The sequence below is a fragment of the Vanacampus margaritifer genome, chromosome 1 (assembly GCF_051991255.1).
Source record: "Vanacampus margaritifer isolate UIUO_Vmar chromosome 1, RoL_Vmar_1.0, whole genome shotgun sequence".
Taxonomy (NCBI): domain Eukaryota; kingdom Metazoa; phylum Chordata; class Actinopteri; order Syngnathiformes; family Syngnathidae; genus Vanacampus; species Vanacampus margaritifer.
The window spans coordinates 50,204,713-50,452,231 of record NC_135432.1 but is presented as its reverse complement, the minus strand read 5'-3'; the positions used below and the strand labels follow the sequence as shown (position 1 = coordinate 50,452,231).

Below are 247,519 nucleotides of genomic sequence, written 5' to 3'. Positions count from 1 at the left end.
AGACAACATTAAGGAAAATGATAAAATTACAAACACGATTGTTAAATGTAAAGGCGACAAGACCATCTCCAAGCATAATGATGTTACTGTGTCAACAGTTGAGAAATTTAAGATTTACAGCATTGTAGCCAACCTCCTTGGACATGGCAGCAGGTGGAAGATCGATGACAAATTGAAGAGATGGATAATATGAATGGTAACAAAAGAGCCTAAAACAACCTTCAAGAAATTTAAGGTGAACTCTAAGGTCAAAGTCAGGTCGAACCAGCCGTCTTGATTAGAGCACAAGTGGACTTCATGGAAGACGACGACAAAGAAGGACACCATTGTTGAAAATAAATCATAAAAAAGCAAGACTGGAATTTCCCAAAATGCATGTTGACAAGCCACAAAGCTTCTCATGGGTGAATGTCCGATGGACAGATGAGATTTAACGGGAACTTTTTGGGAAGGTGCATCAGCTCTATGTTCACAAAAATGATACATTGCATCGCACTCCAATGGAGATGGATTGAAACATCTCGTAATGGAACGATATCCTTAATAAATATAATTAAGCATTTAAGCCTGTATCTCACTGAGAGGCAAACATTTGTGACGCTAATGTAGCTTAAATTAGGATTGCTCAAGGAGCGATACATCCGAGACGAGAGACTGTCTGCTGGTTTCACGTCAGGATTTGCTCAAAGCAACGTTTCTTAAACATTCTTTAGACAGTCTTAATAATTTTCTTAACAGTCTTAATGCTTTTCTAAACTGTCTTAATGGTTGAGGATCGTTATCGTGCTACATGCAGAGCTGGCTAATTAGCTGATCGTTTGAAACACCTGTGTTGGCTGTTGGAGACATGGAAAACAGGCTGGATGGGGTACTCGAGGACCACTGCTCTAGACAGTCTTAATGGTTTCCTTAACAGTCTTAAATACTTTCCTAAACTGTCTTTCTTGTTGCAAGGGAATTTTGAACATGTTCCAAATCTCTTAGCGACAATAAAGTCAATTTATACTATTTAGAGAACCATGTAGATGTTTTGAAAACGTTTAGGAAACGCAATCTTGAACGAGTCGTGACATGAAGTCAACATTTGGTAGCGTCGCATACGTTCGTCCTTCAGTGGGATAAGGGCTCGATTTCATAATTTCACATCGTCACAATATCGTCAGAGGTAGGCGCGTCAATGAATTTTGAGCGTCCGTCATTCGTCAATCAACCCTTGGTACACCTTTCCATCATCGTCAATCTGTCAATGGTTCAAGCTAAATCAAATTGTAAATGTCAATTAGTCATTCGTCATTCCTCAGCAAAATTTGAAAGTTTATTTGCATTTTTGATTGAATGTTACAGCTGCAATGTTGCAACACCGTTTGCTTGTAATACAAATTTTGAATGACAGCCCATTTAATGGCCGACCACTAGTCACTCTTGAAATCTGCACACCAAGCAATTACTGGCGCCCGACGGGCTTAATAGAAAAGTCGGGCTTTGGCCCCATCTTGTGGTATCTATAGGGTGTGATAGCAAAGTGAATTCTTTGAGTGCCAGCTGTGTTTCATAAGCACAATGCAGTTCTGCTCCATAGTCTTCATTAGACCCTTTGTTTCACATCAGGGATCCCTTTTGTTCCATTTTATTCAAACAGCAGATGGTGCAACTTTTACTGTGATACAGTATAGAGTTTTGTTTTATTGTTTGAATAAAGCATTTTATACAAGACTTTAGGGAGAGAGTACACTGTCGACTAGTGTTTCTAGCCAAGGAACCCATTTTACATTAGAAAAAAAAAAATAATAATTATAGATATATATATATATATATATATATATAATCATTATAAGCCTGTACAAAGTGAATAGACTTCAAATAAAATTATTAGCAATTTTAACTCTTGATAAAACAGGGCCCTTAATATATATTTTATGTAGTCAATAAAAGTTCGAAATATTGTACATGCACAATTGAAAGCCATTGATAAAAATGAAAAAGAAAATAGGACATTTGGTTGTGAGTTATACTGAAATCCCGATTAGATTTAAATTAGGACCGTATATTCATTATGACAAACAAATTACAGAGGAACCTGTTATAATACATTCATTGGTACCATGAAAAATTTGCTTTATTGTCAAGCATGTTGCTCGTTATGTCAGGAGCCAAAGCAAATACGTACATGTAATCAGATCTCTTATTTGAATATATTATGTGTTATGTATGAACACAATGATACAATTCCAGCATTCACAATGTTGAAAATCAAATTTAATGTACAGTAAAAATATACCTAGAAATAGCCTGTATCTTACATGCATGTATTCCTTATATTATCAGCTTGTCAAATACATCAAAGGGAAATGTGAAAGAAAGTTATTTTGCATGCAAAACGATAGGCATGTTCATGTGCTACGCGCTTGAGCGCACGCCATGTGGCCGAGGGTAACAACATGGCGTCTGTGTTTTCAGTTGGCCAGATTCTCTCTATATAAGGCTCTGGTCCTTGCTCATGAAATGTTGACAAAGTGCAATTGTGAAAGCTGCAGGTTTCAGTAAGCATGTTTAGTTTTCAAACTCACAAATATCCTCTTTCTGTCAGTCAGGGATGTCACCTTTAGGCTATAGATTACTTGAACCATAAAAGAATGAAAATGCTCCTGTATAATGTTGTATTTTAAAATGAGGCATTGGCTTGATTTTATCACATCAGCATTTAAAAGGACTAAAAAAAAGTCAAAGATCAACTATTATTATGCAAATAAGCATGTTGCCCTCCAGTCACTCAAACTTGAATTTGAGTGCCAAAAAAAGTAATGAGTAGGTAATGCAGTTGTTGCATATTTCATCTGGAATAATATTGGCATCTGTAACGATTACCAGACATTTTCAAGATTCTGCATTTTCTTTCCTGGTCATCTTTCCAAGGACTGGGGGGTGCTTGGTTTATCTCAACGACCGGGCCATAAGGATCCCCATTGTGGAATGTGAACATTCCATTGACATGTGACCACATAACACCAGAATAAAGTCTTCTCTTCTCCAGAACAAGTGTCACGAAACGACAAGAACTTCAGACCAAACAACAGAACATTGAGAGTTCCTGGCTCTGCAACCTTAGTGGAACCCCTACATAAAATATTGTCTTTTATATCTGTGTATAATAATAACAATAATAATAACAATAACAATAATGATAATTATTATTATAATTATGACATTAGATTCACCACCCTCCTAACATTTCTTTTGCTCAAAGAATGGAAGGGTCGCAGAGCTAATGAACTGAATTGCATACAGTGTATTTGAATCCTAATTATGAATCTGTATGCTGTAAAAATAGAACTTAAAATTCTCCAAGTGCAGAATATTTCCCATGAATGACCGATTTAAAGAGGATTTCCGTCATTTTCCTTATAAAATTATCTCAAAACAGACATTATGCCCCTAGAGACACTGGAGGTTAGGGCAGCCATTCAATTTGAGTCACTATTAATTAATTCAGCCCTTTAGAGATTTATGCTACAAAATCTAACAGATAAGTGCCTTTTGGGTCCCTGGATTCAACCATCAACTACACTTTAGTCTATGTAAGTGACACATTTTCATCTCCATTTGACATAATACCTAATATTGAAAGAATAATAAGGGGTCAAATTAGAATTGTTTGCTTTATTCATTTAATATTTCAGCAAATATTGTTATGTAAACAGTATCAAATCTTGCTGGAATGCATTCACACTACATCAAAATTTAAACTCCACCAACCCCCCCCCCCCTCTCAAAAAAAGACAAACAGACTTTCAAGAACTTATAAGTAAAGTTGGAAACTAGGTTACAGAGAACAGCAAAAGAAACGCTAGTCACTAATTACACGTGGCAGGGTACAAAAGCAGCTTAGCCACTAACATTTATTGTATATGGTTTCCTTAATTTTCATCTAATTGAAGAATGTTCTGAACTTCCTCGTTTGCATATGAAGCTGTTATAAGTTTAGGCTGCCAGAATCTGCTCTCTTGCTTTAAAATAGAAGGCAGACAATGGCTGACTTTGACCGCCACTTCCTTTCAGTTGCAAGCGGCCGCCTGTAGACATTAGCCCGCTGAAGATCCAATTGTGTCCCACACACCATAATTAAATGCTACGTGAGCGTTTTACAGAATAGTGGCTCTGTTGCACATGCACAATGGATGACTTGCGCTCTGGAAATTTAGACTGATAGCTTTAATCAAATGGGATGCCATTTCAGTTCAACTTCAGAACTTTACGATGATGACATTTGTCTTGAGCCGCTTTCATCAAATGTCAACTACGATGACACATGCTGCCTTATTTAAAATACTGGTACATTTTGAATGAAATGCATGCTACTCAAAATGCTACTCATGTTTATATCCAAAAATACGGAAGACAAACAAATCCAATGACACAGATGAGGCACGCTGTACAATGAGACACGTGACCAAAAGTGACTGAACTATTCTATTTATTCTACTAGGTACATATGAGATTAGAAATCTGGCTAAGTATATATTATTATTATTATTGGTAAACTTGTCAATCAATGTTGGCTTACCCACGTATAACCAGAAATTTTATTTTGGCCTTTACATCTGTGAAGTTCAACTTCAGTCATTGCATCCCAACGTAAATCATAAAACGGGGCAGAAGTTTGACTTTATAAACTACTTCGGATGTCCCACTGTTCTAACGGAGCCTGAGAGTTTCTCTTAAAATGAGTTTTTGGGTAAAATGAGTGTTTGAGTCAATTCCAATAATTCTCTGTACAACATGACGGCCAAGTATCAGAGGTTGTTACTAACAATTAAAACGTACACCAAGAAAAAAAAAAGTGAGTTTACAGAATGTTTCTACCCTTATCATTTGATTAGCATATTCTGATCTAAGAAAATAACATCTGACAGTGCAATCAAATTACAAGTACAGTAGTGCAATGCTGGGGTCTTATTAAATTCCTTCTACTATTTTCCGCTGAAACTAATCCAAACAGGAATTCAAAGCTAATTAGATGAAGTGCATTCATTCATTCTTCTAAAAAAAATGCTGGGTTCAGATTAGCAAAGTGCTGCTTTCAGCAAGTATATGCTAAAATAAAAAAAAAGCCCACTTCAGATGATAAATGCTTTTGAAATGTTCAACTGTACATTTGCTTCAACTAGAAATTCCACTTTCGACCATACCTTTTGTAAAAGGTCCATTTCTCAACTGTTGTCATCCACCAAACGGGAACCGTTGATGCCACGATAGGTCACGCGGCTGGGACGGACGAGCACGCCGTGGCCCGGACGGCAGCTGAAGTAGCGCCGGCCGCCGACGGAGCCGTCGTTCTTTCCCTTGGGGCCTCGGAGCTCCAGACCCAGCCAAAGGCCGGGAGCAAAGTCAGTCGTGCCCATGTAACGGATGGAGGCCATCTCGTTGGCGCTGTTCAACAGGACCTGCATGCCTTCATGGAGGCGGACCCGGTTCTCAGAACTGTAGACGGTTCCGGCGCTGCTACTCGGAATGCTGCTGCTGCTGCCGCCGCTGCCGCTCAACGTATTCCAGCGGCGACGATGGGGGTTGGAACGACCCCTTTGGTTTTTGCTGTCATTTGGTGGGAAGCAGGAGTACGGGGGAAACAAAAAAACTAAGTTTGGGAAATTAGCAGACAGTGAATAGGATCAATAAAAGTTAAAAAAGACTGACAGAAGTTCAATACATTGGAACCTTCATGGTTGTACAAAAAGCAACCAACGTTTTGCGGAAAAAAATATGCCTCAAATAGTGCGTGAAACCTTTCAGCTTATTGTGCCATTAAACATCTTGGAAGACTCATGAATATTTGGTGAAGCTTCAGTTGATTTAGTATCTAAAACAAGTGTGTCAAAGTCATTTTTGTCAAGGGCAACATTGTAGTTCTTGTTTCCCTCAGAGCGTCGTTGTGGCTGTGAAACCATATAAACACCAATCGACCGCAATGGGTGCGGGTGGTGGTGCTGGGGGGATGTCTGGGTTTTGTGGGTTCATCAAAATTTAGCAGTAATTAATTTAATAATAATGCATATATTTGTGGAGACTGGGGTCAAGTTGTATTTTACATTGTAAAAATGTGCAGAATTTCACAAGTTACTTCATGTTAAAGATTAGATAGCTCTTAATATGAAAAGAAAAATACACTGAGCTGTCACCAATGTTTTACATATGCAATTATGCCACCTAGTGGCAGAAAAATGACCTCAACACAAATCAATATCACACATTACACCAGTTTTAAAATCGCTGCATTGGCTCCCCGTGTTGCTTTTAAGGTGCTTGTATTAATTTTTAAATGTCTTAACGGTCTTGGACCAACTTATTCATCTGACCTGCTTTTATCGTATCAACCGTCGCGGATCCTGAAGTCCTCTGGCAGCGGCCTTTTAACTGTTCCTAGGGTGAGGACCAAAACACACGGTGAGCCTGCATTCAGCCACTATGGTCCTCACCTATGGAATAGCCTGACGGAGGGCATCAGGTTGAGACTATTGCTATTTTTAAGAGGCTCCACACATTTTTTTAGTTTGGCATTTAAATTATCTTTTTAACCCCTTTTATTTATTTTTTTTGTTCCTAGTTCCATATTGTCTTTTAGCTTTCTTTTTACCTTTTATTTGTTTTCTTTCTTCTGCTTTTATTGTGTTGTCTTAGATTTTAGCTCCAGTGCTTCCCGGGTGCCTTTCCTCACATGGTTTCTCTGTGCCCCACCATGTTGTTGTTTTGTTTTGTCCTTTGAGTGTGTGCGTGTGCATGTGTGTGCGTGTGTATGTGTGTTTATTTTTTCTTATTATGGATGTTTGAAAGGGATACTTGACTCATTGAGCCATTTTCAGCAGGAAAAAGTTAATATTTTGTCCAGAATGAATTTGATAACATAATTATTTTTCATTTACAATTAAAACCTTTAAAAACTAAAATTTCCACTTGCTTTCTACTGAAGATGACATCACCTGTGCTGAGGAAGTAGGTAATGACCAATTATAGCTCAGTTTGCTGACCAAACCCAGAGAACAGGCGAGCCATGATGATGTCATTTTTAGTGGACAGCCAGTGGATTTTTTTTGTTTTTAAAGGTATTAATTGTATGAGAAATAATGTAGCTACCAAATTCATTCTGAACAAAATTATAACTTTTTACTGAAAATGGCTCAAAGAGTCAAGTATCCCTTAAATTATTTAGCACCTTGAGTTGCATTTTAATGTATGAAAGGTGCTATATAAATAAAATCTGACTGATTGATTGATTGAGCTTTTTAGGGAGGTCGAGAATGATGGCCACAATCTGGGAAAAAAAACAAGACCCACCTGGTCGCAGGGTTTCTCCTGCTCGCCTCCTTGGGCGGCGCAATGGCAGATGATGTGCTGAAGCTGCGACGGATCACCCCTGCATGACAATCACAACAAGTGTGTATACGCTGCCAAGCGGCGATGAATGCGGAGATATGTGGGCAGAAATATAGGCAGCGCTCTCACCGCTGATTGATGGATGCTTGAGATGTGACGAGGAAAGCTCTGAGAGGCAATCAACAGATCCGTGGATCCTGGGGGCGCGCAAAACAGTAAACAGATGTAACATAAGTAGCAGAACATGATCGCCGATGTAAAATCCGCCTGCGGCAAAGTCGCTTCTAATTCAGTAACTGCTCGTGTATACCATTTTACTTTTCAAATAAAAATAGATTACTTTCCACGATTGCTCGCTCTGACAGAAGCAAAAAGTGCTGTGACATGAATTTCCCCACTGTGAAAGTAATAAAGGATTATCTTATCTCCCTGCAGCAAAAGAAACGCTGTTTGTTTTCCTAATGGCGTGACAGGAGAAGAAAGGGAGGTTCAAACACGTTACTCGGCGGAGAGAGAGTGAGATTCTCCCGAAGACGGAGAAGCATGTGTGTGTGGCTGTACGGGCCTCGGGGTTAATTAGGGGGAAACCAAACAAAAAAAAGGGCATGAAGAACGGAGGGCAAACACAAAGGTTTTTACTCGCCTAGAGCAGATCCTTTTTCACTGAAGGTGTAAATAGTAGATTAAAAGAAACAATGTTAGGAGAGTAATGAAAGCAATAAAGAAATGAGGAGTTGTTGGAAAGTCCCCGAGGATTCGTGGAGTTGCCGTGAAACAGCACGTTCAGCCCTACCTTGATTTTAAACCAGCTTTTTGGCTTCTATCAATTACAACTGGCATGCGACTATATATCGAAAATGACTTTCTCCAGGCTCTCACTAAACCGCTACCTACGCACTTGATATGCCTGTTGAGTCATTGCTTCGTCTTGAGGCAACTGAAAGTTTATGATGATAAAATGTTTCATTAAATTGTAGAAATGCAAACACATTCACCGGCTCTTGATGGCGCAAATTTTTCAAAGCTAAAATCTCAGATTACGATCAGCGAGATTGATAGAAACCAAGTGATAGCTGCATTAACTCAAATACCGATTATTTTAATTGTAAATAACAGCGATAATAACAAATGTTAGGCTTGGCTGGAAAGATACGTGACAGGATAGCAAAATAATAAAGATGAAATAACATTTGTTAAAAAGCTGGACTGAGGTTTGGTCTTCTCCTTGCTCTCCGTTTTTACTGTTCTTGTGTTTCATGGTCTGCTGCTATATTCAATATTGTCTGCTTTGTTGTCAAGGATAAAGCTGGTAAAGTGAGCAGCCTTGATATTTGCTGGTTGATAGCGTACGCCAGCAAACTTTTAAAAGTCTTTAGAGAAAATCCTGTTGCTCAGGTTAAGTGACTTTATAAAGTCCACAGATCATCTGTTTGGTTGTAAACAATATAGTCGTATTTTGTGTGTACTGTATATGCCTTAAAAATGGTGAACCAATTAAGAACTAACAATTCAGCTATTTTTCTGCATTTTTATAGACACCTCTATTTTTTTTCTTTTACATTTGACTACATTAACTGCAGGAAATGTTTTGAGAGGCTGAACAAGAGAGGTGTGAACTGTTCAGTTGTTAATATTTGTTAAGGCTGGGCAATGAATAGAATTATTTCAATTAATCGAAACGTTGAAAATGATCTAAATCATATAAATAAATACACTTGTCTACTTCTGGATTATAAAAAGCTGTTGTTCCTTATATCCAATCGTTATTTGTAATTTTAAATGCTGAATGGGGGGTTTACAAGACATGTTTACAATAATTACTAAATTTAAGAAAGTTATGCATAAGATATGAGTGAATAGGTATTGTTTTGCCCAAGGTCTGAATGTTAAATTGATGTTAAAACCTATTCAAAATCAGTGTACATTATTGTCTGAACATTTTGCACATGATTCAATTTGGGTAAATGAAACAGTGAAATCAGTGTTTGTTGGGTTTACTTAAAAAAATTAAAACGATTGAAATCGTAATTGTCCAGAATGACTGAATTTTTCTTTTTATATTTTCTCTTATTTACTTGCTCTTATTTCGAAACGCAGCCTTTACTTGTATTTTGTAGGTGAGAGAAATTTAACTATAAGGCATTTCAGAAAAGCAAAATCAATCAAAACAAAGACAATAATGAAATTATCCTTGTTCAGTTATCAGTCATATTAAAATATATATATGATATGTAAACTTGTGAGCACATCTGTACATCTCAGCCAAAAGGAGGTTGTGAGCAGTAGTGGGGATGACATCTGAGAAACTTCATTAGATGCTTATTAAATGTTTTGGCTATTCATCATCATTACTTTGTCACATTTGGTCTTCCTGCTGAATAATTGTTGAAAATGAACATGTGATGTGATGCTGGCTGCTAGCAATTGAAACAAGTAGACAATTAGAATACAAATAAGGTTTGCAGACTCATAATAACAACACATTAGCCATTAGTCTGCACTGTTATTATGACCATAGTAGCAGTAACACCCCAGTTACTTGAATCTACCATAAATCAGTCAAGAACATTTCACAAGGGGTGATAAAATGCTTTGGTAAATTTAAAAAATAATGTCAATTATACGATACCAAATCTTTACTGCCACGGGATCTAAACTCTTGAGATCTATGGGAGGAGTTAGCACGCACAAGTTCACAAAATAAACCATGAAGATGTTGAATTTGCATTAAGAGTAACCTGATTGCTGGTTAATTAGCGATCCATGCATACTTTGCACACACAGACAAGCTGACAATAGCTAATGGTGGCCCAGACTGTGTGATTAATAGCAAAACAAAGTTGGAAAAACACCATCTGTAGATTTTTTTTAATTGGATGCTTTACAGACAAGAGTGATCAATTATTGCTCCTGGTGGCAGTAAATTGTCTTAAAAATACTCAAGTAATTGAACTTACTTGATACATTGAATGAAAGTGGCAAGTGTTTAGTAGGGGGGGAAAAAACACAATTGCTTTGGATATCACTACAGGTCAAGATGACAAAATTATCTTGGATATTCTCTTATTTACGATTTGTATCCACAATTCATATTTAATAGCAAGGTTCATCACTGCTGGCTCATTGGTGGCCACATTAAATGCAGCAATCATGGCGAGAGTAGGCCTTGAGCATCTCACGCACACCTCTGACTCCTGTTAATTACAAGCATAGAGTCGACGGGACTTTTTGCCACGCAGGGCAAAATCATTATGTCAACACGAGCACAAATGACACGTCAAAGGAACTCATTAGTGGCAGATGTATTGATGAAGCCAAGCTCGGGGTGTTGTGTACGTAGACGGTGTTAAATCCAACAGACGCAACTTGGCGGATTAAGCGCTTACCGTTGAACGCGAGATGGAGGAGCAAAGACCCCATGTCTTGGTGGGCACTTAAAGTATCGCACTCCACCCACTGAGCCGTCGTTCTTCCCACTGGGTGTGTCCAGAGCGATGCCCAACCAGCGGCCTGGAAGGAGAGAAACACGGTGAAGCAGTTCGTAAAACAAAACTCAGTTAATGGTTCCGTCCTGGAATTTGAAATGAATTATTTTTCTTTTCTTCTTTGTCTGACAAAGGATCGATATTGTCAGTTAGGAGCGTGTTCCCAAGCATAAATAATAAAAAATGTATATATATGAATGAAAATTAGGTTGATTTTGTTTAGAAATTTCAGAATACGGCTCAAGTAACATGTAATTTTTCGGACTCCGAAACCATAAGTCACGACTCAAGAGTGTGCATCATTTTGGGGCTTAATAAAATTTATTTCGATAACACAACACAATTTTGCAATAAGAACTATAATATTAAATATATTTATGACAAGTGGGGAATGTTTTGCTAGTTTCAATCAAAAAAATGCAGGAATTCACGAGTTGCTTGATTTTCTCATCTTCAACCTTTAATTTGACAAGTATGATTTACTCAAAGTACTGTACGTCTTTAACGTCCAGCATGAAACATTATGCCACCGAGTGGCTGAAAATGTTCTATTTGCATTTATTTCAAAACAATCATACATCTCTGAACCACTTTCCATCAATCACATTTTATCTACAAAGCACTTTTTTGTCAATTAGAAATACAACAAAGTGCTTTACAGAGATAAAACCAGACGATGGAAAAAAATATCAAATACTCAATGTATTACATTAACTGTATGTAATGCAACAATAATAATAATACATTTTATTATATCTCTAACTTCAAATAACTATGAATTACTGTAGCAATACTTTAAAAGGTACAACAATATTTGCATCAAGTAAACACCTGTCCTAACAAGCGCAGTGGTCCCCAACCACCGGCCATACCATTTGGCCACACCAAGATACATACATAGCCTCAAAAAAACCTAACTTTGTTTTTTATTATATGAACCGATCTGTGGTGGAAGAAAAGTGGGGGAACACTGTACAAGAGTCATAAAAATTAGGGAAATATTTTTATTGTAAACTTTGAACAAATAGAAAATGTGAGATTAATTTGTGATTAATTGTGAATTTACTGTTAAAATCATGTGATTAATTATGCTAAAAAAATTTAATTGACTGACAGTCTAATGGAAATTTAAAAATAAATAAAAAAACAAATCTTCTGACCAAGTCAAATATAGCAGTCATTACAACACCTATTGTAATGATTCTTGGTTGGGCAAAAAAATAAGGTAACTCTGGATGGATGGATGGATGGATGGATGGATGGATGGACAAACGGACGGAACCTCTAGAGCCTACGGCCAGATCAGAGGTAATTCTACTCGTGTGCGCCGACTACAATCGATAATGTTTTTTGTCTTGTTGTTACAGTCCAATCTGAAATAGTACTCAGTGGCACACAGACTTTATTATACAATCCTCAACATGTCTATCTGACTTCTCTGAGAGAGAAAAAAAATCACAACACGGTGAGCAGTAATGTTTTATTGCTTGAACTCGCCACCAGTCAATCACAAGGCTCATAAACAACAATGGTTCACACTTGTATTCCTTCTTTGCTGTGCGGCACACGTGGCGCTGTGTTGACGGATAAACGTGTCATTATTACTTATTAAAACATGACTCTGTATTGAATGGACCACACACATTCTGTTTAAACAGAAAATCTTGACTATACTCGTTTGACATTTACTTGGCACATTCAAAATGATGCGGTGTCCTACCAAATGAGAGCTTGAGAGTTGAACACATCCTGAATCTGCCAAAGGATTTGGTTGCAGACATGACCTGTTCTGAATGAATTGATAAATGTTGTACTGCTGGCAGAAAAAAAGTGTAATGCTGATGTGCAGTACATGCCAGAACGACGATGTGGCGTGCATACTGCAAGTCACAATAATACATACCGGTGTGCTTTTTTCCACAATACAAAAATGTAATGTCGCAATATTGACAGTATTGCGAGTGACAAGTAAATATGCGCCCACATTAGCCCTCGAGTGCACAACAGATGAAGCCACAAGACGTTTTATAGCAGAGCAAACAGCTTGTCAGCCACCACCCAAGATTTTGTCATTTGCACTGAAAAGTGGAGCAACTTCATAGCCAGCGGAAACGACCTTGCCAACATAGCAAGCCATCTGAGTCAATAACTCACTTGTACTGTACTCCCCTCCAAAAGTACTGGAACAGTAAGGCCGATTATTTGTGTTCTAGACTGAAAATAATAATTTCATTAGATCCATGTTCCAATCATTTTTATTTTATGTCACACCCAATCAATCAGCTAAATTCAGGTGTTGGGCTCACTGTTGCAATATTTTTGGAGTAAGTCTAAATCTAAACAATCCATAGAGCTTTGTTTGTCCATCTATTGGACAAACTTTGAAATGTGTCAAAAAATAAACTTGCAGCTCTTAACTCATTCACTCTCAGCCATTTTCACTGAAGCAACCCCCTTCGCTCCCGGCTGTTTTACTGGATTTTGACTGATTTTGCAAGACGCACAGAATATTGTGTTCTATTGCTATAAAAACATGTAACCGACCAAAAGAAAGATTAGAATCTCTTCTTTCATCAGGAAAAAAGTATATTTCTATCTGTTTCCATTTTGCAGCAATTAGCATTAGAATATAGCTAAGTTTCATCATTATTCACAAATCTTTTTAAAACAGTGGTGGGAAGGAGCTTTTTTGCAACATGGCCATGGTTGATTTCTTATACTTTGCTGCCACCTGCTGGTCATTTTTTTTAATAACTACCATTGCTTTAAGCGTCCTCTTCAGGTCAGAGGCTGCATCAAAGCCTTCTGTATGCTCTAGCATAAAAAAAAAAAAACATTTTAAAAAAATGCATACCGGTAAATATGTTTTTGGGAACATGGCAATGTTTAAAATAGAAAGTTTTTATGCGTTTTGAGGAGCAAATTAGTTAATTTATGACATAGGTGTCAAACTCCGGTCCTCAAGGGCTGCAGTCCTGCAGGTTTTGGAGGTTTCCCTCTTCCAACACAAGCTGATTCCAATCAGCAGGATCGTTATCAGGCTTATGCAGAGCTTGCTGATGAGCTGATCATATATCAGCTGTGTTGGAGAACGGAAACATCCAAAATCTGCAGGACTGTGGCCCTCTAGGACCGGAGATTGACACCTATGATTTATGACATAACTCCCCGGTCCAGTTGTCAGTCAGCTTTTTAGCGCATAACAGGCAGCTTTATAAAACGACTAACAGAATTTCTCCATGTGTCTGTTTGGTGCAACTGCCTGCCGGATGTGTACAGTAGGCAGCGACAGTCTGGAGCTACGTGGTGACCAATGGTGGCCATGGCTCTGCAGCCACCTCCAGGTATAGGGAAATGTTGTCAATTAAATCCAGACAACACTGCATGCATCTTGCTTCTTCGCAAGGAATTTAATGTCTGCAAATAGCGCATACTTGACATTTTATTTTGGCTTCCAAGTTCATCCATGAGGTTGCTGGGTTGGAAGAAAAATGAACATCAAACAACCTCAGTGCTCATTCAAGAACCACACTAAAATTTTATGGGCACTCCTGATTATATAGACTGGAAATATTTGTGTGGAAGCCGTAAAATGGTGTAAGCAAAGTTTTGTGGTGGAAATTTATTGTTGACCTATTTTTTGTTTGACTTATTTAAAGTTATTGACTCCCCATCCCCCACCCCCTTCGAGGTTATCTACAGCCATAACTGAGTAAATGCACAATGCAGTAAACTGAATTTAAAAGTGTGTGTGTTGCTATATAGAAATGATTCATTGCCGAATAATATTTGATATGTAATGAAAATCATTAAACTTTAGAAAATTTGCCATTTCTGGCTTCAAGGGAAGAGGGAGTGAATTTAGAAGATTTCTTTGTAGAAGATTAAAAAAATAATAATAATTAAATGCTACCAAAGGCAAGTTCTGCATGTTGTTGATTCTTCATGACATCCCTTTGGACAGAACACAATGATTCTAAATAAACAAACTAGAAAGGGCAGACATAATTTATTGATGGCATACTGAATATTTCAAATAGCTTTTAAATGTTTTATTTTTGGTTTTTAACTGCATTATAGGTAGGTGTCAGATTCTGATCCTTTACCTGATTCAATGTTTTTCTTCCCTTGGAACGCTTCTTAACTTTCAGGCTACAATTAACAACATTTGACACTGTTTCACAGCCAGCCATAGCATATCATGACTTGCAAAATGGTGCAACTGTACGTGCTATTCCATAGGCAGGACCTGGATATACATTAGTATTAGTGCAAACTATTAAATTGTGCTTTTCCATATTTCGAATACAGAGAAATGTTCCAATTAAGTATACAAACGGAAAAAACTTATTGAAATTATTAAAACTATCAGATAGAATTCTGACTACACTCATTTTCCAATATACTGTGTAGATTGAATGCAAGATTGTTAGGGTAACTCTTGTCACAAATTTAAATTAGTGGCAAAAGTGTCAAATTACATTGTCGCACTCATAACAATCAGCCAGCAAACAGATGTGAGTGAGTAAATACTGACCTGGAGCAAAGCTGGTCTTCCCATAGAAATGGACTACGCCAGTTCTCTGTCCGACGACCAGCACCCGATCCCCCAGGGGCATCTCACGGCCCCCATATGCAGAGCTACTAGTTGAAGGAGTTTGGCTTTGAAAACCTGGCAAGGAAATGATAAAAAAGGATGCTGTCAAACATACTGCAGTACCTTCAGTCGTAATGTGGTCAAATAATTCCTACCTGCTGTAGCATTTGCAGCCATGCCCGAAGAGGAGTGGAGGCAGAGGGCAGGTGTGGCCCAAGGACTCTGAGAAGCACGTTCCCGTTGTTGCCTGGCAGTAAGACGATGCCTGTGATGGGGACGAGGTCGAGGACGATGTCCATGTCGAGATTCCAGTGAGGAAGACGAGGAGGAAAGTGATTGGGAGAAACCACCTGTGTTCAAATTGATGAGAAATAAATGACAATAGACGTAAAGGGCAACAAAAATGTCGGGCATTCTGACAACACAGTGTAAATTAACTTAAATATTCATATTAAATATTCATCCCACTTATTTTTCCTATATTACCAATTGGGCTGAAGTGTGGAGCAGAAGTTTAACAGCAACGTAAATTATTCAACAAGAGTAATCATTTTCACTGGCGCGAGTAGATGAAAATTTTAGTTATGCAGTCTCAAATTTTAGGGCCAAAATGCCAACATTTAGGGGCAGTCTGGAACCCTTCTCGAGAATCGTATTTCGTAGCATTTTATGAGCAAATGTGTCTTGGTAGGACAATAAAAAAAATCCTTGAAAGCTCAACTTTAAACACAATTTCAAAGAACAACCAGAAAATAAAACTAAGAATATACTAAAATAATAGCAATGGAAAAAACTAAAACAAACGTCTGTTCCTGCTGTGAACTCTTAGGGGCAGTGTGGTGTTGTGCATGCATGTAGTACACACAGCGACGTTAGAAGAGTAAGAGAAAGAAAGTTGCGCTTTTGCGCTTTCAATATAACTCATTCTTCACAGACTGGGAAGAATGTGTGTCTTTGAGTATTGTTTTTATGTATTATATTACTTGGATCTATGTGTTTCTACAGCGTTTGTGTGTGAATATTCGTTTTTTGAAATTTTAAAATTAAGCATGTATTGTATGTATTTGCTTGATTCTTTTTGTCATGTGTTTAGTTTTACAGTCAACTCCAGATGGGGTGTCATTAAACAGTTGAATGCTTGATCAGGGAGGGAAGACATCATGTCACACGCTTGTTGCGCAAGTAACATGATGCATTCAGGGTACTTTCGCAACGAGCACACACTTCGACACATTAATAGCTGCACTGCACTACAGGTAAATGCAAAAAATAAGCAATTACCGTAAATAAATACAATATCACCCTTTGCGATAAGTTGATTTTCAAAACTAGACCTTAAATACAATAGAAGCCAGGAATTAGAGTTTGTGCTACTGATTCAGTCTGGACAGGACAGATCAATTCTTCAATGTCTTACACATTGGAAATTTTTACACACACAGACATACACATACTGTACACATATATGTGTCAAAGTCTGGAAATAATTTATCTGCACCAATGCATGTGATGTTGAAAAAAATACATTTAATTACCTGAATCAATCAGTTTGAATCATTTTAGAGCTCCACAAATAAAACACAGTGGGCCAAATTAATGTGAACTATAGTATACATAAATACATTCGCAATTCTTTCTAATAACAGGATCCATGCATATATGCTAGATGTGACAAAAAGTGATGCACAAGGCAAGTATAAGTTATAATACCAGCGTGCTATTTTTGCTAATGGCCAGTGTCTGAGATGTGCCTTTCCTTTGTACTCCAGCAAGAAACATTTCAGAATACAAAACATTTTTTGCCGCTTGACATTTAGCGTTCAGGGACCTCCCATATTTTCATGCCTTGCACACACCGAGATTCGCTTTAGGCAACCTGCAACAGAAGATTTAGCCGTCTCTGTTTTTGGTAATATTTCCAGCACCTTTTGATCTCAAGCTGACATACAAACAGCCTGACACTTGTCTGGTTAGAGGATGAGAGGGTTTCACAGTGAGCCAAGACCAAGCTGGCTGCCTTGTTGAGCTGCTAAGTCACAAAAACTGAGAGTGGGGACTGTAAATGTCTAACAAAAGCCCTGAGAAAGTTCAGTCATAAATTAGTCTGGTTCCTGGGGAGTAAGGAGGTGCTGACACGCACAACCTCACATTTCTTGCACGCCACACATACATACACACTCACACCTAGTGATGAATTGCCACCAGGACTATTCAGCCTGTCTATGCCCTGGTTATTAAACTCTACTTAATTGGACTATCAATCACAGCATTCCATTGGCTACTCACAAGTCCACAATTCCAGTCACGTAAAGATCAATCAGCCACCAAAACCTCTGAATATTACCCCTGTACAATAAATCTGTAAACCCCAGAGGGCCCACAAACCACAAAAACCCACTAAGACAAGTTTCAACTATATTCTAAGGTCACTGGACTTTATTGCAGGCCGATGTTAGTCAGGAGACGAGAACGCGGACCAAGGACTGGTCTTGTCAGCAATCTAATTTACGCACTGTCTGTGTGAACCTGCCTTTCAACACCCTGAGCAATATTAATATGACTACATCATTTATCCTATGCAGGGTCACAGCTTGCAGTTGGACAGGGAAAAGTTTGAGAGGGGACAGAGAGAGAACAGACAACAATAACATTATATAGGAGATGGATTTTATCTACACGCAAACTGGGAGAGCAGTGTTACAGTGGAGGAAGGACACAAACGAACACAAAATATGACAGGATGGGAAAAAGTTGCAACTTCAGGACAGGATAGAAGCAGTAAGCCATGCACCTGTGTGTAGTACAAATAAGAGGACAGTCCAGGAAGATAAAGGGGTCATAGGTTCCTTGTACAGCCATGTGACCCTCCGTCAAACAACAAGGGAGAATTGTGTTTCCACATAACCACAGATGCATTTGCATTATCACCGGCATTAAGAGTTGCTGTGCACGTACAATGACAATCGAGGACATGGCTGCATACTCCCGAATGAGACGGCCTGCTGCAAACTCATGGCGCCCACCCGGGAAACGCTAGACAGCACCCCAAGGAGAAGGACAAAGGCCCTTAAATGGGTTGGTTTCTTGGAACAGGCTTAGGAGCATAGTGCATGTTCAACAGAGTTGAAGTTTGGAAAGAACACAACAGAAGATTAAGCTTTAGCCTGCTTTATCTGTTCCAAAACGAAATTTGATGTGTATTTGAGATCATTGATGTTGGAAAACAGAATTGTATCCAACTGTTGTGAATTATGATTGGGTGGTATTCCTCCTATTCCATTTTTAGTTTTTGATTAGACCCAAGCAAGTATTGAACCCACAACCTCAAAGTCTCATAGTGGACACTGCCACGAGACTACTGAGGTGGTTAGCACCTCAAACATCAACTCCACAACCATAAGCATGTTTAATTTTCCTTGTTTTTTAGGACGACACCACAGGGCACCCGTGACAACCATAAAACCAGAAATCAAAGTCGCGGGCGCATTGCAACAAAGCAAATGTAAGTTGACAATGATAATAAAACATGAATGTAAACTGGAAAAAAAGCCTTAATGCTAGGTGACTTTCAAACAGAAATCTCCTTCTCTACTGTCCGTCACTCAACATACAAATGAGAAAACTGTTTCTTGTTTTTCCTTTATTCTAACATCGGTTAATGTCCTTTAAGAAGTGATACATACTGTATAGTAGTGCTACCACAAATGATTATTTTTTGCTAATCAACTAGTAACCAATAGTACATGCGATGAGTTGACTAATTGGATCATATGTAAATCGTAGCATATCCCAGCAGCAAATAACTGCTCTTAGATAGCCATCGTTAGCTTACGGCTTGAATTCTTTAAGGTATCTAAAAATAAAGACACTTAAGATAATAGATAGATGATAGATTCCACTTTCATTAAACTTTACAGCTTGTACCAACATTCCTCCAGCAGTCATTTACAACCGATGGTGCAAATTAGGGCTTGTTTATATGAGGTTTGCGAGTAAAAACAAAATATTCTATCAGAAGTATTTTTCGTTTCGAAGGCGACAGCCTTTTGGGGGCTTGAATACAAAATTTGAAACCACCCCTCTTTAGTGGAAAAGTTGAATACGCTCCGTCGTTGCCGTTCCCACATGGAAGTTACATCACAGCACCACGTAGCCGCCTGGCATGCACACACAATATAATTCCACATACTCTTGCATCACCATATGCATGCATATTTTCTCAATCATCTATAAACGCAAAATAATAAATGGAAACGAGTCACGACTTTTGTGTCTTCTGTTCAGATTGTCTTAAATTGAAGGTGATACTGTAGCCTCAATAATTTTGGCTGTAAATGTTTAGTACATTTTAAAATGGAACCAAAAACTATACACAATGCATATTTGCACTATGAATATTATGAAACTATCTATAAATACAAAAATAAACACTTGTAAATACATAACTCATTCTTCTCAGGCATATACATTTTGTTAAATGTAGTGTAGAAGATAGTGAAATCGTGTGAGTAAAATTAGGAAAACGCATTTTGCTAAAAAAAAAAAGGAAAAAGAAAAAAAAAAGTTTGTATTTTTTATATTTTTTATTTAGCCTTCATTTATCAAACTGTTTTGCATTTCTTTACTACTATATATATGATTTAAAACAAAATCAAAATGAGGTCTGCACCAGTTATACTTCCATGAACAGAACTGGGTCAGGTGTGTTTTACTGTTATGTGTTGCCGTTGAGAAGTTGTGGCAAACGTCATGTTCTGTTACTTTGAGATCTTATGTTTCCAAGTTCCTGAACAAATTACTTTGATCGCAACAAAAGGAGCATGTGAGCGCTGTGTTTTGGTTGTTGATAAACATGAGTTCACTGACTGTAATCCATAGTAGACACGACAATATGTTAGCGTACCCAAACATGACATAACCTGTGTGTGCGCTAATGCTAGCTTCCAGACACGACTGTCCCTACGTCAGAAATTGAGTCATGCATCATCCACAAAGTGCTTCCTTTTTAGATGCTTGTGCATCCCCGCCATGTTGTCATGAAAGGCAAGTTGACATCACATTAAATATTTTAACTTAGGGACTCTGTTGTTAACTCCAGTTAGCCATGACACTGCATTACCCATAGTGCTTCTGTTTACACCAAATATGACCCGGATTTCCCCTACTGCGCAGGACCAGCGGAAGACGAGGCAGTTTCAAGATGACTAGGAGACTAATCTTGGCAGCCCTACTGTTAATACAAGTTTAATGGTGGCAACAGCTTTATCCCTTTATCGTTCAATTTCCGTTATTTCCCAAGTGGTAAAGTTGGTTCTAAATATGAACAAAGAAGGTCAATAACGTCAATAACGTAGAATGTATTGTGTTCAGCCCTAAAGGGTAATTTAATATCTGCAATGCACTGGGCCGCAGAAAAAAAGTTATTTTGTTGACAAATAACCTGAAACCGCTTCCTTTGAACAAGTTAACAAATTCTAAAAACAAATGATTAATGCAAGATACAGTATATGACAATTTGTTTGTGTTACAGTAACGTAAACATTACTTTTGTAATGATCCATTTGACTGTATATGTCACCGGGGCTATACAGCTGTGAGGAAGAATATTTTCAAAGAGATAAGCAATGCAGTTAATGTGGAACAAAGGCTGATTAACAACACCGCTGTCATTTTGAGTATATATTCCCTTGAGTAATGGGAAGGTTTCTGCTGCTGCAGTACTTCAGTTTATGTCCCAAAGCACTCAAGCAACAGCACTAAAGAGTTATTTCATCAGCTAACAGAATATTAGGTCATCATTTATTGATCTGATGCCGTTACTATTAGATGTTTTCATATGGTTGTTGTGTGGTTGCATTTATTTATTTTACATGACGTGGTCTCCAATGAGAATTAAACATGCAACTAGATTCTATGATTATTTACTTTCTTCTTTCTCCGAATGCCAAACAACTTTTGAAACGGGTTTTTTTTCCATTGTTTTTTTCCCCCAGCATCAACTTGGACAGAATTTTTTTTCCTGATACAAAATGTTTGCTTTTACTCAAAACATTCATCCTATATACATAAATCCTTAGTAAACTAACATTTCAAAAGGTCAACATTTTAACAAGTACAGGAATAATATGTAATTGTATACAGTAACTAGACTATGTGCAATTTCTGGAGAAATTGCGTGGGAATGTTGAAAGCTGAAAGCCACTAGCTGAATGCTAAGATAACGCATAAGGAATGCTTATGAAGTAAATTGAGGGATAAATTATGAAATGATGACCTCCTGTTTACTGGACAATGCACGTTACCAACTGTACCACTGAGCAATATCAGATACTTGGTAATGATATTATTATATGTATGGAAGTGGGTGTGGATAAGTGATAAAAGTTCAATGTCTGTCCCATTGAAAATGAATTGAGAAAAGCTGATATTTAACGTTAATTTGTGCGAATACTGTAAGTAATGTGGAATCGGACGTTATATACCCCGGGAAAGGTGAATTTTCGAAGAAAGTTGAAATTTGAACACTGTAAATCGGAAAGATTATGTAGGAGTTGTTACAGGGCATAAAAGTGTAGAGAATACAAATCACAATAACATACAGTATAACAAGTTAAATTAAAATCTAGGTAAGCCACCCCAACCCAGAAACCCTTCCCACTACAAATCACCCCCACACACCAGTGATGGTTAACGCATATTTGATTTGTTGATGACATGTTTTTTGTTTCTGTAAAGAATGTTTTAAAATCTGTGTAGGGAGTCCAGTTGGGAGATTGTTCCACTCTTGTTAGTGCTTTGAATGAAAAGGCTGACTGTCTGAGAATTGTTTATCTTTTAGTGCTGCACAATGCCCATTGGATGTTGACCTAGTCAATCAAGATATTTTATTGGAAACTACAAAAACAAGCTATAGTGTCTGAAGAAATGCAATTTAACAACAATTGTAGGACAAACACTGAAAGCAAAAGGCTCATTTTCAAAGAAAAACGAGCATAAAGCCGTTGACAGTGAGATAATTAGACTTGACTTACATACCTAAACCCATGTTACTCTTTGGGGAAATGGGGGACAGGTCAATACGACGATGGCGTGCGGGTGTCGACACCTTATTGGCACTTGTATATCTTTCCAGAGGTTTGCTTATCTTGGAGAGAGGAGCAAATACTCCTGTAAAAAAACAAAGGAGGAATATAAAACTCAATTGCTAATACTGATTAGTTACATACAGTCTTGCTAATGAATTATACTGGAAGGGTTGTGCTATAACCTACCATGTTTGAGTTGGCAGGTAAAATACTGGATGCCTGCTACAGAGCCATCATTCTTCCCTTCTGGTTTGTCAAGAACTACTCCAGCCCAGAGACCACCAGAGAACTCAGTGTTGCCACAGAATTGCAGGGTTCCGACCTGCAAAGGCATTGGCATGCATGTTTGACATACTTCAAGGTGAAAACAAGGAATAAATAAAAACACTGCAGCCAACAAACCAGTCTAAACAAAAGGGCTGTAGTTTGTATGATCTTATCCCACCAAATTTAGCATTGACAATGGCTGGTTACTTTGATAAGGAGAAAAGGTTCATCCTCTTGGTAATATGCAATTTGCATTCAACAAATGGAATGGTTTAGCTCTCACTTTGATCACAATACTTCTTTAAGCTTGAAAACTGAACATTGCTAATATTGTTAACATTTTGAAAAGTTGAGACGGATTAGTTCATTCGTTTGTAAATGTGTTTCAACTGAAGCATACGTTTGGTCAATGAAGGCTAGCACAGGCCTAGAATAGTGGCTGATCCAATTCCACCTTTTTCCTCCTCTTCCAACAACTCCTATTGCTCCTGGGTGCAATAAGATGAGAGTAAGTAAATAAGTGAAAAATATATCAAAGCCAGAGCCTAGATGGAAAAGAAAGAAACTGTTGATGAGCCCATCCTGGCATGTGGAGGTTTTATTCTCAGAGCCCCCCACACCCAGAAAAAAAAAATTCAATAAAATAAAATAATCTAACAAGCTCCTTGTTTTGAAGAATGGAGTCGTAGTGTTTTGTTATTGTGTGAAACAAACAGCTCCTTCAAACACTGCTCCGTTTTACCTTAAAAAGGTGAAATGCAATTTCATACTATTATTTCTTCTAAGGAAAGCTTATTACTAATAATAATAATGTTACAAAATATATTAACTCATTCACTCCCAGCCATTTTCATTGAAGCAACCCCCTTTGCTCCCGGCTGTTTTACTGGATTTTGACTGATTTTGCAAGGCCCACAGCTACTATTTATACGTTTTAGGGAGCAAATGAGTTAATCGAGCAACTAAATATTTGAAGTTTCTAACTAAAACTAGAATATTTAATTACAATGTGTAATTATTAACCTACTATTTCTTTCTTTCTGGTAAATTTTTTTAACCCATAAGTTACACACACGTTGAGTTTTAGGAAAATAATGAATTTAACAAGCTTGACCACACACCTTCTGTCCAGCTATCACCACACGATCACCAAGTTGAATTCCAATGGAGGCGAGCTTTATCCTGGCTTTTTCAGAAAGAACAGGAGGGCTCGGGAATTGCGATGTTAAAGGCAGCGAGCCGGGCTGTGGCAAAGCCTCTCTTAGTAAAGTGCGCAGGTCTTTGGCCAGGGCGGCAGCATCTGCCATCTCTAAGGGCATGTTGAGGGGATCAGGAACAACATCAGCTGGGTACTGGCCTTTATCATTCTGTAATAGAAAACCAGAAAGGACCTAAAGTACATAAAAGTTAATGTTCAACCATAGGGATAATTTTGTATATTAAGATAAAATCATGATCATCTCAATGTTTAAATTTGTCGAAATGATTCGAGAAACCCAACCCTTGCAAATGTCATGACCCTTCAACACAGTGCTGTAAGACAATTTTTTTTTTAATCCTTTGCATTTAATTTGGTGATACCTGATCAACTGAATTTAAAACAACATGGCAAATAAATTAAAGAATTTTCCAAATTGCAAGCTACAACCTAATTCCCTCAATACCGCTCTTTCATACTATACAGATGATATTATTAGCTGGGAAACACAGGCACAGGGGATTTAAGACGCGTTACAGAAAAGTTACTACACCAGTACTCTATAAATCCTCCAGTGCATGATCATATTATTCAGTGGTTTGCAGTTGATTTTACAAGACTTGTCAGCTCAAGTAGTCGTAAAACCATACTGTATGCGCACTCCTACAAATTTCCTTCTTACTGACAGTGCAGAGGAGTGTGGTAAAACAAAATGTGACCATCATTTAGCAAAGTCAATCAAATGCTTCAGTCATAGAATAAAGATTGAGTAATGGCAGGTTAAAGACAAACAGTATTCTTTGCAAACAAGCTGTTGTGTCGACAAATTACAGTGATGTTTTTTTTCAAGTTTGCACACAAGACATACTAAATCTAAAACTAATAAAAACTAAACTAAAAGAAAGCATGTTCGGAAAAAAAGAAAAACAACAATTCTGAAAACTAACTAAAACTAACTAAATAAAAATAAAAAAATAAAAATGAAATAAAAAAAAACTATTCTGAAAATTCTAAAACTTGGGAGACAGAATGAGGAAAAACAAATCCTGGAAATCACATTATAGGATTTTTAACAAATGTATTTGTAAATTATAATGGAGAAAAAAAAGCATTTGGTCAAATACAAAGATGGAATGGCTGGTTTGCGGATCCACGCAAGAACTCATCTCATGGGATCAAATTGATCATGAGAATGGTGAGCAAAAATCCCAGAAATAATGACCTGCTATGAGCAGCCGCAGTTCATTCTTTGTATATTTGGCCATGAGTGCTGTAATAAACGCTGAAGTTGCAATTATATAATATAGATAATAATATATATAATGTATAGGTGTAAAAGGCGTAAGGTGTACAAAAAAATAGCTTCAGTGTGTCAGAAAATACTCATGCAATCATGCTATTGAATACAAGCTATTTTTTACCCCGAAAGATTTCTGTTTGTTTTTCACAGGTTGCACAGTTTATTAGTCACAAAGGTAGAAAAAAGCCTTGAAATGATTTATCTTGGTCTTTTGTTTTTTTAACATTACAGAAAGCTGGAATTTGAACAGTGTAGATGATGTACATATCGAACTGTATCTGTCTTGAGATACATTTTCACTCAATGTATTCCAACCTCACTGGAATTACACAGCATTCAGACCAGGGTGTGGCCTGTCTTTTGCTCTAAATCAGCTGGTGGATAAACAACATTGAAAATTGGTTTGAAAATATCCATGGATACTTTGTATAATTAGACAAAAAAAAGAAAAGTCATGAGCAAGTGTCAACATTTCTGCCTTTTTTAAGCTTAGACACTGGGAACAAACGTACTTGAATGGATTACAAAGAGAATGATCATGATTGCATGAACATGGCGGCTTGGAGAAATTGCTAAAATAATTGATGGGATGAGATTCAGCTAGCTAATGATGATAATAAGTGCAGAGGAGTGATGGTAGAAGTAGGGATAAGTGGGTCACACATTTTTCACAGCCAATGTATAAGAGCGCTGCCTTTCTCATCCCCAAATTATTTTATTATCCGTAACACTAGCATAATACCTGCAAATGCCTAATCATCTCTCTGGATTTTCCAAAGTATTTTCCACATCAACCTTCCTCAAATGTTTTTTCACGTTTGTATGAAGAATGACTGCATATTTATTTATTTGTATGAGGCATTTGCCTGATTACAGCGGTAAGTGCTTGGGTGACATCCAGTGGACAGTTGGTGCATGCATGAGGATCATCTCTACAACTCTAACAGAGAAATTGTAACCTAAAAGACATAAATAACAATACAAAATAACATAAAACGAGACACTACGGATAAATGTGAGCTGAAAGTGCCAATACTAAATTATGTTTTTAAAATCAGCAAAACAATTCAACGTGACATTTTTCTAAGAGTACATTTGTGGTAATGTGTTATGAAGTCTGGCTGTAAGAGAAACCAACCTTGGAACTTTTATCATCTGCTATTTTAATAAAAAATGTATTTCCGTTTTGGTATTAAGTGAGGATTTCAAAATATCATCAAATAGACAAATTAAAATAATTCATGAATGTTTTCAGCTCTGCAATGTGAGGAATGAAAATATTATACCATAAATTGAACACTTGGCTTATGTATGGTTGATCACACAAACAGTTTTAAGATGCAAATTTCTGTTCTGAAGAGTTGGGATCAGCATTTTCTGTGTTTTACAACAGTTAGAAAAACTTGTTTAATTTTTAATAGACTGCAATTTGTATCTCAAACAAGCAGACCGGAAAATACTGCCCTATGAAATATTGTGTGGTCACGTTTAAGAGTCAGAGGGAGATACAAGTTGTTCTAGTAAAGATGCCAGACTTTTAATCAGAATTAGAGCAAAACTATAAGCGGATTGTTAGGTATAAAGTTATGTACTACATTCGTTACATTTGCATTTTGTTGAATAATTATTTATAATTACTTCATATGTCAGACTTGGGAAATTACCATTATCATCCTCCTGCCACCATATGTTAACAGCGAAAATGAAGTCTTTAAGAACTGTACCTGTGATAAGCTACTACAAAATTATATCATGGAGTACCTGACTTTGACCATGGAAAGACATCAATAAGTGAATACAACTGTACGTAAAATACGACAGCGTAGTGCAAAAAGGGCAAACGTTCTGGGCTTTATGGCATACTGGCCTTTCTTCAGTGGAGGATACTTGAAAGCCTGCACAGCGTTATAAAAACACTTAAGGTACTCCCACTCTGTTAGAAAGATGCTGTGGTCTGATAAAACTACAGGAAGTTGGAACTCAATTCAAGTGTGTGTTAACGTTTCATGCTGTGCGTCTCGGCTACAGAACTGGTAAGTACAGAGAGTACAGAAATACCCTGGACACAAAAAAAAAAAAGAGGTTCAAGAGTTATCTTGTCAAGGACCTCAAAATGGGTCAACGATTCACCTTCCCATAATAAACCTCCCAACATGACAATAAACCAAAGCACACAGCTCTGATAACACACAGCGGATTAAAAGTACTGTAAGTGAATGTGCTGTAGTACCCAGCAGGAGACATGATTGGAAACCTCAGGGGAGTCCAGAAAATTGATGTCCATTGACATGCCTCAATCATTCACAGGCAGCAAAAGAAAGAATAATGCAGATAATTACAAAAATAAAAATCACAAAACTGACCAAAAAAAGACCTATAGATCACATGGATTTAGCCGCACGCTCTGAAATCTCATGAAAGCGCCACACGACAGCATGTTTGTTCGTTTGACTGTGTGCCCGTGTCGTGTTAAAGAAACGGGGAGGGGACTCTACACTACACAAAGGCTGGCCTCTGGTTGGATCCAGGCTGCAAAGTAAGAGCTGCAGGTGATTAGTTTTTAGTTGCCGACCAATAGATGCACCCCTAGTTGAAAAAATGTAGGGTAATTACAATTATTTCACACACACATTTAAAATTATTTTAAAAATAATTAGTGGGTAGCTGCTAGGTTAATTTTCCACATGGAGCTTCACTGAATGAAAAGTGTTGGGAAAACTGTGGATATACGGACTCCAGATGACCTAAAGTAATGTAATGTAGAAAAATACAAAAGTAGATTTTAACAGGAGAAGCTGTAGCTTACTTTAAAAGCAGGATTGGCTCCTAGCTCCAAGAGGCATGAGACGGCTGATGTACACAAGTTCGACGCAGCAATGTGCAGCGCGGTGCCAAAGTCGAAGTCACTGCAGGTCGCATCTATGTCTGAGAAACACAAATGAGGGAAACTTGTTAGGATTATATACAATATGTTACTTGTTTCTCTACTTATCTAAATTTTTATATAGCTACCAAAAATATTTTAAGTCACACAGTGAGATGAAAAATAACTATTAAATCAGGTGTGGCTGGCTGCTAGACAAATGTGTGTAGATGGGTCCAGATGCAGACTGGGACTTAGTTTAAAATTGCTGTTCTCTCTTTTGTACACAGTAACAGACAATGCTTCAAAACTTTTCTTAAGTGAATGCTGTACATAATTCTTATTGACAACATTCATGCATATATGTAAGAGTATGAGTGAGTACAAAGTACAAAGTAATTGTCCGCTGATCTACATTAAGATTTTGTTAGCAGTTGACTTTTTTCAATTAAAAACTGTGAAAAGAGGGAATGAAGACAAATGTGCTTGTATATGATTCCACACGCTTAAAAAAAAATCGTATCAAATGTAAATTGGGTATATAAAACATGACAAAACTAAATATAATTTAATAATATAAATAAATTTAAAAAAGTTGAATTTCATAAGAGTGGCAGAATAGGAAAAATAAAAAGAAACTAATGTGAAGACTCTGATGTATTTTCAATGACTTTTTAAAGGCTGTGTATGAGGATATTGATCTCAAATATAGATTTAAGTTGTTCGAAAGTTTTGGGCCTCTAAATGTAATATTGAGCTGATGGCAAGGTGTCCGGTAAAAGGGTAGATGAAAATTGCAACAGTGTCTAGTTGGGTATAAATGAAAGTCAGATGAAAAGACAGAAACTTTGAAAATATTATGCCTATTATTTATGTATTTATGCATAGAATATCTTATGAAAGGGAATATTGAATATTTTCAAAAAAATTGTGATAATGGTTCAAGTCTGTCAGACCCAAAAAAACATTTTCTTAAAAATCTCTTCTGCATTATCACTAGTTTGTTCAGATATGCTGGATAGGTTGCAGCCCAAACAAAATTACAACTCATGAATAAAAAATTAAAATATATATAGGTTGATTAAATGAGTAGTCTTTTAAAGGGACTGCAACATGAAAAGTCAATTTTTGGAGCTTTTAGCCATGTTAAAATGCAAATTCCTCACCCAAAACATGACCAAAGTTGTGTTTTCCTCTATTCGCCCCTATATGAGAAATTCTAGGTTATTCTGCTCTCCAAGCACCAGCCCCTCCCAACCTGAGAAAACGAGCTGTTGGCACGGTTTGACATCATTGCGTGCGGCTCCACCCCCGCACCACCTCAGGGGACTAAACGCACGGCCACTTTTTTTTAGACCTCCCTCCATGGGATATTGACAAAAGTAGCCTTTATCAATAAACATTCTGTCTAAATGAATTCAAAGCAATCAATTATCCTTCACATTTGCAATGCCAAAGTGCAATGACAATTGGCCGTCTTAAAATCCCAGAAAGGGTTCTGGCTGACAGTTGTGTAAACTACAAGTAAAACATATTGCGCTGCTGTGCATAACTGCACGGATGGTATAATGGCTAGCATGTTCGCTTTGTGAGCAGCAGGCTCAAGTTCAAGAACCCCTCGCGGTAATTTTTATTTTTCCCTCCCTCTTCTGCCCTCCTCCTCCACTACGATTTCTTGCGGCAAGGAGCGTTTTGTTTCAAATGTTTATTGAAGAATTGAACATCCATCCAATTTCCACATGTAAAGAAGACACGGTTGTACTAAAACGGCTGGCCGGTCTTGCAGCGCTCCTTGGCAGCAGAGGGGCGCAGCAACCACACGAGGAGAGGCGGGGTTTTACTGAACCGGGCGTTTTACTTCCGCATTGGAAAAGTAGCCAGCAAAATAGCTAATAGCTAGGGGGGGGTGATCATAGGAAAACTAGAAAACTAAAGTAGGCTGGGATCGCATTACCGCGTTTCTACCACTAGAGCTGGGAGGACTGTAGCGCTCTAGAGTGGATACGTCATTTTGTATTGTTTTGACCCATTCTTGTCTCTTAGCCGATGAAATGCATCAGAATATACACGAGAAGGAGACGTGGGCCTATTAGCATGTCTTGCAATTTTATTCGAGCATTCATGGCTGACGCAGATTCACAGGATTTACGAAATAAATGGCGAGATTGACAACATTTTGTAAAAGGTGTACTCAACATTAAATCAACTTTTCTTTGCTGATAAACTTTCTAAACTGGTGTCTGCTAATGCTGTCTATATGTCCTGGTCATTATTTTGACATTTTAGTGCATGCGTGTTGAAAGCTTGAATTTGGGGCAAAAACCGTGTAGCAAGAAAGGCCAGACTTATAAAACGCTGGGGGAAACCCTGCATTGCCATTAACTTTTGACAGTTCAGTGTGTGATTTCATTTGTTTACGGAGTCTATTCGGTTGAAGTGTCAGGAAGATTCTTACATTTGAAAGAGAATTGCTCTCCAAGTCAGCCCTCAGCTTACCTCCAGGCTGAGAGGCCTGCAATACCACACGAATGAGCTGGGGCACGTCAAAGTAGGCAGCGTAATGCAGAGCCCTCATGTTTGTCCAGCGGGAGCGCAGGTTTGGATCAGCTCCAAGCACAAGAAGGTGGCGGGCAAAACAAGCAGCTGTATCTGCATCACCTAAAAAACAGAATCAGACAAGTGATATTTGAATAGCTTTTGTTAGCATGTCATACCCAGTATGACAGACATACTTATGTTCATATTAAATCCACACGTTTCATTTTCTCTTGATATTTGATGTAGACGATACTAACCAATGCCCGGGGCCCCAGCCTTACAGCAGTAGTGCAAAAGGCTCATGTCTGTCAGGCCATCTCGATCATTTACGCCACAACCTCTGTTAAGGATCTGTGCAAAAAATATATATACAGAAGATATACACTAGAGACATGCAGTGAAGTCCATGAACAAGTTGTAGCAGTTTTTCAACAAGTGTCATGTTTCTTAACTAGCAACATGAAGTTGTCCTACTTTTATACCAAAGTTGTCCTGATAGTGTGCAGAAAACTAAATTGTCACACAAACAGCTTTCAATTGTATACACTACTCTACACTGACAACAAAGGAAAGCAGTTAATAAATAAGCATGGGGAAATAGCTGCTGCTTTCAGACAAGTGCTTTATTCCAGCAATTTACTCCTCTCTTTAGATCCAGTATTTAAAATATAAGAGTAAGTACACAGTACAGCATTATGTGCATTTCTCTGTGCATTGCTAACTTCCATGTTGCGCAGTGGGGAAAAGGGGGTAAAACATCACCTCATTGCCAATCAGATCAATGTTCTTCTGAACCTGGGGAACCCATTGCCTAAGGACAGCAAACAGTTCAGGAATGGTGGTGCTGGGTTCTTGCAGAACTTCTCGACATTGCGGCTCACTGGGGTCAAAGAAAGAGAATTCTGCCCATGGTGGGTAGAAGACAAACACAGACAATAAGTACTGTATCACTTTGGCTGAATCAATTATTTAGTTTTGCTTTAAAAAAATAAAAATAAAAATAAATTTAAAAAAGGATTCTCACAGGAAACGTCCTCTCTTCAGGCAGTTTGACCTACAGCATGCATGTCTTACCAACTACACTGCAGACAGTTTCCAAAAATATCCACGAAAGTCCACTTACAGTTAAACACAAGGTCAGCAGATCTGGGCCCCACTTATAATATGTGTTTGTATAACTTCGGCAATGCAGCAACTTTTTAGCTGGTCCAATCAGGGCTTACCGCAGTGAGTCACCTGCATGATTATTTTGGCAGTCTTTATGACAAATTCCCTTCATGATTAAACCCTAAGGCTTGAAAACAGTGGTTTAGCATCACAACTTGCGAGTACAAATTAGTGCCTCATCAAAACACATTTAATAGCGAAACTGACAAGCAAAGGTTTTTAAGTTTTTCAGATCGACGAAGACCGTACCCAAAAAGTTTTTGCAAGAATGGACGCACGCATGTTAAAGTAGATTAACACATTCACGTCACCGAAGCGAGGGTGGTCCAGGCTAGCTCGGTGCTACGTACGCCGCTGCAGCTAGCTAGTAATGCGCTTCGGTTGTACAGCTAAACACATTGTGAAGTCATGACGGAAAATAAAAACAATAATAATAATAATAATAATAATAATAATAATAATAGAAGCCAAGCTAATTGCTAATCTAACCTAAAACTGAATTAAATGCTTGGGTGATCGATTACACTTTTCGCTCAAGTCTGGCTGGAACCGTAGTAAAGCAGAGCATATCCACCTTTGCAAGACTCTAGAGAAAATAAAATCATACTCGCGAAACCTTACCATAAGTTAATTACAGTATGCTACACCGTACATCAGCCTGAAGTGGCCTGTAAGCTTAAAAGTATATTAACCGTGTATAAAAAAATTCATAATATTACATCAGTAATGTTATTTGTTTGTTTTCACAATAGAATCCTGATTTCTGTTTTGGACTTTTGAGATCTGCACAATAAATGTTCACAAAATTACATAATTTACAGTAGATCTGAATCTGATCTCTGTCTATAAAAAAAAAAATCAATTTAACCTTACTAAAAGATCACCTATAATACATTCAAAAATACTAAGTATAAACTCTGAAATATAAATGTGTTTAAAATTGCCCCATTGAAAATTTTTCCACAAGAACATACAGTTATGTTTCTGTGCACAATGTGAATTTAAGAAATAAAAATGGTTGAATATACAAACTGTCATATTTTTTATTGCTTGATAAAACTATTTGAGCCTTGAACTCACCCATTTTGCATACAGTAATGTTAAACGTGTGTGTGTTTACAAGATGACCTTGTAAGTTCTGTTTTTAATTTGAGTAATGTTACTAAACAGGGGGATCCACTTTATTTTAGTTTACCTATAAAATAATATTAACTCCTTTGTGAACATTTCAACACAAGCATATCATGAGTGTGTGCATTCATGCATGTCTTGTCCTCACCACAGTCGTCAGGCATTGGTGCAGAGGCCACCTGGTGGATGACCGGCCGCTGATGGGGAGAAATTGAATTGAGGCAGTCCAGGGTAGTCGCATCTTCCTCCACAGGCGCTGAAACATCCTCCTTTGTCATCTCCCTCTCAGGGCCAGCGGCTAGAACAATATAAAAAGCCCTATTCTTAGAATTTAAGTGGGTCTAATCTCAAGAAAGCAAAGACAACCCCAACGGCACAGTGGCATGGCTTCATTCAATGTTTCAGGTAATCTGGCACCTTCGTAACAACATCACGACTTTCGGGTTGACTTTATTAGTTCATACGAATTCAGGGAACCTAACAAGATGTACAAAATTGTGGTACCTTAGTTACAAAGTTACCTCAAAAGGTGACCACATGTAGTAGCTACTAGCTACAGTACTGTATACCAGAGAATAGAATAAGGGACCTTGGGTAATACTTTTAAGAAAGATGCAGATTCAGTGTAAGTTTATTAAAAAAAAAAAAAAAAAAACTACAAATTTTAAAAGGAAAAAGAGGTGGGAAATTAAACAGAAAGCATACTGTATATTGTAGAAGGTGGCACACATGCAGGCCTGCAAGCCTAAATCTCGAATACATTATTCTAAACAACACTCACTGTCGTTTTTGGCTGTATCCTTTTCCTCATTGAACTCCATAAGAGTATCCAAGTCAAGCTAAGCTAAGGCTACGAGGCGATGTTGAGTAAAACATCCAACACGGTTGCTTCCTTGAAAACAACACTGAATACACACCAACAACACAAGCCGTCCCTCCGATTTAAACCCACTAATCCCCTGACTGTCTGCTCTATTTACAGTCTGCTCTCTTCCAAGACCTTGTGCCACTGATGGTCCATGTCTGGACTGTCACTCTCACTTCTCCCTGTATCATGCACTGTGACCCTGCTGCCAATTCATGCCACTGGTCAACTACAATGAAGAGAACACATTGGTCTAAATCTTTAGTGACAAACGTGTATCCTGAAACAACGACTGTCTCTTTAGCTGGTGGAACCCAGGACCATCTGGACTGTGAGGCAGATGTGATACACTGTGCTATGTAAACATTTTTTGCATTTGCCATTCTGACACCTTTTCACTTGATGAAAACATTGATCAAACACTACACCCACTCCGGGCTGCTCTTAATTTCTTTATCTTCCTTATTGTGTTGTGCGTACTGCAACTCCAGTTAAAGTGATAAGCAGACTTTTGTTTTCACCGTTTCGTACTTGAATGCATCTCATATATGTCCTGTCAAACGTCACACGTGTGACATGTTAGCGGATGCTGGACGTGATTTTAGCGGGCTAGCATTATTTAAGATGCTGCTTAAATGATGGCATTGGTGCTACATCACCTCTTACGTTACTCAAGTCCAGAAAGGGCAAGTAGTAAATAACCCCATTCTGTATTTTTAGCCACTCTATCAAAACATAACAGAATAAGCGGAAGAAATGCATCTCATATTCAATTTCACACCTGATGCAACGTGTAGCTGTAATGTTGGACAAATCGTTCAAAAAGATCTCTCTCTACATATATATAAACTCAAACAAAAAAAATAAGTCACTCTATGCGACAAAAATGATGCGTAAAATATCTTTCCGTTTTACCTGAACACGGTGGCCTCGCTCATATGAAATATCAGCACCGGAATCTCACATCTCATCAGGGCAGCTAAAGGAACATCCGGGTTTGGGTGTCAGGCTTCAAAATAAAATAATTTATTTTGACCTCTTTAAACGTACAGTGCAGTATTCCAAAAACTAATGTTAACGTAATGAGATGATAACATAAGTTTTGTATAAAGAAAGCACATACACTTTTCATATTTATTTTATGACAAAATGTGGCCGTTATTCATTCTGAATTATGAGACATGGGGGATATGCCACGGACTTCCGACTTCCGGGTTTTACACATCAGCGTCGTTTCCGGCCACTGCTGTCCGTGTTCCAACACTCGCATCCCAACCCCTGCGCCCCCCAACCGCGCGCTCAAGCTCATCGGCGGGAGGGCGTCTCGGCTATCTGAAATGCTTTGGACACTGAGACAGACACGACACACTCGCAGGTTCGCACCCGTCGACGGGAACCGGCAACCGAGGGGCACAAAGGCGGAAGCGCAAGTACTGGGACGCGGCCCACACATCGCAAACCGGAAACGGAAACAAAGTTGATATGTGAAAACCCGGAAGTCGGAAGTCTCCCCTCCACCGTAGCATAAATAGTCCAATAGATCATCTGAGTGATTTGGAAAGTGACATTTTCATATGTACCACATTGATTTTAGATTTTCAAAGTAAAAAAACAAAAAAACAGATTGAATAAGTTATTACATGCCATACATTCCATTATTCATTTAAAATAATTATTTCTTTACAGTATACTTTATACTTTGTCCCTTTTTTATAAACATGGAGGTGAGCCAACTTAGTCCTTGAGGGCCAGAGTCCTGGCTACAGGCTTTGGATGTTTCCCCTCTCCAGTCTCCAACACACCTGATTCATATGATCAGTTCATTGGAATCAGGTGTGTTGGAGCAGGGAAACCTCTAGACTCCGGCCCTTGAGTATCAGAATGGCCCACCCTGATCTCGTGAAAGACCATTTAATTGTTCTGCCTGTCACAAGACACCGTTGGTATAGCGAGAGGCACAAAGAAAAACTAGTTTGTCGTAAATAAATAATAATAATTTTCTAACCAATTAAATGAAATTGCATACTTTCCCAGAGCACACCTACACCTTATTAGTTTTCATGGCACACTTATGTGCCTCGGCAAAAGGTTGAAATCTTTGCAACAGGGTATGGGATTCAGGACAAAACACAAAGAGTAACATGGTGAATCTGGAATTACTTCATGGAGTGGAAAGAATACGTTTTCATCCTATGAGCATGCAGTAAAAGCAGAGAAACTATATACAAGTCACTGTCAGCCGTTTGATTTCACCATGTAGGCTTATAACCCAGGTGTAGTTTTATTTAATGTGTTGTCTTTCTATTGGTTACATACTGTAACAACAACCTCAATTTTCAAGGACAGTCTCTTAACCCGTTTTGCACCACTGGCAACAATTGTTGGCGAAGTCTATAACTGAAATTTTCTATTCACAGTAAAAAAATATCAAAGGTATTAATGCAACTTTTTCCACGTATATGCTAGTAGACAACTTAGACAAAGATTTTGGTTTATAAAATATTGTTTCCAAGCACTTCCTGTCACATGACATCATCTGCTTCCTGTTCCTTCTGGCTGAAGACGTGGCTAATGCAAATCCTCCAGGAAAAAGTTAACATTCATAAATTTCTTATGATTTCTTCCCAAATATATTTATGATTATTCAATCATTGAAGTATCTAGAGTAACCCTCACCCCCCAAAAATTACTTGGGATAAATATTTTTTGTTGCCAGTGGGCACATAGCCTGTCACCAAAGGGAATCTGCAGGATTGCTCATAACTTACTGTTTCAAATTGTAGAATGATGAATTGTGGGCTACAGGTGGCACCGAGTAGAACCGTCACTTGCCTACGATGCAGGTTGGTGTGGGGTCCATGTTTGTATGTGTGTGCGTGTGTTTGTGTGAGTGAGTGAGTGAGTGAGTGAGTGAGTGAGTGAGTGAGTGAGTGAGTGAGTGAGTGAGTGAGTGAGTGAGTGAGTGAGTGAGTGAGTGAGTGAGTGAGTGAGTGAGTGCAAAAAAAAAGATGAATTGTAGAATGATTCTGATTTTAGAATACTCTTCCTAATTAAATAAAATCACAGGTACTCTGTCTTTAGATTTTGATACTTTTATTATTTTCTTGCTAAACGCTAAGTGATCTTTCTACGTTAGCTAACATTAGCTTGTGTTTCACTGACGTAAACAATTTTGATGTGAAATTGGAGGTGCACTTTTCTTCACACACATGAACAATGCCATGGTGCACAGCCGGTGCTATTAGAGGTACACATTCATCAATAGAATCATATCTGCTTGTTTTGTCATTCATTTAGGCCAAAGGTGGGCATCGAGGGCCGAAGTCCTGCAGGTTTTGCATGTTGCCCTTCTCCAACACAACTGATATATGATCAGCAAGCTCTGCATAAGCCTGATATTGATCCTGTTGATTGGAATCAACTTGTGTTGGAAGTGAGAAACCTCCAAAACCTGCAGGACTCCGGCCCTCGAGGACCGAGATTGCCCACCTCTGGTTTAGAGCATGGGTGTCCAAGCTCAGTCCTGGAGGGCCGGTGTCTTGCAGGTTTTGGATGTTTCCCTGTTCCAACGCACCTGTTCCAATCAACAGGATCGTTATCAGGCTTATGCAGAGCTTGCTGATGAGCTTCGGCTGTGTTGGAGAAGAGAAACATCCAAAACCTGCAGGACTACTACCCTTGAAGACCGAGTTTGGACACCACTGCTTTAGAAGTTTTGAGTATATGGATATTTGAGAATATGGTATGTAGGTTATCATATGCATTGCATTTCTGTGCTGTTTCAGGGCAGGTTGGCGTGAGTTCGCTCCCCCGCCTGGGGGACCATATATTTGTGTGAGTACACCCAAAAAGTAAAATCTGTGCTGTTTCTAATGTTATTTATGATTAAAGGAATCAGTTTAAATTGTTTATTGTTTTAAATTTTATACAGGAAAACCAAGGTTTGAACCATGATCCTGGGATGATCATATACATTGGTATGTTCCGTTTTATGTTTTTTGTTTGTTTGTTTTACACTCCTCACCGCCTCCACCTTTTTCTTTATTTATTATGACTATATTATTTTTGGATTACCGTAGTATATTATTATTATAATTATTATTATAATTATTTTACTATAGTGACAAGTTGAGTGACCACTGACAACAATTGTTGCCGGTTAAAAATTTTAAGTACAAAATAGAAAAAATAAATATCTGATTCAGAGGGAGTCAACTGGTAAAATTATATCAGTTGACAAAGAAATTTAGGCACAAATGGGTTATTGAGGCGTATGTTTTTCGAGGGAATATTATATATACTAATTGCAATTACAATTAGTACAGCATACAATTATTTATAGCTATATAAAAATGTATCGCTGACAGTAATTTCCAAGCCCAATTAATTACAAGTTTCAATAAACAAAAGCGGACGATCCCACGCTCCGTTTCCATGGAGACGTAAACACACTCGGAAGTAGTGGCAGTGATTTGATCCACCGGTCATCTGACCTGAAATTACACTGGGCCTCCTGTACGGCTAGCTCTAAATAAGTCATTCATGTTTACTCTTGAGTGAAATGGATTTCAACAACGTGAGACGCGCGTCATCCGCTGGCTACCGGCTACCGGAACGAGCGAAAGAAAGCAGGTCGATAACAAAGCAAGCACCTGCGGCCGAAAGTCTGCAGAAAAGAAAAGACATGATCGCGTCCTCGACGCGGCATGCAGACGCGAGTGATCCCGTCAAACAAGGCCAAGCGTGGAAAGAAATGGTGTGGAGTGAAAGGAGAGCAGTGCTGGAATGGTGAGTTCACTTTCAAGATCGAAAAATAAACAATGCTTGACAACAACAATGCACTCACAGGGAAAAGAATTGGAGTTTCCTGCGGAATTACGATCAGTTGGTAAGTGTAGTATTGTATTGTATTGTTTATTTATTTATTTATTTATTTATTAAAACCATCTACTCTGTTCTGAACTGCATTAATAGCATGAGCGTGCCAATGCGAACATGTCCATTTATTTGTCAAATTTCATAATATTTTGGGCGTTGTTTGTTTACATTAAAATTATCTTATTAAGCACCAAATCCTTGCACCCACAAAATCTTTATTAGTTGTGAATTATGAATTAATAACTTTCATATAGCAGTAACAAATAAAAAATAATTCAATTACAATGAACTGTAAAAAAGAAAAAAAAAAGAAAAACTCCAAACAAAACATTAATTGTCTCAATGTTTGAATTTTTTTCAATGTTAATTCATTTAAAAAACAGCATTAATTTCAATAATATATATATATATGTCACATAAATGTGTTTTTTTTTTTTAAATGATTATATTAAATAGAGTGTGTCGCACCTTACAGGAAGCAGGGATGTTTCACCTCCATCCTTTTGCTACAGACACCCAAAGGAAAGAACTTCACGAACATAATAATTGGTGGTTGGTTTGCAAAGGTGGTCTCTCTGAGGCGCCGTAGTGCATGTGGATTTAGATTGTTGCATTCTATCTTTAACCATTAGATGGCACTACATTGTAGTGATGGGAATTACGGTTCTTTTGGTTCGGTTCACTAAAAAGAGCCGGCTCTTTCGGCTCCCAAATGACTCTTTAGACTTTTTGTCGCTTAAATAAATATATTACCAACAACAATTTAAAACTATGCGCAATATGAATTACTTATGTGAAAAAATTGCACTATATCAAATGTTTGTTGTATAAAATACACTTTTATTTATAAACTCGAGTATAAACTCAAATAGAAAGTGCAAAACAAACATTTAACTATTTACAAATGAACTTAAATAAGGTTTAACAATAACAATTTTCAAGTGAAACAACAGACAAACAGAATCACACAGCAAAATATAAATTAAAATGTGTAAAATAAAAATAAAATAAAAAATCTTCATCCAGAAAACAGTGTTCTTCAGTCTGGATTTACATTCAGAAATGACAAGTGCCTTAACTTTGAGGGGCTGATCCTATTTCTTCTTCTCATGTGCCGCTGTAAATTGTTTGTACAGCCTCCCCGATATGAAATTTTAGTCTTGCAGACTTTACACTCTGCCTTAGTTTTGTCAGTTGTTGTATTGAAATGTGTCCATATATTGCTGCGTTTTCTCTTGTCACTCATTTTTTAACTGTTTTTTTTACCTTGTCGTTAATACAAGCGCTCTCCTCCTCTCTCTCGTCTCCTCCCTCCCGTTCGGGTTTGAGTGTGTGTGACTGCTTGCAGCGTGCTGTCGTGTGCCCTTCCCCCCCTCTGCTGCTCAGCGCTGAGCGCAGACACAGAGACGTCACACACACATACTCACCAATCAAATGCGGCTTTAGAGAGAGAAAAAAGCGGCTCCCAGTCAGGAGCCGGCTCCCGTCGTTCACGTCAAAGATCCGGCTCTCAGAGCAGGTTCGTTCGCGACCGACACATCACTACTACATTGTAAATGCTGGTACTTTATTTTTGTCATAGTGTGGTTTGAACTTCTACAGTGGGTTAGCAGTCAGCACAGGCAGATTATGAATCTCGATTTACTTTTAAAATGCGAGCGAGACCACACATGAGAAAAACACTCAATTAACACTTAATTATCTTAGAAATTATTGTTACTGTATGTATGTGATGCACTGTGTTGGTCATTTGAGCACACCGTACACTAGAAGAGCTGTAAGCACACACTTTTAAAATGTGATCAAATTTTAAAATTGCTTCATTGTTATCTTTGACGTTGGAGTTTTGTTTTTAAAAAGGTGTTGTTGTTTTTCATTCTGCTGCTAATGTTTGTAGGGGGAGCTGAAGACAGATGAGCCTTTCCCTGACAATTCATCGTTCTTCTCAAATTGTTACCCCAACACATCTAACCAAATATTTGGAAGCCGATTGTCGACGCCATTGGGACGCGAACTGATTAGACTAGACAGGATTATATCCTGGTCTGGAAGCCATCACAAATGCAAACAGGATCCAGAGATGATGTCATGCTAGATATGTCACTTCCTATTCACTCATCTTGATGCATGAATTGACCAAGTTGGGATATTTCTGTCCTTACATTGTGTTGGGTTCCGTTTTGCTAGCTTTTCAACTTGCCATAACTGCTTTATTTGTCATCAGAATGTATTCTGCATACATGTGTGTTGCAAATTGTTACAAAAATGTTTGGCAAATAATGTTTTCCTTGTATTCACCCAAACACAATTTATATATAAAAAGAAAAAGATAAATATTGTTCAAATTGATGTCTTTATTGTCATGCATTTTTTCCCCTGGTATTAAACTCTCGTGTTTGTGTCTATGCCGTTGTATTATTTAGATTAGACACGCCAATGCATTACTCATTTCTTCTTCTAACATGAATTTGACATGGCCTAAATTGCCATTTTCATCTATTGAAACTCAAGTAGGCCATACGGAAGTGAGCGTCCGCTGGTGACCAGGAGACGAGTTGCATAAAGGAAACCAGAGACATGTATCTTCAAAATAAAAGTATTTATCGCAACTTTGGTCAGAAAAATCGGCGAATAAGCGAGCTCATTGTTTTATTTTGAAATGTACTAACGGAAATGGTGCTCCCCGAAACTACTCTGAGCGCATCTTCTGGAGTGTCGGGTTGATGCTTAAATAGGTCAAATTTTGGAATTGTAACTCATAAACAATATGCAATCCGACACTTTATTGCACGTGGCCAATGTGTCTATATTGCTGGCGTGCATGGTGCTGAAGTTCCCGCAGATCTTCGTACTGTTGCGAGCGAAATCCACAACTGGAGTCAGCCTCAACAGTCTTGTGCTTGAACTTGTCGGGTGAGTAGATTGTAGCAGTTGTAGAACAATTTCTGGAGACAAATGTTTGGTTTCACAGGGCGTCGTGTTTGTGTGTGTTTTTTTGTTGTTGGTATATTTATGCAGAGAAAGGAATTGATTTTGCAGGTGTTCCCTCGTCTTTATTTACACGTTATCCATCATTTTGAAGTGTTGAAAGTAGCTCGGAATGCTCTGCTGTCTGAGACGTGTCATAAAATTCTCATCTCTTCCGTCACTCTGCGGCGCCATGAAGCATGCTTTCCCTTAAACATTGAGAGCCTGGATGTGTGTGTCTGTTTGTTGTTGTTGTGAGATGGTGGTTTAAAGTGTAGGGTTGAGCCATGTTTTCATTTCTCAGTATGCAGTACTTTATTTCCTTTAGTGCCAAAGGTCTCTGATGTGATGAGAGCCTACTTGTCACCTTGCATGCTGCTGCAGTTTGAAAAAGTTAATACTGCACATAGTCAAAAATGACTGCCATCCTGACCAAAGCATGACTTAGAACGTTTCTTATTTTTTTTTCTTACTGAGCGTTAATACAAAAATATTTACAAGTTGACTTAAACAGCATGGAAGTAGACTTAATTAATCACCACTTATTGTAATTTCATATTTCAACCAATGGAAAGTTGCATACATTTATGATGTGTATTGAAGAGGAATACATTTATTTTTCCTCTTTGCGTGTTCCAAAAATATGAAGACAGATTTAATGTAAGAAAAAACACCTTTGCAAAAATGATTCAATAAAAAACAGAGATCTCTGGACATCGTGACAGACTCCAAACATCACGTAACAGGTGGAATTTCAGAGTGCCGAATGTGTCTCTTCCGCAGGGAAGATGGCTTCTTATAGTTAAACAGACCGCCTCTCTTTCATTTGTAGACAAAACATACTCTCTGGGTACTTTTCCGTGAGCGATGGCGCAAACAGAGTCAGGGGTGTGTGTGTGTTCGAAGCAGATTCTGTTCTCAAGGACTAAATGTGTTTTCGCACAGAACACTGAGAAGAAATTTTTTAGACCAAACAATATGTTCCAGCTTAAGGTCAAATTATACTGAGTTCAACACTACCTCACATCTACAAAACATTTCGACATGGTTAATATAAAGAATTAAAATGTTAATAATGTATAACAATGGTTAATATATGAAATAAAGAATTTAAATGTTAATATCTAACAGTATGTAATGTGATGATTATTGTATAGTTACCATTACATCGTGTTATGATGGCTCTTATGTGACTTTCTCTCATTACAAGAATGAAATCAGAAAACACCCAAAACAGACTGAAACCTGGCAAGTAGTACCGTGAAAAAGTATTTAACCTCCTCACATTTTTTTGCATATACCTCAAACAAATGTAAATACTGTATCAGAGAAAAAATAATAAAAATAAACATAAAATTTAGCTTTTATTTATTTATTCATTTATATTTTATATAACTGGCAAAGAGTTTTTCATTTCACTGGGGAGATGTTTTGACCCAATAGTTTTAACTCAACAACACTGGAGTGTTTTCCTCCATCTCTCCTAATATTTACTGTTTACTATGTGCAAATGACTTGCAGCCGTTAAAGCTTTAGTAGTGGCTTAAGAGTTTTGCAGTTCTGTACTGGACCGGATTGTAATTATTGATGCAATAAAATAAGTTTATTGTTTTATTTGCTAACTTTGAAGCTAAGTCTAATGGATACAAGCTTGTGTTAATGTTGACTATTTGTCACCCTGACAGCTAAACTGCATCTATATACTGTATTTTCTTTTTTTTTGCCCTTGAATGGCTGCCCATTAAAGGACAGTACTGATATGTCAGCACACGTTCATGTGGTGTTTTGAGATCCAGTTAAAATTTTACAAAAATAATTTGTACAACCCTTACATGGGATGTTATTAGATTGTGCAGGTGTACCCCACATATCATGCCAGTAGAGTTTAAATAGCAGGACTATCATCATGCTAGGCTACTTGAGGATATTTGCTTTCATCTGTTCTTACGCCACACAGTTGAGCATTTGCGCAGCATTGCTCAACTGTGTGCTCAAAAAGCATTGCTTTTCTCATCCATTCTGACTATCAAGCAGCTCAGTCCCAAACTTTGACCTCTCATCTACTTCACAGGTACATTGTGTTTGTTACATACCAGATGTATTATGACTACCCACCTCCAACTTACCTGGAATATCCCATTCTCATTGCACAAGGTCAGTCTAAATCTGTGTTTGTTTTATTTAGCAATACTGCTCGACTCCAAAAATATTAAAACAGTATAGGGCCAGTTCCTTTATTCTACTTTGACTTATGCTAGTATTTTGTAAATGTTCAAAATTGGTAGAAATGTTATTGTTGTCTCATCAGATGTAGTTCTTCTGATCTTGATTCTTCTCTACGGCGGCCGACTTCAGGACAGCCTCATGTACAGCATTGTGTATCCTTCTGCAGCAGTCTCTTTCGGAATTGTTCACATTCAGAAACATTTTAGTGTCATGGCGCTTAATGTCACACATTCAGTTTTGTCGTGGGATGGCGGCTCCTCACAGTGGAAAAATGGATCATTGATTTTGCAATGGTAATACATCTCTATGACTACTATGAGTGGATGATGACGTTTGTCAGCAGTACTGGGGTGAATGTCGAATTGTATAGCAGGGGGGTGTACAAAGGTCAAACAGTCCTGCAGTTTACAATGTAGGATTGTACAAGAATGTGAATTATATGAAAGGTATGAGTTAATTTTGGCAAAATGCCAAAATGGCTCCATCACAGACATATTTTTAGAAATAGGCATATAAAAGCTTTAGCGTTACATTATTCCACAATGAGTGCAAATTTGGAAGTATAACTATAGATAAATACTAGAATTGTATAGGATGTTTAGTAGACATTAACAAGGAGAGCGTTGTTAACACTAACCAAATGATAGAACAGACCATAACTGGGCATTATTGTGAAAACCTCCATTGAGGCACTGCCTCAGACCTTCTCTCTTTTCTCAGAGCCTGTGCACGTTCATTAGTGCAGCCAGCAAGTTTGCCCAACTGCAATGTCTGTGGAGATCAAAAGATGCTGGACAGGTGAGCGCCCTCACGTGGGCGCTGGCCACCTACACATGTGCAGGTAAGGCAAATGGGGAGGAAGAACATTTTTACTCTTGATTACCATTTAGTAAACAAGCATGTCAGCTCATGATTGATTGAATATTGGATGTGATTAAAATCACTGTTTATATCTTTTCAGCTCGGATTTACACCACTATAGCGACAACTGGAGACATGCAAGGTAAATACACTGTTGTATAGCTCGTCATGGCTGTTGATGTAATAAAAAAGGGAATATATTACAAAAGTGGTATATGAATTATGGAAGTATTTTTAATTTTTTTACTCTTTATTTTCCATGATTGCTGTAAAGGTTATCAGAAGAGCAACTTTTGTACATGTAATGTGTGTGTTTATGAGTGCAGTTTTGGTGCGCTTTGTTGCCATGACCCTGCTGAACCTTTGGGTGCTTCTCAGCGTACTCCATTACCAAAGACGCAGGCACAGCTTCATCAAAGACGACTGAGCACTTTACAGATCAATGTTACACTGTCACTAAGTATTGGGAAAATGAAGCTTCATGAACCATTTGCGATATTGACTCCTCTAGATGGCATTCTTGGTTTAAAGATGCACCCATCCATCCATTATCTGATCCTCTTATCCTCACAGTGGAAATGTAATCAATATCCATTTCACGAGCCTTTATCTTTAAACCAAGAGCACCATCTAGAGGAGGAAAAAAATATTGCAAGTGCTTCATGAAGCTTTATTTTCCTACGACGACGTATTAGGGCCACATATAAAAAAAATTTTTTAGGGACGGGGGGGAGTAATATTCAGAGGAAGAAATGCGCAAATTAGAGAATTTAAAAAGTGGTAAATTTGTTAAAACCCCACACCCCCCGTCCCCTGTAAATTTGGTGGCAGATTTGCGAGAGAAAAACTCAGAAACTTACGAGTAAAAGACATAGCGTACTACTCGGATGTTTGTGCCAATACTTTTCGGTCAAGTTTTCAAATAAGGAGATAGTAATTGCTTTAGCAGAGATTAACCATATCATGTTAAGCATTCGCACTTTGAAGCGTTGGGTACTGCCAGTGATAAAGACTCTTTATGTAGGTCCACACCCTGAGGGTCAAGCATTTAAGTTAATTTGTTAAAATGTATCTTTACTTGTACATTACGTTTCCAGAATGATCATTTACACATTCCTACATTTTGGTATTTTCTTTTGTACAAGTAGCTAAGTTTATGTGTCGTATCTGCTTGCTGCTCTCCGTCATTCACTTGCATTTACTTAAAGGATGCTAGCTTCAGATTGGTTAGTGTTAGTCAGCTGATAGAGGGCTAGGAAGTGTTGTCGCTCTAGCTGTCGGGTATGATGAGTAAAGTTTAAATTAAGAAGAAATTAGTCTCCTTCCTGCCTTTTTATTTTATAAAGATTGTTCCATTAACCACCAACGACTCCTTATGTTAGCTCCTAGTGGACAAAAGCCAGTACCTCATCCAGACTATAGCTATGCTGCGTGTATTTTTTGCAAGTTTCGGAGTCACCCCCCAACCCTAACCCTACTTTATAAACTCGCAAATTTACTAGTTTTCTCTCTCGCAAATTTGCCACTTTATAAAATGGTATGAGTTTTTCTCTCCGAATATTACCCCCTCCGCCCCCTTCTAAAAATATATATATATACGTGACCCTAACACGTCTCCGTGTTTTGAACTTTTTTTTTTTAAGAACATTCCAATGCCCAGAAAAAAATTAAACAATTTATTACAATGTAAATAGTTTTGTAGCAGGCAAGGACAAACATGACACTTTCCAACTCAGGATATCTTACCCTTTTTATGTTATTGTTTTCCAAACAATCTTTAAATAAAGCTAAACTTTGACTGCCGTGTGAAGTTCATTAACGTGGTGGTAATAGTGAGTTGCCCGCTGTACTCAAAGTTCATTTCAGCAAAGACAAATGATAGCCGAGCAGCCAAAAGGCACATCCACATCTTTATTGTTGAAGTGGTTATTATAGAGAACTGTTTGTTAGCCAACATGCAGTCTGGATGTCAAGCCCTTCAATACAAAGTGGACACAGCTGTATAAATAATATGTGCACTGTATGGCATGTAAAATATATACTGTGTATATTTATAAGTATAAAACATGCTTGATGGTTAAAGGAGAGCGCACACACAAACACACTCAGTGTTCCCTCCACTTGCTATAAAAGCCACATCCACACACACACAACCATGTGCCCAAACTAACGTCTGGTTACTTTTAATACAAAAATAATCACAAGAATCACCTTTGAAGAAAAAACAAATAGTGCTGTTCAGCATGTCGACTGCTTATTGGTACACTTTCATAGATGTGAACGTCACACACGTCATGTGTTGCATGTGTGAACGTGTGTGACAAAAAGCGAACATGCAAGTTTGTTCGGTCGCTTTGCGATGAACAAAGCGCTTCAGTCACGTAAGTTTGGATCCAAGGAATACAATGCGTGTGTCTTGTCTCTGGTACATCCCACGTTTTACATTCAAACAGCAGGTGCTGCGCTTGGATCAGGAAAGCAAGGAGGGTGCCATCCCTTTAACTTAGTAAACAATACAAGGCTGGACTGACAGTGCAGAGCGGTGGGGTTAACTTTAACACAAGTCGACATTCAAAGTGTTTTTCGGTTCATGCGTGACCGAGCAGATGGCAGTAAGCAGCACTTTGGTGGCTCTTTTGCTCAAGTCGTTTCTTCACTAACTTACACCAACAAGATCTAGTATCCTTCATTATACCGACAACGATAACACTAAAGTACTTTGGCCACAGTCCACAATGAAGAAGAGGAGGAAATGAGCGTCCTTCAATCAAGCGTTGAGGTATGCGCAGCCCATCTTGTTCTATGGGAGACCCCAGAGACCTACTTCAAAGAAAGGCGTCGAATGCTCCTGAAGAGAGTCGCGGTCTGCCAAGCGCTTGTCCGACCGGCCACGTCGACTTGAATGGAGATCAGCTGCTGGAAGTCGTGGCGGGAAGCAGGAGGGTGACTCGTGGAGAAGTGAACTCCACTGTGCTGATTGGCCAGGGGAGCTTCGTAAGAAAGTCTTCATTTTAAGAGCCAACATCTTCGCGATGCACTCAATCCTCCTGCGCAAGGTTAGCTACAGCAAGACAGAAGCAGTTGAAAGTTTGAAAAATGACCAAACACAGCACATGGTATCAGATATTTTCAGATGGGAATCAGGCCAGGTTGGATTTTCACCGGCAATTCAAGGTTGACAAAATATACTGACTGGCAATGTTGTCTGCTCAAACACAGATACGCACATTTCAAGTCACCCTCTGTTTAGTTTCAACACAGACCAGTAAAGATGATGTAAATAAAGTTTAATGCAGCAAATAGGCAAAATAATTGATCACTCTGCAGCCAGTGGGGTAATGCTGATGACCCTCATCTAAATCAGATGGTAGGAATTAAGACAGCCTATATCAGCTAACCACTATGCAACATTTAATATTGCTTCCATGCCATCACTGCCAGCTTTTGATGCTTGTGGACAAACAATATGGGCATGTCTTCTTCTTCGTGTGTTCACTTAATGTAAATATTGTGGGTGTACTGTATCAGGGTTTCTGCAGATTCTATCTAATCTAATGCAATGCTTTTTAATGCAATTTAAAACTAATTTAATGCCCAGATCACATGTAAATACATACACACATATATCCATATACTGTTTATATATTAGGTTATATCTGTTCTAAATGCACAATAAAATATATTTTTCAAGTTTTTCATACACTTGTTAACATAAAAGTGGACAAATACGGTCTCCATGAATACAAATGTGAGTGTATCATTTAGTTCATTGATACAGTCATTTATAGTAATTCATAAAGTTACAGTAATCAGTTACGGTTAAAAGTAGAGTCAAACACCAAATCATACATTTGTGCTGAGGTAATTTTCTGCCACTAAGTGGCCTTAGTGTTTCATGTTGGACATTGGTGACAGAAACACTATCAGTGGTGTCAAAGTCCAGTCCTCGAGGGCATTAGTCCTGCATGTTTTAGAGCAGGGATGGCGAGATCCGCCGCCGAGGGCCGGAGTCCTGCAGGTCTTGGATATTTCCCTTCTTCAACACAGCTGATTCATGATCAGCTCATCAGCAAGCTATGCATAAGCCTGATAACGATACTGTTAATTGGAATCAGCTGTAGTTCGAGTAGGGAAACCTCTAAAACCTGCAGGACTTCCGCCCTAGAGGACCGCAGTTCAACACAGCTGATTCATATTTAACTCATTCACTCACAGTCATTTACCCTGAAGCAATCCGCTTCGCTCCCAGTTGTTTTACTGGATTTTTTTTTTTTTTTACAGAATATTGTGTTCTATTGCTATAAAAAACATGGAAGCTACCAAAAGAAAGATTAGAGTCTCCTTTCATCAGGAAAAAAAGTATATTTCTATCTGTTTCTGTTTTGCAGCAATTAGCATTAAAATATAGCAAAATGTCATCATTATTCACAAATCTATTTAAAAATGTGAGTAATGAGCTTTTTTTCCAACATGGACCCTGGTTGATCTAGTTTGCTCTGCTGCCACCTGCTGGCCGTTTGTGTAATAACTACAATTTCTTCAACAGTTCTTTGCAGTGCATAAAACACGTATGAATACGTCTTTGGGATACTTAAAACATTTAAAATAAAACGTATTTATGCGTTTTTTGGAGCAAATGAGTTAAGGTCATCAGCAAGCTCTGCAGGAGCCTGATAATTATCCTGATCATTGAATCAGGGTATTGGAGTAGAAAAAACTAAAAAACATGCAGGACTCAGGCCCTCGAGGAACGGATCTTTACACATGTGCACAAACATAGTTCTTTTCAAATTCAGCGCAATTAGTATTTGTAACATGAAGCAATTGGTGGACTCCAGGGGCCTCATTTATAAAGCTTGCGTACAAACATAATGAGGCCAAAACTACATACGAACTTGCGCCAAAGGTGGCATTTATAGAAAACAAACGACGTGAAATGGCCATAAAGTTTTGGCCTCATTTTGTTTGTACGCGAGCTTTATAAATGAGGCCCCAGAACTGTCTTACTGGTAACGTTTTTTCCCATTAGTTGTGCTGCTTTTTGCCTAGTGTCGATAAACTGTCTCCACTTTACAGGTAGTCACCGTGTAGTTCTGTATTATCCACCCTCTAAAAAGTGTTCATTTAAGCACCCCAAGCTGATGCATGCATTGAGCCCACCATGCAAGTTGCCCACCACCACAAAATCATCTTGTACCATAGTTTACTCCTGGAGTCCTCTCGCATCAATTTGAGGCCATTTGATCTAGTGATCGAAACATTTTAATGAGTCAAACGATCCTGCCACAAACAATAGAGAAAACAGGCCCTTTAGGAGAAAACAGTACAGCATTAGCAGAGGAGATCCAAAATTTGTGAATTTACCAGACACTATGGTGCAAAGAAGTCAGGCATGAGTCAAAAACTGGAATGCATATTTGTACTGTAAATGTATACTATGGACAAGAGTAAATTGTACACCTATTAAACTGAAAACAAAATGTCATCATTATTCACAAATCTATTTAAAAATGTGAGTAATAAGCTTTTTTTCCAACATGGCCCCTGGTTGATTCTCCGCCCAATTCCACATTTATTAAGAAGAAATATTGTGAACAGCTTGTCCAAACTGGCCACAACAATTTGCACATATTTGTCAAAATAAGTGACAAATATGGTTAAAATTAAAAAAGTCCAAGCCACTCAAAACGCATTATAACCAACCATAGCCAACAGAAACCATTGCACTGCACACAGTGTTACCATAGTAGCTCATCAGAAATGAATATAGAAGCATGATCATCATCAATATCATCAAAGGGCCAGTGGCGTTCTTGAAGACTTTCAAAGTCCACCAACCTGAAAGGCCAGACAACATTTACAAACATGTCTGACATGTTAATAAACTGGCATGTGCTGTCCGAGAGACAAATAAAGCAGAGGAAAAATTACGTCTCCAAAATTCATGTCCATTAACATTTTGCCTCAAACAAAGTATCAATTATCTTGTCATTCAGGGTTTTTCCTGGCTCAAATCGAGGCAGAGGTGGCACCATCCTGACATAATGGGCGACTACCGATACCAGGTATCGGTGCTAATACAGTCTTATGTGAAGGTATTGGTACTCGCGGCAGTGACCGATACCATTATCTGCCGCTTTACGATCAGGAACTAGAAATTATATGAATTGCCATTAATTTCATTCAATGTTAAGGAAAAAATATATATTGGGGTATAAAGGTCTTTCTTTAAAATCATCTGTCATTTTTGGGTGGGGAATTTTATTTACTAGCGGTATTGGTATCAGTATTGGTGGCTAATCGAGTTGAGTATCGGTAAGAAAGAAAATGGTACAGTATTGAACATCCTAAATTCTGACCATGCGGCATCACGTCCATGTATTCTGTAAATTAACTGACTGACTCGCTTTCATTTTTTGCAGCCAACATATTACTCCCATGTTCCAATAATAATAATAATAATAAAAAATAATAATAATTCCTGGCTGGGTCATACCAAAGACTCTGGGACCAATTGCCGCCCTGCTTGACACTCAGCATTAAGGTTTGGAATTGGGGGGTTTGATCACCAAATGATTCCCGAGCGCGGCCCCTGCTGCTGCTCACTGCTCCCTCAGGGGATGAGTCAAATGCGGAGAGCAAATTTCGCCCCACTTAGGTGGGTGTGACAATCAGTGGTACTTTAACTAGATGAAAACTGTATTTCCAGGTTTAACAAACAAACTTTGCCATCTTCCAGTTTGTTTTCTCTGAATTCATTGTGCCCTCTACTGCTTGCAGTATGACATGAAAATTCCTTAATGCCACTGTTGCCTCCAGACAGCAACTACACCAGTTTAGTTTTTTCCTGGCCTTTTTTTTTTATTGGGGCCCAAACCGTAGGAACTAAAAATTTATTAATTTTGTCTTGACCCTAGAAGATGGGTTTCACTTCATTTTCCACAAGCTACATCACCTGAAAGTCTTTTGACACCCTTAAAGAGTCTACCGACCAATTCTTATTTTGTGTGAATGAACAAGCATCTCGGCAAGCAAAGGCGACTTCGCAGCTGGTGTGAACCCTAAAAAAATTATGCAGATTTTTTGTTAGCATTGCATTTGTTATAGTTAATTAAAATGATACTATTATTATAAAATATTTAGGCCTATTTAGCACTGACATTTTAACAAAGCACAATATAAATTGAAATGCGTCCACACCACGGACATGTTAGCGAATAGTACATTAAACACCAAACGCGGGGTGAGCAACTGAGCATTTTAATGTACAGTTGTACATTCGGTGCATCACTAGTAAATGGTACTTCAATTATATAGCGCTTTTCCACCTTACAAGGGCCCTCAAAGCGCTTTACATTCGACTACCCATTCACCTACTGATGACGCAGCATCAGGAACAGCTGGGGGTTCAGTATCTTGCTCAAGGATACTTCGACATGGTCACAATGGCATGGGATCAAACCCACAACCTGTGGATTGGGAGACAACACCATACCACTGAGCCACACCGCCCTAGTAAAAGATTGCGAGAGCAAAGCAGGAAGTTGACTCGGGGCGGAAGCCCGAATCAGGACTCAGCGATGACCACCTGCAGACCCCGTGGAAGGTAAGCGGCAGTCAACCCATTGGGTTAAACACTAGATGCAAGCACCACCAGGGCAACACCACTGCGTTGGCAAAATAGTCCCTCGGGTATCCGTAGCAGGAAGATGGTGGCAAAACATGTCATCCTCCCGTAAGGACGGGCACCCTATGTAATATAATTAGCAATTACTAGACCTACGATTATATAACATTTTTTACTTTGATGAGAACTTTTTTTTGTTGCACATTATTGAAATCAAGTGTGATTTAAAATGAATTATTAGTTCACCACTAGATGCCGCTAAAGATTACACACAGTGCCTCCCTTTAAAGCAAGATCCACCTTACACCGTTAAAAGTGCTTACCTAGTCAGCATGATATTATTATTATATGAACAATATTTACAGCGCAAGATGGGCAAAATACTTTTTTTTTTTAATTGAGTAACTTATTTTAAGCTATCATGCCCAAATATGTTTATTTATGTGGACAGCAAGAAGAACAATGGTCGCCACCTATAACAGTGAACTTTCACTCAACACCATATCTTCTTGCTTCAAATTAGAAGAATACTGAGTCGTGGTACACGTATGGCATCTTACAATTGAAAGAGCTATCCCATTGAGGAACGCGAAGGCCTTGCAATACAAAACAGTGCATTCTTCTACCTGCTCTTGCTGGTGGGGAGCTGTCGACTGGGTCTCCTAATGGACTGACTGGGCTGAACTTTCATGGAGGTGCGTGGTGAGGAGCGTGAAAAGTTGTCAGGAGGTGGCGGCTTCTTGGGAATCTTCTTCACCAGGCGGCTCACCCACTTCTGCTGCTCCTCCTGAGTCATGGCAAGCAGCAGCAGGTTCTTGGCCGTAGACACGTCATAGTTCACTGAAGTGACAAAAAAAGTTTTTAAAATTATTATTATTATTACTACACTCCAAAAATTGCCTTGATCAAGTTTACCTTTGCAAGGAGCAATGATCTCCTCCTTTTTGTCCATATGATCCTTGTGGCACTTAATGTGGCAGCGCCGACATTCCAAAGCAGGCGGAGGCTTGAACATGTTCCACAGAGATTTGGTGCAAGCCTCACAGTTGGTGGGGAAGTGGTACAGTGTGTGGATGAACTCGTGGCCTTTGTGACAGATGTAGCTGGACTTATCACCAATTGGCAGAGGCTCTACAGGAAATTCAGGCTCATTTTTGCTCTCCCCTTCGTTGGCATAAAGAATCTAAAGAGCCGAAAGAAAGGAATGATTCAGGTTGTGCATTTGTCTTCAACACTTAAACTCAATGGCACTTTTAACCATCTTTCTCAAATAATTATTCATCCTTTTATCTGTACTCCCCCCCCCCCCCATTTGTAGGCACTTTAGGATGCCATGGTTAAAGCACTTGATTTGTTATTTTTAATCAGTTCCAGTTCAGTGTGAAAGTCCATACATTAACAACAATATTGTTAAAATAAGATAGGATTGGATCTTTTTGTTAAATGTGTCGGATCCAACGTCTTGCTACAGCTTGTCTTCGTCAGTTTGTATGTTGTGTGCGCATATTGGCCAATTCCTTTATTTTTGGTGTAGACTAACAGGCATTTGGGTTTGACATCAAAGTTGAATATGAGGATCAATGGTTCACATCTGGAACCGACACACAAATAAGAAGATGAGTAAAGATATCTATTGATGAATACTCCATTTAGGCCTGTCACGATAAGAAATTTTACTTGGCAATAAATTGCCCCAGAAATTATTGCAATAAACGATAATATTGCGGTGTTCATATAATTTTTCAACTAATATAATGATAATGGTATAATGAATAAGTCCAAAGAATTCCCACACATGAGCAGTTGCGTTCGGCTTTGATACCAGCTCCATTTGTCCGCATTATTTCCAAACGATGGCTGTCCCTACTTACTCAGGGGCCCTCACGCTGAATCTGATGCGCCAAATGCGGCACTGTTGTGCCGGGGTGGTTGCCCCCGAGGAGGTTTGTATCCCCTGCCTGCCGCGGATTTTATGACTTTTACCACATAAAAGTGGTGATTTTTCGAAAATCTTCCTTGTTCCTAACCCTAACCCTAACCCTAACCCTAACCTTAAAAAAAAAATGTGGAAGAAAACCGAAAAAACATTAACATAAATCAGTCCTTCGAGCTTTTTGTGAGTATGCTGAGATTTCCTACTGCGTGCGCGGTCATTGAATACACCTAGAGTCCATCTCAGAATGTGAGCGTGTTGTTCCTTTTCTTTTGTTTATCTGCGATAAATATTGTTTTTCTTGTTACAAAACCTTGTTTCTAAAACTCAAAAACACACGTGTCTTCTTGATGCGTTTATTGAAAAACATGCGTACCTGCGGCAGTAGATACTATTTTTCTTTTTTTTTGGGGGGGGGGGGGGGGGGGTGGTAAGCTACTTTAGCACATCACTGCCTCCAAGAGTGCATGTCAAGATGATTCACTCCTCAATACGCGAAGCAGGGTTTAGGAGTCAGTCGTGACAGGAAAGTTAACTTATTACCCACCCAGTGCAAAGAAGGCTACAGCTATCAAATATTTTACTCATAGAGTATATCCTACTAAACATTTTTATCGAATAACTGAGCATTCAGATAAAGAGAACAAATATGAGTACACGGAAGAAAGTACGGTAAGACATTTCACTAAAAAATTAATAATCAGTTTCCTTTTTTTAAATAAGCAGTTTTTATTTGTTAAATTCAAATTATGCATATCAGCAAACTATGTTTTCTTGTCTAGAAAGTAGAAACAGTAAGATGTAAGAATTGTCAATCTCAAGAGCGCTGTTGTGTGAAGTCAGAACCAAACCAGCAATTTTGCCTGCTAAAACAGCAAATTTGAGTTTTAGGGATTTCCTAACAATGGCCTGTAGAATAAAGATTTGTGTGAAACAATGTCAGGGTTTCCCCCCAGTGCTTTATAGGCCTGGCGGGCCACCACCGGGCTTTTCTTTCCCCACCAGACTAAGCTTCCGCCGAAATTGCCAAAAGCTTTCCACCTTACGACCAAGGACGGATACAACAACTCTTCAATTAACAGCAATGCGTTATGCATGGAGCCAATGATGGCCATGCACCGCGAAAAGAAGCACAACATACAGTATTCATCCTCCAGTCTATGTCAAGACTGTTAACTAGATTGAAAATAGTACTGTATGTAAATAGGGGTATTTTTTCTATGAAAATTTTGTGCGTAACCCGAATTGTTCCTAAAGCGGGTTATTCATAACCCGAGGTTCCACTATAAATTGGAAGGAAAGTGTATCTTTAAATATAATGAATGTACTCAGTATATAGTACATGCTTAGCGATGAAAAGAGTGAAGTTGCAATTACAGACCTGAAATATTCTTGGAATGTCTTTGGCATCAGCTCGGTACACGTCCGTTTGAGTGACAGGCCTCACATGGAAGAGTTTGCTGTGTGGAAAACAAACACATAAAACATATCATAAATGGCCCACTGATAAACAAATGCTCACTCTCAGAAGTAAATTGGTCATGCATTTGATAAATGACGTGTTCTTGTTACGATTCGATTCAGGTGTTGTACTCACTCTATATCAAGCACCATATAAGGGATGGACTGCTCTTTGTCTTGTTCACTCTTGTAGAAGAGAATCTTCTTGCTGCTCACAACAACATACTACAGCAAGTAGAGAGAACATAGTTAAGACAAAAAAAAGAAGTACATTTTCCAAACCTTTCACTTTTAACTCATTCAAACCCAAAAACTTATAAATACGTTTTTTTTAATGAAAGGTCCTTCACACCCAAATACACATTTATACGTTTTTTATGTGTTTTTTATGCTAGAGCGCGCAAAAGGCTTTGATGCAGCTTCTGACCTGAAGAGGTCGCTTAAAGCAATGGCAGGTGGCAGCAGATTATAAGAGATCAACCAGAGCCATGTTGCAACAAGCTCTTTTTGCCAGTGTTTTCAACAGGTTTGTGAATAATGATGAAACTTAGCAATATTCTAATGCTAAATGCTGCAAAACGGAAACAGATACAAATACAATTTGAAAGAAGAGACTCTAATCTTTCTTTTGGTAGATTCCATGTTTTTTTATAGCAATAGAACATGATATTCTCTGGGCCTTGCAAAATCAGTCAAAATCCAGTAAAACAGCCGGGAGCGAAGGGGGTTGCTTTAGTGAAAATGGATAGGAGTGAATGAGTTAAATGTTTACCTTTTTTTCCCATCCAAACTTCTTGGTGTTGTTACGTACAGGGAGCGATAGCCACCCTTCAAGCCTTGTTTCTAAGAGAAAAACAAAAGCCGCCTCATGTTAAAAAAAAAAAAAAGAAGAAGAAAAAAGGATTTATATCTCCAATTGAACTCAGAGTTAATGCCATTTTTTATCATATTAATATAAAAATTATAATGAATGTGAAATATATGTATACATGTATCAGTTTTGTTTTATCTCTAACTTTTACCTGTAAAGGCATCATCAGCGTCGAAGTCCGGACCACTACTGATGCTGGCAGAGTCTATTGACTGAACACTGAGTGACTGAAGGAGGTTCCTCAGCTGCTCGATGTCACTGTCTTTACTGTCCAGAGCCATTTGAAGCTCAATTCGCATCTGACTCTCATCTGACAATTGCTACAAAGTACAATTAAAAAGGAAACGAGGATGATCAAATATACTGGGTGAAGGCAGTTATTATTACTTGGCACAGCTGCCATCCAAAACATCTCACGAAACAATGTAAAACCAAACCGTTCTACTCACTGCCTGCATTTCATTGATCTCTCGCTGATATTTGATTATGGTACTGTTGAGTTTTTCCTTTTCGGATCTCAGCTCCAGCTGCAGCTTTCTGTTCTCCTTCTCCTTGCGGCGCATGTCTGTGTCATTGCCACGGCGACTACTTACACCACGCACCTCCTTCCTGTTCATGATCTCTGCCAGCTTATTGACAGCCTGTAGACGGAGAGTTTTTTTTATTTTTTCAAATCCAACTCCTGAAATATATTGGTGATGAGCAAGTATCTTGCAGTGTTGAAAGAAACACAGCATTGCACAACCATTGTTGGACATAACAACATAACAAAACCTGAGTTTTCAGTGTCCTCTCATTCTGAAGCTGCTTCTCAAATGTCTGCTTCATCTGATTGATCTGCTGCTCCCAATCCTTTGACTTCTCAGTTTCTAAATTTAAAAAAAGAAATTGCAACAATGTTGACTATTTTTAGCGGTAGTATATTCAAATATAAAACTTTTCAATACCTTCTAGGGCCTCCTCCATTTTGTTGTTGAGCTGTTCTTTCTCATTAGCCAAGTTGGCCACGTCACTGGTCAGGGTCCTGTTGGCTTCTTCCAACTGTAACATCATATAATATAATATTGTTTATTATATATAGTACAATATTGTAGTTTTGAGTGTTACTTATACAAGTATCTTTTACCAGTATTAAATGCCTCACATATTACTGCCGTTGGGCCAAAACCTCGTAAGTCACAATTTGGCATATTTTTTCAAAACTCTACAGTATAGCCTACTTTTGGTCAGTCCACACGTGCGGGTGTCATTTTTGCCAATTATTGAACAATCTACAGTGTTGAAAATGGCTTGTTCTCTTTGACGATGCAATGTTAATGGTTGAAAAACACACGTTGTTTTAGCGGTCTTATTTTGGAGGTACAAGGTTTTGGCCCGACGCCAGCGATATGCTGATTTCATAATTTACCGAATTGATGGTAATGTCCTTCTCCGACAATTCCTGACGATGGCGGGCCATCATCTCCTTCAACTCCAGCTCCTTCATGATTTTTTCCTTCTCTAGATCAGAGTACTGCTCCTCAGCAATCGAGCGAGCGAGCTGCTCTGAGTCAGCCTTAGTCAGTGTGATTTCTAGCTGGGCAGCCAGAGAATCTCTGAATGATTTACAAAATATGAAGTTGAGCAGCAGTCACCCAAAAAAACACGATAGTACATTACAAATACAAATACATCCAGCCTGTAATGTAGAATCTAAATTAACAGCACCTTATCACTTGACTACAAGGACTCGAGAATTTGATACTGTTTTTTTATGTAACACTTTACTTGTAGTATAAATACAAATACTACATGAACGTCACATTATTAAGTATAGCCATGTATATTTCTAACTTTTTTTTTTTTTAACTCTATCGAGTCAGCTATAATCACTTCATTTATAGGATACATGGACGGACCTACAATCAGTACAATCATCAGTTACACTGTACCATTATAGGCTGCTATTAGCAACATAATGTCAAAAAAGAAAAAATTCTGGCTGCAAAAAAACTATTTTTCAAAAGTTAAAAAAGTCACCTCTCCTCCTGTAGTTCCTGAAAAGACTGCTGCACTTCTTTGAAGAGTTTGTTCCTCTCCTCACATTCTTCTTTTAGTTCACGGACCTGGGTCTTATACAATGTCTGGAAAACACAAAACACAGGTCAAATTAGTGTTAATTTTATCAGCCATTTTAAACTTAATCTCAGTTTTAGTCCTTTTCCAATCGCGCTTGTTTTTAATCATAGTTAGTCAACCTCATTCCATTTTTATTTAGTCAATTTTTAGTCTACTATAAATCTAGCATTGTAGTCTTCATTTTAGTCCAAGAAAACAATTTTATTCGCCTAGTTTTAGGGGGAGGGGGGGGGGACTGTCAACATTTTAGTCTAGTTTTAGTCAGGACAATCATTTTACCCATGTAATTTTTTGGGGCAGAAAATAATGTTGAACACTTCAGATCTAAAACTATTTCACATAAAAAATTTCTCTCATCTTATTGATGAAAAACAACTTCACACACGATTACAGTATATCAACAAGTGGCTAATAAGGCTCTATGCTAAGCGCTAGTAAATAAGACAGCATTAGTTAGTGGTCGGATTAACATTACTGTTGGAACGTTATAGCCGTTGGATTAATGTTGCATTATAACTATAATTGACCTTTTTTTAACTGTTTACCGTAAATCCACTTCCTGGATTGTTGCACTTGCTAGCTGCAGATTTGAAAGGGGGTGTGACACTATGTGTCACATGACAGTGTCACGGTGACAGATCAGCAGAGACAAGATTTTACAAAATCATATAATTTTCGTCTCGTTTTTGTTCATCAACTAAAATGTCCATAGATTTTAGTCAAGTTTTTATGAAGTGAAGTACATTCTCATCTCGTCTTCATTAGTCGAAGAAAATGCATACTGATTTAGTCCCAGTTATTGTTTATTAATGAGGGTTTTAGTCCAGTCTAGTCTAGTCTACATTTAGCCCGGTGAAAAATGTACATTGACGAAATTATTTTTGTTTAATTTTTGTTGACTAAATTAACACTAGGTCAAATAAATGATTGCTATACTTATAATTATGATGCACTGCTTTAATGTGATTTTTTTTGTTTAGAATGTATTATTGGTCGACTGCTATTGGTTTTGTTCATTTTGTACATTAGAAAAATGCATCAAAATAAAAAATAAATAATAATAAAGGGGATGCTTTGATGTCAAATTACAAATATATATGATTACAATATATATAATGTACATATTTTCAATACTAAAACCTTTTAAGGGGTATAGACTCACAGAAAAATACTGTTCCGCTTCTAACTGGTCTTGTAGTTCCTTCATTTGCCCATCTGTGTCTTGTCTTTCTCTGTGGACAAAACAGGGACATTTTTACTCGATCCTTTTGCCATGTCCAAATATGAAATGTGCATCGAAATAAGTGGTAACAAAAATTAACTGACTTGCGCAGCTCTTGATTCTGTTTTTCTAAGCTGCGTTTAATGTCCAATAGGTGATTTGTTTCTTGCTTGAGCTGTTTTTCGGACGTTCGCAGAGAGTTGAGTTGTTGGTTCTGGGCCTTTAGGTCGTTCTGAGTCAGGTTGCGTTTCTGGGTCTCCTGCTCAATCTTCAACGTTAGATTCTTCACCTGCATGGACAGAAGAAAAATGCTGCTGAATAGAGAGAGACTGTGTTCTCCTTCTGAGATACTCCTGTATTTAATCAGTCTTCTGTGTAACAAACACACAGACCTCAAACTATGTGAGTCCCATTAAAACTGCCATGCTTAGTAGCTGAATACAGCCCATAATAAACATCCAAGTAGTGAATAAACTGTCAATATTGGCACATTTGTTATAGTCACTCACCTCCTCTGTAAGGTGGTCTTTGTGCCTACGTAGCTCATCCAGCTTCTGAAGCGCTTGTTTATAGTCACAGTCCATCATGCTGCTTTGCTTCTCCTGTTCAAGTATTTTGTTCTCAAGCCGCAATTTGGCTGCTCGTTCCTCTGCCAGCTTCTGCTCCATCTCTGGGTTGTATAAGTGATACATCAAGATGCTTACTAAAGGACATTTCACAATGGTTAAATGTTTCACTTTCATACACTCTTCCTTTTCCTAGGTTGGACCACGAATCAGGACGAGTACTACAAATTTTGAAAACCTTAGTGAATCTTACCCTTCATAGACTCTGACTTTGCACCCTCGATGGTTACTTTGATCTTGTTCTTATCTGTCAGCAGAGCCCTAGTGGCTTTATGGGAGCTCTCCTCCTGCTCCAGCCCCTGTTGCAGCACCTTGAGTTTGTAGGTCAAATCAATCTCTTTGTTGCTCTTCTCCTGTGCACAAACACAAACATGTTTTAACACACAGTACTAAGCTGAAATAGTCGCCCATGGTCAAGATAGGATAACAAAATGACAACATTTTAACATCCCAGAACCAAGTACAAAAATTAATTAATTAAGACAACGAAAAATACAGCTGGAAATAGTTACGTTTTTAACAGTCATGTACAGTATCTGATAAGATGATGATGTTCGTTTTCGTTTATTCGCACATAGACAAGAAGACAATATAAAAAAAACAGTTGTAACATTAAAATGCGCAGGAGAAATCAGGAAACCCATATCAGGTTTATAAAAAAAGTTTTTTCTTCTAGATTAAAAAAAAAGATCTCATCTGATACATAATCTTTATATTGAGATTACAAATTCAATACAGAAACAAATATAAAACAGTATATATAAAATACACTTAATAAACCAAGAGCATTTAAAAAAAGAAAAGAAAAAAGGACTTTATGAGAATTCCAATAAAAAAAAGAAACTGCAATGTACCAATTAACACAACTCTATTAGGCCAATGTATAGTAATTTATGGACTATAAGCCACTACTTTTTTCACCTGCATTTGACCCTGCGGCTAATACAAAGGTGGGGCTTATCCATCAGATCACAAGGGGGCGCACTATAAAGGAAACGCAAGAGCATCAGGCAGAGCAAAACAAACCAAGTGAGCCCAAATACAATAGGAGAGACAGAACGAGAGCGAGACAATTTGCACCATCATTATGGGAATAAAGTAGTGGAAACCCGGTGCTTTAACATTAAAACACCTGCGGCTTACAGTCGTATATGTGTAACAAACTTGAGTATTCCCCAAATTTAGCTAGCGCGCCTTATAGCCAGGTGCACCTGATAATCCAGAAATTACTGTACATTATGGTTTTGTGACTTCTGCTTAATAAACATATTTTGAGTGATTTTGAAGCTATTTAATGACGTTGACTGAGCGGATATTTGGATATATTTATTCCATATCTGGGCCCCCCCTCTGTCAGTTTATTGAAAACTGACAGAGACACGTACGGCACAATGGAAGATGTAATTGATTTCCATATCTTGCATTGAGATTATGAATGTCTTTATTAAACTGAAAAAAATCTCTAGAAAAGAAAGGTATATATGTAAACTGAACCAGGATTGTGTTGATAAGAGTACAGAGTCTATATTCATTCATATTCAAAAATTGTAAAGAGATTTAACCGTTTAAAGAGGTGTGGATGAGCTACAGAATTATTATAAGTAGCAATCCTGCAGAATCTCTTTTGCAGGGTAAAATGTTTTTGAAGGTGAGCAGAATATGCACTTCCCCATACATTATTACAATATACAAGATATTGATATATTATACTATAATAGAGAATTTTAAGACAATGCTGATTAATTAAACTTCGCAACTTACAAATAACACCAATAGACTTGGATATTTTTATTACTAATTAGGTGAACATGGCTTTTCCAACTTAAACACTCGTCAATCATGACTCCAAGAAAGTTTGTTGAAGAGACTTGCATAATTGGGTTATTTCCTATAAAGAGACCGAAGTTAGGTTTAAAAAAAAGATAGATATATCCCCAAAAATTCCCAAGGCAAATAAATTTTTGTGAAATGCAGTATAAATTCTGTCAGCCAACTGAAGTAAAGCCAGTTAATATAATATTTCTTCCTAAACCCCAAAACTGTGCAAGTGCACCATCATTTTATTATAAATCAGTCTCTCCAGGATCTTTAAGATGCATGGTAACACAGAAATGGAGCGGTTATTATTAAATAAACTATGATCACCAAATTTATAAATTGGAACTACTTTTGCAATTTTTAGTTCTCCTGATATTATAACAGTTTGATTTAGTAAAAATATAAGTTAAGGGCTTAATAATAGAAGAACTAAACTTATTAATTAAACTAGACTTGACTTCATCATGGCCAGCGGCTGAATCTTTCAAACTTTTAATTGTGTCCATAATTTATTTCTCAGTAGGAGAGTTAAAGCTCTGTATTAAGGGATAACTTCCTGTCAAAAACTCAGATGATGACCCAGTAATAGGCCATATTGCTTCAGATAAGACAGTTGCCAATTATTAACAAAATAGTTGTTAAAAGCACATGCGATTTCAAAGGGATCACGGTAAACTTTGTTTTCATCATGAAACTGTACAGGATAAGTGGTGAAAGCCTTTTTCTTATTTAGAAGCTGATTGATGACTCCCCATTTGGCTTCAATGTTATTTGAGGTCCCTTTTAACTCATCTGAATAGTACTTCTTTTTTTTTTTATATATATTTCTAATAAAATTATTATGTTTATTTTGGTGCTGTTTATAATTGCTATTATTCATAGGAGATGGATTTTTAATCATTTTTTAAATAAAGCCTAATCTTCACCTGCAAAGATTTGCGGCGCTCTGGGGTAAACCATGACTTTTTTACAGCGCATAGTTTTTTTGGTTTGCTTGCTGACCAAGGGAAAACATTTATTAAAAACAGCATTAAAATAATTCAAGAAAAACATATGCTTGTTGGGCATCATTATGAATATAAACATTATCCCATGGAACATCATCAATCAGCTTCCCAAAACATTCAATACTTCTTTTGTTGAACTTGTTAACCTTTTGCAAGTCAGTCAGCTTCTCTTGAAGATGCCTTTTCTCAGTTTCCATTTTAGAGAGTGCTCGTTTCTGCTGCTGAACGTCCTCCTCAAGGCCAGAGATTCGCCCTAGGAGATGGATATGGCGAGTAAATATTTGACACAACACACTTTCTTTCCCTTTCTCTTTTAACAACATAAAACCATAAATGATTTCAAAGTTATTGATCTTATCTGGATAAGTACTTTTAGTGAAATTGGATTATTATAGAAATAGCAGCAGTACATTCTAAAAAGAGAATTTTGACCAACTTAAAAAAAAATGCTTCAATTGGTAACACAGGTTTGAGTTAAGTTAGTCCAAAGTGAATATATTAAGTTTAAATAATTCTGCGTTCATTAAACTTAATATTTTGGATTAACTTAATTTAGGTGAATACTGTATATTAAGTTTAATGAACTCATAATTCATTAAACTTAATATAGTCACTATTGGACTAACTTAATTCAACCGAGTGTTACCAATTGAAGCAATTTTTTTTTTTTTTATAAAGTTGGTCAACAATTCAATTTGTAAGCTTAAATTGGTTCAACAATTATGTTTTTAATTGTGTAGTGTGCAAATGAGTGTTTTTCTTGTCATGTTTCACCAATAAAATGTCACGGACAACAACGCATCCTATAATAATAATAATAATGCATCGGATTTATATAGGTCTTTTCTATCTAATCAGATACTCAAAGACACTTTACAATGGAACGAATACATTATTCATGCAATCAAACACGGTGGCGGTAAGCTACTTAAGTAGCCACAGCTGTCCTGGGGCAGGCTAACGGAAGCGAAGCTGCCAGTGTGCGCCTACGGCCCCTCCGACCACCACCAAACATTCACACCTTCCATACACCAGTGTGAGTAGCACTGGAGGCAATGTGTGTGAAGTGCCTTGCCCAAGAACACAACGAGACATGACTTGGGTAGAGCGGGGATCGAACAGCAGACCTTCTGGTTACTGAACGACCATCTCTACACCCTGAGTCACGGCCGCCACACTGTGAAAGTGATTACTAATAGAGAAAGATTCACTGAACGTTTGAAGAAAACAGTTGAAGATTGTAACTAGTAGAGAGGTTAAGTTATCTAGGCAACTTCCCAACTTTGCGACAGCCTCATCTGACTGTCAATGTATACTTCAACACTAATGTGTGTGGTTAACAATGATCTCACTTCATTGGTGTCTATTATCTGTCTGTATGGTTAAAATAGTGCTGCTGCTGCTGTCTTTGTATCCTGGTTAAATAGAAATTGGCAAACTTACAAGTATCACGGCACCACACCTGTTTACACAATGAGATAAAAGTGATTCTATGGCAGTTTAAGACAGATGCTGTAGTCGAGAACAACTGATTCAATTCATCCCAACAAGTGTTCAATTATTTACCTTTCTCATCTAAATTCATTCTCAAATGTTACAGGTGAAAACAGGTGAAAAACGGTGGTGTCCTACTGATATGTGCCCTTTATACTTGATAACTACAATATGTGTGGGCTAATGACCTGATGGTTCGAACCCAAACTTGCTAGTATATTATTTTTTTCATTTATTGCTGGCATCTTCTGACAAGAGATAAATGCATGTACCATATTTTTCAGACTGCAAGTCTCACTTTTTTCCCCCCAGAGTTTGGCTGGTCCTGTCAATTATACTCAGGTGCAACTTGTATTTATTAGATCTCCATTCCTTAATCGTGTTGAATTTGTTTTGGGGATTGGCAAATACTTTTGGTGCATAACATAGTTGGCCAGAAGGTGATGGCGGTGGTTAGTAGTGGTGGTAGCAGCAGTATTAGTACAGTAGTAGTAGTCATGCATTACCGCCAGTGCCCAGCTTCTATTTAGCATGCTAAAAAGATGGCGATAATGCACCACAAGCACTCATTACAGCATCCGAAAAGAAAAAGGGCTGACGGGACAAAGCAAAGGCTTATTTATCCCCGTCCCCAGAATTCATTTAAAATGCATTAATTATCAAGATTTTGATTCATACATTGATATAAAATACACTGTGGCACATTCCTTATGCAACAACAAGGATTTACAGCACCAAAAGGCGCAATAACAACCAAGATTCTACCGTCGGCCGCAACGTGAAGAGGGATTCTAGTTAAAGTAAGCCATTTTAAACTAAAAAGAGAAACTTTTCCGCAGTTAGAATTGGAAGTTTCGTCCAACTGGAATTTGCTTGCTGCCGCCAACACGGATGCTTTCGGTAATTAAATCTGACACCCTAACGCCACTCTGAGAGTGTATGTGTTTCAGCAGCTTTGCTGCGCACAATTTTCAAGACTTCCTAATGAACTTGTGGGACAAGAGAAGCCAGTTATCTCAAATATACCTTTAGTCTTTCTGCACTGCTATGAGTCAGGTAACGGATCTGCATAAACTAATATCACTAATATATATTGACGGTCAAATTCCTGTGTTAAGTAAACCATTTATCTTACGCACCCAGCAAGTCACTGATGGTCTCTGAGCCCTGGTTATGCTCCCTGCGTTCTGACTCCAGGGCAGCCTGCAGGCTGATACATTCCTTTTCTAGGCTTAACTTGCTGCGTTCCAGCAGACAGCATTTGTCTTGCAGCTCTCGCGCGTTCACCTCCAGCTGCTGCAGCTGTTTGCTGTTCTCTGTCTGGGTTTTACGGAGCCTCGTTGCAGACTCGGATTCAGCCCGCAGCAAGATGTTTGCTTCTTCCAACTGAGAGAGAGAGAATAATTGCGAGATTTACAAAACACTGCTCTTGGTTCACAACAAAACTTTTGAAGTATTGAGTTTTGACAGGAAGGTGTAAAAGAAACTTAGATCAATGTCTAGAGGAGCCACATACTAGTAACTTCAATATGTGGCTTGTAAATCAAGTAAACTGTTACAGTATAGGAAACATTTCTATGCATACTTTTTATACACATTTAATTTCTTTAAATCAAGCTGACAAGAAAAAAAAAACAATGAATAATAAATCAATGTATTCAACAACAAAAAAATCATTTGTGTCCAAGTGCATCGTAAAACCAACTGACAAACCTGTTTCTGCAGATGAATGTTCTTCTCATTGGAATTGTGTGAATTTTGATTCCGTCTTTTTAAGTCATCAAGCTGATCACGGAGGTTGTTAACTGTAAAATTAGGTACGACAAAACTATGTTATAATATTACATGAATCATTGTTCTATCAACTAATATATATATATATATATTTATTTTTTATTTTTTTTTATTCACACAACAACATAATTGTGTTGATTTTATGATTTTGGCGAATTTATCAAATGTATTCATTGGCTACCTTTAAAAAGTGACCCAAAAAGTGTAATGGCATGACGTGAATTATTTTAATAGTTACTTTCTGCTATCACCTTCATTTTCCAGACAGCGTTTCCTGTCAGCTTCACTCTCAGCTTTGCGGTGGCTCTCCTGGCTCTTGTGCTGCAGAAGGGCCTTCTCCCTTTCCAGCTGCCTCAGGCTTGACTCCAAATTCTTCCTGCCGGCCACCTAAAATCAGTCATTTCACATGTTGCACCAAATGTCATACAAGGTTGCTTTCACACTCCTGTGATTTTATCACTATATTAATGACAAACGAGAATAAAATTGAGTCTTTAACACAAGTTCAAACCCCACAGACATTTTATGTGCGTGTTAGTATTTCAAGAGCACTGGCATTCAACTGAAATTAAACTACAAAAAAGCCATGAAAATTCATTATGTGTATAAAACTTAACTATCCTGGAGGGAAAACTGGATTGTAGCGCCATCAAAATATTGCAATATAAAATATTCAAGTAAACTCTGCATGTGCAGCAGGTTTCCTGGCAGTTATTGTTCTACCTCGTCTTCGAGATCTTTGGAGATTTTATCCAGACGACTTGTGGCAGCTCTAAAGATACAAATAAATAATTATAAGAAACTTCAGTCTTTGATCCAAGTTTTTGTAAACGTCAAGCTCATGTACCTGAATTTGTGCTCTAAATCATCTTTGGCTTGCTTCTCATTATTCAGCTGCACTTCCAAGTGTCGAAGCTTCTTCTGTAACGCTACAGACTGAGAAGGAAAAAAATCATAAATTTGCAAAAACGCCCAAATACAATGCCATCTTTGTTCTTAAGCAAACGCACTACGGGAAAAATAAAGGGGGGCACATTCATTTATATATAACTTCCAGTCAAAGGCACTCCTGTGATATGAACCAGTCCAGTTAAGAAGCAATAATCATTGTGAATGTGAATCAATGTCATCTTCGATGGTGTAAACGGGACACTACAGACTGTCAAAGTGCTGACTACCTGGATACTGTTTTGCAGGAGATCTCAAAGGAGACTAGCTGTCATCCCATCCTTAACAGGAAGTGTATACAGGATTTTTTTATGTCACATACACTCCTGATCTACATAATGACTAGCACTAAAGAATTTTCACCTGTGATCCACTGATTGTTCTTAAAAGGAACCGCGATTGTAATGACAAGTTTGCGCTACATTATTTATTTGTTTTTTTACTAACAACTATTGGATTCCTTTTTCAAAAATCATTTCCAGTTTAATACATTTTGTAGAACCTTTAGTTGGACTTACGCCGCCATTGTTATTTACGTCGCAACACATTCAAGTGCATAGTGACGTAGAATGGCGGCTGGCTCTCTGCCGAGCAATGTGAAACGCCGATAAGAGAAAGCAAGGTAAGCCTCCGTAGCGTTCCTAAAGGGACGATCAAAAACTATTGAATGCGTCTGGTGAATGACGACAGCATGGAGTGGGAGAGGGTGACTCTCCCGATCGCATGTTGTTTCTTTAGGAACACTATGAGTTAACTTAATTTCATTTTAAATAAGTAAATGGTTACTCCCTAAATTAAGTTAAGGCTTGTTGGTTTGGTTTGTATGAATTATTTTATGTAGGCAAGAGAACAGGTTAAGTGTATTAAAGAAGTTATACTATTAGAAGGATGTTTGATAGCTGTCGGTGTACTATTGTGTGGGCTAGTGTTATTATCTCCAATGATTATGTAATGTAACTGCTGGTAACGTCATGTGGGTATTTTATTATTGTGGATGTGTGGTAAAGGATGCAAACCTGAACAAGAAAACAAATTACTGTCTGTAGTGTGAAACAACTTACCTCTCCCTTTGAATTGTCATTAATAGATGAGGAGTTGTTGGAAGCCTTAAGTAACCTAAATGGGGGGGTACACAACCTCAATTGACATCTATGTTTCCTCTAAGTACATATAATAAGTGATCTCATGTCTTACTGGTCCTCTTTGAAGTAGGTGAAGCCCACAAAGGGGAGCTGATTTCCAACAAATGCTTTAGGTGTGGGGAATGTCTCTACATCGCCTTTGTCATCTTCAATCTCATCAAAGTTACTGGTGTCAATGTCACTGCTCAGCTCTGGGACCACGGGTGCAACGGCTAAGGAGAAAAAAAGAAATGACAAAGTCCTACATAATAAATGTGAACATTCAGGTTCATCTAATTATCTGTAGTGATACTAACTCTCTCTGATGGTATCAAAGGTCCACTGGTCATTCCTGAAAAACGGGTGCCGCTTGATCTCCTCCACACCATTCTGTCCCAATCGAACCTCCCTATTTAAAAAAAAAAAAAAAAAAAAAAACAGAAAACAAAGAGAGAGAGAAAACAAATCAAGATTACCTTAGTCTACTGTTCCATTTTGCTGTATTGTAATTTAAAATAAATAAATAAATAAAAATAGTTGCGTTTTAAGATATGGTGAGAAAACAGCAACAACGACATTTAACATTACTAGCAATGGAATGCTTTTATTGTTTTTTTTTGCATATACGGTATGCTGTATTTATTCAGATGTGCGAATGTGGGAGTGGGTCTAAAGCAAGTGTGTTACCAGCAACAGAGATTTATGGCTAGTAGTTACACAATGCCACAAATACCACCAAAAATTCCCATCCATTCATCTATTTTATATAAAGCTCAACTAGCACAGTGTTCAGGAGAAGTTGGAGCATGTCCCAGTTAATAGGGTGAGATTAAGGTTACACCCTGGACAAACCTAATGTCAACCAAACATCAAGTCCGACAAACATTAACACCAATGGGCAATTTAGAGACTTCAATTAGCATAGCTAACATACCGGCACATATGTTTTGACTGAGAGGACGCTGGAATACCTGACAGAACCCAAACAGGGAGAGCATGCAAGCTCGACAAAGATGGCTGTTAGAAGCAATTCAACATTTAACAAAAAGTTGAGAAGTAATTTTTTGTTATACTATTGCTGTTATAACAACGCTCCATGCCAATACAATTTAGTCAGAGGAAAGCCAACTGGGTTCCCTTTTTTTGTTTTTATACTCCATTTTTAAAGAACATGCATCTACATTTTGGAATGAGCAGACAAAGAGCAATGTGCCCATGTAAAATGTGTCTGCTGTTGCTGCTATTGATTTAGTGTGGCTGATTATATCGGCTAATATTATAATAATAATAAAAGTGGGCCGATTATTAATATGAACAAACTGTGATGCTATTTTTTTTTTAAAATCTGCCAATAAATCAGTAATCATAATTTCTTTCCTGCCGCATATCGGTATTGGCCTTAAAAAAAATCCATATTGGTCGGACTAACCCTTCCATAAGCATTTGATGCAATGCCAGCCAAGCCATAATAATCCTCCAGTAGAGCAACCTTGTACCTCTTTACACAGTTTATTGGACCCAACAGTGACACTTAAAGAGGAAAACATTGGTGGACTGGTGGAGTTTAAATTCAAAAAGAAAGCGTGAGCCATTTCCATACCTGTCAGTCAAGAAGGCGCAGATTATATTCTTTGCATCTTTGGAGATCTCTACATCACCAGGAAAGCTGAGAGAGTTTTTATGGTCCATGATCTTACTGTAGGTTCCCACCAGTGAGTCAGCATAGAATGGTGTGTCACCTGAAAGTGTGCAAAACAGTTGAATTAATTAATACTACTGCTTGCGAGAGAAATACCCCCCCTCGCCCCCACCACCAAACAATTTGGTACTTAAAGCGGGGAGAGAAAAAAATACTGACCAACAAGCATTTCGAAGATGAAGACCCCGACAGACCACCAGTCACATTCTCTCCCATAACACCCATCACCTCCCTGGGATTTCAGCACTTCAGGTGAGATGTAATCAGGGGTTCCAACTGCTGTGTCACAATGTACCATACCAGTCTGTGACACAAGTCAAAATGTAAATAGTCAACACATTTTTACAAGCAGAATTTAAATTATTGTGCTAAAGCTCTTATTAGTGCCTAACCTTATCCTTGCCAAGAAATACAACAATGTAATCTCTAGAATCAAACATCCGTGAATTTAACTGACATTTTAGGAAACTACAGCTTTAAAGTTGGCCAAAACATTCAAAATGATCTTATGCATGACATCACACAAGATGTTATCTTATTGCACAACACCTCTCAGGGTTCGACATTAAGCCTTTTCGGGTGGTGGTCCGACATGGTGGCCCTGCCAGAACCAGCACTGCGAGTGTTTGCGAGGGAAGCGGATGTTGATTTTTCGTCAGGGCTCATTCATTCAAGGTCGCAAAGATGTTCAACAACAGTTTTAACAGTCACAAACAGTTTTGTCACAAGGAAATTTGAATAGGTTGGGCCACCATTAGTGAACTTCAGGTGGTGGCCATTAGGCTACTGAAAATGTCAAACGCTACCTCAGTTCAGCAAACATCAAAGAATGCATCCTATGTGTCATTTTTCTCAGTATTTTTGGGCAGCATGTATTCCAAAAAAAAGACAATGCTCAGTAGAAAGTAGAAAAGCTGAAAAATGTATGTCATGTGAACAAAGAGGACTCAAAGCACAAGACTTCAGCGTTACTATTCAAGTTTTTCACTTATTAGCAAAGTTAAAGTTGCTCTATGTAGCAATTTGTCCCAAATTATCTTTATAATAGCCTTTTTATTTGACTACTGATGACTCAAACATCTTCTAATTAGCAGATTAACACCTTAGCTATTCACAATAGGCACTCCTGCAAGCCTCTGGCCAATAGTTTTCAGTTTGAATTTCCTGCCCTCTGTCTGTGGATGTGATGTCATGCGCATTGTGTACGTTAAGAAGGGAGTGTGCAGTTTCATTTTTCGGCCACAAGTGGCAGTAGCGATTTAAAATTAAATTTTCTGCATTGAGCAGCGCTGAATTGGTATTTTGGGGCAAATTTCAACATTGAGCAGCTTTAAAATAAGTGTTAAATGTTGCCCACTCAGCATCCATTGCGGCCTGGTCATCCTGGAAGATTTCACCCAAACATAAGGGTTGCTTTAATATCTCTTTGTCCAGTTGGGGGGGTTAAGATTAAGGGATGTCGCTAATATTTTTCAACTGTGGGCTTGTGAAGCCCTTTTGTGATAATTACAAATAAACTTGACTTTAAAAACATATCCTACTGGTGCCATTTGACAGCATGTTACAGCATAAAACTCACAGAGTCCATCTTCATGCATGTGCCGAAGTCCGCAAGCTTGAGGTGTCCGTTTGTGTCGAGCAGCATGTTGTCTGGCTTGACATCGCGGTGAATGAAGCCCATCGAGTGGATTGCATCCAGGGCCATCACCACCTCCGCGGTGTAAAACTTGGCCCATTTCTCTGGCACATCATAAGTGCTGGTGAGGTTTACCAGGTCACCTCCTGGCATATACTCCATCACCATGTAGAGGTAGTGCTCATCTTGGAAGGCACAGCACAACTGATCAAACAAACAGGACAAGCCCCTTTATAGATAATTACACACCATGTATCATCAGTACATCAGTGTGTGTTGATAAATGTCATACCTGCACCACCCATGGACTGTTGGCAAAGGCCATGATGTCCCTTTCTTCCCAGAAGAAGGCGGAGTCTGAGCGTTTGATCATCTCAAACTTGCTAAGAAGCTTCATGGCATAGACTTTCTGAGAGGCTTTATGCCTGACCTGAATGATGGTGGTACACACAGTATGTACGTTTGGTGCTAATGCCTTGCTAAATGGTGCTTTATCAGACAATACCAAATTCAGATACATTTAACGCTAATAAATCAGGTCATGTCTTCAACTTCAGACATACTTACCAGTTGGACCTCACCAAAAGCTCCTCGGCCAATCACTTTAACTCTGTCAAAGTCATCTGACTTCATCTGCAGGTCTCGAACTTGTCTTATGACATTCTCATCTGAGAATAAATTGTCATGAGTATTGTCAATATTTATCACAGAAACATAAAATTGTTTAAAAATAACACCACTACTGTGATACATGAAATACTTACATCTATTTAAAAAGGTTTCAATATTTTTATTTTTGCGAAGAGCAGGGTAGTCCAAATCTAAGACCACAGCATTTAAGGAATCCTGGGGGAAACAAAAGACTTAATAAAGTTAAACGAACAAAAGAAAACACAAAAAATTAAATGCATTGTGAGCTGGTCCCTCAATCATCCCCAAAATAAATTACAGCTACTACATTGCCTGTCAAGTAATGATTTTTTTGTAAAAAAAATTTTAAAGGCCCAATATTCAATGAGTGATAACAATTTTAGTTAAATAGTTTTACACTTTGCTGGCGTTTTTGTCCTCTAACATTACAACTTGTATTTGGAGATCCTTGTCTGCACACTGGATGAATCTGTTTACTATTAGAAGCCTCTTGCTACACTGGCCCTGGCATTCTTGTTCTGACAAAAGATATGATCGCTGTTTGTCTTGACATTTTGTTTGAAGTTTGTAAAACTCAACATGTCAGCAACACTTATAAGGAACACAGCATCGGCTATAACACAAGGTGTGGCACAAAGTGTCAATATGCAGAAATAACAAGAGTGCTTCATATATTTTCAGAGAAATCCACGTGTACATTTATTTGATACTTTTCAAAGGACCGTCACTCTTCATAAAAAAAAAATAAGACTTCATTATGTTGTACAGTGTCACTAAGGTGCATTGCAGAGGTTGTCACTTTTTTACTTGAGACTGCCACCTCTGACCTAAACCAACATCGTCCATGCCCACACACATACGCAGACAAAAAAAACATGACGTTCCCCCCCAAGAAAAAATAAAACACTAATTGTATTTATTTACCATGTACTACGGTCAGGTCATAACAACAATTTAACCAATATGAACCCTCCAAAAAAATGTTTAATTGCAAATACCATATTTAAAAAAATAAAATGCAGATGACTCAGAAAGCGAACGGGTTCAATAACGGCAAATATTCAGATTTATAGTTCTAAGAAACTGTGCTGTGCTTTACGCTCCCATTCTTCACATCCAAGTTTGCATTGCAAAGGCCATTACAAAACACAGTATGTTTACATTGTGTGACACGTCATATTGATGTAGAAGAAATGCACTTAGACATGTAAAAATAATACATGTATTTAAAAAAAGAAAACAAAGAAAAGTGATACAAATTTAGTACTATTATCGCCCACCGATTGCTAAAACAAAGAGCACTTACCAGAACCAATCAGGTGTGAATACACTGCTAATACACTCTTGGATGAATTTATTGATTGAGAGGTATGGCTCAATGCTTGTGTGAACATCATCGCATGTGATGTATCTCTATCCCTTCCTTCTTCAAATTTCTCATACTTGTTTTTGCTTTTTTTCGATGTCTTATCTGCCTCTCCTCCTGCTATTTCAAACGTTTCCCCACTCGGCTGCGGTCAAACACTCTTGATTCACCAGCTCAACAGCACTTCCCCATTAAAGGACTAACCTCACACAAAGCTACTATTTAAGGGAAAAAAATACACATGCAGGGGGCGGAGAAGGGCACATGGGGAGGAGGAGAAGGGGTGTGCACATACAAATACATGCACTAGGCTCTCCCAAAAAGCAATCCAGGAAATGATCCACCACACCCCGTGTTTGGCAGATAATTTCACTATGACATAAAGACAGTCCCTGTGTGCAACTCATTTCCTCTGTGGCCGCATTTGGCTTCTAAACTCAGAAAGTTTCGAAATCCACAAAGCACTGCTTGTTTCCCATGATGGTACAGATCCATGGTTTACTTAGATGTTTGAAAGAATTAAACAAGATCTTCAGCAAGCCTAATGTTTGCTTCTGTGGTTTCTTTGCAATTAAGTAGTGGTTTTGTCACATTAGGATATACAGAGACCCACAATTACACAGCTGAAGATAAGCCATTCTATTTAAAGAATTTGTAAAGAATGGGGTTTCCTTAAAAGTGATGCTACTATTGCCTGCACAGTCAAATATAAGCCCCTTTTTCTCTTTCTTTCCTGGTACATCGAAAGCATTACAAGAGTGGGCATTCATTCACCCTTGTAAAAGAAATCTTGATCTCTATGGGTTTTTATCTGGTTTAAAAAAAAAATCATTGTTTTCATGTAAGCATAAATCTAAACGCTGTCAGTGCAAAGTCTTGTGAATACATCTCGGCTACTACGACTGAAGTCTTTGCTGTGAGTGTAAATCCATGTGGAAATGACGCCATGTAGTTCACAGGAATAACTGGACAGTGATTTCTTTACACACGTGCCAGAGAAACCATCATTTCATTTCCACACTCTTTGGGCCCTAGCCGCAGACATGAATTAAGTGTTCACAGCAGAAATTCGAGTTGTATTTACAATACTTTGTACGCTTTTAGATTCAAACGCACATTAAACAAATTCTAACTCAAAAATTTAAATTTGCACTCTTTTCAGCGTGGCCCTAATACTCTTTCATACATCAAGTTTTATTTAGAGAAGCTTTTACAAAAATTCTAACAATTATACTACGGTACTATTACTACAGTAGTATATTTTAAAGCAGGCTTGAGATGTAGATTTATCAAAAGCAATTAAGTTACCCTAAAACATGACGTAGCGTAGAAGTTTGAGAGACTATTGACTCCTTCAAGTCCTTATTTCACTAGAAACAAAATAAGATGGTAGGGGACAAGGCGGCCCAGGTCACATGAGCTTTCTGCACCACCTTGAATGGGACAAAGACCAAAACAAACAAGGCTACAACTTGAGATCAAGTAGCAATAGATCAAGTATCCATCTATCCATTTTCTACTTTGCTAGTCTGTTTGTCTTCACTATTTTGTGTTAACAATGATGGAACCTAAGCGGCAATAAAATAGTGTTTGCATGCAATTATTGTATTCTTTCCCAAACTGTTGCAATTGTCAGATTTAATGGGAACGTGAGTTTCACTTTCACAGATTACTCAGTTAGGGCAAGAAAGAAATGACAAAAGTAATTGGTTGCCCGTCCGTTACCATGTGGAAAACAAAGCAAAGTGCTGCAATATTTGATATCACTACAATCACCAAGCAAACAGTCCCTATCGCTAACTCTACAAGCTCACTCTGACCTAAATGCATTCATTCAGCAAGTTGTCATGATAAGTAGGAATGAATACATAAACATGTTGCAATGGCAGCTCAGAGACACCAGTGGTTCTAAATGTCTCTTCAGCAAAATAATGTAAATGCTTCTTCAGAAGACATTTTTCCTTCATTCAAAGCTAGTTTCTACATATACCTGAGATAGGGCCAAACAAAGTGAGTTCAGCTATGAAGGCATTGTCAGCTGGGACTGGCCAAATACGTAAAAAACACAAGATTTCTCTCCAGTAGTATTACACACTCTAGTATGGAAGTAACAAGTAACTATAGCAAAGGAGAAAAGACGGAACCTGACACAAGAAAAATGAAGTACCTTGAATTTCCTGCCAATAGTAATACCACAGAAAATGCCAACAAGAGCCCAGAGGCCATTTATCTGCTACTTAGTCAAACAGCCCTCTATTAATATTAATCAACTGACAAGTGTCTGAGGAAGTGTAAAGCTGAACGGACAATTTGCACTTGATTCAATCAGATACTTTTGGTTCTGCAACAGATGACTTCTGGTCTTCCTCTTTTAAAATTTGGTATCCTTCCACTCCAGGTCCCATGCCATAGTGTAATACTATTTCACTAATCTCTTCGTGATGAGTAAGTGCATCTATCCTGTTAAACTTACCAAATTGTGAATCATTTTGCCCCCACGGGCAATGGATTCTGGATAGTTGCTTGGCAACTGCAGCGAAATGCAAAGAGTGTCTGTTTAGTCAGATCCACATTTCATATGCGGATACTATACGTACTATTATACCAAGAAGTATTGGCAATATCAGGCGCTGCTTTTGGCAGTTAAATATACTGTAACCTTTGCCAGAAGACCTTTAATATAAATGGTACAATTCTTTGAATTTGACTGTCATAGGAAGGCTACATGGAACTTTGGTCCATCTACCCACGTCATTATTGGGCAAGTGGAACAAAAACAAGAAGCAGCCCCACAAAAACAATTAAATGAATGTCACTGTTTTGATTGAATTCCAGCCGTTTCAAAAATAGTTTTCAAGATAAGCGGTGGGCCAAGCAGAGTGAAGAGGACTGGGGTTGGCATGGCCCATAAACTCTCCCCACAGACAACAGCAGGAATCCAGCAGTGGCTCTCAGACAGCACAGTAAATGTGCCCTCGGGGACTAGCAAGAGTGGGTCTTACCCTTGGATTTGAATGATTTCTGTCCCATGCTCCTGTGCCCTGTACATTTTTGGCACCAAAGGTTTTTTAATATAGTACAGTCAACTGAGGAATGTGCTGTAAAAATATAGCAAAGGGAGGAACTTGGTGTCCATGAGGACCAAGGTGAATTATTCTTGATGATCTTAAGTGAGGATACAATTTCAACTAATTGTGTTAATGGTAGGGTTTTAATGCTTTTTATGTTGTGGCAAACTTCCCATTTTCTCGCAATCTAGTCCAGGGCACAGGTTGACCTCAAATTTATTTATTTCTTCAAAATACAATTAATCCATTTCAGGGACAAACTGTTGCATCATACCCTGTTAAATGTAATTAGTTGTGTAAATGCACAGTATAAGTCCAATGTGAAAAATTTGTATATAAGAAACTATAACTTGGGTCATTGACATGGTGCCGGTAGGCACAAGGTAGCCCCCAAAGGACCACATGTGAAGCCCACAGGCCTGTTCCAAAAATAGCTGATGTGAAATGTGATTTTCTATGAATGTTGGCAAAGCGATCGTTTGAAAATGTAAACACCGGCACAGATTTATAGGACTAAATTATTGCATATGAAATGGATGGATAGATTATTATTAAAGTAAATTGGAGCAAATTTATTATTTCAGAACTTCTAAGCAGTGACTTTTCAACAATGCACATTGCACACGCGCACACACACACACACACACACACACACACACACACACACACACACACACACACGCACGCACACACACACACACACACACACACACACACACACACACACACACACCAAACATTTTAGTGCTACTGGCCATTTTCATGTGAAGACATTTTCAAGGACCAAAATAAAAACAATGATTAAAAATATCACTCACCATAGCTGAACTTTAACGAGCGTTTGTTTACAGTAGGGCACAATGCAGTGTCATGGGGTTTGTTATCCATCCAACCATTTTGCGGGCAACTTATTAGTTTAGTTTTAGGTTTATTTCCACATTTTTGAACAAAAAATTAAAACATTTAAGCAAAAAATAGATCACGTGCAGGTGAGGTAGAACCCCACTACAGGCTTATCAAAGACCCCCAACCTAAGGAAATTAAAATAATAACAGTAACAACACTAACAATGCAGTGTAAAACATCAACTATATCTTCTACCTAATTAGATTATTATTCAAACATTAAAAATCAAATCAAATCTGGGATAGGCTCCAGCATTCCCGCGACCCTCGTGAGGATAAGCGGTTCAGATGATAGATGGATGGATGAGTATCCCATAACCACACACATGTTGAAAACAAATCTGTCAAGCTTCTACAGTACCAAATGTCTTTGCTTTCAAAGCTTCCTTGAGTTTCATTTTATATCTAGATAAAGACAAAGAATCGGTTAATAAGTGCACCTTCATATTCCATTGCTGGACTCCATGCCATGCTATCTTAATGAAATATGTCCTTAAGATGATTTTTTGGTAGGTACAAATTATTGGTTTGTCTGGTTGAATAATAATTCAGTTAAGAGTTACAAATGAAAAAAATTGAAAACTTTGTGGCAAGTCTCAGCCAATGTACTTCTGAAGTTGCGCGTAGTGGCACCATATTGTCTAGTACGTCACGCAGTGGAGGCTTTTACACTTAAGGTGACAGTGACCAGACCACTGCTCGTGTATTTGAGGTGGTTTTCGATATCGGCCTAATTTTGCAATATCGGACCTATACAAGTGAGGTAATTTTCTCCCATATTGGGCCACTAATTAGCAGTCTGATAGATTTATATTGTGCATCCAGAGGAAATATCACAAGGCAACACTTTATTTTTTATTTAATTTGTAGAAATCTCTGCAATTGTTTAAATTTTTACTTCTACACAATGTCCCATCACTGGTGTCCGTTGGGGGCAACCTGGTGCACACGGGCAAAACGTTGGCATCTCCTGCCCTAGCGTCACCCCTGGTTGCACTGTTAATAAAACTTAGCACTTGCCTCACTGACTACGTTTGCATGTAGACAATAACAACCCTTTAAACCTAAATACAGTATTAGCAATATTTGGGTTTTGAAAGTCCATGTAGGCGCATGCACAAAAAGCCAAATGTGCTCTTATTTGGGTTATAAAAACCAGAATAAGACCCCTGGGTAACCCCTTTCATAGCCCAAATTCTTGTTCATATAAACGGCATTCGGAATACCTCGTTTGAACAGGGGATTGGTTTACATTGTGCGCATGTTCTATTTTTCTTCTGCATCTTCTTTTCTTCTTCACTTATTTGTATTTGCAAGGAATCTTGGTCTTTGTAGTAGTGATTACCATTGTTCGTTCATTGGGGTAAAGTCAGTGTGCACAAGTTCAAAATTATTATTTTGGCTGGGGGAATGCGGTTGTCATGTGGGGGGCCGCTGGGCTAATAAAATGCTGGGCGAAAGCCAGAGCATGTATGTTTAATACAAAAGGCCATGCTATTCAAACAAATAGGTTTACCTAAATTCCACTGCTGCCATTCTATTTTTACTTCTTTGCCATCACACTGGTAGCCTCCTGCCACTCAGACAAGCAAAATCTACAGTATTATTTAACCACACCATTTCAATGAATCTTACATCACGATTGTTTAGCTTTGAAAGGAAGGAGGAGATATGAAAATCACAAGCTGTTAGCTGGTTATATGTTGAATTGTGTTGTTATTGTTGCTACTGACTGCATACAAGCTTGTGACAATGAATTCAGTGTGTGCATTCATAAGTACACAAATTTGTGCATACAGCATACACATAGTGTATGTATGTTTGTGTAGGGAAAAATGACTGCGTGTGGGAGGGAATGTCTCACCAGAAGGTTGACAAAGCTGAAGCTAGATGGAGAGTGTTATGTGTGGGAGCCTCCCTCCTGTTCTCTGTGCTGCTCACTTACAGCCTCATCCAACTAAAAATACACTAAGACTAAGGATCCATTCCAAACAGATCCACAAGATAAGTAATTTACAAATCCAAGACCAAAAAACAAAGTGCAGATGCTATAATGCATGACTGACCAATTGTTGTTACGGCACTTTTATTATTGCCCTTTAATTGATCCAACTTATTTTTTTATTTTGTATGAAACGTCCTTATTAGATATGTTGTTCTAAAACATGGGTCTGCAACCTGCCGCTCTAGGTACACATGTGGCTCTTTCATCCATCTGCTGTGTCTCTCTCTGACTTTGCAAAAATATATACTACGTTTGAAACTACATGTTCATTTTTCAAATGTAATTCAAAATTTCAAGACGATCTTCTTTTTTTTTTTTGCGTACGATGAGCAACAACTGGCCCAAGATTTATTTATTTATTTGACCCCCGGTAGGCCAATTAATGTAGTTTTATTTTAACATATAATATTTAACCTTTAATAAAAGGGTAATGCAATGATGGAGTCAAATTAACTGGTCAATAATGAACACCTTTTTAAACATAATGAGCACAGTAGGGCTGAGCAATATGGCTGAATAATGTTTCGCACAGTATAAGTATTTCATATTAGTCAATGTTGGTAACTGTTGTTGTTATAGCTCTTTAAGAAAAACAATAAGGTTGATTAAAGACAAAATTATAAACAATTCAATTATTTTATTATGTTTTACAAGGAATGTTTGTGTGTACAGTGTACACTGTAATGTAGTGCAATGACGTTTACATCCATACTCCTTCAGCAGTGTAAATGCTTATTTGCAGAAGACGCTATACTCTATCGTTGATACAGTTACATTAACGTAACCGTTATTCAATGTCAATACAATATAAGGGTAGCAAACTATTACGCTAATGGAGTGCGTGCATTACAGTTGCCCAACCATCTTGGGACTTTATCTTTTTAGTGGGCCCATTATTGCCACAGTCCATTAATGTTTAACTCACCTGATTGTGACTGCTAAGGGTTGGAGCGAGCACATCAAACACGAGAACCCCTTTACTTCTACACCACAAATCCATCGAAAGGTGTTTAATTAGGTTAGTATGCACAATACAAGCTTATTGCAAGAGTTGTACCGAGTCGACTGGTCTTTTTTTTTTCTCAATAAAGCTATACCTTGCTTTTGCTCGGCACGTGTAAGCCACACACACAAAGTACAGTTGTGTTTGAAACACAAGTGTGAAAGTGCAACACAAAAATGCTATTACACGTCACCAAAATTCACGTGCACATCTGTACTCCTGTCAATTTTAGCCTCTGAAAATATCCAAAAAATTGCCGCAGTATTTTGGATTTTATGGGCACTAAGCCTTTTTCTCACTATACAGTGCACTCATAAGATTCATAGCCCTACGGTATGTAAACTTTCCACTCAAGCACAACTGTACATGCATGCACACACCTCGAGTCGACAGCTTCTTTTTTGTGTGCCCACTCGGCAAACAAAAATGCAGCAACTCGGCTGCGCTCAAAACACACTTTTGTGCTCGGGTTGCTGTTATCGGTTAACATTGAAAATATTATAAAGGGAAATTTGCAAAACACCACAAAGAATGCACCAGTCAAAAGTAGACAGGATAGCAAACAACAATTATGTAGGACAACAAAGTTTAACCACAGAAATGTTTGACAATTTAACAAGAGTAAACTAACTTTAAAAAGTGTTTTTTTGTTGTCATTCCTAGCCATATATCTTCAAATGTTCCAATGACAAGTCTGTTAAAACAGTGACCAAAAGTGCTTTACATCACCCTTAAGCAAACAGCTCAGGCCAGGGGTCATCAACCTAGGATATAGCCCAAAATTTATATCACGGTATAAACTGCATCTCTTCACAATAACTGTATATATCACTGTATAGAATAAGTAAGTACGTTTTTTGTTTTTTTTTAATAAATAATTTGCTTACTGGTTTACATGGTCCCTTACAGAAGCTGTATGGATAAAAACAACTATGAAAGAATGATATAAAACAGCAAGTTTCTTCTTTATTTTTGATTCATTGACATGCCAACAACAAGAATGGATGATGGAAGCCTAGTAGATGATTCAGTATTGTAACAGAAGTGACTAGTTGGACCATTGATTGCAATTAATTAAAAAAAAAAAAATAAAAAATAAAAAAAAAACACCCATCATTCTTCTTAATGTATACCAGCTTTTATAGATTGATAGAAAGCTTACATTGTTTAGATATTTTTAATTATTAACGGTTAATGCATTGATGGACTTTTTTTTGTCAGAGTTTGAAATGTCCGACAGTATTTTAATGCAGCCGAACGCTGTCAATTGTTTACGCTCCCGCTGCAGACATATATACAATGACAGACTAATTAACATTCTTAGCGTCCTTAATTGCCAATTAAATACAATTTTGAGGTGGTGTCGTGTTGACGCTGTAGGCCGGCAGTCGCGTGAGGATGAGTCAAGCTGGCCGCCTGCGAGCTGTGCACCACGCCGGGACGCAGATACAATGACGTCATCAACATGCGCTATGCGGTAAGCCGGTAGTCAAAATCTCTACCTTTGGCAAAATGTATACCTTATATTGAATATATCGTTTATATCGCCCATTTCGAAACTGAGCTGTACATCTTGGCTACTAAATAATGCAAAGCGCTGTCAGTTTGAGCCACACTTATGGAATACATTTCCTCAAACAACCTTTAAATATAAGTTATTAATATTATTTGGTGACCTTAATCTACGTGAAGACACTAATCATGGCAATGGTTTATCAAAATAATTAACAATTATTTAAAGATACAGATATTTACTTCTATACACCTCTGTAAGTGCAAATGATCACTTCCACAACATCACAATCACATACTTATATGTATCACTAGTGAGCTATTTTTGGAACCGGCCTGTGGGCTGATCTTATGCTCCATGAGGGCTATCTTGTGCCCACCTACGCCATGTTGGTGACCACTGGCTCGGGGTTTAACAGAAATTCCGGCTATCTTTCAGGTGGCAACATTGCTTGCCGTTTTCTGTACCGTGGCCAAAACCATAATTCTCCACAACATTTAGAAAAAAAAATCATAGAAAGGGTAGCTTATTCATTTTTATTTAATTATGTTGGTTACACAAGTATCAGTGCCATACAGTACTTTGTAGGGGTGGTCAATTTACAAAGTTAACAATCACTTAATGGGGTAGGTCCTCGAGAGCCACTGTGCTGTTTGTTTTCCATGTCTCCCTCCACCAACACACCTGATTCGATGAATAGGATCGTTGTCAGGCTCCTACAGAGCTTGCTGAGATGAGATGATCATTTGCGTAAACTGTGTTAGAAGAGGGAGACATGGAAAACTGTCTCTAAAGGACCAGGGTTCCCTACTACTGCCTTAATGCATTTTACCATCTTTTAATATACTTTTGAGAATTGAGATGCACAATAATGCTTTTTGGAAAACTTGCTGTGGCAAAGGTTTTTATGTGTATAGCTCAAACTGCCATTCATGATGCCTCATTGTTTCAAAAACTTGCTCACTTACAAACGGTACCTCCGTCGTTTGCAGCCGCAAATAGCAACAATTCATGGATAACTGATGGCCAAAATAGTATTAAGGGGGAAAAAAACTTTTTAAGTGGTTTCCACAGAAAACATTTTTTGTTGGACACCCAATAAATAATAACATTTGAAAAAATAGTGGGAAAAATATCAGTGAATAGGTGATTCTGTGGGTGCATAACCGCAAGTATGCGGGTGTCTACTCCATTTTACCTCCAACTGCGTCAACAATATAATCCACAGCATTCTAGATGATCAATTATCAACTAATCAAGTATGATGCCTGTTCCTAATAATACACACATAGAAAAATTTATAATATGTGATGTAGTACCTTTCTTTGACCCTCTGTGCGCAGGGGCTCTATGGGAATGGAAAACCAAGCTCAACATTTCCAGTTGTGTCCAAGGCATGCAAGCTACATGACTGAGGTGGAGTGTGACATTTTCAAGCCATTTAGGACTTGGACATCTGACAGACACTGGGTCTTCATCACTGAAGTGAAGCAACAAACCAAAAAAAGGCCACAAAGAGGTCTAGCAGTCTCCCCAGAGGAGGTGCTGAGTAGAGAGACTGACTTGTTTTGCAAAAAGGAAAAAAAAAATTGACCTGGGCCACCATCCCGAGTGCCTTATAAGGAAGTGTTTCTTCCCAGCTAGCACACTGATACCGGTACCGTTGTTGCTCGTCTAAGAACAACTCGACTACACTCCAGAGACAAAGCTAATGCTTTGGCTTTTGTGTCAGGGTGAGGTGAGACTATCCACACCTTGAGGATCCACACATTCAAATTGCTCCGTATGGGATGTGGAAAGTGGCATTCAAGTCAGACAAAAAGTGAACAGGAAATGCTGCAATAGAAAAAGACATTAACATTGGTGTGGCCAAAATAGGGAGAAAGATAGAGTGGAGTGGAGCATGTAAATAGCAAAGGATATTCGAGACAGGGAAAGATATGCAGGGAATAAACAATGAATGATAACCAAATGCACAATGTTGCTTATATGACCGTGACGCAAAGATGTGCAAAAAATGGTTTTAATGAAAAGATATCCATTATTTATAATTTAAGTGTTAAGCATCTCGCACCTAAGTTACAGTTGAATTTAGTTTGAGCCTCATAGCACAGTTAAAGTACCCGCAGCGTGTCAAGCAGACCTAAAAGGAGGGACAGGCTACACGCTGAAAAGACAGAACAAGAGATAAGGCTGAAAAGTAAAAAAAGAAAGTGCAGTCCTTTGTGGGGACTTTGAGCCCCACATACAGAATACACATACAGAATAGTTGCCAACTATTTACCCAATGAGGTCATTTCCTACAGCACGGTTAGAAAGGCACAAAGGCAGTCTATGTGACTTCCAATCACCTGTACTTTTAATAACTAAAATAGTTTCTATTGCTTGGGCTGAATAAGCACTTCCCTGACTTCAAGCAGCCAACTAAGTCCAATACTGTGTTGCTAAATGTCTGCAGTGACTTTACACAAGTTTGTGACATTTTACCCAAATGCTCATTTAAAAAAACAACAACAGAACTGTGCTGATATTCAAATATACATATTTTAAACAGAATTATAGTTTAACAAAAAGGATTCCTGACACTAGTCAGTGTGTATTTTTTTTCCTACGCAGTTATTGAGAAAAAAAATGTTCCCTCGAAAACGCTTGTATGGGACACTTAGCTTGACGGGCGCAGACCACGGGCCGCCAGGCTTATAAAACACTGGCGGAAACCCTGGATATTGGTCCAATCCCAGCCTTATTTTAAGATATTGGGTACTTGTGGAGGCTGTCGATGCCAGCCACCGATACTAAAGGCAAAAAAAGTAATTTACATTAAGGCTGTCAGTTTAACACGTTAATCAAAATTTATTAATTACGCACAAATTAGTGCTTAAAAAAAATAACGCAATTGATCGTATAACGTGGGTACCAAACCCAACCTGTTGTCAGAGTGTACGCTCTTGTCTCCTTAATGATCTTTGGCAAGCTGCCGCGTTCGGTCATGCGGTCACGTCACTGCAGCCTCTAGGCCGGAGTATGGAAGTAGACAGGGCACGCGAGGGGGAAATGTTTGTTTCTGCTCGAGGTGGCGTTTTATAAAGTTTCTATCTTAAATATTGCTACTATGAACTGTCAGTGCCGGACTGCGTTGATTGACCGGCGCATATATTCGAAAAATTTGTTTTTTAGCATTAGCCGTTTCTATGGTTTTAAATGGGAACGGTTGCAATTGCATGTTTCTCAAAAGGTTGTATAAAATAATCAACGAAGTGATTGATGGTATTGTTTATGTTATGCACTGTTAGCAATTATTTTATGGCGTTTTAGCCAGCTTTGATTGTTTGAACACTGACAGCACTTTACTCAATGATGCTGTTGTTTTTGACCATCTTTATTAGAAAACGTTGTTCTTATGGATTAAATTAGTTAAATGCAGCTATTGCTATTTTTGCACAACTCTAGCACTTTCATATAGTACATTATAGCTTTTTGATAAATGAATTGACAGCTTGTAGAAGTTCAGATTAAATTTTGTCCAGCTAGGATAGGCTCCAGCACCCCCGCGACCCTTATGAAGAATAAGCGGTTAAGAAAATGGATGGATGGATGGATTTTTTTTAACAAAACCGAAGTTTAAATTATTATTAATGATGCCTGGCCTAATTGTTGATGATTAAACTTTTTCCTTTGAATTTAATTTATGAAGCACACACCAACAATAAAAATGTAGATTTCAAATCTTCTCTTCTTGGTGTATTCAATTGATTACTCAGGCACTATAAGGGGACCTTTAGCAGATATGAGATTAAAATAGATTAATTAGATTAAGTCATTAAAAACCCTGTAATTAATTAGATCAAAATTTACATATATGAAGTCTTTCTCTGCAGCAGTTGGCACTATATGTGGTACTTTGACACACCGGGTCTGCGTCAGAAAGATTGTCATTGTTTTAAATAATGTTTGTGCATTTTCTGCAATGTAAATTTGAAATTATGTCCTGTTTTTGTATAGTAAAGTAATGGAAATTTGGAATGTTCTTAAAAAAAAAATCTGATCAATCATATATTTTAATAAACAATTGACATATAAACCAATAATTAAAAATCATCTTTAATGAGCAGCTCTAAAATAAAAAATGTGCAGCTAATGCATGTCATTTGTAAAGGTATCGGCTGATCTCACTCATGGGTCATCAGTATCAGAATGGGCAGCATAAAACACTGCGGAACACCCATATCTACAGTCCTACCCTTAGCAGTAAAACTTTCATTCCAGTGACAGCAGGGGGCCTTCTAAAAATGGAAAACTGACGTCGACCAAAGCAAGCTTCCCACTCAACTTTTGTCTCCAACACTCAGCAACTCCATCACCTCAGCTCACATGCAGGAAGCAAACAACTGGTGATCCAGCCACTATTCTGTATAATGTTGAAAAGGAAAGAGAAGCACAGGGATAGGCAGCACAAGGGGCTCCAAGATAGATGAGGCCCGTCAAAAGGGTGAGGTAGCGCTTTTTAAGATAGAAATAAATGACATTGTGTTTGGCCTGTGGCAGATCCAGTTAAGGGGTCCAGCAATTCAAAGCACAGGCCCACAACAAATGCAACTTCACTTAAAATGGCTTGTATGCCTTGTATTAAGTTATGTTGCAAGTCAGGAATGAATATATATACACAATATTAATCTTTTAAGGAAGCAACACTATCCACTAATTATTATATAGAGGAAGCTCTAAACGCCTGATGTCACACATTCACTAAAATATTGGGGGGGAAATATGACTCAAAAGTAGTGCAAAATGTATGTGGTTTCCCACACCATGTCAATACTTGGCCACCACCCAAGTAGATTTCAAGAAAATTTAATAAAAATATATCCCCAAAAAAAGTGTCAAAAAACATGTCGCGACTAGATTTAGCGCATGTAACATTAGTTCGCTGTCACTCACTTGTGGATCATGAGGTTAGAGGAGACGCACGTAGCAGGACTGAGAACACTCACCCGAGTCCACCCACCCAAGTAGACTTCAAATCTGTGGGAAACACTGCTTATGAATAAGTTGGGAACCTACAGATCAGAGCGCAAAAACAATTAACTCCACTAGTGCGTGTGTGCGTTTCAGATCAGTGAGCAGGGGTGACAGGATGGGTGATGCCACCACACAATGGTACGGGAAAAGGGCCCAGTATACATTTCTCCAAGATGATTGGATACACATCTGAATTTGATTCATTCACATATTTTCAATCAAAACCTATTTTCTGATTCAAATCACTTTTCGTTACAACCCTAGTACGAGGGATGGCAAAGCAAGAAGTGTGAGGACACCTAAAAAATTAGGGATGCATAGAAAATTCCTGGCCCAAACTGAAAACTGAAAATGAAATCCAAAACACCAAAAGAAATTACAATGATGTAATATAAAAATCTAAAAAAATAAAATAAAATTAATACTCCGCTGGATAATTTTTATGCACTTTAAATCGTGACCGTAATTCTCTTTTTTTCCTGTCTGTTTTTTTGTTTTTCTATTGCTTTAGTAGAGTGTTTGTTCTATTTGGGGCCCTATTTGATACCAAAATGACTTAATTTCACTAGCTCATGGTTACTACTATCAGTCTATCTATTTTCGTGACCACTCACAAGGGTTGCGGGTGTGCTGGAGCCTATCCCATCTGGCTACGGGCAGTAGGCAGGGTACACCCTGAACTGGTTGGTACTACTAGTACCACCTATTTTGAAGTTATGTAGTAATTGAGTTGCCATTTTCTCAAATTTATTTGGCCACATGAAGTAAATAAAAACATTTTAATGGTTCTACAGTTTTTTTTGCATTCAATATAATAGATACGCAAAATCAGCACTTCATAAATAATGACAAGTCTCTCCAAATACAGTATGTGCTACATGCGGGGTCGTGGGAGGGGGGTAAAACGCGCTTGGGCTTAACCGAACACTCACGATTGTATTTACGTCTGCAAAGTTGTGAAGGAACAGTATTGATCACATTTTACTTTAATTTAGTCCTACTTGAAACACAAAGCATAAAGTGGACACATTTTGCTCTGGACTCATTCCCCTGTGTCAAAGCAACATCCTGTTTCAAGCTGTGTAGTTTTGGTGACTAAAGTATTTCAGACTGAAAAAAAGGACCCCAACATCACCAACTGGCTTCAATCTAATGTCACTTAACAATAGACACAGTCACAGACTGTGAATGGCAAAACACAATTTATACAATTATTAACATATTAATCACTTTTTTATTATGACATTAAATTAGTTATTCAAAGTAAGTAACTTCACGTAACCCAACGTGATTCGGACTGACTGCGTTAACCAAACCAACAAACAATAATCATAATCAGCCATCTTTTTTATTTATATTTGCCTTGAACGCTTTGAGGTCGGAATTGGGACAATCCGAGTGGGATCAATCCAACTTCCCACCTTCCTCAAATTAACTCAGTGAAAGCAAGCTCTTCGCTCATTGAAATGCATTCAACTTCGGAACATTGTAAATTGAATTGAGAGGATTATTTTGATTTCAAAATGTAATGAAATGTTGTTTGACTACTTTTACAATCTGCCTGGTTTGTATGATAGCCACATGGGGGAAAAAAACAATACAAATACACCGTTTGTTTTCATCTAAATATCGAAACTGCCCGGATGTTTGGAATTGTCAATGCAGGACACCTTCAACCTCCTCCTAGTGTGTTTATTTGGAACCGACTGAGCCTGTTGTGTGTACCGATTCTTTAAATTGCTCAGGGATGCCTGGTGGAATACATAGTTATCTGTCTACAATCATGAATGTTAAATGTATTCATTTGATAGGCTATGCATCTGATCAGATTTATAAGAGGACCAGAATTCGGTCCAAAAATGCACAAATACCAGCTACTTTTCACGTTTAATGCGCTCCTTGCTCCTCTCATCTCTTCGAGCAGGACCACAACAGTGATCAACTGTTACACATTAGGCTCCATAAAAACCCTAAGTGGAAAATTCGCCACAAATTAATCCTTATCTGTAGACACCACAGACCTCCCAAACTGCACGAATTTGTGGTAGTCTCAACTATTAATCAGGCCTACTGTAGACCAGCACACTGCCCTCCATTGCAGTTTCCATTAAATTGGTTTGTAATGGCCAGATATCTGATTACAGGACAGACTGGAAAATTTAGTTTTACAAGGACAACGTGAACGAGGACGAATCCTCGCAGCAGTGTCCCTAAAAAAGGACAATCCAAACAGCTCAGAACACGTTGATATGGCCATTAATATAGGGTGTGTGGATTTATTCGTTTACATGCCAGTAGCATAACGTTAATTGTGGTCATCTGTGTGTGTCGCGTTGCAGAGAGCAGCCAACACGACATTCTTAAATAATGCAGGAGATGTATTCCACTTGACTTACCAGCAAACTTTCCAGGTTCAACGCAGACTTGGGATTTCTCATCATGTCCTCCAACTTCTTCAGCCGGCTTTCCATCCTCTTCTCGGCGCCCTGAGACATGTCTGCGGCGTAGCTCGTCAAATAATATGAATAAAGAGTTGTTTTTGTCCTCAATTGCTTGGGTTTACATGTGAAACGTCGTTGTTCGGGCCTAGCGGGGCAGCCTCGGGGCTCCCAGCCCACCCAGATCGTCTCCAACGGGAATAGAGTTCAAAAACGAGGGGGAAATATTCCTAAAGCAACGAGACTTCCAAAAACTTGGCGAGAGCGGCTCTTAACAAAGAGAGAAACGTTAGTCTTTCAAGCAACAAAGATAACGTTCCACGTTTCATCCCATCTCCTGTTGAGTTGGAATAGCATTTTCAAAGTCGACGATAAACTTTGAATTTGGAGATAACAGCAACAGGCAATGGCAGCAGGGCGTTTTCTTTGCCCCTCTCGGCCCCCCTTCCCCTTTTTGAACGTCTGCAAATGCCTCCGATTCGCTTGTCAAAAAAAATATCGCTACAATTCACCCCATTCAACAGACGTTAGCAGCCACTTGGTGTCAAAGTTTATCCTCGGCGATGCCACAAGTGTTACCAAGGGACGAGCAGAATGCCGCGCTCAATTTTTAATGGGCACGCGCTCTCTTCCTGGATTCCCTTTCGCATTTTCGGACGCCTTTCAACCGTCGTCTCGTCCGGACTATTGGCGTTCGTCGTGAAAAAAAATCCTTGCTCGCTTGGAAGAGAAACGTCCAGCACTCGCCCAATCCTCACGATTCACTCTCATCTACACACGCAAACACACGCAAACGCGCGCGCAGTCTGGGATCTGCCTCCTCCCACTGATGGAGAAAACTCTATTTCCCATGATTCACCAGTCCAGTCCTGTCCCAGCACCTCAACCTATGTCCTGACTCACGACTGACTTCATTTAGAAAGCAGCATTTTGTTTTTTGTTTGTTTGTTTGTTTCTTTCTTTCTTTCTTTCTTAATTACATTTCTCAAGTCAAAATGGCGGTTTTACTTGGTGAAAGGACGCTCTCCGCTCATCGAAAACCATTGGACTTTTCATTATTGGAATTTGATTTATGAGGATTATTTTGAGTTCAAAATGTGATGAAATATTGGTTGACAACTCGAACAATCTGCCTGGTTTGCATACTGGCCACAGGCAAAATCAATACAATACGCTGTTTGTTTTCACCATGCATGTAAGGAAGAATTTTGTTCAGAATCCATTCAACAGCAAAGAGTTGGAAGCAAACTAACTAACTAACTAACTAACTAACTAACTAACTAACTAACTAACTAACTAACCAGCTGCAAAGGGCTCTTAATTGCGCACAAACATGCTGAACAGCAAACCAACATTAAAGGCAAGAACTCATTTTGTGCATTTTTTCCCCACAAAAATCAACTCACTCAAAATTCTAATAATATTGAGATACTATTTTTGTCCCACGTCATTCGAAATCCACCCCAAAAAATTATTAGGGCCATTTAATAAAAACTATGTCTGCCATCAAGAGGTGGATGGTGGTATAACAACTTAAAAACGTAAAAAGTTTTACTCAGGGTAGCTCAAATCCTTTTTTTTTCTTCTCTCTTTTTTTAAAAACTGGTCATATACACACATGTATTGAAATTTGACCTCTGCATCTGATCCATCACAGCAAACACTGTTAGTGGCACCTGCTGGAGCAGGGCGCTGCTTGGAGCACTTGCAGTGTTTAGTTTCGTTTTGTTCTGTATGGCTGCGACTTGGCAGCCTGTTTACAACAGCATTGTTGTCTCATTTATTTCTATTCTCCACCATCCTATTCTTTTTGCGTTGTGCTAAATCATTTGCACTATTACAGTACAGTATAGTCCTCGTGATATTTTATTTAGAAGAGAATATTTGATTTGTGGCGTTTGTCTACGCCGTTAGAACCGTGAAGAGCTTCGTCCCAACCTGGAGCAGGCTGGCGTCCCTTTGGTGAGGAATGCATCCCGAAGGAGATGTGAAGAGGGATGAGAGCTGGTGCCATGAAATAAAGTGAAGGACTAACTGGGATGGGGAATTTGAAGCATTTCTTTCTCTGTGTTTGTATGATACTTGACAATTGATTAACGAACATCTGTTAGAAAACTGTAGTTGTTTATTTACATTCAAATTCAGCTTGCAGCCATTGCAAGGGCTGTCATGCAGGCCCTCATATTGGTCATCGTTGGTCAATGGAGACTTCACTTACGTTCAACAAATGTGAAAGGAGCTAGCCTACTTTAATGAAAAAATAATTATTGTAGTTATTACTGTTACTATTATGTGTTTTATGTAACTATGTTACAGCTGCGGCTGTTATAGTTTTTTTTAAAAGTGCCCTATAAATAAAGTTGAATTCAATATAATGAATTTGTATCTCAAAACAGGTATTTATTTATTTATTTATTCATTACACATACAATACGTCCAATTCTATGCCTTTCTGTCACCCCATTATGTCTTGAGTACAGATGTTGCAACCTACTGGTGAAAACTTGAGAACAGAAAGTTGTACACAAATAAAAAAATTAATAGGTGGACTTTTTTTTTAAGCAGTATCATAATTTTTATAGATACAGATAATAATGACACAGCATTTGTTTAACTACCATAGATTGTACATGTATGCAAATTTTTCATATTGATGAAGTCTGGTAGAGCAGCAATGATTGTAGGCTACTTATGAGCACTGCAACTTCAACACGTTTTTGGTTCCCTTTTTCAAATATTTAGCTGAGCTATTGCATTTGATCACTTTTCAAGCGTTCGGTCACCAGACACGAATACGTTAGCTGTTGTTATATGAAGTCAGTACTTGCATAAGCCATACGATGGCGCTGCAATACAGCTAAACCGCTTTTTTTGCTGCGGTACCATGACCTTGAACAAGGACCAACATCGAATAAATATATATAAATATTTAAATAAGGATAAAACAGGACATGAATGTATATTAAGTTGTTATACTCTACACTATTCTAAATCTGTCAGTCATAAACGAAGACAATATGAGGTCACTATATTAATGCTCTTCATGGTGCAGATAGATTGTTCACTTGTATAGATATATATGACCAATCTGAAGCAGAGGTGTGTGCCTCTTATTTATTTTTTCTTCATAAGCAATTCACTAACAAATACTGTTACAACACAAAAAAAATAAGTTATTTTCCAAAGTAACTTTGGTCACATAATAAAAAGATCTCATACTGTTGTTTCTTCCATTTTAATAATTACAAAAGAATGTCATTGCTCTCCTAGCTGGCATTTACATTGAAATAGAATGTCCGGGTCAAACCCTTGTTACTTTTTTGTTATTTGCAAATGCAAAACATGACAACAATAAATAATAATCTAAAATGTACACAAAAAGATTGACAGTTCACCACAAGGTAATTCAGATGATTGGTAACAAGAACATTTGGGTTGAGAGCAAAAGTGTGACAATTCATACAAGTTACAGAAAAAAGCTCATCATCTATACATTGACACAAGAGAACAAAGTTGTTTCTGGTAAATTTTGTTTCGTACAAAGAAAGGAGAGTTCATTTCAGAGTGTGAGCATCATTGTCTTAACTGTAGAGATTATTCAAGCAAGAGATAAGGCAACTTCCCTGTTGTTTTTGATGAAACATTTTTAAGTTTTTGATTTCTAGTCTCTTTTAGGGTTGGTTGTCATTGCATAATTCATAGCGATGGACCCGACCTGCAATCTATCATCTAAGCAGATTGATAAGATTTGTTCGTTTTGTTTGCTAGTACAAACAATGATTCAGTGAAGCGGCATTACCATTTAATAATGAAACTTCAATATCACTAGCGCCATCGTTTTTACAATGGCACCACAATGTGCAAATTAACACTCGGCAAACTACAAATTGTGTTGTTAATTGAGAGAGAGAGACTGAGAGATTTGAGAGAAAAATGACATGACATAAGATATGATGGTGGCAAAGACGAATTGGAAAAAATATGTCAACAATCCTTTTGTTTTTAGGGAGAGAAATTTTTGGATGAGTAAGTAGTCATTGTCACAATTTACCTCCTTAATTTATTGTTGAAAATAGGCTGAGCTGCACTTTCTTAGCTTATAGCAAAAATATTATTGTCCAGCCCAGTTAAAATCGATCTTTGACGTCTATGGCCGTCATTGGCAGTGAATGAGTTAGTTTGTCCTCTTATTCTTGGAATGTCTCACAGCATTTCATTTTTAGCGCACACATGTATACTTCTAAAACCAGTACACACAATGTTTTAAAACCTTAAGAGTTCTTCACTGTAGGTGACCCTCAAAACCATTTCATTAACCAATATATGCAATTAATTTTGATGGACAGTATGATGGAAATCATTTTCAAGCCAGAGTAATTAACACGGCCAAATAAAGTGTTTAATCCAGGGGTGCCAAAAATACAGCCTGCGTGCCAAAACCAGCCCATCAGGGGGTCCAATGTGGCCCGTGAAACAATAAAAACGGCTGTTTTCCACAAAATTAACTCTTGCTAATTTTGTTCACGTGAGGATGCACTGACAACCAATGAAATGACATTTTGAAATATTGTTAAAAAAATATTCAGGTTACTCTGCAATTTAAAAATAAACTGTGAATATTTTGACTTTCTTTAATTTTAATTTTAAATTACTATAGACCAGGGTATACTAGTCCGGCCTACTTGAGATCAAATTTGGGTGAAAGTGGACCTTTAATTAAAATGACTTTGACGCCCCTGGTTTAACAGGCAGCAGATGATTGCACTCTGCAATCTCCGCTGCTGCTTACACCTACCTCCCCCTCACATCCCACACACAAAATCAAGTTTAGGGCATTTATTGTATGAGGATGCATACTACTGATGTGCAATTCCAGGAATAATAAGACCCACAAATACTGGGCTCAACTGGACATACAAAAAGCCTCACCATGACAGTTAAAATGGAAAAGGTAAAAAAGAAAAAAGTAAGCTTATTAGTAATGTCACATGTAACGGGCATTACATTTTATGCTAAGTGCTTGCGATTTTGGCAACTCTGTTTTCAATTTACAAGGTGTTTAAACACCACAAGCCAATGGTATATACAGTATACGTTAATACATTACCTCCAACAGGTAAAAGTTCCCTAGTAGTCTAAACTCAATGCAAGATCATGTATAGTAATGGTTCTTGAATTAGACGTAAAACATACATTTAACACATGTTTTTGGCATAAAATAAAAGATGAAATTAAACGTCAAACGTGAGGCAAATGTTTTAAATTGTCTTGTGTGTGATTATTCATATTCTTTTTTGTTGTGTTCCATTTTACTCAGCAGGCGCCAAGATAATTATTTATAAAAGCTGGCTTCTCTCAGCCCTGTCTCAATTCAGCACATCAGTCTCAAAGTGCCCTGTGACAGTAACAGCACTGCTAATGTATTATAGAAAAGTACTAGCCTGCAGTGTAATTTTACCATTACAGCCTGCCATGCTTTCACAGCTCTCAAACAGCAGGGGTCTGTGTTCATTCTCTATAAAGTCTGTCATGTTTGAGACAAAACAAATGAAAGCCACAGATAAATACAGAGGTTGCACAATACCATGATGTAGTATTTGCTGAGTTAATATTCATGATTATTCATAGACTCTTTATCAGTGTGCATTCACTATATTGTTGATGTTTGCAGCTACTCTCATCAAAATCAGAAAACAGTGTTGGGTTGCCAAGTGCACTTTTCTGGTTGTCATAATAAGGCCTAAGAGAGAGGGCAACAATTCTGTTTTTGGAACCGGGTGAAGCTACAGTAGCATGCTGCAGCAATTATTTCATATGTGTTGTGTGACTCCAATTGGACCACAGTGCAGTGCTGTAGAAAATAATGACTCCTTCACAAACTTGCAAACAGCTTTGTCCACCACGGTGCACTCTAAAGATAATAGACAATGGAGAGAACACCTGAATCAACAGGGGCTATTGGTAAGTTAGAGTACGCGGGGCCGTTGTGCATTGAGATTTGCTGTCAGGCGGTCCCACTGACAGCTTCCTCTAGACTTTGCATGACAGCACCAGTTACATGGACCAAGAGAGTGCTGTCATCTTCTCTACGAAGTGCATGTTGTTTTGACTTAGAGAAGTCAAAGGCGAGTTGTGATGCTGGTAGATTGGATGATGACAAGGACATGTGCCTGAGTGTGTATGCAGTGTGGGTTGTGGCATGGATGGCACAGCGGTCCTCGGAGTATCCATCTGTGAAACACTGTAGGAGGAGAAACAGTCAATGGGCAAATAAAGGAAGGCCTCTCTGTTTACCAAAGGGATACTTGACTCATTAAGCCATTTTCAGCAGTTAATATTTTTTCCAGAATTTATTTGGTAACGTCATTATTTTTCATGTACAATTAATACCTTTAAAAACTATTTTTCCTCTTGCTGTCGACTGATGATGACATCACCTGTGCTGAGGAAGTAGGTAATGACCAATCATGGCTCACCTGTTTTCTGGGTTTGGTCAGTAAACTGAGCCATGATTGGTCGCTACCTACTTCCTCAGCAGAGGTGACGTCATCTTCAGTTGACAGCAAGTAGAAAAAATTGCTTTTAAAGGTATTAATTGTACGGGAAAAATAATGCAATTATTACATTAATTATACACAAAATATTAACTTGTTCCTGCTGAAAATGGCTCAATGAGTCAAGTATCCCTTTAAGTTGCAGTATTATCCACACAAACATTTATTTGTGGTGGCATGGCATTATATTAAACATGAAATTATGGGATTGCTTACTCTAGTTATACACTACACTACTTAAACAGCTTATACTAATATCTTGCATACGTATCGCATCTTGTTTTACTTTATTATCCTGTCGTTTTTTATTCATCAAGAATTTAGCACACACCATTTAATGTATCTACACAAATGTGGTACCAAAAGATGCGTCTTGGCCCGGTTCGGAATAATTGTATTAAAAATTCCGTGTTACCATTATGATACAATTTATCAATGTTATTTATCTAGCAGGCTTTTTCAAAATTAAAGCCCAATTTTATATGGTTACCAGGTAATTCTATTTTACTTTAAACCGCTTAGCTCATTCCTATTTCATTTTATTTTTTTCCGAATTTCAAACTAAAAGCCCAAAATTAAAATACTGGAGTTTTGATTTTATTTCTATTTCTTTATCCTATTTCCATGTTCTTTTCAAAATTTCAAAATAAAAGCCCAAGTTAACATTTTGTGTTTTTACCTCTAATTCCCATGTTTTGGCGGATTCTAACTGCTCCAACTTCAAACTGTTGAGCTCATTCATATTCCATTTTCTTCCCAAAACTACCAAATAAAAGCATAACCTTTAATTTTGTGAGTTTTTACCTCCAATTTCAACACGTTTTTAAACCATTCCAACTTTAAACTGAATAGGTCCTATTCCAATTTCCCTCACAAGATTTCTAAATTGAAGCCCAAATTACTATTTTAGGGTTATTTACTTGTCATTGACATTTTTTTTAAACTAATGCAAACTGTTTAAATTTAAAGCTGTTCAGGTCATAACCTATTCTAAGAAATGTTCAAAATTTCTAACTAAAATATCCAACGTAATTCAATTCAATACAATTTCCTTTTCCGAATTACATTCCTTTCCATTGACAACAAATGTTCAAATGTCTTACAGGGCAAGCTCGCCTTTACACGAAGTCTTTGCAACTGTGCCTTTCAGTCTTGCAAGAAACAGCCGTCCCATACAAAATTTCCATGGGAATTTGCTAGCGGTCCGTTTATTGTTTCAATACTTTATATTTAAGAAATAATTACAGTATGACAAGTAAAGTTTAATACAAATCTGCTTGGGACTAGATTTCCAGCCTTTGCCATTTTGATCAATTACTGTAATTCAACGTCCTCCATTCATGTGACCACAACTTGAAAAGGTCCAATGCCCACAGTTTCTTGAATACAAATTAAATTGAATTTAATACATTTAATAAGTGTAGGATTATGTATTAGCAGTCTTGAGTAAATCCTTTGACATGCTATGATAGGCACTGCAGTGCCATATGCTGCTCAGGGTACTATTGTCAGCTAATGTGAAAGTACTACAGTCCAATATCATGTTTAGTAAACTAATCTGCTATTTAAGTACATACAGTACATGCTATCTAGTACAGTACAATAGCATAAAAAATGTCATCATAAATTCTGCCTTTACAAAGACAACAATGCTCAGAGTGATTAACGGCCATTAAATTAATGCAGTAGAAGGCAGTGCAGTGCAAAATACTGCAAGATACCATAGAAATATGTCTAAATCAATGTGCAACAAGCAGCTGTGTTAAAACAAATTGTGGGAGGACACTATGGTGAACCAACCTTATTTGTTTTGATTGCGGATTCGCAGACACCTCCTCTTCATTGGGGGCTCCAGCTCAGGGCTTCCAGAAGCTGATAATGGTGCACTGATAGAACAGGAAAGGATGGCTGTCTTCTCAGTGCCAGGCTTTGGCACAGGCTGGACACAGCCCCCAGTAGATAGCAGTGGCAGGGTGTAAGCATGTTCACCCTCCTCCAAGTTGGAGTCAGGGTCTGGCTTACCCTCCGTAGCATCTACCATCAGGTCTTGCATTGAGCCACGCTTAACAGATTCCCATTCTCTCGCGGAACAATTGTTCTCTTTTAGGGCTTCCCTTTCCAACTCACCATTTGCTGGGTGCTCCCCAAAATTTCTCTCAGATGTGAGCCCATCTCCTGTTCTGTGTGAATTGAAAGTAGGAGTGTGTAGTGAATGCCATCCAGTACCATTGACAATGACATTACATGAGGCAGCAGGGTTAGTTTGGATCTGTGGAAGAGGATGGGGTTGGGTCCTTGGCGTGCTGCTAGCAGGTGGTAGGGTAATGTCACTTTCAATATTAGCGATGAAAGAAGAGCTATTTTTGCTGGAAGCTAGATTCGGTGTTTCTAGTGTTTCTAAGCTGGTGGCCCCAAACATCTCAGTATTAGTAAGGGATTGCTGTACTGCGGACCTTTCTCCAAGATCATGACAGCCATTGACTTCCCTTTCAAGCCCAACATCCGGTGAGGATCTTGACTCAACCTCCGACTCTACTTTGACATGAACCTTAGGCAGAATCCTCGGAATGACATACTCTTGGCATGGTTTCTGGCTTACAGTTAGATCAATAACTCCTTCCAGCTGTCCAGTATCACCAGTTGAGCATAAGTTTCTCATATTATCCTCTACCTTCACAGTCATGTTCATCACTGACAACCTGTTACTATCTGAGCATCGTGGAGACACACATTCTACACCATCAGGATCTTCTTTTTGTTTGACTCTCTCTCCTCCAGAAGATCCTGGAGACTGTGATACAACAGATGCTGAACTATCTGAAGATAAAGGTGCACTGGATAGAGGGTCACTATTTTCTGGTTGGTTCCTGGAAGATTTGGGGTTGAAAGGAATTGGAATTGGAATGGGAACTGGGACTGGAAGGGGTACAATGACAGGGTAAGGGACCAAAAGGGTTGGTGGCGGTACTAATGGGGCTAAGGATGGCATGCCATAGTTCATCATTCGTGGAAAAGGGATAGGTCCGTTGGGCATCATGTTGACTGAGGGGAAAGGGGGGAATCCTGGTATGTGGAAACCAGGGTGGGGATTGGATGAGGGATGGACGTGAGGTGACATCATGGATCTGTGCATGGGGCTAGAAGCAGGACCAAGAGTCCTGGGAGGAGGTGGGGGACCAATACCGGGGATGATAGGGTTTGACAGGGGACTGTTGGGTCCGCCTGGATGGACAGATGGATGAAGAAATGGCGGCCGGATCTGCTGCATCATCTGATGTTCCATAAACAGAGGCAAAGGCATTGGTCCGCGGGGGGTCATCACCATCGGAGGACTCCCTGGAGGGACCCCAACTGTTGGATGTAAAGCAGGTAAGGGAGGGGGTGGGAGTGTAGGGCTTTCATGCGGTCGAGGTGTGGGGATCTTGGCACAGGAGGAAGAGGAGGAGGGTGAACAAAGAGCATCTGAGGAAGAGGTGGTAGATGAAATGCAAGGAGCTGAAGAGTTGGGAGGTCCTCCAGGAGAGGGAGCTTTCCGACGAATGTCCGATATAGGTGTTCCCCAGGATTCAGGAGTGAGCAGCTGTACGCCGCCACTGCACTCTGCCTTACCCTCGCCTCCAACCCCATGTCCTGGGTTACAGAGAGCTCCAGGCAGTGCCGCTTGGGCCTCTTTATAAAATATGTCCATCTTATATTGGTTCAGGCATTTGGCACTGCAGAACTGCAGCCGTCGTTCACCAGCCCCAAAGTCAAGATACTCCTTAGTGTGGCGGATATGCTTGCACCAGTCACATACCTATGACAAAAACACAGTACATATACTGTATCAATCACCCTGCTTTAAAATAACATTCTGAATTGAATTAGGTCACATTCTCCTTTGAAGTACCCAGTTATGCAAAGACAACATTTAAACCATCTGGAGATATACATAAAATAAAAGAAAACAATGCTTAACTTCCACAGGAAACACTTAACTTTGACTGAATAATATTCATGCTTTTGTATAGAAGTGCTGCCAGGAAATTGTGCCCTTGCTTGTGTACATAAAGTATACAGTATCCAGTGTGTGTGTGTACTGTAGACATGCACACCTTAACAATTTCTACTACATTGTTTGGGGCCAACAAAACACACTCACAAGTAAGCACAGATCACTTTCGGAGAAAAGGTCAACCAAGGGAAAAGCATGATTACCATAGGGAACATGTCAGTGGATACACATGATATGTTTTGAATTTCTTTTCCAGGCTTACCATGAACAGTAAAGCTAAAAACTCTTTATAACCTGACCATATTAGGAGTTCAGGTGAATTCTCTACAGAGTGGGTTCAGTGACACTGACTACGTTTACATTTACATGGTACGTAAATCAGTCACTTTGAAGACTTTGCTTCTGTATGGCTTCATTTAATTAGTGTAGTGGAGTCAAACGTAGCTACATTGGATTGGTGAATGATCAGTTGTTTGACAGCACCGAAAGAAGAAGTCTCTCAGTAGATTGTGTGTGCAATAATACAAGTGTAATGTAGGCTACAGCTTGTTGCTCAATGTAAGGCCTGTATCCCACTGAGGGGTGAACGTTTGTGACGCTAGCAAATGTTGATTTCTCATCAGGGATTGTCCAAGATTGCAACATTTGCTAAACATTCGCCTGATGTTTTAACATCTGCTGAAGGTCTAGCGAATGTTGCAACCTTGAACAAACCCTGATGAGAAATCAACCTGCTAGCATCACAAACATTCACCCCTCAACGGGAAACGGGTTTAAGAGATTAAAGGTAGAATTTCTTCTTCACAAAAATGCTACCAACAATTGTGAATGCGAGTTTCAGTGGCGGTTTATTCTACATCTGCCCTCTGATTGGCTGTCAAGTAGTCCTGGGTGTACCCTGCCTTTTGCATGTCAACTGGGATTGTCTCCAGTTTACCCACAACCCTAGTGAGGATATGCAGTATAAAAATTCGATGAATGGATGAAACTGTGTGGTTATCATCCATTCATCCTGTTCAGGGTCACAAGCAGGCTGCCTGGACTTAACCCCAGTCAATGGTATGATCATGAGTAGAAACTGATACCAATAATGTACTGTAACGTGAGCCATTAGCCAAAACAATGGACCCCATCCAGTGGCAATTGCTCAATAATACTTTGTACAAAGTATTACCATAGTTATCAGAGCAATTGTTTGTAATCAAATCTTTTACATTGACACATGACCAAAGTTGATTTTCACTTCTATAAAGTTCCATATACTTCACTGACACCACACAGAGGTTGATTAAAAGTGTCGAAATTCCTAAGGTAATGTCCTTCTTACTAACCCTTGAACAACCTGCTGCTCACTGTCATTGCTGTTATGCACCTTTTCGCATAACATAACAAACCAAGCACATTTTTCTTGAGGAAGAGAATGAATGTGACCCCGGTAGAGCAGATAGCAGTGGGCGAGCCCTAAACACAGTGTTACTTGTTAGGCCACACACAGCTCACTCTGTCAGCTCTGGGAGGAGTGGCGGGCCCTTGCTGGAGATAATTAAGGCATTAATCAGTTGTCAGACCCCTCAACGATAATCATCCATCACACACATCTTTAAGATCCCTGGGTACTGAATGTTAATAAGCAGGAGGAAGAAAACGGGCGGTGGAAAAACTATTTTAGCCCACCGCATAGCAACATTTGGTTTATCTGGCCCCATCCTTTTTGGCAGCAGCTAAAAGAGAGAAAGGCATTTGATCTGTTTTCTGAACAGTAACTGAATAATCAATTGGTCATAATTTAATGGACAATGTACTCTGGTTACATAATAATCAGTCAATTCAGGTGTTACTTTAATATCTGTTATTTGGTCGGTTACTTAGTTGGATGCTTGATTAGTCTGGATGTATTTCCAAATTGTTTTTAACCAAAACGTGAAATTAAGATCTACATTGTGATATACATGCTGTTGTTTGACAGCGAGTAAGCATCAGATTCATTAAAAGTTGTGTTTCCCAAAATGACAAAATTAACTTATATTTGAGTGAGCATCATGCACTCAAGGCGCATAACTCAGGAAAATACAATTAATTGGGAATTAACAAAAAAAAAAACTTCTAACTGATAACTTTATGGAGATCATAAATGCTGCAAAAAGTACAAAGATTTCAGTCTTTAGGAAATCCTAGTTAACGCAATGGGTCATATGATTTAAAGTCAAAAAGGCCATCTTTGTAAATTGAATTTAAGGGTAAGCCTTAGAAATTTGAATTATAAATGTGCTCAAATGTTTCTTCCCTCAGAAATACAGATGGAGAGCACTTAACGACTGTGCGCTGTGAGTGAAACTCCACTGCACATTACGCTAATGGAGTTGTGCTCTTCACATCCTGCACACAGATGTTTGCAGTTGAATTTAATTATGGTCATTTATTTCCACCGTGGCCAAGGACCAGACATTGGTGACACAGTTTAACCATTTGCAGTACGGCAATTATCACGCTTTTCGCCAGTCGGTCATGTAAGCCAATCTTCATCTGTATACCATCTAACCTAATGACAAGGCCTAATGACTAAGCTAGTGACCCCAAAGAGTCCAGTGATCCGATGATAGTGAATGTAAGAGATCGTATGTGAGCATTTATTTGAGCAGTTTGATACAACAGATATTTCACAAAGCAAATAGACCCTGACCAACAGGTTTTAGGGGAGGATGAGGAGGTTTCGTGCAATGAATGTCAAAAAGAAATTGTTGATGTTAAACAAGATTGTTGAGGAAAAGGGGGGAGAAGACCGAGAAGAGGATCTTGCAGAGGCTTAAAACACTAAAGACTCAATAACAAAGGACAAAGAGATGCTTTTTATCATCTTCTGTTGATGTTCATGTGTGATCATTTATCTTTTTTTTTTTTTACATAATATTTTCTTTATCATCGTCAATATATTGTTTTGTTTTGTTTTTTATGGAGAGCTCAGTATTGTTCATTCGATTTGACATGTCATCATTGCTCTCATTTTTAATTTTTTATTAAAATTTTTTTATATATATATATATATATATATATATATTTTTTTTTTTTTTTTTGTATGTGGGTGAGTATGTGTATGTGCGTGTGTGTGTGCGTGCGTGCGTGGGGGCGTGTGTGTATTCATCAGTTCACCTAAAACCTATTAAAAAAAATCCCATACTAGTAATATAATATAATAATAAATTGCCAAATGCAGAAACATCAATGTAAGTTGTCACAATGTGGTGGCTCTCGCTAACAGGCAGAATTAAGTAATCAGAATTAGGTTAAAAATTTCTATATACGTAGACCATGTTTCTATAAATTTTGATATTTGTTTTTTATTTGAGGCAGATATTTTTTCCATTAAAATGTGATTTATGAGGAGGTTAGACCATTGGTCGATATTCAGAGTTTGTTTATTTTTCCAGTTAACAAGAATTGTTTTTTTTGCGATAGTAAGGGCTACAAGTGTAGATTGAAATTGTTTATGTGGAAAGTCAATTGTTGTTAGGTCACCTAGCAAACACAAGTTTGGAGATAAAGGTATCCTACAGTCCAAAATAGCGGAAAGTTTTTCTAAGACTTTAGTCCAGAAATACATAACCGGAGTACATAACCATAAAGCATGAACATAAGTGTCTGTAGTGTTTTGTAAACATTGGAGACAAATGTCGGAGTATGAGAGTCCCCTTTTCTTCATCATATATTGAGTAATGTATGTTCTGTGAATAATTTTATATTGGATAAGTTGTACATTTGTGTGTTTTGTCATTTTAAATGCGTTTTCACAAACCTGAATCCAAAAGTCTGTCTCCCATTTCGAGATGGGTAAAGACATTTTATCAGTATATGAAAGTAACTTATATATTTTTGAAAGTTTTTTTGTTGTTGTCGGAGAAAGCTTGTTAATATCTTTAGCTAAAACAGGCGGTTGGAGCGTACCCCGAAGTGTTGGAATTTTTTTCTTTATCATATTTTTAACTTGTAGATAATGTAAAAAATTTCCGTTTTTTATTTTCTATTTTTGGAGCAAGGATGTATATGATATAAACATATTATCTGAGAAGAGATGGTGGAGGTGTGTAATTCCTTTCTGCTCCCACACACCTAAATAAAACGGTTGGTTGCTAAGTTGAGAGTCGGGGTTATGCAATAGGGGATATCGTCAATATATTGTTAAAGTCTGGTCATGGCGAAGCTTTCACAGTGGTGATCGGTGATTGCCCTGGCCAACTTTACATCATCCGCAAGTGGAGAAACTTATTGCAGTTCCTTATAAATATAATTTGCACATGTCGATGTCATGCATGGACTCCAGTGAGTCAGCTCTATCATGTAAACCATGCACCTCTCTTGAACTGAATTTAAAGGGAATGAAAGGAGCTACAATCATTAGCGTTCACACCTACAATGGCGCGAATGCCTGTTTCACGAAAATAGGGCATATGTCTCTTAAACTTCCCACAATAATTGCACAGCTCAGAATGGACCCTTTGAAATTCATGATTTGTTCCTTCAATATTATGTAGGATTACTTTATAAATTTTAATAAATCCCCCAGCCCGTAAAAGTTTTTTTTAAGTCTTACGAGCAGAAACTACCCAAACCTAACCTCACAAGCCAGATTGATAATTGTGATTCTCTCAAGGGAGTTCTTCACATGATCAGTCTGGAACTTCACACAGATCCATTCGGGAAAGGAGGGACTTGCTGTACAATAATTCGAGCTGATTGGACGATGTGGCATCTTGTGCACGTTTGTTTGACCAATCACGGAGCGGATGAAAATGTCGTGTTCGGTCTCGTCTTAGGGGGAAAAAAAGTACAAACATCTCTTCCAGATAAAAATGCACAATGCGCCTCTCTTCAACAGCGCCGCTGTTCAATATTCAATCTGAGAAAACAGAATTAATTGCAGTGTCCATTCGTCTATTTTAGGTTTGTTTGTTTGCCCCGGCGTCAGCGCTTCCTGGTTTCGTCACAGCTGCATGTCCCGCCCTAAACGACGCATGATTGGTCCGACCTAAAAAAGGTCAGTTGCGAACGCATCAGCAGGAGCAGTACAAGATGAAGTCTCGTAGTATTTGTGAACATAATTCAGCTTGCTGGCAATGTTAACCCAAACGTAGCTTGCCTGGGGGACAAAAATGAAAGCAATGCTTTCCATGTAACTTTGCATTGTAAAACTATACTGTAGTAGGAGCCATTGTTTTAATAACTGTAGAAGTACAAATGGGCTCAACAATTAACTCTTTGTCTGAGCATCTATGGACTGACGTAATTACTTATAGGGAAAAACATCACTTTCATTTGAGTCTTAAAGGGATACTTGACTCATTGAGCTATTTTCAGCCGTAATTTAAAAATTTAATTAAATTTAAATTAAAACTTTTAAAAACTATTTTTTCCACTTGCTGTCAATTGTAGATGACATCACCTGTGCTGAGGAAGTAGGTAACGACCAATCATGGCTCACCTGTTTCCTGGGTTTGGTCAGTAGCCATGATTGGTTGTTACCTACTTCCTCAGCACAGGTGATATCATCTTCAGTGGCAGCTGTGGCTCAGGGTGTAGAGGCGGTCGTTCAGTAACCAGAAGGTCGACTGTTCAACCCCTGCTCTCCACAAGTCATGTGTCGTCGTGTCCTTTGGCAAAACATTTCACACACATTGCCTTCAGTGCCACTCACACTGGTGTATGAATGGTGCGAATGTTTGGGGGTGGTCGGAGGGGCCGAAGGCGCCCACTGGCAGCCTTGCTTCCGTCAGCCTGCCCCAGGGCAGCTGTGGCTACTAAAGTAATTTACTGCCAGTGAGTGTGAGTGCATAAATAATGTATCCATTCCGTTGTAAAGCGTCCTTGAGTGTCTAGAAAAGCACTATATTAATCCGATGCATTATTATCATTCAGTCGACAACAAGTGGAAAAAAATAGTTTTTAAAGGTATTAATTAATTGTACATGAAAAATAATGAAATCATCAAATTAATTCTGGACATATTAACGTTTTACTGCTGAAAATGGCTCATTGAGTTAAGTATCCCTTTAAGCGAATGATTCATCCGGCAACTAATTAGGCCATAATGTTAATCAGAAGGCTGTGACATGCTAAAGGCCATTCTTCGTATTTAAACACACTTTGCACAATGTTGGGTACATTTTAAGAAATATGCCTCTCATATTTATAAGCTATTTATGACAGCTAACAACTTCCACCATCTTGTTTACAGGTTTAGACTATTGACATGGTTTAATCTAAGAAAAAAAAGTTTAGGAACAACACACTTGCATGTTTATGAGAGCTCATGCAACTATATCTTAACAACAAAAAAGTCCATTAAGCAACAGTGGCCTTTGAAGACAATGTTTGCATTTTTGCTTCTGTGCAGTTGTTGGTCAACTTGTCTGATATATATTTAGTATATATTTACTCGAGCTCTTGATGGTTCATTAGTATCCCTTCCTTTGAACACTTGCATGTAACATGAGCACTAAGTAATGTTATCACTTCTTCAATTTTGCTGCCTGCAGTGAGAAAGGTCAACAAAGAACATTTGTTCCCATGAAAAATTATCTAAAACAACTCCAACTGCGTTTCTACGGAAATGACAAATCCAACACGTCCCCAACCAAAGTTGTTTAAGGTAATGTACAAGAAGGACAAACAAATGAGTCGGGGGTGAGAAAACCCACAAATTTAAATATATAAACAAATGATGTAAATAAATGACAATTAATGGTCTAGTGGCTCCAGCATGTGCTTATTTTCATAAATATTTATATCAAGAGAGGCCAATCATCGAAATTGTTTGTGTTCATGGTGAATGGACTCTATGCACACAGCACTACAGCGTTCAATATAAGGTGACATGTTAACTTCTGTGTGGCATGTAGACGCATAGTAACAACATGGGAAACTTGTTAAGTCTCAAAACCAAATTGACGCTGAACAAAGTGGCACAGTACAGTGTTGGATGGAGGAGCTACAGTACCATCTCATCCTTGAATTAAAAAAAAACACCTTTTGATGCCAATTCAACCTAAAAAAGATTAAAAATACGAGCACATAACTAGTGAATACACCTATTACGCGTTTAACAGGAGAGGTAATTTTTCAGTCAGATGGCATCCCAGTAGCTTGTAACAATGACAGCGGAAACTGTTTTACCACCTGACCGTTCCACCGGAAATTCTTAATGCTTTGCTGTGCATGTGGCAATATTGAGCTTTCGAAACAACAGTAGCTTTATCTGACTTTTTAAATCATATCTACTTATAATGGTGGCCAAAAGACATGATGGGAAAATGCTCCTCCTTTAATACAAACAACATGAAAACATTTTTGCGCAGTCAGACATGAAGCTGAAGCGCTATCTGGTGGTAAGTGGTTCGGGTCCTTACAAGCACATCGCTGTTTGTCTTGAAGACAAGCCTGGGCGTGTCCTGAGTAAAGCTGTGCTGGAGTAATTTCCCACCGAGGCCATCGTCGTCTCTCGCCTGGGGGGAGAAATAATGGCTGCTTTTTATGGATGGACAAAATGAACAAGTGAACAGAGGCAACAAGGAAACTCAAGAATGGAAAACAAATGATCAACAGAAATGGTGACTTTAACATGGGTAAATACTTTACTTTGGTTTAAGTGTAAACCAATAAAAAGTATTTGAAACTAAAATGTGGGAACCGGGAAGTGAATCTTCATGCATTGCTGAACAGTGAGTGCGCCTTCAAATGCCCATTTATCTAAGCCCAAATAAAAAGAAAATGTAATGATAATAAAATGTAAATGATACCAACACAGTTAAAACTCTATGAACGTCTCCTTAATCTGAATAATTTTCCACTTAATTCAGGTTTCTACTGCAATGCCGCCTTGCTAAGGGACAGCGCACAAAGCACAAGCCATCATCAGTAAGACGCCTTTTCAGTCATGATAATTTATGTAATCATTTAATATTCACAGGATCACAGTTGAAAATTCAGTCTATTTACAAATATTTACAATTTAGAAACATTGGCCAAATTGCTAAGAAGTAGAAAACATGTTTTTAAAATGAACTCAAATGACCATCCGTTCCTGCCCAGCAAACCACTACATTTTTTTTGTGTGAAATGTTTTTAATTAAAAAAACGGCACTGTGTTGAAATATATGAAAATAAAAATTGTGTTAGCATCTTTTCCATGTGTTAGCATGTTCTCTTTTTTTTCTTTTCTTTCTTTTTCAGTAAAGCTCAGTATTGTTCATTCGATTTGACATCATCATTGCTCTCCTTTTTTTTTTTTTTTTTTTAAATAATAATAATAAAAAATAATAATAATTTTTATACATATATATATGTGGGTGAGTATGTGTATGTGCGTGTGTGTGTGCGTGCGAGCGTGTGTGTATTCATCAGTTCACCTAAAGCCTATTAAAAAAAATCCCATACTAATAATAATATAATATAATAATAAATTGCCAAATGCAGAAACATCAATGTAAGTTATCACGATGTGGTGGCTCTCGCTAACAGACAGAATTAAGTAACCAGTGTTAGCATGTTCTCAATGCTCCTTGTGTGTGCTTTTATTTTGTATGTGACTGTTTGTCCAATTCGATAAATAGCTGAAAGTGCATCTGCGACTAGTGTTAATTTTGTCAACGAAAACTAAACAACACACATTTTTCACCGGACTAAAACTAGACTAGACTAGACTAAAACCCTCATTAACAATAAACAATTACTGGGACTAAACCAGTATGCATTTTTGTTGACTAATAAAGACGAGACGAAAATCTACTTCACTTAATAAAAACTGGACTCGAATTCATGGGCATTTTAGTTCATAAACAAAAATGAGACCAAAATTATATGATTTTGTAAAATCTTGTCACTGTGACACTGTCATGTGACACAGTGACACACCCCCTTTCAAATCTGCAGCTAGCGAGTGCAACATGCGCAAGCACATGGAACAGACAGGAGGTGGATTCATGGTGAAGGTTTTAAAAAAAAAGTTCCAACAATAATGTTAATCCAACGGCTAACTAATTCTGGGTGGGGGAGGCTTTTTTTTTTATACAAGCACGGGGGAGAACATGCAAACTCCCCACAGGAAGTGAGATTCAAATTCCGAACTGTGAAGCAGATGTGTTAACTATTATGTATGCTACATGCTAGTAATTAAGCCTCTGTCCTTATACATCTTTCTGCTTGTAGCTTCTTTGATGGTAATGAGTGATGTGAAACAGGTTGAGAGATATAAATTTTCTACTATGAAGGATAGAATATCTGAAAAACTGTTCAGCTCATTTTACAATTTATTAGCAAGATTTTAGAATGCCACAAGGGATTTAAAACAACCTCAGAGAGTGTAGGGTCAAATGAATAAGCCTTTTCTGTCTCTTTCTCTCGAACACAAACAAAAACACACGCACAAACACACAGATCTGGGCGGATCTGAGTGTGTGCTTGACACCACACACATATGCATACATATGCACACATATGCACACTCACACTTATCATTCCATCTCCAGTTTGTGCTCTGACCCACTGGCCCCGCGCCACTTTATTTGCATATTGTACTAATGAGATGTTGGCACTGTGAAAGAGGATAGATAGATGGATAGATAGATAGATAGATAGATAGATAGATAGATAGATAGATAGATAGATAGATAGATAGATAGATAGATAGATAGATAGATAGATAGATAGATAGATAGATAGATAGATAGATAGATAGATAGATAGATAGATGGATGGATGGATGGATGGATGGATGGATGGATGGATGGATGGATGGATAGATGCTCACATGCTTAATCCAGAATCCAAAGACACAACCAAGTGCAGTCGAGCTTATCACAAATTCAGCCATTGCTCTCATGACAGGCAAGACAACCAGGCCTTTTGAAAATAAAGGGGGATTCTAGAAGGATGAATAAATCCATCATATGCACATTTTTCTTGGATTTATTCATCTATTCTTCCCTTTTTAAGTGAGAGGCATTAAAAGTCCGACCCATGAACTATTTGCAGCCCTCAACCCATTTTTTAAAAAATATTATGATTATTGATTGTTTAATAAGCAAAAGGTGAAGAATATCAATGTGGCCCCAACATCATTCCTTTTTTTTCCCTCTTTTTTTTTTTTGCTGCACTCCATGGAAAAAAGTTGGGAACTTGGATCTGAATCATCGTTCACCAACCAATAGCATTAACCTGAATTGTGAACTGGTTGAGCCTCTATACCATTGAAGCGATCCAATCACGTGATTGGAAACGGGACCAATAACATGATTGTCAGCTGATCGCTATTCATTCATTTTCTTCTCCACTCCACTGTAGTGATGTGATCACCAGTTAATCCCAAATCGGAGAAGAGATCTACTCAATCATAAATGTTATGTTAGATTAGATTTAGAGCTGTCAAATGATAACATTTTTAAATCACATTAATCACATCTTTGAATTTTGATTAACTCATTCACTCCCAGCCATTTTTACTGAAGCAACCACTTTCCCTCCCGGCACTTTTACTGTATTTTGACAGATTTTGTAAGGTCCACAGAATATTGCGTTCTATTGCTATAAAAACATGGAACTTACCAAAAGAAAGATTAGAGTCTCTTCTTTCTTCAGGAAAAAAAAGTATATTTGTATCTATTTCTGTTTTGCAGCAATTATCATTACAATATAGCTAAGTTTCATCATTATGCAAACCTGTTGAAAACACTGGGAAAAAGAGCTTGTTGCAACATGGCCCTGGCTGATCTCTTATACTCTGCTGCCACCTGCTGGCCCATTTTTTTGGTAATAACTACCATTGCTTCAAGCATTTTCTTCAGTTCAGAGGCTGTTTCAAAGCCTTCTGTTCTAGCATTAAGAAACCATTAAAAAAACACACACACAAAAAACGGATAAATACGTTTTTGGGTTTGAATCACTTAATTAAAAAAGGCTTTTTATCAATTTTTTTGCCCACCAAATTTGAAGAGCACCTGTTATGTGTTAATTCTTTCGACATTTAATGTTATGACCACATCTTCATGATTTTTTTATCCACTGCACACTCTCTCTCATCCTCCTTTTTTTCTAGTCAATTAATTACGTGCATAATAAAAAAAAAGTGACCCCAATAATTTGACATGAACAAATAGCCTATTTTGAATGCCATACGCAAACATTTATTAAATGCATGTAGTTATGTTTATTGCTCAAACTCAACCTGTGCTACCATTAACGTAACCATCCATTGTCAAGCTAAAGGATCATCAGCAGTCAAAAGTAATAAGTGTGATTAATCAGTGTTAATATATGATTAATGCAATATTTTTTTGTGTTTATTCAGTGAATTAACGCTTTAACTTAATTATAATTAGACTAAAATAGATTCAACCCCATTCCCGTTGCACAGGTCACAAGAACAAGACAACGGTGTTCAGATTTGCGAGGAGCTTTGAAGTGAGGAGATTTGCTGAGCTCACCTGACTTCGACTTAAGGGCGTGCAAGTATAGGTACTTTTTACAGCGGTGTTCCAGTTCATTATTCAAACAAGTTTAGGGAATGATACGATCCAAACGCCTAGTTAGTGAGATGTACTTTTGTGTCTTTATTTGAAGAGAATAGCTGGCAGCTACAAGATAATCACCTTCCCCTCAATGCCCCGCAGCTGTGAGAGGCAGGCCTCAAGGCTTCCTCGCCACCACAATAGACATACACACACCACACGTTCACTATACGCTCATTCAGTCTGCATTAATGTCGAGCCAACTACAGGGAGATGGGGAAGGGAGCAGACGTGTGTGTTTGAGGTGAAGTGACATTTTTGGGATGACATGAAGCGGCACTCTGCACCCTCATGCCAGGAGGGAGCTCCTGGGGTCAGATGCTGATGGCGGTCTGAGGTCTTCAGGGGGGAGATTTTGTGGCGTGAACAAAAAGCTTGGTGCTATGACAGCAACAAGCCGGGAGAAGAAGAAAAAAGATGAGCGCTCCTAATCGTCTCCTTGTGCCATACCTGCACTTATGGTTCAGTAAAAAAATTAAACCATTTAAAATGCTTACACAGCAACAAGTGAGTGAAACACAACATTTGAGTGACTACCAACTATTTTTCATTATATCTTTATTTGACTTCAGCTATATTAGCTATACTTTATTTATTTCCTGGTATTTTGTTTTTTTTGTTTTTTGTTTTTGAAGCAAGTTTAAGATAAAGTATGTTTATCATAATGTGGCATGAATTTAAGTCACAACAACGTCACTTCTTAAAGTTGTCACAATACTGTATTTTGTAGAAAATCTCTTCCCCTAGTAGGTTTCAGAAACAGAATAAAGATTATGCAATATTATACTAATTCCCCGTAACAACAGTAATGTGATCGCTCAATAAAATGTAGAGTAATACATGCATCGTCAAAATAACATAATCAACAAATATTTTTATTTTGTTTAACCAATTGTGCACATTGCGTGAAAAAAAAAGACTTAACGTCCATCTTTGAGATTGATAATAAATGTGAGGCTTAAACACAATACTGCCCAAAACAAATATGGATCACTAACATATGGACCAAGTTACTGTAAGTAAGGGCCTGATTTACTAAATAGTAGGCACTTTATTGCGTAGTCACTCTACCAGTACCCATTCACTCTAACGGCTAATTCATACTCTCTGCCTTGCACATCAGCAGACAGCAGATGTGCATGTGGTTCTATTCCAAATAAGATTCAGGATTTATGACGGTGTGTGTCCAAGCACGTGCAATGGTCAAGGTATCACTTTCCCGAACGTGCATTTATTCAAAATGGCATCCCCGTAAAAGTGAAACAAAATAAAGGTCTTGTATAGCTTGTGTGCATAAAAGATGGCCAGACACAAGTAGCTTGTCACTTTTCACAAAAATGCAATCATAAATATTAACAATTATGTAATTTCCCACCAATTACCAAAACCTGGAAGCCTGGAAAAAATGAAAGCGAGTCAGTTGAATTTACAGAATACATGCACGTCATGGCACATGGTCAGGATTAGGGATGTTCGATCCCGCTTTTTTTCCTGACCGATACGCAACTCTTGAGTAGTCACTGCTACTGATACCAAATACCGATACCACTAGTAAATTAAAATTTCCCAGCCATAAATGACAGATGATTTTAAAGTAAGAGCTATATATCCCAATATATTATTTTCCCTTAAAATTACATGAAGTTAATGGTAACTTTGTATTCCTATAACTTCTAATTTCTTGTCCCTGATTGTAAAACGGAGGAGGAGGGCGGCCGATAATGGTATTGGTCACCGCCGTGAGTACCGATTCCTGGTATCGGTAGTCACCTATCATAGTCAGGATGATACCACCTCTGCGTGCTACCCTTCAGCAAACATCAAGAAAACTAAGTGCAGTGTGAAAAGCCCATAACTTGGTACTGTTAAAATGTGAGTCTTACTTGAAACTTTCCCCTAGGTGGCTAATTCTCTGAATGCTCATCAGACTAAAAACTCATCAAAATATCAAATATTGACATTGTCAAGACATTTTCGGCAAGCGCATTGATAAAGTAAAAGAGATCAAATAGTCAGGCTGATGATGAAATTCAGACAACGGACGGCAGTGGAAAGAAAAAGGGACAAGTTGCTGTCGCAAATACTGCTTGTTGTGCTGGTGGGGGTGCAGAAGAAGTGATTGTGTTGGATGAATAACTGACTTCAGGACAGACAAGCAGGAAAATAAAACAGTGCAAAAAATACTCACAGTGTAATTCCTTAAATATCCCAGCTTTAAGTACAAACAAGACAGAGAGGAGATTGTTTAACAAAATGCTGGTGGAATGAGAAAAGCTCAACATCAAAACTGATAATGCTATCACGCACCAAGAACATCGCCTGCAGGTGTTTTTATAAAGTCAGGTTTTGGTTTATTCCCAATGCTTTCAGGTGAAATGCATATTACATTTTGTATTCAAGGCAAACCTGACAAAATGGTGAACATTTTACGTCAACAAGAGATGTATATCTAAAATGTATGCAGCTGGCTGACTGGCAACAGAGACGGCCCAATTTCAGAAAGTGCAAACGCTGCCTTTCAATCAGATGTCACGTTACTCCTTTTTTCCAAAAAGGCAGTAAAACATGAAAAGTTTGCATGAACAACTGACACGTCAACTAGAAACGTGGGCATTTACCTCGTTGTTCATCCGCTTGATACATGTTGTGACATTAGAAATGGAAACATCTGAAGACATGTCCTTTGAGTGTTTTTTTATGTGAAGGACGCTAACAATCCTTTCATCACTTAACAAACATTTGCAAAAGACGGTATGATATCTAAACAGCTGACCATTTAAAATCCCCTAATACTTTTACGTTTTCACATTGCTGCTCACAACCGGTCGGTAAGCTCTAACCATTTTCAGTTTCCATTTTATGCTTAGAGTCTCACTTTCTAACCAGTCCGCACATCATACCCCCTAAAAAAGGACCTGTGACGAAGTATCATGCCATTTTGTTGTTATTCCTTTACCTTATTCCTCTTGAAATAGGCTCTGCGGCAGGCAGCAAAGCACTTCTCGCTACAGAAACTCTTCAGCTCGCTCCCCATGCTCAGGGAGTAGCGCTTGACGCCGATCTTCTGGCACCAGGCGCACATGATCTGTACGCTGGTTGCATCATCATCTGATGGAAAAGCATGCAGTTGAGATTGTTAGTTACAGGTACAGTCAATGGGAAAGAAAAAACAAATCTGCTATGCATTTATAGCCTACATTAAAATATTTAAAAGACATTAGGTTACATAAATGATATTGCATTACCATGAAAACGTTTTTATTACATCTTACGGGGAAATATTTGACTGTGTGATTTTCTACGACATCAGTATGGAATTAAGCAGGTTTTGTGTGAACAAGGTACGACTGCAGTAAAACTACAATGAGTTTGTTCTTACTTCAAGCAGATGTGTGGTGGGACTTATAGAACAAGCCATAATAAGTTTGCTGAAAAGTTAAGAACCTGGTCACAAGTGTGCACACTAAGGACTTATTTTTGGCTCATATCAAACACATGAAAAAGGCTGTTTGGTTTAGGAATGTGGCAATATTTTAGTTGCAGAAGGTTTAAAGGTTTAAAGAAGCATTTCTGGTTGAACGTTTCATCTAGATGTCTGAAAATTGGATGGCATATGTAACAGCCCCAGACATACAAAAAGTGTTATGTAGCTATATGCTAAACCTAACAGGAAGTTGGCCATTTTGTTTTATTTTAGAATTGGGTTTCATTGTTGGCCTTTTATAGGTAATATTTTAACAAACTCCTCTTAGACAATTTATTCGATTGTCTTCAAAATTTGGGGGTTTAATAAACAGATGTTTAAGATGAAAAGTTATTGAAAACTTTGGATTTCATCACTTGCTGTTGCCGTGGCAATGTACTGTTTGCTAAGAATTTTATTTTTTACAGGCCAGGGTCGCAAGGGCACTTTATAGCTGCATTCAGCTCTAGTTTTTGTTATTTAAAAACATAGATTTTTTTTGTTTTACTTTATTTTATTTAGGGAGGGGGGATTTGATAAATATAACTATTAAAATGCAAAATGTAGGATAAATACTGAGCTGCTGATTATAGGCTGTCACGGCTTGAGAAGGGCGGACCCAGATGCAGTGAGGAAGGCGAGCCACGGCAGGGATGCGGATAACTTTGATTTAATGTGGCGATAAACGCAAACACAAAATCAAAAATAAACACAAACTCACGCACACAGGCGGATAGCAAACAAACTCAAAATCACGCACACAGGCGGACGAAAACAAACACAAACTCACGCGCACAGGCGGATCACAAACAAAACTCAAAAGCACGCACAGTGGCGGCAAAAAGGTAAATCATGGGCAGCAGGAGAAAACTTGTAAGACGAGTACAGTCAGGTCAAGAGAGCGGCGTCTCGGGGTAATCACCCGACACTCCTTGCTGTGTCCATCAGGCTTTTATTGAGGTCTGATTGCATGATGGGCAGCAGGTGTGTATGATGGGTGGAGCCCACCAGCTGACCCAAATCATGACAATAGGCTGCATTCATAAATTAATGTGAGTGGATACGCGCTCCGCAAACAGCACATGAAGACGATGACGATGAAATGTCAGCTTTATAACTTCGTTCAAGTTTTTCTTTTTAATCTTAACATAGCTTGCCTTAACCAGAAACCAGGTTACAAATGTCACAAATGAAAATCTGCGATACAGTGAATCCGCAAATGCCGAACCGCGAAGTAGTGATGGAACTCATTCACTGCCATTGGCGGCTATAGATGTAAAATATTCATTTAAACTACAAGAGTGTGAACACCTATAATTTTTTTACTGTACATTTAGAACAGATAATAAAAAAAAATTAAAAAAAAAATTAAAAAAAAGATTAATCGTGAGTTAACTAGTGAAGTCATGCGATTAATTAAAAAATAAAAAAATAAAAAATAATAAAAAATAATAATAATAAAAAAATTAATAATCTTTTATTTAATTTTTTTAAATCGCAAGGCGATTACATTTTTACAATTATAATTAACCACATGACTTCAATAATTAACTCACGATTAATCACAAATTTTATATCTGTTCTAAATGTACAATACTTTTTTTTGGGGGGGGGGGGTCATACTCTTATTAACAAAAGTGTAAAAAGTGTAAAATTAATAGAAATAGTTAAAATGATTTTTTTACGTCTATAACCGGCAATGGCAGTGAATGAGTTAACTGTACATGCCCAGGTTCTGATTTGTGATTTGCCTGTTTAGATTACATTTAAACTGGTTAGAGGTCTAACCAACATGTAAACCGAAGCTATTAGTGAAGATGGAAAATCAATCTGACCTATTTTGCCGAGGAAGCCATAAACCACTGGTGTACTCAGTAACAGACATCAAACAGGTAGACCAAAGAAAACAACAGCTGTTGATGGGAGTACATTTTTGAGAGCTGTAATGAAATGCTCAAAATCAACTGTCAGTGACATTAGTAACAACCTCCAGGGGGCAGGAGTGACGTTTGTGAACAGGAACAAAAAGTATACACAAACAGTGTTTCCCAATTCTTATAGACACCAAAACATCATGAAATAAGGATGGACACTAACCAGCCAATCAGAATTCGCCATACTGACCAGCTCCTGATTGGTTAACAATTGTGGCACATTTGTTACGCCTCAATCCACGTATCGCAAGCGTGAATCAGCGTATTGTACGTCTAGAGGAGAGAAGACGCAAGTGTAGAAAACTATTTTGAGGATGCGCATGGACGGTTTTGAACGTACGAAACACATTTTGTATGCACGAAACACATTTTTTGTATGTGTAAAGAGCATTTCCCATTACACTTACATAATTATGGCACAAATCTAACACCGAACTGATGGAGAAACAAAATTTTTTTTTTTTTTCCACCTGAGTTAACAGCCTCTGTGGAAGTCATCCAGTATGTAGAATTTATACTGTAGCATTGCTAAAATGCCTTGGATTGTATCAGTTTGTCTGTCCATGTGTTGGTTGATGGGTCTTGAGGTGATAGGCCTACTTCAAAGGGACGGTGGTGCCATTTTGGTTCAAGAGTGGCATGTTCCATTCATGAGATAACAAGCGTTCAAGATATTGTCATGTATCCTATCTAAAAGGCTAGATAAGAAGCGCCATTATTTGTTTGACTGGAAAATCTCACGCTGCTGGGGAATACTTCTCCACTGCAGTCCTCTAAAGGGTGCTTTAGTGTGCACAAAGTCTTTTTTTTTTTATTTTTTACTTAACTAGGTTGATTTCTGCCACCTTTACCCCAATGCAAGTCAATCAAACTTTATTTGACATTATTTGTGTGGACTATTTAATGCTGTGATTCTTCAATCTTGGATACTCAAATGTACTGTGATCTTCCTTGGCTCATACATCACCCCTTAATGACATGTCCATCCATCATCGCTTTGCATAATTCCACCAACTTATTAACTAACAAACGACAACGATATATTATCTCTTGCCTGCTCTTAGACTTGGCAGAGGTAATAAAATACAGGCATCAGTAGCTCTCCGTTTAGGAGAGGCTGCTTGCTTCTTCCTGAGTATGGTTGAGGTGCCCAGTTGTGAGACTCTGAACCCAACTCAATCTACATGAGAGGGTCTCACAGTCACAGCCCCTTCACTCTGACGTGTATACGGACTCTGTGCCCCTAAAATGCATTTGTGTATGCATGTGGCATAATGTATAAGCTTCTACAGATGTGCGGTAGAGAGCCAGCATCAGCATCACCAGCATCACGGTGTGGCTCAGCGGCTGCAGAAGAGGAGGCTCTTAAAAGGACAGTAAAGTGCCACTCAGACACCACCAGCAGATGCAGAAAGAAGATTCTGCATCACCAAGGAGGCAATCAACCCAACACACTCCCTCCTCCCTCCCCTCAGGCAGGAAGCTAAGGGGCATCCAGAGCAGGAGCATCCAGGCTGAGGAACAGCGTCGTTCCGCAAGCTGTTAGATTGTTAAACTCAAACAGTGCTCTGTAAGCCCGACATCAGCCCCACCACACTCTAAAAACAGTTGGGCCAAAAATAACTCAATTTGGGTTCAAATGGGACCCACCCATGGGGTTTCTTATTTAACCTCAAAAGTTGGGTAAAACACAACCCACCAAACAATACAATTTTGTGAATTGTTAGGTTACTTTATTAGAGTGCATGCCTATTCATCCATGCACAAAGAACACTGTACTCTTTTTGTCAAGTCCAAAATAACCTTGCGAATGTCGTATGCAATTCAAATCTGTTGCATGGTTTTCATTCTGCTGCATCCACACCTTTGCTGTATTGTATTTTTGCACTTGTTCAAAACATGAATAAACATCTCTTTAAAATGTTCATTTGATCTTATGCTATTATTTTCCGATTTTTATTATACGCAAGTCTTGAGACTTACTGGGCTAACCTCAGACCTCCGGTATTTGTATTTTGTGACATATCATGTTGTAATGTGTGTTGCTATGAAAAGTGGACTTGATCACCCAAGCATTACATTTTTGTGTCAATTTTAGCTTAGCAATTAGCATGGCTTCTCCATCCTCTGTTTACTTTACTACTTGTCATCCCTCCGTGAGAACGATACTTGTCAGAAGCGCATCTTAATGATTGTCATATACACTAGGTAATGATCACTGACTTAGCAACTTTGTAATATATTTAGCCGCACTAGCTACCTGAAGCTTAGTGCTAGCTAGCTGGTGTGGCGTAAATAGCAGTGATAGTAGCGTCCCGATGGTATCTGAATAGCGGAAAGCAGTGCGGATCGGTGACAGTCCATCATGGACGCACTGTTGTTGTTGTTTTTAAAACAACATACTATTGATTTAATCTTATCTAAAAATGACATTTCTACTGGCCCGGTCGGGCCAACATCTGTAGCATAGCGACGTACTGAGCATTTGCTTCCACTTAGTACTTCCCCCGTGTATAGACGTAATTATGTTCCACCACATTGCACATGCACGCACCCAGCCCAGTGAAATTTTTGGGGACCATCGGCAAAGTTGGAAAAATCTTTTGGACTCTCAGTTTTGCTTTTCAATGTGTTTTAATGAGCCGCAAAATATCAATTGTGAAACCGCTTATTTCAAGCTTTGCATTAGATTGTGCAGGTAAACCTAATTAAGCAACCAGTGAAAATAAAAAATATATTTTAATCTTCCAAATGTTTTATGTTCTCATTAAAATGTATGTAGCCGCAGTGCTGCAATGAGGTTAGTGTGGACAACAAATAATTTGAAGAGACCCTCAGTGACACTGAAAAGGCTCTTCGGTGTTAAGCTGTGGCTCTGTGACCAGTGATGAGCTGCAGGCTTTTAGTGCTGATGCTGTTGTGTTAAGTGAAGAAAGATCCTTGGAGAGTCTCTCTGCGTCTCCCACTTTTCACATTATGACTAGGCGGGTGTGAAGAAAAAAAAGCACAGCCATTAGTCTCTCGCCCCCGCTGACCCCCTCATCACATGCTGGCCAGGCTTTTCACCTCTTGTTGGGATTAATGCACCTGCAGGGCCATCCCATTTGAAGTTAAAGACTAACTCGCAATTAAGAAAATCACTCCCTCAGGCTCTTCAGACAGGACAATGGACACCAAATGCATAACTGATATTTCTCCTCTGTTCAACATCGAAATCTAAGAGCCTTTATCTATCTTTTATATGTGCTCTCATTCGTGCCCACTGCTCATAATAAAACAGATAGAAAAACAAGATTGACTGTGCGAGTAAATTGCTTGGACTAAAAGAAGGGGCTACATAATGAACAGGAGCAAGGGCAAATGTGGATTCACAATGCAGTACAGTGTCTTCATTTTCAAGAACAGACACAATACGAGGTGGAATGTTTTTTAATGTTCTACAATCCACGCATCTCAAACCACAGTTACACGCTTAACAATTATTCAAACTATCCTGATAAATGTATAAGAACCTGCACTTCAAAAGGGCCTTTGTCAGATTTTGCAGGCCACATGAATAATTCAGCGCATGCGTGGGGGTTGAGGGGAGAGCGGTTCGAAGGGGGTGTTGGCCGGGTACTGGGCTTTAAGTGGCACCGCACCATCTGTTTCCCCCCTGCCAAGGCAGGGCCAGTGGGGACTCCTCTTCGGCGATGCCAAGGCGGCTCGTACCTTCCATAGGGCGTAACAACCTCCTGTGCAACAGCAGACGCAAGCGATAATGATGCCGCTGTCTGGTGGAAGAGTGCGGGCATTTCCTTGGAGAGTTTACGGGCTATATTGACACTTTGAGCAGGTGGGGAAAAACAAGGTAGCTCGCTCATTAGACACCTGTCCCTGCTTCCTGCCGTGTGGACACGGAAAGTTTGAATGTTGAATTCGCTATTTTTATTGTCTTCAGCTTGCTACAGTGGAATCTCTCAAGTCGGATGCCACTAAAGCTGTTCAACTCTAAATTCAACCATAAATGTTATTATGCAATAACTGGATAAGTTTTTTACATGTGTTTTTCCTTCACAATGGCTTTTTGCAGCTTTTTTGCAACTTTTCCCAAAGATTAGGTCACACAAGATGTCAACGTATATTAACAGATCTCAGTTCAGACTTTTGTTGTGGAGTTTGTGTGGGTTCTCTCTTGTGTCCCCAAGCTTCCTCACACACTCCAAAAACATGCAAATTAGCTCAGCGGAAACTCTAAATTGGATAACTGGCAGAGATAAGAACTTGAGTGAGTGGGTGGGTTTCCATCCACTTATTTTTATTCAAATTTTCAAGAATTAAGAAAATGGCCTAAAATTTGCAACAACAAAAACAAGTTTTTACACTTGGAGGGGGGGGATTTTTCAGCGCATGGATAAAAGGGAAATGTGAATTTTGGCTATACGAATAGGATTTGCAAATGAACGATGACAGGACCAGATACAACATCATACACTTTGACCGGATATTACTTCACAAGTAAACGGCGACGGATGATGAAGCGAGGTAAGTGGGGGGCGAAGAAATTGAAATCTTTCAGGAATTAATAAAAGAAGCAAACGTGGTCACTTAAGCTGACACTCTCATATGACTTTTTTCCTTTCAATATTCACATAATAAGATCAAAAGGGAACGGGCAGAAGTCGGCAAATGTTCGTTATGCGCATTTTTCACTAATTTCGCAGTCACCACTTCGATGGCTTAAGACTCAACTTGACAAAAACCAAGAGAACATGGGTCCTATTTTTGTGCCCAGTCCAAGTCTAGCGCAAATCACGGTCTAACTGTGCACTTGGATGGCGTATTCTTCCTGTTCTTGTTGTTTTCTTCTGATATTTTCGCAGACCTGCGCAGTTCAGGAATATATAATTGCGGCATTGTGGGTGTGAACACTACTGACTTGCTTCGCAGCCAATGAAAGTGTCTCTTCCCATTCACGGTCTATATGACAGAAACGTAAACGGACTCATTTGGAGTCCATGCAGAACATACGTGAAGTACATAAGAAACTGCAATAAGATCTCTTTTTGCGGGTGATGTAAAGTTGGCCAGGGCGATCACAGGTCACCGCTGTGAAGTGAAAATCTGGAGACTGCATTCCACCCCGATCATTTACCCATCACACCTGTGTGCGTTCAATGAATTAATTTCTATAATTATTGAGAATGTTTGATGCACACTGTTGTCATATTTATGAATAAAATACGATGACATCCACCGTGCAAGCCTGGAGCGCAGAATCTGTCTGCCTTCACCTTGATCAAATTCACCAAAATCGTAGTACACTACCTGTGCCACAACTAGTAAAATTTAGTCTACTACTTTCAGCCACCAAACTGTCAGGTGAACTGGAATGGAGGACCAAAAATGCCCAAACAAATAAATAAAAGTGAAAATAAAAATGGATATAAAAAACATATATGAAAAATTAATATAAATGGAAATAAAAACAACAAAAATAAATAAAAGTTGGGGGGAAAAAACGAGGTTAAAAAAATTAAAATAACTATAAAAATAAACATGGAAATAAATACAATATATATAAACAGAATTAAATATCAGTCAATCAATAACAATGCTCTGCTCTAATATTAATTTATTTCATGCTGCAGACGCTGCCGGCATGAAATGCATCATGAAATGTTATTCAAATGAGGGGGCGGTCCTAAGTGTGTTGACTTCAGATCATCTGTGACTTGAACTGCCCAAGACAAAATGACTTTGGAGTTACTTGAGACTCGAAGGTTAAGACTTGAGACTTAACAGTAGATGGGACTTTCCCATGTGAACGCATCTCTGATAAGTGGTATAGATCCATGTCCTGTAAATACCTTCTTGTGTCTTATTGTATGTATATTGTATGTGAAAAGCAAAGTACTCTGTACCTGTTGGAGACTTGATCAGCGGCGGGGGTATCACTGGGACAGTGATGAGCTGGTTGCCATGTTCCTTGGTGTTGTTTGTCGAGGTGGACGGTGTGGTGTGGTGTTCTGAGACTCCGTTTCTGGAGTTTGGCAGACACTGTGAGCTGTTGGCTCGATCCGGAGACATTTCACTGCTCTGTCTTGAAGTTGGAATTTTTGGCAACAAGTTTTCTGTGAGGGAAATAAAAGGAACACTGATGAGATGCTCGCAGCAAGTCCATCCATCACGACAGCGCAAAGAACCTTAAAAATGTGAATTACGGGGCAACTTTCTGTTAGGTGCTTGCCAGAATGAATAAATAGTATATTTTTCTGACAGTAAGCTTTGGCCTTGAAAGCAACTTAGAGAATAAATGGAGAATAAAGGGCAGATATTTATTTTTATACATAAACAATAGAGTATTGTTCGATACATTTTGGCCCTAGTTCATCCGTAAGAACCTGGTTTTACATTCAAAGTGATTCTTTTAACACATAAAAGTCTCCATGAATTGCACTATAACTTGATATGTGTGGGGATCCCTTCAAAATAGTGTCGTGCACGGATTTTATGTGTCACTAGACTAACTATAACTGCGAATGAATTATGTCATGGACAGCAACTTACGCTAACAGGCAGAACAAATCTTTTAGATGCCAGAAAGTACATAATTGACATGTGTTTCCACTTTTTGTGACAATTTTGTTTGGTGGTGTGCTGCAAGATTTATTTATTTTTTTTTACTTAAAATATGTTGTTGCTCAATAAAGGTTGGGAATCGCTGGCTTAAAAAGTCAAAGCGCCATGACATAGATGCTAATTACTATTAGCATTACACTAGTACTAGACTGAAAGACTAAAATATGGTAGTTTTGTGTTTGTTATATGTTTAGTTTGACATAAAGTAAAACTTGGAGCGCCATTAAACAGCTTGAAGCCTCCTTTTTGAATAATTGTTCACGATTTGAACTCGCCAGCCAAAACAACACAAAAATTGCCAAAAGATATCTAAAAAAATTCATGTTGGGTCACAAGGATTTCAAGGCATGCACTTGAGTATTATCATACTTTCTGTCTCAATGTGTCGCTCCATCATATGTGTTCAAATATCAGTTGTTTAAAGCAGTGGCGTCCAAACTACGGCCCGGGGGTCAATTTTTTTTAGCAGTGCTTGGCATAGGCTATGCTAGATTCACAACTGACACAGCTCATGTCATTGGTCTGCATTGTATTATTTGTTTTCTAGGTGGCAAGTAAGGGAAAAGAAGAAATACGATTTCATCTCTCATTTCCGTGTATTCTACTAATAAGACAACACTAAAAGAGTATTTAAAAAATCCTTGTCATAGGGTCCCAATGAAAAAAACATAATTCAGTCACAGCAGCAAATAGCGTGAAGCGCAATTTGCTCCACTTTCTGCTCCATGTCAAGGTGAGCTTCGTAAAGATTGCTCTTGCTTTGTTTCTGGTTATGAAGCTGAAGTGATTCTGCTGCTGCTCAGTGCAGTTCCAGAGGGATACAGGGCCACTGGCCATCCCAAAATCCGGAAAAATCATTTACTTTATTCTTCATCACATAGCTATTTTTCTTTATAAATAAATATAATCTATACAAACATAATATATTAAAGTATTGCCAAGCATGTTCTTACCTACACTGATGAATTGCTTTTTGAGTGTTACTGTGAATAAATTCAAGGTGAATAATGTCTAAGTAGTCCTTGCAGCCTTTGACTTTTCTGTATGCAGGCCATTTGAAGAAAACGTTTGGACTGCCGCTTAAAGGGTTATAAAACCACAACACACACATATATGTTAGCACATATTTGTTAGCGTGTCTTTGCCGTTTTGCATTGTTTGTTGGCATCAACCAAACGGACTCAGACCGTAAGTGAATTCAGGTAAATGCATTGTTTTGTTTACGGCTGCTGAGCTGTGAACTAAGTTAGCAATAGCATTTGGCGTTAGCCGGTTTTAAGTCTACTACTAGCCACCTGATTGACAAGCGCTGTTCATACTTCGTCAGTGGAGACTCTCCATCACTAGAGTGAATGAAGCAGCTACATTTTTTTTTATATTCCGCGATCAACCTCACGCAAAAAATTTGGGGCAAACTGTCATTTCACCTTTGGTGTGAAAACTGTGATCCTATCATAAGGCTAATTTATGTGGTTTGGTTTAATACACAACGTGTAATCATCTTTTTTTAAGATTAGTTTAGCAGTAATATTCAACAGCTTTAAGTTTGTTGCAATGTGAGTTCAGTCAGCCAGATTTCAAATTTGCTCAGGGGGCCACCTCTGTAGCCTTTGAAGACATCGGCATTTTCCGACCTCTGATTGGTCAGAGCAACAATTGTAACGGCCAACTTTTGACTAACAACATTGTTTGTTTTTGTAGAGTGTCCACCCTGAGACTGTGAGGTCGTGGGTTCAATCCCTGGCCGGGTCACACCAAATAATATATAAAAATGAGATCCATTTGCCTCCCTGCTTGACACTCAGCATTAAAGGATTGGAATTGGGGGGTTAGATCACCAAATGATTCCCGAGCGCGGCTCCTGCTGCTGCTCACCGCTCCCTCAGGGGATGGGTCAAATGCGGAGAACGAATTTCGCCCCACCTAGGTGGGTGTGACAGTCAGTGGTACTTCAACTTAACTTTAAATATTGATTCCATACTGCTCCAGATGACAGCATAGTTTGTTCAGTTGCATGCTGTTATATTGCATTTGAGCTTTGATGCCTCCTATAATTGCGATGTGATAGTGTTGGATTAACTTGGGTAAGGCTAGGACCAGATATCAAATGTATGACCTGCAGTATACATGATTTCAATGTGTGCATATCTCATAAGTGTTCTTGCATCTTGCACCTTTAAGGACAGAGATGTGATGTGGCGTTTCGCCAATATCCAAGTTGTCCGAATCTCTCAGTTCCACCTTGTCATAGCCATACCACCCCAGCAGCTCGTTCATGGTGTTCTCTGCAAAACTCTGCATACAAACAAAAGGATGATCAGCAGTGACAGAATTTGTGTGTAACAAAATTAAGCAAAAGGTTCAGAAATTACAATAGTAAAAATAATACAAAATGAGGCTAATTGTGGTATTGTATCTTAAGATACAAAGGATATCACAGGCAAAACTAAAGCGAAAAAGTCCAACCTACTGGCCCAAAGCACAGCTATGGAGTAACCTATACAGTTAACATTTCCGGTATTTTCAGAATTTCATGTATTATTAGCATAATTAGGAAGCTTTACAAGCATGTTACAAAGTAAGTGAATTTCCCCATTAGTTTTGTTTCCCTGTATCTCACTGTGTATTGTATCTATGTATAGCTTTGCTAAACTTTACACCGTTATCAAATGCAAAGCTTTTACGACTCTGAGTCAGAGCATTGTTAATGACCACTGTCAGTACCTATTGATCTGTATTGATACAAAATACCACAATGGTGGCTTAGGCAGTGGGTGGATGTGACATGAAGGTAAGCCACAGTCCAAGTCAGTAAGATGATGTTGGTGCTTCCCATTCATGTACATTCAGTGACGTTAACCTACTTTTAATTATTTGCAACATCAGCTTTTCAAAAGGGATGCTACTTTCATGATCACATAACATGGTAGCATCCCAAAAAAGTTCAGGCAGTTCTGAACCCAAAATGCATCCCTTTCCTTTTGATGTCACATACCTATCCATCCTTTAATTATGTACAAAAATATGCCAAAGAATTGTGATAATGTAGTTGGGTAAAAGAAAAACAAAAACTGCAATCTAATGAGATATCCTCCTTGTATTTATACAGAGTTGCCATTGATCAGGCTTGAGACCAAACGTACTGTGTGAGTGTCAAAGTGCACACAGCCCCAGAGCATCAAATCAATGCTTCCCATCAAATAAAAAGAGTGGCAGTCACATTAATTGCAAAACAAAAAGAGTGTAAAAGAGAGGAAAACAGCATCTTCTTTTTTCTTTTGGTGTCTCACTTTTTTTCTGAGCACTGTGTCCCTTGTGTCACCCTAGAATTGGGAGAAAGTGGGAGGATTATAACGAGTGGAATCTAATCCTGGTTGGCGTCTCATCAAAGCAAAAGCACAAACTTGGGCTCTGGGCAGCTACGGCCGAAGCAGTGATGCACTGATTAGCCACTAACAGGGTTTGTATATACATTATACAAGTACATATATAGTATATAGTACACATATACATAATATGTACAGTGTATATATACACTGTACATCCTTGATACATGATTGCACTCCACAAATTCCTCCAAGCACAAAGTGGCCCTGGCTACATACTAATACAATTGTTTCCCAACCTTTATTCAGCCAAGGCACCCATTCTTTCACCATAAGAGAAATCTAATGGCAGACTAAACCCCCCAAAAAGTCACAAAAACTATGAATACCGAAATAATAATAACCATGTCTCAGTTCATTCACAAAAATATAAATATTTCTAAATCAGTATAAAATAAGATTTTTTTTGTTTGTTTGTTTTGTATTAATGGCAATAAGAGCATTTTATGGTTCTGCCCCCATACTTTAAAGCAGTGGTTCACAAATGGGGGTACGTGAGGGCACTCCAGGGGATATGTGAGATTTTAAAATATATTTCAAAAATACAGTATATGTAAATATTTCAGGAAAATATAAGTTCATAAAATGATTTTTATATTCAGTAGGTTATTCTATTTTAATACCAGAATGGTTCAACTTCAACCCAACTTGTCATATGCCACCTAGAATAACCTGTCAATAATTAGTTAATTATTTATTTTGAGAACAGAGCTTTACTATGATCCCAGAGGAGAGCACTTTATGTTGATGATAATTTTTATGTGCACAAATCTTTATTTATAATAAAACTATTTATTTTTAATTATTTAGTTCCATAATTTTATTTCCAAATAGTTCAAGAGAGACCACATAAAATAGAGTTCCAAAGTTTAATAAATCAGACAATGATGGCACAGCACTCAGTCTTTTTTTTTTTCAACCAGAAATGCTTTGCCCTGTTTAGAAAAAATATTTCACAGGGGGTACGTCACTGAAAAAAAAGTTGAAAACCACTGTTATAAAGTATCAGGTCAATTAAATGTTCTTAAAAGTATATATTTGCTCATATGTCACTGACATACAGTATTGGGGTCTATTTTTGTGCCCAGTGCAAATATGGTTTAAGGCGCATGTAAATCTGCGCAGGAGCAGGCTTGACCAAGTATTGGTATTTTTCACAGACCTGTGCAAGCTAGTGAAGTGTGATTTTAAAACATTAGAACATTTTGCACCGTTGTGAGCTTGACCACAGGTGACATCTTTCGCCGCAAACATGCCCTCACAGAAGAGACATTGCTGTTTCTCTTTACATCACCAATGTACATTTTTCACCATGTTCTGTGCATGCTGATGTTCAACAGTCTCTATAATATATTTAACTAGACTAAGTGCAATTTCTGCAGAAATTGCGTGGGAATGCTGAAAGCTGAATGCTAATAGCTGAATGCTAAACTGAATGCTAATAGCTGAATTCTAAGCTGAATGCTTATGAAGTAAATTGAAAGATTAATTATGTGAAAATTACAAAGTATTAATTGTAGTAGAAAGATAAATGAATAAAAAGAACACTTGAACCTGAGAGGCGTGAATTTTGGAAGCAAGTTGAAATTTAGATGGAAAAGTATTATCTGAAAGTACCCTTCATCCATTTAGATGGAAAAGTGAAACTAATGATATCCAATGTTAAAATTACAAAATAAATCACTCAATAGCGCCACCTATGCATGCAGTACCCTCCATTCATTTAGATGGAAAAGTGGAAAAATGCAACAACAAAAGATCACTCAATAGCGCCCTCTAGGCATGCAGTACCCTCCATCCATTTAGATCATAGGTGTCAAACTCCGGTCCTGGAGGGCCGTAGTCCTGCAGGTTTTGGAAGTTTGCCTCTTCCAACACAAGCTGATTCCAATCAGCAGGATCGTTATCAGACTTATGCAGAACTTGCTGATGAGCTGATCATATATCAGCTGTGTTGGAGAAGGGAAACATCCAAAACCTGCAAGACTGCGGCCCTCGAGGACCGGAGTTTGACACCTATGATTTAGATGGGAAAGTGAAACTAATGATATCCAATGAAAAAATTTTTTAAAAAAAGTAAAATTACTCAATAGCGCCACCTAGGCATGCAATACCCTCCATTCATTTAGATGGAAAAGTGGAACTACGATAGTCAGGTGGTACACATTTATATCCCTTAGCATACTTGCCATGGATATATATATTTGCAATGTAGAGGGATTCAAACCCACAACCTCCTGGTTAGTGGATGATGTAATTAACCAAGTGCGCCACTGAGCTATAGCAGAGAGCTGGTAATGATGATCAGTTGTATGTACGGAAGTGGGCGTGGAATGGCAGAAAAAGTTCAATGTCAGTCCCATTGAAAATAATGGGGAAAAGTTGATATTTAACATTAAATTGTGCGAGTACTGTAAGTAATGTGAAATGAGGTGATATAAGGTGTGAATTTTTGAAGCAAGTTGAAATTTGAACAGTGTAAATATGAAGTATTATATGGGAGTTGTTTCTCGGCAAAAAAGTGAGGAGTATAAGAATCACAATAACATATGTTCCAGCATTCCCACAATGAATGTGTGTGAAATATGTAGTCTTTCTGAATGGACGAAAAAGTGAGTGAATGTGTGTGGTGGAGCCCAGAAAGTACCAGCCGCTGCCAGCAGGTGGCTGTGCTGAGCACCATTGGCGCAATGTTAAAAGAAGTGTGGCACTCTTCCCATAGACATGCCAAACTAATTAGAACAGGGGTCAGAAGCCTGCTAAGGATCCTGATTGTTTGAATCAGATGCGTTGGCGGAGGGAAACATCCAAAACATGCTGGATTGGTGCCCTCAAGGACCGGAGTTGGTGACCCCTGAACTAGAGGAAGACTCAGCTGGTTGAAGACGTGCAGACCCAGCACCAACTTGAACCGGGAGTCAACGGCGATATCTTGCATTCACTTGTTTTGAGATAACTGTTTTGATCCAATAAATTAATCATAACTCATTAAATTATTTACCAATTTTGACAGATATTGATTTGATAGATTTAGAGAAATCAGACATACAGTTATGAGAACAGACGTGAGTAATTTTGCAATTGCTCTGATTGCATCTTCTTTCAGCAGCACACTTACAAACTTGTTTTCCACCAAAAGGGCAGTTTTTTTGGTTTCCAGGGTGGTTACACCTAGGACTGTAAATCCAGTCAAAACCCAAATCTGAAAATGAGCAGAGGCATTCAGCTACCTATGAAAACACGACTGGGCAATAAAAAAAACACCTGTCAGTCAAATGTTCCAATACTTTTACTTGCATGAATAATGGTTTGGTTCAAACCAAAGGTTCTATCTTTAAAGTTGCATATCGAATCCAGATGTAAATAGCCTACTAACTTGACATAAAGGATGAAATGTTCTCTTGTCTCATATTCATCATCTGATGTCAAACCCAAATATTTTCTGTCTACAACCGTTTCAATACTTTTTGAGGTAGGTAGAGAAGTTTGTGAGATGTGAGGTGAACATTGAGAATGAGATTTGTAGACAGACATGTCTCAAAAAGGGGCAACATTGCCAATCACTATTCTTCAGCCTTGCCATCTAAGACTTGAACGATTCCTTCACTTTTACTCTAGCACCACCATGAGGTTGGCATATGATTTTGAAGTTTGACAACATTGAATGACCCCTTTGGTGAGACGTTAATTTGGGTATATATTGAGGTTGTATCTAAACTGACCAATAAGCTATGCAGAACTGTAAAATATAGGCTAAATGAAAAATCAATCAAGAGAAATCTAGGCTGCAATTCTAAACTTGAATATATATAAATGTGTATATATGTGTGTATATATATATTTATTTATTTATTTATTTATTTATTTATTTATTTATTTATTTATTACTTTTAAAACTAAAAATCTAGACTTCAATCACATCTTGGTTGTTTTATTACGACTCTTGTGCTGGTGCATAAAGTCAAATTATTAGAACTCTCAAACTACTTTCCACCAAATTGTATCTTCGAGTACTTCCCTAAGAGAGCAGGTCTATGTTTCTTTTCACACAGGAATGCAATAAACCGAACTCTTGACGGTTTTAGAAAACAAAAAAAAAGTGACAAACATCCAACAGCTATGATGCAGACTGCACATTGGTATTTATCTGAAGCATGAATCCAGTGGGCTCTTCTAGCCTCTTTACTCCACTAATGATGGCAGTGGATAGAAACCAGAGCAGGACCCGGAACACTATGCTAGAATTCCCAAATCCACATGCGAACTTTCCCTTTTGCAGATGCCTCGTCGATGTCTCTAGTCTCCCCCTCTCTGCTTTCATTTCCCTCTCCTTTGCTTGATATTTGATCCGCTGGAGACGCTCAGGTTTCAGTTTTTACAGCTTAGCCTGCCCGTGCTCTGTACATTCCTTTCTCCCCTTTCTTTGCCTCTCCTCTCCCCTCCATGCCAACTCCTACTTCCCCGTGATTACTCACCAGAGCTTACTTTGCCATGGCACACATTAAGCTGCAGCCAGATGAAGGAAACACTGTCAGACTGTTAAGATTTCCAGAGGGGTACTCACAAGAGAGCATTGTGTATATTCGTGTATATGCGCAAGTGTTTTTTCACTGCAGCTTTGGCCAAACATATTTAAGATGAAATGATGTACAAATATAGAATAGATTTTTTTGGGGCAACGGTATTTTGGAGATGAATAGTTAGGTTTTTTTTATAGCATTTTTTATTTTTATGAGCCTGTTTGTGTCTGTAAACAAAACTTTTGAAATTCAAGGTTGTTTTTTCTTTGTAGGCGTGTTTTGACACCTGAACCTGCAACTTTTCGTATTGACAGCAATGCCGGAGTGTGTGTTTTCGCTACACGTAACCATGCTCTGCTAATTGTTATTATTAGTGTTGTTCTGATACCGATACTGGTATCGGCAGAGGACCTGATACTGCATTAAAACAGTGGTATCGGTATCGGTGAGTACTTACAAGTAACATGCCGATACCATTAATTCTGATGCTAATATAGGACTTTGGATGCAGCATCTTGTGTCTTGCTGATGCTTGACATTCACTGATGTGTGACATGTTCACTGCATGCCGAGCTAAGATATCCTATTGAATCTTAAATGCTCTGAACCAATGGCAGGACAGTTTTTTCATGTTGAGAAAAAAAAAACACGTAGGTATCAGTACAGTATGGCATCGGCATCGGCCGATACGGCAAAGCTGAGTATCGGAATCGGTATCGAGAGCCAAAAAACGGTATCGGAACAATACTAGTTATTATACAGTGACTTAGTATTATTTGCCTAATTACATACTGAAGCTCAAGCTTATTCATTTGAATGATTGGAGTGCAAGGATTATGGAATGATACTACCATTAATTAAAAGAAATTATCAGTAAAATAAAACGGCACTAATTCACAGAAAATACAACAACAACAAAAAAGACCTCCAGGATATCCCAACACAACACACATCATTTGTGGTAGACGAGTGATATTGTGTACTGTACAAAAATACAACAGGGCATGTCACATCAGTCAGAACTGTCTCAATATTTTTTTTTAAAGACAATAGTGCACAGGTTTGATTGACACTGTTGGAGAAGTATTCATCTAACAATATTTACTGTGGTTTGCAGTGATGCAGAACTGTTCTGAGTTATACTGACAGCTGTATCTATGATGTTTTGACTGATGAGTAATGAGTCTGACTGGTCGGTGTAAATTTTTAAATTCAATTATTTTCATTTACAGGTACTAAAATAATTGTATTGTGCTAATTATAGCGTGAAATTTGTCACTGATGGGTTAATAGTCGACTAAGAATAAGCAGGTATAGAAAAAAAACTGTGTTAAGAAGGAAGTATGAATGAAACGAGCTAAAAAATTAATTAAATTAACCTAAAAATTGTACAAATATTCGTAAAAATCATGGCAATCAATAAAAAAAAATACAGATGGCATCAAATTAAAACAGAACGTATTCATTTTAGTGACAGAGGAAGCTGCTAGGTGCTTTTTAATGAGTCCAAACATGAAAGGGTTGTTTCAGGTCTCGCTGAGAGCAACTCGGTGCTTTTCCTGACAGTCTAACACAAAAATTCCACAATTACCCTAGTGTGATAGCCTACTCTACCCGGAGGAGTGTTTTGAACGTGATTGGCCGAAATGTGTACAAACAATGCGCCGAGATAGGAGACAAAGCGACACACCGAACATCTGCCGTCAAACACAGCGATCACTTTCTTTTTCTGCAATTAAACGCACTGAGTTCAAATATCAAAATGTGTACTGGAGAGAAAAAACCTAATGAAAACAAGGTGTTTGGGGAAGGAACCTTGCAGGCCCAATACGGAAGACAATGTGCTCTTGTCGAGTGCGTAAAGCTGACAAGAAACGCACATCTGGATCACACGCCTCTGGGCAGCCGGACAGCGCACACACACATACAAACGCACGCGCCTTTACTCAGCCGATACGAGCACGTAAACGCAGCACGAGTATTCCCTCATTGATTTGTACTAATTATGCGCACTGGATGCTCTCCATGTGGCGTTTATTGTAATAATAGTAGAGGTGTGAGGTGCCTTCACGGGGCACGGGATTTTCTATCAACCAGTCATTAAAGATGTATTAACACAGGCGGCGACACTGATGTCACACAGCGACAGAAACATACAATTGGTGTTTAATCTTGCTTTCGAAGTTATTGTTAAATGGTAAGTGATGGTGAAGACGTCGCGCTGTGCTGGCAGAGTGTGCGACTGAAACAATAGAACTTGGGTAAATAAAAAAACAAATTTCAAGTTCGTCTCGCATGCAACATAATATTACACTTGGGTGCATCATTTAACAGTAAAGGCGACTGGTGCTTTAACACGCGCATGCTCCTCGCAACCACTCCACGCGTAAACAGCATGCAGATCCGTTACCTTCATCTCTTCATTAATCTCCCTTTTCACCGGGTGAGCTGGTTTTCGGCTTCTTTTATTTTCCGGAGGTCTGCCCTCCTTTTCCGTCTCTGCCATGTTTTCTCGCTGATACTTCTGTCAATATTTGCGGTTGGGGGGTGGGGGTGGAGGGGGTGTAATGAGCGGGGGACGAGAGGTAGCTCTCTACAGTCGCCAGACGGCGGATGTCTTGCAGCTTCCCAGCGGCTTGTTTGAAGCTGGTGATGCCGCCGAGGGCTTGCCGTGCCGGGCTAAGTCAGCCATCTTCTGCCCGTCCCCTCCGCCGTGCGTGCACCAATGTTGTGCCGCCTCCGTCCACGAGTCAAAGGAGAGGTTGAGCAAGAGGGGAAAGGAGACAGGGGGAGGGGCCTATGCTGAAACATTATATGACGTGTTGATGATTAGAGGTAGACTGTGTCTTCTCAATTTCCCATGGAGCGCAATCAGTGCAGTCGCATACGTTCAGTGCAACTGGCTTAGCTTGGGGGGAGTCTGCAAGAGGCAAACAGGTGCCCTTACAGCCGCACACCCAATCCACGCACTATAGTGACAGCAGTGTGACATCTAACTTAAACTACTCAAGACATATCGTAACGCTGCCCGTCTATGCATTTTAATTAAGGTTTCTCAAGTGTGCACCAGAATGGTTACGATTTAGTGGCTATTTTTGTAACTCAATGTTCTTGAATATCAAATCAATGCTCCCTAATTGAAAGAAATTGAAATTCCATTTATCAGTTAGAGATCCCCAAACCACCACCATTTTTACATGTTTTTAATAAACTAGGATAACGGCATCCATCCATCTGTCATGTTTAGAGTCTGTTTTCCTTGTGTGTCTTCCTTGTCTTGTTAAGTGTGATCCTGCCCTTCCTCGTGTGATCCAATCAGTGCCCTCAGCCACTTGTGTCTTGCCCAAGTGTGTCTTGTTGTGTCGTTAGTGTCTGTGTATTTAGTCTCCTGTCTCCCCCCTGTCTGTGTGGGTTTATTGTTTTTCCCCATGTCATGCGGCTCGGTTTTTTCCCTGGCATTTCACCATGTCATGCTGCTTGTTTTTTCCTTGTCATTTCACCACGTCATGCTGCTCGTTTTTTCCTTGTTGTTTCCCACCATGTTTTGGTTTATCTTGCAATTTAGAAGATCACCTTTTGTTTGAAGTAATTAAAATCCCTTTTTTGATTGCAACCACTGCCTCCTCGCCCTGTCTTCCCGCATTTGGGTCCTCAAGCTCCCCCATCCTGACACCATCCAATGTAGCCAACCACTTATCCTTACTAGTGTCATCGGCTGACTTCAGGTGAAGAGGCGAGGTACCAGTCAGCTGCCAATTGCAGAATACAAATATAGACAACCAAATCCCATCTCCAACTGAAACAAGAGCTATCTGTAGAAAGCAGACCATTTCTAAAACAGTTACCTGAAAATCGTTACTGTTCATAAATCGGATCTTGACAGAGCAGAAAGTGGAAGAAACCATTTTTGCTTATAAAGTTTAATTATCTTCATTCACCAGCCACAGTATCTTTGCATCTATCTAGAAAATGTCTACTGTGTATAAAGCAATTTAGTGTGGTGCCCACCTCCACCCTTTTTATTTTTTTTTATTTTTAAACTGGCCTTGCGGGCTGTGGCAAATGTCATTCATAGTATAAGCTGTGGGCCGCTGAAAGATGGATGGCGAGTTGCAAATGGTTCCCAAGCCATAGTTTGGACACCACTGATTTAGAGTCTTCAATGAACCTACAATGCATATTTTTGTAATGCGGGAGGAAACCGAAGTACCCAAACCCACAAAGCCCACAACCTCATCCACTGTGCTTCTACACTGTTTTCTATATTTTAAAAAAAAAAACATAGCAATCATGAAACAATGAAAATACTGGTTTTATAAATTGCAATTATTACTGAAGATTGAATCAAACCAGAAATCACATCAATTGCACCTGAGCTCTGTGCCTTTAAAAGGAGGTGTGGCCTAGTGAGTGACGAAGAAAGAGAAGAGGAACACCAAGAGTCTGGGACAGAGTAGGGACTTTGAATGTTGGAACTATGACAGGAAAAGGTAGAGAGCTGGTTGACATGATGCAGAGGAGGAATGTGAACATTATGTGTGTTCAGGAGACCGGGTGGAAAGGGAGCAAAGCTAGAAGTTTGCAGGGTTCAGGTTATTCTATCATGGTGTAGATAGGAAGAGAAATGGAGTAGGAGTTATCGTGAGGGAGGAGTTTGTTAGGAATGTCCTGGAGGTAAAAAGAGTGTCAGATAGAGTGATGAGACCTGAAACTAGGAATCGAAGGTGTGATGATCAATGTTGTTAGTGGCTATGCGCCACAGGTAGGATCTGAGTTGGAGGAGAAGGAGAACTTTTGGTTAGACCTTGATGAAATGATGCAGAGCATCCCTAGAAGTGAGAGAGATGTCATTGGTGCAGACTTCAATAGACATGTTGGTGCATGAAACAGATGTGATGAGGGGGTGATGGGCAAGTTTGGTATCCAGGAGAGGAACGCAGAAGGACAGATGGTGGTTGACTTTGCAAAAAGAATGGAAATGGCTGTCGTGAATACTTTCTTCCAGACGAGGCAGGAACATAGGGTGACCTACAAGAGTGGAGGTAGGAGTACACAGGTAGACTACATCTTGTGTAGGCGGTGTAGTCTGCAGGAGATCAGCGACTGCAAAGTAGTGGTAGGTAAGAGTGTAGCCAGACAGCATAGGATGGTAGTGTGTAGGATGACTCTGGTGGTGAGGAAGACAAAGACGGCAAAGGCAGAGCAGAGGACGAAATGGTGGAAGCTGAAAAAGGAAGAGTGTTGTATGACTTTCAGGAAGGCGTTGAGACAGGCTCTGGATGGTCAGGAGTTTCTGTCAGATGACTGGACAACTACAGCAAATTTCATCAGGGAGACCGGTAGGACAGTCCTTGGTGTATCATCTGTAAGGAGAGGGAATAAGGAGACTTGGTGGTGGAATGAGGAGGTGCAAAAGTGGATCCAAAAAAAGAGGCTAGCTAGGAAGAAGTGGGACACTGGGAGGACTGAAGAAAGTAGACAGCAGTGCAGGGAAATGCAGTGTAAGGTGAAAGTAGAAGTGGCAAAGGCCAAACAAGGGGCTTACGATGACTTGTATGCTAGGTTGGACAGTAAGGAGGGAGAGACTGATCTATACAGGTTGGCAAGGCAAAGAGACAGATATGGGAAGGACCTGCAGCAGGTTAAGGTAATAAAGGATAGGGAGGGAAGTGTGTTGACAGATGCCAGTAGTGTGATTGGAAGATGGAAAGAATACTTTGAAGAGTTGATGAATGAGGAAAATGAGAGAGAACGAAGAGTAGAAGAGGTGACTGTTGTGGACCAGGAAGTAGCAAAGATTAGTAAGGATGAAGTGAGAAGGGCATTGAAGAGGACGAAGAGTGGAAAGGCACTTGGTCCTGATGATATACCTCTGGAGGTATGGAAATGTCTAGGAGAGGTAGCAGTAGAATTTCTGACTGGGTTGTTAAACAGGATCTTAGAGTGTGAAAAAATGCCTGAGGAATGGAGAAGTGTGCTGGTGCCCATTTTTTAAAAACAAGGGAGACATGCAGAGTTGTGGCAACTACAGAGGAATACAGATGATGAGACCATACAATGAAGCTATGGGAAAGAGTAGTTGAAGCTAGACTGAGGGCAGAGGTGAACATTTGGGAGCAGCAGTATGGTTTCATGCAAAAAAATCTAAACAAAACAAAAAAATAGTACCACAGTATTTGCTTTGAGGATGTTGATAGAGAAGTAAAGAGAAGGTCAGAAGGAGGTGCATTGTGTCTTTGTAGATCTGGAGAAAGCTTACGACAGGGTGCCCAGAGAGGAACTGTGGTTTTGTATGAGGAAGTCTGGAGTGACAGAGAAGTATGTTCAAGTGGTGCAGGACATGTATGAGGACTGTAAGACAGTGGTGAGGTGTGCTGTAGGCGTGACAGAGGAGTTCAAATTAGAAGTGGAACTACATCAGGGATCAGCTCTGAGCCCCTTCTTTTTTGCTATGGTAATGGACAGGAATACAGACAAGGTTAGACAGAAATCTCCATAGACTATGATGTTTGCTGATGACATTGTGATCTGTAGTGAGAGCAGGGAACAGGTGGAGGAGAAGCTAGAGGCGTGGAGGTTTGCCCTGGAAAGGAGGGGAATGAAGGTTAGCTGTAGCAAGACGGAGTATCTGCGTGCGAAAGGGAAGTGGAAGAGTGAGGTTACAGGGAGAAGAGAACAACAAGGTGGAGGAGCTTAAGTATTTAGAGTCAACAGTCCAGAACAATGGAAAGTCTGGAAAATAAGTGAAGAAGCGTGTGCAGGCAGGCTGGAACGGGTGGAGAAAAGTGTCAGGTGTGATGTGTGATAGAAGAGTTTCAGCTCAAATGAAAGGAAAGGTTTATAAAAGACCAGCCATGTTGTTTGGTCTAGAGACAATGCCACTGAGGAAAAGCCAGTAGGCAGAGCTGGAGGTGGCATTAGATGAAAATGCTAAGGTTCTCTTTTGGAGTGACCAGGATAGATAGAATCAGGAATGAGTATATCAGAGGGACAGCACATGCTAGAGGCTTTGGAGATAAAGTCAGAGAGGCCAGACTGAGATTGTTTGGACATGTCCAGGGGAGAGACAGTGAGTATATTGGGAGAAGAATGCTAAGCATCTCAATTTTCATGCCGGGGCAAGTGTTAGTCTAGCTCTAGTGCATAGGTGTCAAACTCCGGTCCTTGAGGGCCGCAGTCCTGCAGGTTTTGGAGGTTTCCCTCTTCCAACACAAGCTGATTACAATCAGCAGGATCATTATCAGGCTTATGCAGAGCTTGCTGATGAGCTGATTATATATCAGCTGTGTGAGAAAGGAAACATCCAAAACCTGCAGAACTGTGGCCCTCCAGGACCGGAGTTTGACACCTATGCTCTAGTGCAGAGGTGGGCATCGAGGGCCAGAGTCCTGCAGGTTTTGCAGGTTGCCTTTCTCCAACACAGCTGATATATGATCAGCTCATCAGCAAGCTCTGCATAAGCCTGATAATGAGCCTGTTGATTGGAATCAGCTTGCGTTGGAAGTGAGAAACCTCCAAAACCTGCAGGACTACGGCCCTCGAGGACCGAGATTGCCCACCTCTGCTCTAGTGTGTTTGTGAATTTGGTACACAGGAGATGCCAACCTGGGCGTTCCAGCGTGCGGAATTCTCTGAAGCACCTTTGGAGAACAGTTAATGGAGCGAAATTAAAATTAAATTCACGGGCAACATCTCTGGTCGACATTTTTGCAGTCAGCATGCCAACTGCACATGGCCTCAAAATTTGCACATATCTGGCATTATGCTCTGTGATAAAACTCCACCTTTTATCGTGGGCAGCCTAAAGCACACCTATGCAATAATGTTGTCTAATCAGCATCTTGATGTGACACGTGCGGTGGATGGATTATCTTGGCAAAGGAGAAATGCTCCTAAAACAGATTTAGACAAATTTGTGAACAATATTTCAGAGAAATAGCCCTTTCGTGTACAAAGACAAAGTCTTAGTTCTGTTAATGAAAAATGAGAGCAAAAGTGGTTACATTTACTTTTTGTTCAGATTATAGGATAAGATAATAAGTAAAATATTATATTTACCAATAGAAATTGCAGTTGCCTTGGAAATTGCATGTATATGCCAAGCCATGCTGTCACTGAGCAGGAACCACTCTATATTTCCTCAGTAGTTCTCAAATGATCGTATGCAGTAAATCACTCAAATTATTGTTTTCAGGATTTGGTTCATTTTACACTTGTGGAATGCATACTCATGCCATACAAATGGGGCATTGTATAAAATGGCTTTCCGAAGGTATAAAATGTATCGGCAAGAATTATTTTCACAGCAAATAATCAACCTAACACAAATTTTCAGAATCTTTTTGTTTACAGTATTGTTTTTGTTGTTCATACTATATGAAAAGGCCAGCTTTTGGCTAGCCAAAAATTTTCAGGCCAATCAGAAAAAAACAGAAAGTTTTTTGGGGTCAAATTATCAAAACAATTATTGAGATTGAAATTATTTTTTTATTTTTTACTTTTGTAGATTTAAATTTCAGTGTCTCTGTGCTTGCCAAAATTTCTCAGGCTAATCAGAAACAAACATATACCGTTGTTGTTGTTTTTGGTCAAATTATCAAAACGGAAATTTATAAAGAGATTGAAAATCCATTTGTATTTTTTACTATTGTAGATTTACATTTCAATGTCTGTATCCATGCATCCGTTTTTAAAATAAAAAAACGTTTTTTGTTGTTCTTTTTAGGATGAGCACACAAGCACTCTTGCTACCTAGAACCAGTAGACAATCAAAACATTTCTTGCCTTACTTTTCTTGTAAGCTTATTTGACAATAATGATAAATATAATAATTTTTGAATAGTTGTAGTCCCTAAATTAAGACAAAAAACCCCCCACTAAAATTATTTTTAACAATGTGAAACATTGATGAACTACGGTATTTTGACCGGAAGTGACGTCTCCAGCCTGGCATGACGTAGCGACTACGTATTTCTGTCAAGATGGCGGCGCACTGTGACAGGTCGTGTGTTTTGAAACAGCTAGTTGCAAAACAGTGAGTTTCCTTTGTAAAAAGAAAAAAACTAAACCATTTAACAACATGTGGCATCGGAAGTACTCAATCGTAAAATGGCATTAGATACCTGCAAGGCTGTTAAGACGTGCTGCTATATTAGAGAGAAGATGTTTGCGCCTGTACGGACGCAACTTCCGTGCACAGTCTGGTCTGGACCAGTGTGGAGGACATTGAGTTTATTCTCCAGCCCAGGACCTTCAAACTGGAGCAAAGTGGTGTCCGACGCCGAGAAGATTGTGGGTTATCCAACTTCTTTCATGAGCCTCCGCTGTCTACTCAGTGATGAGTTCAGTAACGTCGCCATGCATGTCAAGAAGTTGGTCGGAACCCAACACCCTCTACTTAACACCGCAAGGTAAAAATTACGACAGTGCTGGAGTATTCCTCGCTTTGACTGCTCGTGAAGAGCAGCCAAGTGCATTTCATCTGTCAACATTCACAGGAGATGGTGGGGGATTGATGTAATATTTAATACTCGATTTTATCCAAGATAAAAAAGAATGTTAGTACAGTAAACCATCAAGTTCAAACTGAATCTTGAAAGTGTCATTACTTTGCAGTCATTAATAGTACTGTAATATCAATATTAGCATGTAATCACACCTCAGGTTTAGCATTATTTGTTTCACAGGTGCATAAAGAAATGACCCACTGTAAAACCTAAAAAGTGTGCTTACAATTGATTGTTCTTGCTTTAAATGCAAATCTACTTGATTCACGTGGCACGCAGTGCCCAGCGGATGGAAAACAAAACAAAAAACAAAACATTGCAGAAAAAAAAAATTACAGTCAATACTTAGTTAGCTTTGGAAAAAACTAAATTGGTGTAACCTGAAAGTTTTACCTTCAAGTAATGTTATTTATTAAACCAAAACAAAAATATTATTTCTGATTGTTGTATTTGAAAACAGTTGAATTGGACTAATTACATAATATAAAACATCCCTTCAATTCAACCTGAAAGTTTTTCCTTTATGTAAACCATATTTGTATGTTGGACACTTTATTTTTGTCTCGAAGGAGTCTTAAGAGTCAACACATACCAAACCAAAAACCGTGAGCACAAAACCGATATACGCACCGAACCGTGGATTTTGTGAACCATTCCACCCCTAATACAGTATATATTGTGTTTTAGAACAATGCTTACCCATATTGAAATTTCATATGTGCCTGTGGGTGAGACAGCGAAAGCTTATGGCCAAAACGTAACGAGCAGTAAATGTACCACGTCGGGTACATTCATGTCATTCATTTGATCATTTTATTCCTTATCGCTTACTAGCTACGGTACTCTTCCAGTTTAAATGTGAGTGAAAGGTACCTATGCCTAGCTATGCAACTCAATATTTTTTAATTGAGGTCAGTTAGATTTATAATAATTTATTCCAAAGTCACAACTATATAGTCAATGATTTAAGTAAAGTTTTACATTATTGTCAGTCTAAATATGAGCGGAAGCAAGCAAGTCAATATTAAATGGTATTACTGATTAAATAAATACTCTTTAAACAGTCCGTGGCGCAGTGGGTCAACGGTTGCAACATCAGCCTCATAGTTCTGAGGTTGGGGGTTCAAACCTGGGCTTCGGCCTCTGGACTTCCTTTGTGGAGTTTGCATGTTCTCCCCGTGCTTGGCTGGGTTTTCTGGGTGATTTAAAAAAAAAAAAGAAGAAAAAAAAGAATTGCTTTTGGGTTGATCGAAAACTTTAAAAATTGTCCTTAAGTGTGAGTGTGACTGGTTGTTTGTGTGCCCTGCGATTGGCTGGTGGTGGATATTCTTCTTGTCTCAGCATCGTTGTCCTTCGCAAAAAAACAAAGGAAAAATTACAGCAAATAGAGTTAATAGTTTGAATCTGGCTACAATAAGGGAAAAATATGTTGCAGACACCAGATTACAACAGAATCCACGTCGACTGAAAATGCACTGACGGCTCTCATGATTTGATTATTCAAAAATCTGGTTGAACTCCACTTTGTGACTTCAAGATTCCAGATTCTTCACTAGGGAAGAAAATTATTTTGAGGTCTTTCTAAATCCAATCACTGGTAGGCCCGTGCAAGTTTCTGTGCACGGTCCAAGTAGAAGGCGTGGTGACCTGTTCACAACCCTTTCAACATGACAGTGGCCCATTTTTCTCATCTCCACTGTCCCCCTCGCTCACTCTCTTTTATCATACCATCCTTGCTCCATTCCCTTGCACGGCATGATTGATTGATGTATGCTGTTGCAGATAGTGACATAAATATTAATCACCTCCCAACCCTCAGGCCCCTGGCCCCTCACAAACTCTGAGAAGAGAGCTGCCTCAAAACAGGTAGATCTTTTCTGTTTTGCAGATTGCGCTATTGCTATTGACCACAATTGAACCATTTGAACAGAGTGAAGGGATGATGCTCCCAAATAATTTTTGAAAAGAGCAACATTAGGGATTTTGTTCAATGTAAGGTGCAAAAACTTAAAGGTTGTGTGTTTTTCCATTACCACGCTAATGTGAATCACTCATATATTCATCCTGTCGTCTCTTATTTTGCATTCTCATTTCTGCCCAGGATTTTCTTCCAATATATTTCCCTGCATTCCCTCCCTCTTTTCATGGTCCATCTCCCACATCCACTCTGTCGTCCGCCTTTCCCTGTGGTGCAGGGGTGGGTCAAAGAGGGGGAGTGGGGCGGCTGGTGTGACGGTGGCGGGTGGGAGGTGTGAGGCTGATGTCTGGGCATTGAGCAGTGGGGGTGTGGCCGCTTGTCTGCCTCGGAGCCCCTAACGAGAGCGTGATTCATTGCACAAGGGGCTCCCATAGGGACAGGATTAGAGGTGCTCGGTCTAAGCGCTCCCACGAGACATTAAAAAGATATTTAATCTAGCTACCTCTCAGGCAGCTACCATCGCACTTTGTGTGTGCCTGTCTTTGTTTGTGTAGATGCATTTTAAGTACAGTATTGCAGTAAATCTGTGAGCACTAACTACGTTTGTCCCTGTGCTACAATTTTTTTGATTTATGATGTCAACATTCCAATTTGAAATATAGCATATGATATTAATTGCTTTAGCTCGGCTGTGTGTTTGTTTTGATTCCTGTTGTTTTCGTAATTAGCACAATTTGTTTAATTTACCCCAACCAGCATTCTGACCACATGCAAAATCTGATTAGATCCCATACACGCTATCCATACAGTACATACACACTAATTACTATATACTGATATATTTAAAGCACACACAAAAAAATCGCAACAAATAAACTCAATGTCCTTCTGAGGACCCCTGAGCTGCCCAACAAGGTGCCTGACATAAAATACATACACAAACAATGCAGCAATAATAGTGAATTTACAACAATTGCCTCTTCTGAATTTTTTCCCCCCACCGGCTGTCCTTTGAAACAGAATAAAAATGTAGAATCACATAATGTACAAGGGGCATAAAATAGATTGCCTGTCATGTCATGTCATATCAACGCAACGGCCCTGTTCTTCTGTTGTAGTGCAAAATTCCAGGTTTGGTGATGGCAAAAGTTATTTAAAAAGCAATATTCAAAACAAACGTGTCTACAACAGTGTGCATATGTTTTTAAAATTTTATGACATTATGAACAAAAAACACTAACTCTTATTAGCCGTCCTTGGTTGGGCCTCACAAATTAATTATTAGCATGCTAGTAGGTGGAATGTCAAACTCCGATACATGGCCGTAGTTCTTAGTTGCAGTGTGTCTGTTGATGTCTGTTGCTCAGCTGCTTTGTGTGCAGGGAGGCGTCGTGAAATGTAATTCTATTGCGATGGTCCAGTTACTGTAGTTGCTTTTTGGTCACATTGCTCGGTGTGCGGCAGGCCTAATTGTTCTTCCTCTTCCTTTGCAGAGGTTTTGTCTACGACAGCAGGAACAACCTTCAGATGAGAGGATTGGTTGTCCTTCTTCTTTCAAAAGCTGCTGGACCGAGCCACACTTCTTCAAATCCATTAGCTCAGGACATGGTCAGCGGCATCTATCCGAGGTAAATCCACTCATGTCACTGGCACTGGCTTAGTACACCCATAATTTACATTGGCTTAAAGATCAAGTGTGACCTAAACTTGACCAACCATCTTTTTGAGTCTGTAATACTAACGGCTAAAACTATTTAAATCCTACTTTCGGTATTTTTATCAACGCTAGCCACCTAGGTTCTTAATCAGACCCATAGCAATATGCGTATGTTCGGCAATCTCCAGTAATCTTCAGCGAGTGACGTTATTTACAGAACGGCTGAGTCGACAGTCAGCCATCAGATGAAAGTTGAAACAGAGAAAAAAATAGATGAACAAACTTAGAGTTTGCAAATGAGTCTTTAAGTAATGCGGCTTGTGATAGGCTGACATAAGATTTGGCTTCTGCCAACCAATCACGATAACGTTTGTTTTAGTGTTGTCACGATACCAAAATGATGAATTCAATACTATCCCTGCGATTAGTACCTTGATACGATTCTATGGCAAAAACTTAAAAAGAAAAAAAAATGGTGAAAAAACAAAATTTTTATTTCTTTATTAATTGATGATAAAATGATCCCATCCATTAAGGGCATGTGTGATACACAATGTGAAGCAAGACAAGACAAAGACAGGCAGAACATTAAGGCAAGAATATTAGCATTAGACTAATTTCCACTGTATGCAATCTATTTTAACACAATACCCGTGAGTCCTCATACCATACATAGAGCAGTTGTGGCCGGACTCAATCTTGAGCTCCCGACCTTCGTCACTAGGTCATGCTCCTTAAAGACACACATCCTACTAGGGATGTAACAATAACGGCAATATTTTGCTATTGCGATAATAAAACTGCCACAATATTGTCGTCGTCATGACACGATGATATTAAAAGCAGCGCATCTGTTAAAAAAGTCGGGTTGATTTCCATTTGTGCAGTTCTAGCTCCATCTGGTGGCTAGTTTTTTAGTGCAGTTTAATTTTCACAAGGGATGTTTTGGCCCTTTTATGTTTAAAATCCATGCTAATGGTCAGATGAAGGGGAACGTAATATGTTTGTGAACCAAGTCAATATGTGGAGGAACTCAATGTGTGTGTTTTTATTATTGCCAACCTCCCCACAATATCGTAATAATTATCGTATCGTGATGTTTGGATATCGTTACATCCCTACATCCTACACATGAATACTACAGTAAACTTAACACTAGTGTAATAAAAAATTGGGAGATTGTTTTTTTTCTTTCGGTTGGGGACGCTGGATTAGCATTTCAGTGGAGGAAAATAGATTTGATACACACGTAAATTGAGTAACAGGCTTGGTCACGCACAAATTAGAACTCATAATTCAAAGTTCCACTGTATCCTCTAATGCTCCAATTAATTGTTTGTAATGGTCATAATTGATTCTAATGGTTATCAAAGTCAAAGGTTGCTTTCGCAGGTCCTTGCAGCCTTTCTTGCACACATCATGTGCCGAATGAAGCCCTTAACAGGCACGTGGGTGTGTGCCAGTCGGTTTCCAAAAGTGGCTGCTGCTGTGTTTGGCATAGCGTGTGTTCTGGGTGCCTGAAAGGGTTTCGTTCTTATTGCTTGCTGGCCCAACACGTGCAACTCTGTGTGGAAAGATCATAATGCAATTATTATTTGTTAATCATTATTATTTTTATTATTGTTGTCGTTGATGTTGCAATAAAACAGACACAGAGTAAAAAAAATAAATAAATCTTGAGGCAGTTTGTTGTTCCTCTCTCACCTCACGTTACCACTTGGTTCATTGCGTCACGCTGGATGACTGCCGCCCTTACATGCATTCCTTCACTGCGCCGTGATGGACAGCCTGACCCCACATATAGACGCGGACGCCGCATGACTTGATCACCTCATTTGTGCTTCCACAAGCTCTCCCTCTTACCTTTCGCAGGCTCATTAGCACCTCTGCTGATGGAGAGATGGAAGGTGGGGGGATGATTGAAACCTCTGGGGGATGGTCTCCTCCCTCCTGACAGGCAGCATTTGTAAAAGATTCGCCACTCTGCTGCCTGACACTGATGATTCACCAAAACACAGAAATGATTGATAAACAGATGGCAAGGATGGATGGATATGTTGATAGCTCGATAGGACTGACAGAAATGTTGATGAGGTTTATGGGATGGATGGATGGATGCCACTAAACGCATCGTGTTGTCCATCTGATAGACATTCCTCCTCTTTGAAGTTACTCTCACATCCTCAGGGCCGCATTTGATGGTAAGGCAGACAGCTGAGGGAGGAAAATGGCATAGAACACTCAGGACGAGAGGCGTGGTGAGGGGCGTTACAACTCGGCAAGATGGCATCAGTTGCTAGGCAACCAGGCACCAAAGCTATTTATACACGGGCCCCCTTGTCCCCCTTTTCCTCCCAAAGCTCCACAGATACATAACTGGGCTGAGAGATAGGAAGCAAAGGTTTGGGACATTATGTACTGTACATGCAGAAAGAGTTCATCTCATTCTTGCAAGTCAACTTTTGTGCAGTGGTTCCATCAAATCATTATTGTCGAGTTTATCATCATCTTTAATGACTATAATGAGCCGCTACCGGTATTTACTGAAGATAATATGACAATAAAAATGTGTCTAATGTCAGATATTTTACCATTTCATTTACACCCTACTTGTGATGACTTTAATATCTGGCTGTTTGATGAGCCCATTGTGGGCACTGTTGCAAATTAATCTACCTGTATTTTGGTGCTTGAAGCAATTCAATAATCAATTATAAGCGTTACGACAATCATCAACAGAAATTATGATCAACTAATCACATTATCTAAACCCGAAGTTGGCAACCCAAAATGTTGAAAGGGCCATATTAGATCAATAAAACCCCAAAAAAAACAAGCCACAAAAAAATGGAAATCTCTATACAATATAAGCCATATAATGAAGGCAACACATGCTCTAAGTGTTTTAGTTATTTTAGCCCATTAAAAATGACTAATACACGAGCATTCATGATTAAATATTTAATTCCCTGCAGTACATCCTGGAGAGAATGCCCCACTTGACTATTCTGCAATACGATCGTGTTTTAAGTTTAACTTCCATTAGATTAAGTTTCGCTGCATTGATGAAATTAGAGAAATACAATAAAGAAATCTGAATTTTGATGTCTTTTTTGTTTGTTTGTTGGAGGATTCTGAATAAGTGGTCAAGAAAATAGATGGATTCGGACACCCAAACAATTTGGACCACCCGACACTCACATGCCTAACAAAATCCAGATAAAAAAAAAAAAACACTGTAATGCTTGCAACAAAATGAATCAAAGTATCACGCAGATTCTGAAACGTTTTAGGCTAGCCACCATGTTTGTTTCGACTGACTCCGACCCACAACAAAAGAGGGGGAGAAAGACCGGGTCAAAGAAAGATTTATTTACAGAAAGGGAAAACTAACATTAATGAACTAAAGCTAAGGCTAACATATACATAAGGTAATTTAAATGTGCAAATGGGAAACAAAGTCTTGGAGCCCACGAGGCAGGCAGCAACGGCGTCCTGCTGGCAGTTGGTGGCCTCGAGGAAAGGACAGAGAGAGAGAGAGCACCCGCACGCAGGGCAGCTTTAGGTGGGGCTGCAGTGCGGGCAGACTGAATGTTTGTCCTCCTAAAGAGCGACATGCAGCTCTGGTTGACGGCCCTCCGTTCTGTCAAGATTTGCCATCACTTCAATCCACCTTGGGAACGAGCAACTTTCAAATAACATCTTTTCCATGTACTTATTGCAACGCCCATCGAGGGCGGCTGTTGTGTTTGGCTGCGACAGTCAGCATCTCACCTGCCAGACAATAGGTGTGATTGAAAAAAGCAAACTACATTACAAGACTGAATGTTAATCACGGCTTCTTCTTTTTTTTTTTTTAAAGCTGTTATTGAACTCGGCAATTACCTGGCTGCATACTAGACGCACGTGTGTGGGTTTTGGTGTTTTGGGATGTGGGGGGCTTGGAGGCCAGCAGAGCAGGCTCATCAGTTTCTCACTGTGGCTATCAGGGCACCCGACCCTGTCTAGATGAATCCTTCCTGCCGCAGCCCTGTGAGCTCCTTCCATATGGAGAAAGTCCTAATTATCCCCCACCAATGACTGAACCAACATTTGATTATATCCTCTCTAAGTATGCACTGAAAAAGCCTCTATTCAAAGAATAGAATCAAAAGTGGCTTTTGTATGCTAATGAAGAGTTAACTTTTAGATATTGGACTAGCGACAGCAAGTGTATTTGGAATCATTTGCATTTTTTTTAGAGACTGTGTGTGTGTTACGTCAAGATGAGGGTTATATAAAACGGTGTATGAATTACATTAATTTTTTTGCAAGATTAAAATTATTTAACGGGAAAAAATTGCATACATAAAGGATTTTGGATGGGCAGTTACCTGGTTGATGGTTGTACTCGCCAAGCTTGATGACCATCAAAATATTGTGTAAAAGTTTTCAAAAATGTAAAATCTCTGGAAAACTTCTCAAAATATGTTTTGCATAATGCTTTTTTTTTTCTTCTTCTTTTTTTTACATTTTTGTTATAGCCAGCGCAATTTGGCAGAAATCACGGAGTTGATCCAGACGGCATTCCTGGTGCATCGCGGCGTTGTCAATCTGAAAGAGTTGACGGCGTCTGACGGCCTGCAGAAGGACATGGAGTTTGGGAATAAGATGGCTGTCCTGAGCGGAGACTTCCTTCTTGCAAATGCTTGTACCGGATTGGCTCAGTTAAACAACACTGAGGTAATCTGTGTAGCATTAAAGACAATTAACCGTAGCTTTGGTACATGACTGAATCAATCCATGTATGTGTGGGGCAAGAGCACATTTCCCCCATTTTAGCTGACACGCTAGGGTTCTTCTTCAAATATTTGAAATGATTTCAGACTGTTTTACGACTATCACTTGTGGTAAATTTACAGTTACAATTATTCATGTAGACGATTATCAACATTCGGGGGGAGTGAGTGTGTCAATAAATCGATTTTTGTTTTGTTTTTAGTCACGGCAGAATGCGCCTCCTATCCCTGCACGAATAGTGAATTTACTGTAACCATCACACCATGCCACCCCTTGTGCTATCAGCCAGACACTCCTTTATCGTTGCCCCTTCCACTTCATATTCAGGACACACGGTCACCATGTCCTGTGGTCAGCCACTCGAAAATACAGATACTGGCATGTATTTGAAATATTGCAGAGCTTGTAAGATTCTTATACAGGGTTAATCAGCAATTAATCCCATCACAGTCCACAGACAAATATATTTTTCACATTCACTCACATTGGGTTCATGTCCACCCGGTGAGTGGAAAGGCTCTTTGAGGAATGTAAATAAATTACGATAATTCTGCATATATATTTGTTTTAAGTGAAACAATCCTTTATGAGTTGTCTTGCTACATATCTGCATTATTTTCTTTTGTGCTACAGTGTGTGTGTGTGGTCAGTGTTACGATCATGTGTTACAGGATTGTACTAGCAATGCTATAAGACCAATTATAATAATATATATATAAAAAATAGAGAAATCACACCATATTGCTATAACGCAACATAATTTAGAAAGATGACGAGACAGTGACAGGCACAATGTTAGCTCGGGACCTAATGTTCAAAGTAAGTTTGGATATTGCTTATCTGACATGTGTGATTGGACATTCTACAAAAGCAAGAGTAATATCAGGTTGTTAGAGGCCATTGAATAAAAGGATTTAATTGGAGGCAGATACCATCATCAGTGTATATTCTCCACCACTCAACCTCAACCTGTTCCTGCCTTCATAAATCACATGTTCATGGGAGCCTCTTCATCTGCTACACTCACCAAATAATAGATCTTTTTTTTTTGCTAGCAATTTTCATTTTTAGTGAAGTGACTAATAGTTACTTTTGAGGTATGACACACTTTGTGTACCATTTCACTTTTATGTGGATTTATTTTCTTTTGATAATACTTTTTATTAAAATAACAATGCACCACATGATTTAAGGTTTTTCAAGAATACCCTAAGCATAGCAAAACAAATGAAGGACAACAACTGTTTGTCAAGCACGACACGTCAAGCACGACATTATTGGAAAACAGGGATAAAAAATTATCACATAAGAATACGAAAAATACATTAAATGGATTGAAGATGATAAATACAAAAGTCCACAGGAAAAATACTATAGGCATATAGTACAAGAAAGTAGGCAATTGGTGAGTGTAGCATATTATAGTGTGTACATGAGTACGCAAAAGCACAATGTTGCCTTTACTGCGTTCAGCAGGAAAATTAGACCTTATTAATGCACTGAATAGTAATAAAGTGGTCCCTCACTACTTTGCAGTTCACTTATTGCGGATTCACTCTATTGCAGATTTTTATTTGGACCATCTATGCTGCTATTTTTGTCACTTTTTTTTGGTAATATTTAAGTAAATAAAAACTTCTTTCATTCAACACAAACTATATATTTTTTAAACGAAATGTAGATTATTTGGTGATTTAAGACACGTGTATAAGTTAAAAAAATTTTTTTTTAATTTTCTTCTTTTAATTCTTCTTAGCAAGTCAGTGTCCCATCACTGATGAACTATTTTTAAAACAGACCAAAGTTACACACTGGCACTTACACATTAAGGCCAATGCGTGTGTCTCAATACGCCGCTTCCTGCCCCCTCGTGCACTGCAGGAGAAGTAGAAAAACACGTTAATTGAAGGCAAGGTGACAGACATATTAGCGGTTATTGAAAAAAAAAAAACGATAACTTTATTTCAATGACCTTTGCGGAAATTCACCTATCGCAGGTGGGTGTGCACTTATCACCCGTGAAAAGTGAGGGAACACGGTATTCTATATGTATGTGTATGGATGAATACTGTAATGTAGAAAGTGGTAGCAACACACTGCAAAATCACTATGAGCATCAATATAACTTGTGTACTGTATTAATCGAAATTGCATCTGGGTGGGCAAGAGTACTATTCTGAAAAACAATCTGTCAGCCATGCATGCCATTTACTTCCTGATAGTAGAACGGCCACAAGAGGGCCCCGTAAGTATCGGTGACCAGTATTGGCCGCCTTTATACGTATGCGATACATTGTAGCCCAATACCGATAACTGGTATTGGTGCTTGCCCATCCCAAGTATACACTGACTCTTTTAAAGGTTATGATGTAAGCATCATGAACATACAAAAAAAAATGTAGCCTGTCCAGTATTTTTTTTTTGTCAACATCTTGACCTGCAGATGTGTTGTGAGTGATGGAGATGGTGTGTCATGGCCTTGAGAGGTAACCGACGCCGCTGGCCCGCTACTTTAGTAAAGTAATCTTGCCCAGCAGATCCGGTGTCTTCCCTTTTGCAGGCCCTGTCGGCAAAACACGAGCCGACTGGATTTGGGAATAGAGTACGGGGGAAGCAGAGGGAGAGCTTATCTGATACTTTCCAAAAAAAGCCCCCCACGGCCCCCCACTTCCCAAGACAGGGAGAGACACCAGAGTAACACTGTAGGCACATTGTCCTTTCAGGTCCGCGGGTGAAGCTCAGGTTTCCTCAATATTTTCCCCCAGATGGGTTGCGTTACCAAAAGGGCACCGCAAGCATTAGCGTCACCAGACTTTTCTGATCAACCAAGGATGTCTGCAATGAGCTAAATGAACTCTGAATGTGTCCTGATTCATTCTGTTGTAGTGAATATTCCAATCATGTGGCAGTTTAACAATGGGCAGGGTTTCTGGAAGCTATAATGTAGCCGTGCATGCCCCCTGTAAGAGGAAATTGGCAACTGCAGTCTTACAAACAAAAGTCAGTCTAAGGCAAGGGGCTCGCTTTCCTCCTCCGTGGAAAAAAACGCAAATGATTACAATATTTATTTATCTTATTTGCATAAAGGGTTCATGTCTCATCAGCAGGAATGATTTGTAGTGGCACATGCACTCATCAGTTCAGCACATACTTCAGAAGGACATAATAACTGTGCAGATCTTACCTGTTATTCTGATCATTAAAGATGACGTGTAATCAGCTTGCAATTCTTCCATCTGTTTGGAAGCCATTTTTAATCATGAGTCCTCTATTCTCTCAAATACTGAGGGGCACCGTTACGCAGAAAAGCTTGACCTTAATGTTTGCTTTGTGTTTTTGTCTGTTTGTCAGGTTGTTGAACTGATTTCCAGTGCCATTGGTGATTTAGTTCAAGGAATCTACTATGAGAATTTCAATAACACTGAGGTAAGATAGTTCATTGTAAGCCATGATAACAGGAAATTGAAAATGAATGAGCGCCACGATTAGAAGAGTAGATAATGAGGTGTCTGAAAACTTCCAGGACTGGTGTCACAAAAAAATATACTATATACTATAATATACTACAAACAATGAGTGTTCCTTATCAATGTACCGTATTTTTTGGACTTTAAGTCACTCAAGAGTATAAGGTACACCAGTCAAAAAAATGCACCATGAAGTAGAAAAAAAACATTTAAGTCATGCTGGGCTATAAATCACATCTTTTGAGGGCATTTATTTTGCAAAAATAGTAGAGCTCGGACTTGCACTCCAAAATCCCCATTTCATAATTGTTGACAGCAGCGAGCGAGTTCCGGTTGGATTTGAAACTTGCGATTTGAACTACGGAAAATGTGTCTTTTTAGTTTAAAATGGCGTACCTTAATTAGAATCCCACATCACAGGTAGGTAGAATCCTGGTTGGTTATCTTATTTTTGGGTGCTCTAAGTAGTAAGTCTTTGTTGTGGCGGATGCCACATGATGAAGAAGGTGGCGGTAGTGCACCAAAAGTATTTGACAACCGGCAAAAAAAAGTATTGAAAGAAATGGAAGAAGTAGTAATCATGGCAACTAAAGTGTGATGTCTTAAGTTTGTTGCCTTTTGTAACGGGAACAAACGAAGCTCGCTAGAAGAGGTGGACGACCTCAAGATGTCCGTGGCAGTGAAGCTGCGGAGGATCCCAGAAGAGAGCGTGCAAGCATAGAAGCCTGGGAAATCAATTCAAGGGATTACTTTCAGGGGGAAAACTTGTAGTTTGGATTTGAAATATATCTTATGTGACACCAGTCTTGGACTCAACTTTGTACCTGTAACAATAGTGTTCCTTCACAAAAGCAGAATAAAATAGCATGGATGCCGGTTGTGACATGTAAAGACACCCACATTGTGTGGTGTTGATGTTTTTAAAAAGTTGGCTGACTTTCAAATAGCAGTTACCGTGCATACAGAAAAATAAGTTGATATAAAACACATGTCCAGAAATGTTACCTAAACAAACAAGTAGCGGCAATCAAGGCCGATGAGAAAATAGTAAAGTTGAGATAGACCAATATGGTTATTTCAGGCCGATACCGAATATTAGTAGTCAAGGACACCAATAAACCGATATTTGGAGCCGATATTTATTTTCACTAAAAAGGAAAATATTGGCATAAAAAATTACAAACAAAAACAAAACTCGAGCTCTTAAATTTGATGAATTTGTAAGTATATGTTTATTTAGCAACTTTTAGGATTCGTAAAATATTGGAGTTAAAAAAAAAGTCTTAGTCAATAGACAAAAGTTCAGTGATCTCCCAAAGGTCAGTAGCATATCTTCAAAAGTCAAATAAAAACTTTTTAAAAAAGTAAAATAGCTCCCTATTGTTTTTGACAATAAATAAAGTTTTCCCAAATTTCAAAATATCTTTTAGTACTAAAATTGTACTTATCTTAATTATAATTTCAAACAAAAACAGAAGGTTGCAGAGAGCTCCCAGGGTCAACAGCATATCTTACAACGTTAACTGAAATTTGAAATGAATACTTTCCTGAAGTTGACACATTTTTAAATTGATATATTATCGGCCGTATGATTCTTCAAAAAGGTAGATTCCGATCAAAATGCTCAATATCGGCACCGATAATCGGCCCGGCCGATAATCAGTCTATCCCTATAATAAAGATTATTGAAGTGTTCTAGAAACCATGAAGCTTCTCGTGCAAAATAAAATAAAAAAATAATAATAATGTCATGAAAATTGTATGTAGCCTCTTTGTTTGTAAAGTAAAAAAAAAAAAACTGTCACTTGCCGTTCAGATAAAACATTTTTATTGCTGTCCATATTGCAAATGTCACCAGTCTCACAAATGATTGACAGAATGATCACAAGTAAAGGAGCACATTATGGAATTGTCTTATTTTATCAATGTACCTGTTAACTCAATGGCAGCATTTACAGTATGGCTGAATCAAGATGGATCACAGATTAAAAAGTATATATTTTTAAAAGATATATGTGCTCCAAAGGGGGTTTGTGTATCAGCATTCACTCTCTCGTGCAAGCACATCCAGATAATTGATCACACAGATAATTCATCACCTGATTTCCCATTGTTGTTTGTTTTATTATTGTGAACCCCCTAGCTCAGAGGTGGGCATCGAGGGCCGCAGTCCTGCAGGTTTTGCATGTTGCCCTTCTCCAACACAGCTGATATATGATCAGCTCATCAGCAAGCTCTGCATAAGCCTGATAACGATCCTGTTGATTGGAATCAGCTTGTGTTGGAAGTGAGAAACCTACAAAACCTGCAGGACTCCGGCCCTCCAGGACCAAGATTGCCCACCTCTGCCCTAGCTGCTACACTTAACACTTTGGGTTTGAATCACTAAGGAACACTTGCAAAATCATCATTGAACACAAATGCTCAATTTATTCCTGTTTTAAACACAGTACTGAGTCCCATGCTGGGAAACTATATTTTGAACTATTTTCCGTCTTTAACAAGAAGGAATAATTCATATGTTGGAATTTAAAGAAGTACAACAAAATGCCATGCCTCCAGTATTGTAAACAATTGAGGTGGAACCTTTCTTTGGAGCAGGTTTTTGTCAAGCAATTACAATACTTGAAAATGAAAAATAATTTGTATTCATAGATTTTGGATGTTTCATGTCTGGTAGAGGCATCACTGCCATTAGCATTTTGATGGGATGATTAATATTTGAGGGAAGGAAACATCAAATTATTTTAGACAGGCTTTTGTGGAACAATGTTTAATATATTCACGTTCGTATAATTGAATGTATTTGAAGTAAAAATTTATGTATTTCAGTTGTTGAAATAAAAAGGCAACACACTCCTGTTCAAATCACACTTTTTGGGACATGGAAGTTGGGACCATGATAAATCATGTCAAAACTTTTACCTCAAAAAAAAAATCATTTCAAGAGGGGAAGTAAAAACAACTATCATAATGTGGTTGCACGTGTGTGCATTCCCTCTTAAACGTGATGTGAATGTGTTCATAATTAGCCAATCATATTTAAAACATGTTAAATAGGAGTCAGCACACACCTGCTACCATTTAAAGTGACTGTTTAACCTTGAATAAAGTTCAGATGTCTGTATAGGCATTTGCTCACGTTTTTGTGACATCTTACAGCACAAATTGTGGTCTGCAGAGAATTTCCACAACATCAGAGGGACCTCAATGTTTAAACTGGTATCAGACTGGAGAAGGGTACCAGGGGGTGATGTGGCCTAAAAATTGTATCTAAATATTTTAAAGAAATTTGCGGTGACGATATTGGTAATAATTACTGAACAATATATTTGTGATTGGTGCTTTGGAATAATAGAACTTTTATTGCAGCACAATATTTAAGCCACCTTTTTTCCACAATTGAAATGTAAACAAAGTGCAAATATAGCAGCCGTAACGGAAAGAAATACAGGCCAGGTAGTGTTTACCCTGCGAGGTCTAATTGTAACATAATTGCTTAAAGCACATAAAGCATATTTACTTAGCAAATACAAAGAGAACACAAAGCTTCAGAAGTCAGTGGCAATTTGCATGAGTCAAGAAAGTCCATTATTTTCTCCTGTGTGGTTGGTCGTGTTGTAGAGGCAAAAATAAATAAATAAATAAAAATACGATACAGTAGCAGTCGGTCTGTGGCGTCATGCTCTGTACATCGCAGGCAAGTGTATTGTTGAAAAATGTTTTCCCCTTGCGATTGTTTAGGCAGTCCGGCAACCCTCATGTGAGCGTTATTTTGCCGTGAATGTCTCTGATTGGTCAGTAAGAGGAGCGAGAAAATGCCGTGATTGCTTGTAGACTTTAATAGCTGGTATGAACAACAGCAATGCGTACGCCGTCTCGTCGTACGCACGTTAGCTTAGCGGCCGGTTAGCATAAGAAAGTCGCGTCAACTATGAGGCGAGTTAGTACACACAGTAAAATAACCCCCGCAGATTGTTTATCTTGGCCAAACAATACGCGACCACTTCAGTATTATCCAACCACCGTCTGTTGTTTTTCATAAAGAATGCGTCTAATCAAGAGTGCTCCATTAATGAACTTTTGTTCACGGCAAACAACACGAGCTGTTTCTTTTCATGTCTTTCTCGCGTGCCTTGTCATCCTCTTAATTTTGACGGCAACAGTTGTCCTGCACAATTTGCAAACGATTGTATTTTTTGCATTGTATTTGACCTCTTGTAACCAAACAGCCTCCGCACGACGAAGCTCACTCCCACTTTGCCGACAGAACTGGCTGCAGCTCACAGCCTCACACGCTCTGACATTTTTATGCAACAGCGAGCGACGCATGTATGTCCAAATAGACACAAAGACGCGTGATGTTACGCATTAGCTCATCACGTCAATTTCACGATATTTCACATTTTTATCACCCAAAAAAATATAATATTGTAATATCGTAGAAGGTATGATATAGAACACCCCTAAATTACAGTAATTTCTGGATTATAAGGTGGCTATAAACCGCGCTAGCTAAATTTGGGGAATACTCGAGTTTGTTACACATATAAGCCGCACCCGACTGTAAGCCGAAGGTGTTTTAATGTTACCGCACCGGGTTCCCGCTACTTTCTTTTCCATAATAAGGGCACAAATTGTCTCGCTCTCGTTCTGTCTCTCCTACTGTATTTGGGCTCACTTGGTTTGGTTTGCTCTGCCTGACGCTCTTGTGTTTCCTTTATAGTGTGCCCCGATGGATAAGCCGCACCCTTATATTAGCCGCAGGGTCGAATGCAAGTGAAAAAAGTAGCGGTTTATAATCCAGAAATTACTGTATTCAACACAAACAGTCATCACTAAGTGTAGAAAATTTGGCACAACAGTGACATTAACAAGAACTTGACTGGAGGGTGTAGATTTTTGTATCCACTGTGTGTAAGAAGTAGAAATAAACTCAGCGCTGGTCCAGAGAAACTCTGAAGGTGCAGCCAGAGAGAACTCGACATTCATGGTGTCTGCCTGTTTTTGCAGGAGAATAATCTCACCACCCAAGTGGACACAACAGCTTGGGAGGAGCAGACATTCCTGACTCACGGGGCGCTGCTGGCTAAGAGCTGCCAAGCCGCCATGGAGCTGGCACAACACGATAAGAAATCCCAAAGACTGGCCTTCAAGTACGGCAAACACTTGTCGTTAGGCCACAAGGTAACTTCAACATTTTGGGTCATTGAGTGTATTATGGGTGCAGAGATGAATGCAGTCATAGGAAGTTGGACACAATCTGCGTTTGTTTGTACGTTCGAACCAAAGACACATTGAGAAGCAAAATTGTGAGAGGGAACAACGCGCTTACATCACGTGCGCAGGAAGTTGGAGGCGGAAGTGAAGCTATTCATTTGCGGGAAATGGCAGAAATGTGGCGAGTGTTCCCATTGAAAGGCGAACAAGGCGAGCACCGTGGCGTATAATCATTGTAACACGGACATTGCTCTAGTCTGCAGCAAATGCGCCCATTGTGAGGCCGCGTAGGACCCAAAATCAGTAAGAATGATGTACTCATATTACATTAGCCCTGTGGAGGGCTAGGTCTCCATTTATTATGATTATTATTATTATAAATATTTAAGATTTTTTTCCCCATACAATAAAACAAATACAAGGGGGAAAACACAACAGGTGGATTGTCATCATGTTAAAAAACTATCAGCATCGTCATGTCACGTTATTAAAAGCAGCACATCTGTTAAAAAAAGTCTGGTTGATTTCCATTTGGGCTGTTCTAGCACCCTCTGGTGGCTATTTTTTTTATTTTTTTTTAGCGCAGTTTAAATTTCACATGGCATGTTTTGGCTCTTCTATGTTTAAAATCCACGCTAATGGACAGATGAAGGGCACGTAATATACGAGTATAATAATAATCACTTCTACTCTATAATATATGAGTCAATATGTGTAGGAACTCAGTGTGTGCTTGCATTAGCAAGTAAGTGCACATTGTACTTTTTTTTTGTATGGGCTCTTTTTTCTTTTCTTTTTTTTGCAATGTCGTGACCTTTTTTAATATCGCCACCCTCCCTACAATATCGATAATCGATAATTATCATATTGTGAGGTTGATATCGTATTGCAATGTTTGGATATTGTTACATCCCTACTTTGTCCTAAACTCCCAAAAACTTTTTTTTTTATGCTAAAACATGCAGAAAGATGGCTTTAATGCAGCTGCTGACCTGAAGAGATTTCTTAAAGCAATGGTAGTTATAAAATAAATACATAAATGGCCAGCAGGTGGCAGCAGAGTATAAGGGCGCACTCTCACTAGGGCCATTTCTTTCGTACCGTACTGAAGCCTGATTGCCACCCCCACCCCTCCCCTGTGCCCCTCCGGCCCGCACTCACATTACTCTAACCCAGAGGTGGGCAATATCGGTCGTCGAGGGCCGGAGTCCTGCAGGTTTTGGAGGTTTCTCACTTCCAACACAAGCTGATTCCAATCAAATGGATCGTTATCAGGCTTATGCAGAGCTTGCTGATGAGCTGATCATATATCAGCTGTGTTGGAGAAGGACAACATGCAAAACCTGCAGGACCCTCGATGTTGCCTCCGAAATATACATCATCACGTTGATTCACGCAAGAAGAAGACGTAATCATAGGGGGACTGCACTTGCCCACCTCTCCCAATCGTGCTAAACTGGGGATCCGAACCGTACTCAGGCACTGATGGATTGCGCTCACATTACTGGACTTTGGCAGCAAGCGTGCTTGGCCTTAGTGTGAGTGCGCCCTAAGAGATCAGCCAGGGCCATGTTGCAACAAGTTCTTTTTCCCAGTGTTTTCAACAGTTTTGTGAAACTTAGCTATATTCTAATGCTAATTAATGCAAAACGGAAACATATACAAACATACTTTTTTACCTGATCAAAGAAGAGATGCTAATCTTTCTTTTGGTAGGTTCCATGATTTTATAGCAATAGAACACAATATTTTGTGGGCCTTGCAAAATCTGTCCAAATCCAGTAAAACAGCCGGGAGCAAAGGGGGTTGCTTCAGGGAAAATGGCTGAGAGTGAATGAGTTAAAGACAAGAAAATTGTTTGCTGCTGTGCACAATGTGAACCTAAGAAATAGGAATTATTGACTATATTGGGGGGAAAAAAAGAAGAAACCAATTAGTTGTTTATTAAGTAAAATGTTTTTTTTTGTCTTTTGTATTCATATAATCAAGCAAAAATATATCTGAATATTTGATTGTTCGATAGAGTTTTCAATAGGATACACGGATACTAGAATATTTAATAGTTGCATCCCTACAACTCCCCTATTTATATTTGTATTAATTAAACTTTTGATTCAGGTTCCCGTTATTAACCCGCAAAAAAAAATGCTCCTCAAAATTACAAAGTTGCTCCTCAAATGAAGTCATTGATAAGCAAAACAATCCCCTTAAAGAAAAAGTTCTTTGGAGCCTTGTCTGGCTATAACTTCCTTCCTCATTATTACCATTTCCATCTGTAGTTTAACACTGTTACCATTTTGTAAGGGTATACGCACACTCAGAAAAAGCATGCACTGAAAAAAACAACCTATAGAATTTACCCACTAAATGTAGGGTAACAATTTACATCCACTTTAACCGGATAAATTTTAATTATACATTTTGGCAAATTTTTATATTAATTTGATAATCATTAAATACAGTACTTACTACTTGGGTAGAATTTACCTAACATTTATGATCACATTCTACAACCAATTACTAATAATAATTGTGTAAAATATACAGTACTCACAATTTCTTAGTAAACTACTACTCATAAGTAATTACTATTAGTTGCTAACTTTTACTCGTTCACAAAGGTAATAGCTCTAAAATAAAATAAATCACTTTTAAACATGAGTATTTCAATGTTTTTTTTAATCTAACAAATGTACAAATAAAAAGATAACGTACACAAAGCATATCTCTGGTGATGGACCGCAACATCTGATGTCCAAATTTCATCAGTCTTTTTTTTTCTTAACAAATATATTTGTCAAATTTCTTTTACAATGGAATGTTCATGGCTCAATGGATTCTTTTTTTTTTTATCTTTGTTTATTCCAAAACAATTTTGGAGATATGAGGTTTCTATCTAACACCACCAGTGATGCACCACATTGTAAATGCAGATTACAGGGTTTTCCCCTTATTTCTTAACACAGACTATTGCTATCATAACTTCAATGTGCTTTGGTTCCATTAACAACAAAGTATTTCATTGTGTAGATACCAAATATACAAATACAAAAATACAAAATCAAAGACAACTCGCAAGATGATGTACACAAAGTGCATCACTGGTGTTGGGCTGCAACCTCTGATGTCCAAATTTCGTCTGTCTTTTAAAAAATATATATATATATAATTTTAACAAATCTATTTGTCAAATTCATGAAAAACAGTGTTGGAGATGTGAGGTTTCTATACAACACCAGTGATATGCAACATTTTTAAATGCAGATGACAGGGTTTTCCCCTTATTTATAACACAGACCGATGCTATCATAACTTCAAATGTGCTTTGGTTTCTTTCACAAAGTATTTCATTGTCTAGTTAGATACCAAATACAAATACAAAATCAAAAGATAACTCACAAGATAATGTACGCAAAGACATGGTAAGTTACAAACTTTGCGTTGCTAGTTAATTTTCAGTCTTTAATTAAGATAACTTGAACCTTAAAATCCATGTATCTTCTTTTACCCTAATAACTTGCACACATTGAAAGCCAATGGACAGGATTTGTGGGAGATCAGGCAGTCACAGAGCAGGTAGCATCAGGTCGTGTGAAAATTGAGATAGAATTTTATCTTGGCCAAAAAAGCAGACGACAATATGACCTGGGGAAAGGGGAAACAATAGTGAACGTCAACATGCTTAGTAAATTGGACAACATTAAATATCATACATTGCAATGATAAAGCATGTACAAGACAAAACACCAGCACCAGCCCCGATTTTCTATATTTATTTTATACTGTATTTCCCTTTTTGTGTGTGCCTTTATTGGGAGCACATCATCATTCCCCAAAGTTAGCCGCTGGGACCGCAACTAGGAGCAAACCCGCACCGCATGTCGCAGCTACACAGCAACAATACTTGAGCTAATAACTAAAGAAAGAAATGTTAGTGATATATGTGAAAAGAACAGTGCTTTGGCATTAACACGAGCGTTTTAACAACAGTTAGCTAGCTATCTTTCTACTTTCCCGGTGTTTCGTGATGAACGGCAGCTGTACAAACCCTCGCGAGTCGCCAATTCAAACTTTAGCATACATGGCACTTAACACAAACTCACACCAACTGCGACTCATGTAGAATATATCGTCATTTAATAACTTAGTGTTTATATTCGTGAATGAAAGACAGGTAAACCCATTAGTCTTACCTTATCTCAAGTCCAGTCTGGCTGAGTCGGCGTCGCAGCGAGTACAAGTGATGACGTATGTGCAAATACGGCAGTACAGAGGAGTGGATGTTGGGTATATTTGACTAAATTTTTCTGTGTATGATTTATTCACACTTTTTACTGATATATATTAGATATTGTGAGTTAAATTTACCCTGTATTTGGTCATTCCTTTGCTGTCTAAAATAATCAGGTAAATGTTACATGATTTTTGCGGATTATATTTACCTCTCCAAAATCGTTTTTTACAGTGTGGAAGCAGAAAAGTATGCATTGATATTGGAGGGAGGGAGACGGATTCCCGATGTCTAAACCTGTCACATTCTGGATTTGGATTTATTTATTGACTTTTTAACCTTACGTTTTGTTAAATTTTATGTCTAATCGTGAGTAGTTCACTGTAAATTGTTCTGATGCCACTTACAGTGATGCACTTTTATATGAGATCCTGTCCTGCTGTGGCAGTCTGTCTGCTGGTCCGTGTTGCTCCAGGGGATCCCAGCATGAGCTCACATTTGAAATGGGTCCTTTTAAGAGCCATTTGCATCTAGCAAGCTGTGTTAGCTACCCGGCCGCTCGTCATGCTCATCTGGAGCAGGTCACCTGGAGTGTAACCAGGCATGACTCACAATCCCTTTATTGGGCTTGTTAAATTGGCGTGCTTTCCTTCCCACAGCTCAACTCTGACCTGCAGCCATTTGTGAAGAGCAACTTTGGAGAGCAGGTGTCTTTCAGTTTTAGCGCCGCCCCTGTGGTTTTTCACCGCCACATTGTTGGCCCCGAGCGATGGCAGCAGGAACTGCAGCAGGTAATGGATCATTGTGGCATCGGTGCAGCAACCACAAGTTCTAATAGTTTTTTTCTTCACAATGGTACGAGCTTCTTTTCTGTTACCAGAAGTTTTAACTTTGTTCTTATTTAGGCAAAAACAATGAGAAACCAGCTGGATTATTCCAAGGTAAGCACTGTTGTTTTGTTGTCGCTCTTATCATGATGCAAAGCCAGCTGTCATTTCACTGCAATTTATAACATGACAAGGTGTGAAAGAAGGGGACTGTTAGGAGTTTGGGATGCTTGCGGGAGGGGGGGGGGGGGGTTGCAGGGGTTATTTAGTCCCGTCTGTAACCAGAGCAGGATAGATTAGTTACCAAGGCCTATTTGCGGAGGAGACACTGAGGCTCGAAGACACTGGCATTGTGGGAGATTTCTCCTTCAGCTGGAAAGGACACGTAGTGAGAAGTTTTCATGGAAGGAGAAAGTCATGTGACAGGAAGAGGATGACCTTGGGCCTGAAAATGATCACTCCTGTCATGGATGTAGATTGTACTTGGATTATATTTCACAAAATGGCACCTATGGGATAAAAGTTGTATGCCTTGCTTATGAATGTCAACGGTGGAGACGTCCATCCTTCCATTGTCTTTAGCGCTTGTCCTCATTCGGCTTGCAGGTGAGCTGGAGCCAATGAAAATTGCTCCCACTGCAAAGCAGTGGATATTATATATAAACATAAACAGCCAGTACCGTCTTTAAAGTAACACTAAGGAACTTTTCAACCATAATCAAATGTTTTCATAACTCCTGGGATGAAACATTGACTTAAAACTAGTTGAATGGTACCTTCGCCATGGCCTGAGGGGGTCTGTATCATTTTTACTGGCACTAAAGCAACTTTGAAGAGGATGGTAAGAACACTGCAACACAAAAAACTACAAATGTGCTGAATGCTTTATGCCCTATGTCACTTCCCCTTTACCCATTCGTTACAAGGACGGAAGTCAATTAGAATGTCAAAACAACTGAAAAGTTTTGTCTGAGTAGACAAAAAAGAAAAAGGGAAGCTACCTAAGCAAAAAGACAGTCGAGGATCAACATTGGCCCGGCTTTCCCTCGCTGGCGTGAGCTAAAAAAAATACGCAATGCCCTTGTCCTCGTGGGAAATGTGGTCTTCCTTCAGGCATAACATTACCGCTTTTGTCCAGATGGCGCCGCCATAATCAACGTAAACTAAAAGTTATTTAGTGTTGCTTTAAAGGAGAAATAGTATGTAATATTGACTTCTCAATGTGTTTGATCTTTGGAGTGCTTGCACTACCCAGTGTTGAAGGTTAATAGCCAAATAAATGTTAAATGATCTGCCTCGTTTCAGAAATGTCCCTGTGAGTAAGCTTAGGTTTCCACTTGCTGAGGCTGGTGGTCAGTGGTGGACTTTAAACAAAATTCGGCCTGGGAAAATATTTGCACTGGGAGAAACCCTGAAGCTGTTTTCTACCTTTCTATTAACATAACCAGCCCACACTGAGTTTCTTCACCAAAGACTTGGCAGCTAAGCTGTACTAAATTTCAATTCATTATTGTGGCAGTTGATGCACTCTCATGCCAGAGCAGTGCTTCCCACACTGTGTTAATACTTGGGCGGGCCACCCAAGTAAACTGGCCACCACCCAAGTAGATTTCAAGAAAATTAAATAAATAAATAAATAAATAAACATGTCGCGACCAAATATACCGCATGTAACATTACCATGGCCATTTTTCCACTTGCTGTTTTGCTAATCTACCTGAACATGCAAAATACAATTTAATAAATAATTACTAATTTTGTACTAAATTTGATGTGATTTGTAAAAAACTAAAACCAATTGTGGTGGTTGATTTGTCAACTACACTTCATCTGAAAGGCAAGTGTAAATACGCATTAAACAGTTTTGAAGTGCCAGAACAAAAAAATAAAATAGACATATTGTCTATATTAAAAAATGCAATTTTGGAGTTTCTGAATGATTTAAGTGCTGATTCATTTCAGCAGAATTCGTGCTAACCTTGAGATCTGTTTTTTACGTGTGCCCACACATTCGGGATGAGATAAATCCAATGAAACATTTTATACATTTGCTGGCTTCTCCAAAATGATCAAAGCAATACATGTATTTTCTGTTTGCTTTTCTTCCGCCAACACTTCCAATTCCATCACTTCAAACTTAATTTTGCAATTGTGATATTCTCACAAGATTTTTACAGTGGAAAAAAAACCCATCAGAGCTCCCTGAAGCCCAAATACTTCCTTTAATCAGGGTGGTCTACACCACTTACACACCTGAAGCCAATTGTGTCGCATCTTTGTAGATCACACAGTGCACTCAGAGCAATTTGGCATTGTTAAACTGCTGTAACATGCAGCTGCATTATTGTCTTTATTACCAGCTAGTTTACCACCATAATCATTTGGAAGCCTAATATTTTAAGGTTAAACGACTGGAATGAAATGAAATGTGTTGTGTTGTTACTTAAATAGGTCATGTTGGGTGTCAAGGACTTTACTATTCACTATTATAGCAACAATGGGAAAACTAGAGCTAGTCTATTGAAATCCAATTAATGAAGAATTGTTGCTCTTTGGCTACAAGCAGACATTTCAATTAATCCCCAACATTGCAGTCAGACATTTCTCAAGCAACATGCTGTGATGTGAGAATGAAAAAGAATCTCTTCTAAATTGATAATGTGCCAGGGTGAGGCTGGGCTCTTTTATTGAAGTAAAAGAAGAACAGCCCACGGTGCTTACCACCTCTAGAATTCATGAGGTAAAAACGCCCACAGCAAAAAGAAAGACTTCGACATCAACAGCAGAGATATGTCCGATCGTGCCGTGTATGAAAAAGGTTGCTCAGCGCTGATGAAACGTGTTTTGTGCATTCCTTAAATGTCGTGTGCATTTTTATTTACCATTCGCCTTATTAAAATGAAAGTCACAAAAGAAAAAGGATACCGGAAGCCAATCTCAATCAAATACTGAATACAAAAGTGCATGTATGTATAGTCGAGCTTGTACCCTTGAGAAATTCTTCGACTTTTCTCAAGCAATTTTACAAACATGACCATTAAAAAATAATAGTGTGTGTTTTGGTCTCTCAACAGCTTTTGGCAGCGATTAAGTCAGAGAAAGGCTTGAGCTCGGCAGTCAACTTATGCTGTTACCATGGCAACAGGGCCCTGGAGGCCATCCGGGCTTTCCCCTCATCCGAGGCTCGATCCGCCTTGGAAAACATCGCCTCCGCCGTCACCAAATTTTGACCAGGAATCATTTAAATGCACACGCACACACATATGATTGTCAAGGTGAAGCCTCGATGGTCCTTTTGTGCCGAGGCCAGCAAAGGAGAACCAGAGAACAAATTACTTGACTTCTGAAAGCAAACTAACCAAACCGGATGCTCTCTCGCAGACTGTTGAGCTAAACTGTGCATGCATACATGACATTTTAGCATTATGCTGTGATTTGATGCATAGTCTTCATCATCTTGTTGAACCTGTTTCTTTTTTTTTGTTGCCATGGTTATCTGGACAGACCAAGAATGGAAGTTTGAAATTCACCTACAGGAATTCAATGGAACTTCAAAGTTTGAGGCCACATCCAAATACGTTAAGTATAAGTTACGAAAATGAATATGCCCCAAAAGTTAACTGGTGGAGTGGTTAAGTAATGGTGCAGCAGTTGGGGTTGTCCAGACTAGTCAATTTGTTGACTTAAATACTTCACAATGACATTAAAAGCTTGACATAGACTACTTGCTGATTAATTCTTCAACTGGTTAAGTCAATCCCTGGATCTTAACCCAATAGAGCTTGCATTTTACCCCCGGAAACAAAAAAGAGTCGAAAGAGTGCAGTAAAGTCCTTGGAAAAGCATTTGAAATTTAGAATGCAAGAATGTTATTTCAAGTAGGATCATTGTCACCAAATATGAAATGTCATTCACTTGACATTCATTTGATAATGTCTGTTCAAATACTTTTACTCACTTGAAACATGGGTGGCTTCAAACAAAAGGTTCTCCTGACTTGTTTTTTCAAGGTATTATTTATATTATATTTACATCTAGATTTAGATGTAAATACCATGAAATAAAACCAGGAATTTAGAACTTTTGTCTGATATTCATCTTTTGATGTGAAATACAAATGTCTTCAGTATACGACAAAAACAAAGGAATTAAACTTGCTGTTCCAATACTTTTGAAGGTTTAGACTGAATGTGACTATTGTGGTAAAGTTATTTGTATGACTTCAAAATGTAATGTGTGCAGTTAATTGGAAGATCCCTATTTCCTGTGGGAAAGCAGCATCATTTGTATCCCTGAGAAAATCAGAGGTCACCCAGCTTCCTGGAACAATTTTATGTTTTTATTTTTGTGGAAAACAAACCATAGGAAGCTAGCAAGCGCTCCTTACAGCAGCATTTGATGACATTTGCCATGTTGACAAATAGTCGTATTCTATCTGCTATTTTGATCAATTGATAAGTGTAACAATTGTTGGGTTTTCAATGTGATATTCCCTCCCAAGAGATGGAAACGGCACATGTACAGCTCAAGAATAAAGTGATCCGTGTCACTTTCTGGCGTGTGTGATGTGATCCAAGTCAAGTCAGGGGCAGGCAAAGGTCACCCAACCCGCTCCTCTTGGCTCAGCCAGCCAGAACATTGAAGCTCCGCCAAGCAGTAATTATTAATGAAGAGACTTGAGCAAATGGACAGGAAATGCAGATCTATTGATTGGGCTTGGCTGCACTGCTGCGAGCCGTGCGAGCTGGCGCCAGCGCGCTAGCCTGTGGTTTCCCCCGGACTGCTGTCTGCAAGGAGGAGGCAGCAGCTGAGGTGTGAAACCACGCAGGCCGCTTGTGGGCAGCTGTCCGTCATCATAGCAAGCTCTTACCTGAAGAACAGAGCTCAGGGGGCCGAGTGACATCATAGACATAAAAACCCTCATAAGGAAAGTGTCCAATTTTTGGCTTTTTATTTATATTAATATAAAATATGAATGAGTCAGCTGAAATTGCACCGAATTGTCCAAAACATGTTGAAGTTCAAAATGGCACCGTCCAAATTTTGGCCCATTGAGTCCCATTATAAATAATGTTTTTTTGATGCACTGTACACCTTATGTGTTATAGTGCATTTCCCGCGATTACCCAATTTATCCCTTCACTGGGGCATCAACTAAATGTAGGAAGAAAAAAAAAAAGGACTTTAGATTCATAAAAGCCAGATGGCGCTAGAGAGATAATTATAATTTTTGGTTGAGCTGACTTGTGTGCTTCCTATGTCCCCATTCTTATACCAAAACAAGAGAGCACGGTTGGGATCGAGTGCTCAGGCCTGTGAGCGTGTGTGGACGCAGTAACAGTGACGTGCACACGCATATGAGTGTGTGATGAGTGAATGTATGTGCGTGCGTGCGTGTGTTAATATTCCAATTTGAATGTGTTTTTTATATATATAAAGATGATAGTTAGTTGTGCTCTTAGGACAGTATTGGTTTTATTGTCCATGGAGGGCATCAAAAACTAACAAATAAATTAAAACTATATATGTATGGATAGGTCTGATGCCACTGAACATTTTCAGTGGTCACAAGTAAAAAAAAATATTCAGAAATGACTTAGATATCGGGCAGCACGGTGGCTGACTGGTTAGCACGTCCGCCTCCCAGTGCAGAGGACGTGAGATCGAGTCCGGGCTTCGGCCTTCCTGGGTGGAGTTTGCATGTTCTCCCCGTGCTTGCGTGGGTTTTCACCGGGTACTCCGGTTTCCTCCCACATTTCCAAAAACATGCATGGCAGGTTAATTGAACACTCCAAATTGTCCCTAGGTGTGAATGTGAGTGTGGTTGTTCGTCTCTGTGTGCCCTGCGATTGGCTGGCAACCAGTTCAGGGTGTACCCCGCCTACTGCCCGAAGCCAGCTGGGATAGGCTCCAGCACCCCCGCGACCCTAGTGAGGAAAAGCGGCCAAGAAAATGGATGGATGGATGGACTTAGATATCACACATAGTGAGCCAAATTTTGGCTCATTTTTCTTAGTGTCGTTATGAGGGTTTTAATTTTGCAACTTAAAAAAGTTTGGATATTCGTGTATGGATGGGATTTTCTGTCATCCCCTGGTTAGGAATGAGAAATAATATTTTGTGTAAGAAGTGGGCTGAAGAAACATAAAGGTAAATGAAGAACAAACTGTATTCTAAGGCATGACGAGGCGGCCTGGACTACTTCTTTTTTTTTTTAAGTGTTGGTATGTTGCTAGGTTTCTCTGCGTCCACTTCTACTGTTTGGGCTTCTTCTGCCATCATGGCTGCAGTCCACAGCGTGTGCCAAGGAAAGCCTCAGGCACTTCATGAAATATTTATCCTCGCCGTGAGGAGACATGAGAAAAGGTACATGGAAAGTTAAAAGAACTAAACAAGGAAGGCAGTTTGGCCAGGGCCAGAATGTACTAAGCACTTAGTAAACAAAACTTTTTTCCAAAGCAGGTCTGGCCTAAGACGTTGAATGTAGTAGAACTGTACAAATATACTTGCACTTATAAAATGAATTAATTTTTTTATTTTTTACTTTTTGTTGAGGTCATATTTTGGGTTTTGTTTGTTTGTTTGTTTGTTTTTTTATAATGGTATATTTATTTTCAGTAATCTCAATTAGAAAATATATTACTGGTTTGTCCACATGCAAAAGTTGAAAGAGTTGTTCCTTTGTTCACAACAATGCCCAAATTCACTCAGTAGCATCTCTTAGAAATTAGCACAAAAAAGAGCCCCAAGATCACTTTGATCAATTACTCAGGGATGTGATTTTTCCGCTAATTCGCGGAATTCCGCTTTTTTTTTTTATCTCCCCCCCAAAAAAAAAAATTCCGTTTTATTTTTATTTTTTTTTAGTAGTTCATTGTGTATGCACATGACTCCGACAGATAACATCTTCTGCTATAACAAAGACATTTGTGGTATGCTCTAATATGAGTTACTTTTCATTTGGTCATGATACAATTATTTGTTCATGAAATTTGAACTCTTCAACATTATTTATGTGTTAACTTAGTAATCACATTAGTTAGATATGATGATATTCTCAGTGATAGTTTTTAAAAGCAAAGGCAGTCCAATGTTTTTGAATGTGACTGATTTTGAGTTGACTAAAACTGCCATTTTATATGGGATAGTTCAATATACATTGAAAATTTATGCTGTTGTTTTGTCTATTTCTTTGTCATGTGAGTGCATTGAAAGTACTTAAAAACACGAAAAACCCATGAGCTCTGGACCTAGCTGGGTGCCAGCGGCCCCCAGACCCCCGGCTAAATTTTCAGATAATTTCACTTTGGTCAAATCACATCCCTGATTACTATAATGTCAGGATCATGACAAGGTCTCAAAAACACATAACTGAAATCAAACAGGAAGTCAGACATTTTGGGGATGATTTTCAGGGCTTTTTCTCCGAGGAATGGGGAAACGTCTCACTGTATTGCTTTATTTTATGAATGAGCATCTAGCAGCTTGCGGGCCACAGTCTTTTTTTCTTTTCTTTTTTAATGTATTTATTTTTATAAAAATGGTAACTGTAACCGAGCAGTTGTAATAACAAGTTTCACCACTAGATGTCAGACATCACTTACTAGCACGGAGATCTCCAGCCCCTGTCCAGCCTGTTTTTTTCCCCCCATGTCTCCCTACTCCAACACAGCTGAATTAAATGATCAGATCATCAGCAAGTTTTGCAGAAACCTAATAATCCTGATTATATGATTCAGGTGTGTTGGAGGAGGGAGACATGGAAAACAGGCTGGATAGGGGCTCTCGAGGACCTACCCCATTAAGTGATTGTTAACTTTGTAAATTGACCACCCCTACAAAGTACTGTATGGCACTCATACTTGTGTAACCAACATAATTGAATAAAAATAAATAAGCTAGTAGCACTGCACTGCACTGCACTGTACTGTACTGTACTAGCACCTCCAATCCCAAGATTGTACTTTGCATCGGAGAAGTAGAAAAATAAAATAAAAAAAGTTTATTTCTGGTAAAAGGAAGCATATATATATATATATATATATATATATATATATATATGTATATGTTCACTGAATTATATGCAAGAACCATTGACAGTTTGTTTGAAACAAGAGGAGTTGGGAAATTTGTATCCTTATTCAAAATGATATTTTTGTCTTACTGTCTGGTTCTCAATTGGTGCACTTACGAATGGTCTTTCCATAAACACCCGTGACGGTAATATGAGCGTATTGCTGACAGTGATGGATGAGAGTCATTCTCCCGTGATGGCACAAGTACGACTGAGCGCCCCTGCTTGACACAGACGAGCATATTGGCTAAAAATGACACTTTAACGAGCTCCTTCCTGTGTTAAGTGCCGCACGCCGTCGCCTGGCTGACCCCGGGCCGCGCTCGCGTCGTTGGCTTACACAGACCACACCGACACGGAGACAGCTCATTAGCCCACTAATGAGAATCACATCGGCCAACACAGACTTCTTAGATCGTCTCTTCGCTGACGTGTTTGTGGACGAGACAGAACATTGACTGCGAGTATGTGCATGAAACAGGTAGTGATTAAAATGTGATTTTCTTTTTCATCTCACTGAACACTTCACTCAAGTCCACACTACAGGTGTCAAACAAAACCCCCAATCCAGGCCTGATCAGTTTGCAGTTTTTACTTGATTTATGTCCAAAAACAGCCATAACAATATGTCCAAACGCAGGCGCAATTACTGGTCGAAATGGTACTGTAACACGTTTACTCAGATCAACCAATCAGAAGAATGAAAAAATACCGCTGTCATCGCTGCCAGCACTCTGTCCCTGTAAGAAGTTGAACACATTAAGAATTTGATTGTTTAAAAGAGAAAGCCCATTGTTAATGCTTTAAATTGCCAACACCACCGAGTCAGAAGGCCCTGGACAGGTTACAATGACACAACAACGCATGCTATAGATGTTAATAGTTACTTTTACCACAACCCATCAAGCTTGCAGTATTGTATTAATGTAATTTCATATAATAAATATGATTATGTACTCTTCGTCATTGTTTTTTTAATTTATTTTGGTCTAGTTAGTTTTCCCGTGACGTCATTACCCTCTCTGCGGCTGTTTTGCAAGAGGTCTACACATTGTCTTGTTCAGGTCCCGACTGAATGTTAGAACAGGTAAATTTGATGACCACCGTCAAAGTTGGTGAACTTCTGTGCGAGACAAAAGTCTCACTTCACCGTAGACCGTCACCGATTTCAATCAGGGACAGATCATTTGTTTAAGTGGCTTTCACGAATCAGCACAGACATTCCGCAGCAAGTGCATAGACCCATGAAACTGTTACTACACGATCTTGCCACTTAAGGGCGCTGTTGTCCGTATATTATGAACTGTTAGTGATGCAATTAAATTCAAAACTATTTTTCTCCCAGGGGCAATTAAAGACACATACAACAGCAAGGTAAATAAATAAATAAACACACTATATAGCAATACGATCGCTAATCACACATAAAGATACGGCTAATGTTTATTGAGTGCTAAAATACAGAAAGTAGCACTACTGCCAAAGAAAACTGTAAAATAAAGGAGTAGTGAAAGAATGGAGAGAGGAGATAAAAAAAATACCAAAACAAAATACTAATAATTATGGAAGTACTTAAAATATTAAAGGTTTCCTAAATACGCCTACTTTGGACCAGCATCATTGTGCTATTTGGCATGAGGTAAAGTGCATTCGATAGCAGAACGATATCTTATTAGACAAACCGTGATGGTATGTCAATTTATTCCATACACATTTTCCCCCCAAAAAAATCTAGATGATACAGGGCAAATACAAAATGAACGTGTAAGTTGTCGCTGACTGGTGAGCACCTCCGCCTCCCAGTGCAGAGGTTGTGAGATCGAGTCCAGGCTTCTGCCATCCTGGGTGGAGTTTGCATGTTCTCCCCGTGCTTGCGTAGGTTTTCTCCGGGTACTCCGATTTCCTCCCACATTCCAAAGACATGCATGGCAGGTTAATTGAACACTCCAAATTTCCCCGAGGTGTGATTGAGAGTGTGGATGGTTGTTTGTCTCTGTGTGCCCTGTGATTGGCTGACAACCAGTTCAGGGTGTACCCCGCCTACTGCCTGAAGCCAGCTGGGATAGGCCCCAGCGCCCCCCGTGACCCCTGTGAGGACAAGAGGTTAAGAAGATGGATGGATGGAAGTTGTTGCTGACTCAGTCCCACAGAATGGGTAAAACATGACATTTTATTTTATTTGAAATGCAACACTGAAATGGGCAAAACCATGTTATACACCAATTTATCTAGTATAATTCTGAGGTCCACAAGAATTTTCCTTTCTGGGAAATATTGTTCAACAATTCCAAACATCCGGGCCAAACGTCCGCAACGCCCCTTACGCCGTGAAAACAAACGGCATATTGTATTGCTTTTGGCTGTGAATAGCATACATATAGCTCTCAGAAAAAACAGGCCTAAAAGTGGTTGGTTATATGTTCCAAACAAAACATGATGGAAACGAATTCATCATACCATGTTTTCCACTGGATCCTGAACACTGGAGAAAATGTGTAAAGACAGTGAAAGAGTGGAACCAGACAATTCAAAATGGAGCCTAACCAAAACCAAAGTATTTGTAGTGAGCTAAGTTGTAAGATATTTATTTATTTGAGTAAAGATCCCCTCCGCTCTCCCTGGAGTGATGTTTACCCGTTTTTCTTAGCAACAGAGGGCAAACATAAGGGTTAACTACATTTTTAGAAATGGGCAAAATATCACCTTTAATCGTCCAAATTGACATAATTGTGATTATATTGTGATTATTGTGAATGTGTAGACTGGCTGGCCAGGCTAACTCAAACCACCACAGCTCTGTGCTAGCTAACATGCCATATGCTAGTCTTTTAACATGCAGCTCACACGTCACATATTTTTTAAAATTTTCCCTATGGATCCGTTTTTACATTATTAACTAAATTTACAGTATTCAGATGAGAACTAAATTGTATACATACTGTACGTGGTTATAATTGTTTAATTTTGAATAATGTAATAATGTACAAGTGCCTCTGTTTGTAAGGACATTCATCTGTTAGACCAGTTGCGTCCAATTTCTGTTCATATCACACTTTTGCCTCTACAGGCAGATTGTTATAGTAGTCAAATGACATTTAATCACATTTTTAAATCAAAATAATCTTCACAAATCAAATTACAACTGTCCAAAGTCCAATGCTTTTCAAAGAGCGGAGAGCTTGTTTTCACCGAGTTAGTCTGCCATTTTGACGTAATGGCATGTAAGCTCCCAATCGTCCATCGTATGTTTTTTGTTGTTGTTGTGCGTGTTTTTTGTTTTTGTTTTTTTGTAGTACAGTTTTTGTCATTCGACACATCATTTCCTCTAATTGTAAAGTGTTTAAATCCAGATAGGTTACATTTGATCAACTCAATAATGAGGAAGAGCTGTCACAACTTGACTTTGACTGGACAGGATTTTTTTCCCCCAATAAATTTTTTCATATCTTAACAAATTGGCATTATTTTAAAATATTTTCTAACTAAAATTTTGTGACGGCAAAATTGCAACTTAGCAGAAATGGTTGCAAGCTGTGCGGAAGTGACACACAGGCGCGCGCACTGTGACGTCACGACACGTCACGCGAGAAGGCACAGGAGTGGATGGACAGGAGGAAATAATGGTGAACAACGCCAACAACCGTTATACGCGGTGACATTGTGCAAGCACGGCCACAAAGGATTGCACGCACTCATGGAGGTGAGCATTAAAGTGACGGACGCTTGCTTTTTTTCTTTTCTTAATTTTCCAGTACTGTCTCGTCAAATTAGCAATAGCTTTAGCAGGACGAGGGGTTGATCCACTCAAACGCCGCCGCGTCACTCAAATCCACACATCGTACATCGCTGGCAGATCCGTTTGACTCATGTAGAGTTTAAAACAATAAAAGATTGTGCATAGCTCTGCAAATAGCCGAGTTCCGCGCTGCCATATTTGATGCTGTTTTGGTTCAAGGGTTGACGGGAGAAGGAATGCGGAAGTAGTGTGGGACGCACAGCTGACTTGTTGACGAATCGACGTCACAGCAGCTCGCCTGCAATGAGTCAGTGACACATGATGTGATCACTCGCCGCACGCTGTGTCACTGTGCTGGCGTGCGCTACAACATCGACAAGTTAATGGCTTATTCGATGACATAATGTGCCACGTTCCTGTTTCATAGCCAGCAATGTTCGGTCATATGTCCACACAAAACAATACATCACCTAACGGGATTGCCGTTTGTTTGTTTACTTACAGTTCTGCGGTGGATGGGCGACAAAAGGAAATTAAAGATGTAGATTGGTTTAAAAAGCACCCTGGAACACTCTACAGGTGAGCAAAAAGCTTTTGCTTATAGTATGCTTAGTGATTCTTTAGTTAAATATAGGCAAACAATACTCACCAAAAATATGTGATAGTGACATTTGGGATTAAATTTCAGGATGAAAATAAAATCTACCTTTACCTGTGAGTTCCACTTAATCTAAACTTTTAAATGTACTTGCCCAACTGTTTATGCAACTTGTTCTCTAACAATGAGCTCAACTGCAAAATGTACATGTTTGATCCATGAATTGACCCAATACATTTCCTGGTTCAGTTAGAAAAAATGACATTTAACTAATCCTCTTTATCATGTTCACATCTTGACATCAAGAAACCAAGATGAATCCTAACAATTGTACAATAACAGCACCTGGCCAGTGTCATCAGCAGGTTGCCACAAAGACACAGGGAGACTGGAAGAATCACAGAAAGACATAGAGGTGGACTCATGGATCAAACGCCTACTGTATTGTCAATGTTATTGTTCATTTCCTTAAGACAAAGCACATTTTAGAAGTAAAGAAACAATGAACAGCTGGACATGTGCATTCAGTAATATAGAGAGGTCAATTAAGTTTACCTGTAGAGGTTAAGTTTATGGCATTTTAGGGCCATCTTGAGATTTCAGCCACAAGCTTGATATCACTACATTTTTGTGAGTGTATTGCAGTAGTAATACATAATATTTTTTGTCTCATAGGCTATGAATTCCTCTAAGTATGGGGAAGCTTCAGATGAAAAAATGCTTGAAAAAGGTAAGCATAATTTCAAAAATGGAATGTGGAATCAATCGTGACCATTAATGATGTGAATATCAAATCTCACAGGCGCTCTTAGAGTGGAGACCAGTGTTTAAAAAAAAACCCATTATCTTCCTTACTTTTTTTTCTTTTCAAAAGGGATGTTCATAACATGCCTTTTTTTTTTTTTTTTTACTGCGCTGAACATGATCAGATAATCTTTTATGTTGGCAGAACACAAGCATGGTAAAAAAGACGGGACTGAGGACGTTGCTTTTGGTGACGCAGCCGGAGAGCGTGGAGGAGGCTCTCCTGGGACCGCTGAGGCTGGTAAACGAACTTCCTCGGAAATGGAAGCTGACTGTAAGCAGTTGCCAAGCAGCAAGAGAATCAGAGTCGCAGGAGAGGTGAGTGGATTCGATTCATTAGGACACCCAATTAAAAAGTCAGATCAACAAAATATTTGTTTCCTCTCAAGTTGTCACTTCCAAAAATTCTAGTAGGATAAAATAATTTTTGTCTCATTCCTTGTCAACTAACTGTTTTAAGGTCATAAACGCACAGCCATGTACCCTTTGTAATATGTCACTTGCAAGAATTCTGAAGTTGCACAGTCTGTTCATGCCTACTTTAATGTTGTATTTGATACAAGAAATACTCAGTGTAAACTGAATTGTAAATTTGTGTTTGATGTTGTGCTACAGAAAATGTTTATAGACAAGAAAATGATTTGCTGCCGTGCAAAATGTGAATTTAAGGAACAAAAACTGTTGATTACAACCCATGGGAAAAATAATGGCATCGCCAGTCTCAACAGATGTTCATTCAGTTTAACTTTGTAGAAAAGAAGCAGATCACAGGCGTGGCACAAAACTAAAGTCATTTCAAACAGAGAGCACTTTTATGGCTTTAAAGTAGATGGCATCCTCTTGTACGAATGCATTCTTAAAATCTGCTGCTGAGATTCCTCATTGACCACTCCAACATCTCGGCCGGTTTTGATTAGTACGAATAAAATATTTCTCTTCCATCACTCTTGGTTTTATTGGATTGTTAAAACGTTCCTTTTTTTTTGTCACTCTGGTTATCGCATCTTCTTTAAGGCGGTTTCTTACAATTTGGTCCCAGATATTAATGCAAGTTGCCTGCCATTTGTTTTGCTGTGCATTTTCTGTTTCAACAACACATATTGCTTTAAGTTATCTGTCTTTGATGTCACTTTGACACTTTCCTTTCAAAATGTTCCCATGTTTGTACTTGGTCCAGATTTTAGACAGCTGACCAACCAACATTTTGTACAACATTGCAAGGATGATTTACTTTATTGAAGAAGTTTGATAAACCTCTCCTTTGTTTCAATTTACATCTCTCGTGATTCATGTCAGTCAACTCTCCAAAGCGTCATCACTCGATTTATTTTTTTTTGAGAGGTGTCATCACTCCTGTTGAACTGCAGACCACAGATTGTCAAACTCCGGTTCTCAAGGGTCAGAGTCTTGCATCAATTGTCACCAACTCCTTGCATCGAGGGCCCCTATCCTCATGTTTTAGATGTTTACCTCCTTCAACACACACCTGATTCATATCATCAGCTAATCAGCAAGAAGTACAGAAACTCAATAATGATTCTGATCATTAGAATCTGGTGTATTAGAGAAGGGGCCCTCGAGGACAGGAGTTTGGTTTCGCTCCTCCAACACACCTGGTTTATCAGACTGCCCTTCAGAAACCTGATTACAATCCTGATTATTTGATTCAGCTGTGTTGAAAACATGCAGGACTGTGGTCCTTGAGGACCTGAGTTTGAGACCTATGTTTTTTATGTTACCCTCCTCCAACATATCTGATTCAAATTGATTGATTCATTGAAATTCATTTGATTCAGGTATATTGGAGGACAACACGCCTGATTCAAACTGATTAATTTATTCAAATTGCAATTCATTTAAATCAGAATGTTGGAGTAGAGAAACCCTGATAACAACCCTGATCATTTGAATCGGATGTGTTGGAGGAGGGAAACATGTAAAACTTGCAGGACTCCGTCCGGCCCTCGAGGACCACCAGTTTGACACCTGTGCTGCAGACTAACCATCTGATCTAATCTGATGCAGGTTCTGGGAATGGAAATTTACTGGGTGATTCCATCAAATCTTCCCTTCTGCTTGGTGTAAAAAAAATTAACAGTTACAGCCTACCACACAAAAAATAAAATTAAATTGTGTTTCTTAAAACCACAAAGTTGACATTTTAGTTTGATGTTATTTTCTGTGATCTGCCTTTTTATGCAAAATAACTGAATGAACATCCTTTGAGACTGCCATATTATTTTTTGCCAGGGGCTAAAAAGTAAAATTAATTGTTTGTTATTAAATGTTGTAGTTTCTCTGAATATTTGATTATTCAATAGAATTTTCAGTAGGATACTTGAATTCTAAAATATTACACAGCTGCTGCCTTACAACTCCCGTTATAGTGTCATTTTTATTGTTTAATAAAATGCTTGCTTAGGTCCTCGAGATTAACCTACCAAAAAATGCTCATCAATTAAAAACATTTATGAGCAAAAATGCTCCTCAAAGAAAAAAGTTTAAAAAACAACAACATTTTATCAATGTACTGGGCAGCATTCACAGATGTGTATAGCACATGAACAGCGTGTGACAACTCTGATGTGTTTCTTAACTGCGGCAATGTGAACTGCTGATGGTCTTTTGATGGTGGTTGTGCGCGGAGTTAACTGTCAGCCTGAGAGAAGCAGATCAGTTGGATGAAAAGAGCTAGCTAGCACTTATGCTAACATTACCTCAAAAGTGAAGAATGTGTAACTATAGTTTGTCAGGTGACAGTTCTAAAATATTCAGAGGTGGCAAATCTAGGTCCAGGAAGTAAAAACTCTGCCACAGTTTTGGCTTTAGCCCTAGGTGCTACCTTGCTAGCTCCCATGGTGCTCGTTTACCTGCTAGGGAGATAGCTAGCTAGCTAGCATCAGGGGCTAAAGCCAAACTGTGGCAGGGTTTTTACTTTCTGGACCTGGATTTGCCACTTCTGGGTAAATTGCAGTAATTTGTACATATTTTGTTGTTTATTATATCTAGATGAGACAGCAGTTGGCAGATGAGAGCAGCAGACATGAGCCTCTGTGTCTCAGCACAAGCGGGGAGATGAGGGACAACCTCCATGGCAAATCCAGAATTTCGTACAGAAAGCCTCTCTTCAGTATCTCCCACAGAATCTTGGAGAAGAAGAACAACACACAGAATCTCGAGCAGCAAGCAGGCCAAGGTCCTGGAAATCAGATAAACTCCAGCAGCCTTTTCACCTCCACTCTCCTAAGTTCCCAGGAAAATGGCTTATCGGAGGCTTTTCCAAGCATGGACAATTCAGGCCAAGCGTGGTCAAAAGACTCAAGCATTTACCCGCTAATTGAAAAAATGTTTTTCATTCTCAATAGCCTCAGTTCCAGCATGACTCAGCTGCACAGCAAAGTGGACCTATTAAGTCTGGAAGTCATGCGGATAAAGAAGCAAATCAAACCAGCGCAGATGGTGGCCGAGTTTCAGCCTCCTCCAGAATATCTGCTAACAAGCGAAGAGTTGAATCCTCTCATGGAGCAGACGGCCAACGCTGGAGAGCTGGCTTGCCGCTTGCTTGTGCATCTCTTCCCTGAGCTGTTCAAAGCCAAGGAGTGCTCCCATGAGTGCATGGCAAGCAAGAGATCGCTGGAGTCTTTACATCTGCAGCTGATCCGCAACTATGTGGAGGCGTGCTACCCCTCCGTCAAGAACAACAGCGTGTGGAAGGGAGAGTGCCTCCCTCAGATCAATGACTTCTTTAACCGCTTCTGGGCCCAGAGGGACATGGACAGCGCTCGGCTGCTCAGGAAGCAGACAATGGCCGGAGACGGAATCAAAGCAGAGCTTTCCCCAACCTGTGATTTCCTAAATGAGCAGGGTCGGGAGGAGCACACCAACGATCAAGCCACAGAGAAGCTGGACGAGCTCTCTTCCCCGGAAGACTTTGTCATTTTCCTCATGCATCGACTGTTCCCGGAGCTTTTTCAAGAGGGCACCAAAGTGCCAGATAGCTCAAACTGTTTCAACAGCATGGGTCAGCAGATTTTAGACTCTGACAGGATGGAAATCATCAAAAGGTATATGGAAAGTAATTTTCCAGATGTGCCTGAGGAGAGCTGGCTTCAGGTGTGCATTCAGCATATGGATGATGCGTTTGACGGTCCTCACAGCAACGGCAATGCAAGTGAACCTGAAACCATCAACGATGAACGCTATGACGTGGCCAGCATGTCCGAGGACGTTTCTGTCCTGAAGGTTCCGGAGATGTGTGACAATGAAAGAGCCTTGCGCAAGTCCAAAAAGTCGCTGCTATCGCAGATAGATTTTGACAATCTGGAGATCCCCGTACCGGACTTCACAGTTCCCCAAGAGTTTCTCTTGTCCAAGGAGCAGCTGAAGTCTAACTACGAATGTAGTTTGTCTATTGGGAACTTTGCCTCCCGGCTGCTGGTGCTTTTGTTCCCCGAGCTCTTCACCCATGAGAACACTCGCAAGTTGTACAACTGCAGCGGTTCTCTCGGGAAAAAGCAGCTAGATCCTCTACGCGTGAACCTCATCCGCCATTACGTGCAGTTGGTCTACCCACGGGCCAGGAATGACCGAGTGTGGATGCAGGAGTTTGTGGGCAAACTTGACGAGAGGTGCCGGAGACATGACACGGAGCAGAGGAGATCTTACCTGCAGCACCGCAAAGTCTACAGTCACGATACAGAGCAGGACTTTTTCCTGAACCAGATCCACCCAGACGGCACGAGGGAAGATCCGGAAATTCCCACATTACCTCCTGAGAAAAGCAGCAAAGACTTTTGCAAAATTCCCCTGGATGAACTGATGGTTTCCAAACCGGACTTCCCCGTTCCGCCAGCTTACCTTCTGTCAGATGCGGAGGTTCGGGAAATAGTGCAGCAGAGTCTCTCGGTTGGAAACTTTGCTGCCCGACTCTTGGTGCGCCTCTTCCCTGAGCTCTTCACACAGGAGAACCTGCGGCTGCAGTACAACCATTCGGGGGCCTGTAACAAGAAGCAGCTGGACCCTGCGCGCCTCAGACTGATCCGTCACTATGTGGAGACGGTGTATCCCGTGGAGAAGATGGAGGAAGTTTGGCACTACGAGTGTGTGCCAAGCATCGACGAACGCTGCAGGCGCCCCAATCGCAAGAAGTGTGACATTCTGAAGAAGGCCAAGAGGTCGAATTCTGTGTTGTAGTGACAGCCTCCCCACACACACGTCATCATTTTTGCTCAGCATATAAGCTCAACTTTACAAATCTGTCCTTTGTAGGATCAAGCCACCATGTCAAGTGTTTCTTCTGACAATTAGTCCTGGTATAGCTCTACATGTATGACAAAAGTCTTGCTTTAAAAAAGCCAAAACTGTCATAGCTTATTTAACTTTGATGTAGCCTTCAAGAATAACAATGGAGAACATAATTGTTGTTGAGTTAGGTCTGAGAGGTGTTTTTAACCCATTTATAGGTGTTGAATCCAAAACTGATCTCAGTTTTTCCTCTATCAAATCAAGTTTTTGAGCTATAGTAGAACCGTTTTTTAAAAAAATATACAGGGAGTCTTCGAATTTCTGGCGAGTTCCGTTCCTACGCTGGCGATGTGACCCGAATTTCACTGTTAAAGTCGATATTTACATCAAAATACTTTGTACAGTAATAAAAAAAACATCTGCGCGACATGGAAGAGCCGGAAGCAATATTTCGTGTTTCCGCACTCATTCATTGCTGACGGTCAGGCGAGCCGACCTGCTTGATGGACGTCCGTTGCTGGAGGTAACAACTACACAACTTTAAATAACTTTAAAATGGCGTGATTACTGTGGGAAATTAACAAAAAAAAGGTGCTACGGACGAGGCACGGACGCCGTAAAGCCAAAACAACATAGGTCGCGCACAACGTAACTCGAGGACTCCCTGTATGAAATTTAGAAAGCAAAAAAAACTGCAGAAAACGATTGTATACCCAAGATTAAAGGCCTCTCTACAGCAATCCGACATCAGATAAATGAGGCGTCAGCCTGAAGGCAAATCACGTCGGACAAATGACGGAAATATACAGTAAGAAGATCCAGCCGTTTTTAGCCATCTTGGGGCGGCCATTTTGCCACTTGCTGTCGACTGAAGACTACATCAAAGTTGCTCAGGGCTCAGGCACCGACCAATTACAGCTCATCTGTTTTCTGAAGCTGATCTGTGATTGGTTGTTACCAAAGACCTGAGCAACTGTGGCAAAATGGCCGCCTTCTGGTATTGATAAAAACTGCTGGATTTTGCTGCTTAACTCATATTTTACTAACACAATAATATTAACCAGACTACCGTATTTAGACTAGTGGGGCTGCATAGAACATTATTGTCAAGAAAAAATGTTTGGGGTTGACTTCCCATTTTAAGTAACTTCTGTGCATGCGTTAGAACATGGGTGGGCGCACTCTGTCCTCGAGGGCCGGAGCCCCACAGGTTTTGGAAGTTTCCCTTCTCCAACAGCTGATATATGATCAGCTCATCAGCAAGCTCTGCATAAGCCTGAGAATGATCCTGTTGATTGGAATCAGCTGCGTTGGAGCTGGGAAACATCCAAAACCTGCAGGACTCCGGCCCTTGACCGAGTTTGCTCACAACTGCGTTAGAAGTAAGACCCTTCGATGCCATCAGCGGCGGTAGTCACTATTCCTCATTATTAGAAAAAGGCAACCCGGAAGCTCTTTACATGGGCGGGATATTAAAACTGAAACAATGCATACCGCCGTTATTTTCACTCACAATTTACTCCCACACAAAGGACACCCTCAGGAAAATTACAGAGTATCGTGCAATATAAAAGTAAATCCTACCTGATATATCCAGTTGCGCCTTGCCATAGTTTGGTTTCATCACCCTATCAACATACGCCAACGGTAATGTAATACAATGCTGGTCTCGAACCATAGTCATGAATTCATTTTCTCGATCTTCTGTCCATGATTACGTTTAAATGAGAAGGGGGATAATGTGCAAAATTGTAAAGGCTTTCCATCATTTACTATTTATCCGCAGTCGTCACTTCCTGTTCTTACCCCATGCACTGATTCGCTAACCGCCAGAGTGATCAAATGTCACGACGGTCCAATACTGATTCAACATGTTGAATCCCCCGAAAACTAAGGATGTAATGATAACGACAATACCGTGACATTAAAATTGCCACAACATTGTCGTCGTCATGTTACGATATTTAAAGCAGTATATATTTTACAAAGGTGAGGTTGTATTCCATTTGTGCAGTTTGAGCATCATCTCGTGGTTACTTTTAGTGCACTTCAATTTTAATTAGGAATGTTTGGGCCACTGCGGTGGTTGTCACTCCTATATAGCAGTCATACCAGCAAATACTTTTCAACATCTTGTCCAAAAAAATTTTTTTTCAAATGACCCGCTTCAGTTAAACATTGTGAAATACATAGACCATGATACTTTGCGCCGCTGAGCCAACAGGAACACGACAATGACATGGCCAAGCCAATTTCTCCGTCATTGCAGTTATGTAGAAAAACACAATATTGTGCTTTTTCTCCCAATAAGAGCTTTTTGTTTGTTTGGTTTTACACACTATTATATAATATATCACCACCCTCCCTACAATACCATGATAATTATCGTGTTGTGGGGTTCATATCGTGATATTTATCATATCGTGATTGTTACGTTCCAACTGAAAACGCACCCGACACTCCCCAATGGCTAAGATATTACAACAGTCATTTTATACACCGATCAGATGGCACATACTTACGCCCGTACACTTCCTGACTTCTGACGTCGGATTGGTGTCTCGAGAAAAGCCAGCACTGATCCTCTTAAATCTTACTATGCTAGCATTCTGTTTGCAGATATTGATAGTACTGAGCAATTGGGAGCTGCACACACCTCTCAACTGTGATTTCACAAACAATTGGCCACATTGCTGTAGATGAGCTTGATTGTAATCATCTCTTAGTACAGCTAATCAGTGGCATTTTGCTCACCTGGAGGGTAAGCTGTGGAGAAAAACTTAATGTTCTAGAAAAAAAAACTGCAGTTTTATAATGCCAATTTTAATAAGCATAAAAATCTTAAGTCATTTTTTTTCTCTCCCCAGATAGTTCCCTGGTGTAATAAGAGTAGTTCATAGCATCGTTTTCTAAATGAGCAAATATTTCTGTTACCAATGTTGCATTGTTTCACCTGTTTTGATAACATGCTATTAAGCCTTGTTGTAGAGGTTTATATTATAGAACATTTAACACTGACAGTGGTTGAGCACTTGTTTCTAATAAAAATAAATCACATGACAATTCGGGGCTTTTATACTCGGCATTGAGCTAAAACAGTATTAACACTGATAAAATTGTCCTGATCTGCCAGTTTTAGTTTGGCACCAATTAACCCTTTTTAGTGATGAGAAAATGAAGCACTGCAATATTTTTGGGACTCCTCTAAATGGTGCTATATAAAGGCTAGTGCAATGGAAATCGATTACATTTCCACTGCATCTTTAAACCAAGATGACAATATAGAGGAGTCAAAAGACATCACAAGTGCTTCATGAAGCTTCATTTGTCCATCACTACTTTAAATTAACCATCGACATCTTTAAGATAACATTTCCATCAAAAACAGGTGGAAGAAGTTGGTAAACTCGTTAGTCAAATATTATAGCAGAGTGCATCCAAGTGTGTATTTATTTTACAGCCTGGAAATGTTTTTTCATGTCTGGAATCAACAGTTCATCTTCTTGTTGCCTCCATAACACTTTTGTAGACACATCTCAGAGGATATTATATATAAGTGTACCATGTCTTTGTAGTGCCTTAACTGGCCAGTCAGAACTTCAAGACTTGAAGGCCTCATCCTTTGGTAGCGCTATAAACTTCCAGCGCCTTAAAGAAACTTTGTACTTTTCTTCATTAGCAGATTGACCCAAAACCTTTTTCAGGACAACTCTCATTAAAGTAACAGTGTTGGTGTCTTGGTTCTCTGACATCACCAGGTCCAAAGTGTCCCCGACTCTCACCTAAATATAGTACATAATTGTCAGGACAGACAATACATGGAATTAATTGTAAAAATACATTACTGGTAAACACTCACCGTTTTACTTTTCTTGATAAGCCTTTGCCCATTTAATCTGAGTTTGTGGCTGTAGAAATTATCTTCAATTTTGCTGTTGGAAAGAAAAAGGTCATTTTATGGCTGGAATAGTCTTTCAAGCCTTTGCTTGCTGTAGAATCTTTAACATGTTTTTGCAACCAAAATCAGTATTTGAGACATTTTACCATAAACAATTGAACAATCTAAGATCCAATTCAACAACTATTATTTCACTTTTAAAAATGAAGATTAATGGTGAAACCATCATTGGTATTAATTTACTCCTGCTGGGCTGGTCACTATCCATTCGCAGGGTACATATAGGCAATCGTTCACACCTGTGGACAAGTCTTCAAAATGCAGGTGGAAGACGGAAGGAGACACTATCTCCACACATGAAGGCTGGACCTGAGATTTGAACCCAGAACCTCAATTGTCAGATGTGCAAACCAGGGGTGTCAAACTCATTTTAATTCAAGGGCCACTTTCACCAAAACTTGAGCGATCTCAAGCGGGCCGAACCATTCTACGAAGGCAGATCAAAATTTGTTTTGTTTTATTGGCATGCAGATAATTTCAAGAACATTAGGAAACCGTTCCCATGTATCATATAGCAAAGTAATCTGAAATTTCTTAAACCAAAAATGAGCGGAAAATGTTTGCATCAAAGCCTGAGTGACAGCCAAATTTCAGAATGTAATTCAAGTGGTTTTCAGTGCACACTGCTGTGGACAAAATAAGCAACAACAGTTAATGTTAGCAAAAAGTAGCAGTTTGCAAGACTGGACCCCCTGAGGGCCGGTTCTGGCCCGTGGATTGACACCCTGTGCTACTATACATACCTAACGATATGAAATTAGAAACATCGGGCACTCCTGGCAGAATCATTTAGAGGTTTTGTTATGTGTGCCTAATATGTGAGACTTACTTGCGAGCCATGTCCAAGCCAGCTCTTAAAATGACATCATAACGGAAGGACTGCACATATTTCTCAATGTCTTTATAGTCTTTTGGCATATTTGGGTCCTCATCCACCTCATCCTCAGAATCACTGCTTTCAGGATCATTTTCATCCTCATCCTCTTCTTCCTCATGTGTTAGCTTCGCAGCACCTTTCTTCTTGTTGCTTTTGAACCTCAGCTGATGGACAGACCACCTCCTTACGGCATCCCTGCCGCAGAGAGCCGGCCGGTGGCAACCCAGTGTGTGGTAAGCGGAGCAGCCCCACAGCTGGCGTGTGTGGATAGTCCTGGGACACCATTCTGTCTGTGCAGGTCCATATCCAGCAGCCAGTAGATGGCGCGGGTTCAGCCTTCCCAGCTGCCTCATGGTAAGAGCTTGGACCACCAAACTGTGCATGTTAGAGCTCCACCCCGTCACTGAAACCAAATGTAATTAATAGTCATTGAAAACTAGAATTAAAATAGCATTTTCGTTCACTGAAATAAAAACATTTCTGTATTCCTTTGTAGTCTCACGAGATTTCTGCAACCTAGTTGCAATGATTGGCACAAACGTCAAATTGGAAAACATCTTGAGTTCTACGAAATATGAATGATGTGGGAGTGTTGAACGAGAACTGGAAAGTGTTGTTGTTACGTGTTGTCTCCAAATCCAGCGAATATGCACGAATAATAAAACAAACTAAACCATCAGGCAGTTTTTCTTTTATCCGCATGGATCGGCTTCCTCTGTTTAACCGAGTTGAGTCTGACACATCAGGTTATGACCGATGTGAAGCTAACTGTTAACTCACGGTAAAAAAAAAAAAAAATCTTACACACACTTTAGCTAGTGTCACGATTGATAAACGTCATATTTCACTAAACTGCTCAATCCTAGCGCTACGATGTTATTCCATTGCAGTGAAATGACGCACATGTGGAACACTCACCTAGAAAATAACCTCGCATAGCTTGTTATGGTACGTCGTCTCTTACTGTTATTTGTGTTGTCATATCAGCTCTTGGTCAGTAGTGCTGCCACCTATCGATTAGGAGAGTATGGTACAGTTTTTCTTCTTGTAAACTTTGGGCGGTTGGCAAACAACGAAATGGTGCATTTCCACCACCTTCTGGTTAGGAGTATGGGCCAGAAATGCTATTATATTAGTTTGTCTGGGATGTTGAAACCAAATAAACATAACACTTGCTTCCTAAATCATTTGGTAGAATATATTTAAACACATTTTTCCCTACCCAGGTCACAAATTAGCTGTCTTCTATCATCACTCTTACAATGCATAACTGTTTCTACACAGTTTTTACATCTACCACTCGTGTGCTTTGCCATTTTAACTAGCGTGCTGTTTAACCCACTCCAAATCTTAATCTCAATATAATTGTTTCACATCTTACATTAGCACATGGTCATCTCATTCTTCCCACTTTCCTTTGTATTCTATCAAACCACCTCCCAATAAGCTTCCTCCCACTGCTTTTGCGACTTTTCTTTCCGTCTCATTTTCACAATTGCCTTCATCTCAATTCCATAATCCGCATCATACACAATGTTTTATTTCCATTAATATACGTATATCCAGCCTGGCAATTTTCTATATGTAGGATGGATATGAAGTACATACAGTAGGAGAGCACGAGGTGACCAAGTGGTTAGCAGTAGCACATCCGCCTCACACTTCTGAAGTTCGACTGCTATGTTCTCTCCATGTTTGCATGGGTTTTCTATGGGTACACCAGTTTCTTCACACTTTCTCAAAACATGCATAATAGGTTGCCTGAAGACTAAATTGTCTGTAAGTGTAAGTGCATGTGAATAGTTGTTTGTTTGTATGAGCCCTAGCTGCAATTGGCTGGTGCAGTTCAAATCTGTCGCCCCAAGTCAGATGGGAATAGATCATAGGCCCCAGTTTTCCAGTGACCCTATGAGGACAAGGTAGAAAATTGAGGGATGAATAAAGTACACAATACCAAAGTGTCTTAACCGTATCCCTGAGGCAGCTTCTGTTGTGCATTTAATACAAACACACATAAGTTCGTACTGACATTTATTGCAGATATTATTTTCCAGCATAAGATAGAATTGCTTACATATATATATTTTTTAATATAGTCACCTTTACAGTCATTTGAATATTACAACAACAATAATGTAAATTTTTACAAGCAACAAATTTTATTTGTTATGTATAATGCTGTACAACAGTGGTCCTCAACCTTTTTTTCCGCCATGGACTGGCTCTTTGTGAACCGGCAAATATGTACGGGAGTGGGGGGTGCGGGTGGCAGTTATTATGGTTTTTGGAATTTTCATTTTAATTAGTTTTTATTTCGTTTTGAGTTTTTTTTTTTTAAATCTAATTAGTTTTACTTAGTTTTAGGTGTGGTTGTGTTAGTTTTTTTATTAGATTTTTTTTAAATGCTTAGTTTTAGTTTGGTTTGAGTTAGTTTCAGTATTAGTTTTAGTTTCTTCTTTTTTTATGTTTATTACTTGTGCGCAATATATAATAAACACCATGGTAAAATGGAAAAAGTAACACATTTCTTACCTAGCGTTGCATTCCGGCTGAATTAAATGAAAAAGCATGCGAGCCGAGCCCTTGGAGCCAAAAGTCAAGCAGGCAAATTTGTCGCCTAGGAGCGACGTCATCTGAAGGTGCTTTTCTATTGGCTGCTGCTAGATGACATCACTTCTGTGGCAACATTTTCATATTTCTTTACTGTGGTTAATATCGAAATAAATATACCTAAAATTACATTTAATATCATGTATTAAATGAATTACCAAAAACTAAAACAAAGGACATTTTCGCTATAATTATAGTTAGCTTTAGTTAGTTTTGTAAACATAAAATGTAGTTTCAGTTCATTTTTGTTTTTTGAAAAGCATTTTCGCTTTTATTTTATTTTGTTAACAAAATAGTTTATTTTATTTTAGTTTTTTAGTAACTAAAATAAACTTGGCGGGTGGTAAAGGACATTCCAAAGACCACTGCTATACAGTATGCTTGAGTACCTTCATATTTGCAATGAATTTACATCAACATTCAACTTCAGTACAATTCATAGTCTATTGTAATTTCAAGTGCATAATACCGGTTTGACTACATTGAAAACAAAATATTTGCTTCACTATATGTTCACCTGTTACATGTTGTACAAAAAACTCAATATTATAAAATGTCTATGGTGTACCAAGTGTGTAAACATAAGTGCACTAACATATTTGCATTAATTGTTTGTAAACTGTACTTGAGCAGGAGAAATGTACGATACACGTGACGTTTGCATGAACTCTTTCTTTAGCTACATAATTGATACATTGCTCTCATTCAGCTATGCTCGTTAAACACCATGTGTTACGACATAATTATGCAATTGTGGCCTGTATCTGGTGTCATGATGCTATTTTTTGCAGAAGAAATACACACTGAGTGCAGATCACCAAAAGACGCCGTCAAGACGGGTGTGATCTTTTCATTATGTAAAATGTAAACCTCTGTCTGCAAGATTCATGCAGATGATATAACAGTTGACAGGTCGTTTTCAGATCGTGGCAGTTGGTAGTAAAAACGTACACTTGAAGAGAATATGTTTGAACATCAAATTCACCCACATCAGGTTTGTTGTACAGTATTTAAAAAAACAAATTGCTTCTTCTTCTGTAAAGGGTAAAACAATTTAAATGGATTTCCTATAATAACAGTCAAAGTAAGAGAGGTTTTTAGAAGCAAACAGAATTTGACTTCACAGTACAAGAGTGCAAAAACATTCTGCTGCGCTTGCGGGGGTTCGAATGAGAGTGTGAATGGTTGTTTGTGTTTATGTGCCCTGTGAATAGCTGGCGACCAGTCCACAGTGTACCCCGCCGATAGCCTGCAGCTCTTCCGTGTCGCTAATGACAATAAGCTGTACTGAAAATTAATGGATGGACTGATTGATTACACTGGAGAGCCATTTGAAAAAAAAATCTGAGTTACATTTTCATGCTGATTAAAACTAAAATTGGCATGCTGATTCCAAAATTGCAGTCAGTCAAGTCATTTTTTTCTCATCTTACCCTCCAGATAAGCAAAATTACATAGCTGTAGTAAGACTGTAGTAAGAAGAGCTAATTACTGTATATGATTGGACTCATCCACAGCTACATGTTGATGTGTTTGTCCAATCACAATTGAAATAGCTCCCAAATGCTTGGTACTATCATCTGCAAACAACTTTTTCAGATAGTGATACTCTTAATGGCGCAACCATGGGCATAGTGTTGTAAGTTCCATACATACACATTTAACAGGGATCCCATTGTTCAAAAACATAAAGAGAAAAACTGAGAACAATTTGGGATTACCCAAAAAATGTGTCAGAAACAGCTGTCACACCTAACTCAACAAAAATGGTGTTCCTTCAGTGTAATAAAAGTAAACACACAAAAAAGAATAAATTAACTAAAAATAACAGTTAGCGGTGAGTATTGCGTGGCATAGATAGGTTTCATTCTGCTTCCTTTGATATGCATCAGTGCAACTAACATTCTCCATTTTATCTTCCACTTGAGATGATTCAACTTCTGCATTTATTACTGTAGTTAGAAGTAGGTCAACAATGGATTTAAGAATCTCATCAAACTTGCCAACGAATTGGATGCATTTCTTTTTTTGGATCCAGCTCTTGTGAGGTAACTGCAGCGCCACTTTTATATACTAAGATTTTAACTCATTCACTCCCAGCCCGTTCGCTCCCGACTGTTTTAATGGAGTTTGACTGATTTTGTAAGGCCCACAAAATATTGTGTTCTATTTGCTATAAAACTATGAAACCTACCAAAAGTCTCTTATATTTCTATCTGTTTCCGTTTTGCAGCAATTAGCATTACAATATAGCTAAGTTTCATCAATATTCACAAACCTGTTGAAAACACTGACAAAAAGAGCTTTTTGCAACATGATCCTGGCTGATCTCTTACTCTGCTGCCACCTGCTGGCCGTTTTTGTAATAACTACCATTGCTTCAAGCATTGTTCTTCAGTCCAGAGGTTACATCAAAGCTTTCTGTATGCTCTAGCAAAAAAAAGAAGAAGAATTTTTTGTTTGTTTGTTTTTTAACATATAAATACGTCTTTGGGAGCATTGAAATATTTAAAACAGAACATATTTATATGTTTTTGGGAGTAAATGAGTTAAAAGTGATGACAATGATGTGCAGTGTTAACAGTCTTTGTCCTAATCACACTTATTGCTTTGCTGATTCACACATTCAGGATTTAGGCATTTGTTTGTGTATCTCACATGCAGCCAAGTGTTTGTATGCTACAGATATTCTTGATGAATTTTTTTTCACGCAGTCATAGTGAAGTCTCCACACAAGAGCCGTTTCTGTGAAATGACCTGTGGTTGTGGCAGTTCTCGCTGCAGTGGACGATGAGCACCGGGTAGCACATTGCGTCGTCATAGTCCGGGGGTTCTTCGTCGTCTGTGGTGAGGCGCTCCGACAGACAGCGGGTGTTTTCGCTGGGACTTTCCTGGTCGTCTAAGCTGCCGCTCCTCCAAAAGCAGCTCCTCTGTGATCCGTAGCGTCGGGCCAGGGAGAATCGGCTGCCACTGAAGGGAATTCGGGAGCTGGCTCCCGTGCAGATGCTGAGGGCGCTTCTGGAGAACACCGAGGAGCAACTGATGGCCCGGTGGCAGCGCTCACAATTCTGGCGAATGCCACTGAAGCTGGAGGGGCACTGGGCTAGGTCCATGAGGCCCGCCTCCGAGTAACTGGGCACCAACTGCTGGTTGGACCGAATGTGCCACTCCAATTCCGTGCTGTCGATGGTGTTTACACGAGGGATCCGTCGCCAGTAGGGCCGGTCCTCACACGGCGTCACTGGAATGTAATCGTGTCCGAAGAGTTTCTCGACGCGATAGTGGACGTATGCGGTGCGATACTCTGCAAACACTCGTAGAGGCCATGAGAAGGTGAGGAACGAGGCGAACCAGAAGACATAATGGGACAAGTACCAGGGATGGTGCTCTGGGTCAGACAAAGCTATGATATATTCCTTCAGTTCAATGTTTTTCAGGTGCATGCCCTCCCTGGCTTCCATGTAGTCATCCAGCCCTTCATTGTCGGTGAAAAACCTTGCTCGCTGTGTAAGGTACGAATTCTCAGACTCAACGTTGGCAAAGCTAAAACACTTGGTGAAGCGCATCTTGGTGAAGGCGGACTTCTCCAGACTGAGCAGCTGTTTGGAGACATCTTTCACTCCACAGTGACCGTAGTCAAATTCGGCTTCCGCCACATGAGTGTTGACTCGCTCGTGGTAAACTTGCGTACTGGTGTACGCGTCCCCATTGCGGTAGCGCGTGACTTGCCGGGTACGACGCACGTAGTGGTAGCTGATGGCCTTCCACCAGATGCAAGGTTTGGCTTGCTGCATTCTCTGGATTCGCTCGTAAATGCCCTCCACGTCCACTTTGTGCTGCAGCTCGTTCTGCACGTGGCAGTGCCAGCATTCCACCAGGTAGACCAAGTAGAGCATGCCCAGTAGGGCAAGAGGAATGTAAATGTAGCCATCGGAGCAGGGGCTGTCGTGGTACATCATGGATTTCCCTTTGAATGCACTGTCGAAGTTGAGGCGGGTCACTTCGGTCACATGACACCAAACCATGGCTCCCATGCAGCCGTACATGAGAACGGACAGGAGAAGGCATTTCCAGAAACTCTCCCGACATAGTGACTTGCTTAGAGATTGCTTGAGGGGTTTTTGCTGCAGAAAAAGAAAAAACAATGCAATACATGAAAACTGTTTGGGCGATTAAAGGATCTCCTTTTAAGGCATACAAACAGGAATGGTGTTGTTTTGAATGTTAGCAGGAATTACACTGACATTTTTTATTAATTTATTTTTTCTTGGGTGGGGGCGGGGGGATTTTTTATTTTTATTTATTTTTTTATTTTCACCACTTTTATGACCACTCAATCTGTACTGCTAAATAAAATAACACACATTTCGATGTTTATCTTATTAAACAGATTTTTCCTATATTTTGAAAATATAATTTAATTTTCAAAAATAGGCTGTGATCTTATTTATATACTGAATGTAAAATGACATGAAATCACTAATTTTGAAAATACACAATATTTCTGTTCTTTTACCCAAGAAACTCATTAAAAATACATATATTTATTGTTAAAATATGTTCACAAATTAATCTTAATTGTACAAATATTTGTCTGTTATTTAAGGTAATAAACTGTAAAAATGCAACTTTAAAACTCTGGAGGAAAAAGGGAAAAAAACATTTAAAATTACTGAGATATTAAATAGTAAAAAATACTAATTTTATGATAATGGTGGGCATTTTTTTGTGTCGTATACTGTTATATTACATCAAACACAAATTATTATAACCCCCCCCCCCCAAAAAAAAAACATGTCATCAAAAACAACTAAAACAGCACATTTCTGTAGCCTACTTTTAAGGATTACTATTTGTACAATACAGTACAACGTTTACCTACTACATTTCTAGGTAATTTAATTGTTTTTAAATGTGAAAATGTTTCTAATTAAACATTATTAACCTGAAAATAAGGCAAAACCTTGTTGAAATTACAACTGCAAATTGTATTTTAATTATGTGGGGGGATTGATTTTACGAGAAACAAGAATAAGTTATTTCACTCTATTTTTTGGCACCCCAGCTGCTAGAAATTGACCGTTTTTTAAAAAACTTTTTATTTTCCATTTTCACAATTAACACAACATGCTTAACCGATAACAAACAACAAAACAAACCCCTTAATCAAAATAATAAAACTGACTTCGAGAGAAACTGACTTTGAGAGAGAAAATAAAATAAAATAAAATGCGTACATTGTAACAACAATTCAAACATCAGAGTTAAATATTCCAAGACACATCATTCTGCTTTTCTAAAGAGAGTCCAGATAAGGCATCGCATCTTTCCATCCACAAGTAAAAAGATCCATTGTCATTTGTAGCCATTTGTACCTTAACAATTTTCCAAAATCCTTCAATTATAGGACAGCCCCAAAAGATATGTAGATAGTCACCAATTCCCCCACAATTCCTCCAGCACCTATCAGTTAAGGGTGCCTTTACAAATTTAGAAATCTTAAGAGGAGTACTAAAATACCTCATTTTTAATTTCCAATCGAATTCATTCCATAATTGACTTCTCAATTCGTTGTGACTGTCCCTACACAACTCTTTCCATATATTGTCTTGAATTATAGTATTCAGTTCCATTTCCCACTTTTCCTTGATATCAAGTGTATTTTATGAAGTGTCATAACATATCCTTTTATATAAATGAGAAATATGTTTCTTATTTGGACTACCTGACTGTGCCACAAAAATTATATATTCCTCTACTTTGTTTGGGCTTCTACTTAGTATCTCTCGCTCTTTATAAATTGACCGGTTTTTGAGATGTGTTTTTTGTTTTTTACAGTGTACTAGATTTGGATTAGCTCATGAAAAGAATTCCCAATATGTCAAAACTGCTGAACATGGAAAGCTAGAGTCGTGTTTCATTGTGTGTTATTTTCATGTTCAAAACGAACGTTCAAACCAAACCAATGCAAGCGCCTTATGTGCCATTATGGCACAGTCCTTGTGTGAAAACAAACATATTACTCCACATTAGCATCATACATGCTGTGAACGCATGCACATTGGTTTACATTTCCTAAACAACAACAAGAATCATGCGTCAAGAAGATACCTCCTCTCTGGTGTCTTCTTCCAACACGACGGTGGTAGTGGTGGTGCTGGTGCTGCTTTCACTGGCAGTCGCAGCCGATGCCGGAGGAGACATGATGCTGATCGGCGATTGATGATGATGATGATGATGATGATGATGACGGGGCGTGGAGTACCTCGCTAATGCAGACTCCTCATGATCGACAGCAGCCAGAGCTTGAGGGACGCGAGGAAAAACTCAAGACGCGCAGAAAGACGCATCTTGGAGCCAGTGCGTGAATGCGGTAGCTCGAAGACCGATACGGGTGCACGGGGAAGCCCGCATCCCAACACCCCCCCGTGCCCCCTGTACCGTGTGCCGCAGTAACACGATAGCAAACCGGCGTAGAGAATATTGGCGGCTCGTTATGCCACGCTGAGCATGACCTGCACTTCCGGACCGCCGATTATTTTAGCAGACGACGTTTTGTGTACGGTTGGCACAATTGCTCTCCATGGTGCTGAGGTAGGCAGGAGAGGAGGCAGGTAGCACACACGATGAGACCAGGCTGTTGCATAAATCACTTAAAGGGAAATCCCACCCCATTCCCTCCACCTAAACACAAAACAAAAACCTATACACTTCTGTGTACCTGGAGTTGTTTTTTTAAACACTGAATAACACGTGAATAAGTAAAAACTGCACCCTGTTTTATAAGATGCACCCCCCCCCCCAACACACACGCACACACACACACACACACACTTACGCTTTTCTAAACAAGTTCAAATGTGTGTCAGTGAGTTGCCAACAAAAGTGGAGAAATCCACTCAGTTTTCACGTGAAACCACACCTCTGTGCCCCTAAGCCAAATTGGATGTAGGAGCCCTCTATTTCTGCCAATAATGTTGGTTAATGGTCATCCACAGTTCACCTACAACTAACCCACAATGCAGCAGTGTCAGGTTTTGTCCGGAATGTGGCGGTTGAGGACCCAAATGCAGGGAAGCAGAGGCAAGAAGGCAAAGGTGGAGTCCAAAAGGGGTTTCTTTTAATTAAACAAAAACAATGAGGCAAAACAAGGCAATGTACAAAGAAACAAAAACAACGAAGTTTAAAAAATAACTGAGGGATATTCCATCAAGATGGATTAAGGAAAAGCCTGTCTTATTTCAGTGACCCCGGCTCATTTTAATCAGAGTTCCATTCCATCAAGGTGGGTTATATAAATCCCCATTCAGTAACCATGGCAATTTAGGGGCAGAGGGTTAGGGAGTTAGTTAGCTTTTTATTTCTTGCTTGCTCCATTTTTTTATGTATGTAATGATTATGGCTTGTACATTAGCTGTTTAAGATGCTACTATTTTTTTGAGATCTTCTCTGATTTCAAACCATTCCCTTTATCCAAATTGGTGATTAGTTAATGCACATGTAAATCTCAGCCATTCTTAATATTAATGTATGCAAAGTTATTATTGATAATTTCTTCCTTAGGTCATCCACAACACACTGATGTGAAGCAGGAGGACAAAGAGCATACTGTATATCAAACAAACGTGACTAATGTTGAAAGTATGATTTCCATTTTGTCTTCCAGCAGGTAATCAATGGCGCGCACACATCAGCACTTGGCAACGTGACAGGCAGGACACAATTTACCGTATTTGTTAAGTATCACAATGTTCACAATGGTAACATTGTGGGTAAAATATTAATTTCAATATCCCCCGACAGTGAATATTGGCGGCAAGACGCACCTTGTGTCCGCAATGCAGCCAGGACTCCTGAAGGTACACAGTAATTCAGTGTAGTGCTGGACTGCTTTGGTATGGGTTGCAAGTTAGATATGTAATTTATGCAATTTATTTATCTCCCAGGATGCGATAGACGCAGTCTCATCCATACTACTGTCTACTACTAATGTGCTCGTCAAAAAAATGTGAACATCCTCAAAAAGTTGAATAATTTCTGTAATTCCATTCAAAAAGTCAAACTTTCATAGATTATAGATTCAGGGCCCACAACTTTTTCAATTATTTATTTGTTTATTTTTACATTATTTGGGCTTCCAGCTAAAACAACAACAACATGAAAACAGGATGTCAAAAAATTATAATAATGTGAAGAAATCACCATGCACACTTCCCAGTGTTTTGCATAGGAAAAAAAGATGGATGGTATTTTCAAAACAATATGTCAATCTTCAATAGTTGGTTGTATTCCCTTTGCCTTAATCACTACCTCAATGTGCCGTGGCATTGTCTGGGGGTCCTGGAAGCCCAGGCTTTATTGATGCTTGCTGTCAGCCTTTTGTTTTTGGGTCTAATGGCCCTCATTTTCTTCTTTCTTACTTTCTTTCTTTCTTTCTTTGCTGAAGTTAAACTGATAATAATTGCAAACCCCAACATTCCGTCAAACGTTGGTTTATTTAATGCAACAAATAAGTTGCAACACAGAAAACTGAACTCACTATTACATATTATTATATAGGTTGACTATAGATAATAAGCACTAGCAAAATTATGAAATGTAAATAAAAAGGCACAGTCCAGTGAGTGTGCAGTATGTGCTATGCAGACCTTAACATCAAAATCACATTGACTTCGGCATCCAAACAGTACTTCAACTTTCTACAAAAAAACATATTCAAATATTCAAAGCTGAGATTGATTTAATCATTCATCAGTTTCATGTAACAATGTATTTAAAATCAGATTGATGAAAAGTTTCCTACTTTAAAAGAATCTAATCTTTTTCCCAAGGTCTCCTTTTTTGGTGACGCAGTGGTCCCTTCAAGAAAAGCAGAATACAAAAGTTATGGCTACATAACATCATCTGATCCCGACATTCTCATTCACTGTTTTAAAAGGAACCCCGACTTCTAATGACAAATTTGCTCTATATTATTTGCTATCATAATTATGAAATTCATTCTTCAAAAATCATTTCCAGTTTAATATGTTTTGTAGAAACTTTATTTGGACGTACGCCGCTATTGTTATTTAAGTCGCAACGCATTCAGTGCATAGTGACGTAGAATGGCGGCTGGCTCTCTGCCGAGCAATGTGAAACTCCAATGAAGAAAGCAAGGTATAGCGTTCCTAAAGGGATGATCAAAACTCTTGAATGCGCCTGATGAATGACGAGAGCACGGCATTGGGGAGGGTGACTCTCCCAATCACATGTTGTTTCTTTAGGAACGCTACGGAGGCTTATAGAGCAAACTTGTCATGACGGTCGGGGGTTCCTTTTAAAGAACCTACTAGCATGGTTGCTCCCATTCATCATAGTGATGTTTCCAATTATTGCAAATCATTAAAATAATGGTATGAAATTGTACTTACAGAATACATTTTGGAGAGGTTGTTGAAAAGCACTTGGCCTGCACTCACTTTGTTCCTCACCCCTCTTATGGTTCCATTTTTGCTGCAGATATTGAGCCGCGTGTTGCTGAAGAGCGTCTCTCTCTTGGCACTAGCATACAAAAGCAGGTCATCGGGTTCACCACCATTTTCCTCCTTCGAAGATTCAACCAGCAGTCCTTTCAGGTGGCTGTTGGTCTCACTTGGGGGAGATGAGACCATCTGCTGTGCCTCTGGACCGCCGGTGCCGTCCATGTCCACTGGGTCAGACAGCGACCGGCAGCGTCGTGTCTCATCCTTGAACACCTCAGCCAACACGCGGCCACTGTTGGCAGATGCTACTCTGAATCTAACTGTCCTCACAGTCTCCTGTTTCACTTTGGAGCCCTCCATTGAAACACAAGAATACTTCACATTTCACACCTAAGTCAACAACACTGGACATATTTTTTTCAGCCTAAGCCATAGCCAATTACTGCGCAATTATCAAACAAAAACATCCCGACGTGCCAAAATGAACTGAAAATAGCCAGAGTACAAAAACTGGACACCAAACTGTTGAATAATGAAGGAGCCTCTGTCATGGCAACAGCTAAAACAGGCAAACTGTAAACCGATACAGGTCAGATAGTCAATAATTGACTCGTAGTTTTCCAGGAGCAGTTATCTTTGTCTTGTCTTGAAAAGACATACGAGCAGAGGTGTGATAAGCTGGCAGTGACTAAGAATGACCCCTCAAGGAACTACCGATGACCTTTTGTGCAAATTGCTCTCCGCCTGGTGACTTTTATTTGACCCTGCAATCTGACGAGTATCTTAAGAGGGCATTGTACTTGACAGTGATTATGTAAACATGGCCTGTAACTGTGGAGTCCAAAGCATTTTATCAAGCCTCTTATTCATTATTTTGAAAACAATCAAAGGACTGTATGCGGCCAATGCAATAAAACAGGCGTGTCAACCTACGGAAAAGTTTTATTTTCTTTTTGTTTAAAGTATCTTACTTTAACCTCCAGGATCCCTTGCTGATTTGGCAAGAGAAACATCTGGTGTATCATAGAGTATGATCCATTTTGAACTTTAGAAAACAGGTGAACCATGATTGGTCATTACCTGAGCCCTCAGCAACTGTCATTTTCAGTTAACAGCATGTGGCAAAATGCCCCCTAGCCCCGCGATGGGTGAAAACAGGTGGATATTCCACAAAAACATTATTAATCGGAAGACCGTGTTTGTACTAGTTTGGGCACATACACCGTCAGAGAATTGGGTGGAACTTTATTGTTTTTTTATCATTTGTTCATCTATCTATAGTGAGTGACAGCCAGAACCCCTTCCACCCTTCCACTAGATAACAGTAATTAACGTATATACACTTTTGTGAAAATTTCCTAATAAATATGTGTCTCGGTCTTGGTTCAATAAACAGGTTGGGAAACAATTACAGTACTGTATCTCGAAATGTGTTTTACCCGTCCAGCGATGCTTGCAATGCTTCCTGAGTTTGACCTGTAATTCTACTCCGGTGCTGCAGATGGCAGTAGCGCGCGGCTATTGGGCATTAACCAACAGATGATTTCGAGATTCACGTGGGACAGTCAACATGGGGAAAAGAAGGCAAAACAAGCAACTTTTTACCAGTCTGACCAAAAAACAGAAGAAACATTTGAAAGAATTTGGAGAGGAGCATCCATTTCACGACGTGTAAGTTGCAATCGAAACGTGTAAAAGGCTGAAAATGCAGGATTCTTAGTCAAACTAGCTACGTTATGGAGCTGGAAACACTGTTTTAATATTTAGCCTCTCTGTCATTACAATATTTAAATTGTGGTTAATGAAACGCTAAAAAATTATCATTTGTTTCTGTTCTTCTAACTTTCTCCGTGTGTTTTTTTCCCACAGAGTCAATGATAAATCTGAAAAGACACAAGTAGTGAAACTGGTGAGTGATGCTAAGCGCTTAACGCAGAGGTTATTTTGCCGTGAATCACGCGATAACTACAATTACAAGTACAAGTTTTGCGCCAGTGATCGTGTACCAGTTGGTGCAGTAGTGGATCGAGCGCTCGGTGCTTGGTCATGGGTTCAAATACCACCCTCAAACTATCATGTTTACAATTTTTGAAGCCAGTTGTGAGTTGTAAACGAGCCTTTTTCTTTCACGTGTTTATTGAACACTTGAACACAGTTATTCTAAGGGTTAGTGTTAGACAGGCAATGACAATAGCATCTTATTTTTGCTGGGGAAAAAATAAATTAACACTTAGTGAAAAGTTACAATTAAAGTACCACTGATTCGGACATAAGTGGGTTAAGCGAGGCAGGAATCACGCAAAGTATATGACTCTCGGCAAAATAATCGATTCACAGTAGCCTATACATCACGCTAAAATAACCTGTAATCATGGTAAAATGCCGGTCAACATTATTTATTGATTTTACTATGTTTTCAAGAAACAGATATTTGAAAAACATCTTTCAAAATATTGCTATAGTACAGTAATTTACATTGATTTGAATGCTAACCTGATTTTAGCATTACTCCTACTATAGTAAAAGTGTTAAAGTACCACTTTTGTGTTTGCAAATCAATGCTAATAGTAGGATATATTTATATATTTAAAAATTTAAGGCACCAAGCCCAGAACAGTCTGACGCTGAACTGGATGATTTGGAGGAGGAAGAGGAGCCAGAGCAGAAAACAGCCTATCAGAAACTTCTTTCCACCCTTAGTCAACCCAACCACCACGACCAAAGTGAAGAGAGCAGCACTGAGGAAGAAGAGGAGCTTGTTGATGAAGGCATGCTAATAGTAAAATATGCATATGGAAGATAAATATGATCATTACAGCTGTAATAAATGAAGTGGTGATTGCAGAAAACTGTGATGACCAGGATGATGGTGGTGAAGAGTCTAGTGAAGAAGACGAGGAAACCGAGGATTCTGGTGTAGCGCTTTCTCAGTCATTAGAAGGCAAGGAGGAGGAGGAAGCAGGCTGTGAGGAATTCATCGACAAGGAGAATGAGTCCCAATTCTGCCTGGAGACCAATGAAAGGGGGCAAGAAGACATTGATGATGTTGCTGACCAAGACAAAGGTAAGGAGCAAATCTTGTTTTCGTAGTGTTTTGTCAAGTTGATCAAACTGATTTGATACTTCCACTTTCCAGAACTTGAATAAAAATATATACTGGTATTTTGTACTTCCAGATATGTTTTCCCAGCATTTGGGCACAGAGCTGACTGACGATGATGTGCAAAAGATTACATCAGGCAGCAAAGCAAAGACCCAGATCACGGTACTCACTCTGACGTAACCTGCACAGTGTGCTTTTAAACTATTTAATTAATACATATTTTTTCCCGTTTTATTTTGCTGAACTTAGTGGCCAAAATTTGGCTCACTTCTTTGCATCACTCCATTGGAGAGGTTCGGCCCCATTTGCTCTTATAAAGACACTGAGCTCCCAGCCTTCCACAAACTCTTGGAAGCCAGTTGGAAGAATATAAACATGTTTGGAAATTGCAAAGAGGAGGCTGAGGAGACGAGCCCTTTCCAGTTGGAGCTGTTGGCTCTCATGGGAACATACAAAGACCTCCACTATTCTGAGACCTGCCCTTTGAAGGTGGGCCCACAGGTTCGAAGCGCTTACTGCCTCCATGTTCTCAACCACGTGCTGAAAGCCAACTCCGGCGTCCTGGCTCACAACGCTCAGCTCCGAGAGCGTCAGCAGCAGGCTAAGCGTGGAGAAGTGTTGCAAGATGAACCAAGAGACCAAGGTCTAACCCGGCCCAAGGTAATACTCACTACACTCAATGAATACTTGGTTCCATTGCAGGTGGGTTCATCTAACAGTGTTGTGCTTTTGATTTGTGAAACGGCATTGACTGTAGCTAGGCCTATCTACTTTGGCACATCACCGCCTCCAAGAGTGCGTGTCAAGATGTTTCACTCCTCAATACGCTAAGCACGGTTTAGGAGTCAGTCGTGACAGGAAAGTTAACTTATTACCCACCCAGTGTCTTTGATAAAGCCCATATCTCACTGAGCAGCACAGGATTGCGAGGGTGTGTGGACATAGCGAGTGTTGCTTTTTCGTCAGGCTTCGAAGCACAAGCAATGAATAAAAACAACACAGAAAGCTGTGGTATGCTGCTAGCAATAATGCTACATGGCTATTAGCAACGCGGCGTGGGTTCGCTTACCCGTCCGGGAGACCATTATCGCGTCCGGCAAACTTATCAAGCTCGTTTATTATTATCGTGCAATTAATTGATTTATTGCATATCGCGACAGCTCTAACTGTAGCTGTAGTGGATATAAAAAGCCTGCACAACCGTATTCAAATGCCAGGTTTCAGGGACCAAGATAAATCAGTCCCTACATTAATTTGTTTAGTTTTTTTTATTATTATTTTTTCTTTCGGACACATTATTACAGGTTACATTGATCACATAATATCATTTGCAACATTGACATCCGAAAGAAGGGCTGACATGTAGAAGCCATGGCTTGAATTTCTCTGAAAGCTGCTCCTTACTGTGCAGTGTGCACGCATTTTGACCAGTTATGGCACTGGCGCTGCTAACATTAGAAGAAGAAAGAAGAAGAAGTTGCCATCACTTGGGTATACTATACAACTGTTTTCATGAAAATGTACGTAAAGTAATGTCAAATATCGGGATACGTATCATCTTGAACTTGAAGGCCATATATCGGATACACGTTTCACAATATATATCGTATCGTGACACCTGTATTGCGTGTATTGCATTGTATCGTGAGGCAATACCCATCCCCAGTCACATCAGTTTTACTGTAAGAGGGGATGCATACTTGTGTGACCACATAATCTCTGTTGTTTATTACGCCTCACCCTTCTGGGGAAAAAAAATCTCAGTTGAGTTATAGGTTACATTAATGGAGGAAAAAGTTAAGAAATTATTATCTTAGTCTCGTTTTTTCACAGAAATCTGGCGTTTGAACAGGGGTGTGTAGACCTTTACTGTATATCCACAGGTCAATTTGGTCTGTATACAAGTGAAATAAAAATAAAAATAAAAAAAATCCACACAAGCCTCACATATTTCCAGTTGTGTAAAGTAACAAAGTACATTACTCTGAGATTTTTCAGGTTTCTTCTTACAGTAGTTTCAACTCCATACGAGTCAAAATGGGCTTGTTAATTTTTTGCAGCACAGCACTGCAGTTTGATATCGCTTGAGATCTTGAGGTCTTAAAAGGCAAATAAAAAAAACAGGGTCAGCCGCAAGATGGAGGAAAGTGAACCAGGCTTAAAGGGATACTTGACTCATTGAGACATTTTCATATTTTGTCTAAAATTAATTTTGATTACTTCATTATTTTTCATGAACAATTAATAGCTTTAAAAAAAAAATTGCCACTTGTTGATGACTGAAGATGACATCACCTGTGCAGAGGAAGCAGATAACCCAGAAAAGAGGTGACCTATCTTACTTTTTTTTTAACTGCAGTATAAAAATAAATAAATAATAATGTCCAGCCCATCAAAATTGGCAGCATTTTTCCTGGCAAACAGTGCGTCGCCACAGCAACAGTGTTCAACTAAATAAAAAGCTTTGCTTTTACTTTTCATCTTGAACATCTCCAGATGAAAAAACACAGTTTCAAGACAATCATCAAATCTGTCCAAATTTCTAAACCATGGTCATCAAAAATAGCCCAATGTTTTTGTTTGTTTGTTTCAGAACCAAAGACTTATAACCAAAACAATCTGGCAGAAGCAGAAAAAAACACGCTTGGTGAAGGAGCATGAATCGGGGTTTCATCATTTGTTTTTATATCCTAACATGATAACGGCCACTAAAAGAATGTCAGTGCTGAGTAAATATTTTAATAATTTTTAATTGATTTATCCTTTTGAAGAATTAATATTATTTTTTTGCAGTTGCAATGCCCTTGATTTTAAGTATATTAAGTCATGGTCAAAGCCATGAATGCAGTTGTAGAGTATAAAAATGCAAACTATGACATAATCAGTAAAACTTAACATGTTGTATCATGAATATACGGGGCCAGTGCTGCTTCTGACAGGCCACCAGTACCACCCATAAAGTCCTGAGGTCAAACCATGGATCAGCTCCAGCTCACTTGCAGCCCTAATGAGGACTAGCACATATAGCATACGGAATCGGATGGATGGGAGAACCGTTGTCTTAAATGAACACTGTGCGACTCTTAACGTATGATGTTCTAACATGACAGGTCCTGATTCTCGTGCCGTTCCGAGGCGACGTTCTTCATATCGTCCAAACGCTCATCAGTTTGCTGGAACGCAAAGGCAGGAAGGTGGTGGTCAGCAACAAGAAGCGGTTCAAAGACGAGTTTGGACAGGTTGACGACAAACCGACCAATCTGCGCAGACCGGATGATTACCACGCAATATTCTCTGGCAACGTGGACGATCACTTCAGGATAGGTGCGGCTGAAACAAAACAAAAAATCTGTGTTAGTCCACCTTGCTGATTTTCTTTCTTTCTCCACAGGTGTCTCCATAATCAAAGGCAACATGCGCCTTTTCTCACCCTTCTACTCATCAGACATCATCATTGCTTCCCCGCTGGGCCTCCGCACAGTCATTGGAGTGGAAGGAGAATATAAGAGGGACTTTGACTTCCTTTCCTCCATCCAGATACTTGTAGTCGACAAGGCTGATGTGTTCCTCATGCAGAACTGGGAACACGTCTTGGTAGGAACACACTCCTCTTGGCTTCGTATACAACTACTGTATATCCATCCATCTTCTCCTGCTTATCTGATTTGGGTCATGAGGGCAGCAGCCTAAGCAGAGCGGCCCGGCTAGAAATGCATCTTGAAGATGAACACGTTCAAACCTGCAGGAACATTAAAGGGATACTTGACTCGTTGAGCCATTTTCAGCAGCAACAAGTTGATATTTTGTCCATAATTAATGTGATAACTGCATTATTTTCCATGTACAAATAATAACTTTAAAAACAAATGTTTCCACTTGCTGTCGACTGAAGATGACATCACCTGTGCTGAGGGAGCAGGTAACGACCAATCATGCCTCACCTGTTTTCTGGATTTGGTCTGCAAACTGAGCCACAATTGGTCGTTACCTACTTCCTCAGCACAGGTGATGTCATCTTCAGTCGACAACAAGTGGAAAACAGTTTTTTTTTAAAGATATTAATTGTACATGAAAGATAATGCAGTTATCAAATTCATTCTAGACAAAATATTAACTTTTTACTGCTGAAAATGGCTTAATGAGTCGAGTTGATATTTTGTCCATAATTAATGTGATAACTGCATTATTTTCCATGTACAAATAATAACTTTAAAAGCAAATGTTTCCACTTGCTGTCGACTGAAGATGACATCACCTGTGCTGAGGGAGCAGGTAACGACCAATCATGCCTCACCTGTTTTCTGGATTTGGTCTGCAAACTGAGCCACAATTGGTTGTTACCTACTTCCTCAGCACATGTGATGTCATCTTCAGTCGACAACAAGTGGAAAACAGTTTTTTTTTAAAGATATTAATTGTACATGAAAGATAATGCAGTTATCAAATTCATTCTAGACAAAATATTAACTTTTTACTGCTGAAAATGGCTTAATGATTCAAGTATCTTTTTAAGGAAATAATTACTACAAATGACATTTTTGCCGTGACGTAGTAGTTAAAATGAAGTATTATTGATTGACAGTTTGCATTTTTGTTCTTTTCATTAATTTATTATTTTCTCGATATATGTCTTATTGTATTTTTTGACCATTTTCCTTCACTTCTTCTCCCCCAACCAGCACGTGATGACGCACATAAACCTGCAGCCACTGGAGTCGCATGGTGTGGACTTTTCCAGGGTTCGAATGTGGAATCTCAACAACTGGGCCAGACATTACCGGCAAACGCTTGCGTTCAGTTCCATCCAGGACCCTCAGATCAACAACATCCTCACCAAACAGTGTGTCAACTACCGCGGACAGGTTCTCCCTTTCATAGGCTGTTCTGTAGAATCAAATCACACCTTGGCAATTTTGTATTTTTGTCGACTGAAATTAAAGTGCTTCTTTACACTTGGATGATATTTCCATATTGTGTTTCTCTCCAGATCTCAGTTAAGAACGTCCCCAAGACAGGGTCCATATGCCAAGTTCTTGTTCAGCTGCCGCATGTCTTCCAGATGTTCTCCTCTGATAGCTTCTTGAATCATGAGGCGCGGTGCGTAAACCATCATGACAATTGTCTCAATGCTCACACTGCGTGATGAAATTGTTCAATGTTCTCCATTCAAGCATTTCAAAATATTACATTAAAATAGTAAATATATTTTTACATTAATTGCAATCCCTCTTCAGTTACAGTTGTGCGTGAAAGTTGACATACCTACCTGCCTACCTAAATGCTATAGTCACCAAATTTCACTTGCATATCTCTACTCATGTAAACTTCAACCTCTGAAAATATCAAAAATAATTGCTGCAGTATTTTGGATTTTATGGGCATTAAGTCATTTTCTCACCATACAGGGCACTCATACGTTTACCGGTACATACCCAAAGGCACACATTCAAACCTACGGATGATTTATATTCTTCAATTAAGCTAAGAAACTTGTTTTTGGAATGTTGGCGGAAGCCGGAGAAAACCGCCTCCATATCACTGATTGATTTTCCACAATTATTTAATTAGATTTCTTTTTTGCCGCTGCTTCCTGTAGGTTTCAGTTCTTTGTTGACAAAGTGCTACCTCAATACAAGGACTCTGTGATGTCGCACACGCTGATCTACATTCCGTCTTATTTCGACTACGTGCGATTGCGCAACTACATGAAGAAACTGGAGATGAGCTTTGCAAGCGTGTGCGAGTATTCCAGCAAATCGGAGGTGTCTCGAGCAAGGCACTTCTTCCTGAAAGGCGATAAACAGTTCATGCTGTTCACAGAACGCTTCTACTTCTACAAGAGGTGAGTGCTGTCGTGGAAACGTTACTTGAGAAGAGTTTGTCTTTATTTTTGGACCAAATCAAAAAAAAAAAAAGTTTTTTTTTTTTTTTTTAAAGAAGAGCCTCTATACAGTAGTACCTTATAGTGCTGCATCACTGTGTGACATATGCCATGTAGCATATCAACTAATGTTGTGAGAATAGCCCAATACAATTCCAATTACATTTTTTTTTAATGGGCTTTTGTTTTATTTCCAGTGACAATGCTTAACACACCAAGTTAATGATTCAGCCAGTTATATAGTTTGCAATAAAAAAGACGGTTCTGCTTTCATCTGTTTCTTCAGCTGACAATCCCACGAGGACCTACACTGTTGCTTACTTATTTTCATTCGCCAACACCTGGCTAAAGAAACATTTCTTGCTATGAGCAGATACTCACAAGCCAATTAATCTTAAATTGATCCAATTAAGCCTTTTAGGGGGTAAATACTCTGATCTGAATTTTTTTACATGTATTCTAAAGTCATCCATTTTTAAAGTGGTCTTAACTAAAGCTATTCATAAAAAAACAAAAACAATAAAAGATGAAGCCTTTAATGAGAATTGAATGACTTGTAGGGCTGGGTTTAAAAAATGGAATAATCGACATAGATTTGATTTGCCTTTTCGAGCCTGATATCGATTCATAAAACCATGAATCGATTATTTTAATATCGCTTTTCCCCATAAATTCATAAGAAAATTGAATTTTAAAGGCCGAATTTAAAAGTATTTTCTTACATTTATGAAAGACCTGACTTATTGCCCAAAATGTATGAATACGTTCTATTTTTAATATTACCATGCTCCCAAAGACGTATTTATATGTTTTTTTAATGCTAGAGCATACAGAAGGCTTTCAAGCAGCCTCTGAACTGAAGAAAATGCTTGAAGCAATGGTAGTTATTACAAAAAACGGCCAGCAGGTGGCAGCAGAGTATAAGAGATCAACCAGGCCATGTTGCAAAAAGCTCTTCCCCCCACTGTTAAACAGATTTGTGAATAATGATGCAACTTAGCTATGCTCTAATGCTAAGTGCTGATAACGGATAGAAATATACTTTTTTTCCCGATGAAAGAAGAGACTCTAATCTTTCTTTTGGTAGGCTCCATGTTTTTAAAGCAGTAGAGCACAATATTCTATGGACCTTGCAAAATCAGTTAAAATCCAGTAAAACGGCTGGAAGCGAAAGGGGTTGCTTCAGTGAAAATGGCTGGGAGTGAATAAGTGAAGAAGAATTGATGTTCCATTATTAATCAATATCGGATTGAGGTGAATCGAATCCGGAAAAAGTCCAAATCGAATCAAACTGAATTCTTGTGAATCAAAATTGAATCGATTCAGGAAATTTGAATCGATAGCCAGCCCTACTTATTTGTGACTTGCTGTCTTTCCTTCCCACCGTTCATTGTTTTATTTCAAATACTGTACATTGTAGTGGTGTATCAGTTATATCCAAATACTTCTGACCCTAACTGTTTAGTACATGATGTGTTTGTTTAGAATGTTAAAAAGTGTCTGTTACTTTTTTCTTTTGTTCTTCAGGTACACCATCAAAGGGATTCAGAATCTGATATTTTATGGCCTTCCCTCCTTCCCGCACTTCTACAGCGAGGTGTGTAACATGCTGACGGCGGGGGGTCAAGGGGAGGAAGCCAGTTGGACGTGCACGGCCCTGTACTCCCGCTTTGATGCCCACAAACTGGCCGCCATCACCGGCGCCCAGCGTGCCGGGCAGATGCTGCACTCCAACAAGAGCCTTCACCTCTTTATAACAGGCGGGGAAGATCAATCCTGAATGAGCGGGACAGTTAAAACAGGTTGATGGGAATTGATCGCATGCCAGGTGCGACGGTTGTTGATGCATTATCAGTCACTCAAGTCCATAAACAGTGTTGAGCATCATGATTGCGGTTTGAGTTGTTAGTGTTTTTGCTGTAAGGTGGAGCCACATTTCATTCAGATGTTTCAAGAATCTTCAAATAAATGTTTTACAGTGTGGTGTGTTCACTCAGTTTTTGGATACTAGACACCATATGACCTCCTGTATGCAGCAATACAGTTTTTTTTCTTTTTTCTTTTTTCTTTTTTCTTGAACTTCCTCTGTCCCACTCACGTAATTATTAACTCTTGGGCTGCTGTTAGCAGGACCTTGGCCACAGAATTAGTGTTTTTCCAGTTGGAAGAAAGGCGCAAGACGGCAGACGTTCAATCAGCCGTCATGGAAGATGAGACACAAAAGCTCAGCCTCAAGCGCGAAGTGGGCCTGGTGGGAGCCGTGTCCCTCATTGGCGGGACGATGATTGGCTCGGGGATCTTCATGTCACCGCAGACGGTGCTCGCCAGCATCGGCAGCCCCGGAGCCAGCCTGGTGGTGTGGGCATGCTGCGGTCTGCTGGTCATACTTGCTTCTTTTTGCTATGTTGAGATGGGAACCGTCATTAGAGAATCAGGGGGAGAGTACATCTACATCCTCAGGACGTCGGGCCCAGTCGTCGCCTTTTTGTTGATCTTCAGCTCTGTGTTATTTGTGAGACCCGCCAGTGTGGTTGGCATCTCGCTTAGTTTCGCTCAGTATGTAGTGGCCCCCTTCTACACAGAATGCGCGCCTCCCGTTTTGGTGGTCAAGTGTGTGGCCGCAGCTGCGATTATCACTTTAGCTACAGTAAATTGTCTCAATGTTCGCTTCTCCATGTCGGTGCAAGTGTTTTTTATGGTGGCCAAGGTGCTGGCACTGGTGGTTATCATAGTGGGAGGTGTCGTGATGCTTGCCAGAGGACACACGGAAAACTTTCAGGACTCCTTTGAAAACTCAAATACTGGCATCTATCCAATTGGTATTGCTTTCTACCAGGGGTTGTGGTCATATGATGGCTGGAATAATCTCAACTATGTGACAGAGGAATTAAAACGCCCTGAGGTACAGTAAATTTTTCAGTTATTTTCATTTGATGTACATTATATAAAGCCAGCTTTGTTGTCTTTTCATCATCATCAAAATCTTATAGAAAAAAAAGTTTTTCTTCAAGCCATAAAACCAGTTGTAAAAATAGGTCCAATTTGCGTCTTGTTTGATGGAATAGACCAGGGGTGGTCAACTGCTGGCCTGCGGGTCGAATGCTACTTGAAGTGGTCATTCATTTTTCAAAATGTAGTAGAGCAGTTTTGAGGTGTGATAACAGTGTTCACCACTAGGTGGTAGACTTAGCCTCCAATCCCTCCAATCCCTCCAACTGTACTTCTCCAAAGAAGAGAATGTGGGTCTGGCACACTGATCTGTATATATCACTGAATAAGTCATTGAAGCCACAGGGCGGCCATCTTACCTTTCCCATCTCACGAGCAGACTACTAAACTATACGTATACGTTCAGACTGGACAGCTCGTAGGCTCTTAGTATAGGGCTGGGGGGGCAGATTGGTCACTATTTCTTGATAAGTGGACGGTATGTGCTGCTTTGAAGACCCCCTTCTTCTTTTATCGCTCAGTTCCTTAGACCCCCATATTAGATTTGGCAGACATCTTTTGTTGAATTACAGTTATAATTTTTTAATATAAAATATACAAGTTTCCTCCTGTAAACATCATTAAGCATATCATTTATACATGCATTTAAGGCAAGTTGTAAAATGTCTGAAGTCAGTGTTAGTTTTATGTTAATTTGGTTTTCAGGTCCAATCAATAGTTTCTGCTCAAACAATCAGACTTTGTATTTATTGTACTCAAATGTGCAAAGTATGTGCATGTCACATGCCGGTGAGTTCTTCAGTTCTTCAAAGGTAAACAGCAGTCACCAATTTTTGTTGTGATTCAAGAGTAAGTATATTATTTCCCTTTCGTTTTATATTTGATGTTTTATAGCTTCATATACATTTTGGTCTTGTCTATTTGACACAGACACTGCTGTTTGTGGTTATCTAGAATTTTCCTCAGTAGTTATTCTTTTAATGCCATAATATTTAGTTAGGTGCTGTCGAGACAATCTTTTTCCATCTGACCAGAGTTTCGCTGAAATTTAATAAAACAAATGGCAAATGAATGAATAATATCTACCCGTAAGTTGAATCGCTGTTTCACAGTTACGCCACCAGGTAGCGCGCGCCACGTTTCTAACCAGACAGACACACACACACCGCGTAGAAGAAGAATCTCGACTTGAGAACAGCGGTGCATTTGTGTGGGTGCCGTGGCTGTGAGCGGGAATCCAAAAGTGGTAGTGTTTCAGGTTGGTGAAATGTGCATTAAAATAAAACAAACAGAATGTGTACCGCTCAATTTTTTCCCCTCCAAATTATTCTGAATCATCCTAAACGTTGAAGCTAAGTTGCTAATCATCTTTTAGCAATGAAAGCAAGGTGTGCCTTGTTGCTAATATATGCTAGTAAGCTAACCAACTGCACTGAAACGGAACATGAGTGCTAAAATACATGAATGGAGCTTATTAAAGTTATTTTAAATGTGCTATCATATCAGTTGAAGTCAGAGCATTGAATAACAATGGAAGAATATGTTACAAGTTAGATTTAGTTTTTAAAGTAAATTAAGTATAATTGTGTAGAAATGTATTAATAAAGTTTATCTGTAACTTGTTTTTCTTCTCACTGTATCTCCTTTCATCAGGAAACAAAAAAAGCAGAGAGGTGTCATCTGTCATGCTGCAGGTTTTTCAGTTGTGAGGCACGTAAGAACCTTTATATTAATTATTGAGATAATGATGAACATTGCATTAGTTTCACACTGTAATATAACAAATATGTAGATGTTGTACTTCGTTGCTTTTAATATATACACTTGGATGTGGTGTAAGTTACACACACACATATATATGTATATATATATAGAAATAAACACATACATATATATATATATATATATATATATATATATATATATATAGAAATAAACACATACATATATATAAATAAACACACACATATATATATATATATATATATATACATACGTATATTACGGGTGGCGTGGCTGAGTGGTACAGTGGCGGTGAATGAATAGTCGAATGTTAAGCGCTTTGAGGGCCTTTTAAGGTGGAAAAGTGCTATATAAATGAAGTATAAATTGCCTAGGACATTTTTTTGCATTTTGTTTTTTTGCCTAAATCTCCTCATTATGCAAATGGTTACATTTGCTGAAAAAATGACTTGGGCAATTATTTGAAGAAGGCGTAGATTTACCATTTACAAGGACATATAAAAATTGTAAGAGTCTTTTATGAACACTCTTTTGCCTAAATCTCTGCGACTCTCATCCTGCCTAAATTTGGCATTGCTTCTCAACAGAACCCACTGTATCACATTGCTTCATTTACACTAATGTTTTGCTTGTTGAAATTTCCTCAAAATGTAACTGAATTGGTGTGAGTGATAGAGATATCATATTACAATGTGAATTTTGTGATATTAGGAATTAAAGAGCTTTTAATACGGTCATGGTAACTGCTGTTAAAAATTATGCAATTTGTAATTTGTGCTTTCTTTTATTTTTACAGCTTGCCTTATGCGCTGTAACATAATGGAAGGATGGGCACCAGTTGAATAAAAGTAAGATTAAGAAAGCCTTCAGTAACAAATGCCGCATTTGTTGTTCATGTAAAAAAAAAATAAGGAAAAAAAAGGACTTATTAATGTTAGGAGGCAGATACAGTATCTGTTTCACAAGCATAATTAGCCCAAAATAAAACTTTTATGCATTTACCCTCATGTAGTTGAAGTGTTTGGAGAGGTTGCTGGATCTTCCCAACACACAACTACCGTCAGCCCCCCTAGGTGTTTGGATGATACAGAAACTTCTCCTAACACTTCAGATGCATGGAGGTGATTGAATAAAAGTTACATTTTCATATTAGATGAACTTTTCATTGTTGTTGTTTGTATAATGATAATTTTAGTTACAATAATTGTATATAAAATGTGACTTTTTCAAGTTATTTTTGTTCAGTGCTTTGTTGAATTTAATAAAGAATATTATGATTAAGTTGGATTCAGAACACTTTATTCATCCCAAAAGGGAAATTTATGTGTCTGTCAGCTCATCTGTCATTATCTAAAGAATTATGAAGCCAAATGGCTATATGTCTGCGTCCTAACCTACGTTGTTTTAGTTAAGTAAAACTAAAATTGAAAAAACATTTTCATTAACAACATAAAATAATAAAAATGCTTTCAAAAAACAACAAACTGCAACTACAATTTAAGCTTTCAAAACTAGAATTCGAGCAAAAATGTCCTTGATTTTTGTCTTTGCCAATTAATTTAATACATTTGCCTTTGGTGTTGATTTAAAATATGAGCTTTGAGCAATAACACATTTTTTCTAAGATTTTGCTCAATAGTATCTCAGTATTGCTCATTTTCTCCTTGGAGATCTCCAAGGTATCTCCAGTAAGTCTCATGCGTGACTCTCCTCTCTAATTGCAATGTCTCCCTTATTTCTCTTAGTGAATTTTAGGAGAAACAAATGAGAAACGTTTGAGACAAAAGACAAGAGTAAAATGAGACTGAGATGAAATCCTCACATTTGTCTCACATAGTCTCACTTATTACACCTTATGCTCCTTTTTTCTTTGAAGTAAGATCTCAAAGTTATCTCCATTAAGTCTCAAGAATGACTCCCTCTTTATTTGCTATATCTCCCTTATTTCTCCTAGTGAATTTCAGGAGAAACATTTGAGGCAAAAGAGAGTGAAATGAGACTGTGGTGAGAATCTCAAAATTTGTCTCCAACACCCTTCAGCAAGACAATAAAGAGGTTCAACAGGACAGGTTCCACTCAGAACAGACCTTGCCATGGTCGACTAAGTAAGTTGAGCGCATGATAATCTTTAGATAATAGACATTTGAGTGCTGACAGCATTTCTGCAGACCTTGAAGAGGTTGCACACTTGGTCTGCATGTCTACTACTCTAAAATGAAGCCTCTTGTAAAGATCGCAAACAGTTTTCTGGAGACAAGCATATTAAGTACATGGATTACTCAAACCATGTCCTGTTGTCTGATGAGACCAAGCACAGTTATTTAGGTAACTGCGAATGCCAAGTATGTTCCCCTACCTTCAGAAACTGTGTCACGGGGAAATAGTTCAATATTATGATAACAACTTCAAATACCCCTCGTAGGCTACCACTGCCTTGCTGAAAGGAGCTGAGGGTAAATGTGATGGACTGGCCAAGCATGTCTCCAAACCGAAAACCTACTGAACATATCTGGGGCATTCTCAAATGCAAGGTTAATAAGTAAAAGGTCACTAACATTAACCAGCTTTCTGTTGTTGTCACGGAATAGTGCAAGAGGTTTCTGCTTTTGGGAACTTGATCCCCCAAAAGAGCTAAAGCAATGCTGAAAAATAATTGGGGTGTACTCACATTGACTGCCAAGTTTTTTTTAGACCTTTTGGGCTGTGTTGAATTATTACAAGGGGACAGTAAATGTACACATTATACAAGCTGTGCACTCTTTTCTTTATATTGTAGTGAAGCATTTTTTTTTGTGTTGTCCCATGAAAAGATAGCATTCATCCATCCAACTTCTGTCATTTTGGTGAGATACTGTATGGTCGAAACTATTTAAAAAGATAAGCAAGGCTTGACAGGTGTAGCAAAAGAGATAACTGTGTGATTTGTACCACAAAGTAATAATTATCCGACATGCTACGAAGGCTATCACTTACAATTGGTTGACCTTTCATTGTTTACACAGATGTATCATTACCCGATGCTTATCCTGAGTCTGAACTAGTCCAACAATGGCAGCTGACAAACACGGAGTGAACTTAAAGAGGGATGTTGGGATTATTGGAGCCATATCTTTTATTGCTGGGACCATGATTGGTTCGGGGATCTTCATATCACCCCAGTATGTGATCTCCACAATCGGCAGTCCGGGAGCCAGTCTCATTATATGGGCATCTTGTGGGCTGATAGCCATGCTGGGGGGGCTCTGCTATGCGGAACTGGGAACAGTCATTCCAGAGTCTGGCGGAGAATATATCTACATGCTGAGGACATCCGGGAGAGTGGTGGCCTTCATGTTTGTCTTCAGCTTCATCACTGTCATGAGACCTGCCAGCGCTACGGGAATTGCGCTCAGCTTTGCCGAATATGCTGTGGCTCCTTTTTACACGGGCTGCGCCCCTCCACAGCTGGTGGTAAAGTGTACAGCCGCAGGAGCCATCATTGTTCTGGCCCTGGTAAACTGTCTGAGTTCCCGCCTGGCCACCATCATCCAGGTGGTCTCCATGGTGGTCAAAGTGCTGGCATTGACAGTGATCATACTGGGAGGAGTGGTGATGCTCTTCGACAAAGGCACTGGGAACTTTGAGGAAGCCTTTGAAGGAACCAATTTACATGTCAACTCTTTTGGCATTGCTTTCTATCAGGGCTTGTGGTCCTACGATGGCTGGAATACTTTGAATTATTTAACTGAGGAGCTCAAACAGCCTGAAGTAAGACTTTTATGCCTTTCCTATTTTTCTTTACTGATAGGCCAAAGATGACTTACACCCCAGCGAAGTATTTTTGTTGCATTATATACTGAAGTAGGCAGACTTTTGTGCACATTGGAAACCTCCTTGTATGTTAGTTTGTCAGAAACCGCTATTTATTTTATTTTCTGGGTTAATTTGACCAGTTATAAACAGAAAAAATTATAATAATTATAATTTAGAAATATTAAATGTAAAATTTAAATTTATTTTACTTTAAATTGTAATATTTACAATAAATCAAATAAACTATTTTAGACAAATGATTAAAAAATAAATACATATATAATAAATACAGTTTAATTAACCAGTTCTATGGAAAAACAACAAAATTAATGCAATAAATATTACTTTTTTTAAACGAATGCACCATTCCCCTACCAAGATTTTATCTCCTAGACAATCTTTTACAAGGTTTTTATGCTCTCCAGAAAGAGGCAATCACATTTAGATAAGAATGTAAACATTTACAAGGAGACGTTTTATAGGACATAGCTTGATGTTTTGCTCATTCTTTGCTGAGTGTTGTCTTTTGCTGTAAAGAGACACGAGTTCATATTCTACAGTGTTAACTATTCTTTATTATTCATACTATTCTTATGCTATACCTGGTTTGAGGAAGCCTTTGAAGGAACCAATTTACATGTCAACTCTTTTGGCATTGCTTTCTATCAGGGCTTGTGGTCCTACGATGGCTGGAATACTTTGAATTATTTAACTGAGGAGCTCAAACAGCCTGAAGTAAGACTTTTATGCCTTTCCTATTTTTCTTTACTGATAGGCCAAAGATGACTTACACCCCAGCGAAGTATTTTTGTTGCATTATATACTGAAGTAGGCAGACTTTTGTGCACATTGGAAACCTCCTTGTATGTTAGTTTGTCAGAAACCGCTATTTATTTTATTTTCTGGGTTAATTTGACCAGTTATAAACAGAAAAAATTATAATAATTATAATTTAGAAATATTAAATGTAAAATTTAAATTTATTTTACTTTAAATTGTAATATTTACAATAAATCAAATAAACTATTTTAGACAAATGATTAAAAAATAAATACATATATAATAAATACAGTTTAATTAACCAGTTCTATGGAAAAACAACAAAATTAATGCAATAAATATTACTTTTTTTAAACGAATGCACCATTCCCCTACCAAGATTTTATCTCCTAGACAATCTTTTACAAGGTTTTTATGCTCTCCAGAAAGAGGCAATCACATTTAGATAAGAATGTAAACATTTACAAGGAGACGTTTTATAGGACATAGCTTGATGTTTTGCTCATTCTTTGCTGAGTGTTGTCTTTTGCTGTAAAGAGACACGAGTTCATATTCTACAGTGTTAACTATTCTTTATTATTCATACTATTCTTATGCTATACCTGGTTTGATTTATTCGAGCCAGAAGCCGCCAAAATGAAAAGGGAAATCGGGTTGATCGGTGGCGTGGCATTTATTTCAGGATGCATGATTGGATCCGGTATATTCATGTCACCGCAGTTTGTGCTGGCCTACACAGGAAGTCCTGGAGCAAGTTTGTTGATCTGGGCCCTCTCTGGACTTGTAGCCATGTTTGCGGCGATGTCCTACACCGAACTTGGAACTATTATTCCTGAGTCTGGCGGCGAATTTATTTACATCCTGCGGATCTATGGGCCATTTCCTGCTTTCTTTGCAGCAATTACTTTCATCATGATTGTCAAGCCCTTCGGCATGGCGGCAGTGGCAATCAGTATTGGCAAATATGGAACAGCCCCCTTTTACAGTGGATGTGATCCCCCACAGCTGTTGGTGAAGTGTGTTGCGGCTGTAGCCATACTGATCGTTGCCATCGTAAACATCTTAAACGTACGCCTTGCTATCAGAGTCCAAGTCTTCTTCATGGTGGTCAAGATCTTAACATTGACACTTATTGTAATCGGAGGAATTGTGGCGGTCACACAGAGCCACGGTGTAATTGTGCAAAACTTGAATGTTGACGATGCATTTAAGGGCACTCAGTACTCTTTCAGCACGATTGGAATGGCTTTTTATCAAGGACTCTGGTCATATTCTGGCTGGTACAATTTAAACTATGTCATTGAGGAACTGAAACAACCTCAGGTGAGATTGCTGGAATGGATGGACTGGTACAGGGATAAACACACATTTGGTTACAGAAGCTAAGAATGAATGAAAACATGATATGTCTTTGTTTAAACTACAGGGGAAAGTTGCGGCTAATGGGCCAAACTTTACGGCATTTCATGGTCTTAGTTTAGCCTTGTTATTGTGATGGGAAAATGAAGCACTAGCGATTTTTTTTTTTTTTTTACTCCTCTCGAAGGGGCTCTTGGTTTAAAGATGAAGGTTAGTACAATTGAAATTGATTGCATTCCCACTGCATCTTTAATACAAATTCAACAGTGCCATCTAGAGAAAGTAAAAAAATAATATCACGAGTGCTTCGTAAAGCTTCATTTGTCCATCAATACATGCTTCTATCTATTTGGATGTAAGTTTTGCATCACTGTCACTATATAAAAAAAAAAAAACACTTCGTAAATGTATTTTCTAAGTTTCATGACAAATTAAGCTTCATCAACTTGTGATATTATTTTTGACTCTTCTAGATGGCACTCTTGGTTTAATGTAAAGATGCAGTGGAAATTTAATACATTTCCATTGCACTAGCCTTTATTTTTAAACCAAGAGCACTACCTAGAGGAGTAAATATATATTGCAAGTGTTTCATGAAGGTTAATTTTCCCATCACTACAAAATACAAACCCCAATTGAATACACAACAAAGACAAGATTATTTAATGTTCAAACTTTTTTTTTTTTATATATATATATATTCTCATGTTGAATTTGTTGCCTGTAACATGTTCCAGTGTGTTACATTAACTTCCCTTTTGACAACACTCAATAACTGTTTGGGTACTGGAGACATGACTAGTTGAAGCTTTGTAGGTAGAATTCTTTCCCATTCTTGCTTGTTGTACAATTTCAGTTGCTCAAGAGTCTGGGTTCTGCGTTGTATTTCATGCGCCACACATTTTTCAATGGGAGACAGGTTTGGACTGCTGGCAAGCCAGTCTAGTCCTGGCACTCTTTTACTATGAAGCCCATACTGTTGTAACACGTGCATAATGTCATTAAGGCATTATGTGTAAAATCCCAGCTGACTTTGGCCTCCCTAGTCTGGTTACCACTCAGTCGCAGGACGCATACAGTATAGACAAACAACAATTTAGATTCACATACTCCACCTATGAGAATTTAGAGTCTTCAGTTAACCTAAGAAGCATGTTTTCAGAATGTTGGAGGAAGCTACAGAAAATCCACGCAAACACTGAGATAACATGCAAAATCCACGCAGCAAGACTGAGCCAAGATTCAAACCCCAACTGTCAGAACTGTGAGGCAGGTGTGCTCATCACTCAGCCTGTTAAAACTCATCACAACGTGTAAAATAAATTAGACTGGCGTTAAGAAAAATATGTGTTGAAATGTGGGATAACGTCAGGACATTTTGACTTTTGCCAACGTGTCACTGAAACACTTGGTGTCACATGAAATTACTGTATACAAGTCTCTCTTGTGTTTTTCCTTTTATTGCAGAAGAATCTTCCGAGAGCAGTGATCATTGCCATCTCGCTAGTGACTGGCTTGTATCTGCTGGTGAACGTCAGCTACCTGACAGTAATGACGCCTAAAGAGCTCATTTCATCCAGTGCAGTGGCCGTCACATGGGGGTGAGTAGCAGCACCTGACAAAGATATCACAGTTGCGTCACGTAAGTCAGTACTTTTATTTCTTCTTTAAATAATAAAAGGAACGTGAAGGACTTTATTGGTTTTTACCTCCAAGCTCCACCTCCGGTCATGAGTTACAGAGTCACAGACTGTAGTCTAAACAAATAAACACTGGTAGGCCTTGAGCTACATTGTTTAGCAAAAACAAACCAACAAACAACATGTAGGCTACTGAACTGCACTGCCTGGCCCACCATTGAGTAAAAGCTACTAAAATGGGGGAGGCTTGGACCACCATAGCAGACACTCTTACTTTTTGCATATACACAATTGCTACAAAATTGTACTTTTAACGAACTAGCTTACCAAGTACTCACTAGTTTAATATATTTTTAACTAAAGAGCTTTTAAATGTACTACATGTCAAATGAATAAAAAATATACTATACCACACTGAAGTCCCATATACATTACGGCTTTATTTTTGTAACGTTAGCTTCTAATTTAGTTATTATTATTATTTATTTATTTATTTACAATTTCACACTAACCGCCTATGGGGCGGTCATTTAAATATGAAAGCTATTGGCGGCCAGAGACATACATAGTACTGTACATTCCCATTTGGGGCTCCAACTTATTTGGGAAACCTTGTAGCAATGACATAGGGTGGAAAAGGGTGTTGTGTAAGCTTGGCAGTGGACTTGAGACTTTTTTTTCTCCTACAGGAACAAGGTGTTAGGATCCTGGGGGTGGATCATGTCAATAGCGGCAGCTTTATCAGCTTTTGGGTCACTCAACGGGACATTCTTCAGCGGTGGTCGCGTGTGCTTTGTTGCTGCACGTGAAGGACACATGGTGAGAATCTTGCTGTCTTAAGATTAGGAGACATATTTATTCTCCACAATTGAAAACCGTTCCGTTGTCTTAGTAATATGTCTGTGATATGCTTTAGTCAAAATGTCCCTAAAAATGTGGTGAGTTGATAGGAAGTATACGTCCAAGATATCAAATTCCACCCATGCGTACCTTTGAGGAAGCAGTCTGGGGACTCTGAGGTGGGGTCTCCTCTGGAGTTGAAGTCACTAACCCAAGGTGGTTTAATCACATTTATTTATTTAGGTGCTATGGACGAGGCACGGACGCCGTAAAGTCAAAACGACATAGGTCGCGCACAACGTAACTCGAGGACTCCCTGTATGAAATTTAGAAAGCAAAAAAAAAAAAAAACTGCAGAAAACGATTGTATGCCCAAGATTAAAGGCCTCTCTACAGCAATCCAACATCAGATAAATGAGGCGTCAGCCTGAAGGCAAATCACGTTGGACAAATGACGGAAATACACAGTAAGAAGATCCAGCCGTTTTTAGCCATCTTGGGGCGGCCATTTATTTCATTAACTCAATACATTAAGTCATTCTGTTTATCAAAACAAGGGCAACATCAGCGAATCGTATCCTGGAGTTGACCTCAAAAATAAAAGCACACTCGACAGTTACACCACATGAACCTTTAGTTGATTGCACCACTGTAAAAAAGAAAAGAAAAAAGGTTTCATACCCCACAATTTCAAAGTTACCATCCACACAGTGAGAGCTAGTCAGAACTAGCAACAAACACATCACACACAATAGTGTATTGTTACAAAAGTACTTTAAATACTTTTTGGAAATGGTTGCTAACTTTATTAATTGTACTTTCACCCACATCTCAAAAGATTGTGAACACTTTTTTTTTAATTTTATTTTATTTTTTTACAAAACTAAACAAAGTGGAAATTCAAACAGTCAACATTATCATTGAGGTACTTTGTTACTCAGAGATAATATCATAGATGTGCTCATTTGAAATGGAAATAGATTGCTAGCTGTAGCGCTGATGTTAGCTAGCAGGCTAGCCATTATGTTTTGCTAATTACTCATTTAATGACAATCCAACCTCACTTTTTATACATACCTACCTGTTGAAAATGCCTTCCACAAACCCAGTGATGGATGTTTGGTTTCCGGTCTGTTGCTTCAGAAGTGGCCAGGGCGCATGGACTTGAATGGACTGTCAATAGGACCCTCGCAGCTGAAGAGGGCAGACATCTTGCATTTCCACTTACGCTAGGATGGAGTAATGAGAGCCTTGCAAAGAGCAAGCTTCGCTGTTTGCATCGACCATTCAGAGTATATTATCTAGAGGTTAGGTTTACATTTCGCAGAAAATGTTTTCTTGATGGGCTTTCACTTGATTGTTGACATGACACAATGCAGACAAATCTTTGAGTAGAACCCGGAGATATACCTTATAAGAGAAAATTGAGTATTTTTCTTAGCAATGTAATGTAATGCAAATAATGTTGATGCTATGTTGTCGCAGTTGTGACTGACAGAATAACAAATGGAGTAGATGCCACGGACTTTCGAGTTTCACACATCAGCGTCGTTTCCGGCCACTGATGGCCGCGTTCCAACACTCGCACCCCCATCGCGCGCTCCCGCCGATGGGCGCAGAGCGTCTCAACGCTGTGAAATAGACTACACACTTGCACCCGTCGACGGGAACGCGCAACCGAGGGGCACAAAGGTGAAAGCGCAAGAACTGGGACTCGGCCCGCACGTCGCAAACAGGAAATGGAAACAAAGCTGATGTGTGAAAACCAGAAAGTCGGAAGTCCCGCCTTCTCCGTGGCATAATACCCCATTGTGTGTGTGTTTTCTAGCCGGATATCCTGTCCATGGCTCACGTGCACAGACTGACTCCATCTCCAGCACTCATTTTCACCACTGTTGTCTCCTTGCTGGTGCTCATCCCCGGAGACTTTCAGAGTATTGTCAACTTCTTCAGGTAAACACAGGTTCAGAATTTCCACTGAATGTCTTAAAAGCAAGCACATGGTACTTTTTTGTGTTGATCTAAAATCAATCTTTCTTCTGGATGCAAAGTTTCACTGCCTGGTTTTTCTATGCCATCACATTGTCTGGCCTCCTCTACCTCAAGATTAAGAAGCCGGAGCTCCCAAGGCCATACAGGGTGAGTGCCATTCATGTAAGATACAAACCCCAATTCCAGTGAAGTTGGAACATTGTGTAAAATGTCCGATAAATTAAAACAGAGTATAATGATTTGCAAATCCTTTACAGCTATATTCAATTGAATATACTACATTACATTTTTCATAATTCCAACCTCACTGGAATTGGAGTTTGTAAACTAAAACCTCATGCAACATAAAACACAAATGGACGACTCAGCATCTGTACGCTTTTCCCCTTTTGCTTCAGGTTCCCATTATACTGCCCATACTGGTCCTCATCGCAGCAGTATTCCTCGTGCTGGCCCCCATCATTGACAGTCCTCAGATTGAATACCTCTATGTGACTTTATTTATCTTCAGTGGGGTCATCGTCTACATACCTTTCATTCATTACAAGCTCTGCCCAAACCTGTTAACCCGGTTGACCATATTTCTGCAGCTGTTTTTAGAGGTCGCCCCAGCAGAAAAAAACCTGTGATGTGTAATGTTTACTGACAATTTCGAGCACAAAGAAACTTTACACTTGGGGTTCCTACTACAGTAATGCTCGGTCTAAACCTAATTGCAGTGCTGCACAAGTTACAAGATAACAAATAATTACACTGTTTAATATTTTGTTGGAACCACTGTTCACCACAGGACAGCAGATATACCCGGAAAGGAAAAACTTGGTTATACAATTAGGTGGTAATATTACCTAATTTGTACAGTTTTCAGTAAGTAGAGATGTGCATGACTTTTGGTGACAATTGATCATAGTTTCCTGACATTAACTGACAAATATTTTCTCTATAGTGAGGGTCTATGACAGGGGTGTCAAACATATGGCCCGTGGGCCGGATCAGGCCCACAAAGGGGTAAATTAAGTAAAGTAATTAATCAAATGGCCACAATCAAAACATATACATTCGTAATTTCACTATATTTTACACACCACCTAAATTTACGATTTGTTTAAAAATAACTAAATAAATAAAACTAAATAAAATCATAGACCAACATAAACGTGTTAAATACGACACAAATTCAATTACTGGTAACATAAACACATATGACAAGGATTAATGTCCTTATAACTTCATTAACTGTGCCACACAATACATTCTGGGAACAATATTTATGCAAAACAGGTAGATTTAACACGTCCGGAACTGACACAGGCAAAGTGATGATGCGTTCCATTTGCATTCATGTTATTTTATGGAACAATACAATTAGAGTTGAGCCCCGTAATGTAGGGCTGGCCCACCAATAGCGAAAATCTGCATAGAATTGACGCCAATTGTTTTTAAGTTATATACCATGATTTTACCGATCTGGCCCGCTTGGTAATATATTTTCCTCCATGTGGCTCTTGAACTAATAACACCCCTGGTCTATGAGGAAAAGGCTTAAAGCAGTGGTGGGCAAACTCGGTCCTCAAGGGCCGGCGTCCTGCAGGTTTTGGAGGTTTCCCTGCTGCAATGCAGCTGATTCCAATCAACAGGATCGTTACGAACCTTATGCAGAGCTTGCTGATGAGCTGTTCATATATCAGCTGCGTTGGAGAAGAGAAACATCCAAAACCTGTAGGACTCCGGCCCTCAAATACCGAGTGTGCCCACCCCCGGCTTAAAGAGACATTCAGTGATCCCTTGCGCCATCTAGTGGTGAACTAATAATTAATAAATTAATTTAAAAAACTGTTTATGTCAATAGTATGCAAAAAAGTATGTCGTTTAGCATAAATGTATCTTTTTTTTATAATCGTAGGTGTATCTTCCTGCTACGGATGCCCAAAGGACAACTTCGCGAATGTAGTTAGCCTTGGTGGTATTGCATCGAGTGTCAGACCCAATGGGTCAACCGCAGCTTACCTTCCACAGCTGGGGCTGCAGGTGGTCGTCACTAATTCTCGTGATCGGGCCCTTCTGCTTTGCTCTCGCATGCTTATAATAGCTTTTTAAAAAAAAAATGTTTTAGCTCCTCCCATTAGCCGCTATATCTTGTTAGATGCTCCAGTTAAGTCCGGCTAGCTTGGTCCGTTGATGTTGCTCACCGGGCTCCGCACTCGCCGAGATGCTCGTTTGCTCGCACAAAATAAGAATTGGTCGTAGGCTTGCGAAATGTGGTATCTCCGGTCCACCGTAGTGTGCGTGTTCCTGTGTGCGTCTAATGCTATACTTTGACCACTAGATGGCGCTAGGGATCACTGAATGTCCCTTTAATGCCCAAAAATAAAAAAATATTGTGGCAGTTTTGATATTTGTAGACAGTGACGTACGCCGGAGTATACTGTAAACAAGCATGTTCATTTTGGTGACGATTGGTGGTCGTTTTCTCACATGAATCAGAGTTAAGACTTTTCCGGAGTTTAGTGCTTTTTGCATGTTTTGCTGAATGCGCAAGTACTGTACAGTAAACATACCACATTGGAGGCATTTCTGATTTCTCATGAAAATGAGGCTAAATGTACCTTATTGTGGCCGTTTAGAACAGGTGGGATTCATCAAAACGTACCATATTCTTATATTTGCTCATACTGCTGTGAGCATGTAGGTGTCTGCAATATATTTTACATTTATAACTTGTTCTACATACGCATTGATCAATGAAGGCCCTACTCATCCATTGCCATAATAAAAAACATGTAGGATGGAAATCTTGATTTATGAGTGATATTTTTTTTTACAGAATCTTTTTTTGGATATAGGCATATATATAACTGATTTTATTAAAATGAGGTCACGACTTTTGTTGTTCAGATATTTTAAAATGTATTTCAAAGTGTTCTCCTTGTACCATTAATTTTAGATTTAATGGTACATTTTCTGTACATGTCATAATGTGTGATGGGAGTTTCCCTCTGGGCTTTTAAAAGTTAAAATGAACTCAAACACAAAATTCTTACCCATTTTATTAAATAATGGTCATTCACCAAAATGACCCAATGAAGCATGAACATTTCATGATGCAAATTTCACATGACAAAATATTGTTCGACACAAAAAAGGGAAGAACAGGGATAGTATAGATGGAGAAACGGTGAACACAAAAAATATACACACCATACCCTGTTCAAATGATGGCCTTTTGTGATATACAAAATAAGTCCAATATATATTCTTTTTTTTTTATTCCATCATTAATATGACCTAACCTGTACAACTCAATTGAAAAAACAGAAAATGTTTTCAAGAGGGGAACCAAAAATAACTGAGATAATATAGTTGCACAAGTGTGCACACCTTATAACTGAGGATGTGGCTGTGCTCAGACTTTACTAATCACATTAAAACTCATGTTAAATGGGAAATCCTCCCTCCGCAGGTTTTCTTCTCGTGTGTGTGTCTAATTTCTTCTTTACCCAGTTTCAGTTATTTTTACCCACCCTCTTGAAAAGACGTTCTATTGTAATGTACAGATTATACAATACATTAATTGTGTAAAAAAAAAAAAAATTGAAATTATTTCTTTCTCTTTTTTTTAATCACAAAAAACTGACATTTGAACAGTTTGTGTCGTTTTTCTCCTCTCAGTAATGTGTTATTTTGATATGCACTCCACATTTCTGCATGGCTGTAATAAGTTGCATTACGTTACAATACCAGGGTTTTTCCTGTGTACAAAATTCAGATGTGGACACCTCTGATATCGCTCAATTGATTGAGCTCGGCAGCAACACATTTAAACTGCAGTTGCAGTGTTGCGCCATTATGGAAGCGCTGTATTAACAGCAGTGCACCGGAATGACCTGAGGCAACAACCGAAGAAGAAACAGCTTTTCTTTTTTTTCTTCTTTTTTTAAACTTTAATGTACCGAAGTAGAAACAGATCATGAAGCAACCGTTGTACACGCCCATTTCCTGGTGAGGCAGAGGTGGCGCCCTCCAGCCATCGCCAAAGTCATAAAAACTTAGTATATACAATAAACATAATAGTGTTTTACAACATTGCTGAACTATATTTACAATTTAATATGTACTAGTGTATGAATTTTTAATGATTGTAGTTTAAAAAAATATGACAAAAATTAATGGCAACTTTGTATTCATATAATTTCTCAATTGTAAAATGGCTACAGGAGGGAGGCCGATAATGGTAGGTGGTCACCGACGCGAGTACCGATACCTTAAAATAAGACTGGTATTGGCACCGATACCTGGTACCGGTAGTCACCCATTATACTCAGGATGATACCACCTCTGCCTCATTTTGAGCCAGGAAAAACCCTGAATAAATTTATTTTGTTCATCAACTTCGGTATTCTATTGCCTTCTTTAAACCCCAAAGGAAATCTTTTACTTGCTTTTTTTTTTTTTTTTTACATTGGACCCCAGCTTACTTGCAGTTGCACTTGCAGCACCCACGGATTCACCTATTTACAGATTCCCCCAAGCCCCCATCACAGTATTTTAATGTTTTTTTGTGGGTTAGGTGTAATTTTCCTGCCATTTTCCTCAGTTTTTAAAGTAAAACCATAGTGGAGGTTTATCAGTGTTTGTGAAGATTTTTTTGTTGCTACAGTAACAGTCTCTCTCGTGTCTGTCCGCCCATCAAGTGTGAAATTAAACAACCAAGTACGGTATCATACGTTACATAGGTGCCTTTTTTTTCTGAAAATGTGTCTGTGATTGAGCCGTTCTGTATTTTATACCACTGCGATGTAACAGGTTGGCCAAATTGCGCGACTACTCTTTCCACCAATCTAATAGGCTATATCGGATCGGAAGTTTAACGACAAATGAATTTTGGCCAGCACACATAAATTGTAGTGCTACCTGTCAATATCTAACAAATGTATTAACGTTGACGTTAAAGATCACATGCGGGGTTCCACAAGGCTCCATTTTTGGACCACTTATATTCAATATCTACACGCTGCCCCCTTGCTCAAATTATGGAGAATCACAGCACCTCTTATCACACTTAAGCAGATGATACACAACTTTACATTTTTGTCATCACATGACTATAGTCTCTTACTTTCATTAAGTAAGTGTATTCATCAAATCAATTTGGATGGACCAGAATTTTCTCCATCTCAATTCAGCCAAGACAGAAGTGATTGCTTTGGGCCCCTAAAATGCAAGCTCCAAGATTAGCGTTTACCTTGCCTCATTGAAAGTAGCACTATGAATTGTCTTGGACATGAAATGTGCTGTACAAATAAGATTGCCTTGTTTTTCTGCGAGGCGACTGTGTCACACTTCTCTTTGTGTGCATCGATAAATTCATACCACCACTTTTCTTTTGTTGTACAATACTGCAAATACAATACCTCAAATGAAAAGTATCAAAAGTATCGATATTTAGAGTCGATCTTAGTAGTATCAAAGGCGTCGACATTTCAAGCAGCAATTCTCATGCAATTCTCATGCCACCCCAGCAGGCCTAATAGTCGTCTTGTCCCGGCACACTCAGTGCTCTTTTTCTTGTATTTGTGTGCGTTTTGGCTTAGAAACACAAGTCCATGTTTAGGATTACGTTGCCAAAAGATCATTATGGGAAGCGTGCCAAATCTGCTGGGATGGACCATGAGTACTACTTTCCTTTGTTGGGGCACGGCACAAATTGGCAAAAAAAAAAAAGCTTCAGAATACTTTTTTTTGATACAGTACACATGTATATACAGTAAATAAAAAAGTTATTTATAGACATACTGCTCCATTTTGTGATTGGATCAGTGATCAACTTATTCAAAGTCGCAAATTGGTGATTGGCCCCAAAAATCCTGATGGTAATAATAACCATCTCCACACAGTTTTTTTCACCCATGACTCGCCAGCTAGGCGGGGTAAAAACACAACATTTTCAAGTGACAGCCGGGGCCTGGCCACTAAACTACACAACAGCATTATCACGCCAAAGCCAAAAGGTAAGCAGAGCTGCTGTCTTAGCACTGATATCAGTAGCCAACAGCATTTGTATCTGGTAACTGGCAAAAACGCAAATGTTGGGCAACGCAGGAAAGGGAGGGCATATTTGTGCTTGGTGATGTGTCCGCTGCATTTACCACATGGACAATCTGTGACGCTAATTGAACATTTTCAATTGGCTGCTTGGTGATGCTTCCATAACGGTCTGCTCACTTTTCCTAAGTAGCAGCCCACAGAGTCACAACACCTTAGAGCCTATTGATGCCAGAAATGAGGTTGGGTGAACAGTGGCTCAATTACATGACACAGAACCGCCCCCCAAAACAAATTCAGTGGAGTGTTACAATTGGACATTGTGTTACAAGTGTACCACAAATGTTCACCTTTTTTTTATTTTGACAGAAAAATGTCAGAGAGGTCTTATTAAGACACTTGGCTGGGAACGTTTTCAAATTATGTGGAAAAAAGTGCATGCCTCTTTTAATGCCCTTAATGCTTTGTGTGTGTGTATATGTGTATATATATATATATATATATATATATATATATGTGTGTGTATATATAAATTGTGACACATATTGAAGAACATTTGCTATTCCCTCCGTCCCCAGATAAATTTAAAAAAAAGCAGATTTCACTTTTATCAGTTTTTTTTTTATCACAGAGGAGAAAACAGTTCTGAAAAATTTACAAACCCCAATTCGCGTTAAGTTGTGACGCTGTGGGAAATGTAAATACAACAGAATACAATGATGTGCAAATCCTTTTCAACCTATATTCAATTCACAACAACACTAAAACGAGATTCCCAATGTTCAAATTGATGGAGATAATTTTTTTTATTTTTTGCAAATGTCTCATTTTAAAGTTGATGCCTGCAATACGTTTCTAAAAAGCTGGACCATAGGAACATTTACCACTGTTGCATCTGCTTTCCTTTTAACAACCCTCAATAAGTGTTTGGAAAGTGAAGACACTCATTGTTGAAGCTATGTATGTGGATTTTTTTTCACATTCTTGTTTGAAAGTTGCTACCAGTCAAGGTTTCACTGTTGTCGTAGTTTTGCTGTATAATGTGCCACACATTTTCAATGAAAGACCGGTTTGGATTACTGCCAGGTCAGCCTGGTACAAAGGCAAACTGTTGTAACACATGCAGCATGTGGCTTGGGGTTGCCTTGCTGAAATAAGCAGGAACCCTGAAAAAGACATTGTTTGGATGGCAGCATATGTTGCTCAAAAAAAAAATGTTGCTCTAAAACCTGTACGTACTTTTCATCTTTCATCATTCGAGCATGCTGCTTTTATATGCAATCATGACACTCCTGTTTCCAATCAACCTGTTAACCTGTGGAATTCTCCAAATGTGTATTTTTTGGGGAGCATTCCTCAACTTTCCCAGTTGCATCTTTTTTGGAATGTGTTGCTGGCATCAAATTTTAAAATAAGTGAATTTGTGCAAAAATAAAAATAAAAATCAGTTGAATAGGTTGAAAAGGATTTGCAAATCATTGTATAGTATTTTTAATTTACGTTTTAAACAATGTTCCAAAATCAATTAAATTGAGGTTTGATTGTAAATTTTTTGTTTGTGGTTTACTTCTCTGTGCCGTTTTTTTGATGATTGTCAGATGTGTCCTCACTGCTCTGACCACTTCCAGTCCCGCTCCCCTGTGATACCTGCCGGTACAGCATGTGAAGCCGCTCGGCATTCACATCTGCATCATCTGCCCCCTCACAGCAGCGAATCCAGGGCTGAGGAATGACCTCGATGCCGTAGTGGGCTCCAGCGATGGCCCCAGCCATGCAGGCTATGGTGTCCGTGTCCCCTCCCAGTGCCAAACTGTAGGCTATTGTCCGCTCCAGGCCACCGTAGTTCTCTGGAAGGTATTCCCTTGGTTGCAGGCAATGGAGAACGCAGAAAATGGCAGTCGGGACTGACTGGAGTGCTGCAATGCCATTGCCTGGAAAAAAGGGTCAAAGCTTCACATGAATGGGCAGCTAATCGTAATTTTAAAAAAAAAAGGCTAAATCCAAACGCAATTTCATTCAGATTCACACTTGTAACTTTTTTTCTTTTTTTTTTTTTTAAATCTAGCTGTTGCCTCAATAAACAAAAGCTTCTGTATATTTTTTGCTGTTGTATTTGTAAACGCTATTGGGTGCTGTGTCTTTTCTTGCATGGATTTAAAGTAGCGGATTTGAATACAATTTTTCCAAGACGGTATTCATATTTCCCTTAGTAGATTTTAGAAGATGAGTGCTGACCAAGCTCAGAGATGACCTCCTCTATGGTGACCTTGCTCATGTCCATCAAATCTCTGACTCGATGAAGGCGGTCCCAGAATGGCTTCTCTGCTTCCTTCAGACTGCGCCAACACACCAAGGGACAACCATTACTTCCAGTTGAAACCACGAATGTTGCCTCGCACATGTCGTGACTTACATTATGGCATCATTCTGTGAGACCTCATCACCTTCAACTTCCTCCATCTCTTTGATGAGCTTGTTGATGAACATCTGAGGCCGGTCCAGAGCACCCTGTAGGGCAAGGTGGACCGCTAATGCTTGTAGCACTGCGCCATTGTAGCCCAGGGAGCAAGAGTGAGTCAGCATTGCACCCAGACGAGCAAACTGGCAACACAACAGAGAAAGTTCATGATGAGACATATGGCATTGAAAATAGAACATATCATGGAAATGTGACTTTTTAAGTACGTGTATACTTTTGTTAACTCCTTATACATGTAAATGTATGTGAGCAAGCCATTCTAAACCCCTGCCTCACTAATAATAATTATGATAATAGATCATAGGAAATAGTGCAAGGCTCAAAATAGGTGGACTCAAATTTCAATTTTCGAGTCAAAATTCATATTTTGCGACTCAATCTGCCACATTGAAAAGCAAAACAGCGAATGGGCGTTTATGTGCACGACCCAGAGCTTCCAAATGTTATTTATGTAAATCACACCGTTTGTTGTTCTGAATATTAAAAAAATAATAATCAGGGTTTTAATCTTCCATTGGCTTCGTAAAATACACCTATGAACATGGTCATGCTATATATATGATGCTTTTACAGAAAAAAAACCAAGGGCCATTGAGTGAAGTAGTGATAATCCAAAAATTGGGGGCGTTATCTGTCTTCTAGCTAAAGAGAGGACGTTAGCAAGGACTGAATAAAAAAATTGCTTATTAGTGAATACAAGATTATTCAACATTTTCAGTATACTGGAATATTGGATAGCTGCAGCTCTACTGGAATATTGGATAGCTGCAGCTCTACACCCCTCCGTGAGTCATCACCTTATCGTGGTGGAGGGGTTTGTGTGTCCCAATGAGCCTGGGAGCTATGTTGTCCGGGGCTTCATGCCCCTGGTAGGGCCACCCAAGGCAAACAGGTCCTAGGTGAGGGACCAGACAAAGCATGGCTCAAACGACCCCAATGACGAACACAAACCTTGGATCTTCGTTTCCCTTGCCCGGACGCGGGTCACCGGGGCCCCCCTCTGGAGCTAGGCCTGGAGGTGGGGCTCGAAGGCGAGCGTCTGGTGGCCGGGCCTATACCCATGGGGACCGGCCGGGCACAGCCCGAAAAGGCAACGTGGGTCCCCCTTCCCATGGGCTCACCACCGGTGGAAGGGGCCAAAGGGGTCGGGTGCGCAGTGAGTTGGGTGGCAGCCAAAGGCGGGGGCCTTGGCGGTCTGACCCCCGGCTACTGAAGCTAGCTCTGGGGACATGGAATGTCACCTCTCTGACAGGGAAGGAGCTCGAGCTGGTGTGCGAGGCTGAGAAGTTCCGACTAGATATAGTCGGACTCACCTCCACACACGGCTTGGGTTCTGGTACCAATCCTCTCGAGAGGGGCTGGACCCTCTTCCACTCTGGAGTTGCCCACGGTGAGAGGCGCAGAGCAGGTGTGGGCATACTCATTGCCCCCCAGCTAGCCGCCTGTACGTTGGGGTTTACCCCGGTGAATGAGAGGGTAGCCTCCCTCCGCCTTCGGGTGGGGGGACGGGTCATGACTGTTGTTTGTGCTTATGCACCGAACAGCAGCTCAGAGTACCCACCCTTTCTGGAGTCCTTGAAGGGTGTGCTGGAGAGCGCACCCCCGGGGACTCCCTCGTTCTACTGGGGGACTTCAACGCTCACGTGGGTAATGACAGTGAGACCTGGAGGGGCGTGATTGGGAGGAATGGCCCCCCCGATCGAAACCCGAGTGGTGTTTTGTTATTGGACTTCTGTGCTCGTCACGGACTGTCCATAACGAACACCATGTTCAAGCACAAGAGTGTCCATATGTGCACCTGGCACCAGGACACCCTAGGCCGTAGTTCGATGATCGACTTTGTAGTCGTGTCATCGGACTTGCGGTCGTATGTGTTGGACACTCGGGTTAAGAGAGGGGCGGAGCTGTCAACTGATCACCACCTGGTGGTGTGTTGGCTCCGATGGCGGGGTAAGATGCCGGTCCGACCAGGCAGGCCCAAACGTACTGTGAGGGTCTGCTGGGAATGTCTGGCAGAATCCCCTGTCAGAAAGAGTTTCAACGCCCATCTCCGGCAGAGCTTCTCCATTGTCCCGGGGGAGGCGGGGGACATTGAGTCCGAGTAGACCATGTTCCGCGCTTCAATTGTTGAGGCGGCTGATCGGAGCTGTGGCCGTAAGGTGGTTGGTGCCTGTCGTGGCGGCAATCCTCGAACCCGCTGGTGGACACCAGCGGTAAGGGATGCCGTCAAGCTGAAGAAGGAGTCTTAACGGGCCTTTTTGGCCTGTGGGACTCCGGAGGCTGCTGACGGGTACCGGCTGGCCAAGCGGAATGCGGCTTTGGCGGTCGCTGAGGCAAAAACTCGGGCATGGGAGGAGTTCGGTGAGGCCATGGAAAACGACTTCCGGACGGCTTCGAGGAAATTCTGGTCCACCATCCGGCGTCTCAGGAGAGGAAAGCAGTGCACCGTTAACACTGTGTCTAGTGGAGACGGAGTGCTGTTGACCTCGACTCGGGACGTCATGAACCGGTGGGGAGAGTACTTCGAAGACCTCCTCAATTCCACCAACACGCCTTCCTTTGAGGAAGCAGGGTCTGGGGACTCTGAGGTGGGCTCCCCTATCTCTGGGGTCGAAGTCGCCGAGGTGGTTGGAAAGCTTCTCGGTGGCAGGGCCTCGGGGGTGGATGAGATCCGCCCGGAGTTCCTAAAGGCTCTGGATGTTGTGGGGCTGTCGTGGTTGACACGTCTCTGCAGCATCGCGTGGACATCGGGGACGGTGCCTCTGGATTGGCAGACCGGGGTGGTGGTTCCCCTTTTTAAGTAGGGGGACCGGAGGGTGTGTTCCAACTTTAGAGGGATCACACTCCTCAGCCTCCCAGGTAAGGTCTATTCAGGGGTGCTGGAGAGGAGGGTCCGTCGGGAGGTCGAATCTCGGATCCAGGAGGAGCAGTGTGGTTTTCGTCCCGGCCGTGGAACAGTGGACCAGCTCTACACCCTCAGCAGGATCCTCGAGGGTGCATGGGAATTCGCCCAACCAGTCCACATGTGCTTTGTGGATTTGGAGAAGGCGTTTGACCGTGTCCCTCGGGGAGTTCTCTGGGGGGTGCTTCGGGAGTATGGGTTACCGAGCCCCTTGATACGGGCTATTCGGTCCCTGTACGACTGATGTCAGAGTCTGGTCCGCATTGCCGGCAGTAAGTCGAATTTGTTTCCGGTGAGGGTTGGACTCCGCCAAGGTTGCCCTTTGTCACCGATTCTGTTCATAACTTTTATGGACAGAATTTCTAGGCGTAGCCGAGGCGTTGAGGGGGTCCGGTTTGGTGGCCTCAGCATTGAATCTCTGCTTTTTGCAGATGATGTGGTGCTGTTGGCTTCTTCAAGCCGTGACCTCCAGCTCTCACTGGAGCGGTTCGCAGCCGAGTGTGAAGCGGTTGGGATGAGGATCAGCACCTCCAAATCCGAGACCATGGTCCTCAGTCGGAAAAGGGTGGAGTGCCCTCTCCGGGTCGGGGAGGAGGTCCTGCCCCAAGTGGAGGAGTTCAAGTATCTTGGGGTCTTGTTCACGAGTGAGGGTAGGTTAGAGCGGGAGATCGACAGGCGGATCAGTGCAGCGTCTGCAGTGATGCGGACGCTGTATCGGTCCGTTGTGATGAAGAAGGAGCTGAGCCGAAAGGCAAAGCTCTCGATTTACCGGTCAATCTACGTTCCTGCCCTCACCTATGGTCACGAGCTGTGGGTCGTGACCGAAAGAACAAGATCCCGGATACAAGCGGCCGAAATGAGTTTCCTCCGCAGGGTAGCCGGGCTCTCCCTTAGAGATAGGGTGAGAAGCTAGGTCATCCGAGAGGGTCTCAGCGTCGAGTCGCTGCTCCTCCACGTTGAGAGGAACCAGTTGAGGTGGCTCGGGCATCTGGTTCGGATGCCTCCTGGACGCCTCCCTGGGGAGGTGTTCCGGGCATGTCCTACCGGCAGGAGGCCCCGGGGACGACCCAGGACACGCTGGAGAGACTACGTCTCTCGGCTGTCCTGGGAACGCCTTGGGGTCCCGTCGGATGAGCTGGCTGAAGTGGCTGGGGAGAGGGAAGTCTGGGCTTCCCTGCTAAAGCTGCTGCCCCCGCGACCCGACCCCGGATAAGCGGAAGAAGACGGACGGACTGCAGCTCTACATTCAACTCCCGCCATATTTTCATACTTTTATTATTTAATAAACAACTTTCATTAGAACACAGATATTAAACTCCTCAAAATTACAAAGATGTTTCTCAAATGAAAACTTTTCTGCAGTGGGACTAATTTACACTGCCGTTTTCTGACGGGAGTGCGGAGCAGACTGGGAAAGAGGTCCCAACAAAATCTATGCTTGCCAGACGACCCTCAACCGTAACTCGCGGGGAAACGACCTGTAGTAGCGCCCAAGCAGAATTTATCATCCATTTTGCAGAGCATTATTTGCATTCAGCTTTAGTGATATGATCTGTGTTTACCTTAAAGTATCTCTACAAGTCTCTTGCCCGAAGGTATATGTCAGACGGTGTGGTAGTATCTGAGCTTTTTAATGAGTACGAGGACCGACCGATACCGGAATTGGTATTGCATACATGTTGTCGTGAATAAACTGCCTGCCACTACGAGAAAAATGCTTTTATTTTATTTACAGGTGTTTGCTTTTTCCCCTGCAACAACTAGAAACAAGTCACTATAGTCTCATGCTCAGGAGCTGCTCTTTGTCATCATGGTAACCAAAGTTGGACTCGCCATTGACTTCAAATCTGGCTAATTTCAGCAAGAAATAGGGTGGAATAGTTTAGTCCTTGGGACTATTTTTTTTTTTAAATAAAAGTACTGTATATTTAACACATATGAATTGAGACAGCTTGGAATGTTTAAATTGTCCAAAAATATAGTCTCCATTATGAACTAATAAAAAAAAGATCCTAATGGGTGGATGGACATTACTATGGACATGTACAAAATGGAGAAAATAACGGCATATGTCAATCATAGAAGTGGACAATTTTTTTTCCTGCTGGGAGAAGTGGGTTAATTTTGTAAAACCCTTTAGAATTGACTTTAATTTGGACAATGATTGATTAAGGCTGAAAAAACATAATTCCCTATTTGTTTTATATTAAGAAGACAGTTGTTTTTCACATATGGTATGTGATTGAAATGTTTTGTTTTTCTGTTCATTCTTTTGTTGTAAAAACAAACAATAAAAAGTTAATGACACAAAAAAAAATAGACATCCACTTGGCAAACCTTTTTAACATCAGCGAGATTAGGGAAGGCCAGCGCAAAGGGAGCCGCTCTCATTGCACCGCCATTCCCAAAAGATCCTCGACCGTTAAACTGATCCCTGGCTGGCTGGTACACGTCCGTGAGGTGAGGAGAGGCCAGCTTCTTTAACACCTGGATCACTCCAGAACCATAACCTCGACCCGGGGACACACTGTACTCCTTTGCAAATCTGGAAAAGCAGGACATTCTTGTGTAGGGATTGGTTTACTTCAGATTTTTTTAAATAAATCATGTATGTGGGCTTTTTGTCTACCTGCGAGCCATGTCGTGCTCATCAAAGCCAGCCCGGGTGAGCAGAGACTGGACCACACAACGTGCCATAGCTGTGTCGTCGCTGTATTCAAGGATACCTGAAAGAGTTGTTGTTGTATGCACAATTGTTTTTATTTGACTTCACATGACGTCCTATATGCACCCTTTGTACACAAAGTCCAGGTAAAACCAGTTAAACGGGAAGTCAACCTTAAACATTTCTTGACAATACTAAGTCATATGTGACCTCACTCATCTAAACATGACATTCTGATTAATATTCCTTTTGTGGAATAGGAGTTATGCAGCAAAATCCACAATTCCAGGATAGAATACCAGCACGATCAACAAATGGCCATGGAGCATTATCAACCATACAAATGCGGATGAAAGTACAACCCACCCAAACGATTCCCTTTATAATGTACCGTCATTCGTCTTCGTCAATTTATGTACCAAACTCTGTCTTAAAGGGGAAGTCAACCCCCCAAAAATTCTTGACAAGAATAAGTTCTGTGCAGCCCCACTAGTCATACGGTATTCTGGTTAATGTTCCATTAGTGGAATATGAGTTAAATCCAGCAGTTTTTATCCATCTCAGGGGGTGGCCATTTGCCCACTAACTGTCGACTGAAGATGACATCACAGTTGCTCAGGCCTCAATCACAGCTCACCTGTTTTCTGAAGCTGAGCTGTAATTGGTTGTTACCTGAGACCTGAGCAACTGGGATGTCATTTTCACTCGGCAGCAAGTGGCAAAATGGCCGTCTTCTGATATTGATAAAAACTGCTGGATTTAACTCATATTCCACTAATGGAACATTAACCACAATACCGTATGACTAGTGGGGCTGCACAGAACTTATTCTTGTCAAGAATTTTTGGGGGGTTGACTTCCCCTTTAAGACAGAGTTTGGTACATAAATTGACGAAGACGAATGACGGTACATTATAAAGGGAATCGTTTGGGTGGGTTGTACTTTCATCCGCATTTGTATGGTTGATAATGCTCCACGGCCATTTGTTGATCGTGCTGGTATTCTATCCTGGAATTGTGGAAACTAGACGTATCAGGCGTATTGCTTTACCAGCGAGTGAGTTTTAGCCACAGTCGCTATGAAGCACATTTCTGAGGTGGGGCAAACCAGACCAAACAGACAGTGGAAACAATCAATCCGCAAAGAGCGGACGTGATGTAAAAAAAATATAAATAAATTTAAAAAAAAAAAAAAACGACGACATGGCTAGTCAAAGAGAGGCAGTTCTGTAGTGATTAATAACTTATGACGTTGCGGTAAAAACTTGATTTTGAATACTATGAGGAAGAGGATTGACTTAATTCTGGTGCTGAAGAGTAACGTTGCTCACAAAGAATACATCACACCAAATAAACAAATTTGATTTGCCCGGCCGTTGTGAGCTGGTCCGAATTATGGTCAATGGCAGCCTTTCCAGACCCACTTTGTGTCTTTCAAGAAAGTGAGTGTGGCTTGCCAGGCTACTGGTAGTCTTCTTTCTTGGTATTAATATTAAATCTGTTACTTTGACTTGCCTGTCTGGTCATTCATAGTATAGCGAGCTCTGAAGACAAAACAGCAAGCAGAAGGTTCAACAGAACTTAGCACGTTTATATAAATAATGAATTTGACATTTGAAAATATATTAAGATATGTTGTTGCTATTTTTTTTTTTTACTGTGCCATAAAGCAACAACGTTCACTGATCAGGGATAAGTGGTATTTATTTACATGTTTGAAAATAGGAAATGTAAATTTTATAGAATAGGGTTCTTTACGATTTACGCCTAAATATATTGCTATCTTCCTGTGAAATGTATGAAATAATAACTAGATATTAATTTATGTAAAGCAAATTATAAACACATGAACATAAACAACTTATCACGATCAACCATCTTTGTTTACATTCGCCTTTAACAATTTGAGGTCGCAACTGGCACAATCTCAGTAGGATAAATCCGACTTTCGACTGTTCTGAAATGCAGTCTCTAACACTGATCCTTTATTGTCCTTTATCCAGACAAGTGTAAGCCGGTGCGGGAGTTGTTTCGGCCAAGGGTTTTCGGAGTCTTTCAGTCCGACACTGGATAGGTGATGGCCCAACACAGCGTCGCACTGGCCACTGCAGGCCACCGTTCATGTTAAACGGTGGGGTGGGTCAATCCTGTTAATGTACCTTGCATGGGAAGAACATGCAAACTCCACACAAGACCACAACTGAGATTCAAACCGAGAACCTGGGAAGTGCGAGGCAGACAAATTTTGCGCCACTCACCATTTCCTTTGATTTCGTCTTCCAGACTGTTCATGTGCCGCAGTACATTCTCCATGGGAACCTCCTCAACTCCCTCGAACTCTCCGCCGACACAGTCGCCCAGCACAGCCGCGACGAGTGTCCCCCTAAACCGGGACAGAGACGTCGGCCCCGCAGCTGCCACAACTGCTCTCGCCATTCATCCGCCGCTCGCCAAACGTGTGCGTGTAAACAAAAACGTCAAAGAACCACAGCGAGTAGTTGACGCGCACATACGACAAATGACAACAAATGTCGGCTGGTCAGGTTGTCTATTACTTCCGGGTAATGACTGGATGTCATTTGTCTGCAGACGGAAACTCAAGGCGGACAAATGGAACATAATATATACAGTATACTAAATTGAATGGCATAGGCAATGTGATTGAAACAGTGACTTAAGGCATGTTATTCTGTTTTGTTTATTTTTTTGTTTTAAAGACAAAGCCAAGGGCGTAATTTTTAGAGCAATTGCTGCAAAGGGGAATATTGCCATCTGCTGGACAGGAGTCCTTTCGGTTGCCCTCGTACCACAATAAAAACATAGATTGATGAGTAGGTGTATAAAAAAACAATGCCTTTCCCAAACAACAGACAAGACTCAACGTTAATTCTATACAATTAACATTCAATAATTGATAATACTCCTGGTCCAAATCTTTGTTCGGCCTTCCTGTGGGAGTTTATGATTGTTGTTGCAGTCATTCAGGACAATTACGATTTTAATCAAATAAATCCTAGAAACATTTATTTAAAGGTTTCATTTCTTCAAAAATGATTCCTGTGCAAAATGTTTAGACAACAATAACGTATACTGATTCTAAATTAGTTTTAACTTTAAAACTTTAATTAGTTTAAACTTAACCTTCATAGTTTGTACTTAAATGCCACAATTAAATAGTTCTTAGCTACTGTAAACATGTCTTGTAACCACACATCCAGCATTGGGCAAAATTACAACTCACAAAAACATTTGGATGTAACAGAACATAAGAACAGCAGCTTTTAGTAAAGGAACCAGCAATATCCAGACAGGTAAACATATGTCAGGCTGTCGTACTGTAGGTGAAGAGGAATTAATTTTTTTGTCCTCTTTGCGTGTTCCAAAATTTGAAGACAGATTTAATGTAAGAAAAAACACCTTTGCAAGATGATTTATTAAAAAAAACAGATCTCTGGACATCGTGACAGACTCCGAACATCACGTAACAGGTGGAATTTCAGAGTCCGAATGTGTGTCTTCCGCGTGGCAAATGGCTTCTTATAGTTTAACAGACCACCTCTCTTTCATTTGTAGACAAAACATACTCTCTGGGTACTTTTCCGTGAGCGATGGCGCAAACAGAGTCAGGGTCAGGGGTGTGTGTTCGAGACAGATTCTGTTCTCAAGGACCAAATGTGTGTTTTCGCACAGAACACTGAGAAGGAATTTTTTTAAACCAAACAATATGTTCCAGCTTAAGGTCAAATTATACTGAGTTCAACACTACCTCACATCTACAAAACATTTAGCCAAGGTTAATATAAAGAATTAAAATGTTAATAATGTATAACAATGGTTAATATATGAAATAAAGAATTTAAATGTTAATAATATCTAACATAGGCAATGGTGGTCTATTATGCATAATAGATTTTATACCACAAAAATTACTGAACTTTTTTTCTGGTACTTGAGTGCATGTATTGAAATGGGTTAAACTAGGATATGTACATCTCTTACCTTCGCCTACTCGGTAGGCCTACTTGACACTTTAGTATCATTTATCAGTATTCATTGTTGCTGAATTTAATGGTAACCCACTGTTTGTTATTAGCTGACACTTTTTCTAGCTATTAAACATTTCGGATGTTTCAGAGACAGCACCACTGTCGAGCTTGGCACCCCTAATCCTCTGACCCTAGAATCGCCCGTGTATTTTTTTTTCCGGTACTGTAAAAAGTAATGGAGTTAAATCGGTACTTATACTTTTAACAAAAGTTTTTATTTATGCATTTATTTATTCATTACAGAGGAATGTGTAAACTAACGTAAGTACCGAGTGTATTTGCCACCTCTATTTGATAGTGATTAATGGCTAGTTCAGTCTGAAACGTTGCCATTTCTCACAGCATCCTTGTAGCTGCTACTAGCCGAGGAAGAAGCGGCGTGGCCAGAGAGGAAGGAGGACAACGAGGAGGAGGAGGAGGGAAAGGTGGTGGTGGTGGTGTTGGCCCGGGGTGCTGTTTGGAACCCAATGACTGCAGCATAATTAAAGATGGCGGACTCGGAGGAATTTAGACTCAAACGATTAATGGTAAGCAAAATGCACCAGTTGTGCAATTACGCCTGGGCACTAAACACTAGGGCGACTTATTTATTGCGTCCGACCACAGTGTAATAAGCGGTTAATGTTGGTTTTCTCACAGCAGATACGGGTGCTGAGGCTAAAGCTAGTTAGCTTCCAACTATGAGACGCTAGCACGCTGTTGTCTAGCAGTGATGCGAGATCTATCTTCAACATCGCTCGTTGCAAATATGCTATCTGTCGTAAGAGTACACCAGTGTAAAGACAACATGGGGCTATTGTGATTAATAAATTCTTGTTATCCTGTAATGCAGCGTTTTGTACGATGTTTCCTCCCAGCCCCCACAAACCTTTCACAAGGGGGCTTCCATGGACTGTAAAACGGCAGATTGTACTATATTCAAATACCCTCGTTCAAGTCTGTCGATTGATTATAGTTTATATTGATAAATATTTTCGATCCCGGCGGAGCTAAAGAAACACCTCCACTGTAAGAGAAGAGACAACGTGAGGCCTGTAATCGTAACATTTCATTGTAGTGGTTATTAAGCACCCACTGTCTGGATTATCTCATTTTATTGTGGTGTCATACAGTATATTCTTCAGTTTATTCGTACATAACATCATTTAACATGTCCATCGTCGTTTAAATTATTCCGTGTATTTACGTCATACGCGTCTAAAACAAACGACATTTTCTTGTGTCGTGAGTTTCTGCCAACATCATTGTTGTCACTTTTTTATTATTTTTTTATTTTTTACCTTTGCGGTGTTATTTCTCTGTTTATTTTAGATAAAATAAGATAGTGTATTTGCCCAAAGATGGGCTCTTATTTTCCTTGGACTGCTGGTGGGATTTTTTTTTACAGCATGTATTTTGATAGTTGAAAACAATACAAACAAAAATACTAGGAGTGACAGGAATACTCTGTGATCTGAAATATCAATGAAACAAACTAATAAGAGGACAATAGTGTAACCGAATAGCGAATACATCAACGCATATTATAGCAGTGCACAGATCCCTTGCAAATACAGTATGCAGTACAGTGAACCCCGCATGTTTTGGCATTCACAGTTTTGTCCCTTTCCCTAACATGTTATTTGCTGAAAAATTCACCTAGTCTTTTTGTGCCCAAGTCAAAGTAATAAAAGTAATACTTTGGTGCCATCTTGTGGAATCTCGGTTTTGTAGTGAGTGAACAGTAAAGATTTTTTTGTTGTTGTAGTTGACACTAAGGTGATGACAGTCAAGTCAAGTTTGACTTATCAATAATGTCACTGGTCTGCTAGCATATTTTTTGTTGGCTCGCCGTTCGTTCACTAACAACCGCCGTCGTCCTTGGTTTTACAGGACCCACCTCCCGACTTGTTAGTCCAATCTCATTCAGCCATTTGCTCCTGATCACATTTGGACTTCTTTATGCTTTGCAGATAATCAGGAATTTTAAACCCTAGGCATGTTTTTCTAACATTTCAGATTATTTTACATTTTTTAAGGTATTCAAAGATACTTTTAAAACAATTATGATGTCACAAGTATGCGACATAGGAGAGGGGAGGAGTTGAGGAGTTGGGCACAATTTGAGCCACAACAGATTGAGCAATGTGGCATGTCTATTACTGTATTATCTGGTTTATCTGTATGACATCAAATTGGTCGATAATTGCTTATAATTACCGGCCATTGACATTATCGTGCATCCCTAGAAATACCATTCATCTTGCCAAAATACATCTAAAATAAACTTGAGTACTTTCTTCCCCCAAAAATCACAAAACCGTTAAGGCTGGTGCTTATTGATCCCCCAGGTTCTAGTAATTTAGGCTCGTTGCGCCATCGGTCACCGCAGAGAGTTTCACAATGGGCCGGGGTCGCTGTTTGGGCTACCTGTACTGGACATCTGGGTTCCGTTGGCGTAATATTCTCAAAAATCACCCTTGCATTTCTTTTTTTTAAACACTTTATTTATAGCTCAGCACACAGATTTATAGTGTCCATTCCACGATTCTCATGTTGCATACAGTATGTTTACTTACTCTTTTCTGTTCTCATCAGCATGAGCAGCAGCAGTCCAGGGTGTTTGATCGGGTGATGGGGTTGGGAGACTTTGCTGATTCCTCCCAAGGATCCAACACCTCCTCCAAGAGCGGTGGTCAAGAGGAGACGAAGGCCATAGATGAAATTTCAGCTCAAGAGGAGCATCAACATCCAGACGAGGATAGCAGCAACAGCAGCAGGCAAGAGGAAAAGTTAGTTGAGGGGGTGGAAGAGTCGTCATCTCCACGCATTGCTTCCCCCGTCACTGACCAGCGCTCCTCATTTACCATGGGACCCACTGAAGGAGGAGGAAGTGGCGAGGCAGCATTTGATGATGCATTGGATGGCCTTCCTTCATTTGGTCCCGAAGAAGAGGAGGAGGACGAGGACTGGCACTTTGCTCTGTCAACGGACTCGCCGCAGGATGGTGACTGTAACAAAGCAAAATGCAAAAATGATCCATCGAGAGGGAAACATAACAACATTGACGAAGAACCTTCTCCTCTGGAGTCCAGAGAAGAGGTAGAGGTGGAGCGAGAAGCGACAAGTGGCTCTGCTAACACTTCCCACTCATCCAAGGACAACACACCTGAAAGCAGCCAGGGTAGGTGACACCTCTCTACTGTAATCCATCCATCCACACATCCATCCGTTTCTATGCCACTTTTACTGATTAGGGTCGTAGGTGAATTGGAGCCTATCAAAGCTGACCTTAGTCAAAAGGCAGGGTACAGTACACCCTGGACTAGGTCCAATGACAAAATCAAATACATCAATACATGTTGTTATGTTGAGGATTATTATCAGGCTTCTCCAAAGCTTGCTGATGAGCTCATCATTTGAATCACCTGTGTTGGAGGAGAGAGACATCTGAGGCCCCGTCCACACGAAAGCCAGTTTCAATGTATCCTCACAAGTTTCTTCCGTTTAGGCCCTTCGTCCACATGATGGCGCGGTTTCGGAGCTTGAAACCGATCATTTTTGAAACCGGGCTCCAGAGTGGAAAGATTTCAAAACGCGCCCTGTACGCGTCCGTCTGGACACCTTATGCAGGATACACCTCCAGTGATGATGTAATAGTCGCAGCTCGATGATGACGCGATGTCGCAGATTGATGACATATGCGCCAATTCTCGCGTGACTGCGTGCGAACCGCCAGTTTGTCAACAACAATGGCGGATAGCCGTGTCGTAGTCGTTTTGCGCAGCCTCCTTGGCTTGCTTATGCTTTTGCAGCAAAATATTTAGCTTCTTTATTTTTTTTACTTTAATCACCCGCCATTGTCACTTCTCCAGTGTTCGTCTTTTTCATGTTGTTTTGATACATGCAAAGCCATCATTGTTCTGTAGATTGCCCCCCAAATTTTTTTTTTAAAGTCTTCGTCTTCTTCGCTGATTCTTCTTCTATGCTTTCCGTTAACTCCCTGTGGCTGCGCTAGAGCGCCACTCCAGATTTGGCATATACATTACAGCCGTTAAACGTCCTCAACGTCTTCTTTTGGACACACGCAAGTCTTAAAATGCTTCTGTGTGTACGAGATTTGTTTGAGGAACAAAGCTGGCTTTGCTTCCATCTGGACGGGGCCTGAATCACACAGGAATGCGGCTCTCTAGGACCAGGGTTGCCTACCCCTGCTTGTCTTTCCGTTGCACAATTTTTTGGGGACACAGTCACACTTGTATTTGCATCATGGTCTAAATTGTTAGTTGAGTTGAAGAAATAATCATCTTTTTCCCCAATGTAAACACAATGCCAGACTTAACGGTTTAATTTAAACTAACCTTATTGTTGGAACATGATTTAAAATCTTTATGGAGTATACGCTGGGCAACTATTACATTGTTTAAGATACTGATCTTGAATCATTACTAGGGATGTAACAATATCCAAACGTTGCGATACAATATTATCACAATATGAACCTCACAATACGATAATTATCACAATATTGTGGGGAGGATGGCGATATTAAAAAAGGTCACAGTGTTGTAAAAAAAAAAAAGAAGAAGCTCATACTAAAAAAAAAAGCACAATGTTGTGCTTTTGTACATAAGAGCAATGCACATAAACAACTTACAATCTCTAATAACACTTAATATTGAGGCACTTACTTTCTAATGCACAAACACATTGAGTTCCTCCACATATTGACTCGATTCACAAGCATATTACATCTGATGATTAGCATGCATTTTAAACATAGAACGGCCAAAACATGCCATATGAAAATTAAACTGCACTAAAAAACTAGTCACCAGAGGATGCTCAAACTGCACAAATGGATATCAACTTCACATTTTTAACAGATGTGCTGCTTTTAATATCGTGACATGACGACGATATTGTGGCAGTTTTAATATGGCAATATCGCAATATTGCCGTCCCTAATCATTACAGTAAAAAAGATGCTCAGCAAGGCAAGTGGTATTTTTTTTGGTTTTGGCACAAGCATAAAGCAGGGTACACACCGATTTTTAACATCTTAACTGAATTTCAAAATGTGAGACTAATGAAAAGGTTATGCGTATCCTCTCAATGGCCAAAATACATAACGCGCAGCACCTTCCATAAATGTGGTCAGTCACTGCTATGAAAAGTTGCACAAGGATGCCATGTAACTATTTCTAAATACAAATATGTCAGTTTTATTTATTTATTTTAGAATTGGTAATTTTCCCTTTTAAAAAAATTGCCTTTTTTTTACCCTCTCATTAGATGCAGGACTCGTGAATCAGATGGAGCAAAGAGAAGACAGTCGTCGAGGAGAGGTGGGTACATTCGCATTAATGGGAATTTGTCATCCAACAGTGACGATCCAAACCCTCCTGCTCTTTGTGCTCATATTTTATTCATATGTGATACTATTGATCAGTCAGTTTTAATTGTTTATGTGTACTGTTCATTAGATTTTTTGATTTTTTTTACTTTGGAATACTTTTAGACCTTAAATTGACATTCATTGATATGTGTTCAATGTTAAACATAGATCAAATTTATGATTGACCAAGCACATCGGGAAAAGACCACATTTGATATATCTGCTTCAGAACAAGCTAAAAAATCAAGTGAATGACTGATTTTGCAATGTCAACTGTCTACATTTTAAAAACTTCCTTTGTTGTTTGCTATGTCAGCGGTCCAAGCCTCCTCCCGTGGAGGTCAGCAACCCTCCGGTGTCTCCCAATATCACCATTAAAGATGAGCCAATTGATGAAGGATACGATGCTGCTTTAGTGCCTCAGAGCACCGCCAGACAAATCAAAGAAGAACTTGACCATCAGGAGGTCAGTGTGGTCCTTGCAAAAGCATACAGCGTTCGGTTCTACTATGTCCTTTGGAGTTTGTGTTACTATGGTTTGGTCTATGGTCAGGTGTAAGGTTAATGTTTTACCTAACCCATGAGAGAAATTAGATATGATGATGTATGATCTGAGGGTCAATTAGTGGGATATATGTACCTTACCTTGACATACTTCACACATAATTTCACGCTGGATTAATTTGTGACTTCCCAGAGAAGTTTCAGTGAGCTGGCTCAATTTTGGGTCTAAAAAGGGGAATTTTGTTTTAAAGTCCTTCACAAAATGGTAAAAGCGTCTCACCACAGTGAAATTAAG

The 247,519-nt window shown here is 39.2% G+C and overlaps 13 protein-coding genes and 1 long non-coding RNA gene across 33 annotated transcripts in view; 8 read left to right on the top strand and 6 right to left on the bottom strand.

Annotated features, from left to right (window-relative positions):
* Positions 1 to 4,454: 4,454 nt before the first annotated feature.
* On the bottom strand, positions 4,455 to 34,857 carry LOC144059450 (CAP-Gly domain-containing linker protein 4). 6 transcript variants are annotated; one of them, XR_013295711.1, is made up of 16 exons: positions 33,778 to 33,940; positions 33,145 to 33,294; positions 31,461 to 31,600; positions 30,956 to 31,049; positions 30,657 to 30,818; positions 28,104 to 28,222; positions 23,921 to 24,166; positions 22,719 to 22,854; positions 22,483 to 22,614; positions 15,603 to 15,797; positions 15,388 to 15,522; positions 10,752 to 10,875; positions 7,495 to 7,562; positions 7,327 to 7,405; positions 6,351 to 6,414; positions 5,443 to 5,589 (listed from the first exon to the last, which is right to left on the bottom strand). XR_013295711.1 is itself a non-coding variant. In XM_077578665.1 (15 exons), the coding sequence occupies exons 2-15, from the start codon at positions 33,272 to 33,274 to the stop codon at positions 5,208 to 5,210; spliced, it is 2,142 nt and encodes a 713-aa protein (XP_077434791.1). In that variant the 5' UTR covers positions 33,275 to 33,294; positions 34,777 to 34,857; the 3' UTR covers positions 4,455 to 5,207. The 6 variants fall into 6 exon arrangements, 5 of the variants coding, with proteins under 5 accessions (XP_077434791.1, XP_077434869.1, XP_077434721.1 ...); XM_077578665.1 differs by lacking the exons at positions 6,351 to 6,414; positions 33,778 to 33,940 and adding an exon at positions 34,777 to 34,857 and having other exon boundaries at positions 4,455 to 5,589; XM_077578743.1 differs by lacking the exons at positions 6,351 to 6,414; positions 33,778 to 33,940 and adding an exon at positions 34,643 to 34,787 and having other exon boundaries at positions 4,455 to 5,589.
* Positions 34,858 to 36,422: 1,565 nt separating this feature from the next.
* Positions 36,423 to 41,058, top strand: cimip5 (ciliary microtubule inner protein 5). Of its 6 annotated transcripts, XM_077577715.1 has the most exons (7): positions 36,423 to 36,704; positions 37,452 to 37,695; positions 37,793 to 37,838; positions 38,419 to 38,649; positions 38,710 to 38,749; positions 40,088 to 40,258; positions 40,637 to 41,058. In XM_077577715.1, the coding sequence occupies exons 4-7, from the start codon at positions 38,423 to 38,425 to the stop codon at positions 40,832 to 40,834; spliced, it is 636 nt and encodes a 211-aa protein (XP_077433841.1). In that variant the 5' UTR covers positions 36,423 to 36,704; positions 37,452 to 37,695; positions 37,793 to 37,838; positions 38,419 to 38,422; the 3' UTR covers positions 40,835 to 41,058. The 6 variants fall into 6 exon arrangements, with proteins under 6 accessions (XP_077433841.1, XP_077433821.1, XP_077433833.1 ...); XM_077577695.1 differs by having other exon boundaries at positions 37,647 to 37,695; positions 37,793 to 38,649; XM_077577707.1 differs by having other exon boundaries at positions 37,793 to 38,649.
* A 361-nt stretch (positions 41,059 to 41,419) lies between these two features.
* Positions 41,420 to 46,591, top strand: slc66a3 (solute carrier family 66 member 3). The gene is made up of 7 exons (XM_077578473.1): positions 41,420 to 41,652; positions 43,778 to 43,860; positions 44,015 to 44,084; positions 44,168 to 44,225; positions 44,653 to 44,773; positions 44,894 to 44,935; positions 45,120 to 46,591. The coding sequence occupies exons 1-7, from the start codon at positions 41,507 to 41,509 to the stop codon at positions 45,218 to 45,220; spliced, it is 621 nt and encodes a 206-aa protein (XP_077434599.1). The 5' UTR covers positions 41,420 to 41,506; the 3' UTR covers positions 45,221 to 46,591.
* Positions 46,592 to 46,690: 99 nt separating this feature from the next.
* rock2a (rho-associated, coiled-coil containing protein kinase 2a) lies at positions 46,691 to 90,920 on the bottom strand. 3 transcript variants are annotated; one of them, XM_077578189.1, is made up of 33 exons: positions 90,095 to 90,920; positions 72,933 to 73,014; positions 72,736 to 72,836; positions 72,461 to 72,598; positions 72,112 to 72,372; positions 70,692 to 70,836; positions 70,434 to 70,572; positions 69,151 to 69,242; positions 68,907 to 69,066; positions 68,774 to 68,828; positions 67,612 to 67,700; positions 67,488 to 67,536; positions 67,016 to 67,151; positions 66,684 to 66,775; positions 66,110 to 66,356; positions 63,623 to 63,729; positions 60,845 to 61,004; positions 60,535 to 60,695; positions 60,130 to 60,314; positions 59,966 to 60,035; positions 58,705 to 58,808; positions 58,094 to 58,280; positions 57,633 to 57,726; positions 57,460 to 57,554; positions 57,135 to 57,326; positions 56,837 to 57,005; positions 56,587 to 56,657; positions 55,951 to 56,039; positions 55,735 to 55,813; positions 53,336 to 53,603; positions 53,047 to 53,260; positions 49,991 to 50,038; positions 46,691 to 47,854 (listed from the first exon to the last, which is right to left on the bottom strand). In XM_077578189.1, exons 1-33 carry the CDS (start codon positions 90,191 to 90,193, stop codon positions 47,851 to 47,853), a joined length of 4,182 nt encoding a protein of 1,393 aa, XP_077434315.1. In that variant the 5' UTR covers positions 90,194 to 90,920; the 3' UTR covers positions 46,691 to 47,850. The 3 variants fall into 3 exon arrangements, with proteins under 3 accessions (XP_077434315.1, XP_077434397.1, XP_077434473.1); XM_077578271.1 differs by lacking the exon at positions 49,991 to 50,038; XM_077578347.1 differs by lacking the exons at positions 72,933 to 73,014; positions 90,095 to 90,920 and having other exon boundaries at positions 72,112 to 72,353.
* Positions 90,921 to 93,225: 2,305 nt separating this feature from the next.
* Positions 93,226 to 135,005, bottom strand: sobpa (sine oculis binding protein homolog (Drosophila) a). 4 transcript variants are annotated; one of them, XM_077577831.1, is made up of 8 exons: positions 134,571 to 135,005; positions 126,429 to 126,549; positions 123,537 to 123,746; positions 115,193 to 115,344; positions 114,425 to 114,448; positions 108,082 to 108,177; positions 98,491 to 100,486; positions 93,226 to 96,377 (listed from the first exon to the last, which is right to left on the bottom strand). In XM_077577831.1, the coding sequence occupies exons 1-7, from the start codon at positions 134,664 to 134,666 to the stop codon at positions 98,492 to 98,494; spliced, it is 2,694 nt and encodes an 897-aa protein (XP_077433957.1). In that variant the 5' UTR covers positions 134,667 to 135,005; the 3' UTR covers positions 93,226 to 96,377; position 98,491. The 4 variants fall into 4 exon arrangements, with proteins under 4 accessions (XP_077433957.1, XP_077434038.1, XP_077434126.1 ...); XM_077577912.1 differs by lacking the exon at positions 114,425 to 114,448; XM_077578000.1 differs by lacking the exon at positions 108,082 to 108,177 and having other exon boundaries at positions 134,571 to 135,004.
* A 6,099-nt stretch (positions 135,006 to 141,104) lies between these two features.
* On the top strand, positions 141,105 to 168,318 carry pdss2 (prenyl (decaprenyl) diphosphate synthase, subunit 2). The gene is made up of 8 exons (XM_077577706.1): positions 141,105 to 141,570; positions 145,078 to 145,212; positions 149,765 to 149,963; positions 153,372 to 153,446; positions 158,501 to 158,674; positions 163,598 to 163,729; positions 163,844 to 163,879; positions 166,840 to 168,318. Exons 1-8 carry the CDS (start codon positions 141,269 to 141,271, stop codon positions 166,993 to 166,995), a joined length of 1,209 nt encoding a protein of 402 aa, XP_077433832.1. The 5' UTR covers positions 141,105 to 141,268; the 3' UTR covers positions 166,996 to 168,318.
* A 7,093-nt stretch (positions 168,319 to 175,411) lies between these two features.
* Positions 175,412 to 185,284, top strand: bend3 (BEN domain containing 3). Its single transcript, XM_077577281.1, has 5 exons — positions 175,412 to 175,539; positions 176,080 to 176,154; positions 176,849 to 176,903; positions 177,123 to 177,295; positions 179,987 to 185,284. The coding sequence occupies exons 3-5, from the start codon at positions 176,852 to 176,854 to the stop codon at positions 182,168 to 182,170; spliced, it is 2,409 nt and encodes an 802-aa protein (XP_077433407.1). The 5' UTR covers positions 175,412 to 175,539; positions 176,080 to 176,154; positions 176,849 to 176,851; the 3' UTR covers positions 182,171 to 185,284.
* A 369-nt stretch (positions 185,285 to 185,653) lies between these two features.
* mtres1 (mitochondrial transcription rescue factor 1) lies at positions 185,654 to 188,060 on the bottom strand. 3 transcript variants are annotated; one of them, XM_077577489.1, is made up of 4 exons: positions 187,975 to 188,060; positions 187,009 to 187,459; positions 186,081 to 186,153; positions 185,654 to 186,003 (listed from the first exon to the last, which is right to left on the bottom strand). In XM_077577489.1, exons 1-4 carry the CDS (start codon positions 187,991 to 187,993, stop codon positions 185,821 to 185,823), a joined length of 726 nt encoding a protein of 241 aa, XP_077433615.1. In that variant the 5' UTR covers positions 187,994 to 188,060; the 3' UTR covers positions 185,654 to 185,820. The 3 variants fall into 3 exon arrangements, with proteins under 3 accessions (XP_077433615.1, XP_077433698.1, XP_077433534.1); XM_077577572.1 differs by lacking the exon at positions 187,975 to 188,060 and adding an exon at positions 187,865 to 187,928; XM_077577408.1 differs by lacking the exon at positions 187,975 to 188,060 and adding an exon at positions 187,680 to 187,848.
* A 1,044-nt stretch (positions 188,061 to 189,104) lies between these two features.
* Positions 189,105 to 196,297, bottom strand: tmem151bb (transmembrane protein 151Bb). Its single transcript, XM_077576918.1, has 2 exons — positions 195,778 to 196,297; positions 189,105 to 193,790 (listed from the first exon to the last, which is right to left on the bottom strand). The coding sequence occupies exons 1-2, from the start codon at positions 195,868 to 195,870 to the stop codon at positions 192,381 to 192,383; spliced, it is 1,503 nt and encodes a 500-aa protein (XP_077433044.1). The 5' UTR covers positions 195,871 to 196,297; the 3' UTR covers positions 189,105 to 192,380.
* A 4,315-nt stretch (positions 196,298 to 200,612) lies between these two features.
* On the top strand, positions 200,613 to 210,095 carry utp25 (UTP25 small subunit processor component). Its single transcript, XM_077576801.1, has 12 exons — positions 200,613 to 200,801; positions 201,000 to 201,039; positions 201,730 to 201,898; positions 201,976 to 202,194; positions 202,307 to 202,395; positions 202,483 to 202,893; positions 205,344 to 205,557; positions 205,625 to 205,827; positions 206,913 to 207,095; positions 207,221 to 207,330; positions 207,830 to 208,075; positions 209,642 to 210,095. Exons 1-12 carry the CDS (start codon positions 200,701 to 200,703, stop codon positions 209,892 to 209,894), a joined length of 2,238 nt encoding a protein of 745 aa, XP_077432927.1. The 5' UTR covers positions 200,613 to 200,700; the 3' UTR covers positions 209,895 to 210,095.
* Positions 210,096 to 212,178: 2,083 nt separating this feature from the next.
* On the top strand, positions 212,179 to 213,731 carry LOC144058708 (uncharacterized). Its single transcript, XR_013295465.1, has 3 exons — positions 212,179 to 212,321; positions 212,717 to 212,773; positions 213,603 to 213,731. It is a non-coding gene; the product is annotated as an uncharacterized LOC144058708 (long non-coding RNA).
* A 2,123-nt stretch (positions 213,732 to 215,854) lies between these two features.
* LOC144058645 (b(0,+)-type amino acid transporter 1) lies at positions 215,855 to 226,363 on the top strand. The gene is made up of 6 exons (XM_077577056.1): positions 215,855 to 216,553; positions 220,205 to 220,338; positions 221,067 to 221,196; positions 223,046 to 223,170; positions 223,269 to 223,356; positions 223,608 to 226,363. Exons 1-6 carry the CDS (start codon positions 215,855 to 215,857, stop codon positions 223,836 to 223,838), a joined length of 1,407 nt encoding a protein of 468 aa, XP_077433182.1. The 3' UTR covers positions 223,839 to 226,363.
* Positions 226,239 to 239,879, bottom strand: adprs (ADP-ribosylserine hydrolase). Its single transcript, XM_077577025.1, has 6 exons — positions 239,556 to 239,879; positions 237,262 to 237,358; positions 236,970 to 237,177; positions 231,665 to 231,852; positions 231,487 to 231,587; positions 226,239 to 231,182 (listed from the first exon to the last, which is right to left on the bottom strand). Exons 1-6 carry the CDS (start codon positions 239,731 to 239,733, stop codon positions 230,815 to 230,817), a joined length of 1,140 nt encoding a protein of 379 aa, XP_077433151.1. The 5' UTR covers positions 239,734 to 239,879; the 3' UTR covers positions 226,239 to 230,814.
* Positions 239,880 to 241,743: 1,864 nt separating this feature from the next.
* LOC144058083 (zinc finger MYM-type protein 4-like) overlaps positions 241,744 to 247,519 on the top strand; it is a 23,996-nt gene continuing 18,220 nt past the window's right edge. For all 3 annotated transcript variants that reach the window (XR_013295398.1, XM_077576432.1, XM_077576348.1), the window contains exons 1-4: positions 241,744 to 241,870; positions 243,921 to 244,506; positions 246,618 to 246,670; positions 247,037 to 247,186. Coding sequence is in view for 2 of the 3 variants with exons in the window: in XM_077576432.1 (XP_077432558.1) it covers positions 241,832 to 241,870; positions 243,921 to 244,506; positions 246,618 to 246,670; positions 247,037 to 247,186 (828 nt within the window). In the remaining variant the exon portion in view is untranslated. The remainder of the gene's footprint in view (positions 241,871 to 243,920; positions 244,507 to 246,617; positions 246,671 to 247,036; positions 247,187 to 247,519) is intronic.

Coding starts and splice junctions, on each gene's coding strand:
- bend3 (XM_077577281.1), top strand. CDS start 176,852: ATGAATTCCTCTAAGTATGGGGAAGCTTCAGATGAAAAAATGCTTGAA. Junction 176,904..177,122: donor TGAAAAAATGCTTGAAAAAG/GTAAGCATAATT, acceptor TTATGTTGGCAG/AACACAAGCATGGTAAAAAA. Junction 177,296..179,986: donor GAATCAGAGTCGCAGGAGAG/GTGAGTGGATTC, acceptor TATTATATCTAG/ATGAGACAGCAGTTGGCAGA.
- mtres1 (XM_077577408.1), bottom strand. CDS start 187,758: ATGCGGATAAAAGAAAAACTGCCTGATGGTTTAGTTTGTTTTATTATT. Junction 187,460..187,679: donor GCTGGATTTGGAGACAACAC/GTAACAACAACA, acceptor ATTTGGTTTCAG/TGACGGGGTGGAGCTCTAAC. Junction 186,004..186,080: donor TTATCAAGAAAAGTAAAACG/GTGAGTGTTTAC, acceptor TACTATATTTAG/GTGAGAGTCGGGGACACTTT.
- pdss2 (XM_077577706.1), top strand. CDS start 141,269: ATGGCATTAGATACCTGCAAGGCTGTTAAGACGTGCTGCTATATTAGA. Junction 145,213..149,764: donor GTCAGCGGCATCTATCCGAG/GTAAATCCACTC, acceptor TTTTTGTTATAG/CCAGCGCAATTTGGCAGAAA. Junction 149,964..153,371: donor CTCAGTTAAACAACACTGAG/GTAATCTGTGTA, acceptor TCTGTTTGTCAG/GTTGTTGAACTGATTTCCAG.
- slc66a3 (XM_077578473.1), top strand. CDS start 41,507: ATGCAATCCGACACTTTATTGCACGTGGCCAATGTGTCTATATTGCTG. Junction 44,085..44,167: donor AGCCTCATGTACAGCATTGT/GTATCCTTCTGC, acceptor TCACACATTCAG/TTTTGTCGTGGGATGGCGGC. Junction 44,936..45,119: donor GACAACTGGAGACATGCAAG/GTAAATACACTG, acceptor TTATGAGTGCAG/TTTTGGTGCGCTTTGTTGCC.
- utp25 (XM_077576801.1), top strand. CDS start 200,701: ATGGGGAAAAGAAGGCAAAACAAGCAACTTTTTACCAGTCTGACCAAA. Junction 200,802..200,999: donor GAGCATCCATTTCACGACGT/GTAAGTTGCAAT, acceptor TTTTTCCCACAG/AGTCAATGATAAATCTGAAA. Junction 207,096..207,220: donor GTGTCAACTACCGCGGACAG/GTTCTCCCTTTC, acceptor GTTTCTCTCCAG/ATCTCAGTTAAGAACGTCCC.
- sobpa (XM_077577831.1), bottom strand. CDS start 134,666: ATGGCAGAGACGGAAAAGGAGGGCAGACCTCCGGAAAATAAAAGAAGC. Junction 126,550..134,570: donor AGATTAATGAAGAGATGAAG/GTAACGGATCTG, acceptor GTTTGTATGCAG/AGTTTTGCAGAGAACACCAT. Junction 123,747..126,428: donor TCACATCTCTGTCCTTAAAG/GTGCAAGATGCA, acceptor TTTCCCTCACAG/AAAACTTGTTGCCAAAAATT.
- rock2a (XM_077578189.1), bottom strand. CDS start 90,193: ATGTCTCAGGGCGCCGAGAAGAGGATGGAAAGCCGGCTGAAGAAGTTG. Junction 67,701..68,773: donor ATGACAATTCAAAGGGAGAG/GTAAGTTGTTTC, acceptor TTTCCTTCTCAG/TCTGTAGCGTTACAGAAGAA. Junction 57,327..57,459: donor AGAGGACACTGAAAACTCAG/GTTTTGTTATGT, acceptor CTCCGTCTACAG/GCTGTCAATAAGCTGGCAGA.
- LOC144058645 (XM_077577056.1), top strand. CDS start 215,855: ATGGCAGCTGACAAACACGGAGTGAACTTAAAGAGGGATGTTGGGATT. Junction 223,171..223,268: donor AGTATTGTCAACTTCTTCAG/GTAAACACAGGT, acceptor CTGGATGCAAAG/TTTCACTGCCTGGTTTTTCT. Junction 223,357..223,607: donor AGCTCCCAAGGCCATACAGG/GTGAGTGCCATT, acceptor CTTTTGCTTCAG/GTTCCCATTATACTGCCCAT.
- LOC144059450 (XM_077578595.1), bottom strand. CDS start 33,817: ATGGAGTTCAATGAGGAAAAGGATACAGCCAAAAACGACA. Junction 33,295..33,777: donor GGATACAGCCAAAAACGACA/GTGAGTGTTGTT, acceptor ATATTGTTCTAG/CCGCTGGCCCTGAGAGGGAG. Junction 24,167..28,103: donor GAGCCAATCCTGCTTTTAAA/GTAAGCTACAGC, acceptor TTTCTATTACAG/AATGATAAAGGCCAGTACCC.
- cimip5 (XM_077577695.1), top strand. CDS start 38,423: ATGGATTTCAACAACGTGAGACGCGCGTCATCCGCTGGCTACCGGCTA. Junction 38,650..38,709: donor AGGAGAGCAGTGCTGGAATG/GTGAGTTCACTT, acceptor ATGCACTCACAG/GGAAAAGAATTGGAGTTTCC. Junction 38,750..40,087: donor TGCGGAATTACGATCAGTTG/GTAAGTGTAGTA, acceptor GACTGCTTGCAG/CGTGCTGTCGTGTGCCCTTC.
- tmem151bb (XM_077576918.1), bottom strand. CDS start 195,870: ATGTCTCCTCCGGCATCGGCTGCGACTGCCAGTGAAAGCAGCACCAGC. Junction 193,791..195,777: donor AAGAAGACACCAGAGAGGAG/GTATCTTCTTGA, acceptor CTTTTTCTGCAG/CAAAAACCCCTCAAGCAATC.
- adprs (XM_077577025.1), bottom strand. CDS start 239,733: ATGGCGAGAGCAGTTGTGGCAGCTGCGGGGCCGACGTCTCTGTCCCGG. Junction 237,359..239,555: donor AGACGAAATCAAAGGAAATG/GTGAGTGGCGCA, acceptor CAACTCTTTCAG/GTATCCTTGAATACAGCGAC. Junction 231,183..231,486: donor GGAGGTCATCTCTGAGCTTG/GTCAGCACTCAT, acceptor CCTTTTTTCCAG/GCAATGGCATTGCAGCACTC.